The sequence below is a fragment of the Drosophila santomea genome, chromosome 3R (genome assembly GCF_016746245.2).
Source record: "Drosophila santomea strain STO CAGO 1482 chromosome 3R, Prin_Dsan_1.1, whole genome shotgun sequence".
NCBI classification, from domain to species: domain Eukaryota; kingdom Metazoa; phylum Arthropoda; class Insecta; order Diptera; family Drosophilidae; genus Drosophila; species Drosophila santomea.
The window spans coordinates 15,896,510-16,152,613 of NC_053019.2; the positions used below are offsets into that span (position 1 = coordinate 15,896,510).

The 256,104-nt window shown below is 43.0% G+C and overlaps 29 protein-coding genes across 47 annotated transcripts; 17 read left to right on the top strand and 12 right to left on the bottom strand.

Annotated features, from left to right (window-relative positions):
- The first annotated feature begins 887 nt into the window (after positions 1-887).
- Positions 888-7,928, top strand: LOC120451356 (progestin and adipoQ receptor family member 3). 2 transcript variants are annotated; one of them, XM_039634992.1, is made up of 6 exons: positions 888-1,029; positions 1,785-1,928; positions 5,328-5,465; positions 6,440-6,547; positions 6,721-7,194; positions 7,259-7,928. In XM_039634992.1, the coding sequence occupies exons 2-6, from the start codon at positions 1,812-1,814 to the stop codon at positions 7,487-7,489; spliced, it is 1,068 nt and encodes a 355-aa protein (XP_039490926.1). In that variant the 5' UTR covers positions 888-1,029; positions 1,785-1,811; the 3' UTR covers positions 7,490-7,928. The 2 variants fall into 2 exon arrangements, with proteins under 2 accessions (XP_039490926.1, XP_039490927.1); XM_039634993.2 differs by lacking the exons at positions 888-1,029; positions 1,785-1,928 and adding an exon at positions 3,615-3,863.
- Positions 7,929-8,471: 543 nt separating this feature from the next.
- LOC120451602 (protein kibra) lies at positions 8,472-35,630 on the top strand. Its single transcript, XM_039635433.2, has 9 exons — positions 8,472-9,405; positions 30,159-30,457; positions 30,744-32,373; positions 32,439-32,619; positions 32,693-33,086; positions 33,159-33,470; positions 33,534-33,654; positions 33,718-33,927; positions 33,988-35,630. The coding sequence occupies exons 1-9, from the start codon at positions 9,149-9,151 to the stop codon at positions 34,442-34,444; spliced, it is 3,861 nt and encodes a 1,286-aa protein (XP_039491367.1). The 5' UTR covers positions 8,472-9,148; the 3' UTR covers positions 34,445-35,630.
- Positions 35,631-36,128: 498 nt separating this feature from the next.
- LOC120454395 (disintegrin and metalloproteinase domain-containing protein 12) lies at positions 36,129-69,049 on the top strand. The gene is made up of 8 exons (XM_039639646.1): positions 36,129-36,937; positions 61,657-61,757; positions 62,382-62,576; positions 62,674-62,825; positions 63,337-63,679; positions 63,753-65,115; positions 65,174-65,303; positions 66,571-69,049. Exons 1-8 carry the CDS (start codon positions 36,817-36,819, stop codon positions 68,348-68,350), a joined length of 4,185 nt encoding a protein of 1,394 aa, XP_039495580.1. The 5' UTR covers positions 36,129-36,816; the 3' UTR covers positions 68,351-69,049.
- Positions 69,050-69,418: 369 nt separating this feature from the next.
- LOC120454398 (histone H1-I) lies at positions 69,419-70,868 on the bottom strand. Its single transcript, XM_039639650.1, has 2 exons — positions 70,061-70,868; positions 69,419-69,856 (listed from the first exon to the last, which is right to left on the bottom strand). The coding sequence occupies exons 1-2, from the start codon at positions 70,748-70,750 to the stop codon at positions 69,494-69,496; spliced, it is 1,053 nt and encodes a 350-aa protein (XP_039495584.1). The 5' UTR covers positions 70,751-70,868; the 3' UTR covers positions 69,419-69,493.
- A 203-nt stretch (positions 70,869-71,071) lies between these two features.
- On the top strand, positions 71,072-73,133 carry LOC120454396 (cell cycle checkpoint protein RAD17). Its single transcript, XM_039639647.1, has 4 exons — positions 71,072-71,224; positions 71,281-71,957; positions 72,030-72,490; positions 72,548-73,133. The coding sequence occupies exons 1-4, from the start codon at positions 71,210-71,212 to the stop codon at positions 73,006-73,008; spliced, it is 1,614 nt and encodes a 537-aa protein (XP_039495581.1). The 5' UTR covers positions 71,072-71,209; the 3' UTR covers positions 73,009-73,133.
- Positions 73,134-73,139: 6 nt separating this feature from the next.
- On the bottom strand, positions 73,140-74,880 carry LOC120454397 (protein HEXIM2). Of its 2 annotated transcripts, none has more exons than XM_039639648.2 (3): positions 74,681-74,880; positions 73,998-74,549; positions 73,140-73,934 (listed from the first exon to the last, which is right to left on the bottom strand). In XM_039639648.2, exons 1-3 carry the CDS (start codon positions 74,733-74,735, stop codon positions 73,474-73,476), a joined length of 1,068 nt encoding a protein of 355 aa, XP_039495582.1. In that variant the 5' UTR covers positions 74,736-74,880; the 3' UTR covers positions 73,140-73,473. The 2 variants fall into 2 exon arrangements, with proteins under 2 accessions (XP_039495582.1, XP_039495583.1); XM_039639649.2 differs by having other exon boundaries at positions 74,714-74,879.
- A 191-nt stretch (positions 74,881-75,071) lies between these two features.
- LOC120453953 (serine protease easter) lies at positions 75,072-76,873 on the bottom strand. The gene is made up of 4 exons (XM_039638900.1): positions 76,737-76,873; positions 76,471-76,649; positions 75,853-76,000; positions 75,072-75,786 (listed from the first exon to the last, which is right to left on the bottom strand). The coding sequence occupies exons 1-4, from the start codon at positions 76,792-76,794 to the stop codon at positions 75,089-75,091; spliced, it is 1,083 nt and encodes a 360-aa protein (XP_039494834.1). The 5' UTR covers positions 76,795-76,873; the 3' UTR covers positions 75,072-75,088.
- A 1,966-nt stretch (positions 76,874-78,839) lies between these two features.
- Positions 78,840-92,007, top strand: LOC120451701. 3 transcript variants are annotated; one of them, XM_039635598.2, is made up of 6 exons: positions 78,840-78,981; positions 85,379-85,749; positions 86,932-88,853; positions 88,913-90,045; positions 90,157-90,258; positions 90,378-92,007. In XM_039635598.2, exons 2-6 carry the CDS (start codon positions 85,480-85,482, stop codon positions 90,629-90,631), a joined length of 3,681 nt encoding a protein of 1,226 aa, XP_039491532.1. In that variant the 5' UTR covers positions 78,840-78,981; positions 85,379-85,479; the 3' UTR covers positions 90,632-92,007. The 3 variants fall into 3 exon arrangements, with proteins under 3 accessions (XP_039491532.1, XP_039491531.1, XP_039491533.1); XM_039635597.2 differs by having other exon boundaries at positions 78,844-79,071; XM_039635599.2 differs by lacking the exon at positions 78,840-78,981 and adding an exon at positions 79,340-79,375.
- Positions 92,008-92,932: 925 nt separating this feature from the next.
- Positions 92,933-109,061, top strand: LOC120451704 (protein Cep78 homolog). Of its 2 annotated transcripts, XM_039635604.2 has the most exons (10): positions 92,933-93,287; positions 93,369-93,503; positions 93,567-93,642; positions 105,840-106,170; positions 106,246-106,436; positions 106,486-106,662; positions 106,849-107,023; positions 107,073-107,535; positions 107,592-108,027; positions 108,100-109,061. In XM_039635604.2, exons 4-10 carry the CDS (start codon positions 105,843-105,845, stop codon positions 108,763-108,765), a joined length of 2,436 nt encoding a protein of 811 aa, XP_039491538.1. In that variant the 5' UTR covers positions 92,933-93,287; positions 93,369-93,503; positions 93,567-93,642; positions 105,840-105,842; the 3' UTR covers positions 108,766-109,061. The 2 variants fall into 2 exon arrangements, with proteins under 2 accessions (XP_039491538.1, XP_039491536.1); XM_039635602.2 differs by lacking the exons at positions 92,933-93,287; positions 93,369-93,503 and adding an exon at positions 100,600-100,688 and having other exon boundaries at positions 93,590-93,642.
- LOC120451703 (cadherin-23) lies at positions 93,695-105,248 on the bottom strand. Of its 2 annotated transcripts, none has more exons than XM_039635600.1 (12): positions 104,655-105,248; positions 100,585-100,947; positions 98,951-100,181; positions 98,686-98,886; positions 97,824-98,628; positions 96,688-97,751; positions 96,452-96,633; positions 95,982-96,394; positions 94,836-95,902; positions 94,377-94,771; positions 94,163-94,307; positions 93,695-94,100 (listed from the first exon to the last, which is right to left on the bottom strand). In XM_039635600.1, the coding sequence occupies exons 2-12, from the start codon at positions 100,862-100,864 to the stop codon at positions 93,902-93,904; spliced, it is 5,982 nt and encodes a 1,993-aa protein (XP_039491534.1). In that variant the 5' UTR covers positions 100,865-100,947; positions 104,655-105,248; the 3' UTR covers positions 93,695-93,901. The 2 variants fall into 2 exon arrangements, with proteins under 2 accessions (XP_039491534.1, XP_039491535.1); XM_039635601.1 differs by lacking the exon at positions 104,655-105,248 and adding an exon at positions 101,010-101,093.
- Positions 109,062-109,153: 92 nt separating the features above from the next.
- Positions 109,154-110,097, bottom strand: LOC120451706 (histone H4). Its single transcript, XM_039635606.1, has 3 exons — positions 109,965-110,097; positions 109,534-109,746; positions 109,154-109,468 (listed from the first exon to the last, which is right to left on the bottom strand). The coding sequence occupies exons 2-3, from the start codon at positions 109,711-109,713 to the stop codon at positions 109,337-109,339; spliced, it is 312 nt and encodes a 103-aa protein (XP_039491540.1). The 5' UTR covers positions 109,714-109,746; positions 109,965-110,097; the 3' UTR covers positions 109,154-109,336.
- A 35-nt stretch (positions 110,098-110,132) lies between these two features.
- LOC120451705 (activin receptor type-2B) lies at positions 110,133-115,445 on the top strand. The gene is made up of 6 exons (XM_039635605.1): positions 110,133-110,574; positions 112,123-112,308; positions 112,388-112,564; positions 113,510-113,655; positions 113,720-114,535; positions 114,596-115,445. The coding sequence occupies exons 1-6, from the start codon at positions 110,529-110,531 to the stop codon at positions 114,773-114,775; spliced, it is 1,551 nt and encodes a 516-aa protein (XP_039491539.1). The 5' UTR covers positions 110,133-110,528; the 3' UTR covers positions 114,776-115,445.
- A 1,286-nt stretch (positions 115,446-116,731) lies between these two features.
- LOC120453619 (serine-aspartate repeat-containing protein F) lies at positions 116,732-127,022 on the bottom strand. Of its 3 annotated transcripts, none has more exons than XM_039638401.1 (8): positions 126,816-127,022; positions 126,574-126,647; positions 120,167-120,235; positions 119,778-120,107; positions 118,892-118,949; positions 118,507-118,578; positions 117,909-118,445; positions 116,732-117,849 (listed from the first exon to the last, which is right to left on the bottom strand). In XM_039638401.1, exons 3-8 carry the CDS (start codon positions 120,173-120,175, stop codon positions 117,722-117,724), a joined length of 1,134 nt encoding a protein of 377 aa, XP_039494335.1. In that variant the 5' UTR covers positions 120,176-120,235; positions 126,574-126,647; positions 126,816-127,022; the 3' UTR covers positions 116,732-117,721. The 3 variants fall into 3 exon arrangements, with proteins under 3 accessions (XP_039494335.1, XP_039494332.1, XP_043862321.1); XM_039638398.1 differs by having other exon boundaries at positions 126,574-126,715; XM_044006386.1 differs by having other exon boundaries at positions 126,574-127,022.
- Positions 127,023-128,650: 1,628 nt separating this feature from the next.
- Positions 128,651-160,646, bottom strand: LOC120452421 (phosphoinositide 3-kinase adapter protein 1). Of its 5 annotated transcripts, XM_039636643.2 has the most exons (7): positions 160,310-160,646; positions 154,270-154,455; positions 144,723-144,961; positions 144,379-144,566; positions 143,980-144,206; positions 132,165-132,351; positions 128,651-132,042 (listed from the first exon to the last, which is right to left on the bottom strand). In XM_039636643.2, exons 2-7 carry the CDS (start codon positions 154,277-154,279, stop codon positions 129,237-129,239), a joined length of 3,657 nt encoding a protein of 1,218 aa, XP_039492577.1. In that variant the 5' UTR covers positions 154,280-154,455; positions 160,310-160,646; the 3' UTR covers positions 128,651-129,236. The 5 variants fall into 5 exon arrangements, with proteins under 5 accessions (XP_039492577.1, XP_039492576.1, XP_039492575.1 ...); XM_039636642.1 differs by lacking the exons at positions 154,270-154,455; positions 160,310-160,646 and adding an exon at positions 145,243-145,649 and having other exon boundaries at positions 143,980-144,203; XM_039636641.1 differs by lacking the exons at positions 154,270-154,455; positions 160,310-160,646 and adding an exon at positions 145,243-145,649.
- A 626-nt stretch (positions 160,647-161,272) lies between these two features.
- Positions 161,273-161,730, top strand: LOC120452431. The gene has a single exon (XM_039636660.1). The coding sequence runs from the start codon at positions 161,445-161,447 to the stop codon at positions 161,715-161,717; it is 273 nt and encodes a 90-aa protein (XP_039492594.1). The 5' UTR covers positions 161,273-161,444; the 3' UTR covers positions 161,718-161,730.
- Positions 161,731-162,297: 567 nt separating this feature from the next.
- Positions 162,298-167,717, top strand: LOC120452419. Of its 3 annotated transcripts, none has more exons than XM_039636638.2 (6): positions 162,298-162,436; positions 163,136-163,656; positions 163,718-164,474; positions 164,565-164,989; positions 165,063-165,777; positions 165,839-167,717. In XM_039636638.2, the coding sequence occupies exons 2-6, from the start codon at positions 163,331-163,333 to the stop codon at positions 167,456-167,458; spliced, it is 3,843 nt and encodes a 1,280-aa protein (XP_039492572.1). In that variant the 5' UTR covers positions 162,298-162,436; positions 163,136-163,330; the 3' UTR covers positions 167,459-167,717. The 3 variants fall into 3 exon arrangements, with proteins under 3 accessions (XP_039492572.1, XP_039492574.1, XP_039492573.1); XM_039636640.2 differs by having other exon boundaries at positions 162,302-162,436; positions 163,319-163,656; XM_039636639.2 differs by having other exon boundaries at positions 162,311-162,436; positions 163,140-163,656.
- Positions 167,718-168,412: 695 nt separating this feature from the next.
- LOC120452427 (cystatin-like protein) lies at positions 168,413-168,947 on the top strand. Its single transcript, XM_039636655.1, has 2 exons — positions 168,413-168,621; positions 168,679-168,947. The coding sequence occupies exons 1-2, from the start codon at positions 168,446-168,448 to the stop codon at positions 168,872-168,874; spliced, it is 372 nt and encodes a 123-aa protein (XP_039492589.1). The 5' UTR covers positions 168,413-168,445; the 3' UTR covers positions 168,875-168,947.
- A 211-nt stretch (positions 168,948-169,158) lies between these two features.
- Positions 169,159-169,749, top strand: LOC120452430 (cystatin-like protein). 2 transcript variants are annotated; one of them, XM_039636658.2, is made up of 2 exons: positions 169,159-169,371; positions 169,436-169,749. In XM_039636658.2, the coding sequence occupies exons 1-2, from the start codon at positions 169,250-169,252 to the stop codon at positions 169,629-169,631; spliced, it is 318 nt and encodes a 105-aa protein (XP_039492592.1). In that variant the 5' UTR covers positions 169,159-169,249; the 3' UTR covers positions 169,632-169,749. The 2 variants fall into 2 exon arrangements, with proteins under 2 accessions (XP_039492592.1, XP_039492593.1); XM_039636659.2 differs by having other exon boundaries at positions 169,235-169,375.
- An 803-nt stretch (positions 169,750-170,552) lies between these two features.
- Positions 170,553-171,349, top strand: LOC120452429 (cystatin-like protein). Its single transcript, XM_039636657.2, has 3 exons — positions 170,553-170,709; positions 170,768-170,883; positions 170,940-171,349. The coding sequence occupies exons 1-3, from the start codon at positions 170,650-170,652 to the stop codon at positions 171,136-171,138; spliced, it is 375 nt and encodes a 124-aa protein (XP_039492591.1). The 5' UTR covers positions 170,553-170,649; the 3' UTR covers positions 171,139-171,349.
- A 676-nt stretch (positions 171,350-172,025) lies between these two features.
- LOC120454161 (mucin-13) lies at positions 172,026-172,670 on the bottom strand. Its single transcript, XM_039639227.1, has one exon. It carries the CDS (start codon positions 172,515-172,517, stop codon positions 172,026-172,028), a length of 492 nt encoding a protein of 163 aa, XP_039495161.1. The 5' UTR covers positions 172,518-172,670.
- A 739-nt stretch (positions 172,671-173,409) lies between these two features.
- LOC120452428 (protein new-glue 2) lies at positions 173,410-173,847 on the top strand. Its single transcript, XM_039636656.1, has one exon. The coding sequence runs from the start codon at positions 173,410-173,412 to the stop codon at positions 173,845-173,847; it is 438 nt and encodes a 145-aa protein (XP_039492590.1).
- A 1,349-nt stretch (positions 173,848-175,196) lies between these two features.
- Positions 175,197-175,696, bottom strand: LOC120452426 (protein new-glue 1). The gene has a single exon (XM_039636653.1). The coding sequence runs from the start codon at positions 175,656-175,658 to the stop codon at positions 175,197-175,199; it is 462 nt and encodes a 153-aa protein (XP_039492587.1). The 5' UTR covers positions 175,659-175,696.
- Positions 175,697-176,628: 932 nt separating this feature from the next.
- Positions 176,629-177,441, bottom strand: LOC120452425. Its single transcript, XM_039636652.1, has one exon. The coding sequence runs from the start codon at positions 177,172-177,174 to the stop codon at positions 176,647-176,649; it is 528 nt and encodes a 175-aa protein (XP_039492586.1). The 5' UTR covers positions 177,175-177,441; the 3' UTR covers positions 176,629-176,646.
- A 542-nt stretch (positions 177,442-177,983) lies between these two features.
- Positions 177,984-179,239, top strand: LOC120452424. Its single transcript, XM_039636651.1, has 4 exons — positions 177,984-178,082; positions 178,144-178,182; positions 178,302-178,390; positions 178,464-179,239. The coding sequence occupies exons 1-4, from the start codon at positions 178,023-178,025 to the stop codon at positions 178,837-178,839; spliced, it is 564 nt and encodes a 187-aa protein (XP_039492585.1). The 5' UTR covers positions 177,984-178,022; the 3' UTR covers positions 178,840-179,239.
- Positions 179,240-180,110: 871 nt separating this feature from the next.
- On the top strand, positions 180,111-226,044 carry LOC120452422 (cGMP-specific 3',5'-cyclic phosphodiesterase). 3 transcript variants are annotated; one of them, XM_039636649.2, is made up of 14 exons: positions 180,303-180,893; positions 209,087-209,935; positions 209,966-210,240; positions 214,032-214,296; positions 215,831-216,076; positions 216,134-216,399; positions 221,023-221,103; positions 221,187-221,474; positions 221,542-221,785; positions 221,846-221,937; positions 222,025-222,348; positions 223,143-223,296; positions 223,422-223,581; positions 223,643-226,044. In XM_039636649.2, the coding sequence occupies exons 2-14, from the start codon at positions 209,518-209,520 to the stop codon at positions 224,262-224,264; spliced, it is 3,435 nt and encodes a 1,144-aa protein (XP_039492583.1). In that variant the 5' UTR covers positions 180,303-180,893; positions 209,087-209,517; the 3' UTR covers positions 224,265-226,044. The 3 variants fall into 3 exon arrangements, with proteins under 3 accessions (XP_039492582.1, XP_039492583.1, XP_039492581.1); XM_039636648.1 differs by lacking the exon at positions 180,303-180,893 and adding an exon at positions 180,111-180,238 and having other exon boundaries at positions 209,087-210,240; XM_039636647.2 differs by having other exon boundaries at positions 209,087-210,240.
- LOC120452423 (probable cytochrome P450 313a1) lies at positions 216,536-218,480 on the bottom strand. Its single transcript, XM_039636650.2, has 7 exons — positions 218,272-218,480; positions 218,017-218,217; positions 217,776-217,961; positions 217,641-217,713; positions 217,440-217,566; positions 216,816-217,389; positions 216,536-216,750 (listed from the first exon to the last, which is right to left on the bottom strand). Exons 1-7 carry the CDS (start codon positions 218,426-218,428, stop codon positions 216,590-216,592), a joined length of 1,479 nt encoding a protein of 492 aa, XP_039492584.1. The 5' UTR covers positions 218,429-218,480; the 3' UTR covers positions 216,536-216,589.
- A 217-nt stretch (positions 226,045-226,261) lies between the features above and the next one.
- LOC120452145 (ribosomal RNA processing protein 36 homolog) lies at positions 226,262-227,264 on the top strand. Its single transcript, XM_039636235.1, has 3 exons — positions 226,262-226,421; positions 226,480-227,017; positions 227,073-227,264. The coding sequence occupies exons 1-3, from the start codon at positions 226,356-226,358 to the stop codon at positions 227,201-227,203; spliced, it is 735 nt and encodes a 244-aa protein (XP_039492169.1). The 5' UTR covers positions 226,262-226,355; the 3' UTR covers positions 227,204-227,264.
- On the bottom strand, positions 227,207-228,059 carry LOC120452146 (39S ribosomal protein L11, mitochondrial). Its single transcript, XM_039636236.2, has 3 exons — positions 227,845-228,059; positions 227,502-227,786; positions 227,207-227,437 (listed from the first exon to the last, which is right to left on the bottom strand). The coding sequence occupies exons 1-3, from the start codon at positions 227,977-227,979 to the stop codon at positions 227,267-227,269; spliced, it is 591 nt and encodes a 196-aa protein (XP_039492170.1). The 5' UTR covers positions 227,980-228,059; the 3' UTR covers positions 227,207-227,266.
- A 169-nt stretch (positions 228,060-228,228) lies between these two features.
- Positions 228,229-230,772, top strand: LOC120452144 (serine protease HTRA2, mitochondrial). 2 transcript variants are annotated; one of them, XR_005616441.2, is made up of 4 exons: positions 228,229-229,096; positions 229,162-229,676; positions 229,753-230,074; positions 230,415-230,772. XR_005616441.2 is itself a non-coding variant. In XM_039636234.2 (3 exons), exons 1-3 carry the CDS (start codon positions 228,509-228,511, stop codon positions 229,916-229,918), a joined length of 1,269 nt encoding a protein of 422 aa, XP_039492168.1. In that variant the 5' UTR covers positions 228,229-228,508; the 3' UTR covers positions 229,919-230,772. The 2 variants fall into 2 exon arrangements, 1 of the variants encoding a protein (XP_039492168.1); XM_039636234.2 differs by having other exon boundaries at positions 229,753-230,772.
- The last annotated feature ends 25,332 nt before the right edge of the window (positions 230,773-256,104 follow it).

Consider the following 256,104-nt stretch of genomic DNA (forward strand, 5'->3'; position numbering starts at 1 on the left):
CTGCATTTTGTTTCAGCTATATTTTGCTTTTGTTTTCTGAGCTCACAAACTTTATTCTGTTCCACTGCCATTTTTACCTTCTTAATTTTAAGAAGGCTGTTTATTTAATTAGCATGTTGTAGAGATCTGTTTGTGGTTTGCTGATAATTTTTATTAGGCCAGTCAGTCGGGCTAATTTTGTCTTATATTCTCAGTGCGCAACAGCTTTTTAATTAAACATCAAGTGGACTTTGAAATGGGTTGCCACAAACTTTTGTTCTTATGGCAATAAAAAGCCAAGTGACAGCTCTCTCAGGTCAACAATTACACTTTTTAATGGTTTTTGCTCTGAGAAGGATTACTGATAGATGCTTAAAACAAGAAAACCTAACAACTCGTGTCAATGCGAAGGGCATTTGATAGAAAGAACACGACAGCTCAGAACAAAGTATAAATATTCAAAGTGTTTTGGCATTAAGGTAAGAAATTATACAAGTAGACTATGCAAAAAATAAAAATATGCCAAGGGTGCTATAAAATGGTGGTAAATGGTGAAAATTTTCCAACGACCTGGTTGACAATAACTATTTAGTTACGCAGCATGTTTGACAATGAACTGGAATGATTTCAAGGAAGAGATGGCTAATCTGCAGATTTATATATCCTTCTTTTCAAAGCGAATTGATATTCAGGAAGCCCCGCTTAAGTTCAGTGTAAGATCGCCGATGGCGGCAACGACCACAGCATGCTAAATTAGCATTTAATCAATTCAAATCTATATAGTATATGCAATGTATGAGAAGAATCGTGCTCGCGTCGCCAAAGCTTCAAATTCAGAGCGAGCTTTCGGCCTTTCTTCTGCTCTTTCTTCTCTTCACTTCGATTCGAGTCTCTTTCTTCCACGGCAAACAACACATTGGAGGTCTGAAAATATTCAGTTGATATTTTGCCGCGTTGCGAGAGGTGGAGCTGTTCGCCAGAATTTGAATTCGTTATTTTTTCAGCTCCAAGTGAAATTGCAATCCGTTTCGTGTGTGTGGCCCAGTTAAGGCAAGTAAATCAAGACCAATTGAAGGTTATCTGAATCCGGGACCCTTGGGAATGTCGATTAACATTGTTAATTTAACAACTGCATTGGCCCAGACACGTGCTGCCCTCGAAAGCTGTCTTCTAAGCGAGTGACCTGGAAAAGTTTTAGAAATTTTGGTTATGCAAACGGTATTGTGAGAGAAATTCGTGTGTCGCAAGAGAAATAAATTTGAAACAAAGCAAGCCAAATAATTCGTATTCATTTTATACATATACGTATATGTATTCCATGTAATCAATGCATTTTTACTGCAAAGTCGTCCGATTTGAATACTTTTTTTTTCCTAAAATCCTATCTATGAAGTTAATGCCATTACTTTAGCTTAATATCATAAAGTGTGAATAGAAAAGAGCTTAGTTAAAAGTAGTTCATTTTCAAGACCTTTGTGGCAGAGTCTTCTGCGGGCTCTTATACATATCCATTAAGCTGCGAAGAAAGTCCAAGTGCGAAAAGAGAGGCTACAGAGAGAGAAGCTCGCTGTCTTCGTTGGCTTTGGCTCCAACATGGCAACACGACTGCGCTCCCCACTTGGCACCATTCAAGTTGTCTTTTGTTAGGATTTTTCGCACTCTTCTGCGAAATGGAAGGGGAGGTGGGAGGCTGGTTGATAACAGCCGGTCCCCAACTGGCGATCGCAGCTTATATGTTTATATGTTTAGGTGTTTACCCGGACACTCGATCTCTAAACGATCTGTTTTTCTGTGAATCCCATCAGGCTCCCCAGTCGCCAGTCGCCATCGCCATGAGTCCCCGTCCCCGCGAGATCCTCGATGAACCAGAACTGTCGCTGGACTCGTCCTCGAACTCGTCCTCCTGCTACTTGCGAAAATCTGGACAGGATTGCGACGACAGCTGCCTGGTGAGTGGAATATTCCTGTTTACAAAGCATTCGCCAGCACAGATCTCAAACGGATTAGGCTCAGACGGTGGCGGTTCAGTCTTATCGGGGGTTCATACATACATATATACATACATATTTATTTATAAACAGCTGAATGTAAAATTTGATGTAGAGAAAAGTTTCTTTTCAACACTTGACGTTTGATTTTCATCTGCCAAAACTTACATTTATTTTTACTTTGAATACTTTACATATTTTACATTTTGTACATACTTTACATATTTGTAGTAAATACAAATAAAATAGTTGATTTGTAAGAAATATTTGAATTTGTTTTATATTTATATTGTATATTTACTTATTTTTACTTTTCTAAACTTTTTAACTATAAGCTGTAAAAAAATCTCAAACTATGGCGAGTGTTGAAAAGTACATATAGCCCGCAGGAGTTACAATTTTGAAATGCTTTAAAAATATGGTCAAAATGAGTAGATTGTTGTGATGCACCGAATGAACCCGGAAACCCGGATCATATCAGATCCGCTCCTGTTCTCGGCGCCTCGAAAACGGCACGTGCATCGCTTATCGCATCGCATGCGATCAGTTTTCAAAAATGATGGGTCATCGGAAAAGCCGAGCCAAGAGTTCGAGACAACCTTACACAAAGTGGCAGAGTGCGCGATTTTGGCCACAGCCCAAGGGCAATAGACCAACCATCTGGTGGTGGTCCACGATCCACGAATGGAGCCAAGGTCAAGTCGATTCGGCGTTGTTTGTAACCGATTAGAGCTTGCCACACCGATATCTTGTTATGCATTATGTTTACACCTGTGTGTATATGCCCATGGGAATTGCGAAAGTCCGCACGCGGAATTCCTGAACTTCGTCGAAAGTCGAAACTGGTTTCTGGGCTCGAATTTTGGATTTGTTTTTCGGGGCTTTTATTTATGTCTGCCTTCCGCCAGCGAACAAAAACCCATCACGCATCCATATCCGTGTGTATTGAGATCGTGTAAACAATTATTGCGAATTCGGGGGGAAAACATCAGCTTTTCATGTTGTGCAACTGCTGTTTACAAAAGGGTTCTCAATGCTGCACGAACATTATGGTTATATGGGTTATATAATACGAGGGCTTGTCTGCACAAAGAAAAGTATTGAGAAACCAATAATAAATTTTCAATAACAATTAATTTAAAAAAATTAAAGTTCAAAAATCAATTTTACTGATTTAAGGATTAAATGTGTCATTTCCTTTTGAAAAATATAAAATATCTTTCTAACATATATTTATAAATACACAATATTCCTACATATGTTTGTTTGTAACATAAGATCGAAGCTATAACTTCTTCGAATTGCTTACAGTATCTTTGGGTTAAATGCAGGGCGATTTCTCTCAGTGTACTCGATGACCAACCCGTCTTGGCCAAAACAGGCCGCTTGCACAAGAAGCGAAAGCTCATTGGCCACGAAATTCGCATAATTTCAGCATAACCGCCCGTTGAAAAGTGTGAAAAACGTCTCCCTGTTGAGAAGATTGCACAGCACTTGCGGCTCGATAAAAGCAGAGAAAAGTGTGTTAAGACTGATAGGGCAATCGTCTCTCTCGGCTGCTGCTAAGTTATAGAAAGCTTTGGCGCGAGCTTTTTCGATTCACATCATTGGCCACATTCGATTTGGGGGGGTTTTCAGTTGCCAGCTAGTTGGCGATCGCAACGGTTTGCCCCAAAAATTGCGCGCTCAGTTGAAAATCTCTCCAAGGAGTTGCGAAAAAACTCAGAAAACATTGTTTTTGAATGTCCACTGTGTGTTGAAATATAACATTAATCTGCAAATCGAGTATTGACAAGTAAAGACTGTAAAAATCTGTTCAAAATGGAAACTACAATTGTTACCACAACAACGACAACCGAATTGAAGTGCACATTGCGCGGCAGTAAAAAAAAAGATGTAAGCTGGGTTCCAAACTCTACAAATCCGAGGTGTTCAATTCAGCAGAGCAAACAATTGGCTGAACTACGTCAATGGCCAATTAATGAATCTCACATCCTGCTTATCGATGGCATTCCATTTGATTTTCTATTTGCCGACAATTACCATGTTTGTTTGCGGGAATCTACAAAATATTCGCGAAGTGCATTTGCTGGAAAATATTTAACAGGTTACAATGTCAAGTAGTAGCACGTCAACTTTAGCGTGAATAACGTGAATTATATTTGCAGAGTAATTAATTTTTTTCTAACATGTACTTTAGTTTTATCAGAAATCGGGAAACATAAATAATTTATTTCCCAATTGTATGTATTGTGCACTATTACGTAGATTGAAGTTAACTAAATAAATATTTGGGTATTGCATATTTGTTTTTATGAAGGTCTTACAGTTAAAAAGCGTTTTCTTTTTTTTCATAAATATATTTTTAAATTCCTAGATTTTAGGTAGAAATCTTTACTATTTTTTGCTTTCATTTACACTATTTCCACACGTGCCTTACAACAAATATTTGATCATTTAGAAAGCAAACAACAAAACACTGACCAGTAATATTATTTAGCAAAAGGTAGCTAATTAACCTTTTCGTGACTCCCAGATTGCTAGGTACATTTTAAAGAGTGTTAAATGCAGTTACATTCTACTATTAAATAGTACTTAAATATGTTGCAAAGGTAAATAACTGGAATTGGCTAGATAATAAAATGTACTTCGTTTTACAAATCAGTTACTGTTTATTGTTACTAAAAAATGCATATATTTTTATAATTACTGATGCATTTATGTACTTTTTGCCTACTAAGGCAAGTGCACATGATTTTTTCCTAAAGCGGAATGCAAAAAACAATGCAAATTGTAAACAAAACGTCATCGGATTGAATAAGATACTTTTGCTTATGCACTTGCACTTGCCCTCCCACACTTGTTGTTGTTATTATAATTGCTGTTGTTGTTGTTGTTGTTTTTCTTGTTGTTGTTATGCATTAGATTCAGAGACTGGATAAACAAATTAGAGGCAAGCCCCCTTTCTCAGTTGTGGCTGCAGTTTGCTGGTGGCCATAATTGCATATGACTTTCGCAATGCTGCTTGTTTAGTTGTTTACACACCGAAAACGGAAAACTAAAAACCCCCAGACGAAAACAATAACAACAATGTATCAAAGAGCAGAAACCGCAGAAAATATAATAATAAAATCAGCAAACAAATCAATTCTCGACTGCACTCGCTTTTGGCTAAAAATACAAGTGTGTATAGAAGAAGCCAAACCGCCAGTTGCCAACGTCTGTTTTCTAAGGCGGAAGAATATGAATCTGGCGTTCTTGTCCCCAATTCAAATTAGTGTTAAGCTGCCGCTAATCGATAAGGTTTCTTCATTATAACTATGCATTCACATATTTCTATTTCAAATCTCTATTTCGCAGATTGATGGCCAACTGGTTGCGGATGCTGCGGACGCAGCGCATCAATTTCCGTCCAACGAGGAGCCCAATATTCTGGGGCATGGACCCAACTACGACGAGAAGTTGTCCAAATTCAAATGGCTGTGCAATTTCGACGATGTGAGTTAACCCCACGCGATCTCTTGGGGTTTTGGGGGGTCAATTTGGCGCCAATTGTCGCGCACCGAATGCCAATTGATCGCGAATTGTGTTTGGCCAATTGACAAAACGCCCGCATCAGGGACAAAAGTTACCTGTGCATTTTACATGGCTTTAACTCGGATTTTGGCCACCAAAAAGCATTATTATTGAGCGATCGTTGTAATTGGCCAAAACAGCGAAATACGTGAAAATCGCCATGGCGGTCGAGTTGGCTGCAATTGCCAAATAATACAATTAGACAACGAACAAGCCCACCAAATGCCAACTGAATCAAGGTCGCGACCAGCAGCAAATAAAAAGCTCTGCGTGCGCGGGCATTAAATATTTAAATAGTCACAGTGGCCAACAGGCGAATGAAAGAAGCTACTGTTGTTTTCTTTAAGTGCACTCAAGTTACATTGGTGTGAAAATCCCCAAGGCAACTCCCGCATCGAATTTCTTGGGTTTTTTCGGTCCACGCTTGTGAATTCCGCTTGGTTTTTGACCAAGTTAAAGTAATTCTGCTTCCAATTCAAAGGACAGCTCAGACAATAATGCTCAAATGTAGTATAGTAATAATGATAATGATAATATAGATCAACTCCGATTTTGTTTATAACTAAACAACATGCAAAATATGTAGTTAAATTCAAGGAAAGTAACAGTGTATTTGCACAGTATTTGGCACTTAATCAATTCCCATACAAGATGTCCAACAACACAAATTGGATTAATTAGTTGTATTTTCTTTCAATTGAAATCGAAGCAAGTGGAAAGCTTTTTGTTTTACATTCAGCGGGCTGCCAGTTGTTGAATCCCATTGTTTTGGCGTTTCTATTTTATTGTGTCGCTTCTAGTCTATTTTGTATTATTTTCAATGCTACGCATGCGATTAGCATGTTCGGTTCGTTTTGGAAAATTTCGTATTTATTTGCAATGTTTATTCAACACAGGCCCCCAGCCACTTGAAGTTCAACCCGTACATCCGCCGCGGATACCGCACCTTTCTGCCCTCCACGAAGATGTGCCTGCAGAGCATTTTCTGGTGGACCAATGAGACGGTAAGATAGCACATCAAATATGCCTCCCAATTGGAGTTACTCTTCCTCAATCCATGATCCTTGATACGATCCTTTTTGGAAGTCACATTGCAGCCTTTCAAATGAATTAGATTGCCTCAGAAGATATAATTTATATTGAACTAGTTAAGTAAAGATTTGCATATCTTTTGTAGATCAACATCTGGAGCCATCTGGTCGGCTGCATCCTGTTCATCGGCCTGACCATCTTCGACCTGCAGTTCCTGCGCCTCCACGCCTCCCTGAGCGACCAGGTGCTGGTGGTCTGTCTGCTGGTCTGCTTCTGTCTCTGCATGCTGATGTCCGCCATATACCACATATTCTCCTGCAAGTCGGAGGAGCACTACGAGCTCTTTCTGTCCGTTGACTTTCTGGGCATCTCGCTGTCGCTGGTGGCCATCTATATTAGTGGCATGTACTATGCCTTCTGGTGTCACACCTTCCTGCGCACCCTGTACTCCACAATTGCGCTGGGCATGTTCGCTCTGGCCATTGCCGTGCAGATACCCCGCCTGAATGTGTCCATGAACGGAAAGGTGGCGGTGCTGCTGCTCTGGTCCGCCTACGGCATCATCCCGCTGGGCCACTGGGCGGTGGCCATGGGCGGTCTGGAGAACGAGCTAGTCAGGGTAGGCATCCCATTCAAAAGTAGTTAATGGAATCTTTTCATTCAAAAAATATTTGCTTTTCCAGCTGATGGTGCCCCGCATCGTGGTCATGTACTTGCTCTGCCTCGTCGCGTTCGTCTTCTACGCGGCCAAGATCCCGGAGCGCTGGTTCACCGGCAAGGTGGACTTCGTGGGACATTCGCACAACTGGTGGCATCTGATCATCGTGGCCGCCTTCTACCACTGGCACAACACCGGCCTGGTCTATGCCGAGTACCGCCTGAATAACGGATGCACTGCACCAGTTCTCTCCTAGAACTTGAATCCCTTCATCGGAGTTAAGTTCCAAGATCCAGGAGCCAGAACCCAAGATCCGAGGAGCGGAAGTGAATGCGAAATCGGAACCCGGGACTCTAGTAGACTAAAGCTTAGTGTAAATAGTTTATGGGGCGCGCTTTATCCGCTAATAACTAATATTTAGTTGTAGTTGTTGACCGATATGATTAATTTATGTGTAATTTACCGATTAGTTAGGGTTTCGTGTTAGACAATCCAGATCCAGATAGTTGGCATCGCATAAGCGGCAGAAAGGTTTCTCTCTCTTTATATCCTAATTAATTTCATTTTAATATACAATTATACAATGTCTATGAAATTGCATGTGTCTTGAGCTGAAGCTGTGTTAGTCTTGTTGACTCCATTTTTACAAACTCCTAAAATGCAAATACAATATCAAACGTACAAAGCAAACAAAATAATGGTTTTATTGATTTTATGATTCGGAAATGTAATTTGTATTTTTGGTTGGAATACATTCAAACTCTTATTGTATTTACTGCACATTCCACAGTTAAAGATTTATTTGATGCCGGAGTGTATGGTTTCTCCAATAAATCTTTTGAAAATGTGTGCTGATTGTTTTTAAAATGTAACGGTTGAAATGGCTAACATTAAAATAACATCAGTTGGTAACAGAGCGAGTTAACATGAAGCACTATAGGAACTGCTTTCGATAACACCTCTGACAGAAGCGAACTGGTTCCTGTGGCTAGACTGAACATTTCTATTTTACCACTAACAATTCTACTGCAGCTTCTACGCCAAATAAAAATCGCTTAAGGATGCATTCATTAAGAATCGTTTAATACAATACATTGCATTACTGCAGCCCCGTCAATACAGCCTATAATATCGATACCATGCAACCTATCGATAAGCATCGCCGCGTATATATCGAAAGCCGATGCGATGTTTTTTGCAGCACCACTAGCAGCGAACGTTACCAAAACAAATTCCGAATCCAAATCGGACGGTCATCAAGCGCGCTACTCGTGTTTTTTGCTGCTCCCCCAAGGAATTCCGGAACCGAACAGATCGGCGACGGCGCGAACTCACTGAACTGAAGTACATATTTTTTTGTGAACCACCAACTGAATGGTTGGATTGGATTATCGTCGTTAATTAGTTTCAATCAGGCGAATATAAGTAAATAAGAAAAGGAGTCCAAACGCTTGCAACAACAACAACAACATCAAGAAATGGAAAGAAGCAGCACCAACTGTGAGCAGTGATCGTGCGCTTGTGTGTTCGCCCCCATGTGTGTGTGCGTGTGTTTGTGCTGGAATGGAATGCAGTTACGAAAAAAGTAAATAAATAATTGAGAGCGCGCCCGCGCTCTCCCGCTCTTTCTCCCCTGCGCGCGTGTGTCGAGTGGCTCGGTGTGTGCCTGTGCGCCCGTGTGTGTGCGCCCGCGCGTGTGTGTGTGTGTGTCGGGTCGGTCTCCATTATCGCCGGAGCAAAAGAAACGGAATTGAAATGTCTTTGCTAATGTAAACAGCGCAAAGAGAAACCCCCCGAAAAAAGAAGCAAGCGTAGATAGCGAAAAAGAAAGAAAAGGCGCGCGTCGGGTGAAAAATACAGCAACAACGACGTTTTCTCAGACTCCCCAAAGTACACAGCGAGAAACAAAGCTAAGATGCCGAATCTGCAACAAACCGCATCGCAATCGCAGTCGCAGCATCATCTGCATCCCCACCACCTGCGACCCCACCAGCAACAACATCATCAACAGCAGCAGCAACAACAACAACACACGCATCATCAGCAACAACAACAGCACCACAGCGATTTCCCACTTCCCGATGGCTGGGATATTGCCAAGGATTTCGACGGCAAGACCTACTACATAGATCATATCAACAAGAAGACCACCTGGCTGGATCCCAGAGATTGGTAAGTGTTCTGTTCGTTAGACAGATAGTTTCAGTTGGAAAGTTAGTTAGAAACTTGTTAGGTTACAGAATAGTTATTAGAAATTGCTATTTGTTAGGTGTCTTGAACCCTAAAATACCATTTCAATTGCCAAATTGCTAATTAGTAAAGTGGAGGATTCATTGAGTGTCAAGTTCAATTAGAATACAATTCCCGTAAAGTTGTAAGTGGCTTACAAAGGCACAAAACTCAGGTGAGAGATCAGCAGTTCACTCATTCAGGAAGCTCCGGCCAACAAGCTAAAAAAAAAACCCATATAAATTCCGATTCCGAAGCGCTCTTGAACCGGAAAGAAAAGGTGCGTGCTGCAGCTGTGTGTGTAAAGGAATGCGATCGGCGGAGGCGAAAAGAAGCAAAAAAAATGAAAAAAATGAGAATAAAATAAAGAGGCAAGAGGAGGCAGCAGCAGCGAAATAAATTACATATTTTAAACAAGGCAGCGGCAGCAGGCAAAACAAAACGGAACCGAACGGGGGAAAAACTTGGAGTAAACATTCCGATGCGATGATTAAGACTCCGAATATAACTGAACTGAACTGAGAGTGGCAACAAACAAAAAAAGGCTTGTAAAGCCAAGGAAATACAAAAAAATACAAAAACAAAGCAATACACAGAGAGAGAGAGAGAGAGAGAGCAAAAGTTAAATAAAGCTCGGCGAATGATCTGTAAAATAAAAGGAAAACAAAACCAACAAACTCATACGTAATGAGTGCGAGAGAGCCAGAAGAGAGCGAGCGAGTGCGCTGCGATCAGGCCATGTATCTCATAGATACATTTTAGTTTGCCGTTCGCTCACATTTTTGGTCTTCCCTCTCGCTCGCGCCCCTCGCTGCCGCCCCACTCGCCATCTCTGTCTGTCGCTTTGCCCATAAACAATTGCAAAATGTACGTAGGAATTTTTGCAGTTTCGAAATAATTGATTTCTGAAATTCTTCGCCCTCTCTTTCGCTGAGTTCAATCTTTCGATTTTCACAGATAGAGAAAATGGTGGTGCGCCATTAAATGGATTTGCCATCTTAAATTGCTTTAAACCAAAGTATTGCCTTTCTGCAACTATGGAGAATTCTGTCGCTCTTTATAATTGCAACATCAGGGTTCAAGTGACTATAGCAAATATCTTGTCAATTTAGTTTCAGTGCATTTCTATCTGTGAACGCCTTATTGTTTCAGTTCGTTTGGGACTGTGTGCGCTTCACGCTTTCAATTAACACAAACATTCCCTTTGTTTGTTTCAAATTGCATGGACATTGTTGGAAATGTTTCACTGAATTAAGCGTTGTGGAATTTCAGCATTTCCTCCACCCTTTCGCCTCCCCCGCCTTTGAAATCGAAACGAAACATCTGCGCATTTGCTAGGGTTATGCATCAAGTAGATTATACATGAACATATGTATGTACATATATGCACACATGTCGAACGAATGTCTGCCAGTGGGCACAACAAAGCGGCGATCTATGTGCGTTAAGTTCAGATTTCGGGGTTATAGACTCGTATAGCCTGAAGGACCTTAGGGGATTTAATGGCTGAGTTATGGCTTACTTAACCTATTTGAAAGCGAATCAGATCTATAAGAAATCTTTCATAGATTGTATAATAACAAATAATAGCACATTTATAACTCTAAGATTTGAAGCTTTTGGATACACCTGCGCAATGCAATATTTTCCAGCATAGTTTCACCATTTCTATTGAGCAAACCAAACTATTTAAGGCTGTACAACACTTATTGGTATTTTGCCCATTCGCGCATATTTTGTATCCAAATCATCTACGCCTTTCGGTGCCCCCCTCGGCTGTCTATCGATCCCCCGCCCCCAACACGCAGTGCTATTGAATTTTCAAAATTGCTGCCGGTAGCGCGCAAAAATTCCAATAAACCATAAATAAATTTCTACAATAAAGCGAAGCGAGCCAGGCCTCGGGCGGCCTTTAAAGGCCTCGCCACGTTTCGAGCACAGCCAACAGAAATCACAGAAAAAATAAATATCTATTCCAATATGAGTATGCAAGGTCGAATTATCGATACCCTTGAAATGTTTTACCGATAATTGCTTGGCCGGCTTTGGCGCACATTTTCTAAGGTTTTCTAAAATTAAATCAATTTTGCAGAAGATCTGTTTCTACTGTTTGGTTCAGAGTTCTTTTCGCAAAATGAATTAATTAATAATTAAAAGTATATCTTGTAAAACTCAATTAATTCATGGAATTATTTCTGTATGTAAGTGAATAAAATCTATGATTAATCCCATGGAATTTTGGATTCGCAGCGTATTTAACTTGAGTACATTTTCCACTTGTACGTACAGCATTTCGACGGGCGGAATTTTTTGTGATTTCGTTGCTGTTGGTGGCTCTCTTTTGTTTTTTGTATAAACAAAAGTTAACAACGACTTGACTTGGCCATGCGATTTGGCATTTTTTCGACGCCGTCTTCTTCTTATTTCGTTGCTCACATTTTTTCGCAAGTTTTTGTGTATTTCTTACCAATTGTTTAGCCACAAACAAGGCGGCGACATAGTGGAATATTTTTCGTGTGCGTTTTTAGACAGAAAACGTGTTTGGTGACAGTATTTCGATCTATTCATAGGAGCTACATAAAAGAAATAACCAAAAACAGCACAGGGAAAAAATCAATGTATAAAATAGCAACAAATTCGGTTTGGCTACCACCAGTTGGGATAGTGACTCGAACTCGTTTGTTTTACATAAACTCAAATCGCCGCCAAAAAGGCCTAGCGAAAGCGGTTAACGATCGCTGTCATAAGTCGGACAGAGTGGCGCCAGCGGCGGGGGCTGTACTTGAGTATCTGCATCCGATCGGTAGCACAGAAAACGTTATAAAAAGGCAATAGGTGCACTGAAAGAAGTTATATATTTTTAATAGAGAGGAATTGCCTATAAAGGGCTTGAAATGAATACATTTGGAGCATCTATAAATAAAGCATTTAAAGATATTTATTTAAACTTTTAACAAGTTGATCCGCCAGTTCATGGGCATTCCTCATCCTATCTTATTAACTTAACCTTACCCTGGGTAAGTCGAGATATTTCTCGCTGTGCACTCTACTCCCAACCAGATTGTGGCGTTCTAATTCCACCTGTGGCATTTTAATTCGAGAGCGGACAATCGAGCGGTTGGTTCGATGGATCGCTGGATTGCTGGATGGCCAATCCGGCTGGATCGGCCAATTGCATAAAGAACGCAAATCGCAAATCGGGCGATCGAAACAAGAGCTGAAAAATAGGGGAGAGGCGTGCATGCGTGTGCTGCCAGGCATTATGCATTAGATGTGGCGATTTCTATCCGACTCAAAACGAGCTACAAATTTGCATAAAATTCAATTTGGCTTTTGCAGCACATGTACACGCGTATGTACAAAGATATATATATATATATGTATATGTATACAACTATCTGTATATATGTATGTATATATATAGATGTATAAACATATATCTGCGCTGGTCTGTACATGTATAGCAACTTGGAAAGCTGCAAAACGGCATTTTTCCTTTAATAAATTGCACAAGGCAATGCAGCAACAACAGCGGCAGCAAGAAAAGTGGAAAGAATGCAGATGCAATTGCCGTTTGCTGCTGCACCTACAGTGATAAATGCCATAAAAACAATGTCAAAAGATTGCAAAACAGTTTTTATTGCATGCAAACTGATTCAGATACTTATACAAGTTAGTTGAAGCATCAAAGATAGTTGACGAGTTGTTTAATAAATTGATTTACTTTTTTTTATGTAAGGCAGTTGGAATACACTTAATATTTCACTTAGTGTGATTGTAGTAATATTGTAATTTCATTACAACAGCAGTGGCACTTAGGCAATAACCACTGTACGCGGACAACAGATGCAGATACACAGCAGCGGCAACAGGCAACAACAACGTGCAGCATGCATTGCATTTGTGCAACAAGTATTTCCACTTAACAACAGCAACAACAGGGAAGAAATTTTTGTTGCTGCTGTTGCAGTTGCTGCTGCTGCTGCTGCTCCCTGCTGCAGTCGAAGTTGAAGCCGTGATTACAATTTGATTACGCGCATGAATGCAACGCGCGGCTTTGCCAGCAGCAGCATTTTCTAGTTTGCTTGCTGTACGCGGCCCAAAGCGTTAAAAAATATTTTCTTTTGCACTTGCGATCAGCGGCAGCAGCATTTGCAGCACCAGCTTCAGCACCAGCAACTGCAACTGCAACTGCAACAGCGACACTCGTTGGCCAAAGATAGGCACATGGGTACATAATGTATCTGACAGATACATAAGCGAACTTTAGTCGCTCTTCGCAGCACCGCATGTTTTGTCCATTTAAGCGTCTGTTTTTCCACCAGAGCCCCGGCTCGCTGCAACTTGCCACCAACTGCCATCTAAAAAGTGGCAACAACTTCCAGCCAACGACAACAACTTCCCAGCAACAACAACCACGATAACGACGGATCTGCAACGACTTTTCCTGTCTCGCACTTGTTGCATGTCAGCGGCGACGTTCTTCAGCAATCAACACTTGTGATTTTTATCAAGCATAATGATTTCCTTTTCAACATGTGCTAATTAAGAGGGTAGCAGGGAAAAACGGAAAACAAGCCAAGGGCTCGCCGCTTTGCAGGCAGAAATAAAGTCTGAAAATTGCAGTCGCCTAATAAAAGTATCCACATATCCATTGCAACTAAAAAAAACATGAGACTGGAAGGAAGTACATAGATCATTTAGCATAAACAATTTACAAAATATTTATTTTTGAAATCTAGTTATTCCTACATATGTATATGTTATTTGTTCCCAATATTCGTTTAATGGTTTAAAGGAGCTCTTGCGTACTTTACTAAACCCTCTGAACTCAAAGCACTTGCCTATTTTCTCAGTGTATCGCACCTCAGGCCCTGTGATTGTGACTCGCACTAGCCCCCTATTTTTTTGCCATTTTTTTCCCGTGAATCTCCAAGTGGCCAGCATATCGATTTATAATAATTCAGCTGTCATTCGCGCAGCTGAACAATTTTTCACTTACAGAAACTGCAGACGTGAGCAGAAAATTAAGTTACTCTACGCCCGGCGATTGTTGGCGATTTTTCAGTTGTTCAGTTTTTAAGGTTTTTTTGATATTTATTTTTATTTTTTTTTGTTGTCGAGGAGACGTGGATAGGGCCGCGATTCTGGTATTCTGGTGGCTCTTTGGTCTGGTTATTACTGGCCGAGGTTGTGGCTCGGAATTGGGATTCCGATTTGGATTTGTCTGTGGCTTTGGCTTTGGCTTTGGATTTCGAGTTGGCTGCCTGCACGCGCGATCCGCAGGCATTTCGCTTATAGTATCTTTTCATTTTTATTTTTCTTGTTGGTCGGTTTTTGTTTTTATTCGCTAATTTTGTTTCTGCACTCGTCTGCATGCCAATCCGATCGTCGTCGTCTGGTCGGATTTTTGCCATATGCTGAGCTGGCTCTCATGACGGATCATGATGTATGTACGTACATATAAACACATATGTATATATTCCGTAGTCCATACGAAAAATCTGTGCAAAGGTAGCAATTTTCCTCCATGTACGAGTAGCAGTGCATGCGGCGATGAAAAATAATAAAGCAAGTGAAATGAAACGAAACGAAATCAAAATGCATGCCCAGGAATGTGCACACTCGAGATTCGAGATAATTTGCTGTGAGATACATTTTCTTTTGTTGCTTTAGCAGGGTATATTTATTGTTTAGTGATCTCTAGATATCTGGCATGTCCTTAACCAAATTCTATATACATCTCCCAGCATATGTGGGGAATGTTTGGATTTTCAAAACTAACAGATGCACTTTAAATACCCGAAATGGCCTGACCAAGGGCGAACCAGAACCAGGCATTTATTCCATGCCCTGAGCATATGTTTTATATTCCTCGTCTCGAATATTTCAGCTGCTGCTCGCATGCAGTAGATACACTTGAAACAAGGCATTCAAACTGAGAAACAGAAACGATGTTATAGGAGTGTAATCTTTAATCTGCTATTTGAGAACACTTTCCCATGAAATACCACGCTCCGATGAAGGAGAGCCATCTCTCTTTCTCGATTTAATCGCTGGCAATTAATTGCCCTAATCATCAGGCAGGCACTGGACGCGCTTGGTGTGGACAATGGCATTCGCTGTAATCAGCTGTTCCGAGAGCTGCCATGACTAAATACTTTATGGCCTAACCAGAAATCCAATGCACAAAGCACACACTGCCCCTTACAGCGTAGGGCATTCCATTGGAGGCTGGGTCTTAAGACGGGGGATTTCAACTCCATCCCAGTTTCTGGTTTCTGCTTTCTGGCCCTTTTGTTGGCTGCACGAAACTTTTGTATTATTTTTCAGTAGCACTTTCCGAATGCCATTTGAGTGCGCATAACATATTCTTAAGGTCTGCCCCAAAAGGCGGCAGATGCAGATGCAGATGAATCTGCGGGGGGCTATGCGATGATTAAGCTGATGGCTTCTGCGCAGGCGCACGCACATTTTGTATGCGTCGCTCATTTGGATACCCTTGCTGGGGATATATCTACTACTCTATGTCGTTGTTACAAAATCAATAATATATGTAAGTACTACGTTGCATTCGAATGGTTTTAGAAATTATGAATGGCTTTTAATTAGAATTCTTTCAGAGCGAAAGTAGTTCATTGTTTTGCAAGATCAGTTCTTTAGAGTATTTGCGATTCTTGGTGTTGAAGTGACTTGGCTACTTCGTTTCTGATCTTGCTGTTTCTTTTTTCCCCACATGTATTTTCCTTTCTTTTTTTTTCTTTTTGTATCTTTCGGATGCGATGCAGCGAGTGCAGGAGGAGCATAATTAACATGGTGGGGAGGGGGCTGTGGCCGTGGAATGTATCTGAATCGGTAACTGTGTATCTCGTAGGTGTTCAAGTTGTTTGCTGCTGTTCGTTCAACTGTGGAATTTCGTTTTGTTGTCGAATTTATGGCCTAATGAAGTGATAAGGCAGGCAGAACGGGAGCGTGTTGGTGGGCAGAAGAGAGGTGTGGGGGGTGTGGCAGCGTGATTCGGTTGGCCATATGTGGACTTTAGCTGTATATCGGCATTCCTGGGATGCCACTTAAAAATGTATCTGTATCTGTTGGTGTGTTTGTGTCTGTGTCTGTGTCTGTTGCTGTATGTCTGGCTGTATCTTTTGCGAAGTATCTTTGGGCTGCTGGTGCTGTTGTTTTTGGTGTTTTTGGTGTTGTGAGTGTGCTGCGTGCGCTGTCAAAATGTTTACCACAGCGCATAATTCATTCGCTCGTTTGCCCGATTCTTTTTGTTCGACTCGGCGCATTCTTGGGATACTTCAGCTGGAATTTATTGGTTTGTGGGTCAGGGCAAAAGAGCTCACCGATATGCAATCGCATTCTGACGCCGCTCGAAGGAATGTGAGCGACAAAGTACTCACATACATATATACATACATATGTATGTATATTGTTGCAAATCAGATTTTTTTTTTGCTGCTGTTGCTGTGCGGTTGAACGTACGAGTGTATCTTTGTCACACGCCCATCTCTAGTTTACTATACCTACTGATGCAAGTACTGGTGGCACATAGGATGCACATTGCACATTGCACATTGCACATGGGACATGGGACACGGGATATGGCCTGGCCAACAAAAACCGGCTCAAAAGAGCGGAATGGAGCGATTTAAGTCGGCTGCAGAGTGCGCGAGAGCGTTGAAAAATGTTGATTAAACTGCTTAAATGCGCAAAGCTGACATTCATGTCAAAGCAACTGACTTTGCCTCCTGCTCTCGCATCTTGCAGCTTGCAGCTTGCAGCTTACAGCTTGCATCGCCTGCCCCGGCAAAATATGTACATAAATAAGAACATTTTTATGGGCTGCATGTTGCTGCGGCATGGAAGCAGCAGCAGCAGAAAATGTTGCCAAGCGCCTGGAATGTTTGCCAAATACAAAAAGCAGGGCGTAGCTTACATAGATACATACGTACACAAAGCAAAAAACTTGGCACTATAAGAATTAGGTAATATGTGGTTTTATTTATTATTCATATGAATATTCTTCTAAATATTCGAACAAATGTTTCGTATCTTAATTTATATATCAATTAAACTACTAAACAACCAACAACTGAGTTGGTTAAGTTTAGTTTAGTTTAGCTTTACATTATTGTTTCCAGTGTACGCATGCAATGCTTTTTTGATACATACATTCATAGTAGCTGCTTTGGCATTTAAGGCAATGCGCGCATTGCTTTAATAAATGCATGCACACTCAAACACACAAACACAAGCAAATTGCATTCAATTGGTGCCGATGCCGCTGCTGCTGCCGCTGCTGCTGCCGCTGCCGCAGTTGTGAGTTCACAGCAACTTTGAAATATTTTCCAACAGCAACAACTATCGCCGCAGCCTATTTCCAAGCACAAAATGCATTTACCCCGCCCCGCCCCGCGCCCTGCACCCCCCTCTCGCATTCCCAGCAACCCCAGCCGCAACCCACCGACTTGCCAACCCAACGCCCCCTCGGCCAACCCCCCCGCCCATTTCGATCGTTCGTTCAACTAGCGACGGGGACGGCAACTGCAACTGCAACTGCGACGACGACATTGCTGCATAGTTGCTTGCCGCTCTTGTTGTCTGTACACTGCAAGAAAATAAAGTGCATTCTGGCGATATTGAAAAGACTTGCCCTATGATTTATATTGTTCATAGTAGGAACGGTACTTCAACTTAACTGAAAGCCTATTTCAGATTCCAATATATACATAACTGTAATTTACTTACTTGTTTTGAACTAAAATGCCTATTCTAAAGTTATAGGATCAATATTGTGAAATACTAAGTTTTACGTTTTGTTAGTTCTCAATTGTATTTTTTTTTTTCAGTGTAATGTCGCTAGTGCTGCGCTTGCTGTTGTTGTTGCTGGGTTTGCCCCCCAGCGCAGCTCTCTTTCGCTCTCTCTAGCTGCCTTTCTCCCCCCCCCTCCCTCTTCCACTCGCAGCGATCGCAACCATCTTGTGTTGCTGTTGTTGGTATCTTTTCATGTTCTGCTTTCCGTGCTCCTTCGCACACATTGCTGTTGCTCTCTCGCCGTGTTGTTGTTGCTGCTGTTGTAGTTGTTGTTGTTTCATAGCGTAAATAGCAAAGTTGCCCGTACAATTTTAGAAGAACTTGTCAAAACCGCATTCCTGAGCCGCAGCTATCTCGCTCGCTCTCAGTCGAGTGCTCCCCACTTCGCTCCTTTTCCCTCCCTCTCTCTCTCTTGCCCTCTCTCTATCTCTCTCGCTTTGCTGGAGGCAACATCGGAGCAGCAACAGCAACAGCAACAACAACGACAAGCATTGCAACTGCAACGAGTTATTTATGCATGTCTGTTTATTTGTTTGCCTCGCAGTAAATGATCACATACACGCATTCCTAGATACACACATTCGCATGCGTGTGTGTGTGTGCGTATGAGTGTGAGTGTGCGCGCATCTGCTGCCGCTAATAAATATTTTGTACAATTTGTATTTTGTCGCTGCCAAGAACAACAAGAATATCTAAATTGGCTTATATAATGCCAACTGCTCAAAATACATACACACACACACGCATACTTATAAGCACCGCATTTTTTCGTGTTTTTCCTTATTGGACTTGAAACACGCGCCAGAATTCGATAAGTATCTTTTAATAACATTATGCAAATGTATCCGAAAGATGGCCAAAACTTGTTGGCAGCTGTAAAATGTGTTTTGCAGAACTCATTGACAATGTTTTTGAAACTTCAAGAAAATAATTCCACTGCTCAACTTAAAGTATTTACACTGTCGACTTTGTATCTTAAGCAAAAAAACAGAACAAACAATGTTAAAGATATTTTAAACTAATACTTGTCCACTTTCGGAATGGCCAATTAATATACTTATCTTTATGAGCCGACCCTGACCGCCATATTTTTGTACACAGCAACATTAGAACGCGAAACCGCAAAACGACCCACAAAACAAGAAAATACGAAAAAATTCTTGAATCAATAAATGCCAATCGGTCGGTTATGACCACCTCCTCCGTCTGGCCAAAAGCAACAGCCAGCGGACTAAAATTCCATGGTATGCCACGAGCGCTTACCATAAAATTGGAAATCTTTCAAGTTCTTTTGCCATCGGTTTGGTTTTTGGTTTGGTTTTGGTTTAGTTTGGTTTTTCGGTGAATATGAATATCTGTTTGGGCGAGATAAACAAACAAACCGAGCGGGCCGCAAAAATGCCAGAAAAAGATATTTTGGAATTCGGTTTCGAATCGTTTTGTATCGTTTCGTATCGCTTCGAATACGGATTTGTATAGAAATGATTGTTATGGCACATTAGGGAGAAATATGAAGAGGCGAGACGTTAAGAAGGTGCACACATCATTTACATATGTATTTAATGGCCCGGCGTCAAAAATAACAGAACAACAAATTTGGCTACATTTTTGCATACACTCCAACAACAAATTCCACACTCAGGCAACGAAAAAACGAAAAAAATTAAACAAAAGCATATTTGTTTATAAAACAAAAGACGAACTAAGAGCGCATACAAAAAGAAGGCAACAAAACTAAATACGCCAAATAACAGAAATGTTAATTGGCCCATTTGACATGCGGCATTTGGCATTTTTTCGCCTTCGAGCCAGCTTTCATTCCGCTCATTATTGTTATTTGTAGACAACGTTGAGAAGTATTTTTGCATGTTGCTGCTTTTGTTGTTGCCGAATGGCATGTAAAAACCTAAAAAGAAAAAATAATGAATAAATATTTGAAATAATTTTGGCCAAGATGTGAATTCCCAAACTGTCTGCAGAAACTAGCAAGGTATATGTACATATGTATTTATAGAAATACATATTTCTTTCGAGTATTTTCGTGCACAGAATTGCCAAAGTGTCTGCGAAAAGCGAATCGAACTATTTTCTGAAAATCTAACCTATTTCTTTATTATTACATATGAATGTATGAGATACTTCTATTTAATGCACACAAATTCTTTGTTGATCTTGGCAATGCTATTTGCTTTCATATATTTTTCCACGGAAACATTTGAATCTCTTCTATGAATCCCACAAACAATAAGTTTCTATTGAATTAAACGAATATTTTTGTGCATGTACACACAATTTGTGTATCGCCAAAGTGTCTGCCAAAAGCCAAACCGAATTTTGAGTGAAAAATCTCTTGCCAATTTATGTATACTTGCACAAATGTTTGAAATTTGCAGGGAAATCTTTCAAGCGCGTAATATTCCTTTCAAAAGAATGTATTCTGCACCGCCCCGTGGACTGCAATTATGAAGTATTCATGCTAATCCATAAAGCGAAATGCTATATTTTTACTTGATCTTGACAAGCCTATTCCTTTGTTGACTGCGCTCCCACAATTAAAGGGTGGAAGCCACTGCCATTTTTGCCATGGAAATGTACGAAATTCCCATCAAAAGGCCACCGCCCCGTATCCCGCCATTTTCCCCACCCCAGATCCAGATTCAGATTCAGTTCCAGATATGCAAGTAAAGTAAGTAAGTGCATATGCTTATGCATACTCGTATATTCCCAGTATTCTGGGTTCAATTCGAACACACACGACCCCATGTCTCTGGAATGCGGGGCCCCAACACAATGGAATGGCATGGTATCGTACGGAATGGAATGGAATGAAAAATGAAATGGTATATGGTATAGGGGGCTAGGGAACTTCCCCTGCTCTGTTGCATTATTGCGGGCTAAATTCTATCAGATACGATACCCGCAAGTATGACGATCGGGCGAATATAATTTCGAGGCGGAGACGTTGACGTCGTTCAGCTTGTGATTTGCGTTCGAGTTCGCATTCACGTTTTGCAGTCGGATTTTTCGCCTTTTTTTATTTCAATATATTCGACATGTTTGTGTAGACAGTATTGCTCAAAATATTAAGTTCAAAACTGATTTTTCGAGTGGGATTTTTGGTTTGTGGTGTTATCTTTAATTAAGCTAGAAACTTTTGACATCAATCAACTTTTACACAAAAGCTCTTTTAGTTTGGCTTCGGTTAGCCTGATCTTGATTGAATATTGATTTTTGATAGATTGAGAATTCTATTATACTGAACTTGTCTGTAATATTTATACATGTATGAATATGGGCTACAGACAAACATACAGACATATGCGATCTCGCCTCGCTTTGCGCACAGTCGCTTGGCTGCTCTGGTATGTGAAGGTCGCAACAGTTGTTTTGTTAATGACAGAGTACAACCACGATCGTGGGGCCAACAACTACAACTACAACTACAACTATTACTACTACTTCTTCTGTGCTCACACATAAGAAATAGCAAACACGAGATGGCTTACGGCTATTAGCCAAGCAAACGTAAACTAAACTTTGCAGTTGCATTCATCTTTAACAACAAAAAAGCGAAGACGAGGCGAGAATAAAAACAAAGGGGCACCGAATGTATCTCCATGTTGGGGTTCTTGGCCATGTATCTACTTTGGCGATTCCCGGAACCGACTAATGTCACAAAAAAGAAGAAACGTCAAGAAAAATGCACAGGTGGACACTTTGAAGTCTGAAAAGTCTGAAGTTAGCCAAAAACAAAGAGAATGCGAAAGCCAAAAATACAAAATCCAAAGCCAAACAAACTTTGCATTTGTTCTTGATGCTGCCAAGGTTTCCAACACACTCACAAAATTAGTAGGAATTTTTGTTAATATATATGTATTAATGTTATATGTATGTATAAGTTAGGATCGGTTGGAAATGTTTTGCCATGATGTTGTACCATGTGGGCGGGAGAAATGTTTCCGAGTTGTCGTGTCGAGTTTAAATCTTTTATAATGCGCATACCAAGAATTTTTGTTGACGTATTGAATACCGTTGCGCATATTTCCCAAAAAGCCACACGAAAATCGAAATTTAAAATGCTTTCACAGCGTTACAAAATGGATTAACAAAAATATTCATTTTACAGTAAGCAGCACATATTTATGGCTGTTGATTAAAATCTAATAATGGTGTGATTTTGTAAATAGCATACTTCATTCATTGGCATCTGATTCACCAACCAATTTGGTTATCAGTGGTATTGATTAAATCTTTTTATTAGCCAATAACTACACCTTGATGGAAAAGTTTAATCTTCATTTGCGAAAGTGAAGAATTTCAAAGTTCTGATAGGTAAATTGGAAATTGATAACTGAAAGTATCTATCGGGTTACACATTTGTGCAGATACATTTTAGTTGGCATTCATACGCATGTATTTTCGCTGCCAGAGATCGCCAGTCAACTGTGCCCCTTATAAATTATGCATTTGGAAGAATTCTGTGAATTTGTATCTGCCATTTAGCTTTCGAATTTTTTGGCAATTACAGTGGACGCAAATAGAATGCGGACCTCGCACAATCAGATTCAGAGACGCAATCGCAATCGCAAAAGCAAACAGAAACAGAAACACAAACACAAAACGCCCGTCAACAGGTCATTAAAAATCATAAATTTCAATTTAAGTTTACTTTGCTTGGGCTTTGGCTTTGGCTATGGCTTCGGATTTTGAATTTTGATTTTTGTATTTTGCCATGAGCGCCAAAGTGGGCGCTCTTTGCATATGTTGTACGTTTACTTGGCTGTCTGTTTGTTTATGTCCATGTATAAATTCTATGAATTTTTTAATAGTTCATTTGTATGCAGTCGGCGTGCTCATGGCGCAAAAATTTATTTCAATTGTTCACTTTGGAATTTATGGCAGACATTTTGTGATTTCCAAATGTGAAAGACGAAGAGTCAAAAGTTTATTTTCCTTTTTGTATTTTCTGAGAGCTTTCAAGATGGATAAGTTCTTCTGGGTCGTCATGTTTTTTATTCCATTTCTTTTCTCCGATGTGACTAATGTGAGATCAACCCACGCAACTCGGAATCGAATGATGGGGCCCTGGGGTTTGAGAGTCTGTTGGTCTCCGGATTCCGAAGTCCGTAATTGACACCCACTTGCCGAGCCGAGTGTGTTGCAAGATATGTGGGGTGCAAAAGCTCCAAAATCCATGTATCCCATTGGCCAGATTGTAGAACACTTTCCTATGGAGATAATGCCGACCCAAAAGAAATAGAAAAACCTTCGTCTTATCTTGGCTCAACGCATGCGCAGTTCATTGACATTTTCTCTGGTGTTTTCTTGAGTGATTTTTTGTGTGTGAGGGTGTGGGAGGGAGGAGGCCTGAAATATTTAAAATATTCATAGAGACGCCTCGTAAAATGCATTTGATAAGCTTCACGCAAATCGGGGACAGGGCATTAAAGCGGTTTCCGCTTTTTATCGCGCCGGAAGGAAGTGGAAGTGGAAGTGTGAGATAGACAAGATGCGAACAGGAAATGCAGCTAATATACACCACTTTTCCATCCACAAGTCCACTGCGAACGCCACTTGAATGGGATCTGGTTAAATGAAAAGGCAACGCACGGCAACAGCAACAGCAAAAGCAAATACGACAACAACGAACACCGAACACTGAACAACGAACACCGAACAACGAACACAGAACAACGAACACCGCGATAAGATAAAACGATGTACGACCTTTATAGCGTAATTTGATTAAGCTCGAAAATATTTGTGAACAGATAATGGAACTGAGTCGAGAAGCGGTGCCAGAAGCAGGGCAAATAATGCGAGTGATTATTATTAAACATTGTTTTTCACAATGAATCTTCTCTGAAGCATCTGTGAGATAGCGATCATGAGTTTTGATTCGCGGTGTGTGCCTTGCACTATAAATAGTTCTGGCTGCCCTTACCTTTAAAGTTATCCACTTCATGTCTCAAGTTTTGTTTATTTAGAGGCAATCTTGTGGAAAGATTAGATGAGATATTCTTAGCTATACTTTAGGACACGCCCATTTGAAGTTGGGGCCCTTTTTTTATTTTAAACATTAGATACAATCAGTATCAGTAATTCAGCATTGCTTAGATTATCCAAACTAATGTACTTCCCTTACTAACTGACCTTCGATAATGAAGTCTTCAAGATAATTGCTGTGTTCATGAACCGATGGCACTCGATTGCCGGCATTGTTCGACAATTTATGTTATTTGGCATATAGTTATCATATGTTGAAATTTTAGTTTAGCCATTTACATTGACAAGTACTTTTAAAGGGCTAACCCAATTACTGAATCATTATTCCTGCCAACCTTTGAGTACTGTTTATCTCTGAGTGCTGAATCACAAACAATTTACAGCCTGGCTATAAAACTATTTCACAACGGCGTATTTTGGTTCCTCATTCCTCGCACAGCATAACCATAACCCATTATAAAAGTATAGTATTTCTGAGATAGGTATGTCAAGGTGATGTTTGCTTGGTCGCTTGGTTGCTTGGTCGGTCAGTCGCGATCAAATTGGGTTATAACGTGGAGATTATATGATTCTTGCATACATCAACTTGACATTAATTTCCCAAACCACTTTGAGTCGAGCTCGAATATAAACCGGAACACTTGCGGGTCTCCACTTGCGTGTTCGATGTCTCAGTTCCGCCAAAGCGAAATAATTGAAATAGAGTAAATCCGACTGCGGGGCTACGAAGCTACGTGACTCGCTTGCAAAGTGGTCCAAGTCGAGTTGGTCGAGTTGGGCCTATTTTTTCGCTCGTCTGCCTAATATTATGCTTATTTCGGACATGATCATTTATACCCATTCGAGACTGGCTTGATTGACACAGGCCTCGATTTGAATTGCTAAATGATCTCGCGGCTCTGCGACTCGAGAGCTCGTTCTCTCAATGAATGGCCGGCTAATTTGTGAGATTCTCCCCGATGTGAATTCATTAGGAGCTATTTTTAAAGAAATCAATTTGGAAAAGAATTTAAATTGACGGGGGCTTTCCGATTGAATCGAGCAGATCGAGCCACACAAACTTACAATGCATGGGCTTAGGCTCAAGAATACGGAACTTGAATTGCGAACCTAAATGGTGAGATAAGATAAAAAGCCATTAGGAACCAAATATTATTGGGCCTATATGGGTGAAGAGCATTACTCCCGGCATTAAAGATTGAAGCACATAAGTGGTGGTGTATGTTTTCTCGATGATAGGTGCCCTCAAGATACGCTTATGTAGAATAGATTGAATTTTTATAACAAACTCAGATTGCGAACCTGAAAACAGAGTTGAGTACTAATATGAAAACAGCAAAAGCCGCCATAAAGTTTTGCAGACTAAAGCAATTGACTAATCTGGCACTGGATTTGCTAAGCACTTTGTTATGTTCAAATCCCATAATGAAAGATTTTTGATTTGCTGTTTATTGGTCATCAAATGGTCGAGTCTGTAGACCATTTCTTACTGGTTATGGCCGCGAATTAGCATAAAACCCGACGTGAACAGTTAAATAATATGCTTGATGTGTGCTTCGCGGTGTGTGTGTATGAGGTGTATGTGCTGTTTGTGGTGTTGTGGTCTCTGCGAGCAGTTAACTTAAGTGCTGCCTAATGACAACTTTTGCTGGCCACTCGCCATCGCCATCGGTACTCCATCGTCTTCGTCGTAGTTATACCCGTTACTCGTAGAGTAACAGGGTATACTAGATTAGTTTCAAAGTGTGTAACAGGTAAAAGGAAGATTTTCCGGCCCTATAAAGTATATACATTTCGGAATATCTGACAGCTGTTGTGATTTTGTTATTTTCCTGGCCAAATTCTATCGACATTTAAAAGAGAACTTTACAACTTTTGTGTGACCCCAATAGCTGACCAATAGGTATCTGATAGTCGGGGCAGCGTAGGCTCTTGTTTTGTATTTTATTTTTTATTTTTATTTTCCCCTCGAATGCGCCATGCCATGCCCATGTTTCAGTCATATTGTGACAACGAAATTCATGCTGAAATATTTTTGGCCCGAAACTTGTTTTTCCTCATATATTTCCCCCACCCTTTTTGTCATTTTATTTTTACTCTTTTCTTAAAGCGCGAATTTATTACAGCGCTTGGTCGAAGCTACGTCGCCGCGCCATAAATATTTTGTTTACAATATAATTTAATTTATGCAGATTTCTTGTCCGCTCTTTCGGCGGCCACGATTGTGGGCGCACAGGAGCGGCCAAGAAAATAGGTTCTTTTCCAAGGCCCAAACACTAAATGTTTGATTCCTTTAAAATTAACCTAATTAAGTATCTTTAAATGCATTTTCTGTCCGAATACCAATTTTAGGTTTTGTTGAGTAAAGTAATAGATGCATATACGAATTCAAACATCTTTCATAATTCCCAGTGCCCAAATCTTAACCAAAACTGTGTGTGCATGCCACACATGCATATCAAAGCCATCTTAACGTTCAATGTGGGCTATATGGCGAGTTTCGAGTTAACTGCTAAAAGGCCAACAAGTCGTTAGTCGCTCGTTAGCTGCCTTCCTCGTTTTTCTGCCAGCATCTGCAAAAGTGCCAATGAAGCCCTATTACTTGGTAACCGGTGCCACGCCCACTCGCCTCGCTTTCCATTGATTTTTTGCCTTTGCATTTCTGAGGGTGAGGAGAGGGCTGGGGTGTCTCTGCTGTTGGTGCTGATGTCGTTGATGTCGCTGAGGTCAAGCGCTAATGGAAAGCCCATAAAAATTGCATACGATTTTCCTATTGAGTTAATTAAAGACCGCCATAAAGAACGGCAGTCGTTTACCGAATTTAATTGCCACACATGACACCTGTCCGTTGGAAAGGAGGGGGAGCTTCTGACTGAAATGACAGGGTAAGAAGTTCTCAAAGGTTCTCGGGGAATTTCATGCATGTTCCCCAATGAGAGCTGTCTTTCCTGGGCGATTCCTCCGCAAAGATAGCAACATTATCTGTTGCCGGGATTTGCATTTCAGAACTAAGACTATAAGATATAATTTATAGATATAATTTATATAATTATATAAAGGCATAATGAACTGAGTGTTACCATTAAGGTGTACTTTAGCTTTTCCCAATTATTTATACAACAAATTTCAATAGAAGTAATGCAAGCGGGCTAACTGTGCCGTTTACCCAACTTGATCTACAAACGGCAAGAAAAACAAAAGGTTGGCTAAAAAATAAATACAAAATTTGTTGATTTGTAATTATGAAACCCCGTGTGTTGTTGACGACGACGACGGGACAGAAAAAAAAAAAAAAGAAAAATCCACGACGACATCAAATCACATCAAACGTCGCCAAGTCAAAGTCATGTATTTTTTGTTTTTTGCATTTTGTTTTTGAGTCAAGTCAGTATTTTCGCTGGCGATTGTCTTTGGCGATCGTGAGATCGCTTTTGTGTGTCAAATGTGGAGCTTTGGACCCCAGTGCACCAAGAGACTAGAGACTGGCACATGTCTCCGGCTGCATTTGTGTATCAGTAGCAGTGGCAGTGGCAGTATCAGTATCAGTTTATTTATTCATGCTCAGCTCAGCTCAGTTCAGTTGAGTTGAGCTTAGTTCAGTTCAGTTGGGATCGCTTCAGTTTCGCCTCGTATCTATATTTTATTTCTTTCCAACCAACCCACTACTCTACTCGTTATGATTTCTGTGTCACTTGTCTTTTGTTTTGCTTTCGAGCTACGGGTGCAAAGTGGATGAACCTTGTTCCGTTTATTAAAGGCGGGCGTTTAATTCAATCAACTGCAATAAATACACATTCATAGATGTGAATACTATATACTATATGGGCAGTAAGCTATCGCCAATGACTCTTTAATATTAATGGGAGTCCCTGTCCAAGTGCACGTTCGCATGAGAAATTAACCTCTTAAGGTATACCCTCAAATGAGGTCTTATTCATTTTTTAATAAGCTAGAAATAATTATTTTAAAATGTAAATTTATTATTACCATCTTGATTTCGTCACACATTTTTGTAGCACAAATAGGCGTGACATCTATTAGCTTAATTCAATGGAGCAACTAATTTTAAGAGTGTTTAGAACACTCAGTTGCAAAGCTTGCTTGTTAACTTCATCCATTTCCATCGGACGTCATAAGTCGCAATCTAAGATAATCAATCTATTAAATGGCGATTTTTAGGATGTTTGCTCAACAATCCATGCCAAATATAAACGCAGATTAACAAATCTAAAGTTAACAACCTGTTTAAACTTATTTTCGTGACGCTTTGCTCTTCAAATTCATAGGCATACATATGTATGTAAGTAGATATGTGCAAGAAAATCTATAGTTGAGAATTAGTCAGCGGCCGTCGTCTTCAGTTTGTTTTTGTTTGGATAGCGCGGTATTCCAGTCAATCATAAACAAAATCGATTGTTAGTCCCAGCTGCGCTAATTTTATTTTCAATGGCTGCGTCAACACTCGATTCCAGATAAAACAACGGAGCCGAAAAATATGTCTAAAATCGCAAACAGCAGGCAAAAGGCAAAAGGCTCGTGGCCAGATATTCCAAGAAAATGCCAACCCAATCAGCAGAGAGAGGCAACTGCAATCTGGATAATCTGTAAACAAATTCATATGTACGAGCAAAGATCTTAAGAGACATACTGCGTTCTAAGACCACAAGTAAAAGATAACCATCAGTAGAATTCTTCCATAACTTTAGAGACATAAACACCTACTATTCAGTACATATGACAGCTAATTAAAACCAACAACTCAAATCAATATTGTTGCCATACACTGCGTATGCGTAATTTTATTGCTTTCTTGGAAAAACACTTTTAAGTGAATATGCACTGGCTTTTAATCTATGAAAAGTCAGAAATATAGTTAGATAGATAGATATACATGTAGATAAACATTCTTAAGAAAACCACCCGGGCGTATACTTAATTTTGCAATTCATGCAATTCAAGAGAGAAGCTTTCTTTTATGGGCAGAATCCCCGAGTATGAATTGCTAATATATGATCTGGATCGCAGTATATCGTTCGTTGAACTGCATGCCATAAAGCGATTTACAACGCTGAAACGCACTGCCTCTGGCTATCTATCGCATATGGCGCAGATTTATTTATCTGTATCTGCGTTTATTCGGCGGGAGCTTCTTTAATGGCTGTGCGAATTCCAAAGCAATGATTAATTAACAGTTTGCCGAGTTCGCACTAATGAAAAACAAAAAGCCAAAGACATGTATACACGCAATTGAGGAGACACTCAGATATATATGTATATACATATATATTGACAGACAGATATGTGCCCCAGTGCGTATGCTTCAACAATCAATCCATGGCGATTAGCAATTATCGTTGGTATGCGAAAATGCTGTTGCCTGATATTGAAATTGAGTTTCGCAAACAAACAGAAGGAAGACGACAACGACGACGACGACGTTGTCATCGTCATCGTTTTAGGATTTTTCGTTATGGCTATGGCTGGCTTATTTGTCCGCTGGCTTTTGTTTTGTTTTGCTTTCTTGCCGCACTATGCGAGTTATGGCCTCGATAAGATTAGACATTTGCCAGCGGCATTTGGCAACAACAAACAGAGCGCAGACATTCCGCCGCATGGCTGCGGTTAAAATTTCAGAAATTGGTATTTCTGCGACACTCTTGGCCGCCGGAGACTGTGTTGTGTTGCCCACTTTTACTTACCCAAAATGCACACAGGAAATACGCGCTAATCTTATCGGAATTCCAAGCAGCACTAACTGCCGTGGGAAAGGTTCGAGATACATCTTTCGGAATGCTAGAGACTCGTAATGTTAGCCTGTAACTTGTATAACTTGTAACTAACCTCTTGATTTCCCACTATTTGTATCCTTACAGCTACACAAAGCCGCAGACCTTCGAGGATTGCGTGGGCGATGAGCTGCCAATGGGCTGGGAGGAATCCTACGATCCGAACATCGGACCATACTACATCAACCACCTGGCGCAGAGCACCCAGCTGGAGGATCCGCGACAGGAGTGGAAGACTGTCCAGGAGCAGATGCTCAGTGACTATCTGTCCGCGGCGCAGGATCAGTTGGAGAACAAGCGGGAGATGTTCGACGTTAAGCAGCAGCGACTTCTTTGGGCCCAGGAGGAGTACAATCATCTGAAATTGGCAGCCAGTCGAAGCAGTCGTAAGTATTACCATCTAATTAAGCTCTATGTGAACGAAGGAAACACAGCTGGTGTCAAGATATTTTGATTTTGGGACTGTTCTTATCACTTGTGCCATATTTTTCGAAGTAATAAACAATCAACATAAAAATGATTCTGAGAAGAAAACTCTAGCTAAAGTCCATATCTATAATTTGACATCGGAGATGTTAGCCATTAGTCAACAAAGCACTTGAAGAGCTGTTGTTCTGAAAACCTAATCTCAAATTTCTTAACGTGAAACTAATATACTTCCCTTATTTCCAGTGTGCTCCTCCTCCAGTTCGATGAGTCGCCACGATCCGGAACTCCTAAGAGCCGATCTAATGTTGGCGCGGGAGCGAGTCCACCAGCTAAAGCAGGAGCTGACCCACATTACCAATGACATATCCTACACGGAACGCGGCATGAACACGCTGTATTCCGTGGGCGAGAAGATCAATGCTCGGGAAAATGGATGCTACGACATCGCCGAGGTCCAAGCGATTCGCGAGGAGATGCTCAAGGTGCACAAGTCGCTGGTCTCCGGCGAAAAGGTGCGCGAGGAGCTGATGCGCAGTCTGGTGCAGATCAAGAACGAGCTGGGTCGCCAGCAAATCAGCGAGGAGAACTCGGACCTAGCCTCGCCCTTCGACCGCGTCTGCGTGGCCAGTCAAACGGATCTGTGCGGATCATCGGGGGACAACCTGAACGGTGGAGCCCGTTTCGCGGAGATGGCCAAGACCAAGTTGCAGTACGCCGAGTGGCGCAAGCACATCAAGAAGCTGCAGCAGCAGCTGGCCGATCATGTGGAGCGCATTGAGCCGGGCCAACTGGAGTCGGACAAGGATCGCATTCTGCTCATCCAGGAGAAGGAGAAGCTGCTGAACGACTTGAACAGCATTTCGCTCAAGTCCCGCAGCGAGGAGGAGAAGCGGGTGATCCACCAGACGCGCCACAAACTAGAGGAGGACCTCAAGGAGGCCTACGAAGCGAACAACACTTGCGTGGCCAATCGCCTGCGCTTCCACGAAGAGAAGCAGCTACTGCTGGACAAACTGCAAGAGGCCCTGAAGTCCACCAAGTTGCTGGAGGAGCGGCTCAAGTCCTTCTCCTCGGAGAGCACCTTCTCCATAAGCAGTGGCAGCAGTCTGGGCTCCTTGTCCACGGCCAGCAGTAAGAGCGCCTTGAGTTTCACCGACATATACATTGATCCCTTTGCGGTGGACTCGCCCATTGATGTGGTGGATCTGAGACGTCGCTCGCAGAGATTGTTCCAACAGCACCAGCAGCAGCGTCTGCATCCCGTGCATCCCGTCCTGCAGCAACAGCAATCCGCGGAGGTAACGCTATCGCCTAGAAGCAGCCTCTCCATGGAAACGCCGCCCGCCTCGCCGATGAAGTATAATGCGGGCGCGGATCAGACGCCGCAGGCCCTCAAGGAGGAGCCCACTTATGCCAATGCTCTGCCCGCCCCTCCCGCCTACACAGCCCCGCCCCCAGTTCCGATTTCCGGAGTCAGAGCACGACCCTACGACCTGGACTCCACCGTGCTGGACTGCATGATGCTGGAGGCCAAGCTGCAGAAGCTGAACATGGGTACCCCGCTCAACCTGGCTGCTGCGCCACTCTCGCCCATTTCGGAGAAGCCCTCGCTGCTGGATCTGCCGCAGGAGATGCTCAGCCGATCGTCCTCCACCTCCAATACGCGATCCGTTTCGGCGGCGGTCAGCAATGAGTCCGTTGCCGGCGACTCCGGCGTCTTTGAAGCGTCGCGCGCCCATCTGCCCCGAAAGGAGCTGGCACAAGTCCAGATTGGACTGAAGTATCTAAAGCAGGAAGGTGTACTCGTCGTCTCTCTGGAGCGGGCCAACAATCTTCTGGCCCTGTGGACTGCCTCGGCGGACAACTCGCAGGTGTAAGTACAACGATATTCTAGTGGATCTGTTGCTTATACTAAATGCATACTCGCTTGCCTTTTAGGTATCTCCGTGCTGCGTTGCTGCCGAATTCGCTGACCTCCATAAGGACCAAGGCGCTGGGCGATTTCCAGAAGCCTGTTTTCAATGATACATTCGCCGTGCCCATCACGCTGGACAAGCTGTTAACCAAGAGCCTGCAGGTGACTGTGGTCACCATGACTGGACAAAAGGAGGAGATTATTGTAAGTATAATTTATGCACCAATTTTCATTCTCATTATCGGGATCTAACTATTGTATATGGTCAATATTTTAGGGCACTGTGCAGATCAGCATGGCCGAGTTCAACCCGGAGGATTCCACACTGAAGTGGTACAACGTGCTGAGCTCCAAATTCATTCCCAGCTTTGAGTCTCTGGACATTCCCTCCACCAGCGCAGCTGCAGCGGCAGCGGCCGTTGCCGCCAGCAATGCACCAAACAGTGGCAACAACCGGGAGGAGTCGTCGGATGAGTCCACCATTACCTCCTCCCAGACATCCACACTGACCAGAAACCAAGCGCCCTGCATGGAGCTGCAGGAGCAAATCGCCGCCGAGTTATTGGAGCTGGGTCCGCTCAATGAGCCGGAGTGCAGCGACGACGACGATGATGACGAAGAGGAGGAGTTGGATGACAAGCAGTTGGTCAGCGATGTTGGCCTAATGAACTGTGAGTTTCTGCAATGTAATATTTTCTACAATAGCACATTTATTAAAATATTTATCTTATCCCAATCAACAGCAAGCGGCATGCTGGATGCCTACCTACAAAACATGAAGCAGGAGTTCGCCGACAAGGAGACGAACACTGATCGCGCCTACTTGCCGGAGAAATCGCGTGGCCAGTCCCAGCTGATGGACGACAGGCCCGTGAAGAGATCCCAGACCTTCACGCCATCCGCAGCGGTGAGCAAGAATCGCTATAACTGCCGACTCAATCGCAGTGACTCCGACTCCGCGATGCACTGCGGTGTGGCGCCCCACACTTTCCAACGCGGCGCTGCCGAACGCCGATCCCTGCGCTTCCACACAAAGGCGCCCAAGTCAGTCACAAGTAAGTACTGCAAAGCATACACCTCTTGCTGTAATATTTATTAATTGCGTTAATTGTATTTAGAACTGCATCATACTCACATACCCCGCACCAGTTTGGATTTGGAGCTAGATCTGCAGGCGCAGCATAGCAAACTCTACTTCCTCAATGATCAAATCGCCAAGCTGCAGAACCTCAAGGAAGTGTAAGTTTTTAAATAGAAATCCAAGATTAAGTGAAAACTATAACATACTTATTTACTCAACAGCTTGCAGAAGGCCTGCGAAAACAAGGATCCTTTGGTGGCCGCATGGGCCATTGAAAACGAGGAGTTCCAACGCCTGGTGGCCCGCGCCGATCCTGCCAAATGCCCCGAGGAGCGCCAACTGCAGAAGTTGCTGATGAAGACAGCCAAAGAGATCCACAAACTGCGCAAGACCAAGGTGCCCAAAGGCTGTCCCGATTTGGTGTCTTTCAAGTAAGTTATATTTGCACTTTAGCCATAAAAAACCGGCATTTTAATGCTCTATGTTTGCAGGGAGAAGATCACTTTCTTCACACGCAAGGGCCTGTCGGTGCCCGAGTTGCCCAGTGAATTTACCTTGCCGGAAGCTAATCCCATCGAAGAAGAAGAGGAGGAAGAGGATGAGGATGAGTTCTACAATTCAGCTGAGACGGCAATTGCCATCAACACGGCGCTGGTGGCTAGCAGCAACCGAAACAAGAATCTCAGTGAGCATCCCCACAGAGCCACCAGCGGGGCAGTGCCTAAGTTGCCAGCACCTGTTGCTACTCCTGCTGCTACCCCTGCTGCCACTCCTGATGCTACTCCTGTTGCTACTCCTGTTGCTACTCCTGCTGCCACTCCCGTCGTTTCCCCCGCTGTCCAAACTGATGCTAAACCAGCAGCCGCTCCAATTCCAGTTGCATCCAGCGATGCCGAGCAACAGCGCTTCGACTACGTGGTGGATCGCAACTACGGCGTGGAGGTGTAGCCCCATCCACAACTCCCCATCTTCGCTGTACATTTTTGTAATTAATGTAGTATTTATTTTCACTAAGCAAAAAGTATTTATGTGTATAAACAACTGATGTAACAAATATCTGTGCCTTATAGAGAACGTGAGAGAACGACAAGAACCATGCTAGAATGATATATCCACGCATGGCTATGCACTAGACCTAAGCCCATTATTGTAACTAGATTAGCCAAGCAGCCCTAGCCCTAACTGCACCCAAAGTCAGTTGTACAAATTGACCCCCACTGATGACCATATGAAAGCAATTAGATATAAAAACCACCAACCCGCCCCAAACAATTTGCCCCGCCCATAAGAGAAAAAAAAAAAAACAAAACCAAGAAACAAGGAATATCAAACAATAACGCGCACATTGTGCGTTCAATGCCTTCAAATTCATATTGAAACCAACTGTATTCTTAAGACTTGAGCAAAATTATACGAATGTTTATGAATATTTTTATACGCAGCTAGTTAGGATAGTTAACCCAAGCCACATATACACAAAACGTGAAAATATTTATTATACTGATGGATCGATCGACGTAGCGCTCGAATTCTGTCGTTTAGGTTAGTTAGCTTGCGTTTTTGTTAAGCTCAAAACGAATTCTTATACTGTAATTTTTTTTATAAAAAAATCCTATGCAAAAAAAAACCAACCAACACAAAAAAAGTGAATGTACCATATTAGATAATCGTCACTATGTTAACTATAAGAGCGCCCTTAACCCCCTGACAATGCCACCATTGCATAAAGCGCATAAAAATGAGAAATAATATATAAAATTAAACCTTGTTATGCTTTCCCAAGCGGACCTGTTAAAAACTGTTGACTTTGAAACTGTGCCGCGGTGCACCGAGTTTGTATGAAATGAAATGATATGAAATGAAATTACCCACAGCTCTAGTTTAGTTTAGGTTTTACACGTGTGTGTTTTCGTTTTCGGGCTCTATGCAAACTTTTGCTGTTGTTTATGTTTTCACTAACCAGACCCAGCCCCTTCCCACCCCCAAAATCTAGCAAGTAGTACGAGTAAACTGAATGAAAGTCGCCACACATATTTTTTCAATACCGTAGTAATTTTAGTTGTAATAAATTATATGAAAGTGAACCTGTATATTGTAATTGTGCAATAAACATAAAAAAACTGACATAACTAAAGTGAATGTGCTTGTTATTTTGCCAAAAAGTTGGTGGGATGCGATTATTTCAAAACTTCGGTTATTCTGTCGAACATCCAAAGTTGTTTACTCATTTAAATGTCTTCTATTAAAGAATGCGATAATTTGGTGGTAGACAAGTTAAGTCTAATTAGATAGCACACATGGCTTTGTAGGAACAAAACTCAACGAAATAGAGTTAATCAGTACTGTTACAAATGTGTAATATATGAAAATAATTTAAATATGAAAAGTATTTCGATGTACAACGATTTAAATATCGCGCCACAATTCGATAGCGATAAATCAGCGTACACACTACCCATCTCTAAGGTCACCCTAAGTTATCGATTGCTAGCTATCGATTTAGCACGGATACCACCCTTACTTAGCAAGTACACCCACCTTGAAACCGATAGCTCTTTGTTTGGTATTTAGCGGTGCGACACGACTGGCCACACTGAAAACACGTATAATCACACATATGCAGAAACTCGATTCAAAACAAAATCGGCCACCGAACGGTGATGTCGCGTTCGCTTGCTGCTCTGACTTTTTCGCGTGCGTGTGTGCTTGTGCATTTCCGAGAGTGTGTGTGTGTGAAGCGATTGTGTCAAAAGTAAATTGAATTAAAGCCCCCGAAAATAAATGCAAAACTGGCAGCAATTTAATAGTGCCCATCGCCGCATAAATGCCATTATAATAAATTCAAAGATAGCTGGTGTATTGCAAGAGTAACGCCTCGCAGCTTAGAAAATTCCAATAGGAATAAGAAGAGAGTGAGAGTGCGAGAGAGAGGGGCTCGAAGAGCGAGAGATAGCCAGCAGCAGATAGCAAAACAGAACACAAAAGCCGTTATATTAGTAGTAGCTAAATCTGCTTGTGTTTGTTTTTGTTCGCAGTTTGCGCGCGTGATATTGTTGTTGTTCCTTAATAGCAGCATTACTTTTTCCGCGAATGGTGCAAGAGAGTTTTAAAAAATCGCCATCCTGCTTGAAATAACACCCCTCCGCACAACAACCCAAATCAAAAAGATGCTGCAGGAAATGTGATGTCACCACATTGGCCCCGCGGCAACAACAAACTTCACTATCGCCAGCAAAAAAGCAAATATCTCCCTGCATCGACAACAACCACAGCAGCAACAGCAACGACAACAACATAGGCTTTATAGCAACGATCTGAAAATGTTGCACTTGCATTTGTTTCTGCTACCGCTGCTGCTGCTCAACACATGCTTGCAACAACACATTCTGCAGCCGGCGGAAGCGACGGCGTTCCATCAGTCGGAAGGAGAAAAGCCAAAAGGTGAGTTCCCGGAAAAGTTGGGGGAAGTTGCCTAAGTTGGGGGAAAATCAAATCCATCCCCCTGTTGGTTCCCACTGGTCTACAGGTGGATTTGAACGGGAAAGAAATTTGTTTACTATTTTCATTTTTGTTCGGTTACCATGGTTACTAGTGCAAGACTTTTCCAAGTATCCCACAAAACGTTAGTTACAAATTATAAACGTTGGAAATTAAAATATAAAGGTTACTACAGTATATCCTAAAAGCTTGTTAAGTATGCCGCCTTTATAAGATTGATAAAAACAGATACATTTATATCTAGGAAATTACTTTATTAATTCAGTACAATTTTCCTATTCTTAACTGAATCTTTCATTTTGAAACTATTTCTTAACTTGTAATCGGTAACTAGTTTAAGTAAAACCTACTTCAATAAACATTCTTTGTCCCTCTTTAATCGAGTTTGTTGTCTAATCAAGTTCAGCTAACAAAAACGCACCACTACAGTGGTTTATTAGGCCCGCAAATAATAAGTTAAATAGTCAAAATAGATAACCATTTATGCAAGTGTTAGTGCCAGAAATTAAATGAGGATATAAGTTAGATACACTATCAGTTCTGAGTCATTATGTTATTGAGTGAGTTACTTCCAAATAGAAGCACATGAACCATATAACAATTAGGTATTTTGTAATAGCATATAACAAATATTAATATGCAATTATTCATTAGCATTTGTTTGCTTACTTATTGTTCCTAATTCGATCTGATTCAACGTTAATTTTGCGTACCAATTCATAATTCATAATATTTTGGTTTAATTGTTGTAAATTCATTCTTATTCATGAAAGGACTCACCCTTCAGCATTTAATAATAAAGTGATTCAAAGGAACTTCCCGTAAAATACAAATGATTCATAGGAATAGGAATATTTATTTGAAGTTTTTGCAAACTGTCCTCGACCACTGTGCCCACTTTTAGCTCGTCGACACACCCCTTTACCCCTTTTGTGTCATTTGTTAAACTCTCGCGCATCTGAACAACCTTTAAAAACCAGCTTCTATTTTGTTGATTTTGTCGCTGGTCAGGCTACTTCCACCTCCACCAGCTTGGTAGTTGCAGGGCCCCCGGATTGCGACAGACTCGAATGTATAGACGTATGTATAGATAGGTAGATAGATGTAGACCCGCCCAAATGGCCACCACAAAGCCCTGTGGGCCACTTGCCACTTGCCACTCGGCTATCTTGGTTATGGAGTGGCTTTCGCTTTGTTTTGCCCATTTGCGATGAGTGCCATCTGTGGGGTGTTTGGCTATTGGCAGGTTGGGCATTTTGCATTTAGCATTTAGCTTATCTGAGTGTCGCTTTTATCAAAATCTCACGTAGTTTGCAGATAGAAAGGCGCCTCTAGGGCAGCACTCTCCATGCTAATTCACTGATTGCCTTCACTCACGTACCATTTAATTTAGCAACTCAAATGATTCGTTTGGCCCTTGCCCGCACACAAAAAAAAAAAATGGAAAACTCCAAAAGGTAAAAAAATCGATTTTAAATGCACTGCAGTGCTTTACTTTTACTCTCTTTGTGAAAGATTTAACTGTCAGGCAAAAACTTTCTTCTTCGGCTTTTTCCCTTTGCTCCATGAAAAAAGCCCCTTTGTGGGTCACAATTTTGTGGGTACCAACACACATCTTGAGCTGTTGAATCTTTTTTCGCGTCCGAGTGTATTCACTTTTTACATGTACAATTCATTGTCATCATGAATTCTGGTCCCAAAAGGTCAGCGCCTTAAGCGCACAATCGAATGCGAACTGGAACCGCCATATTCTTCTGGCCAACACTTCTTTTGGCAACTCGTTTCTTGTTCGCGGTTAGGCTGTTGCCATTGTTCGATCTGTGTAGTTGTTGCCAACTGCTGGCGTTTTCTTAACCATTTTTATGTCATTTGCGCAATTATATGGCAACCGAACAGCCGGCAACCTCCGAAATGGCCGAAAGTAAGTGGTTCGGTGAGGTAAGACTCGTTACTCAAAAGTGAGTAGGAGGTTCACTAGATAATTATCAAAAAATATAATTAGGTGCTTTTAACTTTGAGCAACATGAAATTCCTTTTTTTTAACCTACTATGTTTGTACATATACTTTTATATAAAGCAAAGTATTTATTTGAATTTTCTTTCTAAAAACCTATTTTTTACTAATTTTTCCTTTGTACCCGCAATTATACGTAGTCTGTTTTGTTAAAATAATTGCACTTAATTAGTATATTTCCTGTGCTCTCACTTGTTTTTGTAAGCATTTCCCATGCTGAAATATATTCTTGAGACATCGGGAGACAAGCCTCTCAAGCAGATAGTCTTGTTTGCTTTCTTTATCGCGCCCTTTGTTTGCCCAAGTTGAACAACTTGGCATTATCATTATCACGACTTAAAGGCAAGACAGCAGGATCATTAATATGCGACATTGAGGAGGCCTTAAATGGGCTTGGCTTGGAGCGTGGGAGCCAGTTAGACTTGGCCATAATCATTAAGTTGCATTAAAATGCAACTGTCGAGTGGCTTCTACCTTCGCAAGTGGGCTTCTAACTATGCGGTAACTCAAGTGGTCAACAAGCCGATCGCCATCAGCATCGCAACGATCGTCTTAATTGAGGCTCAACTCAATTTACAGACTGGCTTCTTCTTCCAGCTCTTGACTGGTCACCAAGCTGCTCTTGATTGAGTCAGGTCAAAAGAATTTAAATGGAAAGAGCTTCTCCGATACTCTTCACCAATTCTCTGATTCTCTGATTCCCGGATTCTCTAGTTCTCTGGCTCTTGGCTTTTGAATCGCTACGGAAGCCTATGAGCATGCATACATTAGTGGTCTTTCTCCTGGTCTGAGACTTTGAATTGAACGACATTTGCATAAATTGCGTCGCCTCGTAGAACGTGTTTAGAGAGCTTGACAAAGGGGTATTTAGACTCCAGGAAATCTACTTTACTTAGAACCCAACCTGGAGCGGAGGATACCCCGCAGCAATTAAGAAATAATAGACGAATGGGGAAAACTGTCAATACATCAAGTAGTTGAAAAGTGGGACACGGAAATGCCATGAAAACAAATCATTCTTCAACCGAAGATAAAATTTGCATAAAAACTTTTTTTCCTTAATTTAGTAGGAATATGAATCGTTAGTTACCAGAAGATGGAATTTGTATAATCAGATTTTTTCTTTTATTTGATAGGTATATTTTAAGGGTTCTTTTCGCAATACTTTGGTTCAATATGCAACATCAATTTAGCTGTCTTTGTTTCCAGCAAACTGCAATAATAACTTTTGTATCTAAGCGAATTTTGGCCCCCATTATACGAAGCATAGAAATCGATAGAAATGGATTTGCCTTGAATCGAGTGGGTCATTACTATATAATTGTGGCAGAATGAAGACACGTGTGCCGTGGCGGGTTCGCTGATTCACTTTTGACCTGGCCACGTGCCTGGGATTCCCCTCGATTATCAGCACTGAGTGAGTGAGTGAGTGAATGAGTGAGGGGCTGCATCCCCGAGTGGGTTGCGTGTGTGACCAATGCAGTGCGGAGATTAAGCCTAAATTAAAGCTAGTTTAATTGCACCACAAGAACAAGGGGTGCCAGGGGTGCAGGGAGGGAATACGCTTTGTATTTACCACTCTTCTGGCAAAAGCTGAAACAAAGTGTTCTGTGAGGGCAACTCATGTTATTTATGACTCTATTTCCCTAACTTATCCAACTTAGGGTGAGTTTGCCAGACAACCCCGGAAAGCGGGAAATGCGGCTTTGGCATTAGTCATTCAGTGGGAGAGTTGTTAAGAGCAGTCATAGTCACAATCACAATCACAATCACAATTCCAATTACAATCACATTCCCGTTGGCACGCTGTACAGTGAGGCAACGCAGGAATGCCCCAAGAAAGCACTTGAACAACTTTGTTTATGCCAACAGCCAAAGGAAATCACGTTTGTTTGCAGCAGCACCAGCAGCAATTTCCTCTAAACAGGCAGCCAAACAAATAACAAAGAAATGCCTGCCGTGGGAGATGAAATGCAGTGCACTTACACTTACACTGAGCAAAATGCATGGGAGCTATAATTTTGGTAATCACAAATATCGCATATATGTATGTATTTGCATACTTATTCTTTACAACTTATGTGGGTGTTATATACACTCTTTATGATTTTGAGTAAAACTACTAATTTTTTCGAGTGCATTCAGTCAGGCATCAATTGTGGCTGGTGTTATTGTTGTTGTGCAATGCCAATGCAACGCTTGATTGGGAATTGGAAGGGGATGTGGGTGGGGAGGGGGGCTGTAATGGAAAGCAGGGGGCAAGGCTGAGGTGAAGAGAAAGAAGCTGGCCAAGGTAAGCCCCTCGATGATTAATCAAAATAAAAGAACTGAGCAGAGCCGAGCTGAGCGGTTCAGAGAACAGTGAAAGGCCAAAAGCAATCAAGTGAATAAATAATCATAAAAACGGAGGACAACCCGAGCTTGGCATGGAATCTTTCCTTAATGGAAAATAGCACTCTGCAGCTCACTCGGTTTCATTTCGTTTCGTTTCGATTCGTTCTGTATCGGTTTAGGTTTTGGTTAATTTATGCATAGAGCTATTGGCATTTACTGCTGTTGTTGTTGTTGTTGTTGCTGTGCACTGACTAGCATCAGTAATGGGATGCGACAAGAAAAACAACAACAACAGCGGCGACGGCGACGGATTGCGAATATTCGCAACGGAAATGCGACAACACGCTAGAGTGAATCCGGGAACAAGCTGGGAGTCTACACTGCAAGAAAGCACAAATGCAGTCTTCTAAAATTGCGTAAAAAATATTCCCAAAGGTAGTGGACTCTTTTCATCACTATTTGCTTAAACTATCACTATCCAAGTATATAAATACTTAACAGGTATTGGTTTCCAAGTACGGTGGTTACAGAATGGAATTCATATGAAATATTTTTTTAAATTCTCAGTATACATATATCGTTATATTCTATAGTACTAGTAACATTATTAAGTATTTACATATTTATTAAAATATTTAATATTATTTATATTTACATATTATTTTTCATTTTAGTTTAAAAACTACTGAATTATGATATTATTTTTACCTAAAACCTCGTATTTAATATATAAAATCATAAACACCCCATTTCGCGCAGTGCAGTTTTAACCTCTTCCTGGTTATGGTCAGTGAGCTGGGCACGGATTCGAATTTGGGTTCGTTTCGTGCCTGGGCAGTTGCTAATTTACCTTTATTGTGACTCATTGCGAACTTTTCGACTGTTGCAGTTCGGCTGCATTTGCAAATTGCACTTTTCGCAGTCCAACGCACTGCGAATCACTCATGCACATCAGGCTGTCTCTGTTTCTTTTGGCAGCCCCTCTCTTTCTCGCATTGCGTAGGTGTGTTCTGCTTGTTTTTTGATAGCTGAACCGACTGGGAAAATGTGCGATGACATCCTCTGGAAATGATGACGTAGCTGCTTTCTGGGGTCGATGAACTTTAAGAACACCCGATTTCTGTTTACGCTCTCGTTTTTTTTTTTTTTACAAAAGTTTGTGGAAGTTTTGGTTAACACAGCTTTGTTGCTACGCGCTGTAATTACATTTTTATTTGTTTGCTTAGGGGTCTGTTTGTTTTTGGGAGCTTCGCACTATTATAAATTACTCCACAAAAGCTTTGTGTTAGAACTGAGTTTATGTGATAAAAACATTCGTTGAAAAGTGTTTATCTCAACTCATATATGTATATACTTAAAAGTTCTAATTTTTCTTTGTATATTTTCAACAATATATAACAATTCCCAACCTTTTTTTTTTTTATCAATTTTACAATATTTAATATTACAATAAACGATTGCAAATAATTCATCAGCGGATTCTCTGATTCATATTAAAGTCAATGAACTGAAAGCCGAGTAATTTCACTTCTGTTCCGTTGAAATTGTGTTAGGTCAAGAAAAATGATGTCACATTATGTGGCGACTATGCTAATCGCCTGAGGTAAACCTCAAAAAGCGATGCAGCCACTATTAGAGCCTCTTGTAAACAAAGCATAAAAAAATAAAGGGACAACTAGACCAAAATCTTCGACCCATAAACACCGAAAAGGAAAACAGCGCCATTCGCCAGCTAATTGAATTAACATGCCGGCGCTAATATTTTGTGGGTTCTCTTCTCGGTCGATTTTATTTTTATCTCGTGAAATTTCGTGTGTTGTTCGACTGCCGCGTTACACATTTTCCTCTGAGGCTGGATGCATCTTTTATTTTGTTTCATTTCGATTCATTTTACACTGCGGAATCGGAGTGGTTCTCCTCGATTTATCGAAGAGCGATAAGCAGATGGCCGAGCTACTTGTGTACTACTATACTGCCTATTGGGAGCGGAGCCAACGAACCATAAAGTACACTCGACGGTCAAGGGTTTGGGGCATGGTGATGGTGATGGGAATGGGGATGGGTATGGGTATGGGTATGGGGATGGGGATGGGTATGGGGATGGGTATGGGTATGGGTATGGGTATGGGTATGGGGATTACGGGAAGGCATCTCCACGAGAAGAGCTCGCCAGACAAAGCACAAAGATTAGAGCAACAGCTCTTCTCCTCCAGCTGAGTGGATGCCATTGTTCGAGGGCGTTAATTAATAATTATGAAAAAAAAAACAAAAGGAAATAAAAACGATGATGAAGACGGAATAAGTAAGGCACGAATAAGTAAGCTATGCCAAGCTGCTTTATATCTTAAAACTGTGCAATACAATAAATTCAAATAATATGTTGCTGGCGTCTTTAAATTATGACTTACAAATGAAATTATTGGGGAATTGCCAAAACTTCGCTAGCTTTAGATTAAAATGACTTGGTATATCCGTTTCAGCTTATGAAATTTCCGCTTCTATTATCTGGGTTCTATGATTCGCAGCCACAAAATGTAGTCATCCATGCTCGACATTTAAATAATTAGAAATCACTTGGTGCAATAATGAATATGCGCTCGCAATGTTTTTAATGTCTTGAGTGCTCGGAAAGTCACAAGTAATTGCTATAACTGGTTACCTAACCTCCGTTTGCACTTGGCACGTGCTGGCTTTCTTCCTTTTGTCGGCCACTCATTAACTGACATTAGTTAATTGCGGCTGGGAAATAGCAAACCGAAAGTTAGTCACATCTGCTATCTGAGTACCATATAATCGGGTGTAAATTCTTGCAATAAAACTTGATTTTATTAAAGCTCCCTTCAACACGATGTATCCGCCGGATGTGCATACGTAGCTGGCACCGCATGTACGCACATATCTGCTACTTACAACGCACTTGGCGAGCTGATAAAACACTATTAAACTTTAAGGGAGCTTATTTATATAAATTATTCTCGTAGAATTTATGGCATTAGGGTCGATTGCTTTTAAGTGTTCGGCCTGGAAACCAATGAGTGTTTAATGCTAGGGAAAGTCGATTGTTGTTTCTGGTCTATTAAGCAGCAAATGGAGAGCCCATCTTCCGTATTTTGCTCGCAATATTAAATAATAAGATTGTATTAAGAAAACCCCAAAAAGCCCTTCAAACATTTAACCTTAAGTCGGAAATGAAATGTTCTTATATGGGCTGTACAACTGAAACTAATATGTATTTATTTATTCGAAAAGAAACTCTTGTCTAGTTATTTCTATTGCATATTACTTATCTCTATGAGGACGACCTTGGCAATTCCACTCCTTTAATAATTCCACACCTGACTGTGCATTGTATCCTTTGCACACGGTGCCAAAACAATCGCAATTGCACATGACTCATTTGAGTTACCACTTACACAATGAACACCTTGAGCACGCCACCCCATTGTGGCTAACCCCACTAACTTAGATACTTTTCGAGCTTTCATGAAGACAGCAAGTGCACGTGCACTTCGTCAGCTGGCTGACTCACCGATTTGGCTGTCCGATTTGGGACGCACTGTTTTGTTGTTCAGCATTATACGTTTACATATACGATATACAATGTATATTATTTAATGGCTCGTAGGCTACTGACATTCGATTGGTCGCGCTGGCAATTAATGCCGGATTACGTAAAGTGCCAATTACGCGTTGCAATTTCATCAACTTCTCGTGGAGCGTGGCCAAAAGTATGTAGAGCGTGTCGATGTGTCCACTGCTAAGACTTCTGCCTGATCCGCTCCAATTTCCTGCCCCCAATCGCTCCACATTCGCAAACTGCATCGCATCGATTCCTCCTCCGACTGGCCTGCATTCGTCGATAACGAATAACGAATAACGAATGACAAACAAAAATATGCCACCACGACAAGCTGTCTCGGCCCCTCTTTTTGAGTGTACATATTGCTGAAACTCTGAGGAGCCTCCTGGCTGCTCGGATTGTTTGTTATTCCTTGCATAATTGCTGACGGGAAATTTCGGTTAGCTCGGCAGATTGTCAATTCGGTTGGCAGTTGGCAAAACAGAGCAAATAGTGCAAACAGTGCACCTCAATGTCTGTCCATCCAGCTCACTGAAGGCTTGTCGTCATATGTTTCGCATTTAACAACTGCTTGCATTATATACAAATTTGCAGTAGCTATCCAAATATCATAAAAATTGCAAGTCCTAAATCAAATTAAACAATCTATTCTCTTGTGAGAACTTAGATACTGGAGAATGGTATTGTAAATACGTAAAATCATTTCTTTCTGAAGATCAACATCAAACGATAACCTTTTAAATGATTAAAATACTGTCCATCAACTAGCTCTAAATATGATTCATAAATTCCAATTGAATGTAGAGTTGAATCACGTTAGTCATATCATTAGCAATAATAAGTTTCTTCTGTGATTCTGATTCCAATGATATGTCTTACTAATTGCACATCTTTACAAAACTATCTTTAATCGTGCATCTTCAAGATACCAAAACCAGAACTGTAAATTGAAGCTGTAAATGTTAGCCTCTCGCTTGGTATGTAGAGCGAGCTTCCTGCCTTGCCAGGCGAGCCTAGTAAATAGACTTAATTTGATCAAATTCCCGCACTGCGATAATCGCTTTAATTACACTCTAGAACAAGGCATCGGTAGCACGAAGCCAAAGTATCTGAGAAATGCGTGCGGTAGCGGTGGCAAATGAATGCAAATGGCGAGCTGTTGACAAATCAAGCCTCGACTGACGGCTACAATTGAGCGCCGCATGAAATCTAATAAACAGCATCAGAAAATTGCTCAACTCAATTGGGTCAACGAGGTGACTGGAGGGAGGAAGGTCTTCTTTTTTCTTAACCCCCCGGCGTTCATTGACAAACACTCATCGGAGTAAATCATTTGCCAAGTGTATCTGAATCTGTATCTGTATCTGTATCTATACCTCATCTCATTCATAGGGCCGAGTGTGTCTCATCTTCTCATTAGCATGACAGCGAATGTGGCGATTCGTAGAACTGGCTGATGAATCATTTACGCTATAATTCTGGCAAAAAAAAAGAATAACGTATTACAGGCCAAACTGGTCAGTCCAGTCCACGAAAGAAAAATATATTTATAAGATGCTTTTATACGAGTATATGAGTATATATTTTCGCACTGGCGCCAGCGTCTCAAGTGATCGTGCATGTTCCCTACTCTTTTGGCGGGATTAATTGGGCACAGAGCAATAAGTTTAACCCAATTAGCTTCAATTACTTTTCCGAAAACCAACATATGTAGATACAGCTGTATGCAAGACCCTCGGCCAAGTCATCGCATCATCTGTACAGGGCACTTCCGTCTTTGGAAAGGTTTATGGTCATGCAATTTTCAATAGATCTTTGAAAGAGTTGGGGTTTTTCACTCGTCATGCTTCTTGGACGGACCGCTTTCATCGGCCATCAGCGAAAAGAAAGTTTCATTGATTTTATAGTTTACAATTTTACTTCATTTTCTTGCCCACTATATGTGCTTAGATTTCACTTTTATGATTTGTCTACTTTGGCTCAAAAATTGCCTAATTGTTGTAGGTTTTTTTTCTGTGCGCGAAAATTTCATTTCATGTTTGGATATTGAGACATTATTTTTTGAACACTGACCGCCCTTGATTGTTGGGTTTCTCTTTGAATTGGAGCTCCAAGTGGAGTCTGCTGTCTTTGGCATTGGTTAACCCAACTTAACCTTCATGTGAAGGCTCTTCTCGACTTTATTGCTGCAATCTACGCCCTCTGTCGCAGTTCTGAGTATTTCTCTGCGAACTGATAAGAACTATGTTGGTAAAGAGTTTAGGCATTCAAATACATTTAATATATCGACTTAGTGTGCACATATTTCTTTGAAATGGAAAACTGTTGACATTTCAAAGTGGTTTGCATATAATGCGGTATAATTCCCCAACTTTCCTCAATATTTAATGCATTTTAAAATCCATTTTGAGCCGCAACATCTGGCATTGCAGTTGTGCGTCCTTGTCACTGCCAAATGGTCCTCTTGGTGGAGTTCTAGGAACTGTAGATGCCACTGGATATTTATTTCCATGCGGGTCATGCCCTTTTTCCCTGCGCCCGCAATTAATTTCCAGCCAGATTCTTTGTTATTGATTGTGTCAAAACAAAAACGAGAAACATGTACGTCCTTAAGGAGTGTTAATTTATGCGTCCTTCCATTATCCCACTGGCACTTGGCCACTTGGCCAGCGATAAGAACAAACCAAAGGGATACGAGATGCAAGTTTATCATCTCGCAGGTATGTGCATATATAGATACATTTACTGTGAGTTTCTCGAGCCCAGATCAAATTTGCTTTCGGCTGCACGACGCTCGTCGTGTTCTAAGCCTTTAATGAGTGTCCTTGGGCGATGGTGAGGCACTGGGGGCAGCATGGGTTACACGTCCGTGACACATGCCCCACATGCCCCACATGCCCCACACGACCCATTGTTCTTGTTCTTGTACTTGTACTTGTTCTGCATCTAGTAAATTGTTCGCTACATTTTTGTATTTTGTTGTTGCCGCTATCGACGTTGCAGGAATGGCAGCATTTCACTGGTGAAGGGGACGTGAAATTTGCATATAAGCGAGTTGGTTCAAGGCGTGTTTCACTCGGAAAAGTGGGTGGGGATATATTTTAGTTTGCAGTTTATTCGTTGCATTAAACACAAGCTTGCAGCACTTACGCCCGCCGTTTTTATTACATTTTCTGCCAAACGAATTCCCTCTTTTGCATTTGGTGTTTTTTTTTTATGTTTTTTACGCTTTATTTCTGTGTCGCGCTTTTAATTTATTACATTTCCTGTGGGAGGCTGCAGACGCCTCCCTTTTCGTTCGCTTAAGCTTGCTCTTTAATTAATGTGCCGCCTTGGAGTCCTTCAATCCTTCACTCCTTCAATCTCTCAGTTTGTTAATTAAAGCAAACGCATTGCTGTAATTAGCAATTATATGGCCATCGTCAGCGAAACAGGACAGATCCGGCATTTCTTTTGTGCAGCTCCTGTTTTGTGATGATTGAACCATCCGCAGTCACGGCAATTATAGTTGGACGCTAACTTTCGCATTTTCGAAGCAAAGAGTATACAAAAAGAAGTAAACTACATATATATAAAAGAGCAAAACAATTAAATTCGTTCAGTGAACCCGTTCCAAGTGCCTTTTGTGGAGCTGCCGGCTGGCCGCCCAACCGGATAAACTCTAATGGAACGAGATGCCCAAACTCATGCTTTGATGGAGAAAACCAAATAAAAATACAAAAAAATGCCAGACTAACCACCATCATGACAATTAATTGGCAACATATTTGGCCAAAAGTTGCTTTTCCTATAACCACTCAACGAACCTGAATGCGAAATTGGTTTGCTAACCATATGGGTGCGAATAAAGTTCAAATTTCTCAGGTTTTCAGCTGCCTTCTCATAAAAGTTTGCCAAACTCATAAGACAATTTGATTTGTTCAACATATTTATTTATCTGTCTAAGAGTGTGCAACACAATGGATTCCAAATTGGATTCGTATTTTGCACAACACAACGCTTTTCTATACATAGCTACTTTATGGGTTTTGAAAATAAATAAATACAGATGCAAAATGCTGTCTTCCTTTTGCTTCATTGAAAAAATAGTCGAGTTTGGATGCAGCTTGTGTAGATCCAATTTTTCCCTTTCAGCTCGAAAAATAAATAACATCATTAAGATAAATTTGCTTTCATTTTTTTGGGCACGCTCTTATTTCTTTCATTAAAAAAGTTGTTGGCTCTTTCAATTTCGGCAGGGGGTAAACAAGAGTGTGTATCTCACTTGCCGCCCTGTATCTGTATCTCTAAAATATATATTCCCCTATACTCGTATATTCATGTATTTTCACAAAATTTCTGCTGCTGCGGCTGCTGCTTCTGTTGATTTTGTTGTTTTGTTGCTGTTCGCCAAGTTAATTGGCAACATTTTGCACTTTACATCGGAGACCGCAAAACTCAAGTTAACCAAGCGAACGACCTTGAAAAGTTGTCTGCTGTCGGTGGGCAGCAAAGTTGGGTGGGGCAGACGGGGGGTGAAAATGGCAAATGTGAAACCCACGGACAGCCCAAACTCGACTCGAAAAATGTTCACCCGAAACCATTTTTCCGCTATGCGATAAATGATATCGATTTCACTTCATGCTCGGCAACAACAAGTTGTGGGCTTTAATTGCTGTTGTGACAAGAAACCGAGGCTGCACTGAAAACAAAAAAGTAGTAGGAAACTTGTTAAACTTGCGAACTTAAGCTGCTCTTAAACTATAGCTCTTTAAGCACTCGAACTAATTGTAAGAATAAGAAATAAGCAAATTGGGGAAATATTTATTAGTTATTTAATATATGTTTAATATTATATATAAAATGGATATGTGTACTTCTCAGCCCATAAACTAAACGCAACACATTAGCAGTGAACGTGTTTTTCTCACATCTGAGCACCAAAATCATGTAAGACAAAGAGAGCGCTCTCGACTCGTTTGATTTATTTGAAACGCGTGTGCGTTTCGATTTTGACGGATCTTGGGAAAGTTGTGGCCCCGCGATCTCTGTAGATGTCTGCAGATGGATTGTCGCGGCGCCGCACAATAAGTGGTTATTAATCATGATGGTCGACACTGAGAATAAGTGCGGTGTACGTCTGGCCCCTCTAGTTAATCCTTTTGCCGCATTGCTAAGTTAATAATAATTTCTTCCTTTGTTCTTTTGCAGGTAAGCCATCGCGTGGCACTGCACTTCCTGCATCTGAAGTTAGCGACCCTATTCGCAGTAGTTGTGACTCACCCACAACAGATGGTAATCGCCTCTTTAAGTTGCCCCTTGGCTTTAGTCTGATATTTATTCTTAGCCTGGCATTATTTTTTGCAAATTTAATGGGGTATAAGAGCTAGGAACACAACCCAATTATATTCTTAGACTAAAGAAACTACAATGCTTATCGAAAATATAATGAGTGGTTCGGCTTGAGTATATACTACAAGTACTCTTGACTTTCTAAGAAATTATAGGTTTACATAACTAGTTAGTATTTATGATTTAAGATTTAATGACTTATTAAATTTATGCTTCTGAAACCAACTTGGCCTAGAGGATAGGGTATCTGAGATGGCCAAAATGATGATAGCAAATGGCTTTGTGGCCTGAATTGAGTCTTCATCAGCATAATCATTGTTTGCTGTTGTCTTTACTTTTTCTGGCTGCCAGTTGTTCTTGCATTTCTGTCCGTCATTTCGCATTATAGCCTTTTGTTTTGGCCAAACAGCTGTTAGTCATGGCATATGGTTTTTATTTATTTTTTCTGCTGCCTCGTTCCTCTTTCACAGGCCGAAACCACCTACATTTGTTAAATTCTCGTCAATTTCGTATTTACGATTCGGGGTTTACCCGTTTTTACCGTTTGCATAAATCTTATCTTGAGTGAGTGCCAAAAAAATCCAAATAAAGCAACTTTGACAGCAGGAAAATCGATAAGCTAGTATGGTAGTTATGTACGCATACATCCATATATATAATGAACATGATGTACAAACATATATGACAGACATTTGCGAAATTTTCTTCAATTCAGTCAATGTTGTTGGCTATCGAACTTTTAGTCGGAAGACTTTTTATGCGGAAAAGTTCAGCCTTGTGGTAAAGTTTCCAAGTTCGTTGACTTTATCTGTTATGCACTTAGTCGAAGAAACTCTGAGTATGCCTTGAATAATGTGGAATTAGCCGAATGAGTATTGTTAAGCATTCAAAACGTGTTCAAACTTTATAGGAATAATATATCAGGACAACCATTTATGTCCTGCATGCTTATAATTTATGCAACATTTCTTATTTTTGATTGCGTAAGAAATCGTAATGTTGCTGTTTCTGCCAACCAAATGTCATAAAGGCGACCAAAACGGACAGTTCTGAAACCAAAAATGGTCAAGGCTAAGACTTGAGTTAATGGCCCAAAGTCGTTGGCTAAATTTTAATGAACTGGAAATATTTGACACATTGCTAGCGCCGAAAATGGAATGACATGCTCACTCGTGGCCAAAACATATTATTTTATATGGTAAAGCATTTTTTTTCTTCTATTTTTGCCTGTGAAAGTTTTTCCTGCAAAACGAAAATGGCGTGAAAGAAAAATGCGCCACTGTTTGTTCGCTTAGTTTTCATAAAAGTTTGGCACATAACCTGCCATTTTGCCAAGGTTTTTGGTTGCGGATGTGACCCAGTTTTAGGTGAGCCTGTGGAAAACTAATGATAATTACTCCCGGTTGAAACCAAGTAGCCATAAACGAATGAGTAATGAAACCATGGAAAACATGAAAGTGCCGAGCCGAGAGACCAGCAGTATGAGTCAAAAGGATAGAATCCTTAGAAACATTGATCCACAGGACAATGGTTAAGTTCTCAATGCAATTCGCAATGTGCAACCGGACGGACACGCCCACAAAAACCTGACAACCCGCCCACTTTCTTGTGTTTTGTGCGCCTTCTTTCTTCCGCTTTTTATGCAAACAATTTCTTGTTCCCAGCAAACCAGCCCGCAAACAAAGGGAATTCCGTGGAATCCGGGTGCGTTGCTCAAGGATCATTGACCACATAAAAATCCGTTATGGCCACAGTTGAAAAAGAAGAAGAGAAATGAAAGGAAGCGTCTTGTCCCATGCATTTTATTTCCTTTTTTGGCCCGGTCCAAATGCGAGCTGCAATTGGAAGTGCTGGCTGGCTGGCTGGCAATCAGCAGAAGTAGCCAGCGTTTACTTTCTGCCAGCCAAGTTCTTTTACACATACTACATACAGTTGGCCAGCACTCCTACAATGTAATGGCCATGGCTGGGAGCATTGCATTCCTAAAATGGCCAGCACAGAACGATGTTTATGTGCCATTTTCTCTCCTCGCACTGTGCGTAAAGTTGCTGCTAAAAATGAAGAAATGAAAAAACCGAATAAAAAGTTACAGAAAGAGAGAAAACCGCATATGTACACAAACAGATGATAGATAAATAAATGCAGGGAAATACCCAAAAAAAAAAAAGAAAAGGAAAAGCAAACAAAATCTATTTATTAGAATTTTCTTGCAATGCAAAAATATCAAAACAAATAGTATTCAATTAAAAAGTACCCTTAGCTCATTCACTGATGTGAAATACATACCCTGCTCAATGGGCTTATTTGTTTACCTGCTATTAATGGACTCAATAAATAAGTTCATTTTATTGGCTCTTTGTAAACAAAGCAAAATGTTGCCAAGACTTTAAAATGTAGCTGAATCTTTGAATTATTCGCTCGGTGGCTGTCATTGAGCTTGGCGCCAGCTGATATAAATCAAACTGCTGACCATTGTTGTTTTGCATTAAAAAAGTGTATGTACTTGTATATATACTTGTACAATGCACTGACGAAACAGCGCAATTGAGATTTATTTTACTCTGTCAGTCGGTCAGCAACATCATCATGATCATCAGCTGCTGCCTTGTCGTTATAATGTTGCTAAAGATTTTAGTCAATCACTTTATTTCCTGTATACTCAACCCAACGACAGCTGTAAATATTGTAAATCTGACATTTTGCATATACTATAGTACATATATTGCTTTATAAAAAATATAAATAATAGAGATAAGAATCGCAAACTGCGATGGGATAAATCAAACGAGACAAAGAGGTGCAACCAGGAAGCAAAGTGATCGGGCACAATGTGTTATGACATCTGTTCATCGATTTTTTATTACTTTCATTCTTGAAAACAAAAACACAAAATGTACAATATTATTTAAGAATCAGTAATCCAAATACTTTAGAAATGCCTTGAAGACACAAGTTGAGACCAAAAACCCGTACAACTGTTGACTTAGTATCAATTTCCAATTACGGCAAACTTGTAATCGACTTGTTGACCTTTTGTCCACCGCTTAATTGCCGCCCATTTCTCCGCATTTTTACGACTTAACAGTGGGTGATATCTGCGCCATAAACCAAGTTGCATTTCCCTCCTCGCTCTTTGTTGCTCCTTTGGCCGTTGGTTGTGATAGTGTTGGCCTTATCAGCGGGAATGACCCACACCTGCGATGGGTTTGTTGGCTGCTTTACTACGAGTCGGGCATAAAAGTCGGGTATAGTCAGTCTGGTATAGAACAACACAGTTGACAATTTTAATGCTTAAACAAACTGTGCGCAGAGATAAGGAAACTCCAGAGAATACAAATAAGCTGTTGGGCTAAGGAGTGGATTTGAGGGTATGGGAAATATTGGAATCCTTTGCCAAATAACCAAAGTGAGTAGGCAGGAATGTCGATCCTGACAGGATGCCTGATCCTGATGAGAATCAACCACAGCGGGTGTGAAATTTCACGGATTAGCCAAAGGTGTTGTCTACCTGCAATCGCTTTGAATGGGCCCTTGGACATACACTGTCGCAAATAGTTTATTGCCTCACAACTTCCAGGCTTTTCCTAGAAAAACGATTATTTATTTTAAGTGCAAGAAGCAGTGCCATGCAATTCACATTACAAAGATGAACGAAGGTTCCTTTCAAGTTAATTTGCGCCGTCTTTTGGCCAAGTGCATATGGGTCACTTGTCACTTTCGCTGTGGGCCTTTCCGTAGATCCTCCTAAGCAGCAGCAGGTGGCGTGCTGGGCAAGTCAAGGAAGGTATTCTCGAGCCGTGGGAGGTCCTCACCTTCGCAGACACTTGCCAAATCTCTGGAAAATTGTGAAAAATACCGCCTGGGTGCTGGTGCTTGTGTTTGTGTGCTAAATGCCACCCGCCATCGCTCAGGGTGTTAATTGCCCAAGTCCTTGACCTTGGTTCCAGCTGCAGCGCAACTTAGAAGTCCTCGGGAGAAATGGAGGGCAGGACGGAAGAATGGAAGTCCTTGTCATTGAAGTGTCTCGAAGCGAAGGTTCCACCACCGCCCGTTGTGCCGCACTCGAAATCATTTGCTTTGTTCTATTAGATTTTGCACAGATTCCGTGCTGACCTGGCCGAAATGGATCTGACCACCCGTCAGGCTATTGTTTGACCCCGAGCCATGGAGAAAGGCAGATGGCAGGTGCAGCAAAGACTTATGATATTTATCTAAATCGGCAACGGACGCACAGATGCCTCCATGAATTTGCACAATACAGAATGTACAGAATATACAGAATACAGATTAATGCAGTGAGCTGAGTTTATTTGTCTATTGTTGTGAAATTTTCACCTAGGCAGTTTTCCGCTTGGCAAGAAAATGTGAAAAGCCGAGAGTGCAACTGATTTAGGCCAGTGATGTGCAGAAATAATTGGCTTTTATAGATTGACAGGCCAGCAACGTTGATGGGAAAATGAAAACGAAACTCAATGAAAAGGTAGCCACACATCATCAGAACCGAGAATAAGAATCGGAATTTTATTTCGAGTTACAAAGTCCAATGGTATTGAACATTACATTCAGAAATATGTAAATAATAATACTATCACGTATATAATTATTCATTTTGATACAAAATGTTGTACTTGTACTTGTATGTTGTAATTTACAGAACTACAAATTTGCACGTTTTCGCCAATAATGCCAAGCGCACATCTCAAATTTTCAAGCACTCGTGCATTTGTTGATATTGGGCTTTTCTAATCCAATCAAACTCAAATTTGTTGCCACCACAACACGACAGCTTCTTTTAACCCACTGAACGTATGGCGGCACAGTGGCGTACATAAAAATAGGGTCACGGCTGTGCAGCCGAGATCTTTAGTGTTTCCTTCAGCCTGTCAGCAAGTACGTGGCTATTGATTTATACAAATGGCTGCATTGAGAGTATAATTTATGCACAACGCCAGTCGAATCCTGTAGGCAATTAATTTCCGCCAAAGGAGGGGGAAAAACCAAAAACAAAAAAAAAGCAGAAAAAACAGGAAAAGAATAAAGAAACAAACTGCATCGAAAGTGCAACAAAAATAACGCAGACATACAGCTGGGGCCTCCGAGATTATTTATAGAAAGTAGACTCAAGAAAGTTCCTCGGGGAGTCTTTAGATTTCCTATGCAGATGTCTTCATCGATGTCGCGATGGTTTTATGGCTTTCTAATGAAGGAATCTTGGTCCTAAGCCAGCATAATCAAGTTGAGTTCTCCTCGCGGACTGACAGGTGGCCGATGCTCAACTGGACCACACAGATTTCCAAAAAAAATAAATAAAAGAACACGAAACTGAAAGTCATGGGGATGATGGGCAAACGAAGAGCCCCACCTTTGTTTAAATTGATCGGATGCGGGATCTACCTGTCTGGCGCCTTATTTTCCTCTTATGTCTCCCCCATTTTTACCTAAATCCGACAGCGGACATGTCGAGATCGAGAATCCTTCTACTTCATTTGCCTGAGTGCCGCTGAGACGAGACGAGACGAGCCAGGCCAAGCCCACTTCTGCCTTCTCCGGCGATTGTCAGTTGCTCAAGTGCTTTCACGCCCCGGAATGAAAAGCCCGGCAATGGGCTATGGGATATGGAATAAAACGTAAAACCAACTCGAACAAAGCGGCTTTTGTGGCCTGTTCTGGCTCGAACCCCCATCCAGGTTACCACCTCCATTGTCCTTTTCCTGAGCCGCGCGCACTCAAGTTACAATTTGATTTCTGATTCCGTTTCCTCGACTCCTTGGCTGCCCACCCAGTCGTGTCTGCAGTTGGTTGTTTTCATTTCATTTGGTTTCGTGCCCGGGCTAAAGTTTTATTTATACTCAAGTGCCTGGCGAGGGGATGCAGTTTGTAGTGTGTAGAGTGTAGAGTGTGTGGGGGCGAGGGCAGCTTATAAATAATTCAGAAGGTGCCCTCATACATGCCAAAGGCGCAGGAACTAGCTACAGTCCGCGTCCAGGCAGCCGCGAATTGAACTTTGACAGGATTCATGTGTGCTTGCTTATAAATTATGCTAAAATCAGCGTGGGAGTTAGGCCAAAATAAGAGTATACACTCTACTATATGTATAAAATGTAATATATATTACAAAATTTATAAAAAGCATGCATAAGTACATAAAGTGGTTGCCCTTCAAAAACCCTTAATACAATGTTGTTTCTCGTTGAATAGAGATAAACGCTGGTTCTGAAAACAGGTTTTTCATATTTCGAATTATTTTCAAAATACAATTTATTCCTCTAAGAAATATGAAGAGGAAGCCGACTGTCTAAGTTATGTCTCGATGGAAGGCTCACCTGCACTGAAATCCATCAGGTGAGACGTGAGAAAAATGCAAAGATCTTGCTATTAGATGCTCAAGAAATTACTAAAGCAATTGGCATGAAACAAAGTAGAAGACTTCACTAATCCCAGTTCATTTAAAGCTGATGGTGTGACAGTGAGGAGGTGCAAGTACATCCATATGGAACCCGAATCACCGATGCTTATCTGCCATTTGGGGGCTTTCGGTGTTGCGCATGCGCATTTTTTGCATTTAACCCAGATTCAGGCGATGTTCGTGTTCGTGTTCGATGTTGGCTTTCAGATTGCGTGGCTTGTTGCATTTGTTGACTGGGCACAGAATTTTGCGGCCTTTTGTCAGTTGGAAATGGAGGTGAAAGGCGTTTGGCGGGCTACCGTTTTCAGCGGCGAAGAGAGATTTGCTTTCGGATTTGGCCCATTTGGTAGATGGGTGTATAAACGATGATTCGCACTCATAATGTGCTGCTCAGTAGGTGGCTGATGGCTTAATTGTCTCATTAAGACTTCGAGCCGAAGATATACCAACCAGCAAACTTTTGTTTTAGGAAAGAAAAGGAAGCAAGAAAGTGTTGTTATTACTAATCAAAAATCACTGCGTTGCTAACTTCTGACTGAAATGTAAGGGTATTGTGATATCAACATTACGCCTTTGCATTTTTAATATCAATATCATTATAAAAACTTTTAATGCTCTCATCTGTTTTATTTAGTTTCATTACTTTTTTATGTCACTTGAATCGTTGCTTCCTCTGATTTGTACATCAAAGATATAAACGAAATGCTTTATAGTTCCCAAACTCATAAACATGTCAATAAAATACACATGAATAATTTAAATTTCCTTCTTAAAAGTTTTCTTTAAACACGCTTTCATTGATGCCACGGCTAAATGTTTTTTTTTGTTTTCAATTTGGAACCCCCCTTTTTAGGAGGCAAACAATTTAATTAAATTGTGATGAGTGTGTGTGTGTGCGTGTCGTCTTGCCTGCAATTGAATTTGTTTCTTTCTATTTGTCGGGGAGTTTGTTTTGAATTTCTACAACATTTAATTTCGTTTGTGCACCAAAAAACAATTGCATTTTCTTTTATTATTCAATTACACTTGAGGCGGGGCAGTAAACGCATTTTTGTTTTCGTTGGGGGAAAGAGTGAAAAACGTACGTATGCATTTCCAATTTGTATTCGGCTGCAGTTCACAGCCCAAAAATCGAAGTCAAGTCCCCAAATCGGAATCCGTATCTTCAATACCCAATACCCAATCCCATATACTCACTACCCAAACCCCAGTCGACGTCATCGTCTGTCTCCTCGCCTTGTTTATCAATTAGCCACACATTCGATTCGATTCGGTTCGATTTTTGTGTTGGTAGCAATGCCTCTTTGCCTTCGCCTTCTTTCGAAGTGGAAATCGCCGCCCACATCGGCCACGCCCCTCCCTGACTGCACTAATCTGTTTATGGCAGCGAGATTCTATTAATATATATATTTTTTTTTTTATTTCATTTTTGGGGGCCCCGCTAAAGTGTTGGAAGTTTTACGATGGCATCCCAGGGAACTTTGCCCAAATTGAGTTTGGCATATCTTCTCGGGGGCCCCCGGCAGTCATAATTTATAATATTTAAATGCCTCGGGCTATAATTGAAGAATTGAAGAATGCAATGGGCCAACGGCCACTTGAGAAGGTTTCACATTTTTCATCATTCAAATGGTTAGAAATGGAAATGCTTTTCATTTTCGTTCCTCCCATTAGATTCGAAATTCAATGTGAAGTTCACTGTAAAAACTAAAGGCTTCATCCATTCCATTTATCCATTCATTTCATATTTTGTATGCTTTTTTATGGCACGCCAGCAGTTATTAATAAATTTATTTTTTGTAGCCTCCGTTGATTGTTATATGGCGATGGGCGACGAGTTAGGAGATTGAGAGTTAGGGCACATATTTATTTATTAACCCCTCCCATTGCTGCTATTTTTCCCCTTTTGGGGGTTGACAAGTGACAAATGCAGAGAAGATATAAAATTAAATGTGAGAGCCCAATTCAAAATCAGTTTCAAGCCTGCGGGCTTTCTCTGCATTTTTCCCCCCCTCGGTGGGAGAATCAAACCAACAAATACACACAGTTTCTGGCTGAGAAATATCCAACCCAAACATCCAGCATCCTTGCCCAGCATCCTTACCTCATCATCCATCGGCATATATGTGGCACATCAAAGTACGCGACGACATGAGTTCGTCAAATGAAAATAAAAACAAAGGGAAGCATCGGCATCGGGTTGTAATTTGTTCCTCATTTTAGCCGGCGGAATCCATCATCACGCGATTCATGACCCGTGCGATGATTGACGGATGAACTGAACGGTCGGGTTTACCCTCGCTTAGGAACCCTTATGTTCCTGCCATATGTTTGCCGCGGGCTCAAGACTGCGACTTGACTTGACTCGCAGTGTGTGATAATTTACCAGTTGTGCACTGGCAGAAAATACACCTAATGCTGCAGTGTACATCAAAACATTGGATTTAGAAAATAAGAAATTATAAATCTATTTAACAGGCTATCTGAATTATGCAAAAATGAATTCCAAGTTGAGTGAAATCAATGACATGTTTGTAAAATAGTATTTCACATTTCTCCAAGTGCACTGTCTCTGAACTGATCCGTCAGCCGAGAGCTATCTGTGCGTGGGTGCTTCTGTTGTGTTCCAGTTTTAATGAGTTTCCACTCGACGGAGTGTTGCAGGACGAGAGTCCTTGAGTCCTTGAGGCGCCTCCTGGCGCCATTTGCCCAACAATCTGGTGCCAAGTCGATGTGTTGTCCTAAATTCTCGGATTGCCAGCAGACATGCATTCTTGCGCATTCTGCTGCATTCATGTGCATCCTTATCGCATTCGTTTTGGCAGCTGCTTATCAGCTGAGAAACCCGACACCCACTTGTAGATACTTTTACAGCTCGAAGAAAGTCGAACTGCCGCAAAAAGGCAGTTAGCCCATATCCACATCCACATTCACATGAGCCGGAAAAACTTATTGATGCATAGAAGGGGCCTGGCCAAACTACTCATTAGTCATTTGAGCCAATCAATCACTCAAGTTTACTTTGGGTTAATTGTTTTCCGTAAACAATAAGCCAGAAATACCACCAAGCTCCCCCGTTTCCATATGGCGATACATCTAGCAGATGCCTGGGGAAGGGATACATTTGGGTCAAAGGCAGTTTTCATTAGTCTGGCAGTCATTAGTTCTGTTTTATGATGTCTCACCCATTAAGTAGTCTCAGCACCCACCCATTTGCCGGTCACACCCCAGGAAATTAAATTCCACACATTCAGATTTTCTCAGAATTCCATTTGGACTTCAATTTGCACCTAAAATATTCAGATAATCAAATACCTTCCATTCATATGTGCAAACCACATTCATCTCGTGCCTATTGAATGGCAAATCTGTACTTATACTTAATCCGTTTATTACAAAAGGACTCCATTCCACTTTGTTTTATATGCTAACGCGTGCGATCCATCAATCAATCAGCTATATATAGAATGGTGAACCTTAATGTCCATGAATTTTCAACTTTTTCGGAAGCTTTCACCCCATAAATTCTGTCTCCTTAAAATGCCCCCTATCACTTTGTTATTTATAATCCCTTCCAAATGGGTTAAAGCCAATATATTGTTGGCTACTTATTAGGTGAATACTCTCGGTTTAGAAATTCTGTTCATTTCAACTAAACCACGAGAATATGAACTTCAAATTATAGTTTTTGTCTTTCAATCTATAGATCATCTTCTTTAGTTTCTTCGTTGACCCCCACTGATTTTAGCAAATGAAAAGCATGCGAATAAGGAAAACTATTTCCCACTACTACACAGGCCATAAACAATCTGCTAAATAATGTATTTGTATTTATAACCCACTCTCAATAACTTGGCAGCCTCTTCATGATTTTGCGTTAAACGTCGGACGTGGTAAAAATAAAAACAGCGAATTCTGGTTGTTTTTCTCTCCCCAGTTGGTACTTTCTGAATTTTGTGACGCGTTGCGTCGTGTAAAACAAAAACCTCTGACGCGTGTGACATTTGGCGCTGGAAAGTGAGTTTTGAGCATGAAAAAAAGGGGCGAAGTGACTTTGCAGCAGCTGAAAAATTGAAGAGTTCTTCTGGGGGGGAGAAAGAAGAAAGAAGCGGGGTAACTTGGTCTGCTCGGTTTATTGTTTTCTCGTGTTGGCCTCAGGAGTCGAGTGATTTCGCTTATGGGGTCTGCGTGTCCAATTTTCAACTTGTACAAACTTGTGCGCCATGATGGGGAAAAACTACGAGTATAGCACTGCTAATTAAAAGTTCTTCGATGTAAAAACTTAGAAGATTCCTTTTTAGATGCACTACACTTGTTCGCATTCTGGAAGTGATGATCTTAACTATTCGAAAGTTTTTTGTACAAAGTTTAGATGTCTGTTAAAATCACATCTTGATTTACATATATGTTTTTTGGTGTGCTATATTCATAGCAAATGCTATCAGGCTGACCGCGACTGTGTTTCGCCCTGCATGCAATTGCTAAGCGTATCTGTGTATCTGTATCTGCGAGATACATACCAGGGTTGTCAGACATCTGCGCTGTCTGCCGGCTTGCATTAATTAGACGTGTTTCTGTGCTTGTCCAAAAGTCTGGCCCGTATCTACTATATATATTATTATTTATGAACTTGCTAATTTTAGCACTGCCCCTGGCCTGAATGAACTAAAGGCCCAAGAGCACGATGACTGATGCTCGTCGTCGTCATCGTCGTCGTCTTATCAGAGTATCTCAACATGGCCGGCAACATGCTAAATGATTATCAGAGCAGCGCATTCGCTTCGCCTTAGTTTTGGGCTCAAGTTGTCAGTGTTTTGGATGCCTGGCGGCGTTGACTTTAAGCCTATTAGATACACCGCACACCATTGTTCCACCTGAAAATGGGTCTTGACGAGGGAAAGGGGAGGCTCTTGGGGTGCGGCCAAAGTATTTTGTAATTAACAGCATTTACATCAGTCTAATGAATGTTTTCCCCCCTTCCACCTCCTCCATTGCAGCACACCCCGTCCTCGACGAGTTCTCAACTCACACTGTGATACGACCGCAGGTGCAACATGGACGCACCAAGCGCAGCCTGCTAACCACACTGGATGCCACCGTAAGTAGCCAAGGACACTGCTAAATTATGCACCACATGCAGCATTAAATCATCATGAGAAATTCAATACCAATTATCTGCCTAGATTAATAGATATATGTGTAGTGCTAACTGAATTAAATTAGGCGTTCATAGATAAATCATGCAGCTCTTAAAAGACAACGCTTGAGTTAACTTGCACTGGTGTTTATTGTGTAAAGCAACATGTTTTGCTGTTCACTGCAATTTAAACCTTTTTGGCATTCAAAATTCATGGGATTTACCATCGGGAGTTAATCAGAGTTAACGCTTAAATACAACGCCTCAGTAGCGGCAAACTTTTGCGCGAAATTCATTTCATGCTTGGGGGCCAAAAATGTTTGGAGTTGCGCTGGGCGCGCTGGAAAAAAGGCCAAACCCGTTTTAATTAGTTTCAACGAGAGTGGGTGGGTTAAGGGTTAAGGGTGGCAGCCTGGAATTTCAGCTGACCCCCGCGGCGCACAGGACATCACACATTCGCACCTCGGCACAATGTCACGCCCACAATTTGCATGCAAAATTGTAATAAATGCGGATGGCCAACCGAAATGGCTTAATATGGGAAAATTGTTAACGTCATCTCCCTGCTCCTCTGCTGACTTCCAGGACGGCCTTCACACGCCGCAGATTAGCCTGAGTTACACCCACGAGGGCAAGCGGGTTACCATCGACCTGCTGCGCAACGATCGCCTCCTGCCGGACTCCCACTTCCTGCGGTCCCAGAATGCCAGCCGAGGAGCCACTCCTGGCCATGTGGTTACCACCTTCACCAAGACTGAGGTTGACCTATGCCATTATCAGGTATGTGACAGTCTAACTCCTGCCTTATTGCTCAATTTATACTAAATATAACTTATGGTTAATATTTGCGATTTCTTATTTGGTTTTCCCACCACAGGGACACATTCGTGGTCAACCAGATTCCGTGGTAGCGCTCTCCACCTGTGATGGTGCTCTCGATGGCATCGTTTTCGATGGCAGGCAGACGTACTTCATCCATCCCCATGTCGACGGCAGGGGGCGACTGCAGGATGACCACTATCTGCTGAGGTGAGTTGTTAAAATAGCTAAGAATTCAATAGTTGAATAACCATTAAATTTGACCGAGTAAACTAGTATATATTTCTTACCCTACATATACAGAACTCTCGATGAGTTCGCCTTATGATAACTACCTAGTTGAAGTTTATGGTGCCTCTTCCCCAGTTCACGATACCGATCAAGCCAGCATTCTCCTTTCCAAACGGCGCTTATCTTATCGAGTGTTTGTGCCCACTTCGACCCAGGCGAAATATGCCTCACTGGTGGTTATAAATGTGGGGTCAGTCGGGAATGTGTATTTTGAAGTTTGCTGGCCAAATGTTTACCTATTTGTGGGCCACAAATATTTGCCTTTTCTGGTATATTTACCCAATGCCCATAAACAGAGCGAAATTCGTAACCATAACCCCCATAATAACCTACTACTCATTCATTATGTTTATGCGCCACCGTCACTTCCGTTATTAATTTCTTTTGTTGGCCACGGAAATATCAAATTACCTTCTATTTGTCTCCGCAGGCAGACAGACATGCATCCAACGAACGCCACCTGTGGCTATGATAGCCACAGGGACAACCACAGTCACGACTACGAAAAGGCTGACGAGGACAACGGACTTGGAGGAGGGATTCCATCACTGCCACTCCGCCTAGATGGCGGAGAACTCACGAGGACCCTGCTCCGGAAGCGGCGTCAGGCGGACGATAGCAGTCAATTGATCCGGGGGCCTTACAATGCCAACAAGTACTCCAGCTACGTGGAGCTGGTCATCGTTGTGGACAACAAGGTGTACAAAAATTTCCAAGAGAACACCAAGAAGGTGCACCAGTACTGCAAGGGCATTGCCAACATTATCAATGCGGTAAGTATGCTTATATTGGAGATACGTCTATAATCAAGTGAAACTAATCAATGTCTTTTATCCAATGGTGTAGCTCTATGTCCCCTTGAACATATTTGTGGCCCTGGTGGGCGTGGTGATCTGGAACGAGAGCAATGAAATCGAGTTCTCCAGTGATGGCGACGTGACACTGCGAAATTTTTTGAACTACCGGAGCACCAAACTGGTGCTGGATCACCCCAACGATAATGCCCAGCTGCTGACCAAGGAGAACTTCGCCGGCGGTGTGGTGGGCAAGGCACTGAAGGGTCCCATCTGCACGTACGAGTACTCCGGCGGCGTGAGCATGCAGCACAGTCCCAATCCAGCAATGGTGGCCACCACAATGGCCCACGAGATGGGGCATAACTTTGGCATGGAGCACGATACACCGGAGTGTCATTGTCGGGATGAGAAGTGTGTGATGGCCGCCTCGAGTACCTCGTTTATTCCAGTTAACTGGAGCAGCTGCAGCATTGATCAGCTCACGATAGCCTTCTCGCGCGGCATGAACTACTGCCTGAGGAACAAGCCGGAAAGGTTGTTCGAATCACCGACCTGCGGCAATGGCTTCGTGGAGCCTGGCGAGCAGTGCGATTGCGGATTGCCGGAGCACTGTGAGAATGCCTGTTGCAATGCTCAGACCTGCATGTTGCACTCCAAAAATGCCACCTGTGCCACCGGAGAATGCTGCGATCTGACCACATGTCGACCCAAAATAGCGGGCAGTTCCTGTCGGGAAGCTGAAAACGAGTGCGATTTACCGGAGTACTGCACCGGGGAGTCGGAGTACTGTCCGGCGGATGTCTTCCGGCGGGATACGGAGCCCTGCGACGGCGGTCAGGCCTACTGCTTCCACGGCACCTGTCGATCCCACTCCAATCAGTGTCGAACGCTGTGGGGACCCACGGGTGATAACTCGGAGCATTGCTACAACAAGAACACCGAGGGCACTAGGTTGGGAAACTGCGGCTACAATAGACTGAACAAGACCTTCTTGCGCTGCGAGGAGCAGCATGTCAATTGCGGAATGCTCCACTGCATTCACTTAAACGAACGCCTCGAATTCGGCATGGAATCGGCAGCTGTGCTGTCCCATTCCTATATCAGTCACGATCGCAAGATAGTTGCCTGTCGCACTGCCTTGGTGGATCTGGGCTTGCAGACCACCGATCCCGGCCTGACGCCCAATGGAGCCAAATGCGGCACCGATAAGATGTGTGTGGATCAGCGATGCCTGCCGGTGGCCACGGTTCGGCAGACGGGCATGGGAAAGCCGTGTCCGGAGGATTGCAATGGCAATGGCATTTGCAACAGTCGCGGCCACTGCCACTGTGATGTTGGATTCGGCGGGGAAGCGTGCTCGAAGGCGGGATCTGGAGGTTCCCCGGACAGTGGACCAGCCACAGATCCAAATGGTATGTTTGTTAAAGTTCCTCAAATCCGCAGATTTCATATGTCTTTCCATATTTGCAGGTTCGGTGGGCTTCAAGCGATTCCTTTACGTGCTGTTCTTCTTTGTGCTGCCCGTGGTGGCCATCTTCTGGTTCCTCTATCACTGCTACAAGAACGGAATGCTGACGCGCGGAAAGCTGGCGGACAATATGTATGTATCGACCTCTTCCTTCAGCAGCGGCTCGAAAGAGGACACCAGTCCCGACAGCAGCATCTCCACCACACTAGCTATAAAACAGACCCCTGCACGCTCCGCACCACCTCCACTGCCACTCCACACCAATCGCCAGCTTGCAACTGGTGTTGTAACTAACACGGCTCCGGCCACCATTACTAACATACACGCCATTCTGCCGCGCCACAAGTCCAATCCAGATGTAGTGCATCAGTTGAACATTCAGCCGCCCTCCGTGCCAAAAAGCCGTAGCACCCATGAGGTGCGACCAAAGGCGGCCACCTCGAAACCCATTGCTCTCCTGCCTTCCACGCACTCAACCTCCAATAACAACAACACTGAGTCACTTAACCAGAATGACAAGAGCAACACGAACAACAGCACACTGAGACGCAAGCTGGATATCACAGCTCCGCGGCTAAATGCCACCACAAATCCACTGGCACTCACCGAGGGCGCCCAGTTCATACAGAGCGACCCCGCGAGGTGCGCCAAATACTAAAACCACCAATTAACTACAGTGAAAAGCGCTTGCACTGCCACAAAAATACTGCATGACTTTGCGCTTGGCCCATGGCATTTCAATATCATTGCAGAATTTTTCAGGAATACATATTGACCTCGAAATCCAAAGAGGTTTAGTGTTTCGGATCATAAATTATTAGGATAGGCTTCCTTTTTGTATTAGTTTTATCATGTCTTATATATGAAAAGGAAATAATTATATTCCAATTCAAAATATTTTTTAACCCCTAAAAATTATCCATGTATATATTCCTTTATTCAGCAAAAAGCAAACACAAAAATAGTAAATACGTGATCTAGAGAAAGTACTTAAGAAACCTTTAAAAATCCGCAATGATATACTGGTAATTCGGAAAACCGAAGAAAACTCTTTTCATTTCAACACGATACCCGTTTGCACTTTTGTGTTAATACCACCCATAATTCCCAATCCCTTCTACTAACATAGTCCATAATTTGAATTTGTTCCTAGTTTTAGTTTACCCAATTCTCTATGTATGTTACTGCAATAAATGTGATGCTTTAACTTTTGGTGTTGGCTTGATGTTTGTCTTGCTTTTGTATGTCTACTTTCCTCCACGCTATGTTTTACTATCTCTAGCACTGGTGTTTGGTTAATGCACGTGTTTTTCTTTTGGTATGTTACACAACTGAACTTTAATCTCTGTACCTACTCATATTTCCACATATTAATCCCCATATTTGATTGTCCTTGCAGCTTGAAATCGTCGGGTGGAAGCAAACCCATCACAACGCGAACCAATCAAAATGGCACAGGGCCACCGCCAAGTAATGGATTGTTGAAGTCCACGCCCAGCAGTACGGATGATATGGATTCGGCACTATTAAAATCGCCAAGCGACTCCACACCGTCAGCTGGACTATTTGGCAAATTCGATGGCTTCACTCTGCGACCGCTGAACGATGCAACTTCACCAGCGAGCAACTACAGCGGACCGAATGTGGCCTTCGTGCAGCCCACTGTGCAGCAGGAGGCACCACAACGGATGGCACCACCACCGCCAGCAGTAAAGCCAGGAACGGCTCCCATTCATCCCCCATCCCCAAAACCGGAAGCCACGTGGGTAAGGCCAGCGCCTGCCTTGCCACCGCCCAATCCTGGCTCAACGGCACGTCCGATAATCTCACCACCCAAACTGGATTCTAGTACACTAAGCATGGTGCCACTCAAGGACGGCACAGAGGATCTCTCGCCCAGTCGATCTGCTCCCCCAGTTCCTCTACACTCGGATCCCAAGCTTAATGTTAAACGAGATGGTACCATACGTCGATTTGCTTCGTTTCTGAAAAAGGAGGAGAAACCGCCACTGAAAGAGAAGACCTACATCGATCGGGAGCGTCTGCGAACCCTGGAAATTTCCGCCCCTATGCCAGTGCCCGCTGCTCCTCAAGCTGAATCGTCCAATTCCGATTCGGAGACCACTCCGCGCGAGGAGGAAACCCAGAATCTGGTAAAACGCGCACAATCGATGCGTTCGCCCACCAAAAAGACTTCACTACAGAGCTTTGGATCCATGCGTTCTCCACCGGGACTGCCACGCCCCAAAAGTGGTCAGGTGAATAGCAATGGCGCCTCGAGACCCAAGTCGCCACCGCCAAGGCCTCCGCCAGTGGTGGTCAAGAAAACCAACTCCATCAGCTCATCGGGCTATCAGCGGCCGGTTTCCACTGCCCAGAGATCGGTGGAGAACACCTATGACGACTGCGAATTTGTGGAGAACGAAGTTAGAGCCTCGAACGACGACATTTACTCCGTAATTGATGAGATTCCGCCAGCGGCACAGACCCTCAAGCGCAGCGATTTGGTGGCCAACAGGGCGAGTAATGGCAGCGATATGGGATTGCTAAATGAAATAGTGAATGAACTGGAGAAGATTAACGGGGATTCCATATACTCAGGAAAGCCCGTGGCTGCTGCAGCAGCAGCAGTAGCAGCTCCACCACCCGCAGATCCCCCAAAAAGCCCCCAGCGTCCTGCTCCACCCAAGCCAGCGAGCAGTGTGCTGGAGGAGAAGGCAGCTAATGGATCTGCAAGCACATATCATCGCCCGCCGCCAGCCAATGCGCCCGTGGCTAGGGTTAAGCCCACTGTGGCGGACAAATCGCAGGCGCAGCCTAGCATGTCCAGCTTCAAGCCGGCGGCGGGCAATAGCGTTCAGTCGCAGCCAGCGCCAGTTGTCCAGCTGGCCAAACGGAGCAGCAGCGGCAGCATGAGCGGAGTAGCCAATTCCGCCCGTCCCAAATCCTTTATGAAGAGCACAACGAAAACACTGCCGAATGGAACGGCTGGAGCGTCGGCCACAGCGCCATCGGCCACCATTCAAAAGCCAAAACCGCTCTCAGCAAAGCCGTCCTTCAGCGGCGGAGGAGCGGGTGGGGTACTGGGAAAGCGGGCCATTGGCGGAGCAGCGCCCACGCCACCCACTGTAAAGTCCAACATTGCATCGCTGACACAGCGATTCGAGCAGAGCAAGTAGACTAAGAAACACCAAGGGAAACACATGAAGGGCTTGACCACAGAGCATAGCATTAAATATTTATTGGAAAATGTAGGATGAGTGGGTGTCGGTTGATTCATAAGAACTGAAAATCTCATCCTTATCAAATTTTAAAAATGTAATTATAGTTCATTGATAGTTTAGACATGTTATAGCAAAGCAAAGTTTCTTAAATATTATCGTACCACATAGTGATCACCATTTTATTCAAGGCATCAGGAAATCTTAAATTGTTCAAAATAATGCCTTTGTGTGAAAGTAAGAAAATACTATAGCCTGTATTCTCCGCCGCTTTGTGATTCTTGACTATGCTCTTGGTCTGTCTAAATACCCACCCTGCGTGGAATTGACTTAGGTTTTAGTTAAGTTACGATTTAATTTCATTTGGCACTGACTTTGACTACGACTGCGTCGTCTTTGATATTCATTCCTTTACCAATGCCCCACTAGTTAGACGTAAGGCGTTGCTTAACTCATGTGCTAAGTATGTATGTATCTCAATGGTTAATGTTTAAGCGCTGCATGTGAAGTTTTATTTTAGCCCCTAACGATAGCTGCGTAAATGTATCTGTATCTATACTATACTCTACGGTAATACCCTGTATTTATGTACATGTATGTTTATATGCAATATGCTTTTGTAAATAAAAACCAAAGAAGTTAAATTGTCACAACAAATTCGCCGCCTCGAATTAATCAAAGTAAAAAGTGTTGTATAGCTGGGAATATTGAAAAAGTAATTAAAAGAGTCATTCAGTAGCGAAATCAGTTAAAATTGTCTCAATGTTGCAAGGAATTACGTTACACCCCATATGTAAGAACAATATCAAATGTGTATAGAACCGAAGTTATGTTAAAATATATGTTTAACTCAATTGAAATGAGAAAATGTGTTTTTGGAAGAAGGTTGAACCTTTATAGAAAGGCGTCGGGATAACAGAAATTTAAAAAGTTTAATAACTTAATTTCTATATTGGAAGAATGTTGGCAATTCATTGCCGAAACTTAAAATGACTTTACAAAAAGGACAATTAAAATATTGTTAACTCTTTTTGGAACTAGAAATTATTAATTTTATTTTAACAAAATTTCACATCTACTTAAGAAACATACAAGTTATTACTAGACTTTGCGTTTGCGCTTTCCCTTGGTAGCCATCTGCGGAGTGGACGTGGCCTGTGCCTCCATATCGGAGAGCTCCGGTGCGGAGGTGACACCCTTTCCAGCCACCAGCTTCTTGACCGCCTTCACTTTCGGCCTGGGTGTCTTGGGCTGCGCCAGAGTTCCAATGGACTTTCGTGGCTTTTTGGCTTTCCCCGCCTCGGTGGGTTCCGCCTTGATCTTGGGCTTGGCCGCCTTCTTTTCCGCTTCCGTGTTCGGTATCTGTGATGTCTCCAGCATGGCCTGGGCGGCAGCGGATGAGGCTGCCTTGGATGATGGCGGCTTATTCTTGGATGCGTCGTCGGTCTTCTTCTTTTTTCCAGCCTGTGGGTAAATACCGGTTTACTATTAATTTAATTTTAGTAAATTATATATTCCATCAAGTATGATATGCGAGTTTAAACAAACCAATCTATTTTAATTGTTATTGCATTTACGATTATTTCTGATATATATTTTTTGTGTAATATCAATTGAAATCTCTTAAATTTGAAATTTTTTAAATAGATTCTAGAATCAACAACATACTTGTTTTGTTTTCCGCTCGGTTGGTTTGCTGGGTTTTTCCTTGGCTGCCTTCTTCTTCTCCTTCATCTTCTCCTTCGCCTCCTTCTTCTGAATCTTCTCCTTTTGAATTTGCTCGGCCTTGGCTTTCTTCTCCTTCTCCTTCTGCTTCTTGGCCTTCATCTTCTCCACAGCCTTGGAGGAGCTCTTCTGCTTATCGGTGAGTTTAAAGGAGCGCTTGACCATCACCACTTCGCCGTTGGATTCGGCCAATTTTAGAGCTCGATGCATGAGCCGTGCGGTTTTCTTGGGATCCTTCCATTCCTGACCATTGTCCTTAAGGTATGTCATAATGGCCTGAACCGAAGAGCCCGATCTGCTCGCCAGCTTGCCGATGGCCATGAGAGCTAGGGATATGAGCGAACCCTTTGGTTTCAAGACCATCGATTTGGGGTTCTCAGGATCAGCGGGCACCATTTTCGAGCCCGCATCGGGCGGCGGAGTGGGATAGGGATGGCGATCAGCTCCGGGATTATTTACCTCGGGCTCATCACCCTCCGACTGATCCTCCCTCTCCTCCATCTCCTCATCTTCCTCCGTCAGCTCCTCTTCTTCACCCATGTCGGATTCTTCGGGCGCAGGATTATCATTTGGCATTTCCTCCTCGCTCTCATCGTCCGAGCTATAATCGGTATTAAGCAGCTTTAGTTTCATGTTATTAGTTGCAAATTGAATTGAACATAAATAAAAAGAAAACACTCAACAAAATGTAAAACACGGAAAAAGGTTAAAGAAACGAGTCAACTCGCAGTAACAATGATAAAATGCAATGGCTGCAACGCCGTTCAAAACGCAGAAAAAACGGGACAAAAAGTTCTTTTGAAAAGCTTTTTGATCGGATTTTGTAAGAACAGTACAGTTTTTTATGAAAGAGTTCACATATGTTTTTCCCATACTTTGCCTACTTTATTTATCCAGCATTAAAAGTTTAAAGCGTTTTTGTTTACACTTTAATAAATCAAATAAAACTATATCTATATATATATATTAAAAGAACAAATAGCTCAGTTTAAATAACGCGCTCATTCGATAAACTTATCGATTATTCCATGAAGTAGTAACAGTGTTCCATCTGGTAACACTGCCGAAGAAGAAGAAGAGGAAATTCTTAAAATGAGCGCACGGAAGGTAAACAATTTGAATTTGCTGTTTTTAAGACTGAATAACAATAAACTAATGCTTAGAAAACCTGGGTGAGATGCGCCTTCAGCGAGATGAACTTGACCGCCACTCCAACTCCCTCGGAAAGCACGCCCGCCAAGCGTACAAGAAGTGCAAGCAATGTGAGCAGCTCCAGAGTGTCGAGGTCAAGAACTCCAAGCATAAACTCGATGCCAACCCCGATTCCGGACGCCGAATTGGTGGATCTTACGGCCATGGATGATGACCAGGATGCGGACATCACTGGGCCACCGCCGGAAGTCAAAGAAAACTGGATGGAAAGCTTTGAGCCAGCCACCAGCGATGATTTGGCGGTGCATCCCAAGAAGGTCGGAGAACTACGCGAGTGGCTGCGTCACTGCGAAGCTATGCGCAAGAAGTTCCCGGCTCAAATGTGCCTACTTACCGGACCCACAGGTGCTGGTAAAACAGCCACGTTGCGAGTCCTCGCCAAGGAGTTCGGGTACCAGCTGCAGGAGTGGATCAATCCTGTCGATTGTGAGGTGATCAACGCCTTGGGTGACCAAAATAGTGGCACCTCCTATGTGGGCTCTCATCTAGAGGCATTTAAAAGCTTCCTGCTCCGTGCCTCGCGATACAAATCCCTGCTTGACTCGCAGAATAAGAGACTGCTTCTTGTCGAGGACTTTCCCAACGTGCTGCTCAGCGATAAGGAGGCCAACTTTGAGGAGTTAATAAAGTAAGTAAAACCGGTGGGCTTTGGAGTTGCACACCAACTATAAACCCTTAATGTAATTTTCATCCATTTCAGTGAGTACACCGCCTATGGCAAATCTCCCTTGGTGTTTATCGTTGCCGATGCTAAAACTCGAGGATTGAATATCAGCTACCGCCTTTTTCCAGATCAACTGAAGGCCAAACATCGCATCGAGCATATCAGCTTCAATGCTATCGCATCCACAATCATGCAAAAGTCTATAAAAACCTTCTGTTCCGTAATGCAGCAGCCGCAGAACAAAGCTACTTACAAGGTGCCTTCGACCGCTGTTGTTGAGTCAATAGTTGTAGGCGCCCAGGGCGACATAAGAAATGCCCTAATTAATCTACATCTCAGCTCATTAAAAGGAGTTCCCAGCATGCCGACCAAGCAGTTAAATGTCAGTGTAGCCGCCAAGGGTCGGAAGAAGAAAATGCAGAGTACTTTGAAGTCAATTGGTAGAGACGAATCAATTACTCTGATGCACGCACTCGGGAGGGTACTAAATCCTAAGTGTAAGTCACATCTAACATCACTCTTTTCAAATACATCTAACTCTTGATTTTCTTTAGTTAATGAGGACAAAACTATGTTACACAGCCCAGAAGAAATAACCGAAGCCTTCAACACAGAGCCCAGGAATTTCGTAAACTTTATACATGCCAATTATCTGCCGCATTTCAAGGAAATCGACGATGTCGTGGTCGCCATAAATGACTTGGGCCTATCAGATTGCATGCTCAATGAGTATAGAGATGATACCTTGTCCGTGATGGGCTTAAACGTTGCCATAAGAGGAGTTATGACAGCGAATAGGTGGCCTGTCAGCGGATGGATGCCAGTTCGAGGACCCAAGCGAATCGATATTAAGCCACAGGCAACTTTGGCGGAACAAAGACTGGTTGGTGTAGGTTACGCGGGCATTTCCAGGACGCTCTACGCTACGGAGTACTGCTCATTAGTGAAGTCAATAGCAGGCAAGCTCGTGGAGACTAATTCAAGCCAAAGCACTGACTCAAATCAAGTCTTTTAGTAAGTCAAAACTATTTATTCGATGTTAAACCTGAAGAAGAGAAAAATGTCCAAAGGACCAAATATGTTAATAACAATAATATAAATTAAATTTACTGTGTATCCCACTGAAAACAAAAAGGAAAACTATAATTTATTTCAATTCAGGTTTTAACTTTTTATTTACCTACAAATCGGCTTTTCATTATACAAAATTCCATTAAAATCAACGCTTCGAGGCAACAAACTATACACCATGCAGACCAACAAAAATACAATTGGGAGGCGTCGTATGCAGATAATAAAGTAATGCTAATGATTTATGATGAATGCTTTCTGATGAGCTAACTGATGATTGAAACGAACTCCCCACGATTGAGGCGTCCACAGATGACTTAAAAACTAAACAAGGTTTTTGTCCATTTGTCGCCACATTCTACCACAATTGAGTCTTTTATTTACACGGGGCGGAGTGACATACTCCATCCTATTTGACAACTGCATCACCCGGTCTGGGTACATCGCTGGAGTTGTCGTCCTCGTCCATTTGATTTCCGTCTAGCAGGCGCTGACGCTCCTCCTCGTTGGCATGGCCATTCAGGTGGATTGGTGATCTAGATCTCGATCGGGTACGACTCCTCTCATGCCGCTCGGCATGCCCATTGGCGATGTTCAGGCCGGCCACGCCCATTTCGTGGCCATCGCTGCTGCTCGAGGAAGTACTGGATGTGGTGCTCGACGTGGTGCTGCTGCTGTCGCTCTCGCTGTCCTCGCTGGAGGAGTCCATGGGTGTGGGTTGTGGCTGCTGGGGCGGCTGTTGTCTGGCCTGCAGCTCGCAAGCGGAACTGGGCGTGGGCGCCACCGCCGAGGGCGGGGAAGCTGCGGCCGCTGCAGCTGCTGCTGGTCCAGCTGTCGAGGAACACGAGCGCAAGAAGTGGGAGCGCAGAACTGGAAAAAGAGGTACACATTATTAATTTACGAATTCTTGTTTTTCAAATTATTATTGCTTACATTGATTCTCCCTCGTCAGCTGGCGTAGCTTATCGTCCTGCGCTCGTAACTTGGCTCCAAACTCCTTGGACATGTTCTGGGCCTTTGAGTACCGATCTTCGATCTGCAAGCACTCCTGGATGAGCTCCTGCTTGCTCATCGTCTCGAGACGTTCCAGTCGCGCCCGCTCGTAGACATCGGAGAACTCCTTGGAAAGGAAGAGCACTTGGTCCTCGGTCTGCGAACCAAAACAATTGTCGTCGGAGTCGTCTTTGTGCAGCTCCGACATGTGCTCCTCCATGAGGAAGCGGTTGGTGTTGTACGGAACGAGCAAGGACCGCGAACGAACCAGCTTGGTTCTGCTATTCTGTCGTTGATTCCCCTCCAGCGTTGCACCCGCACCGGTGGGCATATCGAGTTTCCACTGCGGATAATGGTTCTTGGTTTTCTTGGGCAGCATCTTGGACTTCTTTCCCCGGCGATGTTTTCTCTTGGGCATTCCCGCGCCGCCCCCTCCACTGCCACCACCCCCTCCCCCGCCGCCATCCAAAGGCCGCTGTTGGGAGCCACTTTCTGAAAGGAGCCAGAAGACCAAATTCAAATGAAAACCGCAAAAAAAACTCGAAAATGCAACTCTGCCAAATGCAATGGCAGAGGAGAGAAAAAAAAACAATCCAATAAGACAGTCGCCATTTGTCGCTTGCCTTTTTCAGCGCTCCCCGAGTGACGATTTTTACCATTTTTTACAGCTTCTGCCATGTTGCCAACACAATAACTGATTAACTTAGCACTTTTTTAACACTTTGGGCGCCAACTGGAAATTTGTTGCCAATTTGTTAGTTCGCGAATTTTATTCTAGCGACCTAAAACTCGATTGAAGTGTAACCAGCTGCTAACACCGGACTCCTACCAAAAGTTCTGCGCCTAACGCGACCGAAAATACCACATTGAATAATAATGGGCGCCAATTTTAAAATAATTAATACCAACTGCATATGTTAAATCATATTTTCCCCTTTTTTTTAACCTACATTCTTAGGTTTGAATTAAAAGATCTTATTATTTTCTTTTTTATATTCAACTTTTATATTGCTCCATGTATCTTCTTCACTCTATGCTTTGAGACTGCCATGAATCCAATCGATATAGGACGCCACCCTGGTGTAGACATCCGGCCAGTCGGGATTGGGACAGGGAATGGGTCCAAACGACACCAGTCCACCGAGCAGATAGCCCTCGTTCTTGAACAGCATCAGTGGTCCACCGGCGTTGCCGTAGCACTCCTGCGAATTGGTCAGGCCACAGAGCTGGGAAGCCTGTATGTGCAATTGCTGGCTGGCGTACTTCCTCTGGCACTCCTCAATGGAACTGATGGTCACATAGCTTTTGCGCATCCTGGGCGTGGATCTAGCCTGCCAACCGGCCAACTCGGTGACCAGGCCCTCCAGCTCGTCCGCTCGCAGCTGCTTGTTGGGCAGGCAAATGGGTTGCACAAAGTCGTTCAGCTGGGCAGGACTTGCCAGCCGGACCAAGGCAATGTCGTTGATCTGCGTCCTGTCGGTGCGATTGTACTGGGGATGGGGCAGCAGCTCCTCGATGGCTATGTCCTGATAGGGCGGCGCGCAATCCGCCACCTTACTGTCCTGATGGTACTGACAGTCCGGATTCGTGCTGGTGTCCCATTCGCCCAGACGAACCGCTGTGATCTGCAGATTGTTGGTCGCCGCCTGTGCCACACAGTGGGCCGCAGTTAGCACATAGCGATCACTGATCAGCACTCCGCCACACGCATGGATCTTCTCCTGATTGCCTGGCGGAGTAAAATGCTCGGGGGTTAATATTCTGACTTACATGTCACCTAAAACGGCGCACTTACCACGCGTATACTCAATGAGCGCCAGCCAGGGAAACTCCCGGATTCGCGTATCTGTGCCATTCGATCGCTGCCAACTAACCTTCCCGCAATCCGTGGGCAAAAGTGGGTGGTTGAGGGCGCCCAAGCCGGCGGTACTAGGACAGCACACCTGAAAAAAAAGGTTGGTCTTATGTATAATCCCCAACAAATGAGTTACACTTATACGAGGAACTCTTAAAACTTTACTTGAATAACGAGTTTAATTAAAATTTTATGTAGCAGTTTGAGGTCACTTTTTCAACAGAATTAAAAAAGGTTTTTTAACAAAAATATATAATCCAAAATACTTTATAAAAGGAGAATCATATTTCACTTGTTAGTTATTCCACAAGCACGAGCACTTGTATTATTAAAATGTTGTGTATTTCCCAATTTGCAGCACGATTTTGAAATGAAACTTTTTGATTTCGTTTACAAGTTCTTATCTGTAGCAAATGATAAGAAGACGAGCGTCTTTAGAGTTCAAAAAAATGAAGCTGGGCAGTGAAAGTGAAAACCAGAACCGGCCTATATAATCAAGCTTTTTGTTTAGTAGCGCTTAATGGATCGAGTTGGGTATCTCTCTGGTGAATCACCCACCTGGACGTCGTTGGCACGCACTCCGCACTGATTCTCACGGAGCAGGTTGCGATCGCTCTGGCTGAGATTGCTGGATAGCAGGATTCTCATAAAGTAGTCACACTCCCGGATCGAAATGCAGTGACCGGTGACCCGGCCACTCGGGATTCGCGACACACAATTGATTGTCGGGAGTTGAGCTGGAATATCGAAGGTTGCAGATCGGAGATCCCACGTTAAGTTCACAGCCAGACTCGTTTACGATCCCGTATTCCGTACACACTCACCATTCGCGCCCAATGCCAGCGAGCCGACAACAACAAGTAGAGCTGGAAAACTTCCCATGCCGGATCGGGACCGGATCGTTCAGATACGATACAGCTAAGCGGAACGAATGAGACTGCGACTGCGATTCAAACTGAGACTGAGACTCAGACTGAGACTGAGACTAACATTAAGTTCGGCCGGCGGCTGTGAATTACCAGAGAGTCGCTTTCGGATCGCGTTCAGATAACATAATCGTAGTTGTGCAACCGAAGACCGAGGGCTTTGTAGAGCTTTCAATGCCCTGCACGCCGGCACACTCACATTTCATTCATAAATCGAGTTTATACAAGACTACGAGCCTGTTAAGCCTCATACTTTTAAACAAGATCTAATAATTCTAATTTAATACTTAAAACCGATTTAAGAACGTTAGGAATTAGTATCGATATATGCCAATATAATCACAACATTTTATTAAAATTATAAGGGCATTAGTATTGCTTTCTTTAAACCATTGTCTTGAGAGGACTTATTAGTACATCCCTATAATAATCGATCAGAACATTTTTTATTTCCCTTATCAGTAGCATACATTTTAAATAACCGGTAACTTAGGTACATCTCTTGCACGCGGTACATTCGGCCCAACCAACGATCCGGCAACGCCGTGCGCAAACATGTAAATTGAGAAAAATAGTTTCTCTTCTCTTAAATCGATTTTGTATGAACTACTTAACAAAAACAAATATGTAAATACATATGTTCGAAAGATTTGTTTTTGTTTTTTCAAACTTTCCGCATGTTCGAACATTGCAAGCGCAAAATAAAATAAGAGTGCAAAATCGAGTAGGAAAAAGGGGCTTATGATCAGGAAGTTCGAGGACAACGTTCTCGAGTCTGATTTTTAATGAACCCGTCGAAATTTAAAAAAAATTTCGCAAGACCGGCCGATTTTTGAATATTGTTACTGAATTATTTCAGTCGATATTTGTAATCTTATTTGTGGTGTAATGGTAGTCCCGACTTGGTTAGGCGGCTATACTTTTTTTCCCAGCGGATTAGAACTTACGTACCCCCAATTTTAAATCATCGTAGCTGTGAGTTTTATAGCCCTTACGGGCATTATACATGTTCTGACTATAACATACTTTGTTATATTTTTAGTTTCGATTTTATACTCTTATTCTGAATTTCTGCCGCTCTTAAAGCGATTAATACTAGCGTTGTTAACACATAATTGGATATTATATATGTTTAGACCGCTTCCTATCTCTATCAGCCGAATGCAGTGGCTTCCACCAGATCGTTAACTATCCACATCAGCCAGGAGCGGCGGGCGATCTCCTCATCTAATTAGACTAGAATTATTGTAAAGTCTTTTTGGTACAGACAACTCGGCTCAAGACACAGGATTTCCCGACCTGCACGACGGCAAAGATATGTACGAAGCAACTGCATACTGGGAGCCGGCCAATCAGAGTGCCAGGGAGAAGACGTGAAGACGTGAACTCCGCCCCTTGGGCACTGCATGTGATGGCTGTGGTACCCATTTTGAAGATGGCACCGCGCATGTGTTGTTCAGAATGGCCGATGGATGGCGGTGGCTGTCGAAATTGATAGTGAAATTAATAGTGGAATGTAATACCAGTTTAGTGCGTTTGGTGCTATTGCATGGAATGGTTGTATGCTTTTGCCATCGTCAATGGAACTCGGCTGAATTTCAAAGTAAATTAACTTTAACTTCATATTGGGGACTGATATACACGAATGTGCTTAGATAAGGAGACTGTTATTATTACAAAAAAATTTAAAAAAACTTACAGACCAAGAAAATTCAATTCAAGAAATTCATTTACCTAGTATTTACACATTTATTTAACAACCTTTAATATTTTTATACTACAAGTTTAATAATTGTTTTTACAAAGCTTTTTATTATTCTTAAACTTATTGATTTCGTTTTTGCATTTGCTTTCAAATATTAAAATAGGGATATTCGATCTATGATGTGAACAAAATCACGATATGAATATCTATTTTTATTCTGAAAATATCGATACATCGGAATTGTGATGATTGTTCACATCCCTAGCCCCTCCAAATGGCTGTGTGTGTGTCTGTGCGCGCGCCTGTATTGTCCGCCATCTTGTCAGCCCGACTGCATCGAAAAATTACAATTTTAATCGTTAAACGCGTTTTATGCCCACTTAACACACCAGAAAGTGCTGCAGTACACATTTGCCCACAAAACGGATATCGTCTTGAGTACGCAGCGCTCAGTAAAGGGGGTTAAAATTGCATTTGAAAGTGGAATTGTTGGTGCGAAGAAAAAATTGTGCAGCAAAAAATTCCCAGGTCTGTGCTGTATGTGTGTGTGAGAGGCGGGCCAGGGTTGCCGATGCTTCCATTTGTATGTGCCTAAAACAGCTATTTTTTAGGGTAAACCCCGTTAAATGGTGATTAATTGAGTGCGAATCGCTATAACTAATTAACTAGAGGGCTGCTTTATTTTGTTTTCCCACGCATACAGTTTCATTCTGCCACTTTACTAATTTTCAAAAACATGACAACCCTGTTCGTGGGAAGGGTACTCAAACAACAAAAACCAAGTACGTTGCGCGGCGCCACTTTGACGTTTGAATCGTCATCAGACGGTTGGGTAAATTTTCTCGCTCTCGTTGCTCTCGGTTTCGGCCCCACTGTATGCGTGTATGTGTGTGTGAGCCTTTGTGTGAGTGTTTGTGCGGTCCGTGACGCATTCTTGTTTTGCATCCAAAATCGCCAAAGCAAAGTAATCAAAGAAAAGCAGCAAAAAAGCTGTTAAAGCCGAAAATGATTAAATGCAGAAAATCAAAGCACAGTTAAAAATCAAACGACCCTGCGTGTGTAACTCTAAGCGCAAGTGCATCTGTGAGTGTGTGTGTTTGGTGGGGGGCTGTGTGGGGGAAGGAAGCGAAAGAGCCGCTAAAGAGAATCAGAAAAAAGGGCGAGGGCGACTGCTGGCTGGAACAAAAAAAAAAAGAGAAGAAAAAGCGGATGGGGAAAACAGAGAAATCATAAAAACGCCGGCAACAGCGATTCTCGAGTGCCCTTCCCGCCACTCCCCAATAGTTGCCACCCCACCCCTCACGCCGGCACACCCACAAACCACAAAGCGAACGACAAACAAAACTAAAACAAAAGCTAAAAGAAATTCAAAACGCGCTCCCCAGCAAAAGTTCGTTTACACGGAATTGGTTATTTGTTTTGTTTAGTTTTGTGGATTTGTTTATTGGCGACATATGTGTGGTGATGACCCTCCCCCTCCGCCCGCAGTTACTTATCGTGTGCATGTGTGTGTTTATATTGCCAAAATCTTCACAAGAGTTGAGCAAAGTCCGTGAGAAACCGAGATAATCGTTAACTTGGCTTTAACGGAACAGATGTGTGTGCTTATTTCATACCAACAACAGCTGCCGCTCACTACCTACAACAACAAGAAAAACAAAAAAATAAAACCTCGAATAACGAAAATTTCATACACTTTAATTAAAAAACGAAATAGTGATCGTAAGCCTTGGATATTTTATTTTATGAATGCCTCTGTTTTTAATTAATTTGTCTTATAATCATAGTAAGGTTATAAAGTTTAAATGGAAATGAAAAAAAAATTACCACATTAAATGAATCAATCATGCGGATGGATGGTGTATCATTGATTAAACGACCTAAATGTCTATTAAAAATTTAATTTCCATTAATGTGGATTATGTAATTAATTCTGGTGTACAAAAATATTTTACTTCCATAAAAACAATTCTTAACAGATTGAAGTCGTTTTTTAAAGTCTAAATAAAGACCAAAGCTCTTAAATATTCTATTATGTTTACAAATGGAAATAAATATTTATTTGAACAATTCAGTGAGTCATGTTATGAAACCCATTAATATTTATTGTCTTTTGACCGCGAAGAAGCAAAGAAAAGTACAAAACAAAGTCTTTGAATGTGAAACCCATAATTATCTCGTATGACTCACGATTTGGAAGTTTATTTGCAGACAAAACGAGCAAGATAAATGCTCCATAAGTTATGCCAACATTGTTGGCAGCACTCCCAAGGCTTCCCCGGGTCTCCTCCAGGCAGTGTCCACTGTACCACTGCTCTGGAGCCAAGAGACCCACTCTGTGGGATGTGGACGGGCCTACGTGCGATGCAAAAGTGGCCAAGTGGAGCTGCAGATGGAGTTCGTTTGGCTTCGCTGGCTGGCTGGCTGGCTGAATAAACTGAACCGCATGTCTGGCTCTTGGCTTTTACCCCATACCCATACCCAATACCAATACCCCACCGCGTTGCCTGCCCCTCCATGCGAAAATCCATCTCCAGCTGCCTTTGCGGTGGTTTTCAGCACCGCCCTTCTTGCTTTTCCCCCCACCCGGTCGTCGTCGTCATTATATTACGTTTTTTGCACATTTCTTGCTTTGCACAATTTAGCCTTCAGTTTCCGGTTATGAAGGAAGCAGCAAACGGGTTCGGGCCTGCTCCCTCTACCTCTCCCCCTGCGCCTTTCCTTCACCTACGGGCGATGTAATGTGCATTTAAATGCAATTTCTGCTGCTGTGCGTCAATGTCGATGAGTCTGCAAATAGCATGAAAGCGCGCCGAAAATATGGGAATCATTTCTCACTCTTATCGCTGCGGCAACGTAACGTGTTCCGCAAGTCAGAAACACAAGTCAATCATCACTATTTTTAAGCATTGCCCATTTACCTCAGAAATAATCACTATCTTATCATTTTCATATCAAAAATAAAAGGCGTCAGCAAATTCAGATACTTTGATGGCACAGATTTGATAAATACATCACTTTGTTGTTCTAGATAAATCGTATTAGTATGAAAGCAATGTAATTCGTATCTAGTTTTAAACGGATTTAAATAACTTGTTATCGTGCAATATTAGTTGTCAGAGTCGTTGTAAAACGCCCAACTAATTACCTGTTGAAATATTGAGCAACATTTTTGAGATACAACTATTGCAGGCTAAAAAGTGGGGAAACGAGGGTGTTTAGGGCCCGGCACTTACAAATGTTTTGAAAAATGAATGCCTAGTGTTTTTCCTACCAGCATGTTGAAAACCATTCAACTGGTAGTCGTCGTACTGGTATATTTTCCAGTTCTGGTCTTTTTATGCCGTAGCCCAGTGAGCGTAACGCCTGGAAACGCTTTGCTCTCGTAATTAACCTCTCGACCGACCGGCTTTCTGCCTACCTATCAGCTTACCTGGTCGGTCGCTTGTTACCTGGCCAAACCAAAGCCACCATCCATCCATCTGTAAATGTATCTGTATCTGTGTGTAGCAGCTATCCACAGCTCGTTGAAGCAGCAGACCTTTGAGCACGGTTTCTTGGGCCATCGCAAACCGAAACCTTCGTGTTCCACGGCGAGCGTTTTCCCCGGGGGTTTTCTTCGTTCTTTGCAATTCTGGCGAAAGGTGCCTCAAAATTTTCCATTAATGCTAGAGTAGCAGCAGACTAATCGCCTTGAAAACACATGAACATGATCTAATATTCCATTGCTTTTGCGTTGCACACTGGGTATTCTATCAGTCAGGCATTCGGCATTTCATTTAAAGACTTTAAATAAACGAATCTAAACTTGTTGATGACTCAGTGCGATATTTAAATTATTCTTTGTTTTGAACCCATTGTTCAGTTGAAATTTCAAAACCTAACAACGTTGCGTGGTTTCGGGTTTAAAGCGCAGTGGCAATTATAATATGATAATAAAGCAGAGTTGTAATTTAAAAAAAAATTGTTGATTTCTTTGAAAACCACTCGACCAACCTGTAATTGGATTTTTATTAAATTGTTGGATACGAACAAATTGAAGTTGATGTGCTGCGGGTTTTTCATGAAAAGCCATTAACACAAAGCACACGCTGGTATCACAGCCATTTCAAATATAGAAAATGTATAGACATTTGCTGGTAATCCATTAAAATGTTATTTGTTTATCTCAATGCCTATTATGTTTTACGCGTTAAAGTTTAAACTCCGATCTAAAAGTCAGACAATTGTTTACGTTGAGTATTCTTAGATGGCTAAATTGGAATGGCATTAAAGTTGCAAGAGAAGCCAATTACAATTTTGAAAGACATTTGAAGTCATGGTTCTATTAGTCTGACATCTATTATCTCGTTTCCCATCCACTCTACTTTTATTATAACGCTTTGTGACTAAAAATTAAGCATCTAAAGATCACTGATCTCGCTTTTTTATACCATCCATCCAGCGGCTATTTGTAAGGTTTCTTCTACCCGCTTGTCTTGTATTTTCTGTTCAGGTTCGATGGCTTGTCTCTGCAGCTTTGACTTCTTTTGTCTCGGCGTTCTTTGGCCTTTCTTGTTTTCTCGTTTCTTGTCCCCGCTTCTTATCATTCGAGCGTGTTTCCAAGTTGGACCAAAAAAAAAAAGAAGAAAAAAACAAGTTAACATTTAAGACCTAAAATGGCCAAAAAGCAGCGACTTGCTAGCAGATCGCTCGAAAGAACAACAAAAGCAAACAATAACAAATTCCCAGCATCGTCATTATTTGCAATTATCGACAGTTTGCTTTTCTGCGGTTTCCTCCTTCTCTCCTCCTCTTCATCTCTGCCTCTCTCTCTCTTTTGTTTGTACGCTAAAATCTTGGACTTCGTATTCGTCTGCGGTCTCGAGATCAAAAACCTTTGCTTGGTTGTTATTGAGGTACATTTATCGAGAGGAAAATGCCGATATGATGAATGTCTCATAGAATAAACTATATATGTATGAATAATACAACATTATCTACTTCTTAAGGTTTAAAACAACATCTTAAGGCTTAAAAAAGCTAGAAAATGACCAGTTGTTTTGGTGTCGCGTGATGTTTTTAACATTTTTTCGAGTTTGTTATATAGCCACTGTAAAGATTAGATATCAATAGCGTATTATGCGGCATCTCCGACTGAATTGTTTGATTTATGATCGGGGTGTATTCGCTAGGCCTTAGCCTTTAAGATATCTTTCAATGTCTCCCCGCCGTTCGCCGGATGAATAAGTAAAAATAAGAAACATAAACAAAGGTGTCACGTACACTTTTGCACTCACACGTACTGCAAAGGAGTCGGATTGAATGCGATAGTGGGTGCGGAAGAGGGAAACTTGGATTGGGATTGAGATTGGGAGCTGTGCGGTGGCGTGGTGGAGTCGGGTGAAGTGAAGTGAAGGGAACTACTGGCAAATGCTTTCAAAGTCATTTCCTTCTTCTCGGAAAACGTAAAGAAAGCATAAACAAACAAAGAAGCATTCCACTCGCAGCTATGTACATATGTACCTACATTATACAAACATATGTATTTGTTTGTAAGTCGAATAACTTGTTCTTTCCGAGCACATATTGTAATCATAAAATACTTGCGCCTTCTCGGTCGGAATGGAAATCAATATGTGCGAGACTAATCAAAAAGCTGTAAGGCGAATGAAAACAACGGAAATGTGAAATATTTTCCCCATCCCATACTTTTCAGTTATATGGTTTGCGATGGTATGGTGTTGTATGGCATGGTGTTGTCTGTAATTGCACCGAATCATCTCGCATATCTCCATTTCCTCCACCATTCGCTGTAAAGTCCAGCAATTCGCCCCCGATTTGTGATTATCTTGTTACTCTGCTTCGCTTATTTTTCTTTCACCGCCTCTGTTTTCTTTCTCTGCCCCAATAATTGCTGTTTCGCTAGGTTCAATAAGATTATAGTATTCCTACGCAGTTGTTTTTGTTTCGTCTACCATACATACATATATTTGTGCACACAAACGTGCTTCTTTGATTTGCTTAGCATGCAAATTTGTGCGATCTTTTTTTTTTTTTCTTTTACGCGCTTGGTTAGCGAACAATTGTGTTCAAGAAACTAGTTCTGGAATCCTCAAATTTGCTAAAGCTTTTGTCTTTTCTTGTTTTAGACAAAGCAAAGGTTCTTTGAATAACTTATTATAAATGTAAATTATGATGGAAGAATACGTGTTTATTTAAAAATAAAAATATTAGTTAACAATATTTATTTCATTTCATAAAATACAACGAACATGTGATAAAACCTTGAAAATGATGTCTTATTCTTTCGACCGCGACTGTTTTCAGGCGATTGTTTGTCTGGGTTTATTATTTTTAATTATTGCGATTTTGCTGCGCTATCAGCATTTATATTTGTATTTGTTATTAACGGCGGCGGTGCCAAGCGGCACCAAAGCGTAGAGATGAGGAAGGAGCGGTGCGGTGCGGAGAAAGGGGAGATGATAGAGGCGAATAAAGAAAGAGGCGGTGGGAAGGGGCCGGGAAGCGAGGGGCAGAAGCGAAGCGGAAAGAAAGCAACGAACGATTCACTTGAACTGGTTTCGGCGAGCAGATATATTTGTTTTGATTGTAGTTTGTTTTTATTATGGCATTCGTCTGCCTTGCATCGGTGCATGTGTGTGTGTGTGCATTTATGGGTGTGTGTGAGTGTGCGTGTGTCACTGCGTGATTGTGTGTGAAAGGAAGAGAGCGAAAATGTGTGCAAATGCATTTTGGCAGAGAGCACGTGACAACGCCCATTTATGACGATGACGTCTTCCTTTGAACTTTATACCCATCGATTTTGTAACGCTTTCTTTCTTTTCCATTGCAGGTCAAGTAACAAGAGTTAACAAAAGAGCAACAAGAACGGCAGCAAGAGCAGCAGGAACCGAAAAGACGGTATACAATAGCGGCAACGGCTTCACATTGGACATGTCATGTCAGCAAGCCTCCAGATTCCATTCAGCCACCGCCACAGCCACATTAGCCAAGAGCACAGCCACCAGGAGGATTGCCACAGCAGCAGCAGCCGCAACAGCAACAGCGATAGCCGCAGCAACAGCCGCAGCAACAGCCGCAGCAGCAGCAGCAACGCTGACGCCCGTGGAGAGCATTGCCGGCAAGACGACGTCCGAGGACACGGATCCCTATGCCTTCACAGAGACTGTGGCCGTCACACCACCCATTCTATTCAATGCACAGGTTGGTAGCACTCCGAAATCTTCTATTTCAATGCGTACTCTTAGGACTTGTTATTTATTATGAGTCTTTCAAAACAATTTCAAGTGTATGCTAATTATTTCGCAAACAAATTGCGGAATTTTGATTGCAAAAGAAATTGGCGATAAATTCAGAACCTGAACTTGAATAAGAACAGGTCCCCGCTTTCAAACCGCCATTATATTAAGCTGGCATTATATACACAACCGTATTCCATTAACTTGATTTACCCAACTGTTTTTATACCCGTTACTCGTAGAGTAAAAGGGTATACTAGATTCGTTGAAAAGTATGTAACAGGCAGAAGGAAGCGTTTCCGACCATATAAAGTATATATATTCTTGATCAGGATCAATAGCCGAGTCGATTTGGCCATGTCCGTCTGTCCGTCCGTCTGTCCGTCTGTCCGTCTGTCCGTCTGTCCGTCTGTCCGTCCGTCTGTCCGTCTGTCTGTCCGTATGAACGTCGAGATCTCAGGAACTACAAAAGCTAGAAAGTTGAGATTAAGCATACAGACTCCAGGGACATAGACGCAGCGCAAGTTTGTCGAATCATGCTGCCACGCCCACTCTAACGCCCACAAACCGCCCAAAACTGCCACGCCCACACTTTTGAAAAATGTTTTGATATTTTTTCATTTTTGTATTGGTGTTGTAAATTTCTATCGATTTGTCAAAAAAAATTTTGCCACGCCCACTCTAACGCCCACAAACCGCCCAAAGCTGCCACGCCCACACTTTTGAAAAATGTTTTGATATTTTTTCATTTTTGTATTAGTCTTCCAAATTTCTATCGATTTGCCAAAGAACTTTTTGCCACGCCCACTCTAACGCCCACGCCAAACCGCCCTGAAAATGTTTGATATTTTTCATTTTTGTATTAGTCTTCCAAATTTCTATCGATTTGCCAAAGAACTTTTTGCCACGCCCACTCTAACGCCCACAAACCGCCCAAAGCTGCCACGCCCACACTTTTGAAAAATGTTTTGATATTTTTTCATTTTTGTATTAGTCGTCTAAATTTCTATCGATTTGCCAAAAAACTTTTTGCCACGCCCACTCTAACGCCCACAAACCTGCACTTCTACTAGCTGAGTAACGGGTATCAGATAGTCGGGGAACTCGACTATAGCGTTCTCTCTTGTTTTTTTATTACATATTGCAGAAATCGAGAGCCCGCCTAACCGACAGCAATAGAGGCAGCAACAAGAGGCAGACGGCAGCAACAGCTGCGGCCAACAGAAAGGCGAATTTGGTGGCCCAACTGAGTGTCACAGCAGCAGCAAAGGCGCAGGCGTCTTTGGCAAGCAACAACACAACCACAACCACAACGAATTTCCATCATGTCACGCAATCTCAGAGACAGTCGCCGGCGTTGCAGTTGCAGTTGCAGTTGCCACTGCAATCCCAGTCACAGTCCCAGGCCTCGCCGAAGCGGGCCACCAACGTGTGCATAGTCCGCCCGCAGCAACAGCAGCTGGAGAAGATAGCCACCTCGGAGTCCTGCCAGTCGGCGGCAGCACCGCCCCCGCTTTACGCCCACACTCCATCGTTGTGGCAGACGCCGCTGCTCATAGACAATGGGCAAAAGCTACAGCTCCTCCAGCAGCAGCAGCAGCAGCATCAGCATCAGCAGCAGCATCAGCAGCAGCATCAGCATCAGCAACCGCAGCATCAACAGCAACAGTCCGTTGCTATTGCGTTGGTCAGTCCGCCCACATCGCCCGCCTCATTACCTTCGCCCACTCTGCCGCCTGCCACCGCTGCAGTGACCGCCATGGTGGCGCCGATTTCCGTATCGCCCAAGGGTGGATTACCTTTGCCGCCATCGAAGTTCCATCATACCACGCTGGCGCAACATCTGCAGAAGGTGGAGTGCTTGAAGAAAAAGAAATCCTTGCCACTGGCCTGCCAAAACAACAACAATAACAGCAAGTTGCAGAACAACAACATTGTGGTGGACTCGCATATGAAACCGGTGGTGCAGGGAACGAGCTACAATCAGACTCAGCCGCCACCGCTGATGGTTTTCAATACGGGAACCGTTGCAGTTCCCGCGCAGACTCCACAGACTGCTGCTCCACAGAAACATTCCACCGGCAATAGCGTAGATGACAGCGATCTCAACGAGATACCCGTCAATGTTATCTTCCGAAAGCCGCAAGAGGCAGGCGGTGCGGCGAAAACAGGTGGAGCAGGAGCTGGATTAAGTGCATCTGTTTCCGGAACGCTACAAACTCGTCCAGCTGAAGTGAAACTGGTGACTCCTCTCACGCCGCCCTCTCCACCCGAGATGAGCGCACCGCCCTTGCTGGCGCAAATGCAGCCGCCGCAGATACCCACGTCTTGTGTTCCAGCTTTAGCTACCAGCTTCAAAGTGACGTCACCAGCAGTTCTCAGCCCAAAGGTGGTCTCAGCACCTCCTGCAAGCAGCAGCCCAAAGCTCTTGTGTCCAACAGCACCCGCTTCAACGAACTCACTGCAAATTGCGCCAAAAGCTGTTCCAGCCACTACAACCTCATCAGCACCCGCATTAGCCAAGAAATCTGAACAAATGTCTTCCAAAGTGGCCAATTTAAACGCCTCCAACCATCAAGCACCCATAGCTTCAAAGGGCGTTAGAAATGGCATCACTAACAACATTAACAACAGAAATAGCAACGCCGTTGCGAAGAAACCATCACCAACTTCGATGCCGCCTCCAAAGGAGCCGATTGCACTTGCAGCAAACAAGTTGGCGGATTCCGAACATCGTCAGCGACGCCGCAAGATCGCCTCCGCCTGCAAACGCAGCTTGGACACCCTGAGTGAGAACGAATCCTTTTCAGTGGATTCGCCCTACTGCCTACAACAGCATTGGCTGCATTCCGGCTTTAAGGATAAGGCCCACGACACGCCACTCTCGCAAAGTAACCGACGTGAGGAGCGAATTGCGGTCCGTAAAGGAGCCTTGAGGCGCCAAGCGCTGCAACTACTGTCTACGCGCTCCTTGCAGGAGCTTCCCATGCGAGCGGCCAAACAGCGGCTGCAGTGCGTCCAGAACATGTTGATCAAGTACCAGGATCACGCTGGCCAGCAGCAGGGAATGTAAGTATATTGTGTTATCATTACCGAATTTAAATTAATTGAAGGGTTTTCTTTTGCAGTGGAATTGGCAACCGCTGTCTGGTGACCAGTTGCAAGCAGCCAACGCTCAGTATGGCAGCACACTGTGAGCGCCACATCGTAAACAACAGCACTCAGCAGCTTTTCCAGCCTTGCGTCGCCTGGCGGATGGACGGAACCGCTTGCCAGGCTCCCGTCTTCGATGTGCTGCACACATTGGCCCTTTGCAAGGTGCACAGCCATCTGCGTTCCGGTATGGATGGAGCCCGTCCAGCATCGAAACAGCCGCCCGTTAGTTTACCTGTCGCTGAAGTGGCGACTCTGTGTGTGCCTGTAAAGCAGCAGCGTAAGCGCAAGGCTAACACTAATCCCGTGGCTCGTCCTCAGAAACGTGGTAGAAAGCCGGCAAACGAACCGATTGCTAACCAGATCAGCAGCCAGATAGGCAAACTGATTTCTGGGACAGGTATGCAGCGTAAAAGCAGCACCACTTCGCTGGAGTCCATTGCCAGCAATTCGCACTCGTCGGCCACCTCACACTCCCAGCCGCCTTATAGGCCCGAAAACGTGTCGGCTGCGGTACCTGCAGCACAGAACTTGCCCCAACAATCCATTCCTCCAGCGCTGGCTCCACTCAGCACTGATTTTCAACCCAAGCAACAGCAGCATGAACCGCTTTTGGTCCCCAAGTTGGAGGTGGATTCGTTGTTTAAATTTGATGCCGATCAACAGCAAAATCAGCAGCAGCAATCGAGCCTGGACCCAAGTCTACTTTCGTTGGACATTGCCAATATCAAGGCCGAGGAGATTAGCCAAATCGTTGCCCAATTGGCAGCGGCCGGTGGTGATTTACAAAATCCCAATAATAACAACAACATAAGCATCCATAATAACAATAGTGTTCACTTCAACAACAACAATAATATGAATTACAGCAACAATAACAATAACAGTTTCCCCTCATTCAACACGGCCTTTGGCAACGCCATTGGTCAGCCAACCAACACAATTACGCACAATGGCCAAGCCGTTCCGGCAGTGCTGGCCAACACGGCCGATCTGCTTGGCCAGGATATGTTCGGTATTTGCGAGAACAGCTCGGCGTACGCCAGTTCCGAGGACACCGGACTGGGCGGTCTCAGCGAGTCGGAGCTGATAGGCGCTAACGATGCTGGTAAGTTTCGAAACGATGTGAATTTATATGACATCCGTATATACAAAAGGGTGCTTGACAATGCCCTTAGATTATTTCAGAATTTTAAAATGTTCTTTTTTCGTTTTTCAGATGATATAGCATTGAATGGCGCCCACTTGCTGGAGGAGCACGATCTGGTAAATGTGTTCGACACGCTGTCAGACGATGCCTTCAACGAGCTGTTCCAATCCGGTGTGTATTTAACCACAATTTTACTTGTTCAGCTTTTCATTGTACTAATCCATGTGTGCCTTTGCTGCCAACGCCAACGCCACCGCCCTTGCCCTCGCCTTGGACCTGTGCCGATGCAGTGCAACAAGCCGAGTGCGAGGCCATGGACCGGGCTTTGGACCGAGCCCTGCAGCAGACGATGGGCGGCTCGGCGGACAGCGCCTTTCTTAACGATTTCCTGGACGTCGGCGACGATCTGCTGGCCGATGCTGTGATGCACTCACCGAACACGTCCGGCATCGATGCGCCTCCTCTCTTTGGGGACAGCAGCAGCGGCGGTGGCAACAGCAGCAGCAATGGCGCCTCCGACATTCGGGGCTTGGTGCAGACCTAATTCCGGCATCAGGTCGGATTAATGGCCTACAGAATTTACAGATTCTTTTGGAGAGACAGAGAGAGAGATTTTCAAGCTAAACTTCCCATTATTCACTTTTAGGCAGCTTTCGCTTTAAATTTCGGTATTTTCTTTTTGGCCATTTCTTACCTGCGATTCTGGTTCGGCACAATGTTTCTATATGCAGCTTCAATGTTATGCATGCATGCACCAGCAGATATGCATGATTAAAATAGCATTCAAAACCCATATAGTTATGCGTTAATGTGAAAAACATACAAAAAAAACACACAAAAAGTAAAAAATTTGAAAAAATGTCCAAAAATATTAAATTCAACTTTAAATCAACATTAAGAATGAAATGTATATGTATCCGTACGCAGAAACATAATATTGTAAATTCGCGGAAAGATGTAGCATTACGCACATCTTAACGTAACTTAATTTGTTAGTGAACCAACAAAGGATTGTAGAGAGCAGCTTTATTATACATAAAAAGTAAAACAAAAAATTATAAAACGATACCAGAGCAAACAGATAAAATGAAACCGAAATTGTAGGAAATCTAGCAACAAATTTTGAATTCTGAATTAAATGTACGAGCGCGATACACTAGAGAGTTCGTTAACACAAGCAAGCCTAAAATTTGATTAAGAATTTTGTGAACGCATTTACAACAACAACACCCTACACTCAAATGAGAATTGCATGAACTACAAAAAAGCAGGTGAAGCTGAAATTGTTTAGTTTGATTTAAGTTCTTGGTTTGCACCTAACACATATACACACCCACACCCAAACACCTGCACACATACATACAACGTACAAGGGACTAGTTTGAAACCGCGAATCGTATTACTAAATATATATACAACTATATATACTTATATATATATAAAATATAGCTATATATACATAATACCACTTAATATATCTGTACACATACGTTTAAGTGTAAGCTTTAATTTAAACCAACCCACAAACAAAGAAAAGAAAAACCTTTAACAAAAAAAAAAATTAACAGAATGTAAAAGTGTATACTTGATTTATTTTTAAGCTCTTTTATTTAGCCATGGCGCCATGGCTGGAAACTTTGTTCGATTTTAATTAAGCCTAACAAATTTTAAAAGCAAAATTAGGCTGACCGACAATTTTTGAGTTTTAGCATGCGTTTGTCTATATTAGATTATGTAAATTAACAAATATTAAATAGAACATAAATGAATTGTAATTTTCTTTAGTCTAGTGACAAGCAGCAACATATAAATCGAGATATATTTATACAACAATACACAAATCAAGCAAGAAAACTGTTACGCTTTAAAATACGATATATACCACTCACTGGAGACCGATCCCCAAATCACAGCCCCCCCCCAAAAAAAAAAAAAACGAAGTTCACACCCGAACCATTCCATTTCCATCCATTGTAAGTTTTCATTTCTCATCTGTCACTCGGAGTCTAAGCAAGTATTAAATGAATGAAAAACGTTTAATTACACTAGATAACTTTGTATTTGTATATGTATCACGCATCGAATTTTCATTACGTTAATGCACCCATGGCACACTCAAACACTTGCATCTTTCATAGGAACGTTCGTTTGGGCGTAGCGAAACGATAGAGCAGAAGGAACTAATTTAAACATAATGGAACTCTGTAAAATATGATATATAATAACTCCCACACTCTCACTCTCTATCTCTAAAACCCTATATAGATATATATAAACGTATGAATTCGTTCTTGAGTTAGTTGATTACCGATTGCTGGGTTGATTGATTTACTGATTGATTTGGTCCACACTTTACTCTGATCTAAACTACAAAACCATGTATTTGATTATATGCTTTAAACCCTATTTTTATAACACTTTACTTTGTAAGAACTGTAGCGATGAACAGAAACCCCGCATCCCTCCAGTAGCCGCCTCTTTTTCACCATTTGAAATTTTGTCTGTTTTCGGTATGAGGTACAATTTCATTTTGTAATTTACGTGCATTTTTGTGATCTAATTTGTGTAACTATTATAAACGAAAAAAAAAAGAAACAAAATACTTTAAGAAAACGAAACAAAAAAAAAAAAAATAAAACAAATCGAAGCAAATGAAAAAAAGAATTGATTGATTTTATGGCAACAGAATATTTTACCCTGAAAATATAATACAGTATTTTTAGTAAAAAAAACCAAAGCATCCTGGCTTGTCATTGATCCATCGGGAAATCGGTATGGGGAATTTTCAGCTGGATAAGGGAAAGTAGGAAAGAAGAAAGTGGGAGAATCTCGGCAGGCGGTGCACAGATTTTCAGAGACTCACATTCGTTTAACAACATCATTTTCTCCTAGGAAACAGTTCGTTTGCCTTGACACATACTCCGAGTAACTCCCGAAAACAAAATACAAAAACATCCGCGGAACCGCCGATTAAGAAACCCGCTAATCCTTCCCAGGATTCTTTCAGTGCGTTTCGTCGAGTTGCGGTCGAGGTTTCAAGTTCAGAGGTTACATTGAAAATTAAATATTTTCTATTTTGTTCTCCCTGCTCGACCACCACAACCCAATCGCATCTAATCGCAAGGAGCATTCAGCATCCAGAGCAACTGAGCAAAAAACGTGACCAGAGATCTGGTCTGGACTATCCCCGTTTTGCCAAGGTGAGTGGTGTGGCATTTCCTGTTCCTGGTGGGTGTCCCACATCCATATCCAGCAGCGATTTTTACATCATATCCCAGCAGGCGCGTCGTTTGCTGTCGGTTGTGATGCATACAAATGCCTATCTGAGCTGCCGTCTCCCCGATTAGTCACTTTTTTTGTACGTTTGTAAGCTGCCGCCAGTTTTCAGAGCGGCGCCACGGGGATACCGAAGCGTGGTAAGTGGGCGCCACATACTCCTCCTCCATACCCTACTAACTCCACTCGGTCTTCGCCTCCAGTTGTGCACTACGTATATTTTTTATATCATTATTGCTGAACACAAAGCTATTTTCTAATTGAGGACCCGAATCAAAGGTGAGTTTCATTTTAAGACCATCAATGTTTTAATTGTTATATTTACCCATTTCAATTGATTTAAATAATGTGTAGTTATCACCGACAATTATTACTTTATTACTTAATACAAGTTCCTTAATTTGTACGAATGTGCCTGTCGCAGGACATAGCAGGACTAAAACTGTGTTTTGAGCTTCGATATATTTACAAGGTTCCTACGAGCTAAACTTAAACTATCCTTAACCTAGGTGCAATAAATAATGTGGACTGTCTGTGGCTATAACTCCGTGGTCTCCAGTTTTCGGGCCAGGATCTGAGCATTGTTGGTCATTTTGTCGATTTGATTGTAGAGGTTAAAGTGCCGGTTAAGATCGTTGCCGTTGTTGAATAGTTTGGCGGTTCCTTTGAGGGTTTCGTGCATATCCTGTGTGGCCACTGCCAGAAAGTTGTCATCCAAAGAGTCGTGGCCACCAATACTAAGGAAAAATGCATTTTTATACTTAAGTAGGGGAAGATTTAGTGATTTCCACTAACGCACCTGCCACTTTCTTCTGATTTGAACCACTCGTTGTCGTAGCCCTTCAGCCAAATAGGATTTGATCCTTGGACACTGTGCTTGTTGGTATTCGGCACTCGAGTGGCCGGCTCCTGAGCGTTTTGCAGGGACATCGAGGAGTGGCCACCTTAATGGGTTTCGTGTAGGAAAAACAATAGTTATATATTATTTTTTCTAAATTTTGATCTGTACTTACGGAATATATTGACTTTGGCGGCTCTCAGCTGCCGGCGGTATCCATTCCGTTGGGAGGCGCACAGAGCTATAGTGACTACCAGTAGAGTGGCCAGAAAGAGGTTGGTGAATATCAGCCACACGAATAAAGGACCTCGGGTGGGTCCTGCGGTCAGGAGCTGAGCCTCTGCCGCCTGCGTGTCCAGCACGTTGAGCTCCTTGAAGAGCCCATTCAGGCTTTCGATGTGCGTGTCAATCAGTTTGAGCACCTCGGATACCTCGTAAATGGAGTTATCCTCCCGCTCGACTAGATGCATGTACAGATCCGTCTTTGTCTTGTCCACCGAACCATCCTTGTTCTCATGAACCTTAATCTCATCGATGTTTACGATCGATTCTGTAATGTTGCTCAGGGTGCTAATTTGTAGTAAGTAAAGAAAATTACATAAGAAGGTTTAATTGAACACGAATTTAAACTTACTCTCTAAAGGAGTACACTCGAGATCGCAGTTCATCCGGCTGAAGTCGAAACACGAATCGAACCTTTTGGTCCTCTCTCAACAGGTAGATGAACACGTGGGCCACATCCTTCATTCCGGAGGTGTCGTTGGCCAAGACCACGAAATCGAAATAGCCTTTCATTCCCTTTTGTGGGTCAAAGTTCAGCTGCACCTCTCCGGTTTCCTGGTCGAGCAGAAAGGGAGCCTTGCGTACGTTCTCCAATCCCTCGGAAAGTGTCTGCCGGATTTCACCCACTTGATAGTATCCAATCTTTCCATTTTCCCCTTCATCTGCATCTGTGGCCTCCACTCGCATGAATTTCAAACCGAAATCGGCATTGGTCGTTATGCCACCAGTAAAGATTTTGGAACGGAATCGCGGTGGATTGTCGTTGATGTCCAGCACTCGCACCTTCACTTTCACCACAGTGCTGTCCAATTCTGGATGGGCTGTTGCCAATCCTCCAGATGGTTCCTCCTGACTACTGTCATAGGCCTCATACGATGACATCTCTGCGTCTTCTGGTCCGTACTCACTACTCTCTGCCGATCTTAAATTTCGAGAATGCTTGAAACGATCGTAGCCTAGTTGTTGATTATGCACAATGCCTCCTAGTCTATTGTTAATCTCGATTCCCATGCGTCGACGTTTGTCGCCTCCAGATAAAGAATCATTTCTGCAGTTCTCAGTGGCACGAACATACAGCGTAAAGTTGGCTACCACCTCGCGATCGAGTTCGCGATTGACAGTCAATATATGGGTTTCGGGATCCAGTCGAAAGTATCCCGCCTCGTTTCCATTCACTATAAAGTAGCACACCTGGCTGGGCGTATCATTTGGATCGTCCAAGTCCAACTGATCCTTGTCTATGGTGTCCGGTAGCTTTATCCTTTCAGAACCCGGATCTGCGTGCTCCGTGAAGTTCACGGATATTTCGTTAACCATAAACTGAGGCTCGTAATCGTTGACATTCCGAACATAAATGGTTAGATCCAAGTCTGAACTCAGCGAGGTCGGCAAGCCCTGATCATAGGCTTCTATGCGTATCTGTAATTTAAAATATATCATATAGTATATTCTCTTTTTGTTGTTATACATTATAATTTGGTTTTGTAAAGAGGTTTACCTCGTGAATCTTCTGCTTTTCGCGGTTTAGTTGTTCCTTCAGGAAGAGCTCCCCCGTGCTGCCGTCCACTTCAAACATTTTATAGCTGCCCAAGGGATCGGGTTTGAGCCTGTATCTCACCAAAGCATTCTGCCCCATATCGCCATCACTGGCATAAGCCTGTAGTATCAGGGTTCCGATCGTCGCATTCTCCGGAATCCGAACGGTGGTGTTATGGAGTGGTCTCACAAAAACCGGAGCGTGATCATTAAAGTCCGATACACAAATATCCAAGGTGCTGTGCACAATATTGGCTGGAAGGCCCATATCTCGCGTTGTTATGGTCAGGCTATAGTTTCCATACCTATTGCGCAAACTCTTGCTGGCGAAGATTTGGGCATTCCAAGCGTCCATCTGACGCAACTCAAACATGCCTTTAAGTACAGATTAATTTATTCACTGAAAAAGTTTTTTTCCCATAAAATTCTTACCATCTTTATTGCCCTGGGTAATGGCGAAATCAAGTCTTCCATTTGGCGTAGTTGGGTCATCTGCATCCTTGCCCACTATGCTGGCCACTCGTTCATGCAACTCGTGATACTCAGTGATTAGGACACAACTCATAGGCAAGTTAACCTCCGGAGGATTATCGTTCTCATCCAGTATGGAAATGCTGGAAAAACGAAATGAATTAAGTTTGTCAAAAGCAATAGTTTGTACAACTTACAAGACCTGCTTGAAGGCATTGCGACTTTCGCCGGCCAGGAATCCGAATTGATAGTTATCCCAGGCCTCGATAACCAGGTTGTACGAGTCCTTAGACTCCCTGTCCAGACGATCTGCCACCGTTAGCACCCCCGTGTCCGCATCTATGGTGAACTTTCCCTGCGAACTGATGCGATCCATCAGGAAGGTGATTTTGCCAAAGTCTCCGGAATCCGCATCTCCAGCTTGTAGAGTGGCTACTCTGGTGCCAGGAGCTGCATTTTCACTAATCGTGTAGTTCTTGCTGCCACCCACAAAGTACGGATTGTTATCGTTCTCATCCAGCACTGTTATATACACATCCACCAGTGAGGATCTGGCTGGAATTCCGGAATCCGTGGCCCTCACACTGAAATTGAGCCACTGATGCTGCTCATGATCAATCTTGCTGGCCACCACAATCTCCCCTGTCTGCGAGTCCAGGTGCATTAGGGATCGGTAGGTGGGATTTCCCTCCAGGGCATAGGTTATGGTGCGATTCTTGTCCACATCTGAGGCCAGCACATTCACAATCATTGCTCCGTTGATGCTATTCTCGGTGATCGATTGACGGTAAAAGGGCAGTCGGAACTTTGGGTTATTATCATTTTCATCCAGCACTTGAATGCTCAGGAATCCCTCTGCGATTTGCCTGCCCTTGGCCGCCGCCAGATCCTCCACAGTGATGGCCAGTTTAATATGCTCGACTCTTTCGCGATCCAACAGCTTGACCACCTTGAGGGTTCCCTCGATGGAGTCCACCTCGAAGGCGCCCAAGAAGTCGTACTCGCTACTCTTCACCAGCGCACCCTCTTCACTTCGCCCTTCACAGTGTTCCGGATTCAGTTTGTACCGCAGGATGGCCTTCTGGTCCAGGTCGGTCGCCTGGATGCGGTACACCAGTGTGCCCACAGGCGTGTTCTCCAAGATCTTCAGTGCTGGCATTTCCTTCAGCACAGGTGGCTTGTTGTTCACGTCCTGGATGCTAATGTTCACTGTACATGTGGTCATCAGCTGCGAATTGCCCAAACCGCCATCCAAAGCAATCTGTGGAAAGCAATGGTGAAAGGAGATTTATATCAAACAAAAATCTGGATATGGAATCCCTTTTGAACTTACCACTGACAAAGTGTAGAGCGATCTCTTGCTGTCTGTGAGATCTGGATCTAGATTGGCACCCTGAGCCACGGAAATAACTCCCGTTTCCGAGTTGATGATAAACTTGTCACTGGCACCCGTCTGAATGCGATACACCACCACATTGTTGGGAGCGGATCCGTCTCGATCTATGGCCGTTACCTGCAACACCGAGCTGCCACCTGGCAGATCCTCGGGAACTGTCTTGGCATAGAAGGTTCTCTGGAAGATCGGCGCATTGTCGTTTACATCCTGCACGTAAATTAGCACAGGAACCACAGTGGATAGCATGGGAATGCCCGAGTCTCGAGCTCGCACCAGCAAATCGATCTCGCGAATGCTAAAGGATCCTCCCGTGTGAGGATCACTTCTGCGACTGCTCCGATCCACCAGTTCCTCGAAATCAAAACTGTGCACGGGACGCAGAAGACCACTCTGTGGATCTATTGTGAAGTTGGAGCGGTACAGACCCTCGACAATCTCGTAGGTCACCTGGCTGTTCTCCGTGCCATTGAGATCCGCATCCCTGGCCTCCAATTGCAGAGGGGTTTCGAACTCGGCCTGGTTTTCCAGCAACTTGGTCTCGTACTGCCGTTGCGGAAATGTGGGTGCATTGTCGTTCACATCCAGGATGTCCACGATTATTTGGGCCGTATTCCGGTTGCCCTGACCAGCGTTGTCAATGGCTTCTACGGTGAGATAGTGCCGCGAAATGATTTCCCTGTCGAAAGCTGTTCCACCTGCCTGCTTGATGGTTATCACTCCCGTAATAGGATTCAGATTGAGTCTTGGAAAGAAAAGGAATGTTAGATCCCTAGCCAAAAGTTTTTAATATACAACTTACAAATGAGCAATGCCACCTCTGAGGTTGGTGTAGCGTATACCCATAGTTCCATAGTCCCCAGAATCCACATCCACCGCCTGGACATGGGTGATGACAGTGTCCTGGTCGCTGTTTTCCAAAACACTCGCATTGTATACTGTTTGACTAAACTCTGGGAAGTTATCGTTCTGGTCTCGTATGAAAATCTGCACATGGGCGGAACTGTAAGAAGAGGTATATTTAGATACTCCATATGCATTTTCCATTTTCCAAACCAAAAGCTTACCTCCATCGACTGGGCTCATCGACCTCCCTGGCGAATATCGTGAAATTGACCTCGGTGAATTGTTCGAAATCGAGGGACTTTGAGTTCTTCACCCGCAGCATAAAGTTGGCCTCATTAACAGCCAGCTCAGGTACGATCTCGAACAGATCGTTGGGCGGATCCAGGAACAAGCGGAAGGTGCCATTGTTACCCTCATCGTGATCGAAGACCACGTTTTGCACCTCCTCGTCGATGAAATTAAGCGGCGTGTTGGTTTGGGCATTCTCGTTGACCTCGCAACGATACACTGTCTCTCCGAATGTGGGTATTTCATCATTAACATCACTCACAATGACCGTGACTTCGGTGCGAACTGTTGTGGGTGCCATTTGGGTATTGGACTTGGACAGCTCGGTGGCCGAAATACGCAGGATATGGGCTCCATTCACCTGATCACTCTGCTCCTCGCGATCCAGCTTGGTTAGTGTGTGAACTATGCCGGTGTGCGGATCAATGTCGAAGAGATCGTTGGCCTCCAGGGAATAGGCTATGGGATTATTGATTCCACGATCTCCATCTATAGCTCGAACTCGCAGAACTTTGGTGCCCACTGGAGCATCCTCGGCAATTCGGGCCACTGCCTGTACTTCTACGAACTCCGGCGGCTGATCCTCCAGATCCTTGACCTTCACCAGGATGGCAGCAGTTCCTGTATTGATCGGTCCCTGGTTGGCACGATCGATGGCCAGGACTCTCAACTGATACAGACTCTTCCGCTCGTAGTCCAACTCCTTTTGCAACCTCAAAATGCCCTTTCCTTGATGGGTAGCGATGGAGAACACATCGTTGTCGCCATCCAGTTCCTGCAGATAGTAAACCACCTGGCCATAGGCACCTTCATCGGCATCCGTGGCCTCCAGAGTGCTGACCACTCCCGGTGCACTGCCCTCCGGTATTTCAATGGCGTTTTGGTAGGGCAGAAAGGTGGGCACATTATCGTTTATGTCCTCCACCAGGAGCAAAAAGCTCTGCGTCACATAGTTGTGATCACTGTAGTGGCTGTCGGTCAGCGTTAGCACTATGGCATACTCGTCCTGCAGCTCCCGATCCAGTTCCTTGGCCAAAAAGACCTTGGCCTCGTTGCCATTGGTGTTCTCAATCCGAATGATCTCGCTATCATGCGAGTTGCGCTTGCCAAAGGTCAGCGGATCGTTGTCCGGATCGTAACCCTTTAGCGTGTATATCAGGGTTCCTTGAGAGCGAAGAAAAGTGCAAAAATTCAATAAAATAATTAAGTTACTATCGCTTTTTTCAGATTTCTTATAGGAAATGAAAAGCCATTCAGCGAAAGTTGATTATAAATCGTTAAAATGGATAAGCAAACCAATTTTAGACACGACACATTGCCCTTTTTCATATCAGATCGAATTTATACTCAGATTTTATTTTGCACAACTGCAAGATAATTAAAAGTTTAGCTCAAAATTGTTGAGACATGACACACTACCATTCTTCATACGAGTATAGTTAATAATGCTACTGTCTGATATTGCACAATTATGTGATAAGATGATTTCAATGTATCAGCTGAATTTTGGGCAAAGAATTTGTTCTTCAGAAATCAGTTGAATCATTAATATTTGCTTTTGACTTACCCACTTTCGTTTCAGGACTTTCCTTCAGACGCAGTACAATCTCCGACTGGCCGTCGATAGCGAAACGCGGCGGTCGATTTGAGGCAACCAAGCTGATTAGTGTGGTGAGTATTATGACTTGGATGGGGATGGGGATGGGGATGGTTATGGGAATGGAGCTTATATATCTAGGGAAAGTTGGCTGCCTTCGTCCTTTTAAGCGCACCTTCTTGTAGTCCATGCTGTCGATTCCATTCCCATTCCCATTCCCATTCGATTGCGTCTGCGGTTCGTTGTGCATTGTGTGTGGCGTTTTGGGGACGACACCTTGGGGTTACTGGCTAGAGTCACTAACACATGACTGGTAAAATCGAGCGGCGACACCTAGAAAATAGACAGAGTGTTACGACAGAAGCGAGTGGAGAGTGTTAACCCATTTTCCCCACATGTTGCACGTTTTATGGGCCGTGATCTGTGACCCGCCGGCAGTTTCGCTCGAGAAGGTAACTTCAAGTGGTGGAACATCCACTAGAGGAGTTCTGGGCTGAACCTCGTTCGTTCGCCGAAAAAGAAACAAGAACTGAATTGGGTCGTGCATTAAGAAATCCGAATGGAACTGGACTCGCAGTCTGCGTGTCTACAGGTACACAGGTGTTCTATATGTCCGTCTGTTCTGCGTGAGAATTGGCCAGTGGATTGGCCAGCAGCAGATCTTTGCGAAAGTTGTATGCTCAAATTAATTAAGCGTCAGCTCTTTATTGGCTTATACTTTTTATACTTCAGTTCAGTTTACTTAAATGCTGGCTCAGCGCCAGCCTGGAATTCCGCTAAAGAAATTTTATGGGTTTCTTCGCGGCTGCCTTCGGGTTTTGATTGTTATTTTGTATGTGGCTTAACGAGCGGAACGTTTTCTAAACTGCCCGGCAATTATTACTACTTTGGCTTATACATGTGCCAGATTTGTCTCATTGCAAATTTCAAGCAAATTGCGCATAAGTTCTCGCTCAAGTGGAGTGAAAATTGAAAGCTGTCCCTAAAAGATGAAGTTATCATGCATGAGCTTAATGAAAACCGCATTTTCGCTTATTTAATGATGTTGCTACACTTTTGGCATCTCCATCTCGCCTGCGGCTTATCTTTTCACAGGGGGGTGCGTGTGAAAAATGCATTTGTAGAGCGATGACTGCATCTGTCAAATGCAGATGCATATATGCATTATTAATGCCATTGTTTGCGGGTTCAACTCGGTTAGGCTCATTTGCAATCGCAAGTTTTGAGCTGCAGATCCGCGAGATTTGCCAACTGTGGTTCATTGATTTCGCAATTGCCGCTCGGCAATTTCTTAATGGGTTGCCATCGTAAATGCCTTGGTTGACTGTAATTGATTTGTGAGTTCAGATGGGATGGTTAATTATGTGGCAGCCACAGCAGGTTGCATCAACCTCTTTATCGCCGGGAAAGATCGTGGCAAGCAGCAAGGTCGTTAGAGAGTCGCCTTAACTGATCACGGTTAAGTGATTCAAAAGTAATCACAATCTGCGCCTGATTTCGCTTTCAACACGCGCCGCATGCAACATTTTCAATGGTGCGACTGCCACTACCACTAGCAGTACTTGTATCTGTATCTTGTATCTGCCACATCTTCTGCTTTTGGGCGGCTGATTCTCTCCATCGCCGTCCGCGGATAATTATCCATGCATCCGTGGCCATCATGTTTGTGTAACGTCGGCAATTGGGTTGTTTGGTCAGTTGGACGATGCAGGGATTTGGATGCTCTGCTGCCCAGGCAATTTCATGCTGCACTGCCTCAGTCGAATCGGGGTTATCATAGCTGTCGATTATTCACCCATCGCACTGAAGAGAACACTTTACTTGGTACATAACTATTTATGCTTTTGTTCTGTTACATATGTTGTTTATTGGATATCTTATAGCTTTCCAATTAGTTAGGAAATACAGGAAATGCGGACGGAGCAAGTTCCGCCACACTTTTCATTAGCCCAATTTGTGGGCTATCACTTTCCTCCTAATAGACCATTCAAAACCACATTTCGTTTAATTAACTCCATTAGTGGAGTAGACACACTCCCACTTTCTTGCTGCCAATTTTCCACACAGCTAAAACCCACTGAATTAAGGCAAATTAATAAGTTACGCCGCCTCGGCAAGATCAGCAAAATCAGTCAAGGGTCTGCACTGCCATTTCCCCTCGGATTTACGTAAGTGGAAAGTGGCAGCAGTGGCAGAAGTGGCTGAAATGGCAGAAGTGGCCCAGCCACCATGACGACGGCGCCTTTCCGCAGCTCAGATATGTACCTCTGCGACCTGCGAGATACACATGTGATGTATCTCAATCCGAATCCGAGCAAACTTCGGTGACTCTGGTCGCAGCAGCAGGGTTCACGCTCGGACAAGTTCTGACCCCCTTCAAGAGGTCCAAAAAGTGAAATCCTTTGCGAAAATGTGTCCAACGTATGCGGTTTTCAACGGCGGTTGGCGTCGCCAATCTTGCGGCTTTTGGGCTAACCGCAAGCAAACTGGCAGCTCCAAGGTAATCGCCACCGAAATGGAAATCCCAATAAACAATTTTGATTTGTCTGCCACTGCGACAAGTTCCCCGCTCTTTCTCCACCCGCCCCCTTCTTCTCCAGCTCCAATAATCGCCGGTTCATGACTTTCCACGGCAGCCAGGGGCTTACTTAATTATATTAAATATGTTAAGCCCGCCTGAGAGAGGCAGTCACATATGTACACCGGGAAAAATATATGCCTGGCTAGGAAAAAAGTTTAGCTTATACTAAAACTTATTCCTCGAAATGATAGCTACATATATGTTGTAGTAAGAAATTCATAGATCAGTAAACTATCTGCAAACGATTATGAAACACGATTAATTAGCAAACGTTAGACATTATATAACCCTGCTAAAATCAAAAAAAGTTATCTATCAATATTTCTCCGAGTGCAGCCGAGTGGAGATCGAGATTGGCGGGTATCGTGTTGTGACCAATGTTGCCTCCAGTTTCCGGCCCGCGAGCAAACAATCGCTCCCCTGGCGTTCAGGGGTTCAGGCGTTCCGAGTACTCCAATTTGAACACTTCCTCCCCCGTATTAGGGCCCTTTTGTCATGCCCATCGATTCCGATATGTGCGGCACTCCGACAGTCAAGTTCAACGCCAGCAGCCAACGATTGTTTGCCGGCTGGCTGGCAAACAAAAGGAGCTCGACGAGTTGGGGGGCAGGAGAGCTTCGGAGCTGTGGAGCTGCTGAGCTGACTCCGTTGCGGTGGCTTGGTTTTTGAATCATAGCCCGGGTTCAAGCGACGCCCGCATCCGTCTCACTTTTCGAGCCAAGCTGCGAGACCTGGCTTAGATGTTGTACTACACATTCGTACATTCATCGCTGGTGTCGCGAGCAATTTGTCCGTTACACTCCGGCTCCTTTTCTGGCTCAAGTTTTTGCACTTCTCTATTTGCATCTGCTTTGCAAGTATTTCCACATTTCGGGGTAATTAAACAATTTATTGGACTGGCTGGTCTTGGAAGAGCAGCCAAGTCCTTGACACGAGCTCTGGCCTTACTCGCAGTATTGCAAGAAGAGCAGATGTCGGTTGAACTTCAGGCTTCCGTGCGCAGGAATTCGCAAGCTATGTGCGAATTATACAATCAAGAGCTAAGACTCTTAACAGCATTTAAACTAGCTAATAAACATTTCATTTTCATCAGTACCTAATACCATTTAATGCAATGGATAGGTAAGGATCGACCTTTAAACATTAAGATAATTATAAAAGGTCTTTGCACAGAGTTCATACCTTCGCATAACCATATAAAATGATTTTTGTATGTGCTGGTAAGAAGGTATAGGAATCAATTACCATTTCTTTAATATAAATAAAGCTTAAGCTCTTTCGATTTTATCAAACCTTATAGTTGCATTTGCACTCAGGTCCTTTGATTCCATTTTCTTTCGGTGTAGTGCTTGTTTGTTCACCCCCAACAACTCCTTGCGAGGAAGCCTCCTAACTACGCCCCTCATCAAAAGATGGGCACATGCCAGGACAGGAATGCAGACCGGTTTCGCTTACTTACCCCTATAAAATAGATATTCCTATAGACCGAGTATCCTTTGGCGGTCTTCTGGTGGGGTCCTTTTTAATAATAAGGTAATTATTTTGGAAGCCAACCAACAGTGTCACACTCGAGTGTCTTTCAACAACTAGCAGAGAACTGACGAACTTCGTGGCTGACACATTTTCGAAAAGGCTTCGACGTCACTGGTAATTAGGCATAAGTCAAAGAACCCCGCAGAACACACATATGGAGTACACGATGAAACCGCATAAAATAAACGTGTCGCACGCTTCGAAATTGGGCAATGCACGAACCGGAACTCGACTTTACAAGAGTGGTGCTAGTGGTAAGGGGCCTCGAAACCTGGACTGGTGGTGGTCAGATCACTTGATGACACTTTGCGCCGCCAGCGACAACGGAACGTGCCGTAGAACACGCAGTGTGTCGGCTTCTTGGCAAAACGAATAAATTACAACGGAGGCTATTTTGCACTTTCGAAACCCGAGAAACGGAAAACGGAAAGCGGAAAACCCAACGGAGTGTTGATTGCGCGGAAAGCGAATTTTGAACGTAGTGTTTACCACAACAGCCGCTCGACGACTGACGTTGGGTTTTGGAAAACAAGCTAACGAGACTTCGCAGCTCTGCTGGAATCGCGCTATGGCCGAAATAGTTGGCTTGGCAACCCTGTTGGCGGGAGAGAAAGATATAGCCGGGTCGGAACTGAAACCGAAGAGAGAGTAACGCAGCAGAGGCACGCGAGTAATTAGCCAAGCGTAAATTCCACCGGCTAATGCCAAGTGGGCGGTGGGTGAGCTCTGTTTGTTTACAATTTGCGTTACTCGCTCCTCGATCGCAACTGGGCGCCCACTGGAAGACTGGAAAGACGGGAAGACACCGGAAACGGCGGTCAGCGGAAACCGGAAGTGCGTGCGCTTATGCAATTTGAAGGTTACACTTGGTCCAAGCTACTGAGCTTTCCACCTAACAAACCAATTTTAAACGGTTTTTCATCTATTGAAAATAAGATATCGAAGGTGTTGAGGTAATAGCGACCCAAATCTTGTTATCTTGGAATTTATTTAATCCGTTTTCTATCTTAAATATTACTAGGAACTCGCATAAACAGTACATGCCTAATCATTTTTACACTGTCAATCTAATCCAGAGCTGTGAATTACCTAACGTAACTACTTTCCATAGAACATGTCCGCGGCTCGAGTGACTATGATGCGAAAAGGCCACTCCGGGGAGCTAGCACGGAAGGCCAACACGGTGGTGGTGTCGGTTCCACCCCTGGTGAAGAAGTCCAGCAAGAGCCGCTCGTTCCACTTCCGCTATCTGGAGCTGTGCCGGGCCAAGAACCTGACTCCGGTGCCGGACATCCGCAGCAAGTCGAATGCGACCACCACCTTCCTGGAGCTGTGCGGCGATAAGCTGGCGGTCAGCGATTGGCAGCTTCTAACCGAGGCACTCCACTATGACCTCGTGCTTCAGCATCTGGTGGTGCGTCTGCGTCGCACATATCCACAAAGTAGGTGATCTGTGGTGCTCAGTTTGGGTATGGAATGTGAATGGTACCTCCTTCTTTATTCCTTCTTTTCGGCAGCCAACATTGATCCCATTGACACAGAGAAACGTGCCCGTCTCTTTCGGCAGCGACCAGTTATCTACACCCGATTTATATTCAACAGTTTGGTCCAGGCGATTGCCAACTGTGTTTCGAGCAACAAAAATCTAAGTGTGTTGAAGCTGGAGGGATTGCCATTGCATGATGGCTACATCGAGACCATTGCCAAGGTAGGTTGAGATGTTTCACGTATCTAAGTTCACATGTATCCATTCACAGGCATTGGCCGACAACGAATGCCTCGAAACAGTGAGTTTTCGTAAATCCAACATTGGTGATAAAGGTTGCGAGGTGGTCTGCAACACCGCCAAATACCTGAATCGCATCGAAGTCTTTGACGTCACTGAATGCGGACTTACTTCCAAGGGAGCCGAGCACGTGGCCGAAATGCTCAAGGTAATCCCTTAATCCCCTTAAATCTATCCTTTCAAAAATATATATCCCTGCGATTTCAATGGCTTACAATGCATATTTTTATTATCCTTAATGACGGTGCTTCAAAGCTGGGCTCATACATACATAACATGATGTGTGTTCAGTTAAAGACCGCCCTAGTTAACCCAAATGTGTTTTGTACCCCAGATGCAAAAGATCACCCGATTCACGGAGGGCTGGGAGAAGTCTCTCCGCTACCGCAGCGTGGATGTGAACACGATTGGCGGACTGCGCACGGTTCTATTGGCTGACAATCCGGCGATTGGCGACGAGGGCATCCGATGGATCACCGAGGTGCTGAAGGAGGATGCCTGGATAAAGAGTAAGTGGAGTCCGAATAGTGCAATCCATACAAATCAAATACCCCACAGAAATCGACATGGAGGGCTGCGGCCTGACGGACATCGGAGCCAATCTGATCCTCGATTGCCTGGAGCTGAACACGGCCATCACGGAGTTCAGTGTGCGGAACAACGAAGGAATCAGCAAGTTCCTGCAGCGGAGTATCCATGATCGTCTGGGCTCTTCACCAGAGGAGAAACAGGAGCCGGAATATGACCTTAGCTGCGTCAACGGGCTGCAGAGCCTGCCGAAGAACAAAAAGGTCACCGTCTCCCAACTGCTGTCCCACACGAAAGCCTTGGAGGAGCAGCTCTCCTTCGAGCGAACGTTGCGTAAGAAGGCCGAGAAGCTGAACGAGAAGCTCAGCCACCAACTCATGAGATCCGACTCCAATCACATGGTTCAAGAGAAGGTCATGGAGGGAGGATCACAAACGAACACTTCCAGGGAATATGTGGTGCGGAATGAGGTCATGCCAGAAGTCATCAAGAAGTGGGCAAACTCAATATCCAAATCGAAAACGCCTATCTAATGGAATTTCTTTACAGTTCCCAGAGCTACCGCCAGTCGCACTTCAACCGGCTGGTGAACAGTGCGGTCACCAGTCCAGAAGTCACACCCCGCAGCGAGATGGCCACATTGCGCAAGGAGCAGCAGCTGCTACGGCAAGCCTCTCCCATGCAGATCAAGCTTCCTTCCTTGGAGCAGCAGCTGAGAAATCTGCGCGAGGTGCAGGAGGAGGTAGAGGTGGAGGATGAGCAGGAGGAGGAGGAGGAGGAGCAGCAGCCGGAGCAAAGTCAATGCGATTCGGAGCTGCAGAACGAGGAGCAACTGCACTACGAACAGCAGATGCAGGTGCAACGCAAACAGCTCCAGGTGCGCAAGGTTCGCAGTGAGATAAAGTATGCTGAAAACAATCCCAAGGAGGCAGCCAACAAGAATCGCGAGTCCAAGTCGGATCATGAGTTTGCCAACGAGAGAGATGTGAGTATCCTCCAGTACATACAACTATCAGTATTACTAATTTATTAACCTGTTGATTCCATATATTCCCAGTTCAAGCTCAATCCCTCTGTGCAATTTGAAACGGACATTGGCGACCATGTGATGGTGAATCCTGGCCAGCGATACGAGGGCGGAGGTGATACGGGCTATGGCTACAACTACGAGCATGAGCAGCCAGTCAAGCGAGGCTACGAGAAAGGCTATGTGGTGGGCGTGGGTGACGGATCCCATAGGAGGCAGAGACCATCTCACCTGGTCGAGGCTCTGGTCCAAAAACGTGGCGTTGCAGGCGTTGGTGATGGACATGTGGCGCAGTTCGTCAGCAATCTGGAGCGACAAGCGAACGCTGGTAAAACCGGAAAAAAGCGCCTTAAACCTCGGCCTGAGGACGATCTTCCGGTTCCAGTCGGCGACATGCACATGGAGTCGTATATGTCCCGCTACGAAGAACTCTCCTCAACGGACGTTACGCTGGAGAACTCCGACTACGAGACGGAGGCCACGGAATCAACGTTACGTAGTAACTCAAAATACTCCTCCATGCATGTCTTTGTGCGGCGCAATCAATCGGAATCCATGTCGCTGACAGAAGAGGCCGGTGACGGAGATGCCGGCGGCGGTGGAGTGCCGGGCGATGTCGGCGACGAAAAGGTCATATGCCCGGGAGAAGTCTACAGGTCCCTGCAGCTCCAGAAGCAGCGGGAACAGAGCGCCTAGGGGCCGCAACTTTAGGTTCTTCCATTCAAAATCCCAGCAACCATTCGCAGCCGGAGCAGCGACACCGAGCAGTACAAGCAGTACCACCACCACAAAGCAGCCAACTCGATTCGATGGAATCCCCACTGGGAGCGCTAAATTTGCAGTCGTACTCCCGGGCAGTACCAGTTCAAAAAGGATCCAACTCCTCTTTGCACGCCCTGCCCTCTGCGAATTCAAGCTGCACCAAAAATGTACAAAAATATACATTGGTCTTACTGATTTCCATTAAATATTTGTTATTTGTGTGCTCCCTACGCCAACTTGTTGGTACTTATTTTTGGAGTATTATTGAAATAAGTTAGGTACGATTGATGAACCTCCGTTTCAAGTGAAGATGCACATATGATTTTGAGCTGTCTACGTGATATCTTTTGATTTATTTAGTCCGTATATTGTGGAATTATAAAATATTTGCGATCGGTTAAGTTTGCGTTGAATACTACTGATTAAGATTCAATTGGATAAAGTAATTTGAATGTAGTTAAGTTAACCCCTTGGTTATTTATCAAGTGGGGATTAGACGGCGTGCTTAACCGCCAAAACCGTAGAGGGTGCGTCCTTGGCGCTTGAGGGCATAAACCACGTCCATGGCGGTCACGGTCTTGCGCTTGGCGTGCTCGGTGTAGGTGACAGCGTCACGGATAACGTTCTCAAGGAATACCTGTGAATTTTCGCAGCAGTTAACCGGTTTTTCATCGCTTAAACACCCCTTTCCCCAAAAGTTACCTTTAGCACACCGCGAGTTTCCTCGTAAATCAAGCCAGAGATACGCTTCACACCGCCGCGACGGGCCAAGCGGCGAATAGCAGGCTTGGTGATACCCTGGATGTTATCACGAAGCACCTTACGATGACGCTTGGCGCCCCCCTTTCCCAATCCTTTGCCTCCCTTTCCGCGTCCAGTCATTTTTTAGTTGCTTGCTTTGCTTTGTGAAATTGGCTGGAAAGAAGAGAAGACGCAATAAACTGTAAAGCGACGCCATGTTTGGTGGGGGTAAAAAGTAACAGGTAATTTAACAGGTGTAATCTGTTCTTAACAAGTGCGTTACAATGCAAAAGTATGGCTTTTGTTTATTGTTTCATGTTCTTGCACAAAAAAACTGTTTTCTTTTGTTATTTTTCTATTTTCTACTTAATTTGCCGAGCAGCAACACTCACCTCAAGAAAAATCCAGAAAATTGTTAGTGAGCGTGACCAGACTTCAGACACCTTAAAATACCTGCCGCGGAATGCTCATACATAGCTAGTATTTTCGTTGTCTTACACCAGCCCTTGTCAGTTGAGGTTATCGGCTATCGGCCATCGCTATCGCCGCCCCGTCGCTATAAAAAAAGATTTAATCGAACCGAAAGACGTGCTCGCATAAAAATCGCTTGAAAACAGGCTCGCAGACCTGTGAAAAACGGAAAAGTGCAGCGCGAAAACACTGTTTCATCTGTGGCGCTTTAACTTACGATCGAGTCGCGGCGACAAGTCGAGCATAATTCGCGGAAATGCGCATGCAAGCGGCGTGTGGCCAGCAAAATCGCTGCCAAGGCACCGCACACACACTCGGCCACCCACACATACACACTTAAAAAAGTGCGAAGACAACAGGAACTCTGTGCCAAAATAATAATACCAGTACCCAGTACTCCACTCCACCTGTCCCCGAAAACATCTAAATATCCGCGTTACGTATACGCAACGAGTGCTGTAAACAAGTTGGCCTAGGCGATAACAATGTCCAAATACGATCTGCTTTATCTAACGGCGCAGCTAACGCTGGGTATGTATTGCACTGCGAGTGTGTGGGTGCATACTTATTGGCGCCTTAATTCCCAGTCGCTCTGCTATATATAATATGCATAATACTATATTTTGTCTTTGCTTCCCGACTTTCCGCTGTACTGTAAGCCGACTTCGATTTATAACCACTCGTGCCTGTTATTTGATGCATTCCGCGTAATGCTATTACTTTATTAATACCACATGGCGCTCGAAGCGTATTGGGTGTATTGGTTTTGTGATTGCTTTGTCCACTGTTAGGGCCCACTTATTTTCCGTTTATCTTGTGGTTGTCAAAATGTATATAACCAACAATATATTATAAAATTGTAGTTAAAATTCGAAAGATTTATTAATCAAAGTGTATACTCGGTATTAATCGATCGGATGCCTAATTCCCAATCTTGATCCATGTGTGTGTGCGCTGAGCATTTCTTTGAATGGATTTAGCTGCATTAGGAACTTGTTGTATGGCAGGTTCTGGTTTCTCCCACCCTTTTGCTCCACCGCTTGCCCTCTCCTTCGCTCGCGATATCTCCCTCTCTCTCTTTCTGTGGCGCAGTGCACTCTCTTCCCTGTTGCTGCTGTTGTTGTTGTTTCTGCTGCTGCTGTTTCCTTTTTCCGCACAAGCGCCACTTTAAACCCATCCCTTTCTGTGTGCATAATGTGCCTGCTTATGTATCTACTTTACTATAAAGCATGCACGCTTACGAACACACACACATAGCCAGCGATCCGATTACCTAAAGGACAGTGGGACAAAAGCTGTGGCAAAGGATCCAATGCACTTTGCGCATCCAGTGGTCAAGGATAATTAATAAACGTAAACTAGAATAAAACCGCTTGTATTGCGCACATGATACGTTATCAAAGTTTGATGTTGATGTTCAAGGATATGTTTTATCCCAAACATACTTCTATGGCAATAAATCTAATACAAATACATTAATTTTTATATATTACTTTAAGAAGTTTATTATCAGTTAAATTAACATTAACATAAATTTATATTTGATCAGGATCACAGATTAACTCGAATTAACATATTTAAGCAGCCGAGAAAACTTTCATTTGGCCCACTGTGCACTGCATATCCGTGCATTGGGGCCATGCCCACTCAAAGGATGGTGTGTGGCCAGTGGGGCTAATTCCGTGCCCGAATGGGGTGCCTTTCAATGGCAGAGGCCCCAGCTTAGGACGCTACTCCTGCTGCTGGGCATGCGATATGTGTACAAAGGATAGCGCCCGCAAAGAGCTCGCCCAGCGCCCTCCATTTCAGCCTTATTCCCCAAATAGGCTCGACTTCTTTATTTGCCCACCCTTTGAGCACTTCCAACCGATAATTCCATTAACTTTGATCTTTTACTAGGTTTATGCATAGGGAAATATTGTGATTAACTTTTTAAAAGGCTTTTCCCACGGGGAAGATCAATTGTTTCATGACTTGCATATGCTAATTTAATATTGATCTTTTGTTCAAATCTAGTTTTATTTCACTGCAATAACCTTGAGAGAATATTAAACTATATTTCCATTGCCGTCATTTCAGTCTGCTGCCTAATTGGAATCCACGGATCTATACTGCCCGGAGGACACGGGGTCATAGAATGCGAGCACTTTGACGAGAAGATGTGCAACACAACCCAGGAATGTGTAACGCGTATAGAGCACTGTAAAATGGAGGCGGATAAGTTTCCCAGCTGCTATGTCCTTTGGTCGGTCAACGAGACAACGGGTGAGCCGAGCCGAATATGAGGCTATTTCAGGCATACTGATTGATTTGGTTTCTCGTTTCCGTCTTCCGTTTCCCTTAGGCGCCCTGCGTATCAAGATGAAGGGCTGCTTCACGGACATGCACGAGTGCAATCAGACGGAGTGCGTGACCAGTGCGGAGCCACGGCAGGGAAACATAAACTACTGCTGCTGCAAGGGATCCCGCTGCAATTCCAACCAGAAATATATCAAAAGCACCACAGAGGCAACCACACAAGGTGGGTTTGGATCCGGATTCAGATTCAGATTCGGTTTAGCGTTTGCTGCTGCTGGGGATTTGTCTTTGGAGTGTTTACCCCAATTTTGTTATTTTTCCGTTTGCGTATATTTTTTTTGTTTGTTTTTGTTATTTCGTTTTTTTATTGCATCTTCAAGTTGCAAAAAGAGGGCGTAGGCTTCGCCTACAAAATCCCACTCCTGCCATCCGAGGCAGCGTTTTTCGTGTTAACGAACTCTTGACGCGAAGTGGCGCCCGCTCCCCCATCATTTTCTGCATCCCCAACCTGCAGCAACCCCCTTTTGGAGCCGCATGTGTTGCAATTTCTGCCCTCCTGTGCACGTTCGCTGGTTCGTTTTTATTTTTATAGTAAGGTACTTCTTAAGCGTTCGGGTATAATGCGTTTGCTTTGAAGGATGTAACTGCAAGAGGCAGTCATTTGGTAGAAATCCAGTTTGGCTCACTTTTCACTTAAGAAGGCTCCTAATTATAATAGAGTTTATTATAAGATTACTCTACAGTTTTTTATTCAATTTAATTGGCGAGCAGCCTTAACCTACAAGAACGGAATAGGGTATCTGTTATCTAATACCAAGTATACCGGAGTCGAGTGACTTCGTTTTAGCATCCTTTCTTGTTTTTATTTTTGGGGTGTTGCTGCTGCCTTTGACTTCGAAGCCCTGCGCTGCTAGGGCGTCTTTTGTGCCCTGCTCTTTGTTGTTTTGTTCTTGGGCCTAGCTCGCTTTTATCTCGAAACAAAATGAGGGAAAAAAGAGATGCGAAATTGGGGGCGAACTTTCGTTTTTTGGTTTTCGTTTTGCCTTTCAGAGCAACCCCAGCAGCTGCAGATGCATGCCGCCACTCGAGATGTTGTTCACCTGTGGCAAGGCAGCGTTTAAAGCCCTCTTTAATGTTCGTTCCCGTGTGTGTCCTTGTATCGTTGCAGTGCCCAAGGAGAAGACGCAGGATAGCAGCAATTTGATATACATCTACATTGGCACCTCCGTCTTCAGCGTGCTCATGGTCATCGTTGGCATGGGCCTTCTTCTCTACCGCCGCCGCAAGCAGGCGCACTTTTTCGAGATTCCAACGGTACGTATCTGTGTGATGTTGCCGCGAATACAAATTTTAATTATGCCAAATTAAACCCCTTTAGAACGAGGCTGAGATCACCAACTCCTCGCCTTTGCTAAGCAACCGTCCCATTCAGCTGCTGGAACAGAAGGCCTGCGGTAGGTTCGGTGATGTGTGGCAAGCCAAGCTCAACAATCAGGATGTGGCCGTCAAGATCTTCCGCATGCAGGAAAAAGAATCGTGGACCACGGAGCACGATATCTACAAGTTGCCGCGCATGCGACACCCGAACATTCTCGAGTTCCTGGGCGTAGAGAAGCACATGGACAAGCCGGAGTATTGGCTGATTTCCACCTACCAGCATAACGGATCGCTGTGCGACTACCTCAAATCGCACACAGTTACCTGGCCAGAGCTGTGCCGCATCGCCGAGTCCATGGCCAATGGACTGGCACATCTGCACGAGGAGATTCCGGCCTCAAAGACCGATGGGCTAAAGCCATCGATAGCTCACCGAGACTTCAAGTCCAAGAACGTGCTGCTGAAAAGCGATCTTACCGCATGTATTGCTGACTTTGGGTTGGCCATGATATTCCAGCCGGGCAAGCCCTGCGGCGATACACACGGTCAAGTAGGCACTCGTCGTTATATGGCCCCTGAGGTGCTTGAGGGTGCCATCAATTTCAATAGAGACGCTTTCTTACGTATAGACGTATACGCATGCGGCTTAGTCCTTTGGGAAATGGTGTCACGGTGTGACTTTGCCGGACCCGTCGGCGAGTTCCAGCTTCCTTTTGAGGCCGAGCTGGGCCAGAGGCCGACGCTGGACGAAGTTCAGGAGAGTGTGGTAATGAAGAAGCTGCGTCCTCGTCTGCTGAACTCCTGGCGCGCTCATCCGGTGAGTTTGACTTAAGTTAATGCTTTTAGATCGAGAAAATAACTTGTAACTCTTTTACAGGGACTTAATGTATTCTGTGACACAATGGAGGAGTGCTGGGATCACGACGCCGAGGCCCGTCTCAGCTCTTCGTGCGTAATGGAACGCTTTGCGCAGCTGAACAAGTACCCCTCAACCCAGTTGCTGATCAAGAACCACACCAACATTGACGACGCCAAGGAATCTACGAATTGCTTATAGAAGCGGTACTAAGCCACAGACCAGCCAACGGCTCTGTGGCTCTGGAAGAAATCAGTTGAAGCTTTTTGCTTAGTAGTGGACAATTGATCGGCGTTGTCGTAAGAAGTTTCGTTTGTAGTTCAATAGTTTGTAGTACCATCATCAGCAGCTATAGGGTGGACTGATTTATAAGAAAAAAGTCGTTTAAAGAGCTACTTTTTCTTTTTAAATCATAAATCCACCCATTCGATGTTAACCCGCGATCTTAAATATGTTGGAAAAGAGTCCAAACATACACTAAGCAACGTTGAACAAAGAGCATTAGAAGTGGCGCTATGTGCATAGACGTGGTAGTTACTCATCCGACATTGACTTCATTGACTGATAACCATACATACATAGTTCTATATAAATCATGCATATAACGTACAATTTGTTTTGCCCTCTGGCAGTAGTCTGTGTGCATATGTAAGCTGTTGAAAATTATCGTCAAGCCTTTTAAAGTATAATATTATTTGTACGTTATCGAATGCCTTCATATAGTAGTAGTTTTATATTTAAAGTTAATTTCACTATAAATTAAATAATTTTAATTTACTTTTTAGTTGTAACGTTTTTATTTCGCGCTCAAACGTTTCGCATTCGTTTTAATGTTGTATTTTAAATAAAAATACTTTTAACTCCATCCTAACCACCTGATTTTATATAATTTTGTCTGTTTTATTTGTCATTTTAACTATTATTTTTAAAACGTAGTGCCAACGACCCTCAGAAATCGCGTAAGCATAATAAATGTGTAATTATGTAATTGTATTCTAATTCTACTGGACAGTACAAGCAACACCTGAAGTTTTCAAAGGAAAGTTTCTTTTTAACAAGAATCTAACTTAAGCGCATACACATTATAAAATATAAACTATACTCTTTATATACACACAACACACACGTATAGGCATAGGCATACGGAACACATGCAGTCTAGCAGGTTTATATGAAGCACACGCTGCGATTCATCGCCAGCATTAATTCTAAAAATCAAAGTTAATATTCAAACGAAAAGGTATGCACACACTGTAAGAAAGTTAGAGGTAACACAATGAGTAAGTATGTTAAACATTGTTAAACGGATAGTCTTATAATGTCTTATAATGTTAGCCAAACCAGATGTATGTCGATCGATAGTTATTTAAAAGAGTCTTGGCAAAATGTATTATCTTTCGGGTTATTTGAAACTTTTTTGCGCATCAATGGCTAAGCATCTGAAATACTTCTGGATTATCAGTTAAGATATCAACTAAACACGATACACAACACAGAACAAAACAAAACAAACAAAGCTTCATTACCTGATTTTTTTGAGCAACTTACAAACAAAAATAGTTTATTACGCAAAAACAAGACAACATAATCTTAATAATAGAACGAATTTTGTTATGCTGTATTTAATTTGTATAGTTTCCATTGGTGCTGAAACATCATTACGACGAAAATAATGATAATGAAGATAATAAGAAACGGATTCAAAAACAAGCAGTATTTAAAGAGCGAAGGAAAAATGAAATATTTAATCAAATGTAGTTTGTTACATATCAGATTGCTAAATGGGATAGTGGAAGATAATATTAATAGATTATTTCAAAACGATGCGCAGAGAAATTTTTATAGCATTATACAAGGCAATACGAAGCCAACAGCAATTTTGGTATATTTTTTAATGCATTTCATAAGTAAAAGAAAAACGAGTTTATAAACAGTAAATTCATAAAAAAATCTTTTTAAAACACACCATTTTCAAATATCATCAGCAAAGTTTTATAAAAACCAATATGCGAAAAACATATACGAGATGATGGCAAGTCATGTTAAGATGTTTACGATTATAAAAAAAGATCTTTGATAATAACGGATTTAAAATAAAAATGCAACTGTTTGATAAACAAATCTTCACCGGTTCTTCCTTAATAAAAATTCATTCTCTTCCAGCTTTCTTGCCACTTTTATTACAATTGTCTTCCGTAAACATTCAGACCTTCTGGATTATATAGTTCAACAATACAGTTAGGAAAACTTAGCCAAGAGCTACACATATCAGATACAAATATTTATATGAATAATATTAAATATAAGGTTTATTTTTAGGGGGAAGGGGAGTTTTTAGAGTTATGTCCCTGATTAACTTATACAACAGAATCGAACGAATATATAGACTCTAGTACAGGCTTAATTGATACAAAATATATCTATTTACAATCTTCTACGTAGTTTGTGACTTTGGACCATTTCAGTTGTAGTTCTACGATCGTTCGTTCCTCCTCTGTCTGTTTTATAGACTTATCAGACTTATCCTTGGCTCTGTAACACGCTTTCTATATCCTGGGGAAAAAATCGATCTCTATCAAATGCAAAATTTTAAAGCATTCCGAGTCCTGTGCGTTCTGAATGGGTGTCTTACTAAAATATATGCTTGTAAATCTATGTAAATCTATGTATATTGATTCGGCTTCGCGTTCCGTGTGAGTGTATAATCACCACCTAATCTTTAGCCATGTTTAGCTTACTGTATCGAGTATATCTTTATTGGGCTCTGTGGCTATATCTAGGCTAAACATGTACAATACGTAGTATAAATAGGTATTGATGTATATAATATAAGTACTTATTGAGTTTGTACGATATGTTTGTCCTAGGGAGAAAACTTTGCAAGTGAAGATACAAGATACAAGTTACAAGATACGAGATACGAGAGTATGCAGTTTAGGGACGGTTTCTAGGTTCGTAAAGCGATCGCACTAGTGGAAAAACTAGCCGGGCAAAGGGTGGAGTGTGTTTATATAGTTATACAAGAATATATAGATGCCCCTGTGCAGCAGCAGAAGAAATCAAACATCATCATGCCGTTACAAATCGCCAGCATTAAACACACCAAAATAATTTCTGCACAGTGTTGGATTGAGTATATATATGTAGTTAGTAGGTCTCATCTGACCCACCACCGGATACGCCGCACTTGGAGCGCAGGATGGCCGCCAGGCGTTGGGTGAGCGGTTCTGTCGGGGATTCTGAGTCGCTGCAGGAGGCGGAGGGAATTTTGTTGCCTGAAACGAACAAATGTGCGAGGTTAGTACACGGAAATTCCGTTTAATCACTCATTTACCATTGCTCACGTCCAGGTCCGCAGCTGTGTTATCCTTCAGGCCAAAGTTAAGGCTTACGGGCACTATGTCGTCCTCCTCCTCCAGAAGCAAACTGGAGTAGGAATGTGTGGTGTTGTCGCTGCGGCCTCCTCCGCCGCTCGATGAATTCCGCGAGGATCCAGAATCGTTGTGGGAATGCGAGTGCGAGTGGGTATGGGCATGGGAATGGTGGACGTGAACTGCCAGAGCAGCTGCATCCTGACCTGCATCGTCGATGGGCAAATCGAAGTCATCGCCACTGCTGCTGCTCTCCTCCTCGCCATCCATCACATCCACGTTGTCAATCTCATCATCGCCCCATCCATTATCCTCCTCCTCGGAACAATTGTTGCTGCTCTCGCTGCCATCGCCATCTGCATCTGCATCCCCATCTGCATCTCCAGCTTCGTCCCCGTCTCCGTCCGCATCCGCCTCCACATCCGATGCATGCAGATCCAGAGCCAAGTCGGGCGATGAAGATTTATTGTAGTTCTCATCGCTGTCGCTGGATGTGGCCACTGGGGCAACGAGATAAGTATTAATTGACTGACCGACCACGCTGTTCATCTCCTCACTTACCTGCCCGCAACTTATCCAGGATGAGGGGGTAAAACTCTTTGGCCGTCGCGTTGTCCGGCTCGTATTGCAGAACTGCATTGGGAAAGTTTTATCAAAGGGTGTTAAAGCATTTAAAAATGATATACAAATTAAATCAGTTTAAGTTGATTCAATTTTAAGCATTAAACAAGTTCTTAAAACACTTAATGAAAACGTATTCTTAGGAAATCATTCAGTTTTCAGTAGGAAAAGCTTTTGGAAACACAAATAATAAACATTCGATGAAAACAGAAGGCACTTATTTATTTGAGGTAATTTCTCTGTCATATCCGAACAAAAAAGGGATAATTGCATCTCTCGGATGCACGGCGACATACTTTGGAAGCTGATTTTGTATTCTACTCACTCAATTTGCAATATTTCAATGCCTTTTTGTAGTCCTTCAGCATCACGGCGGACAGGAACTGCAGAACAGAACAGAATCAAGAAACGCACAATATAATAGGGTGCATTGCACAATACACGTTTACGGGAATGCCAACAAATCCTTTTGAAATTCTCATAACATCTCAACAACAAAGGACTTGCATATCTACACCCTCCGCTCGGTCTACTGGCCCACTTTGTGGGTAGGACAAAAAAGTTGACTCTGCTGAAAGTTGAATGCGCTCGAAAGCAATTTATTAGCAATCAATAAGCCGGCCAAGTGCGCTTGGTGCCGTAATCCTGCCGAAAGGACTTTAACTTAAATCCGCAATCCCCGCTGACAGCACAGCAATTTGCATTTGCATAAGTTCCACTCAAGGATCCTCATTGTTTTTGGCGTCGAGCAACAAATGGGAACTGTGTCACGCTTAGGTAATGATAATGAGTGAATTCTATTGTATTTTTTAGGGAAACGAATCTGTTGGCCACGCAAAAGGGTAAAAATGTATGGTAATTCTTGACTACTAATGGTAATGACTACTTAGAAATTTAAAAATATTAAATATTTTTGCAAGCATTTGTATTATCTTTCGTGTAAAACTCCCACTGGTCATTTAATTATTAATATTATTTCTCGAACAAGATACAATATTATGATGTACGGATTCTTTACTTAATAAAAAATATTAATAAAAAAAAATTTAATTATTTATAGCTGAAATAGCTGCCACCCTTATGCATATTCACCCTTAAAAACTCGCTGGTGCGGAAGTGGAAACTAAAACTTTGGCTGTTTGTATAGAAGCTTAGGCTGGCTCACTTGGTGGCAAGTTTAGAAGGACTTGGTTGGCCTGAAATGCTTTTACCTCGGCCAGAAACTCAGTGGGCGCGGATACGCTCTCGTCGGCATCTGTGTACTCGGACAGGCTTTGGCTGAGGTCCTCGCTGGAAGCGGAAGTGGGCAGACCGGAAGCGGAAGCTGCGGCTGCGGCGGCAGCTCCGTTCATTATGTTTATGTTGTTAGCTGTGGCCATCAGGGCTGCACCTGCTCCAGTTGCTGGTGTTGCTGTTGTGGCTGAGGTGGTGGCAGGAGCACCTGCCCCGCTTAGGCCATTATCGTTGTCCATGTGGCCATTGCTGCTGTTGGGCCTAACCGCATAGACGCCATTGCCATTCGACTTGTCCATGTAGAGGAGCTGCAATAAGTGATTTAGATGCATGCCCTTGGGTACTCAGCTCTCCCCAAAATACTCACGTTTGACATGATCTCCGATAGAAATTTCAAAATTGTGCAATCTTCAGTTTACCATTTTCATTGCCTTGTCTGGAATGGCAATTAAAGGAAGTGAATAAATTTGAATTCCAATTGATCTAGATCGGAAGAGACCGCAGTGCAGCAGAGCTATCGATTTCGATGCTTATCCGTAATTGGATTGCCCCACCTTCGACCTTCAGTTTCTGTGCAAGTTGGTAAGAAAAAGCAGGCAACAAAGAGCGTTGGAAATTCGTTAAATGTCAAATGCTAATTTCACTTCCGGCGGATGAGCGCAGACATTCGCAATTCAGCTAACCGTAAAGATAAATTTAGCTCAACTGCACTGTATGAAAATTTAGTATAATTTTTAAAATCAAAACTAAAGCTCTTGTTTATGTAATGCAGTCCAATTTATGGGCCTTGTTTAGAGTTCTTAATATTGTTGTAATAAAAAATACATTTCAAATTTTTGGGAGCGAAAAAAGAAACTTTCCTTAAAAGTAGAAACTTTACCCTACAATAATACTACAATTTACTAAAAGAGTTGCCCTTTTTGGTTATATTTCAATATGCTTTAGGATTCTTTATTCACATATTTATATTAGAGTTTGAATATTTTCCTGCAGTGCACACTTTACACAAGAAGCGAAATTCAATGAAGCGGTTGATGGGGGTTTTGGGGGAATATCGCCGGCGGCTTTTCTTTTTGGCCAACTAGTTGAATAGGCCAACTCGACACGCGAACATACGGATATTTGCCGGCTGCGAAAGCCAAGTGCGAAGAGGGCAAATGAGCGGAATTGTTGGCGTTCTTTGCTGGGAACGGGCCTTTAATTGGCGAGCGACATGCACCACGCCTCGAGGTATGCAATGAATTTTTCGGTTATTTATGCAGCATTTGCAGACAGCCATCGAAGTGCAAGTGTGTATGTGTGTGTGTAAGTTTCTCTGTGTGCGTGTGTATCTTTGTGTACATGTGTGTGGTTCGGCTGTCTGCCGGCTTTCAATAATTGAAAGCGCTCGCAGTCAAGGACTTGAGGGTCGTCACTAGAAACAATAAATTTGCTTTAATGCTCGACAGGCGAACAATTTACTTATGAGGCTCTGGTTTCTGTGGTGCACAGCAAAAAAAAACAAATGCAAATTTAAGAAAAAATCCAACAACTATTATTATTATATTATATGAATACACATGCTTAATAGTTCGAACAAATCATAAAGCTATACTCTAATTTCTTACTTATTTTATAAATTTGATACGAAATAGTTTGTAAGTAATTTGTTTTCCAGCAAGAAATTTGTTTTTTCCTGTGTATATTTCTTTTGGCTGTAAAATCAATACCCGTAATTGAAATAATAATAACCATCTTGCGACGTGCTGAAGCCAAAACTGAACGGACATGGCTTTCGCTGCTCACTGCTTGTTTACTGCTCCAAATGGCCCTTAATTGTATTTTATACCCATTGCATTGAATCCTAATTGCTGGCTACCCGTCTCTGTCACCCGGTGACGTGCTTTCTCTTTTTGTCTTTGCAAACAACGCGTCACTCAGTCAGTCAGTCAATTGTCTGCGATTTGTTTACTCGTCGGTTGATCCTTTCTGGCATTTCCAAATGTCAGACATGTCTGGCGCATCCTGTCACGCAAACTCAATCGCAGGACTGCAGCCATATTCGCAAATGGTATAGGGTGTTTTTTTTAGAGGTATAGAACTTTAAATTGCAATAAAACAACGATGGATTATTCGATTGACATGAATTTTATTGACATGAAAGATAATCTTGTGGCATTACATTTTAAATATGATTTCTGGCATATGACCGCCACGGCTGGCTCGGATGTAGTCCAATCTGGACGTCCAATTTGCAATGACTTTTTCCAACATTTGGCCGTATATCGGCAATAACACGGCGAATGTTGTCTTCCAAATGGTTTAGCGTTTGTGGCTTATCCGCATAGACCAATGACTTTACATAGCCCCCCAAAAAGTAGTCTAGCGGTGTTAAATCACAAGATCTTGAGGCTTATGAAAAATCGGGAACAACAGCAATCTCGTTTTGGGCCCATTCGACGAATCTACGCCTTGCTTGATGATCGTTTGGTTTCAATTCTTGCACGAGTTGGATTTTGTAAGCACGCATGACGAATTGCCAAACCAAACTGAGAATAAATCACTTGACAGCTGTTAAATCGGTCGCCATCTTGAACAGTAATGCCAACTTAAAGTTCTATACCTCTAAAAAAAACACCCGTTATATCTGTATTTTTTGCTAATTTTCAGCCCAGACTTTTACAAGGTTGCGAAAAAAGACATGTTGCTCGTTGGGGGAAACTGTTTTGGAAAAAGCTTTTAAAAGTACTTTGCGACTACTCACCATGTGCCACAATTCTCAGGACAGCTTTAGTTTTCCTCTTTCACAGAAAAAAAACCCCTTACTTTTCCGGTCTAAAGCACTAACTTATTCAGTGGAGCTCAATTAACACGAGTGGAAAAACTAATTTCAAAACAAGTTTTCTTCACAGCAATTCAGCGTTTCGAAACTTCTTAAAGCTGTTATAAACTAAAGTTTCGCATGTGTTAGTTTCCAGATTTCCAGCCATTCAAACCAACTAAAGAAACAAGGAAACCTTTTCAGTACAGTTAAATATGAAAATAAATAATATATTCTGCTGGACAGAGCGTTTATATGAAATGTTCTATGATTATTAATGTATTATTTTTAAAGCTGACAATTTGGTGCGTAATTTATCGCCATCTATAAATTATTGTCATTATGCTATCGACCAGTTATAGCTATAATGATGGCCGTCTAAATGGTTCAATTAGTTTTCCGTAAGCCGCAATTTGTGTGATTCTAAGAGCAGCTGCCAATTTGTCGGTACTTTAAATGACGCGCTAAGAAATTTAATAGGAAAACTTTGTCTACGATGAGATCACAAACAGGTGCTGGCTACGTACTGAAATCATTTGCATTTGCATAATTAAAATGTCTGCGGGCAAATTGAATTTCCATCACAGAGCTGGCCGTACCTGACTTTAACCGGCAAGCAACCCCTTTGGTTTGGGCCAATTCTAAAGTCGGCGAACCGGAAAGTAATGTATGTGAGGCACATGTGCCACCACATAGTGAGTGTATGTATGTGGCAAATGCGTCATGGGGTCAGATGGCGGCCACAGTGCAGTAAAATTGCATAAAAAGCCATTGCCGTTACTGCAATTCGGTTGTCCAGTTTGAAAATGCGCCGAATAATTTATAACAAACACTTAAATGCGACTGCGATACCAATCCCCAGCTAGGCCCATTCGAATGTTTGCCAAATTGCCGGCCTGTTGGGGCTTATTTGAGCCAAAACAACATGCAATATGTAGTCAAAGTCCCATCGCCTGCCAACAACTAACTAACCGAGCAACCGAAGGAGCTGACACCACCGAACCCAAGGTCCTTGCCACTGGCCAGTCAACACAACAACAACACAAGCCGTTAATGAGTTCTCCGTTTAATACATTTTTTAGCCGGCAAATAGTGCCATCTGGCCAGGCCCATAGATGCAGAGGAAAAAATTTGATGTGTTAACACTTTTTGCAGAACTAAACTTTTTATTACGGTATATTTAATTTTAAGCAACGAAACTACCTCAATGTTACTCTCACATATGCTACTCATTTAGATTTGTAGGGATCAAGTTACAAAATTGAAGAGCTAGTCTCTGTAGCAATTAGTAAATTGGTGACTTTGTTGTTTAATAATTCTGTCTAAAGAGAATGGGAATAATTTAAAGCTTACAAATGTGCTGTTTTTGTACTCTGAATACCTCAAGAACAAAGTTTGTTTTTCGTTCTGTGGTGTCGCCTGGCAAAATGTTGTCAATAAAGGGCGAATTTATGATAGAGTATAAATATGCTTGTGTGACAGCAAAGGCAAACGACTTAGCAAACTGTAATAACGATTCTTTGTAAATATTTTCTTCCTTTGGCTGAAAGCGTCCAGTCCTCGAAAGGACGTGGGCCAAATTGCATGATTATAATGATCGTCCTAAAAACGTTGTTATCGCTATTGCAATTACGTTTGCTCCTCTTTGAGCGGCTGCCAAGCTTTGGCCATTTAACTGGTTTTTTTCTCGTTGCCAAATATTATGGTAACAGTGCTCAAAACGTACCTTTCGTATGCTTTTGCCGCTTAATACATATTCTTTGGAACTTTTCCTCTTCCAATCAATGTAAAGTGGCTTGTGTAAGCTTTACAGACATTCTATGCTTATTTTCTAAGCCCAGTAAAATCGGCTTTGGGAATTCAGAGAAATCTAAAAATATAAGGAATATAATTGAATTGAGAACGCATAACATTGAATATGTCAAAACTTTCCCGACTTTCCTAGGAAACTTGCATTAGAAAAACTAAAAGTAGTTTGATATTCGCCAGGGAAATCTTCTAGACGGCCAAAATTTCAAGTATCTACTTTAATGGAAACAAATATAACCGCAGTTAAAGCCACGTGTTTTGGGTGCGAAGCTTCTCTCATATTTTATCGCCCCTTGGGTATTATAATATGGCAAAGAAAAAGTTTTTGTGGAGCGAGAAACTTGTCTATAGAAAGTTTAATTTTCCGCCACCCACCAACAAAACGCCCAAGGACGGACATTTGGGTGGTTCGCTGTGGTCATTGGCTTTGTATGAATTACAATCGATACTTGGCGGATGGCGGGGATGTTATGGTTATCTATTCGTCTGTGTCTAAGCCGAATATGGTTTAGATCGCCACCGAAGCGGCAAATAAGCAATTATGCTGTGTGTTACTTTTGCCATACGCAGCATAACTTTGAGTGGCAGCCATACGCGGCGTATGCGCAATATTTCCCATTTGTCTGTGGCTTTGCCATAACAATGCGGCTTTCCTCTGGAATTGTTCGCATTGTATGGGGTTTTGTTTGTCGTCCCAGCATTATACCTAAACAGGAATTTATATATGCAAGCTGCACATATACACGTATAGTGCACTCTGCCTTTCAGATGCTTTCTAGCCTCCACTCGGCAGCCTTTCTTGTGCCATTCATTCATTCATTCACTCATACACCGAGTCCCATATGCAGCGGCACACGGCGACTCGAAAGTCGCCCAAGTGGTAATTAAAATTATAGCAACAATGCGACGGCTTCTTGGCCAAGAAAATGATGAAGAGCATGAAAAAGCCGCTGGCTGACACAGAAAGCGAAGCGGAAACGCTGTCGTTGGCTGCTGTTTGTGCAGCACACACGCTAACAAGTTGCGGCTGCTTACATATTTGCTGGGAAAAGGACACACAGGACCCACACAGACCTTTCACACAGCTTTGACTGCTTGAAATATTTATGAGTGCCCGCCAACTCGACCCAAAGACGCTGGTGACAAGCCAAGGAGCGTCCGAAACAAAAAGCCAGTGAAGTGATTGTCACATACCCGGAAAATACTATACGTATGCAGTAAGCCACCAGTCTGCTGAGTTTGGTGCTCTAAGTGTTCTAAATAATTATTTTTCAGTTTCGGATTTGCTGTTTATCGATCTTGAACTGCAATGTATGCGTACTTCACTGTTCAACGTATTTTACAAATTTAAATTAGTAGAAAATTTGGAAATAAGGGGGTCATATTTTATTCTTGCCATTTAACGTCTTCGGAATGATATAGATTATAAAACTCATTTTTGGGTAATCTTATGCCTTCTTTGGCATGCCAACAAACTTTTTAACTTGTTTTTTTTACCTTGAGAATGATTTTTAAAGTATTTAGCAACTTTTGGCATGGGCCTTTACCGGCATTCTGTGGGGATCTTCTGGAAATCGGCAGTTATAAGCAGAAGAAGCGACAAGATAGCCCCAATTGTCATTCCTGATTTTAGGGATTACATTTAATCAAAATAATATATACATATGTATAACTTATTATTTGAAACTTAATTAGATTTATAAATAACTACCCCCCCTCTTGTTGTAAAACAAGATGTAATTAGTGAGATTACATCAAAAAATGAAATAATTAGACAACAACATTGGTTTCCATTATTTTTGACCGTAGGGGAATTTCTTTCCAGAGCATCCACATTTTTGTTTTACAAATACGTCACATGGAATCCCAAAGGGTTAAGCTCCGCATTGCGAGGTGAGAATTTACATGGGACTCGAGATGATCGTTTAGCACATCATTAAAAATGTGTTGCTGTGCAGAAAGTTTCGAGTACTCGGCACTCTGGGGTGGCAACCGTTGCCGCTCTCGAGTGGCAGAAATACATAATTAAAATATACAAAAATCCCGTCCAGAACAGCACACAATTCCCGCCAAGGACGAAGGTTAATGCCTGGATTCATGGCGGTGATGTGGGGTGAAATCTGGCATCAATTTCACTGGCCTGCTGACAGGGCAACTTCACCTACCTTCAATTATTTACGTTGTGCGGTGTGCGGTCCACCTGCTTAATGCATTTCCAGCCTCTCGGAATTTTTCGCAGCTGTGGAACGAGCAAGCCCCAGGATGAATTAGCACAGAGTCGTCAGGGCTTTTAGCGAATCAAAGATTCTGCGGCGTGGGTATAAACTAATTAACGTGTGTTTGCCCTGGCTTCTACGCAGTTGAAGCTGCAAAAATGGTTGCAAGTGTTTTCTTTGCACAAACTTACACAAACACACAACACACGTCCTTCGATTTTGGTTCACTGGTTACGCGCTAACACTTAATTTTCAGCTGCACTATTGTTCTGCATTTTATTAAACGACGTACAGTATGTTTTATTTACTATTTGAATACTTTGTTGCAGCGGAAAATGGAAACGTTTTTCCCTGCGGTGAAAGAAAATTCGTTCCGCTTTTTTGCGTCGCAGTTTCGCTTAATTAACAAAGTCGAAGACTGAACGAAATGTCCTTTTTATACACACTTGTTCGCTTTTACCTTGCCCAAGTGAAAGCTTTCGGCTCTCTCTCGCTCTCTTTCGCCAGCTTTCTCTCTGAGCGCGCTTTGCTCTCCCGTTTTTTGATACCCCGTAAACAGTGTGGGGTATGATGAAGCTACTTTCGCGGTAATATTTACATGTTTTTGATAAACTGGTTTTCTTAGTAATGACCATACATTTCAAAAACCTAAAGTTAAAATATTTACAAGAATATTTTAACTTTAGGTTTTTGAAAATATATTTCTCAGTGTTTTCAGCTGGAATTGTACACTAAAAATAAAAAAAAATCATATTGTTTTATTTTTGCTAACTTTATAATTTATTAAGTCATTATGTATTACATTTTGTAAAACTGTATCGTAGTATTTTTCTAATTGTTATGGTATTTTAGATATTGTAAACCTTTTACATGAAAAGCTCCGTTCTTACAAAGCTCTTTCGCTCTCTCTTTCTCTCTCTCGCTCACTCTCTCTCTGTGCCGCTGTGTTACAGCAGAGGAACAAAACAAACAACAGAGCGGAGCGGATACGGAAATGGTGCAGGCCAAAGACTGATGGCCGACTGATTGTGGCCATGTTGTCTGCCCTCCGTTTCTCTGTGTGTGTGTGTGTGTGCTTGTGAAGGTGGAGACTTATCAGTGTGTGAGTGGGTGGGTGTTCTTGCAACGCGAGTGGCAAGCCAGCTGGGAAAAATACTATACAGCGCGTACGCATCGGGAGCGCAGCGAGAGATTTTTGCGGCCCATTGAGTGTGAATTAAGAGATGCCGGCTTAGTGCGAATCCTTGCTTATACATTTATGGTTTTCTTTTTTTGCTCCTCAGCTGCACTGCATATATGGAGCCGTGCATGCCCCCGAGTGGCGAATGCTGGTGGCAGCCCAACGAGGATGCAGGCAGCATGCTGGGTACTGGGTACTCCTATGAGGTTTCCGCATTTCGCTTTTCAGCATTTTTGTGGCATGCTTTTGGGGGAGGAATAAAGCGGAATCTGCTGCAGCAATATCATTTTTAATCTGAATATTAAATATTGTGATTTTTAGTGCAAAGAATGCCTGGTTGAACTCTTGAAAATGTGTACTTGGCTTGTCCTTCAACTATGCAACTTGTACTTTTGCATAGAGGTCAATACATGATTAGTACAATAATTTGTGTTTAAGCGCTAGTATGCATTACAAATGCTCCATAAACTTCCATTACAACTTCCGACTGTCATAAGCTGAATTAGCATTAATCCCAAAGCGACCATTAGATTGTCAGCAGAAAAGAGAGCTGCAAACATTTCTGTTATTTAACTTTCCCCAGTTTCCCTTTTCCCTATTTTCATTTCCCTTTTCTATTATTTGAGCGGCAGCGCGAAAAAAGTCATTCCAGTCAGCATAAATGCAAACTTGCATTTGTTTCCGGGAAAAGGGAAATTTACGTTGGCAGTTTCAATCCCGTTTTGCGTGTTGCAGGGGATTCCGCACGATTTTCACTTCGCCACGGACACTTTGCCCGCCCACAAGTCCTGCCACCAAACACCACGTCCTTCGCACGTGGCAAATGAAACCAGCTCTGACTTTGCTTATATATAAAAAAATTTATTGCGTTTAACTTTGTGGGGTGGGGTTGGGTGGTAGTGGAGAATGAACGAGTTTTTCATGCTTTACGGCATGGCAGAGGTGGGATTCTTAGCGCTAAATGTGGGGTTCCTGGAGTTTGGATGAATCGCGTTAATATGTCAGCTGCTTGGTTTGTTGGTATCGACTTAGGATCTACACTTAAACGCTAGCGATATGTTGATTTGGTTGCTTGCAATCGTTTCACAAATGTACAATTAGTCGCTGAAACCGAAGACTACAGAGATAATACAAGTAATCCGAAGTGATCTTGAGACCTCTGATGTTTTCACTGTCAAATTTCAGTGTGTAAAACTTCAAAGGCCCAAGGTACTTGCTCGAATATCTTAAACATAAAATTAGAATACCGATAACTAGTTCATACTCATTTTATCCTTTCATTTAGTATGCAATGGATGAGCTTACAGACTAAGCAAATATTAAGGATTTCGATTCCGTTCAAAGTTCAAATCTCGCTTGTAAATTGAATGAATACCAATATGTCAAAAAATCTTTCGAATCTTTCGCTTGCAATATGTGTCGTTTGGCTGGCCTAGCAGTTCATGTAGTTTGGCGCCTGCTCCTCTGCCTTGGACTCCTTTTCGGGTGCAACGTCACCCACATTCTGGTAGACCTCGGCCTGGACCTCGATGCTGCCCACCTGGGGACAGGGGACTGGGATCTGCTTGGGCTTGAAGGAGCTGCATCCGGTGGCGGAGCTGCTCTTGGTCAGCTTGCCGTAGATGATGTTCGATCGCTCGTTGAGCTTGATGGGCTGCAGGGTGACTCCGTTTTGGTTTTGGTAGTGCTGTGTCTCCGCCTGCTCCTTGGCCTCCATGATGGTGTTCAGGTAGTTGCTGCTCTGCGATCCAACCAGCGGCTGGCTGCCGTACACCGGTATGTTCGAGGGGAACATCTGGTAGTGCTCGGATCCCGTGGGACTGGTGGGTGTGTTCAAGCGCTGGCAACTGGACATGGGCGAGGGGAAGACAATCTGATGACGCTCATCGCCGGGCGTTGAGCTGGGCGTAAAGACGGGCCTTGGTGTCGGCGGCACCATGTAGTTGTCCATCATCCGGCAGTGGGGGAAGCGACGATCCTCGTGATCCGAGTGCGTGCCCGAATCGCCCAGCGAGGCACCACTGCAGTTGCTGCCGGTGCTCAGTCGGCCGGATGATGAACTCGAGCTGGACACGCTCTGCAGGCTCAGTGAACTGATGGGACGTCCTGCAGCTGCGCTGGAGCTCACGCCACCTGCGGACTTGAAGCTGCAGCTGGTGGCTATCGATGACTTGGTCTCGTCCAGCAGACTGTCGTTTCCGCCAGGTGTCTTGGAGCGCAAGAAGAACTTCTTGATCCGCTCGAAGGGCGTTTCGCGCTTTAGATGTGACTTCACCTGCTCCTGGATGCGCTCGTACTCGCGTCGCAGCTGGTCGATCTGGTCCTGCTTCTCCCGGAAGCTCTGCTGCACATCGTTGCGGTGCTTCCAGCGCTCCACCAGCACTTCCACATCCCGAATGGAGAGCACGTTGTTCTTGAAGTCGTGCATAATCTCGGCCAGCTCATCGTCGGCATTGGACCTGGTGTGACTGGCGGCGGAGGCGTCGCTGGCGCTGCGCTTCAGTGTTCCATAGCCGGGCTGTCTGTTGGCGCAGCGGCTCATCCGGAGGGGCTCCTCCACGGGCCGATTGGAGGGCTGGAACAAGTAGTTGCCATCATCCTGGGCCACCGGCACATTGGAGGGCTGCAACACATAGTCGTTGCCCAGTTGGTTTTCCAAAAGTTGCGAGCACTCTTGGCTGAATTTGTCGGTCTGATAGAGTGGCGCCGCATCCACCTCGTCCAGGGATTTGCTCTGGTTCTGGAGTTCCTTGGGCTGCTGGTTCTGCTCCTTGGACTGGTAGTAGGGTGGCTCGTTGATCCTCAATTCGTTGGTGGTCTTTTCCGGGCCGGGCTGGTTGCCAGCCTCGGGCAGTTTCTTCTCAGATTCCACCTTCTTTTCGCACACGGATGCCTGCAGGTTTTCGTCCTCGGTTTCCACACTTATGTAGTTGAGATTCGAGATAGCAAGGGTCTCCGTTTTGGGCCTCACTTCAGGTGTATTTTCCCGCTCCGATCCACTGGACATCTCCATGTACTCCGCCGTGGGCAGTTCCTTCGGAGGCTTGCTGCTCTTTCCGGCCTTGACCGGATTGGCTTCAATCACCACATTGGCACTGGGCTTGGGGCAGCTCTCGCCTGGCGGAGTCACTCCCTTGAAGTAGTGGTACATGGTGGTCAGTTCGTGGAACTCTGCGAAGCTGACGATGTTCTGGGCCAACTTGTGATGGCCCTCCTGCTCGGCCAACTCGGCCGGCGTGCGTCCGGCGCAGTTTCTTACACCGCAGGCGGTGTCGCCACCTGGACACTCCATCAGCTGGATGCAGAGGCGATTCAGGCCCCATCTGGCGGCGAAGTGCAGCAATGTGGGGTACTCCTCGGGACTGGACTCCAGCCGGGTGAAGAAGTGTGGCTGGCGCTCGCTGGGACCACTCAGCAGGTGGAAGTTGGGCGGCATGTTGCGCTGGAAGCACTGCAGCAAGTGCTGATCGAGGGCATCCCGCTCCACGGGCCCAATTCCGAGGGCATGGCACATGAACTCAATGGGGGAGTCCTCGATCCGCAGCAGCTGCTCCAGTTCGCGCAGACGACTCTCGCACTTGATGGGCCTGGCACCCAGGCTCTTGTTGTTCTTCTCGATGCGGATCTCGATCATGGTGGAGATCTCCATGCAGGCCTCCGGTATATTGAACTGCAGGGTGTAGGGATTGCGGCACTTGAAGTTGCGCAGCTCGATCAGCTCACCGGACTTTTCCACCAGGAGCTTCAGGGTGTCGTTCTTCTCCAGCGGTTCCGCCAGCAGAGCGACCACCTTGTTCTGGCCCAGCTTCACCTTCTTGGGCAGCACAGTGAATCCCTCGGTGCAGCTGGAGAAGCTGCGCGAGAGACCACCGCCTCCTCCGCCAGAGCTATCCTGGCACGGCGGACGCTGGCACAGAGCACGTCCCAGGATATCGGTGGCTATGCCCAGGATATTGCTGATCTGCACCTGGTCATTGTCGCGCACCACACACCGCCGCCACTTGTAGTAACTGGGCAGCGCCGACTTGTGCATCTCCTTCACCTTATCCTCGCTCACATCCAGCAAAATGGCCAGGACCTTCTCCACGCGGATGATGGCCGATAGCTGGGTCATCAGGAAGCTGTGTGGGAGGGCCAGCAGGGCGGGGCAGAGGATCACAATCTGCAATGCTGTGTTCTGGTACTTGTGGGCAATCTCCTCGCTGAAGGGACCATCGTCAATTTTGATGTGCAGAAAACTGAAAACGAAAAAAAGAGGCCAAATACGTTAGTTGGTCAAACAAAGACATTTTTCTATATAGCAATTTGCAATGCTTTCAATATCTATTATTATAGATTTATTTAAGATCTTCAAACTCACTTGAATGGTTTCCGTCCGCGCTGTTTGGTGATCTTGTCGAAGTGGTTCTTCAGGAAAGTGGCCCTTAAATAGGCGCGCTCGCTGTGCTTGGCGGTGATGATCAGGATGTCGTCCATGTTGTAGCCGAGTGAGCCCAGGAATCCGGATGCACTCGATCCACTCGTGTTGTTCACGTTGCCGCAGTTGTCTGCAAAATGAGCGAAAAGATCGTGGGACGGTCAGTGAAAATGATTTGAAAACTCAATTGACTCCGCCTTAGAGGAGTTGCTGATAAGAAAGCAGTGGCCCAAGGCGACCCCTGAATAATCTCCATTCCCATAGACGAAAACACATACGCATATTTACACAGAATGTCTGTGTCTGTGATAAATAATGTGCTTACTTAGGATTTGACCAACTTGATTTGTGACCTCTTCAAACAGACCCTACTCCCTACTCCCGGAACACTTTCATTTGACTGCGCTTCGGGAAATTTGACTTCTTGGCCCCTTCAAGCGCCGCTCTTCTCCAAATGTGCGATAGTCAAGGACTCAATGGGAAAGTGAGGGCATACCCAAGTGAGGCACTGTGTCACGTGGATCAAAAATGTTTCTTATCTCAGCGCAGCAGGTTTGTAAAAGTGGTTTTGCTTGAGGAGGCCGAAGCAGAAGTAGAAAACACTACAACTTTGTGAACTAAAGTAAAATCATTACTATCAACCATCACCTAAATATTCAATGTTTCGTCAGCTTCTCAACATATTCACTCACAATCTGTAGTTCCAAAGTAAACATGTAATCATTCATGAATCTTAAAGCATTCCGAAATAATGCCAGGAATCCAACGCACTTTCCACACACCGACAATCCGCAGTGACAATCTCTTGGCGACTGGTCGAAGATGCATAGGTGGATTTGGATTTAGTGGAAGGAAAACAAGAGATCTTCAGATGAAACTAAATAAAACAAGATAAATTACGCGAGGGGGGCATATTCTCCTGTCCGCCCGTTTTAGCCAAATAAATTAGGCCGGACTAATCAGTTGTTGTCCCAGCGACATTTTCCCTACTTCAGTTTCAGGTTGCCCCATAAATTCAGTCACGTTTAGCGCATTTAAATAAATCTCCTCGCAGCGAAACTTACAAGAAACCAAGCGATGATGTTGCACACACACACACACACACACAAACACACACGCACATGGAAAGAGGAGGACGTGGCGATGCTATCTCCTGGCCAAACCGAAATCCACTGTTGCATTTGCCAGAATCTGAACTTCTTGACACCCACGACTGGCGGCGACGTCAGCAGAAGTATCTCTATCTGTATTTTGCTCTTTCCTCCTGTCGCCCAGTACACTTTGCTGCTCGGTTTCTCTGTTTTTCCTGCCCGATGATTGCTGATGTCTTATGTATGTGTTCCCTAAACTGCAGCTGGTGCTCATTATGAGGCAAAGGAACTGGAACTGGATCGGGAGCTCCACTCTGCGCTCGATGGTATATGGCGTGGAAGAAAACAAAAATACGAGGGGCCACTGATGATGTATTTTGCTTCGTTTCATTTCAGTCCTCCCTTTCATATGCAAAATATTGTCAAATTTTATTTGATGCCCCCTAAAAACGAACCCAGTGACAACATAATTAAGTGGAACTGTGGGTAGTTTGCGAGAGCTTTGCTTTGGCCCTTTTCAATGATTAATTACTGTGACCGAATAAAAGTTTATCCTGCCCGCAGGCACAGAGAAAAATGTTGGACAATTTTAAGTATTAAATTATTATAAGGATTTGCCTTCACAGCATTAATTCTAAACCAATTCTAAATTCGGAAGTGCTAATATTATTAAAAAAAAGTTCAATATTAGATTTTATAAATTTTAGATATATTTGATTTGCAGTAAACGTGGCCAACTTTCGTTCTGAGTTGTTGATCCTGCACGGCCTCGCTGCTCCGCCGACTTTGGCCTTAATGGCTTTTGTTTCATTTCAGTTTGCAAACTTTGATTTTGTGACTAAAGTGAAGGAACAGGAGAAGCAGGAGGCTGTCGCTGCATTGAAATTTATTTCTCAATTACATGGCAGACGACAGTTTTGCGACAGCAGCGCGGCTGTTGAAAATTGCAGTGAGCATCGAGTAGCGAGGTAAAGGAATGGAAAAGCGCAGTCTGACATTGAGTTGCCCCGTGGACTATATATGTGATTCCGGAATAACTGAGAGTGAGGGAACATCTGGTAATTGTTAAATCGCATCTCCATTTTGGGGAAGACAAAATGCTCCCTTTGTTCATCGGCTCTGTTGAGTTTCGCTGCGTATTTGCAATTTGCAAATACACTCGCGCTTTTCGGCTGTGATCGATCACAATTTAATGGACCTCGTATCGCGCAGCTGCATCCCGACAGAGATACGAGATGCAAGATGCTTACGGAACTCACTCATCTCCATGTCCACATAATCCTCCTCCTTGGACGGCCTTCGCTGCCCCGAAACGCAGCTAAAGAGGCGACAACTGCCCTTCGTTGGCATTTCAGCTTCAACTTTCACTGCCACTTCGATTTCGATTTGTTCGTTTTGAATTTTGCTCAAGACTTCATTGAAAACACAACGTTTTCGATTGTCAAGCGCGGCGAAGCGACTCGTACATTGCGCTAATTGTCGTCGAATGGAACTGCCCGAACCACAAATGTGGCGCTGTGGTTTCACCGCAAATTAAGCTGCTGCCTAGGATTGCTACTTTAATTAATGGATTAAAACTAACGCTTCGCGGTCTGACAGTGGGCAGTTTGGGAATCTGGTTCCAAACAGTTGGATTCAGTCATCTAGTACATTAAACTGAATCTTCATGGGCTTATGGCGGCTCAAGTCACTATAGTAACAACTCTAAGCACAGAAGCAATATCTAAGAAAATACCAAACGAATGGTTATAAAATGAAATTGCTTTGTTTTTGGGACATAACGTTTTATACCATCAAATGTACTATATAATTTAGCAAACAACAGAGAAACAACAACCGCTTTTCTCTGAAATGCCATCAAGTTCATTTCCAAGTGGCTGCCTAAGAGATGAGCCCCCATGTATTCCCCAATAATTCATCAAAAATGTTCTTATAGTGAACTTAGCACAAGATCGCTTGATTTTTATGATGATGTGTGGAGGGCGAGTGGTAAAATGCAGAGAAACAATTTTCGGGGGATGACAATTTGAATAAATGCCAACCGCCGATGGTGACATTTTTGTGTGTGTGTGTTTGTGTGCTTTTTTTATTTGTGTTTTTATTTTAGCAAGAGACATAAATCAACGAAAGGCGAACAGAGAAATATAAATGCGGGATTAAATGGACTGCAGCCACGAACGCAATGGGTTAAAGGAGGGGGCATTTTTTGGGGGCCAGGGGACACCGGACGACACACAAATTAACCCCTTCCCCTCGAGAGTCAAACAAACAGCGAATAACTCAAAATGCCATGATGTGTGTGTGTGGTGGATGCATACCATACAGCCATAACAATTATCATTTAATTATGTCAACTGTAACTTAATTATGCGCATATATCTTTTAATTTGAGGCCAGTTTACCACTTGGATTTGGTTAATTGTCGACTTCCTTATGAGATTGCAGCGTTTCGTTTCGTGTCTTCGTTTTTTACACATACAGCATATAGTGCTTGGCCATTCATTTCATCGGATCTGTCCAACCAAGCCAAGATAAATCCTTTCTCACTTTCTCACAAAAGTTGAGAGTCCCGCCTTCGCTCCCCGAGTAACCTAAATTCCGGAATCCCCAAGAGAACTCGCCGTTCTCGCAGAGATTTGTATTAATTTAGATTCGGTTCGCACTACGCATAAATCATAAGTGATTTAAATTGTTTTAGTTCTAGTTTCGGTGCCATGTCCAGCCATTTTCCGCCAGACACCCCCCCCAAACCCCCCAAATCGTTAAATGGAAATTGCTGTTCTCATTGTCTCTCAGTTTCCCTGCCGCAAAGTGTGAGAATTTCTGACAGCTGGACACCGGGGGGAAAATTCCAAATGTGAACTGCGAATGGGCATGGGCAATGGAGATGGTCAGTCCCAACGATTATAAATGACATTGCATTTGATTTGGCACTCGGTCTCTGAATGTGCCTGCATTTGCCTCTCAATTCTGGAGGCAATCTGTGTTTTTGTTTCGGGTTCGAGAGAGGTCAGTGGATGGAGTGATGTTTGGATTAATGACAGCCTTGTGCTTCTGCGCTCCATGAATGCTCCAATTAAGTGAAAGATGCGGTCAGGAATTTATTGGTGATAGCTCAGATAATGATATTACTGCTGATAGTTCTTGAAACCTTAAGTTTGTTAGATCTTGCGGCCAAATATGAATATTTTAACTAAGTCGCCATTAATTGAACTATATTCTGGCAAGACTCAATGGAGTCTCTGGATGACCTAGTAAATGAAGAATTTATATTCTCATTGAAACGTCTAATAATGAAAACATTTAAGAACACATCATAAAGTAGTGCATCGCACAGGGCTTTTCCCCAGCTCCCTTTCACGCAACTCCAACCGCTGAAACCAGCGAGGAATTTCCCGCTAAAAGCAAACATAAACAACATTTCGAAATTTCACTTTCAGCCCTAAATAGCGAAACGGCAAAAACTACAGCAGCTACAGCAGCTACAAGAAAAATGAGGCATCGAACCGTTTTCCAAGCCATAAACATAAGGAAAACAAATACTAAAGCAGGCCGAGTGGCGGGGGAAAATTCCGCGGATGGGGTGCAGCATTTTCACGCTGCGTGCCGCGTCATGGAAAATGAAGCACATGCATATTCCCCACCCCCCTCCCCAACCTCGAAAAGGGCCAGTATATGGACTTCCAGGCAGGGAGTTATAAACTCTAGATATGGAAATGCGAAATAGGAGACGGCAATCAAATCGCGCGATCAAGTGAAATATTCCCAAAGGAAGTCGAACTCCATCGCAGAAGGGAAGTTCATAAATGTGAATGGCAATCAAGTACGAGGCATAAAATGCATTTAGTTGGATCGCCAAACGCCGATCGATGGAGAGGCCTTGACTTAAGCCAAGTTCAAAGAGGCATTAGGCATTTTAATGCAGTTTTTACTGAATTGTAAACAACTGGGAGGTCCCTGGTAAAAGTTCCTCATATCTGATGTTATTTCTGACGTTTCTGACATTAATGTTTTGTTATTCCGCGCTGTCGCTGTCATAAAAGGGCCTGTGCTGGCTGCCTTGGACAGACTTGTACTGACTTCGACCGACTTGGATGGGGAATGTCAGACATATAGAGTGCATGCATAGGAGTGAGCATATATCGACGACTCCCACACCCACACACATGTGGGTATTATGTGCCTCCATAATTCCGTTAAAACAACAATGGGCGGCAACTCTTTTTTATTTTCGTAAGTCCATTCTATAAATATAGATCTAGATCTACATAGATCCGAGGGATTCGTGGTATTAGGGCATTGAGTAATTGTGCAGCAGGTGTCAAGTGTCTCGCCTCATTCGTCAAGATGAGCTCGCAGCGTAGAAAAGTGTAATTTTTCAACGAAAATATTACAATTCTCATAATTCGTGTTAAACTCAACATTTGTGGTCTTATAAAGGGGAAAATTCCAGCCATCATCTCCAAGTTCCGCGACTCAAGTTGATTAATGCCCGCCCCAGTTGGAAAAGCGACAACTTTGTCAAACACTCCATCAAACACGATTCAAATGCTTTGCTCTCGAGGTGTTTGGTGTTATTTTTTACGTTTCTTATTTATTCGATGCATTTCGGTGGGTGGCGGGGAAATGGGGTGGTATTTATGTCACTGCGCCAGCGATTCCACTGATCTATGCATTCTGGCTGCCAATAAATGTCTCCATAAATTTCCCAAGCAACATTTCAGCCATCAGAAGGAGGCGCTCCTAATACAGTCATAAATATTTTGTTGGCCAATTTAAAACAATGCACACACATATCATTCCATCTGAATGTGATGGGTAACTCTTTGCTGTGCTGGGGGAGGATTTTCACGAGAAATGTTCAGGGAAATGTTTTCCCTGCTGGATGGGTTTTCTAGAATTGGTAGATACTTGCCAAATGCATGTTACTGAGCAACAAACTATAAAAAATACATAAAAAAGCATTCCTTAAATGGGAATTACGAATTACTTGAAGGCTAATAGTCGTGAGTAAAAACCTCGAATAAATCAAACCACTAAAAGCAATAGCTACGGCCCGCATTTTGCAGCTTAGTGTAAACAAGAACGCTTTTTTTTATGGCAAGCGTACAAAATTAAGCGGGAAAAAGTGAAAAAAAAAACGAAACAACCACGATGATAACTTGACAATAATCAAGTCAAATTTTTCGTTTCCGTTTAATAAACAAGAGCGAGGGAGTGAGCGAGAGAGAGCGAGAGAGACAGTGAGAGAGAGAGCTAGCATCTCCATATGTGTTTTTGTTGTTTCCTGCATGCAATTTATGCTGCAAGCTTCGCCTGTCGCAGTCGCACGCACACTTAAACAGCCTTCTATGAGGGATTTCCGGTGCGTGTCGCAGTCGCAGTCGCAGTCGCAGTCGCTGCCATGCTGCACACTGAGAGAAACTACCGATGATGTGCAATAATATTCGCAGCAGAAAATGTAAACATAAATGAAATGATAAATGCTAAATTGCAAAATATATAACTCATATTTCAAATTAAAAAAAATATTTACAAAAACCAAATTGTAACTCTAAAATAATTTTACGTAAATTTCAAAGATGTTCATTTGCGCAGTAGTGCAAACAACTTATTATTAGTTTTGTATGTATTTCTAGGAAATGTGCATAAGTATTAGGATCATTTGGATAATTTTCTCCAGTAAGTTTGTTTGGCGTCCTCTGCGCCTGCGCGTTGTTATTTTTGCGCCAACTGCGAGTTGTACGTTACTTTCTGCGCAGGCTGTTGTTATTGTTATTGTTGTCTGGCGAGGGCATGTGCCTGTGTTTGTGTTTGTATTTGCAGTTGCAGTTGCAGTTGCAGTTGCATTTTTGCTGCTGTGGAGCGGCACCTGCTGCCCTTCTGCCTTCTGCCGCCCCCTTTCTTCCTCTGCCCCATCAACCGCTGGCGATCCGCGACTGTTGCTCAGCATTAACATCACGCACAGCCCTTTCAATTGAGTTTATAATTGCTGTTTGCTTATTTGCTATTTTTAAACGAGCCTGGGCAAAGGAGGCACATCCCATCCACATCCACATCCAGAAATATGAGCATTATTTTGAAGCCTAGTCGACGAAGGGCACGCGCTACTCCCCAGCACATCTGCGTTTTTTTGGGGTAGCAGCTGCCCCGGGTTTTCCCCCCTAAAATTACGGTTTTTATGTCTGGCTTTCCATTTTCCTGCCCTTCTTTTTGTGATATTAATTAGAAAATAGGGGAGCAGCAGCGGAAAAAAGAGAACGTCTGAAGTCTAGACTGTTTTAAGCGGAAACTCGATCTGTGCTCTATTTTTGAAGCCGTGTCCCTCATCTTTTTTTTTTGGTGCACGTGCCCCCCCGTTGAGTTTGGATTACCAAAAGTAAAATCAGTATAAAGGGGGCAGGAAATTGCTTATTCTGAAAGGTCCTGCAATTACCATACACAAGATTTATCCCCATTTTTAAATCGCATACTCTATAAGATCCTTCAATTACCATGCAGCAGTTAGAACCCTTCCACCTATTTTAAATCACTCGTTGCAATGGAGTTCACTGCCTGAATTTTAAGTGCTGGCACTTTGAAGAACCCGCTCTCCGGAGTTCTTCGACTTTCCTGCCCTGGTTGCGTAATTGAGTTTCGGTGTCTATGATGGAGATAAAAACCACTACTCACCGCAACAGAACGTCTCCATTTCGATATTTTCCACTTTCAGCAACATGTTGTTATTAATTCCAAAACCTCAGCACGACACGGCACAGAACTTAGATCATAATCAAGAGGTTTTTTGGCTATAATATACGAGTATCAACACAACACTGCAGTCTCTGGACTTATTCTGAATTTATTCTGGATTTTTTTTTTGGTTTTGCTACTGCGCATGCGCGACGCTTGGAGCGTCAAGTTGCCACAGTCCTTCAACTTCGACTGGCAAAAGCTCGGCTTTCGACTTGGCTTTGGGCCTTCTACCGCTTTTATCGAATGCCAAGAATATCAATTAGCTCTCTCTCTTTCGCTGAGAGCCCACCCTCTCTTTCTCGCCTGGGGTAAGCACAATGCATTGGGAGATTATAAAATAATAAAAGTCAACGCGCCGTCCGTCGTCGCTGTTGTTTTTGTACGTGCCCGTGACGTTTAATCAACGCATTGTCCATTTTTAATAAGCCTTTGATCCCCGCAGATACCCCTCCCCCCCTTTCCCCTTACCCCACCAAGCGCAGAGCTATAAACGGAGTTATGGCATTTTAAGCGATCAACAGATCTCCAATTGTTTTTCGCCAACTCCCGTGGAGGGAGTTCGCCCTTTATGGAAGGCCCACCAAACAGCAAACAGTTAGGAATCCATTGGGGGCAGAAAACTTGTAAACATATATATAAAAAAAATATGAAATTTTTATTTACTGCCATTTAAATGGCGGCAGCAGAAACTCCACACAAGGGCAGCCATAACAGCAATAAAATAAGAAATCATAATAAAACTTAATGTGCCGAGAAATATATTTTCGTAAATGGCTAAGCAAAGATGGCAAGCTGAGATTGATTTCTGGCAGGTTAAGTGGGCATAAATCTTAAAGGGGAAATGGCAACTCAACTTTAAGGTACTTGCATTGCAATAAAACATAAGCATTTACATACTTGGGAAAATTCTTAAACAAACGAAATATATTTCAAGGTGTTAGGGAGATTGTAATCATAGTCAATGTATGGCTTTTGATCCTCGTTATCCCCGCCTAATATATTAAATAGTTGCCACAAAGACAGGCTTCAAACAGGAAAAAAAGGGAAAACACCGAATGGAAACGTGAGCAAAATATTGTTAAATATGTTTCTTGTAGTTGAATTTGTTTTTGGTGGGAGTAGGCATTATTATCCTACCAAAAATTATGTTAATTCTGCTCAAATCTCAGCTCGGTATTTATGAATGCAACAGGTGTTGGACTCCGCCGCCAAGGAAGACACTTAAGTTCCTCGATAGGATTTTGGGTCTTGGGTTTTGGGTTTTGGGCTGCTGTCTCTTTTTTTCGGGCTGTTTGATATGCGCGACGAGGAAGGAAAGAGGTACCCCCAAGATAGAGTCTACAAGTGAAGTGTATTGAACCCCCATTTAAGATGGTGGATGTGGCTATGGATGTGGCAGCACACTCTGCGTAATCTGATGAGCAGATGTTCCGAGAATTGAAAACAGAAGCCAGACGTTTTGGGGTTGAACAAGGGGTAAATCGGAAAAGAGCAGAATGCACTACATCTGTCTTGGATGCTGAATGCGTGCATTGCTGACCCCAAATCACCTGCTACATTCCGCAGCTCCGACTGGAGCGCAATTAAAACAGTGTAAAATTGATAAATGGCACATTGCTGGCCACTTCTTGTGTTCCACTCCACGGCAGCCATAGTTTTATTGACTCCGAAGCGCTTTTGATTGGAAAAGCCAAAGAGGAAACATGGGCAGCGTAAACAGCCCAGCGGCTTTGATGTATTCACAGTTTGGTGCTGCCAATTTCTCGGTACGGACGAAGGAGGGCCAAATTTGGCCAATCGTTTTGGTTGGCACGCGCCATATGCAAAGCAGTTGGCTTGGCCACCCAACTCCCCGTTTTTCTCGCTTCCGTGCCATTAACACGTTTGAAGCACATAGGTACTATATGTACATACATATATGTACATATATGTGCTGGGGAGTTGGAGTCCGCTCATCAATTATGTGCTGTTCCGTTCCAGCCAGTTGGATGTGCCTTATTGGATGTGCAGTTCTTCAATTTATGCTCGTCATGCGGCCACACCCACCGCCCCCGTCAAGCGATTCGTTTGCGTTTGCCATTCAATATCGCCCATGTTGTCCATGTTGCCCATCCGCCCCGTTGCCAGCAGCATAATAACAAAATGCAATGGCCATTGTTATTGAAGGAGCGGAAGTGCGTATAACTTATGCCAATCGAACTGCCAACTGCAGTGGGACACTCGCAAATATGGCAGAGATATTTCAGTTCGCTTTGTTTTTACTCTGCCATAAATTGAGGTGTTAGAAATGAATTGTTCGTGGGTGTTGTGGGTTAATTGCCGATTGAGGCGAATTGCCTAGTTTCCTGCATATGGCGAAACATTCGAATGGATTGCCAGTGAGCATAGCGATAAGTGTGTCGCATATGGTGGGTGATTATTTGCAACCGTTATTACAATTGATGATAATAACAATAAGGGAAAGAATACGTTGTTTTAATAGCAAAAACTTGAATGGCTTACTTCTAATTAAAGTGTTCTACTTGAACTATTATATTTCGCATATCGAACTTAAGACTTAAGCCCAACAGTAAAATGTTCTGAGTTTCCCAATGAAACATCCAACACAATAATTCCTCTAGTACTTATCTCTGATCTCTGTTGAGACGCGAAAATCGTGCTGGATTTAGCCGTCACACGAAGTGCTTTAAATCAACTCTCAGGATTGTTTATCATATCCCAATGTCGCGAAGGCGAACCTTGAAAACGCTTATGATGAATACACAATGATCGTGCAGAGAAGTCCTGAGCGACTCATAAACCATAAAGACGGAGACTTTTGCTGGACATGCGAGTCAGCCAGGAGGCACTTCATCCATCTGGCATGCAACTGCCCACTTTACGGGCATCCATCACACGGAGGACTGTCAATGTCAGGCCAGCCGCAAAATGTCAGTCAGCCAGGAAGGCGCGTTGCCAACAATCAGCTACTATATATATATATATTTATATATATACTACTGTATATATGCTCGATCGGCTATATGCGATCCCCCCATTACGCCACAAAATCGAAGGCAAACAGAAGCTCCACTGCCAGCGAAAAACAATGCCACAACAAAGATTGGCGTCGCTCTGGCGACAAAATACTATTACAATTATCACTTGCGTAAACATTGCAATGTTGTTAACGTGGTTTAAATGTGAGGGCGAGCCGCGGGGGTTGGGGAGTGGACCCAGATACATGGCGCCTGCCAGGCAAAAAATGGGGAAAAAAATATACTGAAGAGCTGGCAGTTGCGCTTAATATGCAAACGTGATGCAAAGCTTCGAGTTAAAGGCCGCTGGAGGAGTCAGCGGGGGGAAAGCCCCAGAAGGGTGGACTTTTGGGGCAGGGAAATGGAGTGGCAAGGGGGAGGAGGAGGAGGCTGAGGGGAGTGCACGCCTGACAGCCGCCAAAGTGCAGAAATGCGAACGCGAAACGAGGGCAGGGAATGCAATTTGCAAGCACTTTGTCTTTGTCAATGCTGCGGCAGAACAAGAGTGGCAAGTTGAAGTAACTCCAGGAGTATATTCGACTTAAGGAAAGGTATTAATATAATAAGAATAAATTTCGGACCAGTTAAAAATAGATAGCCACGTAGAAAAGATGCTCAAATAGGCTGGAAAGCATTTACTGAACATGTCCTAAGAATAAGTTCATAAATTCTTGTATATTTTCCCCTTGGAGATATAACCGCAATAACCAATTAATTGCAGTTGACCACAATTGTTTGCAGTCACCTATCGACTGTTCTGTGATATGAGCACATCACCTTGCTAAACGATTTCCATTTACATGGATTTCTTGTGCTTATTGAGCCCAGATTAGCATAGGAATTCGCGATTGCCCCGTGGCATACTGAGCATACTGAGCAGATGGGAAATGCAAGTGTCGTGGAATGTCAACTCACCTCTTCGTCGATGGGAGCTGCCGCGGAATTTGTTTGGCGAAAGGAGCGGCGGACGGGGCGCCATCATGCTGGGCACCTCATCCGGGGAGCCCAGTCCCATTGCTCCAGAGTTTTGATGCTGATGCTGCTGTTGATGCTGATGCTGATGCTGATGTTGGGCCCAGTTTCCCAGGGAATGGCGACGAGCTCCGCCACTTGGCAGGGTGTGATGTCGATGGGATTTGCTACTGAAGATCGGTCGCAATGAGAAGGGGTGGTGGGGAGAGGGGGGAGAAAAGATAGGGCGCACGATTAGCACGGGCGGAAAAGAGGGCGGTACGAAACTGTCAACAGCTGCAATCGCATCCTGTCAGCACCTCATCACCCCCCATTAAATGCTCGATGCTGGGGATTGCTCACCTTGTTGGCGATGTCAGCGGATTGAAGACCTCGTCGTGATCCCCAGCTACGGATGTACCTCCTCCTCCTCCTCCGGGACACTGGGAGCTGTGGGTCTCGTTGCACGAATTCAGGCGTTCCCGGAACTCCGAGTGCGAATTCGAAGATCGCTGCCGGTACATGTTCATCGTCTGCAGTTCAATCGCGTGCTGCAAAAAAAAAAAACGCGAAACGGAAGAGGGCGGCACATTAGAAGGGCCCACTCGACATCCACAGGAAGTGGCAGATTCAGCCAGATAAATCAGAATCCATATTCCGAAATCGCAAATCCGGATCGCAGTATGCTCCATTAAATCGCTACTCACTTGCGGATAGCCGGCGAGGGAGTTGAAGCTGCCCCGCGGACTTCCCAATGCCATGGTGGCCGTGGTGTCCAGATTGGCGGATGTGATCAGTCGCATCTGTTCCGGATTGGTCATCACCAGCGGCCGGGGGCTGCTGCCCTTCGAGTTGCGCCGCTTGAAGATCGAGAATCCCCGGCTGGAGGACTGCGAGTCCGGGGTGCGCGGCGATTTGGTGTCATTGCAAAAGTAATACGGGTTGTCTGTGGGATTCAATTGGAATTGGAATTGCGGTTTGAATTTAACAACGGCTAAGTTCGCCAAAGTGCTTATGAAGAATAGTCGAATGTTATATATAAATATTATACATTTAACATCATACGGTTGCAGTTTTTAGACTGTGCAAAAACATCTTTCGCCTTTGCTCATACTTTCAAACCTTTATTTATTATAATACATATATCATATAATACATATATGATATATAGAGCGACTTAGTCTCTATCCTAATTCTATGCGAATTTTCCTGTCATCAGCATTTTACCTGAGAAGAAGGTGTTTGTGTTATCCACAGTGACAAACATCTTGAGATCCTGTATGCAGTGTTTTTTCCCCACTCGAGTTGAGTTGATATGCGATGTGCGCAGAGTCGCCCACAATTCAGAGCTCTGATTTGCGATGCATTTGCACTTTCACTGGCTGCGCATGCGCACGCGCCAAAAGATGCGCACAGCACGGGGCGCGAATGGAAGGCCGTAAACGGAAATCACAACAAAAAGGGGAGTGCCACAAATGGCTAACTTGGCAAACTGTCAGTTGATAAACGGGCCAAATAAATTCAAATTCAGATTTAGATTCAAAGGCGGTTGGCGGGTAGCGCAGGTAAATATTTCACTGTAGTTCGGTTCACTTGAGTTCGCGCAGTGCGTGCGTCTGCATTGACATCCCGAAACGGAATAAATTCTAAAACTTCAACGAGAACAAAACACTCCGCGCCGTCTGCATTTTCCTCTGCCACCGCCGATGCCTCTGCCGCTGCCGCTGCCTCTGCCGACGCAGAGAATCCCTCCTCGTGTTTTGGTTTTTATTTACCATACGCGCACTTCTTCATCCATTCCCATTCTTAGCGTGCACCGAGAGAAATATATATACAGTACTCGAAATTTTCATACCAACGAATTCTCTAACCGATATGTAAAGTTATAGACTCCTAGCAAGGAGATTCATCTGCATTCTTAAGAATATTTTTCTCTTATATTACTAATAAAATACTTCTATCGGTAAAAACGCTACCACAATGATTTAAAATAATTATTGTATAATTATTATATTTTAATTATTAATTATTGTATATCTTGTAACTGCATAAAAGATTATCCTAAGAAGTTCTCTTTCTAGTCTAACTAACTTTTTAGTATCATGTTTATGCTTATACAAATTCTCTCATTTTCTCACAGTGCAGCGACATCAGCAGCAGCATAAAAACATTGTATCTCTCCCTTTCCCTCGCACTCTCACCCCATCTCGCTCCCGCCCGCGCACGCACACACGCATACGGGATCAGTGTTTAAATATGGTTGCCATATTGCCATCACCCACTCGCTACTCACCCTCCACCTCCCCCTCTCCATGCGCCTGGAATCCTCCGATCGGCGATCAGAGGAAAACTCACTTTTCCTCGACTGCAACAACTGCAACGACTTTGTTGTTGTACCTGCGCATGTTTTTCTTTTGCGTGCGCTTTTCGCATGATCAAATTATCATCGCCAGCGCTCCGCCGAGCCCATGATTTCCATGATGTCCATGATTCCCAGTCCCTTTTCCATACCCATCATACCCATACCCATACCCATTCCCATTTTCCATCCGTGAGCGAACGTTTTGTCTTGGTCTCGTCGTGCATATTTGATGAGTTCCGATAGCAGAAATAGAAGAAGACCCATCTAGCATATGAGCCAACTTGATGTGGCACATAGCATACGACGAGCATGCCATATAGCATCTGAGGTGAGCCCCGCGTTTAGTAGTCCCCCCCGTGTCCCCCTCTCCCCGTGTTGTTCCATCAGTGTCAAAGTTTGAGTTTGTGCGCCGAGTGTTGTCTGTGGTTGGGTTGCTCCTCGAGTCGATGATGTTCACTGTCAGGAAACATTTATGAGACGGTTTTCGGGTGGCACCCTGAGAACTCACCTTCGCACAGCGGCGGTGGGAGAATTAATCTTTCGAAATGCCATGGGAAAAAAATACAAAAATCATTATACGATGAAGCAGTTGCCAGTGCATATGTATGTCACGATTCAAAATGATTTCATATATTCTCTAATAGCTCCTAGCTCAAGGCAAACTTTTGCTTAGAGCCTCACTTCAACTGTCCTAGAAAATTCGCAACATTTCCCTTTTGACTTCGCGGCAAATGGGAAAATTGTCATCAATGCTGGGCCGAAAATAGAAGGCCATAATAAGAGCGATGGCCAGGCGACATATTCCAGCCACATTAGGGGAAACTCGAGAGCATCAAAGGCAAAAACAGAAAAAAAAACACACATATTAAAAATTGCAGCCAGGGGAGAGCAACAATTGTGCTAAGGGAACACATTTTCACATTTCCCCAGTGCAACTAGGAAAACTAGAGGAAAAACTGAAGTGGCAAAATGCTAGAGACTCCATGTGGTCTGTCCGTGGAATTCCTAAGTGGACTGCGTCTAGAATCGGGCCTACCATCGATATAACCAAATAACCCCTACCAGACAGATGCCCGGCATATTGGGACCTATGGAAAAATCGTAAAACTCGACAGCCGAGCAGAAATTGCACATTTCGAAGTCCATAAAGGCGAGAGTCTGCCAGCGAGGGTAGATGTTGATCTTTGAGTGGCTCTCTGCGGAGCAAGTGACTTCGGCAGCGTTACACTGGCAAAAATCACCTCTCAATTGAAGATTATTGCCAGATACTTTATTGCAGATACTATTATTGCAGCAGTAATGCCGGAAAAGTATTTATATGAGCTTGTTTCTCTTCATTCTTCCTCAATATTATGCATTTTCAATATACGAGTATATATAAATTTCTCTCAGTGCCACCGTATTTGTTTGGCTGCTGCTGCTTGCAAATGATCTTGAACCGCTCGGGTACTTGCACTTGCAGCCGATTGCCTTGGGCAAATGCGAGTACTTGGGCAAATGCATTTGCTGCACATAAATGTCAAATGCTTGTCTTCGCCAGCACGCTCCACGTGTTCCGAGGTAGAGGAAGCGAGGAAGCGAAGAAGAGTAGTTCTGGAGGGGATCTGGACTCAACTGGCGAGTCGTAAATCTGTAGACACTGCACTGCCAGGCCGCTTTGTCTAGTTACTCACAGAGCGGAGCAACCCATCCTGGCTTTGTGCTGGGTTGGGAAATGGGTTTCCATTTCGGGATTGGGCGCCAATCGCTGCACTTTCGCTGATTGTTCATCGCTGTTGACAGGTTAATCACTCCCACGCACCGCCTATAGTTTAGTTTCCTAGTGTGTTTTGTTCTCTGGGGTCAGTTATGGAAGAGTTCAAGGGGGAATATATATATCTACCTAAAAAGAACTGCAATTGAGGGTTTGAATTACTAGCAATCATTAAGTTTTCATTTATTAATAACCACTTCTTGCACTACGTTAATTCAAAGTATGTTTGCTCTTCGATAAAAGAGCACATTAAACAAGTAATTACAGGGCAATAAAACCGATTGCAAGAGAGCCCTAGATGGCCTGAACAAATACACAGCCATAAAATATTGGCAATCGATTGGAAAACCGACCAGGAAGGGCTTTGGCCAAACAGGAAGAACGAACGGGAATAGGTGGAAAATCCAGTGAGTGGGGGAAATGCGTAATTGTGAATTTTTGATTTCCCCGTATGTATATAGTAAAAGAGTAAGTATAGTTGCCCGTAAATTGTCTTGCTATCGATTGGCCAGACAAGACCTTCCTCACAGGCACTCCCCGATTTATGCAGATATAGCATACTATATAATTACAAGCCATTGTGGCAGGGCCAAGAACAGGGTGTCCATCGCATTGGTTTGCCACTTGCAGGAATATTGCGTGCATTGCTTTTATGTATTTTGTTGAATTCATTCGACTGCCATTGCCTGCCTGCCCTGCTATTTACTCAGACTTTTTCATTCGAATTCGAATTCCGTGTAGTCATAGCATCTACGTCCCCTCATGGTACACAAATTTTGAATCATTTATGTGCACTACGAGTTTTCCTTCACGTTCAATTGAATCTTTTTGTTTATTATTTTCCAGTTTTTATGATTTAACCCCAAAGGGGGGCACAGCCAAGGGCAGGGAAAACCAAAATGCAGCGATTTCAGGGGGGGAAATATGGAAATGCAGGGAAAGGAAGAAGGGAAAACGTCTGCCCGGAAGTTTGGCAACATGGCGCGACAGGGAAATTAGCAGGGGGGCCCATAATTATTATTGTTATTATAATGTTATAAAGAAAATATTCATATTCGTTCTTTGGCAGGTGCTCACGATCGTTTCCTTTGGAATGGAATCCCACAGCGCTTGATTTGGAAATTATGGAATTCATATTTTCCTTCTTATTTTTCTTCATATTTTGCCATTAATCTGGCAAATGTTTAGAACCATGCCATCTGTTAAGTTTTGTTTGTGCAAACAAATAGTAATAAATTTGGGTTCGGTGTGGAAATTATTTAAACATTTTTCTGTAGTTTAGCAAATGGGTCTTGGCCCAAATGTTTGCCAAAAGTATTTCTGCATAATTGAGAATGATTAAATTTTATAGCTCTGCGCATTTTGAAGCAGGTGTTCATAGTTCATTGCCGGAAATGAATCTTTGGTTCAGCCAAAAAAACTCTTTTAAAAAATCTTTCATTCAAATTTGCTTGTGCAAAGCAGATGGCTAAATAAATTTAAGTTTATTGGTTTTCAAATTGGTTTCTATCATTCTGGTTTGTTCAAATCCAACATTTTTTTTGGGCATTTTTCCGGTGTTTGATTTATTTTTGTAGGATCATAAAATGAGCTGCGCAGCAAGTCGCCCGTTTTAAAAACCAATTAAATGCATATCCGAAAGTGTTGTTTTAGTTTTGCCTTCCCCAACCCAAAACCCGTGTCAGAGAACTACCCAAAAAAAAAATAACAAAAGTCCATAAAATAGTTGTGAAGAGTTCCGCCCTCGCATTCAGTTCGAAGGCCCAGCGGAAGTAAAGTGGCCTGAAAATTGAGAAGCCGCCCTCTTGAGGGACAAGCAACTTGCGAAATGAAGGATGCGCCCAAGGATTAGTAATTAAAAATTCCAAAACCAAATTCGATAGCCATGGCCATGGAGGGCACGTGCACTCCATGCTAATGGGCAGGGGCACTCGAGAAAAATCCACAACGGAAATGCCAAAGACAAAGGGACATTACCAAAACACAGGCCCTCGAGCGTCGAAGAAAGGGATGTGATCAGGAAGTGAAAGCAGGGAGAAAGGTGAGGTTGGTGAGGTCGGTCGAAGAACTATCTTTGTATCTTTTCCATCTACCTGAAGTGCTGCAGTGCTGCCAGAGGTGTCGACGATGCAATCAGAAATCGAATAAACACTTTTATGATCTTGGTTTTATGGGCTGTGTGTCTTGTATTTGTCGCCTGTTGCCTGTTGCGGTTGACATGATCGAAATGCTGGCGAGGGCGGCGCACTTTTAACCCATTGTTGCCAAATACCGAGTGCTATTTATAAGCCGGGCAGCGAAAGGTGTTTGGAAATGCATAAAATGCGCTCCTTCTTCATAAATCCCCGAGCAGCAACAGCAACAACAACAGTGGCCACATCTGTTGAACAGATTTCAATTCGATGCCAAAGTCGGGAGCCGTCAGTTTTCAAACATCTCGGGCTTTGGACAACGGCAAATGTTTAATTATTTTCTTAATGGAAACTCGCAGCGAGCACATGACATCGTGGTCTTCCGTGAAAAACAAAAAACCCAGGCCAAAAAAACTAAAGCGGAGTCTACACTGATAAAAACTGGCTTTCATCAAGATATTTATGATTGATACAGTATTACTAAAATAATTAAATTTTTTAAAGATTTTTAAGTAAGACCGAGGAGTAAAAATAAAAGTAAAGGTAAGCTATTGTGCAACTTCTCAACTTTATTAGGGTAATAATAACCAAGGGCTACATCCTAAAGATCCCAAATTTATCAAAATTTTACTAAATTATATGAGAACAATTGTTTTGAAATCATATAGTTTTGCAAAAGTGGTCTCACATTCTCAGTTTCTCACAATCGGTACTGGTTTTTTCTCAGTGCATTATCCCCGTGCCAGGTCTCTGTACCATTTGCATCCCCTGTTCCCCGTGGAGCGCGTGTCTTTTCATTTTTTTACCTACTTCGCCTGCAAAAGGAAGCCATTTATTCAGGGAATCTTTCTGCGCAGTTGCTCCGAGGCGTCCAAGTCGGGGTGAACGAATCTCTCGAATCTCTCGGAGATTACACAACTTGATGGGGTGGCCAGGCATTGTGGCTGCAGTGGAGCCAACCACAGGTTGATGTTAAATGTCAATGGGGATACCCCAGAGGATCAGTGGCGCATTAATTACGCCATCGCATTGCACTCTGCTATTCCCGATCCCCTAGCTGCACTTCTCCAAATTCTCCATAGTGCCTCCGATGACGTTTATAATGATGTTGTTGATCTCGTAACGCTTTGCACTTAGGATCGTTTTTTCCTCATTTTTTTGGGCAGCCCCGAGTAAAGTCTAAATTTGATTTATTTAGCAGTGACTGCACTTGTAATCGGAGATCCTCATGTGGAGTGCGACACTCACTTGGTAGAGTTTCTGTGGGGAAACTCGAATGGAGTTTACGGCAATCCCATTGACGCTTGCTATGTCAAAATAGGAATTATACAAACTTAAAGTAATAACTTAACTTAATGCTTCTTGACTCTACAAAATGCAGTACTTCCTCAAAGTTGTCGACATAAATCCATGCTACATAGTTTGAAATAAGGGAAATACTACTGGGCACCTTAACCCACGCATTTTGCACTAAGTCTCGACATGCATCTTTGGATTTCCCTCACGAAATTTGATCAACATTCCGAACTGTCTGCTCCGCGTTTCTGGAAAACTCTGCCCTAGACAATCTCACTGCACCCGTTCTCATTTTCATTTTAAATTTCCCATTTTCCATTTCCATCTGCAATCCAACTCCCACTCAAATGGGCTCTGCACTCAACGCTCCTGTTCTTTCGGCTTGATTATGAGGTGTGTAATTAAAATTTTTACGCTCTTGTCTCTGGCCATGTAATTCAATTATGAAGAATCATTTGTAGCAGATGAATGTCTGGCGACATCTAATGTCATCTGTGCTATTTTTACCAGGAGATTGTCTGGATTCTCGATCCCATTTCAGCTGGCTGAGTGCGATTGCATAGGTTGGCCAGCTCACAAAGGATTCGCGGTGGGAATTGAGCCATAAAACAATCAGCGAAGCCCAGTTGCCCAGCTGCCCAACTGCTGATACTCGCAAATGAAGCACATGACATGGGAATTTGCGTAAACAAAAATACATAAATACTCGTATACTCGTATAGTACTTATTGAATGATGTGACGTTGTCGCTGGCAATGAGAGACACCATGGAGCGACCAATTGGGCCTGTGGTCCACTTTTGCCCGATGTCTGTCTGGTGCACTTAATAGATTTCTTTATCTTCGACCGCCACAAGTTGCCAGACAGGGAATGTTGGCAAAACAAAAGGCAATTCGACGGGCACAAGTGAAATTTAATTTGCGTAAATATTTACGCAATGTATAATTGGTATTTTAGGTGCGCCTGCTTTACAACAGAACAAGGTATGGATCATCAATTGAATATGGAATTGAGTGACTCAGTATTATGGTAAAATTCGCCAAGTAATTCGTTTGCGTGTGGATGTTCAATTATTTGCGTCAAGGATAGTGACGTATGAAAACAAAATGGAAATGAGGTTGTTAGTCTGTGAATAATGATCGGTTTATGAGTATACAAAATGGAAATAGCCCAAAAGCATATTTTAAAAATCTCTAAAGATCATTTTAGTGGGTGATTTTTGCATGTATTAAATATAATATATTTTAATTCCTGGTAATATTCAAAAATACTGATGGTAATTCATTACTAAACCATCAATACAGTGAATAAACTGAGCAAAACTGAAGTGTTTCCCAGTTCACCCCAGCCATTCTATATAGAATGAAAAGAATTTGAATGAATGGCCATAAAAATCGCCCCAAAGAGACTGCAAACAGCCAGCAACTCCATTCTCCATTCTCAATGAGTGCAATTAAAAAGCGCAAATAAGCTGAATGAATGGACGAATTTGAATGCAGATTTAATGAATGATTTACATAGACAGCGGCGACAAAAACTATTTATAAGAATGCCTTATGGATGCGGGCATCGGACCACGACGGCAAAAAGGGAGGACCCTCTATAAGTATGTACATATCTCTCTATTTTGAATCTCGGGGAGTTTGTGTTTTGTACTTTAATTGCGCCATTTCCCATATCAGCTGCCCGATTATTTGTTCTAGTCAGCGGACATAAATAAAAATAACAAACAAAAAGAAGAAAATAGGGAAATTGGAAAATAGGAAAATAGAAATGCCACAAGGAGCCTACACAATCTCACATAGATGCTAGCCAATCTGACAAAAATCTGACTAATTAGATGGTTATTTATTTCCAACTTCACTATGACTGCTCGCCGCACAAATTCACGGATGACCTACGAAAACTTAGATGCCAGCTATCCAATACCCAGTAGAGTAATTCCCTGGGAATTATCGCACTTTGCCGATTTTAGGTGGGCCTCCAAGGGTCGAAGTCTAACCCCCGAACACGATCTTGGCCCCGCCCACCTTTACGAACTGTTTGTTTGGGTTTGGTCTCTCCGCTTGGGGACAACCTTAAGTGGATTGCTCCAGTTCGCTGGCCCCCGTACTAATCGCTCGAGTTTGTATGATAAATGCGTTGGCGTTCTGGGAAATTGCCAATGGTCGCTTGTACTCGTATGTGTGCAGTATGCACCCCGAAACCGAAATGCATCTCATTTAGTCCACCAGTCCATCCAGTTGCACAGTAGTTTCGTGGGCCGATCGCGATCATTAGGAATTCCACGGAGGAGGCGAGGAAACTCCTCCGACTAAACCGAATAGCTCGACTTGATTTGGTGTCAAGTGAGTGCGGGGCGTGAACGAGTTTGTCATGTTTATGTCGTGTTCTGGACATGCCATGCTATAAGGAGGGTTCCCGAGTCTCGGAACAAAGGGGTACATCTTCTTGGACATCTTTGAACATCTCTATTTAAGGTTAATTTCTTGATATCTTATATATAAAAGGTTTTGGGTTAGTTCGAGTAACTGCAGAATTGAAAAAATTGTGGGAACTAATAGTAGTTATTAAACTTCTATTACATGAGCATTATAGTTATTAGCTTTTAATCTCAATTCGATATTTTCCCAGTAAATGTAAAGTATCTCTTTTGGAATTCCCAGATAATAAAACACTTTTCATGGGTCCCCAATTATTCCAGCACTCACCCACAGACATTACGATTCCTTCCGTTTAATAATTGCTGGAAAAGTCTTCGGTCTTCTTTTCCACTGCCCAATCCCCTTCGATTTTGGAGGAGTCTCTTCACCTGCTGGGCTTTGCACTTGTTATGGCCAGTTAAGGTGCTTCCGGCGGATACGTCAAAGTTTTGGACACATTCATGGGATGGCGAGCTGCGGACCATAGAAAATAGATATAGGGAGGCACCACGAATTAATATTAAACAAATTTTATTAATTAAATATGCGCATGGCAAAGCACGGATAAATATGGCTGGGTAGCGAGGAATTAAAACTAAAGTACGCTGCGGAAAAGCAAAGAGGTGCCACAGGCCTAACGGGTTTGATGTTGTTGGGGGAAAACTCAATAGAATACTTCCAACGGAAGCATAGACTTTTCCGATTTCCCCCCAAAATCACACCCGGAAATGCGCCACCCCAAAACGATTTTAATAATTATTTTTAGAGATGCACTCGCAGAGTTTTTGGCTTTTGTTTTTGCAGGCAGGCCATTTGAAGGCAGGCGGTTTACAACTTCCTTTTTAGCCCAGTTTAAAGTGTTACACGCCGCGGTGACCACAAACCGCAATTAGTCCATTAAATTATTAAGTACAAGGGCCATAAAATATCCACAGAAGAACGCACACACACACACACACATGTCCAAGGCAATTTGTACTGGGCTCCCAAGTTTGGAGTCGAGTTCGTTTCGTGGCTCGTTTCGAAATGCCACAGATATTTTTATTGGCATATTTCTTATTCATAAGTCAATTCACATTCGCGCTGCATATTGATTTCAATTCTGATTTGGTGCGAGAAACTCTACCCCGCCCCCAGAAAGTTCCCATTCCCATTTGATGAACTTCGCAATCGTTGGCATCAATACATCAACACCCGACCATTTTAAACGACTCGACTACACACATTCGAATAGAATTTGTTTCGAAACCTTGATAAGAAAAGTATTCCCTAAAATATTGTGTTTTCTTTTGATTTTTTGGAAGGAAAATCGTATAAGTGTGCCAGATGCAGCTTACTATGAATGTTGAAAGGCATTGGAAGTACTTGTAGAGTAAAAGGGTATACTAGTTTCTCTGAAAATGATGTAACAGGTAGAAGGAAGAGTTTCCAAACCTATAATGTATATATATTCTTGATCAGTCCTTTATCAGGAATTAACGCTGCTTTAACTTTTCCCATACTGCTCAGTCAATATATCCCAAAATATGATGCAATCTTATCAGAATCACGACCACAAATCAAGAATATTTCAGCCGAGAAGTGTGTTTACTACATGTACATGTATCCAGAAAACTAAATTGTTTACAACAATGTAACCCAATTGGAATTCCTAGAAATGTTTCATCGAACCGAAAAATAGTTCCTAAAGTTTTCGCTTCTCTCCACGAATTGTTTATTCAGAAATATCTAAATATAGTAAAAAGAACGGAATATGATTTGTGCAAAGAATGACATTGAAAATTGTGGAGAGTATATAATATGCTTTTTACAAGCCATTAAAGATGGAATTACTAGGTAAATAAGTCATTAAAAAAGCTCGTAAAAGGCAACGTTTCTCTCTCTATTTCGCCGAGAAACGAGAAAAGCAATTAAAGCATATAGTTGGGATCGGAATCGGAATCGAAATCGGGGGGATGGGATTGGGATTGGAATTGGGATTGGGTTGGGGATTGGGGATTGGGGATTGGGTCCCTGACTGGGGCAGCTGCTGTGCTGCCTTCGTTTAAGACGATTATTTCATTTAAGATGGTGACATTCATTTGCATATCAATGTGAGAGTGCTGCCCCCTTTCGAGTTCCCCCCTTGTGTGCTACATGTGTGTGCGTGTGTGTGTGTGTTTTCGGCTTGATTGCTACGATTTTCATTACGTTTTACCGGATATTCCAATTTAGGTAAATGCGACGTAGCCAGCGCAGCAGCAACAACCAGCCACTACATCCAACAACTACAGCAGCCACATCGACATCAGTCCGCGCATGAAGCGGGATTAATGTGCCCGTGGCGACATCCATCAGCAGCCGTTCCAAAAAACCAAAAAAACCAACAAAAAAATAAAAACGTAAAGAGCCCAAGATCAAGTGGAGCACGGCCATCCACGGAGACACTTCTCCCGGGGGATTGAACTGCCGGGAATCCCCATTGAATTCAGTCCCTTCTTCCATCGCCATTGGCACCTGTCTGTGGATTCACGTGAAATCGCTATTTTTCCTAGCTGAAGTGGTTAACTAATTTCACTTGGCTAGCTGAATAATGCTGCACGATACTTTTACTAAGAATCTGTATCTAAATATACAAGCATTGAATCAGCACAGAAAAAAAAGTATTATAATTGTAATTTTGAAATAATGAAAACTGAAGTTGCGAAGCGATTCGATTCGTTAATACATATTGAATTTTAGAAATGCTTTCAATTATATGAATAGATTTCTTGTATAGTAAAATATTACAGATATTGGTATTATTTGGGTTTATTTTCATATTTACTGTATGCCATTTAACTGTGATAAAAAGATTTTAACACCTTTGGTTTTGGATGGATGGATGGTTCGCCGGAAACCGAGTCTCTTTATTTCACTTTCCGATAGCTTATCACCTTTATATGTTCAATCCATCACGTATGATTCGCATCGAAAACTGCATTTACACACGGAGAAAAACGCGGCAAGTCCGCCGATCGGCGATTCAGAAGATTGACGGCTGACGAGCGGCAATTTACAAGATCGTTTGCGACGAGTCGGTCAAGAGTTTTGCAATCGAGCGCCACGCGATACGGAATACAATCGAATAAATCAATTGAAGTGTTCGCAGCGCGCTTTTCGCCTTTTGCTTTTTGAATTTGTCAAACGGCCAATAAAACGGGCGACACAAAAAAATTAAGTTATTCAAAATTGAAATCGCTGGCCGTTGAGCGGCCAGCCGATGCCAATAAAATTTATAATAAATATGCCGCAGCCAAAAGAAATACGTCGGCGGCGAAGAGAAGACAATTTATTTGCGCAACAACAATAAGATCGTTTGTAAACAATTAAAATAATTTGCTGGACAGCGAAAACCAAGGAATTTCAATTAACAAAGAGAAGGAGAAAGCTCCCAAAGAGCAGTGAAATTAGCAAAGAGCGGCCAAAGAGAGACACGAAATAAATAAGAGACTGATCTCAATAGCTTTTTTTCAAATCCAGAGCACATTCTTCAAGTGAGTTCTTCCTAGTGCATACGTGTATGCTTAAATTGAATGAAACTGGAGCAAATTGAAAGACAGACAGAGCAGCTGTGTAAAAATGTAGCACAGCAAACAGCTGACGAGAAAAAAAGAGAGAGTAAAAAATAGACGAAAGAGGGCGGGAAGGTCGGAAAATCACGCATACGCAACGTTGTACCGCGAAAAACATTTGGATTCCTCCCACACAAACATTGCATTTTTAAGCAGAAAACATGTTTCAGTTTATACAAGCCATCTCGCTCAAATTAAAATTAATCAGCTAGGGTCATGTATGTATACCTAAAATGGATACCTCTGGAATTACAAGTTATTAAATAATGAGCTGTCTTCAACAAATATGTACATAGATACATTATGAAAATAAATAATCGGTAAATCGGATTATATACCTGGTATTACAGGGCTTGCTGATTATTTTGGGTAAAACTTATTGCCTAAAAAACTTCAGTGCTCACTTTCCCTTCCTTAAAATTCTAGAACGTGCTGTATTTTTCTGCAAAATTCCCAGGAATTTTGTGTGCCGTCTCTGACATTTTGATGGATTCCCCCTGACATTTCTCATGTTCGCCATGTTAAATGCGCTTTTGCCGCCCCTCATCGGTTTTTAGCATTTGTGTCGTTGGTGTTTTCATTTTATTCGGTTTTCCGCTTATCGCGATCAGTCGAGCGTTCGACTTTGTGCCAAAAAATATGCGATATGTGGGTGCACAGCACCGCAACACACCACATCAACCACCAACTGAAACAAGGAGCACCACCGAAATCAATGAAACCATCGAAACCACCGACTCAGTGGCGCTGGCACGCACGTTTTACGAGCTACGCTTTTTGGCCACTTACAGCACATAAATACAAAGTTGTTGACAAGCGCATAAAGACCGCGATGAGATCGTTAAATGAATATACTTTCGTAGGCCCAACCGCAACAATGAATATGGCCAACCATTAAAATCTAGTTCAATTGTTTTCGTTTGTCAGAAGTCTGTCGTCCGCACATCTCTTGCAACCTGTTGAATTTGCATTAGAATAACCACAATTTTTAGCTACGCATAACCCCATTTGAAACATCTGGGCCTGGTTTTTCATGTGCCGTTCAGGTGCCGTCAAGTAGTCGAATTAATGGCATTCGCTGCCGAGCAATTCAAACAGATGGCATTTATAAACGGGCAGTGCAAATGAACGGGCTACTGATAAGCGGCCAAGGAATTTGGCACAGGGAAAGTCATGTGCTCGTTGGGGAAAAGTTTAATTAAATGGCATATAATATGAAAATAATAGTGGAAAATGGTTTGGCTTATTGATATTATTAGGACAGCTCTTGTCGAGCTAATCTTTTGATATTTCCATGGTACGGAAGGCAATTGATTTATAGAGCAACACTCAAAAATGTTGCTTCTGCGGAAAACTGCAAATTATAATACTACTGAGTGCAGCTACTTTATAATTATTTCTGTTGGTCATAACTAAAACATCGAACATTTCTGTTGGTCATAACTAAAACATTGAACAAAAATATAAAAAAACACCTTAAAGTAACAGACGCCGCCTTTATTTTCGAGTCACATAAATCGTAAAATCTCAATTGGTTTTGCATAAATTCCTGCCGAAAATAGCCCAAATTTATGCACGTTCTTTACAGTATTCACACCGATTTGACGGATTACCTTAACGGATTGCTCTCCACAAGGAGGCAACTTTAATCCCGAACGTGTCGTGTGCCAAGCCAGCAGCGATATAATAACTTATGCGATCGGTACCGAAACACAAAATGACCGACAAATAAAACCAGTGAAATGCAATAAAAAAGTCTATGCATCAACAATTACTGGTCAGCACAAAAACAACAACATTTGTTTCGGTGCACATGTATGTGTGTGTGGTGTGGTGCATGTGTGTGTGTTTGTGTGGGGCAGTGTGTGGAATATTAATTAAAGTTGCGAGCTTTGATTTCTTCCCAACGACTGGGATTCCGACGGACAAGTGTTTTGCGTTGTAAAAACAAGCGAAACACCAGCAGCCTCGCGAGGAATAAGCAGGCACTGAGAGAAAATGCGAGTTATGCTGATCAATCATTTGGTATTTTCGTGGCTTTTACAAAGTGCTTAGTTTCAGCTTTAAAATTTGTATTTATGTTTTACATACACAAATAATTTTCTAGAGACTTGCTGAATTATTATTTTTAAATAACATAAGAAAGTGCAGTTATAATATTTTAATAATTAAAAAATTAAAACTTTTGATATTTTAGGCATGAGATTTTCTTGGACAAATTCGTAAATGGAAACCAAGTAGAATTTTAGTTACTACAAGAATTACTGCCCCTGCAAATATGAAAACTGGTATGCAAAGTGGAAATATCTTGATGATAGCCCCTTATTTCTTTCAGTGCAATTCACACAAGCGCTGAAACTCAAATTCGAATTAAACGCATTCCGAAGAAGAGCAGGCATGCAAAACGCGTAGCCCGCAGATCAGCAGCGAGATTAAAAGGGGGGTGGGCGGTAATGTGGGGAATCTCGCAGATTGCATAAATGGCGACCATTGCAACAGCATTTAGCATTTAGCATGTTGCATTATGAAGCCCTCGTTTGCATTTGAGACACGCATCTTGCATATTTCGCCTTGATGTTGATCGACAGTTTGACATTTTATGTCGTCGCCGCCTGTCGAAAGAACGGCGGTTACTTTTCTCTGCTCTTCAGTTTCACTGGATTTTTGCGATTTTTGCCATACTATTTTAGTCAAAACAAAACATAAAATACAACAAAAATCCCATTAAAACTCACCCAATTTGACCGCTAGGTGGCGCGCTGCAATCTTGTTGATCCAATCTCGATTGTTTTCCCTTTTCCAGAGCAACGGACACACAAATAGCAATGGAAACACAAACACACAATGGTAAACAAATGCGGAATTCCAGTCACGAGCACTTTTCTCCACTTTTTTTTTTTTTTTTCTTTCGTTTAGTTTTTCCGCTGCACTCGCACTGTCCGAGTCCGAAATCCCAATCCGAAATCCGGCGTATAAATACACACTTATGTGTATGTACAATGGGCTTGTATATTCGGGGAGACTATGGCCAACCGATCCGATCCGATACGATGCGATCCACGCCAAAGCCAAAACGAAAATTAAGTAGCCGCTTCTCGTTGGCTGCCTTGCCTGCGCTTCAGTTTCTGTTTCTGTTTCTGTTTTTGCTTTTTGGATTTCGGTTTGTTGGCATGTCGGCTTGTCGGTGTTTCTGCCCAGCGGACCAAAGAGAAGCCGAGCGGATCGCTTTGGATCGCAGAGCAATAAAAATAAAAGCATGAAAGCAGAGCAATCGGGAAATCGAGAGGGGTGGAAAAGTTTGGCGCGCTTTGGCGCTCGTTTGCATATGTGTGTGTAAATAGTGTGCTCTTTAGTCTGGGGGGTAAGAGAGGCAGCAAAGAAAGAGAAAGTGCTTACTCTTTGGGGGAAAGAATGAAAATAGTGCAAGTAGCAATAGGCCAATGAAGCATTTTTATATAAAATTAATTATAAACTTTTATTATAAACCTGAAATTGAACTCGAACTTATTGAAATTGTATTGAAATGGCCATACAAAACTTTTCTAATAAAATTGTTTTAAGATTTATACACTGTAAGCTAGCTTAAGTTGTTAAACAATTATATTAGCCGTCTGATTGTTTGTTAATATTCCTCACATTTTTTTAAAGTTTTTTTATTTGAATAACAAATAAATCCTACTATAACTAAATACTTTTACCCTATGGGTTTAACAAATGAAATTCCCACCTCTACGCATTTACGCGAATTTAAATATTTGTCCACTCCGCAAAACACCTGAGCAAATCTTGATCTTTGAATCGGCTTGACTCCAACCACTTTTCACCAGCTCATAAGAATATGATTTAGTCGCATATCTATGGTCGTCCAAAATGGTCTCTTTGCGGTTTATTTTGCTGTTGCTGGCACCGTACTATTTCCTGGATGGAGTTTCGGCTGTGACCTGTGACCTTGCCCCCACGGATGCCAGCTGCATAGACTGTCGGGTTTACCCCACCCACATCGAGTGCTTGCAGCGACTTTGGGCTCCAGCCACCACTGCAGCCCCACTGATCGTGGCCACCACCAGGAGATCCCGAGTCGGCAGGATTCGCAACTTCTTCAGTAGTTTCCTTACACGGGTCAGAAGTAAGAGTTGGTTCTGAGAAATAAAAGATGTCAAGATTATAAAGAATGTTTTCAAAATAAATAAATAATACAAATTATACAAAAGGGTTACCAAAACGTCAAAATATCGTTTTTAAGATATGTCGAAATGATTCTCTAAAACTGCTTAAATTAAAATATATTTATGCAAGGAACATGGGTTTCCTAAGGACCTTTTAGCTTTAATTAAACTGTGTTTTTTAAATGCTTTTAAATATTATTTGGTCATTCCAAACGAACGCCCAAAAGTATACCACAAAATACTACATACGTTCTATTTTTTATATATTAGTAATAATCCAAAATTCATCTACAAACATGTTCCGAAACAATAAAAGTAGTCTAGAGTAAAATAAGTGTAGTTTTTTTGTTTTTCTACATGTATTAGAAAGTGCATTTGTACAGCCAAAAATCTGCCTTAAAAACTGAAACGGAAATTTAAAATCCAATGAAAAAACCATTTTTTTTACAGCCGCTACTTTACAGCACTGTTTGCCGTTAACAGTGAACTATTTTCGGCGATGTGGGCTCAACGTCACGTGGCAGGTGGCAACCCCCGCCGAGCCGAGAATAGCAGTGGGAAGAAGAACAAGAACGGGCAACGCAATGGCAATTCCTCTTTCTCCGGTCGTTCGTGAACATTTTGCGAGAAAACTTTTCGCCGCATTTAAAAACGTTAAAAACGAAGCATGCGAACGGCATAAACACTGGATTTAAGGTAAAACAGCGTACCAACAACACTCGGTGGTCAGCAGACCTATTTAACCTCAAAATGCCAACGGCAAAGTCGGCGAAAAATGAAAAATAAAATATTCCAAAGTGTCGGCTGTGCAAGAATTTCGGGCGTGTGATGTGTGATGTAATCGCGTGGCCGCAATGGCGAATGCGTCTGTTGCTTTTTTTTTATAAAGATTTATTGGCCAGCAGTTTGTTTACGTTTACGCCGAGCTTGCGGTCTGGAATATAAATAAAAACGCCGACTTAACCTCATTTATGGTCCAAATTGGTGTTTATAAGTTGGAATATTTTGCGTGTAAAAAGCTTAGACACGAACATTGCTGGCAGGTTGGGCGAGTGCCGTGAGTGGGAGCGAGACGACTAGTGTGTGCTGCGGTTGGAAGTCAGTGGTGTGCAATTTTCAAGGCAGAACAAAATTAAATTAAATTTTTTCTATTTCATGTACTAATACTTAACAAGTGAATTAACGAGATATTAATACTAGATACTATCGATAAATATTAATATTTATTTCTTTAAACATACAAAAGGGTTTATATTTCTAACAATTCAATAAAAAAATGGACATATTTAGTTTTAGTCAAAATGATATTTGCAACCATCACTATATATGAAAATATCTTACCGTCCATTAGTCAAATTTGTTTATAATTTGTCATTCTTTCAATTTTTTATCTAGCTAGTTTTTACTTATAAAAATCTGGAAAATTCGAAGATCTGGCAACGCCGTAGTCGCTCTCCCTCTCCCACCGTCTTCTGTCTTTTGAGCACATGTGCCACCAATTGTTGCTCACTACGGATATTTTTGTGCCCCCCATTTGTTTATGTGTGCAACGGAGTGAGAGAACTGCATATTTTGCAGGGATAGCGAGTGATGAACAACCAGCGATATGGCGGCATCCAGTGGATACAGCACCACGTCTCCGCGGGCGACTCCTCCGAGGTCGACATCCTGGAGTCGGATGGCGGAGCAGGGGCCTCGGGCGAGGATCTGGACCATATGGCGGCCGAGAATCTTATATTCATGGCCCGCGACGGTCAGCTGAGTGAGATAATGGCGGCCAACGAGGCGGGCAGAACCGTTCTGGTCACCGCCGACGGCACCACAGTTGCCTATGCGGAATCCTTCGACGATGACGCCCAGGTGGTCACCGAGGAGGTAATCACAGACGACTGGGTGCAGCACCAAGGCGCCGAGCGGTATGTCCCTCCTACGTTTCTCTTGAAGTTTCCTTAATCGATTTTCTTTCCCACTTTGCAGTGTGGAGATCGCTGCCGAGCAGATAGCTGGGATAAGCAGCTCACAGGAACTGCTGGACATGGAGCAGGATGAGTACACTGCGCTGAGGCCCTATCCCTGCGACTTTTGCAGTCGGCGCTTTCGCAAAAAGGCCACCCTAAATAACCATATGCTGGCCCATCAAAATGATCGACCGCATCTCTGCAAGCTGTGTGGAGCGCGATTCTCACGACGAGCAGAGCTCATCAGTCACTTCAAGGCCCACGCAGAGGCTCAGGATGCGGCCGATGCCGAAGCAGCAGCCGCCGCAGCCGATTCATCTTCTGCCATTAAGTTTGAGCATCAGACGCAGCGACAAATGGACGATCACTACTACGAGCAGGATTGGCCGCTTTTCCAACAGCAACAGGAGCAGGAACAGGCGCAACAGGAAATTCATCAACAGCATCAGATTGTGGAGGAGGGCGAGGTACAGCTGGTAGCCAGTTACCCAGCCACAGTGGCTCCACCAGCTGCTCCGTCACGGGGCAGAATCAGTCGGTTGAAGCCCAAGGAAGAGAGCAGCCAGTTCATTGTGATTTCCGACAAGTCGGCAGGCGATTCGGGGCCATACATGGAGCCTGAGCCAGCTCAGCCTGTGGTTACCACATCGCAGCCTATTGCCATCGACCCGCCTCCTCAGCCAAACTTTCCGGTGCTGGACGACAGCAAACCCTTTGTGTGTCAGCAATGCGGATTGGCGTTTGCGCGGGAAAAGGCACTCGTTTCACACACCAAGGTAATTAGCGACTCAAAATTTTCCCAAAAACCAGCTTAACCAGTTTATTGACAAAATCATCCACTAATTTATCCTTTTTCTCTCCGCCAGAATCACCGCGTGGATTCGCCCTTCGAATGCAACCAGTGTCAGGAGATGTTCTGGGATAATACAAGTTTGCAGGAGCACCAGAAGACCCATCAGTTCGAGGAGAGCAACTCGGAGTACGATCCTGCCTCGGCAGAGGATAGCGGCAGTGAATCGGAGCCCGACGAGCAGTTGTATGGCGAATTCTATTGCAACGAATGCGGGATCTCCTTTCATCGCCAGGATCTACTACGACGTCATGCCAAACTGCACTATAAGCCAACGGATCAGGCGGCTGGAGGAAGCAATTCCGATGTCACCGCTGGCGGAGATGAGGAGCATGCCAAAGATTCTACTGGCCACTGTTGCAACACTTGCGGAAAGTCCTTTCCTAGCGCTTTGGAGATGCTCGCCCATGCAGAAATCCACGCTAGGTTCCCGCCTTTCAAGTAAGTTCGGCCAAAGATAGAGATGATTACGAACAGAAAACCGCATTTTAAAGGCTCATTTCATAAACTTCAGGTGCGTCCTATGCGGAATTAGCTTTTACGAGGAGCAGGCGATTAAGCGCCACCTGCACACCCGCCATCCCAGTGAACTGAAGGCCAATTCCTGCGTCCTGTGCGGCAAAGAGTGCCGCGATCGCAAGGCTCTGATAAAGCACGCCTGGGACCATTCGCGCGAGAAGTGCCATTCGTGCTCCAAGTGCGGCAAGAACTTTCACAACAAGGCGCGTCTAAAGCGGCACATGGCTTCGCACCGCGACAAGTCGGTAGTATGCGAGGTGTGCCAGGAGGAATTCCCCGACGGACGAACGCTCTCCAACCACAGACACTCGCACAGCACTACCTCGCCCGGCAAGCTGTTCCCGTGCCACGAATGCGGCAAGACTTTCGGTTCGCGCAGCTCCCAGCAGATCCACGTGCGGATCCACACTGGCGAGCGGCCATATGGCTGCCGCTACTGCTGGAAGGCTTTCGCGGATGGTGGTACTCTGCGGAAGCACGAGAGGATCCACACCGGAGAAAAGCCGTATGCCTGCTCCGTCTGTCCACGCGCCTTTAATCAACGTGTCGTGCTGCGGGAACACATTCGTTCTCATCATTCTGGGCTGGATGTAGCGCGAAACACGTACCACTGCACAGTCTGCTCTGAAGACCTGTCAACTTCCAACGACCTTATCCAGCATCTGATCCAACATAGTGACTCGAACACAGCTAAGCAGCGACAGCCCGTCGTAAGTAAAATCTAAATATGCTTAATACTTTTCTAACTAAAATTAATTACTTTTTTTTTAGACGGGACCGCGCAAGTACAAGCGTCGCCGTAAGCTACAGCCTCACGAGATCGCTCACATGCGGGCGGAGAACAAGGATGGCAACGGTGAAGAGGAAGAGGCCGTAGGAGAAGGCGATGCAGAGGAGTATGCCAGTGACATCGATCTTTGCGACTTTGATGTGGAGAACGTGGACGATCTCTTTGACATGGCAGAATCACCTAAGAAAGAAAAGCGGAAGAGGGGCTCGACAGCCACAAAAGCTGATCCCAAAGCCATGACCAATGGGAAAGCAGTGAAACCTTCCCAGGATAAGGGCAAAGCTAAGCCAAGATATGACTCCATCAGCAGTCAGCAATCCGATCGCATTTGGGAGGAAAAGTTCCTGCACGACAGTCAAGTGGCTCTCTTTCAGATCGATTCGCTGGTAGTGGTCAATGACACTCATCTGCAACCCGCTAGCTCCGCTGTGTCTTCAAACATACCCAATACAAGAGGCGGATTGAAGCAGCAGGGAAAAGTGCAGGCGAAGTCTGTAGACGGAGCCGGAAATTTCAATAGCTCAGCTACCACATCTGTTCCTTCACTTTCCTCCTCCACTTCCAGCAGTCGGAGCAGGAAGAGGGCGGCAACCACTAAGCCAGCCAGCAAAGCACCTCCTGCCAGTAACTCGCGACCCCGAATGATTCACACAGAGAAAGCCAAGGTGCCAAGAGGTGTTGGCGGAGACTCCTCTAGTATTTCGGTAAAGAAAACGCGTTCCAAGACCTATATAAGTCGCACGGAGTCGAACAATCTAAGCCTCGACAAATCCCGCAGCAGTTCCTCAAACATGGTGGATGACTATGAAATCATTTCTCCAGCTACACATCCGCCAAATCAGATCAGCTCCAGTCCCTTACACATCAAACAGGAGCAGGAGCAACAACAGCGGGTCCAACTTATGTACGATGATAACCTACTGATAGATGCTGCTCTGCTCAGGGAGAAGACGTATGAGAAGTTTAACCCGAGCATTGTTAATGATCTGGAGGAGATCCTGCGCTCTCCACTGAAGCACGAGAGAAACTCTCGCCTTCGCTTTACCAGCGAGTCTTCCACCACACCACAATATCTGCCCGAAGAGGAGCAAAACCTTATTAAAATTGAGCCAACTTCTCCAGATCTGCGGGAAATGTTGGAGAGCCAGCAAAGAGTCACAGCTCATAGCGGCGGCACTCCGTCGTCCTCTTCATCTGCCAGAACTTCCAGACATCTGCGACAAATCACTGCCAATGGTGCACGGGCAGGCAGCAAGAGATCTTCAGGTGGCGTAGCCAGCAAATCGTCAGCAGTCGCGGGAGTGGTGGCCAAAAAAGCGAACACTGCCACCAAGGTGAGCAGCAGCTCATCCTCGTACCTCTCATACGGGGTGGATTCCTACAATGTAAACGTACCTGCCAGTGCCAACAACACGGATGTGGGCAGCGGATTTTTTTCCATCTCGGAGGTTGTTTCGGCGGCCGACGCCGCAGATGCGGCTGCTAAAGCGGCGGCAGCTGGTAAATCGGAGCGGAAAACCCGCAGCTTCGAGTGCGAAATGTGCTCGGCCATCTTTTATGATCGCGCCCAGCTGCTGGAACACGTGCACATCCACATTTAAATGGGAGCTACCTTAACCACTCGCCCGGAGCCTTGTATTTTTGAAACATCTTATCCTTATATACAAACAGAAAATCGGAGTAAATTACCTCAAGGTATCGTGCATCGAAAAATATCGTTGATTTATGCGTTATTTAAAAATTGAACATAAACTTATTGTAGAGAGCATAGTTCATAAGACTTTTAAGTTTGTACCTCAGCTTTTGTTTTGAAGAATTGGTATGCTGGAATAAATACATCATTAAATGGTTTTTCATTAACTTAAATTTTGCTATCATGCTACGATCGAATCTGAGTTCTGTACATAGGAATTTGTGGTTCTAAGGTCATTGCTACTGACTGTACATACTCATAGAAACACTGATAAGAGTTGATTTCGCCGCAAACCAGATGTGTGTGTTTGATTTGAAGCCACGATTATAAGAAAGTTTTCATATGGGTACTTTTGTGGCTTGCCTTCGGTTTATTTTCACAGCTTTTGCATTAAAGCCGCAACTTTTCAGATCACAAAGTACAGATTAAAACGAGTATCATCCACAGAGAAGTGGCTTATCGCCCACTGACAAATCAATTAATTAACGCCAATGACCCAAAATAGAATATTTGTAATCGATTATACTCTGGCATAAATGTATTAATTTGTCAGGGAAATATATGCTAATTTGGATATTGACTATTAATATTTGAATAAGAGCTGCGAAAGTAAATAGACTTGCAGATACCGTAACCGAGGCTCTAAAGAATATTCGTAATCTTAAAACGATTGTTTCACTTATTTGCCTTAATCTACACTTTTATAAGTTGTAAATCACAAATGGGCTTTACTTTATTGATAGTTTTGATGTGTGGGGCCAGTCAAATATTCTATTGATGGCATAGAGAGCCTATTGTATTTTTCCATTGTTGATCTCCCACGGAGATGGCAGGTATAAAATGGGCCACATCGCCGGCTGTTCTTCAGTTCTCTCAGAAACGTCGAACGAGCAACATGAACGGATTGAAGTCGCTGTGTATTTTGGGTCTGGTTCTCCTGAGCCTGGCTGCCACCCAAGGGCAGGTTGTCGGAGGTGTTACCCAGTTGGAGGGAGCCAGCAGGAAAGAGGCTCTCGATCTGCTGGACGGCACCCTCGCCCAGTTGGCCACCGGAGATGGTCCCAGCTACAAGTGAGTTACGACTAAATGCCAATTCGGAATTCACACTAATTGATGTACTCATCTTAGGGCAATTAATGTGACCTCTGTGACTGGTCAGGTAGTGGCTGGAACACTGAACACCTACCAGGTGGAACTCGACAATGGAACCGACAAGAAACAGTGCACCGTGAAGATCTGGACTCAGCCCTGGCTGAAGGAGAACGGCACCAACATCAAGATCAAGTGCGCCGGTGACGTTGGCCAACTGGACCGCACCTGGTAAACATTTCCGTGAAAGAATTGCCCATTTCTGAGGGCTGTGAATGAAAAAATAAAAAAGCCAAGATAAAAATTAATTTTTGTATTTCTTTGTGGGTTTTACGATAGCTTCGAAAATTAGCTGTGCATTTCTTAATTGAGCTATTTAAACTAACTAATGGAAGTGTATAAGTACCTGATTCGCTTTGTTTATTCCCATCGCTAGCCATTCACACATATATGTATATAGAATATATATTCATTGAGATAACAACCATACAAGCTTTCACTCCACCAAAAGCTCCTGCAGTTGACTCACAATCGTCGAGACTGCAGCGTCGACGGAGTGATATCATTTCACGTTTTGGGTTTGGTTCTGTTGAGTTTTGCTGCCATCGCCATGTCCACCGGTCCGATTTTAGGCGGGCTCAGTCAGCTGGAGGGGGAGCAGAGAAAGGAGGCTCTGGAGCTCCTGGATGCCACCCTCGCACAGTTGGCCACCGGAGACGGTCCCAGCTACAAGTGTGTAAAGTCTACACTCGAACTAAAGTGTGTCACTTATTGATTGCTCTTGTTCCGATTTCAGGGCACTTAATGTGACCTCTGTCACGGGTCAGGTCGTAGCTGGAACACTCAACACCTTCGAGGTTCAGCTGGATAATGGATCCGAGCAAAAACGGGGCACCGTGAAGATCTGGACTCAGCCCTGGCTGAAGGAGAACGGCACCAACATCAAGATCAAGTTCCAGGGTGAGGACGACGAACTGGACCGCACCTGGTAAAAGGATTTACCTTGGACTTACAACTTAACTTAACAATCTAAGTCTAGTTCAGATCAAAAATTTTGTATGTGTTATTCTGGGCTTATTGTATTTTTCAATATAAGTATTACCTTTATTATTTAGAAAACTTTACATAATCTTACACCAGAACCTTAGCTGATTTGGTGGAAAAGGTTCTTTTGGGTTCACAAGCCTATAAAGTAGGTTATAAAAAGTTATTGGTTAACCAGTTCTGTTGGCAGAACCAGTTTGTTTATATATCTCAATAGGTAAATCGTATTATCTTGCTCACTCAACTATTGTGTGAATTTAATTAGTCACCGTCGACATCATCAGCGGTGTCAGTGGATATTACAAGTAATAATTCCCCCTTTGTTGCCGATAATACTCTTTGTTTTCTCTACATCATCACGAGAACTTTCAAAAACAATCAACTTGTTTTGCATGGTTTGCTTGCATTATTTTTGATAAAGGCTCGTTAGTAATGTATCTGAAACACATTAGTGACTTGTAACCAGTTTCTACTTTCTTATCGATCTTTATTGAAGAATTATTATCTCTCAAAAAGAAAACTTTGAACATTTGCTAAGAATTAAAATATTAAAAAGATGAACTGAGCAGTTCGTTGTTTGTAGTTGGTATGTCTCAACGACTGACTCAAATAAAGATTTTTACGCGAAATTATGAATCCATATAAAGTGACCACTCCTGACCTGGGCAAAAAGTAAATTGATAACACAAAACGACAGGCCAGTGCAAAACCAAAATAAAATACAAAGCTTTAAACTGAAGCTCAAGTAAAAAAGATGCCAAACAAGCGGCTTCATTATCGCGGGTTCAGGTTTGAGTGCACACTACTTGGCGCCTCTCCTTCTTTAGGGGCCGGTTGGCGTTGATCGCGAATAAGCAAACATATACGTATGTTCTCACCGAGAACTCTGACGATATCGGTTTCCTCTATAAAAGCGGTCTTCTATGCGCCGTGTTTACTCAGTTTGAAACAAGTGTTTCGAGGAAAATGCAGTCCGCGAAAGTGATCTTTGTTCTGTCTTTGACCCTGGCCGTTGCCTTTGCTAACGTGAGTTAAAGTTGATATTATTATTATTTTATAGTTGCCTGACCTTTCAAATCGAAAGCCGAGGTTGCCGCCCGGTGCCCCGAAACCCCTGGATGGAGAGGATTTGTCCAAGGCAAAGGAACTCTTGAACACCACCCTCGCCCAACTTGCCACAGGAGATGGTCCCAATTACCAGTAAGTAAAAGTGAATTAATTTTGGAATTAGTTGGTGCAATTCCTACTGCTTGCAGAGTACTAAATGTGATCTCGGCATCTAGCCAATTGGTCGCTGGCACGCTGCACAAATTCGAGGTGGAGCTGTCCAACGGATCCGAGACCAAGGAGTGCACCGTTAAGATCTGGGACAGGCCATGGCTGCACGAGAAGGGAGAGGCCACCAATGTGAAGGTTCAGTGCAAAGATGACGCGTTGGTTGAAAAGACCTGGTAGACCGTGTTTGCAGTGCTTACCCATAGAATTTTGTCCGAGAATTTAGAAATGGGACAATAAATGTTCGATGCACGCATACTTTGGTGAATCCCGGAAATGGTGGTGTTATATCACATCATATATCATTGATCGGTGATAATTAAATTCTGTGGATCGTGGAGTAACCAGTTTTCTCACATTTCAAATAAATTTCTATAATGGATGGACATGATCAAGTCAGTGTGCATAACTACATAGGTAGAAAGCGAACAGCAAACACAAGATGTCTTATGTGATCTTTGGGCGCTACTTGCGCACTATCTGTAGCAGAGTAAGGGGTATGCAATAGTCATGATCGTGTGTGTACATAACTACATAGGTAGAAGCATAAAACCAAACTCAAGACATCTTAAGTGATCTTTAGGCGCTACTTGCGCACTTTCTTAAACAGAGTAAGAGGTATCCAATAGTCATGATCAAGTGTGTGTGAATAACTACATAGGCAGAAGGCGAAGAGTAAACTAAAGACATCTTAAGTGATCTTTAGGTGCTAAACAGAGTAAGAGGTATCCAATAGTCATGATCAAGTGTGTGTGCATAACTACATAGGTAGAAGTCTAAAACCAAACTCAAGACATCTTAAGCGATCTTAAGGCGCTACTGCCGCACTTTCTTTAACAGAGTAAGAGGTATCCAATAGTCATGATCAATTCAGTTTAAATAACTACATAGGTAGAAGGCGAAGAGCAAACTAAAGACATCTTATGTGATCTCTAGGCGCTACTGCCGCACTTTCTTTAACAGAGTAAGTGGTATCCTATAGTCGCGGCATTCGACCTGATCGTTTTTTCAAAATACTCATTTATTTGTAGGCACAAAAATCGAAGTCATTTGCCTAGCCATTCAGCTTAGCCAACCCTGTTGTTCCTGTTGTTGCGGCGGTTCTTCCTGCGCTTAGCAGCACGGCGCTGACGTCGTCGCTGAGCCCGCTGGCGGCGCATCCGGCGGTTGTTGCGGTTGGCGTTGCTGCTGTTGTTGCTGCTGCCGCTGTCGGAGGGGCTGCTGTTGGGGCTGTCGGGGGATCCTGCTGAAGGACTGGTGCTATCGCTCGCTGAAGGAGAGGTGCCAGTGGGAGTGGTGCTTCCGTCAGTGGGAGTGGTGCTTCCATCAGTGGGCGTGGTGCTTCCGTCAGTGGGAGTGGTGCTTCCATCAGTGGGCGTGGTGCTTCCGTCAGTGGGCGTGGTGCTTCCATCAGTGGGCGTGGTGCTTCCGTCAGTGGGCGTGGTGCTTCCATCAGTGGGCGTGGTGCTTCCATCGGTGGGATCGTCCTCGGCGAAACTGTACCTCGAGAAGCACAGGACCAAAAGGCCAAGGCTCAAAAGTAGTGTGCTCGTCCTCATAGCTTTGATTGCCTTGAATGGATGGGCTTGGTTGATGATCTCCGGATGATGGCTAACGCTTTTATACCACTCGTACAGTCAACGGCCCCATTGTAAGGATGATCGACAGCTGTGACAACAAATCGATTGAATAGAACTTTTCGTATTGCCGAATTTCGACAGCTGCCTAAATAGCACGCGAGTTAGACAAAAAGCTTTTATTTAACAAATTCGTTCTTTCGTTCCTATTAACACATTAGTTGGTCAAATACGGTTGGCATTACTTATTTTATATCACACAAGATATACATCTGGAATATCGCTCTTGGTCGAAAGCTGATTCGTACACAACTAAGAAGTCAGATGGTGCAGATTTTACTGTCTGATTTTAGGCGCTATTAAGTAGGGATTCTTTATAAAGTGCACCGCAAAACGCTTTCAGAAATAACGTTATTTCAACTTTTGGATAATCATAAGTGCGTTACTCGTACTCAAAATGGTATTCTCAAATAGTGCCATGCCCGCATTTTTAAAAATGATTTTTCAATATCATTTGTTTTGGCAATTCCTATTGACCAGGAAAAAGGGCTTGGATGTATGGCTTAGCAGAAGAGTGTTTCTTACCATAAACAATAGTAAAATATGTTTTTATTCTTTAAATCAATCGACTCATTAAATTCCGCAAAACTCATTATACGCAGTTATGTTAATACATATGCAAATATAAGCGTGTATTTCGCCATCCGATCGCTTATGCGAATTTTTAGCAAACAATTTGGGAAAATAATGCAAAATGTATAAGAACCAGCTGCGTAAATTTGCCAATAATTTGCTTACGAAAGTCGCGTGGTTCTAAACGCCTATAAAAGCCACTGCCGCCAGCCATCTGCAATCCCAAATCTGACAATCCAAGATGAAGGCAACTACTATCTTATCCGCCATCCTCGTCCTGGCGGCCTGTCTTTTGAGGAGCAGCGAGGCGGTAACCTGCACCGCTGACGACACTGTCGCAGGATGCATCAACTGCACCACCAATCCAACCGATGCCGAGTGCGTGGCCGAAGCAGCCGCCGCCGAAGCCGCCACCACCACCACCACAACCACAACTGCAGCAACGCCCACCGCCACAACCTCAGCGACGGCGACGACCACAGTGGCCTCCAGCTCAAACTCCTCCTCTGGACGGCGCAAGATCGTGCGCATAACCGATCTGGGCTATACCAACGTTCGGCGCATCCGCGTCAAGCGGAACCGTTCAGGAAGCACCACTGGCCGGAATCAGCGGCGCAGGAACAACTCCAGACGTGTCAACGTGAGGAGGGCCAACGGAAACGTAGTTGTTGTTGGTTAACAACATGCATTTTAATAAAACGCTCAACAAAATATGGATTTGTAATAGTACATATACATATTTTGTTTTCTTCAATTGGGAACTCTGGGTACAACAGTGATAAAAATTGTTACGTCGGCTTACCAATTATAAAACGTTAAATGCTAAATTAAAATTGCGGAATTATTAGACCATGTAAAGCTAAATATCGGTTCTTTTAGTACCTTATAATATTATGGTATTATTAATATTGTTTCATCTTAACCCAATGGAACTTAATATTAATAAACAAGTTGTAGCCATTAATGAGCACAGGAATGCGTAATTTCATTAAAGTTAACATGGTATGATAACATGGTATGGTATAATAAGTGTAAATAATAAGTGATAATAATAAGTGATAATAATAAGAGGTACGATCAGTACTATTTTGTTGGGACAAAATTATAGTTTCCTTTTTGCTAATAATGTTAAAATGGGGCAATGTACTTATAAGTTAAAATGTACTTATTAGTACAGGTATACCTGTTGGAAACACGGATCATGCTTTCTTTCAACAAGAAAGCTTTAGAATAAACTTGTTTAATCCACATTTTGCCCAATTTTTGTCAAACCACAGGCAAAACATGTCAGTAATTTGAAACTTGTGTATTTGAAATTTGTGTAAATAATTCGATTTCATTGAACTGCTATTAAATCCATTTTAACCCATGAATTGCTTAGCCGAGGCATTCTGCTCCAAAGACAATTGCAACGCGGATCCCTTCAACTCGGAATGTGTGGCTGAAGCCCCCACTGAAAATTGCTTTCAGTGGACGTTTCTTTGGCAAAAGTCTAAAAATGTTTTTCATTTTAAAATAGATTACACATGTGATGTTTAAATAATTATCTATTCTATTTTAATTGTTGGAAAGAAACAATTATTAAATATATATAATCCAGGTACGGGGTGCGTGGTCTCCGACTTTGTGATGTTTTTGAGTAGCGATAAATTGTAGAACTGCAGGGTATCTTTCGGGTATTTTGCAAGGCTTATAGCATACTTTACAGCTTGGTTTACCTACGACTTTACTAGATCAGACGACGACTTGTACAATTCAAAAATGGAGATACATATTATTAAATAAAAAGGGTTGTCAACATTACTCAGTATATAATTATATATTTATATCTACGTGAATACCAAGTGAAGCAAAGTGCACAACTAAGGAAATACAATTTTACTTGTTTTTACATATGTATGTATTTATTAAATCTACAAATTCGTAAGGGCTTCTCAGTTTTACAATAAAAGACAAACGATAGATTTAACTTTCAAATTATCTTTATTTCATAAATAGTTTTTCCAATTGTATACACTCTAATCCTTTTTAACCAACCACGACGCGAACATTTCCACGTCTGCCTCTGGAGTTGTTCCTGCTCCTGCGGTTGCGGTTGGTCTTCGTATTGCTGTTGCTGTTGGATTTGGTGGAGCGTCTGCCGGTGCGTCCGGAGGAGCGGGATGTGGTGGTGTTGATCCGGATGCGACGGTTGACGGAGTAGCGCAGGTTGTTTACGCTGACGATCTTACGACTTCCGGTTCCGGATCCACTTGCTGACGTGGGCGCTGTGGTGGTGGTCGCAACGGTGGTCGAGGTTGGAGCCAATGTGGTTGTGGTGGTGGTGGTGGCGGCGGCTGCCTCGGCAACGCACTCGGCATCGGTTGGATTGGTGGTGCAGTTGATGCATCCTGCGACGGTGGCGTCAGCGGTGCAGGTCACCGCTTCGCTGCTCCTTGGAAGGCAGGCTGCCAGGACGAGAATGGCGGAGATGATAGTTGCTGCTCTCATTGTGGATTTGCTGATTGGGGATGGTTGATTGATGGTGATGTCGGATTTGGGTAAGGCTTTTATAGCGACTTGATCGAGGTCAAGGGGCGCTCTTCCTATCAAGCGATTTTCGCCAATATGTACGCAGCTGGTTCCATACAATTATAAGAAATATTAGACATTGTTTGCTGCCAAATCGGTAACTATCTAACTATGAATCTTAGTTGCAAAATAAACTAAGTTCACTTATTCACTTAAGGAACACGCATCTATTTCAATTTTAATAATCTGAATGAAGCTTAGTACAAATTCGACTGAAATTCATATTCAATTATATTTATGTTTTTAGAAAAAGATAGCATCTTCGTTAATGATTGCCTTGAATAATATTTGTTATTGACTGTGTATCCACAAGATGATCAATGCCATCTGTCGATAGCTTTTTGCTTTTGGGTTTAAGGTTCGTTCTGTTTTTTGAAAACATAGTTTGAATGGTTTTAAAATTATTTTAGAATGGATAACGTTTTAAAACTATTTGGACATAGTATTTCGTTACACTAATAAAGCAAAACAAAATAATAAGTATTACATCTTAAATTATTATGTAAATCTTAAGTGAAACTATGAATACACTCGTTTATTTATTTACTATTCATCAGAAAAATGACCAAATGACCTCAAAAAGACATCCATAATGGACATAATGGATTCGCCTTACAATTGGCTGGGTATAAAAGAACGATCGACATATTTTAGTGGGATGATTACTTACTTTTACTAATAATGACCAAGTCGTGGTGAAAATAACGGTTACTAAAATAGTATTAGTAATAAATATCAGAAGAATAAGTATTTTGTTTTTGGAAAAATACTTCTGTTATAATTAAATAAAAAAACCATTTTTTATGTTAGATGCTGTATATATGTTTTATTTAGTATTTTTGTAATCATTCAAATCTTATGAGAATTAATCAAAACGTCATTATCGTGAGCAATAGCGAAGTTGGCTTTAGCCCGATCGGTTTTGCCTCCTGCGCCGTTGGGCCCTCCTCCTTTGGGCACGCCTCCTTTGGGCGCGCCTCCTTTGAGCACGCCTCCTGGCCGCAATCCTCCTCCTCCTGGCCGCATTAGCCGCGCTGTTGGAGGTATTTCCCGAATCGGATGAGGAGTCACTGGGCGAGTCCGTGTTGGCAGATGGAGTGACTGCCGTGCTCGGCGTGGTAGAATCCGCCACGGGTGCTGTGGTGGCTCCACCGGCGGAGGGTGTCGTGGTATCTGCCCCAGCTGGGGCTGTCGTAGTGTTGGCTGCGGCCTCGGCCACACACTCGGGATCGGTTGGACTGGTGGTGCAGTTGATGCATCCTGCGACGGTGGCGTCAGCGGTGCAGGTCACCGCCTCGCTGCTCCTTAGGAGGCAAGCGGCCAGGACAAGGACTCCTGATAAGATGATCGATGTGGCCCTCATTTTGAGAATGATGGGGTCTTCGGATGTTAGCATGGGCTTATATACCACTGTTTTGTGTTTTCCTTGTGGCATTAGAAATAAAGAATATGTGCAAATATACCCAACTGGGGTATCAAATTATTGTTTCTTTATATCCGTTGTTTGTTTTGGTACCAGAAGATGATACTCAAAGTCCAATTCTTATTTGCTGGTGTGGATTAAAATATAGTTGTTCAATATGTTTACCTTATACAAAATGACTGCCAAATATATTTATCCAGCTGTTTCTTCCGAGTTTTGGCTTATTTCTCCGAATTATTGACACAGAATTTACCCTGATCAAAGTAGGTTATAGAGATGTATAAATCATTTTGAAGTGTAAAGCGCGGTGGAGAGGATGCTTAACAGCTTTATAGGAAAAAACTCGGATGTTTTGGTTTCAATTTTGGCACACTAATCCCGTGTTTCAGATTCATGGGCTTTTATGGCATTAACCCAGGTTTTGGCTCTTTATAATGCATAATTAGCTTATACAGCTTCCCCATTTTCCAGGCACAAAATAAATGCAGTTAATTATTGTTTGCTACCAGGCCAAAAGTGAATAACAGTATTTGGCACTTTAAGCTCGCTTTGAGCGAATTTCATTGATATAGCTCACTTGCAAGCAGTGAGTAACAACATTTCATTTGAGTACAAAATATGTTTAATATCTAGATTCGCGTGTTAGATTTACCTGCTTTCATGACTTCCCAACTGTTTGCTGGTGTATGGTTTTTGTTTTATTTGATAATTATCATGACGTCACATCTTACATCGAAGCGAAGCGAGAACAATGGGCGAGAATATTTTAAATTCATATTTAGCAATTATATGGCGATGTGCTGACCAGCTCTGATTTTTCAGTTAGTTTCGCTTTTAGCTGATCAGCGAACGGTTGAGCCATGGATTTATTTAGCTGTTTGCTGCTGTGCCTGGGAATTATTTCCCTACCCAATGTCGTGGTTTGTATCTTGGGCAAATAGTTTAGGGGCTTATAATTTTTAATCATTTAATAATTTACAGTTTACGATATGCATTCCACCCGATCACTGCATTGAAGATGTGAGTTTGATACTTGTTTATTTAAAATACTATTTTACCTTCGAAAATACTCTGGCTACCACAATTTATAGTCTGTAGTGTTCCTGGTTAAAGAGAGTTTATTTTTTTGTGTCCCACAGATGGAGGAAAGCGATGCGAAAGAGCGATTCGACTATGTACTTGGCAAATATGAGGAGGTGGAAATGAAAATTCCCGGAAAACCCGTTGGGTGAGATGAACTTTAGCGCGTGTATGGTGTTTGGTGTTCCACTAATTGACTTTTCATTTCATTTCCACCGCAGTTTGCATGGGAAAGTGGTTACGCATGGCGAGGCGGAGGAGCAGCACTTGGTGTTCCAGTACATGGACAATACGCTCCATGACATCATCCAGACGTGTGCGTTTGTGGTCAAGCGGAATCCCGGTGAGTGCGAGAATATCCGCACCTACTGCTCGGCCTTTCTGAGCCGCCTGCCACGCCCCCTGCTGGAGCGCCAGCCCATCATCGTGTGCGACGATGGGACGCGGGTGGCGGAGGAGGAGTCGGAAACGGAAGCGGAAGACAACCCGGATGCAGATGCTCAGGGTGAGACTGATCCGCAGCAGGAGCAGGGAGTCGGTCAAGTGGAGACCACAACAGCGGAGCCGGCCAGCTCCAAATTAAGTGAATTTTACTGAGTGGGGGCAGTTTCGACTTTACATTTGTCAGACAATTTTACGAATAATTCTAAAATAAGTGCATGAGTAAGTGCAAATGAGATTAATTTTCAATTATACGTTTTTAATTCTTGCAATGCTTTAACTTTAAGAAAATTCCACGTTTTTGAAGATTATATGAGTATATACAAATTTTAGTATTTAAAAATTAAATTATTCACATACACCACTAAGGCAATTGGTACGTTGCGTATACGACATGTTAGTTGGTGCTCGGGGTTAGGTCCTTAAAGTTGTTTGATGGAAATTTATATTTATTTATGAAATATATGTTATTTAATACATGCTATTTCCACGAGCTAGTTGATATTGGTAATGTTGATTCTGTCTAAGTAAATTAAGTAAATAGCTAAGCAAATTAAAGAGTCTTACAGAGAAAACACACTTTTATAAAAAATGTGAAAGCATCATTATTAAGCATTAATTTTTAAAATAAAGTTTTCGAAAAAATTCCAACGAAGTAAATTGATTTTAGTATGCATTGCAATGTATAAAAACAGCGCCTAAAACTAGGCTTACTTGCACCGTCTACTAACATTTCCCCTTGGCAACTCAATGTCACGGCTTCCCCAGATTGAGTTAGGAAGCTCTGACAGCAACAACTATGCGGCTTTTAGTTCAACAACTGACGGCTAAAAGACTAGACCAGGCCAAGTCCGGCGCCTGCGCCGATCCCACGATGCACAGTGGACGAAAAACGACAAAAACACAAAAGTCGAGTTTTCTAATAAGCAGATTTGAATTTTTAAATGTTTTAAATAAGCAATAATTTGGATAGATATGAAGAACACATTTACTTTTTAGATATGATTTATTTATCATTTATATTTATTTATTTATCAGAAAAATAGTATTTGATTAGGCTAATATATTCAGAGTGTCACACTTTGTAAAGCTTTTTTTTTTTGATTGGGGAGTACTAATCAAATCTAATATAATTAACTTCTTATATTTAGAAAACTATATATTTAACAAGTACTAAATATAAATACTTTATGGTAAACAACTAAGTTAGCATTTAGCACTTAATTACAGATTACTTAAATAAAAACTTCAGCTTTGCTTGGAAACTTTAAGCCACTGTACTCAGTTGTGAGAGAGAAAACTCTCTTTCCGACCGAAAGAGAGAGAGAGGCTTGCGCCAAATAACAGTAAACAAAGCCCAGCTGCTGCTGCTGCTGCTGCTGGCGGTACGAATACGGTTTTCAGTTGTTAACGGGGCGCCAAGGCGAACTGGAGCAGCGAAATCGGAGCGACGGAGCAGGAACAAAAGCTCCAAAACGCTGCACACCCACAAAGTCGGTGGAGAGTGGAGAAAGACAGAGCCGGAGACAGAGACAGAGAGATAGCAGGCCAGGCGGTGAGAGCGCCTTAGAGAGTTAGATGGAGAGAGAGAGAGAGAGATTCTCAGCGAGATAGATTGTTATTTGTGTTTGGCGACAGTGGCGGTGCGGTCCCGTGCCGCACAGAATTATCTGCTCAGTGCTAAAGTTGTACTCGTGCTGCGTAGCTCGTGCGGGCAAGGCCGTTTCTCGACACGCCCGCCCACCCACCGCCCCGCGCGCCCCCTGCCACGCCCCCAGCAGCTGGGAGCAGCAGCTGCTTTTCAGTAGTGAAGTGCGTGCGCGTTTCGCGGCAAACGGAATTGCCGCCGGTTGTAAAACAGTCGCAGGATAAAATCGCCTCGAAACGTAGCGAAATTACATAGTTCGGAAAAGTAGCCCGCTTTTTGCATAATCCAAAACGTAATTCGAAGGGCGAAACTTAAAATGAATAGCGGCGCGTAAATATACTGTTAACTATTGCCGTGCAATTTCCAGTCCAAATCGCAGCCCACCCCCTTTTATCAACGAAGCGCCAGTCAAGCCGCCGTGTTATCAGCAAACGAAGCGCGACAAAAAACACAAAAAAACATAGAAAAACGTACTAAAAAAGATAGAAACAGCACAAAGTATATGTGGGAAAGCAAAGTGAAAAGAAAATGCATTTGAGTGCGTGAGAGTGTGTGTGCTTAGGTGAGTATTAGCCGTACGATTGTGTGTGTCTGTCGACTAGCGGGTCCCCGGCTCAGCTGAGTGCTGAGTAAACAAACAAAAAGCAACCGAAGCCAAACACACAGAGCCACAGCACAAATACCACCGCAAATACGGTGGTACCGCGCCACCAGCCAAATATACATATATGCGAGCCCACACCCACACACTCGCACGCAATTATTAGCGTTCCCCAAATCCCCCAGAAATGTGCGAATTATGAAATATTTTACCCTTGAATGTCATACGTATTAGTATTAGAATAAGCGGCGGGGCGCCCAGCGAGCGTTACTTTTTAGCAAGTTTTTAATACCCCCCATGCGGTGGATACGAGGGGTATGCCCAGTTTTAGAAGCTCTGGAACTAATCCGCATCCAAGCGAAGATTAAAGTTCCATATTAATATTAATAATATATTCTTCTGGTATGCAGCACTTCAGAAGGCCAAGAAAGTGCCCACAAAATGTATTACCTATTTCTTATTTTTTTTCTATTTTTCTATATATATATCAAGGTATCAGTTGCCAAGCCAAAGGCATTCAACAAAATCTTTAGCTTTTGAGGCCATATCCGTATAACTCAAGAATTAGTGTGCCTACATATTGGACATTTACTATGTCGTAATTTACAATGAGATTCTGTAGAAAACAATTAAAACGATTTGAGTTCAGCACATTGTCTACAATTGCCTTAGTAATATTTACAGAAATGTTCTGCCTTGCTTAGCAGAATGTAACAAATGCAAATTTTATATTTAGATATTCGTCATAGGTATAAAAAGAAAACGGAAGTTTTATTTATTAATTGCCAATATTGTTTAGAAGAAGCGTCTTCTGATACGCTCAAACGGTGGACAACCCGAAGTCGGGACACTTAAAAATAGAACTTAGAGTTTTTCTTGGGGCGTGCCATGGGGAATCAGAGGAGCATGGCCCCAAAAACTTTCCTGTAACGTGCCTGTGATGCCCCAACGCAAATGATTCGAGTGCTGCTCCAACGCATTTTGCCACTTTTCGTAGCGCGCGTAATTTTCTTCTCGGCCGCCCTTTTGGAGACCCGCCAAAGTGTCTGTGAAATCCATTAAGTTTTGTTTTCGTTTTTTATGAACAACATTGACTTTGTCAACGATTCGTTCGCCAACATCCCCTGAACCCTCCCCCCCTCCCTTCCTCCCTGCATCACGCACTTTTCCGAAGAGCAACTGTCTGAGCAAGTCTTTTATTTTATTTTAATGCCCTCTCCTTCTTGGCAACTCCTCGGCAGCTTCCCTTTGGTGGATTTTTTACAAAAATGTTGTCAAAATTTATTGACTCACTTTCGTCCTGTATTATCCGGCTTTATCCGTCTGCTGCTGTCTCTTTGTTGTCACACCAGCGAGCGTGACAAGTTATTTCGAAGTGAGCAGGAGCTTTAAGGGTCATAAACTGGGCTTTTCACAACTTTCAAGAACTCCAATTAGGTTAATTATTGTTCTGGCATGGCTTCATACTCGTATGTGTGTATTATCTTCATGAAGAACGGCTCGTTAAATTATTAAGAAACTATTTGCAAAGTACAAACGTATTTTGCATGATTACACATCACAAAAATGCTTCGACATTTTTAAATTATTGCTGAGCGAGTTGTTATACAAATTTAAACAAAATAACTCAAGTTGCAGGATAAACCAAATTCTACTTCGGTTCCCTCTAATGAAGATCCGTATTAGCTAAAAGCTCGACGAGGATGTAAAGTAAAGGGAAGAGCCGGCTAAAAGGTTTCAAAGTGCCGCTCCGCACCTGTCTTTAGTGTCTCGTGGGATTCCCCGTGTATTCTGTTTGTTTTTTCTTGTGTAATACGTTTAAGGTTGGGGCCGCGCGGATTTATAGTATATGGAGTCCCGATTTTCGTGGGGACCGCTTATAAATAGTCCCCGTTCTCGGCGATTACCCATCGCATGCAATTTTTCCCGGCACTTGTTTGCCCTTCTCGGTCTCCTTTTGCTTCTTTGGTACCGGGCACGTGCCTTTTACTTTGCGGGAAAAATGGAGAATTTTCGACGGAAGCCCCAGGGCCGAAAACTCGCTCTCGGCCATGTTTATGGCGTCTGCCGTTGACTGACGTTCATTGGCTTTTTTGCGGATATTTGCTTTTGTTATTATTCCGCCATTCTCGGGCGTCCGTGTACTTCGTCCTTCGTCCTTCATCATTGGCCATAAAACGGTGTCTCCGAGCGCATTTCGCTGGTCGCGTCGGCATCTGCGTCTGTTTTCCAACCTTGTCTCAGAATTCAGGACTCCATTTATTCATCTATCCGTTCATCCTTCCTCCATTTGTACAAGTTTATTTTGTTCCCGAAATTCTCTGGCATTCTTTGCAATTCATCCTACTGTTTGTTATCGCTCTGGGACTCCCTCATCCTTCTTTACCCTTCCTTCAGAGCTCCTTCTTTCCTTCCTTTTGCGACTTCATTTAATCAGCAATTCATTTATTTAAACGCTTTCGAGAATATCATTTTTGTTTATTGATTGAAACTGAGAGGCATGGTTTTTAATGGAGGGTCAAAAAAGGAAGCGCGAAGGACACGCCATCTGAGCTGAAACAGTCACTAATTCGATTTGTTGCTTTCGAAATTAGATCACAATTAGTTATAAATCCAAGGCTACTTAATTACATTTGGCGTTCACTTTGGACAATTTATGCTTTTCCCAATTAAGCGGACTCTGGAATTTGCTGAAATATGCTCTATATTTATTAGCTTATTTGCAATAGTTCATTTATTACAAGGGTCTTTTACTGCTGGTCATAAATATTTTGCAAGAAATAGAGTTGGTTTAAGCTAACGATTTTTTATGGTAGTTTAATGGTAGCAACAGCGATAACGAAATTATGATGCCTTAAAGATAATATTGATATATATTTTAAGGTTATTTCCAACTTTGATGTAAAACTTACTTGAAAACTCTGGAGGAGCAAGAAATTAGTTTGAAACTAATTAACTTTTCCTAATATCTTCTCAGTAAGAAAACCGAAAAACTGGCACAAAACAAAAATTGGTATGTCACGTTACGTATACGCAGCGTTGCCATTTAAAATCGCTTACAAACTACGTAAACAAAATTTGGGAACAAAGGGGGAAGATGGAGTTGGATCTATTAATAGCTGGCCCAAAGGATAGTTGTAAACTTTTCGCCCAGCTGCGATTCTGTGCAAAAGACACTATCGAAGACGGATGACACGGCCACGCCCCCAATCGGTTTACTTACTTTTTTGGGAAGACGGGGCATGCGATTTTTCTGCAGCTGTCGTCGGACTTTTAGCTGCCATTTGAGGAAAGAAACCACATTGGCGTGGAAAAAATAACATTCCCCGTTGAACGAGATGGGGGAAAACTTCACCGTTAGCCGTTTTATGCGGCGCTTATCCGTCTTAGCCATTTTGAGTCCCGATTCAGCCGCCACTCGCCGATATTTTTCGCAAAGTTTTGGCCACGTTTACACGGTTTCCTTTCCACCAATTCTTCCTTGGCCACTGTGGCTTTTTGCCGGAAACAACACACGAGTGCCGCTGCGATAACGGGTGTGTGTTGGCCAAGTTCGCTTGCTGCTCGCTCCCATGGCGAAAATTATTGTCTGAGGTTGTGTCGCTGTACCACTAACGCATAAATTTGACTGTCGCACATATCCTGCGGCTTGGTTTCGCTTTTTTCCCCATTTTTCCCATTTTCCCGCGTTTTTCTCCGTTCTCTCGCATATCCTGTTACCGCTCTGTGTATGTTTTTGCCTTTGTTTTTTCTTCTATTGTTCGGTCCTTTGCCTTTTAGTTTTTTTCTAGCATTTAAATGCTCTATTTTTAGACCACAACACTTTTATTTTTGGTTCATATTTTTGTACTCGTATTTGTGGGCCAAAAAGTCAACTGTATTGTTTTCACATCCTACTGGTGGTGTGTGGGTCAAAGCCGAATTGTTTGGAAATGCGAATTGCCAATGAAAAGCTTGCGTCTTTGCTTTGCTCTCGACTTTGCTATCGATTATATAATAATAAACCTGGCCTGCCACGTGGCGCCTGAACTTGCCACGTAATTATACTTTCATGTGGACGCAACTGCCAGTCGCTGGAACTCGTTATGGCCAGGAGGCAATTACGAGTAATTTTAATAACATAGATTACGCATACGCCCCGAGTGCCACTCGACGGTATCTGAAATGGGTCATGGCACGGAGGACAATGGAAGTTGCGTTTGTTGTTTCCGTATTATTTGTATTTCTAAATATTTAAAATTTCAATTAGAATCGTTATTATTATTGATACATGAACACCATCAATCAAATTACCATATTGTGCATTCACAGCGTTTGGGAATTGATGTCAGCATTAAATCTGCACAACTATTCCGATTATATATTCCGTTTGCCAAGCTGTGGAATTTAAAGTTCCGCATGAAATTCCCCCCAAAATGCGATGGGCCAGGGACTTAAGCCGGCGAGAAAACAGGTTTTAATTAAACTGAGACTGGGGTTAAGCTTGGAAACTGTTCACTTTGGAGCGCGAACACACTCATGCGTTCAAGCGGACACTTAATTACTTAGCACGACTTTCGAGGAGCCCCACGTAGTGATGGAAAACGGTTAGCCGCATTTCAAGACACGCCCACACACGGCGAAAAGTCCTTTCGGGAGACGAGAACGGTGACCGAGCAGCGTCGGCATAATTAAATTATTCCACAACAATTGCCGCTGGAACAAGAGTCGCTCATTGAGTTAATTTGCGACAAGTCGAGGTGGTGATGTCGACGATTTCACTGCCGCCAAAGTTTCTCGCTGTCCTTTCGCTCTGACTGTTGGTCATTTGGCTGAACTTTACGCAGAAAAAGGATTAATTAGGATTAAAAGTGTGCCGAGTGGTTGACAGAAGCCCAGCACGGTTAGCCCTCGACTACAAAAAGCCCGACGGTGGCCTCAAAAAAAAAAAAAAAATAGCGGGAAAACTCGGAAGGAAAATAAAGCAAAGTAAGGTACAAGTGGCTGGATGCTTTCTGGCGGTTGGCGTAATCGTGCGGCATAAATAAAGTCAACCAGTTGGCCAACAGTTTCAACTTGGCTGCTTGGCCGCTTGGCTGCTTGGCTGATGATGATTTCTCATTTTGTGCATGGCGCATTTAATTAACATAATTCGATATAATTCTGGATTCCGCACACCGCCGGTTTCTGTTCGACTCTTGCATTTAAATGAATTTAGCATAAATTACAATTTATTACACAGGCCCGATTAATTTCGGTTGTTTTGCATTTCGTGTTCTTGCTGCTTGGCCTTGTTGATCTTGCCCAATTTAATTGAATAACAATTTCGAAATTGGCTTATAACCCACTCACCCCACCACCTGACCAACTCGTTCCGAAGCTCAACGCTCGTCCCTTACCGAATTCAATTAAAACTAACAGCATTTATCGGTTTTCAATGCAATCAGTTTGGATGGGATTCCGTGTCAAAAGTCTTCACCTGGCGATATCTGAGTGCATGACATGGCTGAAATTGAAATCACTTTTATGGCAATAAATAAATAAGTTTAGTTAAGCTCTCGAATCCCCGGCCAGCTGCCCGTTCCCATTGAAATTATTGATCCTATTGACGTTTGAAAACATGTACACATTTCTAAACTCTTTTTGAATCAGTCATTTCGCTTTGAATGATCCAACAAAGGGCCGCTAATCTAATGAAATCATTTCCATTTTCATTTCCATATTCATTTTGCTGACATTAAAGTTTTAAAACCCCGAATGGCTTTGGCCAACCCTTTTGCGTTTTCGACCTTTTCGCAGCACTGCCAGTGATATTAGTTAATGCCCTACTGCGGTCGTCCATGCGGAATTGTTATTACTTAAATGGCCTATTCATTCCGGTTTCCCCTATTTGCGGCTAAATAGATTGCAGGGTAAAGTGGATGTTTTAGTACTAACAGAATAGAACTAGCAGCCTAATGATACAAACTATAAATATAATAATATAAGAGTATATTTTATACAACTTCAGAAACATACGAGAACATCCAGAGCTTAAAACAGTAGGATTCCTAAGATAAACTATTTTTAATTTTAGCATAATATTGATTTTTACTGAATTTTAAGTAGTTATACTGGAGGTTTAAAACTTTTTCACATGCTTACGAATCCTTTGAATACTTTTAGTTTTAGGGTATCTAATCCGTTTATCCCGAGTTAACTTCAACTGCAGAACGCATTTGTTTGGCCAGCAAACTGAGTGGAAAAACTTTTAACTAAACCCCAAGTACCTACACACAAACATGTACTATGACGAGTATAACTGGGTGGCGGAGGCGGAATACGTTACTAGGAAAGCTGAAAATTGTGAAGTGTAAGCAAATTGTAAGATATGCAAGGGTTAGGGGAATTTCCAGCTTTTTGGCCACGGTTTCGGGCGAACGAACACGACTTGCAAGTAAATTCACACGAATATATGAATATTTCATTTGGCAAATGTAACTAAATACAGGCCAGGCCGCAGGACATGTCTCTCATCTTCGCTTCGGCATCAAATCTGCCAAAGGACATGTGTAAAGTGTCAATGTGTGGGTGGGTGTGTGTGTGTGTGTCTGTACTTCTGTTTGCAAACTGCGGCTTTGCAATTGAATGCGAGGGGCTGCTTTTCCATGTAGGTGCTCGCTTCCTTCTGAGGTCTTGAGTCGAGTGGATCTCCTTGGGTTGCCATAAACGCTGCTCGCTGTTTATGCTAAAAATCTATGCCACATTAGTTCGTTGCCATCCAGGCACAAGTTTGTTGTCGTTCGTTTTGTTTCGAGGGTCATGTTCGGGCTGCCGCCGTTGTTGCGCTTTTGTTTGGCTCATGTTCTTGGCTTTTTGTGCGGCGGTGAAGAGGGCTTGAGGTTGGCAGCGAGCGAAAAGGAAGCCGCCAGACAGACAGACAGACAGACTGCCAGACACACATTCAGTTAGTCAGGAAGGACAGGGGCAAGTAAAGGGGAATGCACTCGGAGAAACAGTGCATTTATTAGTTGTATTTAAATTCAGTCATTTTATTATCTTATTCATAAATATCCAGAGAATGGAAGATCTTTGACAGCGAAACAAGTTAAGACAGGAACTATACAACTACTATAAATGAGGCATTTTGGATAAGACGTATTTATAAAAATATATTTCGTATTAATAATTTTTATTTTAGTGGGTTCTATGTGTTTTTAAAAGTGCACGCACAGATACGATTTTGTGACTCGGCAAGGCCACACAAATGGGACAAAAGAGCATCAGCGTAAGCGGCCATAAACATTCTCCTAACAACATGCAACAATGTTCACGTAATTATGCGCCCGAGTCCTTCTTGTCAGGACAGCTCATGTTGATGCTTAACTTCGCTCCGTTTTATATCCCTGTTCAGGACCTGTTCAGGCCCTGCAGGCTGCAAGTTGCTACGAGTTGAGTTATTATCTCCGCCCTTCGAGGACCTGTACGTGTGTGGGCGTATTATTTCTAACGCCCGAGCACCTGGAGCTACGGACCACACATAACACTAACAGCTTGCCAACTCTGTGTGCTAATTAATAACCGTAATTAAGTTGACTTAATCTAAATTGCCGTTTTTGCATTCCTCTCTTGATAAAATGTGCCACAATGTGCGATTAATGTGGGCTATCAACTTCAACTTTCTGTGCTCACTTAACAGTTCTTTAAAGCCAAACTTAAAGCCACTGCAAAATGCAAATGCTGAAGATAGAATGGAATGGCTTTTAAGCCTCATAAATTTGCGATGAGTATTCAAAGCCCGCCCCCACGGAAAATCATGGCCATGGGACTTTCGAGCAGGTCTACTCCTGGCTGCTGCACACGTTGCGTATGAGCAATTAAACGAAACGCGACCCTTGTCACGTATGCGCCATGTGACACTAGTTCCTTGTGTTTAATTACAGTTTTTATGGCTTCAATGGACACGAAAACCGATTCGCGACCACATTAAACGGCTGAAGGGTCGAGGCGAACGGCAAAAACTGACTAACGTCCAGTTTTTCAAGGGACTGGGTATGGAAAACAGAAGCATGCAATGGAAAGGAAATTAATTACTGCCGGAAAAGAGAAATGGAAATGGGGGCTTGGGGAAGTGGCGCCTGAAAGTATGCCCCAAGTATTGGGCAAACTTTAAGGCACTGGGCACGTGCAAGGTGGGGTTTATTGGGGAAGAAATATCTTATAAAAGTGAAAGAAATATTGCTTTTACTTGAGCACACAGCCCAACTGCACACCTATACACCTACACAACCACCCAAACGCACGGTGCTACACCCACGCACACAGAAACAAACATGAGCAACAATAAACGTGTGCATAAATTTCGTGTCGAGTTGCGATGTGCACGCAATGCGGGGGGATGGGGGGCTAAAAAAAGGAATGGCGTCAGCCAACATTTGAATAGCACGCACACACGCATATGTCTCGACGGCATTCGGTACAGTGGGCACCCGCTAGGCAACCCGGAAATGTCAATAGCATCGGTCATGAGCAAAAAAAATCCCTTTTAATGGTTGAACTATTAACGTACCTGCAAAATAGATATTGAATTGTAACAACTTAAATCTAATTGTTCAAGTGCGATTACAGTTCCGGTTTTCATTGGCAAGTACCCTCTGTAGGAGCTCAATAGTTGAATATTCTTTTACGTGCCGTTGCCACCGTCACTGCTGTTTGCCTTTCCATTTTACTTTGCGCTTGTTATCGTCACTTCTGGATTCAATCAATCTTCCTTCTGCGGCCAGCAGCTCCAGCACGCACCGCCAGCTGAGTGCCACTCTCAGTCGGCTTGGGGCTGCCACGCGGCGTATGCGTAATGTGTTGATATTTGATACACATCTTGTCACTTTAAAGGGAGTTCGCTGGGAACCGCCAGCGTCGCTTATTTCGGCGAGGGAAAGGGCCAGCCCTTTCCCTTTGGGTGGACAAACAAGATACTAATCTATTAGCTGCTAATCGTTTATCCATATGTAAATTGACTGCCCAAAGGGCAATCATCATGGGCCACAATCGACAATCTCAAATATTTGACTTGTGTAGGTGGAAGGAAGCCATTGCTTGGACAAGGATAAGCTTCCATGCTTTCATTACCCGCAATATGGCAATATGTGTGTCAATGTTTGTGCTGTGGTGCAAACGATCCCATTGCAAGCCATTTATAAGCATTTAATATTTCCTTTGAGGGAAAAAGTTAAGAAATTTTCAAAATTCCTAACGTAAATGTGGTACGTTTTGAGGGATTTACTTTTGACCGAAAAAAATGGGAAAAAGGCGTATCTGGTTGCCTATTCATGTTAGTGTCCAATAAAATTCAGAACTCCTCAACCACACATAATGCCGGCAATCAATCTGTGGCCCGCCACAACATCACAGGCATGGCGAATGGAACGTAAATCATAGAAATTGCACACACTCGTGGAAAATGTGCGAGCAGATTTTTCAAAGCATGCAATTTACTCGTAGTTTCATTTTTTTGTTCCACTACCCTATCGCAAAGTTACACGGCAACGCAAGTTTGCCTAATGGTCGGAATATAGAAAAACCAAGCTACTCAGCAAATGGCGGGATTTTAATATTCACTCTTTTCCATAATGTATGCTATGAATTGTGTGCGCTTGTGGAGCGTAAAAATTGAAATTCCTGCGCTGCCAAACGCCATATAGAAGCAATTTCATTTCATTCATAGTTGATAATACCATCGAGGCGGGGGAGCTGAGGGATTCGGCCTCGTCACATAAATAGTTGGCGTTGCGGTTGGCCGGCTGGCCAGCAGGGCGTATGAATAATATTTCTGCGGCCATATGTAAGCAAATTCGGAGCGCACTCAAGCCTGCAGTGCAGTGTATTTCTGGACTCCTTGTGACCGCAGCTAAAGGGCTTTTCCTTAGAAATGATATTTTTAAACGTTGAATAGAAACATTGTAGTTTCCTTTCCGGGAACTGCCACGCAGTTAGGTCTCTCAGTTGCCACCATTCAATTTCGAACGCGATCCGGTTTTGATTCCTGTGCCCGGGGAAATGCAAACATTGTCGGCATGCAAGAATAACATTTGCGAAATGCAAGGCGAAAAACAAACGATTGGGAAATAGGAATTGCTGGAAGAGAAAGCAATGGAAGGAACAATCAATTTAAAAGTTTAATGCATGTATATTCAACTGATTTTGCGACACGTTCAGCATTCTAATTGAGTTTTCTTATCGGAGGAGCGCGGGTAGAATATTCCATAAAATAGCATTTGTTGGGGGAACAGAGACCCGCACAATAAATATGCAAAACGCAAACGATTCATATTTTTCAAAAGCAGAAGCCAGCAGAAACGGACAGAAGCGAACTCCTGCCAGGATTCTCACACGCCGGAAAATGTGACAGAAGAGTGACAGTGCTGTGGCATCTGATTGATATGCAGATGGTGCGTATACGTGTTCGAATACATATATCCCGCACTCTGGAAAAAAAGAAAGCCACTGTGAAGGGACAAAACTAACGTAAACACTTGACATGACAGCGGTTAAAGATAGTGAGACGGATGTGGCAAAATCAGCAAAGCGCCATCAAAAAAGAAACAGAATCCGCTGATGGGAAAATTCGTGTCAAGCACATGGCGATTTATGCAAAATTATGTAATAACCCCGCAGAGACGCTTCATTAGAAGCCCACACCACTTTTAACCATTTAATTGAGGCGAATCACGCGCTTGAGCTCTAAAATCTGTGGAATGCGTCAGTTGCGCATCTCATGCGTAAATTGTTTGAGCCGAAACTAGAAAGCATTTAGCACCATTTCTCACACCTCCTACGATCACCATAAAAATACAAACATGCCGAATATTTATCAAAAAACGTGCGCTGGTATAATCAGAAATTGGTATAGCCAAGTGGGAAATGTTTGAACGCTTTTGCGCCAAGTCAGCTCGAATACTTTCATATTCGTAATTTGCTCGGGGCCTTTGCGACATGTGTAAAAAGTAGTTTTGTCTGGTCAAGAACATGAAGGTGTATGTAGCTACACGAACGAATAGTAACTACAGAATATGGTTTAGCTCTTGCGAATTTCTATGGATTTGTGAGCAGATATACTCGTTTTAATATTGATTCAAATATGAACAGCATAGACTTTAAGACCTTTGAATCAATCATGACTGGTGGTTTATTATATGCTTTAATAATTTGCTGTTTTTTTTAATATATTTCTGGTCAGAAAATATTTAAAAGTATTATTAATATTATTAATAATAAATCTAAAGTTTGGAAGAATTACTTTTAAAGTTGTTATAACTTCAAGGACTTTATCCTTAAATCCTTAAAATCCTTACTCTAAGTCACATTTCGAATGGCTTCAGCAAAACTATCGCCCCGGTTACACCTGGTTATGTCACTTGTGACAAGTTCCCAAGTCAACTTATGGCCGATTGCCATTGCTATTGTTGCACCTCAGCCAAGGATGCCTGCGAAGGTGCCAGATTGCAACTTGTCGTGGGTGAAATATTGGAGCTTTTTGCTTCAGAGCATTCAGCATTTGACAATTTATTTGCCAAACTTTGTAAGCGCGTTTTTGGCACAAATTGCTCTGATGTTCTGGCAATTCGTCAAACAAATTTGGCCAGCACTCGAGTTGCACTCGGCTTACTGGCAGACGTATTCGAGGGGGCATTAACACATCAGTGTTAAAATTTAACGACCTATCCTGGCAGCAGCACTCGGCGAGTGAGTGGAAGTGGGTGGTTTTGCGGCCATAAAAGATGGCCGGATGTTGTAAAATATCCGCCATGTACGAGGATACGGAAGAGCCGCGAGGGAAACCAGCTTGGGAACTGTTTGTCTGCTGGCGCTGCCTTATAAAATTATATGCTCGGGCATCAAAATTTTTATCGTTCTTCGGTTTCGAGCTCAAATATAATGAAAACATTGCAAGCTACAAGACGCCTGCCCAAGTTGGCTTAGAGGTGCAGTTTATATCGGTTGCCTTGGACTCACGTACATCCACATCTGCACAGTCACAGTTACAGTCACATGCACAACCATATCCGCATCATCATCATCTTTGGTTATCCGCAACGATGATTTAGAGTGGGTTGGAGCAGACTTGACAGGCTCCTTCGTATCGATTTGGTCTGTTTGCCTGCATGCTTGTGTATGTGGCCTTTCTGCAATATTTATACAAGTTACATCCCGAATGTAAGTCACTTGCAGCTCGTTCCGTTTGGCAGACACCTGCGGGCTACGTGCTGGACTTTTGAATGCGGCAAACACTGACTTTTATTAAGTGTCACGGGAATGGCTAAGTTTTAGCTACATCTTTCTCTGTATTTATTTGGCAGGTACCACCGTTATACTCCTTGACAGAAGTAAATTAAAGATGTAGTTCCGTCGCCAGAGTCTCGCCGTAAATATTTGAATAAACCATGAACCAGCATAGTTATTCGCAAAAGCACAGCCATATATGGCAATGTGAATATGCGTATTAGCACCGCCACGTGGAAAACATCCTCAAAATGCAAATATTGCACTGTCTAAAGGAAGCTGCAGAAATGCTTATAAATATTAAAAAAAAAATGTTGTAAGAATGCACAATGACAAAATTAATGAATATTTTGTATATTTATAAAAATATGCAAGAATTGTAAATTTCTTGTGCTATTTTGATTTTAATGTCGCTTAGTGAAGTTTTCACTGTATCAGCACTCCTGAGATATGGAAAATACCTTCGCTGTCACTCCTGCATAAATGTGCATTAAATGGAGACTGAAAATCTCTTGCATTCCTCAAATATTCATAAGGCAAACAGCTAGTAATAAAATGGAAACTCGCAGCTGCATTCCGAAAGCTTTGCACTTTGATGAGCTTGTCAGAGGTCCCTGAGGCAGAAAGTAACAGCTACGAAGTGGCAAAAGATGCGGAAGACAGGGCCAAGTCAGCGGGGAGAGGGGCAACCACAGTGGCCAAGGCAACCTCAAAATATCCATCAGCAGCAACAAGTGAAGCTGCAGTTCGGGCTTATTAAATTTTCACCTTCCATCTTCCACCTTCCACATTCAGCTGCATTGCAAGGCTAGAGCAATCCGAGAACTTTTGCCCTTTCCGCTGAAAAAACAATTGAAACTAGAGACTCCTCATACGCCCTGTGGTCCGAGCATCTGACTTTGTAATACCGTATTCCTTTTTGCCCATTCGCGTTCATGGCTTACACGGTCCCGACTTGTTCGTGTTCGTGTTGTAGCCGTAACCAGCAGCTGCTGTTACCTATCCGGATCTGGCTACTGGTTTGTGCTACTGTGCCTCGTTCGGTTTCCGGATTGCCATTGTAAAACTTTTGCGCCAGTTGTGCAATACATAAGTTGGGCCATTTTAAAGCGAAGGCTGTTACAGCTTGAACACGGAGCTTGGTAATGGATCGCGCGGTGAAAAAACGGTGGCAAAAACGGGAAAGAAGTCATGTTAGCAGGGGATTGACTATAGTGTCTGTACAAATACCGTGATGTTGCCAAACGGGCACCGAAGTTGCGAAACAAATTTTGGAAGTGGGAAGACAAATAAAATATTTATTAAAATCCAAAAAGCCAAGCACGGCATCTCTCGAGGCAGAGTCCCTTTAAGTTTACTTCGCGGGCTTTCCTCTTAAATCCATTATCAATATTATGGATCCCAGATAGCCCAACTTAATGTTCGCATTGCAGTGTGGACACTAAAATACGAACTTTTTCCTGATCCGCTTTTCTCAAGTGTCTCGCTTCGCTTCGTTTGGCTTGGGTTCCTATTTAATGTCGCCATAACATTGGCTGGCGATAATACTCACATATCGAGGTATATGACGCGAAATAAATATATCCTTAATGGCTGTCAATAGTGAAACATTCGTTTTCCGCCCGGAAAAGTCTCCTTCAGCTTTCAGGCAATTGAGCCACTGACACCGACACACTTAACTCAAGCATCCAAATGGAGGTGAAACAAGAGAGAACGCTATAGTCGAGTTCCCCGACTATCTGATACCCGTTACTCAGCTGGTGGAAGGGAGAAGGAGAGTCTTAAACACCATTTTTGGCGGTTTGTAGGCGTTATAGTGGGCGTGGCAGAAAGTTTTTTGACAAATCGATAGAAATTTACAAGACCAATATAAAAATGAAAAAATATCAAAACATTTTTCAAAAGTGTGGGCGTAGCAGCTTTGGGCGGTTTGAGGGCGTTAGAGTGGGCGTGGCAGAAAGTTTTTTGGTAAATCGATAGAAAATTACAAGACTAATACAAAAATGAAAAAATTTCAAAACATTTTTCAAAAGTGTGGGCGTGGCAGTTTTGGGCGGTTTGTGAGCGTTAAAGTGGGCGTGGCAACATGAATCGACAAACTTGCGCTGCTTCTATGTCTCTGGAGTCTGTATGCTTAATATCAACTTTCTAGCTTTTGTAGTTCCTGAGATCTCGACGTTCATACGGACGGACAGACGGACAGACGGACAGACGGACGGACAGACGGACGGACAGACGGACATGGCCAGATCGACTCGGCTATTGATCCTGATCAAAAATATATATACTTTATATGGTCGGAAACGCTTCCTTCTGCCTGTTACATACTTTTCAACGAATCTAGTATACCCTTTTACTCTACGAGTAACGGGTATAAAAAGTGCAGGGCCAAAGGCATCCCAGTTGATTGCGATTAAATGAGTTGGAGCTGGGAAATGTCTGCCTCAATTAGCTCGCATCAAGTGCAAACGAAATTCAACTTGCGGCCACCAAGGCCAAATGGATTTTTTGGCTTTAAACGAAACTAATTCGCTTAGTAACTTTTGCCTCAACGGAAAACTTCAACGCGTCTGTTGTTAATATAAAATTATTTGGATTTTCGCTTTTCGAAACTTTTGCTTTTTATTAATGACCACCCAAGGCGATCACCCTCCAGCTGTCATAAACTATTCCTTTGATGAGCGACGGAGAGTGAATGGCAAAGAAGAATGCTGCATGCCACCAACATGCAACAGGAAATTCGGAAAAACTTTTCACTCAGCCAAAGTTTGCTACAGGAATTTTCGCAACTCAGATTCGCTGTTTTCGCTTTTAATTTATTTATTAAAATATGTTTTACGTTACAAAGCCAGAAACTCGACAATGCCAAGACAATGCCTTTCATTTCAGTTCGTTGTTGAGTTGGGCATTAAAGGCCACCAGAAAATGGGATAAAATTACCTCAGCTCCGGCAACAACTCACGTTTAATTAAAGCGAACTGTGGCCATTACAATTATGCCATTGTCACGCCCCTCGGACATTCAATTGTAGTTCCCAGTTAATGCTAATCAGCTGCCGCAACCGACTGACGCATTAAAACGTGGTCAAGAGCGCATGGAAATTCATCTTGGGGTGGGAAATTCCTTTCCCTTGGGGAAAAGGAACACAACAATGCTCCTTGTTGACCCAGTTAGATGCGCGGCTGCGATAAAATCGCCAGGAAACCGGGGAAGCTCACAAAACGCATAGACAGAGAGACACATAAAAAGGCGATAATAACAGTGGTAGCAGCCATGGTTCAGGCCATGAAAACTTAAACAAGAATGCAAATCCACTTGACTTGATTGAAATCATAAAAGGAAAACCGGGAGCGAAATAACCGAAATTTGCCATGCAAAGGCTCACAAAATGGCGACATAAAAATAAACGCAAGGAGGCGGTAGGCAGGCGGTTCTCGAATACATCAATCATAAACGTCACACATGATATAGTACACAGCAATCAGCTCGAAACACTGAACAAAATTATGGGTTACAATATTTAGGGGTTCATTTTTAATAATATTAAAGTTGCCTAAAAAAATTAGAAAATAAATCAATAAATTGCGTATTTATAATAAACGAGGTTTTAATTTCTATTATTAGGCTGTATGACGGATATAGATTTCTTCAAGTGCACAAATAGTTGACACAATGCTCATACGCACTGTGTTGCCAACGCACATTTATGTAGCATACTTTCGGGTGGCAAAGTTTGTGCAAATGATTTTCATAAATGAAATTTATGTACGCTAAAATTGTTTCGCCGCTTGGTGCAAAGAGCATAAAGCAGCTCACTTAATGCGCTGCCTGGGACTGGGACTGAGACTGGGACCGATGGAGTTTATGGAAGGGCGCGGCCACGCCCCCCGGGAAATGGCAAGGGGCGGTGGCCGAAAAAGGGGTTGGCATGACAAACGTGCCTTGCTTGCATGATAAATAGCAGCTGAGCTGAGCGGAGCAGGAGAGAGCAAACAAACTAACACAGTGGCGCAAACAAACTGACAGCAAAGGACACAAGTAGTTCGGAGGACTGTGGACCAGGACAGGTCCTGTGGGATCCGTGGACAGCCGCAGCTGAGTGACACACTGACTCCTGGACCGGGCATAAATTCCAAATGCCAATTGGTCTGGTCTGGTCTGGCATGGTCTGCTTCAGGTTCTGGTTGTGGTCCAATATGAAATTACACAATTGTTTGTTCAGGCCCACCATCGCTGTGCAAGTGAATTTGTGGGCCGGGCGACATTTGTTAGGCTTTCGTCCCAGCTGATTTATGTTAATTAGCCCCACAATTAACTGGTCAGTGGCAGCTACAGGTCGGTAAATTGCATTATACCAATGGTGTTTGGTGTTATATATAAATGTTTGCCCGATAACAAGAAAAAAGATGAATGCCCCAAATTTGGCTTCGCTTTCGTCTTTGTCTTTGCGTCTTCTACTTTCTTGCCTGCTAATGGCCACAGGCAGCCATAATAATCTTTAGCATTTATTTCGCTATTAATCTCAATCAAATTTAATGTTGTGCAAAAGTCTTTGGCTTATTTCTGGGAATTGTTTGGGTTTTCTGGGCGCCTTTGTTTTCTTATTCGGCTAATATGAGGCCCTTCAGTTTTATTGGCAACGCTTTTGTTTTACTTTGTCAGTTTAGCGCAATATGGTCAATTAATATGGCTGGACTGGGTGTGTTCACTTTCTTTTTTTTAGACTACAGCTATATTTATATTTAAGCCATAGGAAACTTTGATCAGCTTTATGTTGTTTGTAAGCAGAGCAGAAACCATTTTCATTCATGCAAATTTCTCTTTGAGCTTTTTCAAGGTAGAGATACCAACATTCCAAAGAGGGAACAAAACCCACGTGCACTGACTGCGGAAAATCCAGCTGGCCATGAAGGTTGGCCAGAGGGAAATTTGTGCTTTTTGACTGGCTTCCTTGGCCAGAAATGGCTGGCCCACCATTAAATTAACCTTGACTTGGCATCGTGTCCATGGACACCTTCCGAATCGATTTGCTGAATGCTGGCCATCGCAGAATGCTCCATGCTGTTGAATGTCCAATTACTGCTAACATGCATAAATCACAGCTGTCAATTATATTTTCGTCCTGCTTCCATCCATTATACACACGCATACACTCGCGCACTCACACATCCTCGCAGCCAGGACACTCGTGCATGTGTCATTAATGTGTGTTTCGCAGGCGGCAGCTGCGACACTTAAACACGAAGCCTAACTAACGTTTAATTAATTAATTCGCTTGTTATTCCTTCTACGTGTGGCACGAAACAAGTTTCTGTAAAACATTTATGCCCGTTTACCTACGGGGCACGATTTATGCCGCAAAAAAACACCCATGTATCTGTCTCATTCGCCGGTTTCCTTGGCAACTGCCGCACATGCGGCGTTTTTTGCAGATTTCATAAATTCTGCTCTCGTCCCGAATGGCGGAGAAATAAATCATAAAAAGATTTCACTGACATGCAATTCCCATATTTTCAACCATTTCCTACACATTTTGATCAACTCGAGTTTCGTTTTCGATTTCAATATTTACTGTGTCTTTTCACAATACAAGTTACATCGTGCGAACCAATTTAATTGCACTTTAAGACACAAAAAATACACAGAACTTTGGAGATTTGAGAAGCGGGGTAATACATTTCATTTAATTCTTAATATATTCCTAATGCGAGCATGAGATAACGGATTTAAACATAATATAAAAATAAATATATATGTATATTTTTATATGAATTGGTAATTACTGATAGAATAATATTTAACTGACTAGAATGGGGGATAATCATATTGATATAGTTAAAAATATTAAATTAACAACTTTAATGTGTATTTAATTGGTCTCTATATGCATTTGCATATGTAATGAAGAGACGAAATATGCGAACAATTCCATAAATACTTTTATATGTATTAAGAGCTCTTTTACAGTTGCCAATCGAAATCGCATTAAAAATCTCATTGATTTCGATCAAATGAAAAAAATGAAGGAAATTTAATGGCCTGCGTAACGCCAGGAAGTAATAAAAAAAGTTTCACGAGATGAGTGCTCTCGTTTAATGCCAAGGAGCTTATCTGCCGCGTATTACAGTTTCATGCTGCCAAAGGATCTCTGAATTTTCCAGTATAAGCTCCCTCATGAGTGTGTGTGTGTGTGTTGGCCTGCTGGTAAGCAATTTACATTTACAGCGCCAACATTATAAGCATTTTATCGACAATTCACAGTAATTATTGGTATAAAAATAGAAGGCACAAGCGCCTGCCAAATGACAAATCGATAAGTGGAGGAGAAGGTCCTTAGCTCACGGAACCTTTAAGCTCCAAGCGGCAAGTAGCGGCAAGTAGCGACAAGTCCCGAAATCAACAACTTACGATTCCAAGGAATATGAGGCTACATAAGTGCACCACCATCGTGGCTTTTTGCAAACGCAGTGCAGCTGAATAAGCTAATGAAGCCGTTTTCAAGCAGACAGAACTTCTCCCTGAATGTGGCAGAGATAAAATTTCAGGCGAAACGAGGAGTGCAACTGAACTGAGAAAAACTGTTAACAAAACTTCGAAAAAATACTTTTGGCATGTGTATATAAATATGATTTCTAGCTTATTAAAATATATTTTATTAGATTAACATAAAGATTTGAGATATGTGATTAATTTCGTAACTAAAAGACCTAAATTTTTCTCAGCATGTGGACTGACTAACGCGCAGCCCTGCTGTTTTATTAATGAAACACTACAGACGGCTGCCACTTAAAAGCTGCGAAAATCCCCACGAGAGCCAAAAACTTTCGGCAGCATTTAGTGGCTGTAGCTCAGGTGGAAAACGCTTTTAAAAGTTTGCAGTTTGACCTTTTGTGGGGTGAACAATGTGGCGAGCATTTCATTATGTTGCCACAAGGCGACAGAAAGCTGATTAAAATTATACATTTATGGGGCACAAGTGTGCGAAGTGCAAAATATATCATCTACAATTTATATATATCTCTACTATTGCCAACACGGTACCCCGTGGCGTATGCGCAATGCTGCAAATCGCAAAAAAAATGTATTATTCAAATTCGTTGAATGACGAAGCGGCTGCGGTGGCGCGCAAAGACTTTAATTAGTTTCCAGCGATGCGGTATTGCGGTATAGCGGTCCTGCTTTGTCCTGTTTTGTGTCCTGTTTTGTCCTGATTCGTGTCCTTTCCACGTTTCGACCGCAGTTGTTGCGGTTCCCAAGCACGGACACGCTAATGGCATTTCAATGTCCATCGCCCGCGGTTGAGTCATTGCGGCATTGATTGAATGATTGCATCAAAGTATTTGAATATGAAATAGCTAGCTCTGTTCGCCGACTAAAGTCGCCTTGTAAAGCAATTGCAAATTATTACGTGCAATAACTAGAAAATAATATAGTCCTTACCCTCAAATCCTTAACCTTTATTATCTAAAGATTTATGACAAAATAACTTTGATTTGCCTGACCAAGTGAATGTGTTTGCCTGCGACATCAGAAGCATTTAATTCCATGTGAATACCTCCGAAAAGCCAATTAATTGCCGTCTCGACTTTGCTGAAGCTCAACGCCCTCTGGTCATAGACAAAGGACACGAATTGGGCTCAAGTCAGCTGTGAAAATGCTGGATAATCAGCTCAACTGATCCTTGGAATGCACACTTGCACACATTCATGGTCGGTTAGTTCGGGTCATCCGGCTGCCCTTGGTTGCACTTGAATCGGTTTAGACTTAATTTTACCTTTGACTGAATCCCGTGATTGCATCCCGCACAGATTCAGTTCAGTTTCGGAAAGGACTTGAATGCGGTAGTCACCGAGCAGGGATTCGCCTGGTAATCCCGGACTAATGTCATTTGCAGCTTAGCTTTGGCTACATGACAGCAGTATTTTGTCATTCGAGGAAGTCAAAGGATTTCTCAATTGTTTCTGCTGAGTCAGTGAGTGTCTTAGGGTGCTTGAATTATTTGCAGAAAATTCGACGAATAAAAGGGCAAAGCTCAGCCAAAAACTAAATGATCATTCCATATAAGTATATGGGGCTATATATAGTATATCGGAGTGAAGAAAAACTCGCTTCATGTGAGAAATGACAACCGTCGGCTGGCCGTGATTTGGTTTATGAAGCATTCACTGCGATGTGACAGCCCCGATGTCCTTGCCCTCGTTGAGTGTCGATATGGTAGTCGAGTGTGGGCTGAATAGTAATGAGTCAGAGTTAAATTGACATCGAGCATTTCTTGTGCCTGATGGCAAGCAATTAATGTGCTTTATGTCCTGTCATATTTTCTGTGGGGCCAACGAATCCTGACAGACGCTCCTTTATTCCACTCCAGTTGAGCTTCCAGTTTGATTTGGACATTGACATTGTCTGGCTTATTTTTTCGAGGCATAAAGTCTCTCGACTCCGAGAAAGTTTTCCAGTAGTACGAGTATCCTCTCTACTCACTAATCGAATTAAAGCTGGGGCGAAAACTTTTTACTGCACCATAAAACAATTTATTATTCAATATTTGTTTGGCCAAAGTTTTAATTGCAAAGTTTGGTTTGTGGGCAGCAAATTTGCTTACCCGTATATCCACAAGAATTAAAACTCGACTCATTCGCGCCGCGAAAATGAGCCAATTAAAGTGCGGGAATATCCTTCGAGTGCCAGTGGTCCAATTCCAGTGGTCCGAAACAACAAGTGCGCTTAATCAATCAATGCAATCAGGCATAAATTGTCTTGAAACAAAGCCAGGGCTAAATATTGTGATGCCATTAGGAGCCACTGTCAATAGACGTTTCCACATCGAGGTGCTGTGCCGCCGGAAGTTGGTGGAGCGGAAACGGAAGCAGCTGCCGAGAGGCAGAGAAACACAAAAAGCCAAAGCCAAAGCCAAAACCAAAGCCAATGCCAATGCCACTTAAGCTTGTGCAAACACAAATGCCTGACAGAATCGCGCTGCCTCCAAGTGACGAGATGTGTTATATATGGGTGGTGTTCCATATATGTCGATATACTCGCATGTGGACTGGTGATGGAGTGGAGTCCCATCAGAAGACAGTCTTCAACGGCCCCTCAATGGTGTGTTATCAAATTATGCAGGAACGTTATTATTGCGGCTTGTTTCGTAGAATATTTCGTGTGTTTTCGATGGCAAAATTGAATAACAAACACGCCGCCAGACAAAGTGGTATTAAATTGCCACTTCAAGCTCAAAACCTCAACGCACGAGGCACGACCGTTTTGGCTCGATGTGTGTCACATGAGTGGAATGAAATCGGTTTCACTTCAATTCCTCACTTGAAACGTCGGAAATCATATTTAAATTGTTTAATTTTGCCACGGGAGGCGCCGTGAACTTTGATCTAGGACCGTGACTTGTTTTGATCTTGGCCGTGTATTATGACTTTCTGAATAAAGATTAGCAGCAATTTATGAACAGCTTTATGAAACCACATATAATATTTATTTGATTTTTTTTTAGCATTTTATATAGATGGGTAAAACTTTGATGTTGTGGCAGTAAAATACTTTCCAAATCATTAAAATATACCAAGGTATTTACGTATTTTCAATTGGTTTATGTGCAGGTTTTTGTGAACACAGCCAGTTTGAGCATTAATAAATCACTATTCTCTAAGAGCTTATATCTGGCCAAGACCTCTCGCAGTTCGACGGCCTGAAGTGGCCATTTTTCCATGGGCATCTCCACCAAGTCCTGGCCACCAAAGTGGATGGCTGGCCACAAAGAGGCCGGCACACAATGCATCCAGTGTCGCGACGTCGCATTCACTTTGCGGCGATGCCGAGCGGTTGTGTCGCCGCTGCATTATTCTGTCAGCGGGCCACTAGTCTCAGTCAAGATTGTTGACATTTATGCGCCTTGTTTGCCACGTTGTCCTTGTTTGGACCCGGTGGACTGGAGCACTGGTGAGCTGGTTGTATGGTGGACTGGTGAACTGGTGAACTGGTGAGCTGGGAGTCAAGAGGTCCTGTCAGAGAGGCTTACACTCGGAGCGCTTGGGATTGCAGTGCCAAGGAGCTTTGGAGGAGAATGCTAAAAGTTAAGTGGTAAATTGGTTATTGTGTTGCATTAATGGACGGACACTGCACCAGAGAACCGACCACAACCAGCCGCTGGCATTCACTTAGCTTCTGGCTTGGGTTTCGGTCTTGAAAGTGGTTTCGTTCCTGGTCCTGACTCCTTGATTCTTCCCGCTAGCGTTCCCTGTTGAATCTTTTAATTAAGGACGAATTCCTTGAAGCATCGCAGACTTTACTTTGTCCTCGCCATGACTTTGTTTCGGGGCAGACGAAAGTTTTTCAATTATTTTGCCATGACTAGATTTCAGCTTGCCACCAACCATGAAACAAAAAAGAGTGCAGAGTTTCTGTGGATGCGACAAGTATTAATGACGATTGAGCGGGTGAAAAGTTGATCTGTTGAAAAGCTTTTGGCGATTTGAATTTCCACTCTGAAGTTGACACGTTTTCGAAAAGAATACTGTGGCTAGCCAAGGAATTTTGTGCATTAGACTGCGTCCATTCATCATTTTGTACGAAATTGCATTTTAATTGAATTTTATGGTTTGTTAAATGACCCACAGGCAAATGTATATTGGCAGCCAAGGATTCTTGTGCGATGCTCGAAGGAATTTAAAGTGAACTCTGAGGTGAACCAATTTTGTGGGTAATGGCTCAGCAAACAGTGAACAATGCAATACTATTTAAATAAATAAATAAATGCTCTGCAACGAAGTTATTTTCATGGTAAACATTCAGTTGCTGCCACTGATACATGCCTCGAAATCAATGCAAAGCAAACAGATTCCCCAATTTTCGATTGCAGTTTTTCCCCAATAAATAACACATTTTTGACATCTGCAATACGAATGAGAACACGGCCACTGACAAAATATTCCAATTTGCATGCCCAGAGCAAACATTTCGGAATCGACAGAAGAATTTCTTGCACAATGAAAGGCAATCACAGGGTTTGGTTGTATGGAGTCTCCATGTCATGTCATTCCATTTGTGGCAGGCAGGTAAACATTTTGACTATTGCCAGGACCACTTGAATGGCAACTTCAGATGGATTAGATGTCCACTCCTCCGAAAATAAACTGTAATTCGAAATATGTCATCTGAAAGGGCAATTAAACTGAGCAACTTTACAGAGAAAAACACACTGAACTTCTAGTTAAGTTGCTTTAAATGTTTCCATCTTTCGGATGCAGGATAAAAACTATGCGCCTCTAGTTGAAGGTTCCTCAAACTATGCATTTCTAGTTGAAGGTTCCTCGAACTTTGCGAGAAAACCAGGCAATTATTATGCAACAAGTATTGTCTAAGAAAATGTTTCGGGGAGGCCATGCTCATGTGGGAAATGTAAATTTTGAATTACCACTACATGAACATGACTTTGAGAGGGGGAGGGTGGGTGTTAAGGGAGCTGTCATCAGCAGGCTTTCCAATCCCTCCCCCTTCACCATCTCATTTCGCCTTGGGCGCATTTTCCACTGTTAAGCCAAAAAGGCAAAATGTCCTCTGGGAAGAGGCAGCCGTTGAAAGCTTATAAAGTGCAACAGCAATGCGGCAGGCGGTGAGTGTATGTGTATGTGTATGTGAGTGTGTGTGTGCATAAAGCCACTACGTGATTGTCCTGCCAATGCCTTAAACGCAAAAGGGGGCTAGAGAGGGGCTGAAACTAAGCTGAAAAGGGGTGAAGGGCGCACAGTGACGCCCAAAAGCACCGCTAAGCACCACTGATGAAGTCGCGTCCAAAATGCAACGTTGCAATTTGGCAAATTGAAAACACGAGGCTGAAGGTGCTGACATCGCCAGCTCAGCTGCACAGCTACAAACTAGCCACAAAGTTAATTTGCCCACTCCTCGCAATCCTTGAAAACAACCCACATCCCCTCTTCGCCAACCCCCCACCCCTCATTTTGGCCATTTCCATTGCACGCACGTCATGTAATAGGCACTTCCGCTTGCAAAATGGCTACAATGTGTGTGTGTGTGTGTGTTTGTGCGCGGAGGGGTGTTTGTGTGTGTACTGGTCGCCACTAATTCCGTAATTTCAAACGTGCTGGCCCAGTGAGCCACCTCATTGCCGGCACCTAAACACTGAAAGTGTCAAGTGGTCTTACTTATCTTACTTTGTAAACAATGTTAAGCTCGTATTTAAAAGCCGGATCAGCTTTGACTTAATTCGATAATATTGAAGATAAATCAACTCTAAACAGAATAGTTCGTATAAATATATTTTCTCTAAAATTTAGAAAGCATATAAATAGCATGATAGATTCTGCTGAAATCACAATGAATTTAAGAAAGTGCAAGAAGTATAAGATAGCTGCTCCAAAATGTCGTATAAATTATATTAGAATTTAGTTTGACATACAAGTATAATTGAAACAACTTTTATCATTATTCATTTGTTATTTAACAAGTTATGTTGTATATTTTTTCTTTAAACACATTTCCATTTATAATTCTTGAAGAAGTACAACACATAGGATATGCAAATACAGGAGAAGAGCTGAAACTCTGGCTATTATTACTGGTCAAAATAACGTTAGTGTATATTTAAGTTAAAAAGGAATGCAAATATTTTCTATGCATTTTCTGCGAGTGCCCCTCCCCTCCCCTCTCCTTCCCCGTTTGCGTCTATTTATGGTCGCCGCTGGGCGAAGCAGGTGCGCTGATTGTGGGCGAAGGTGGTTTTAAGCCCGGCTGCTCAGGTGGGCAGCGGTGGCCGCAGGATCCGTTCAGTCATTTGCATGCCCCGCCTGCGGAAAGTGACGTGGGCTGTACCGCAAAGCGTCCTGCAAACTGCATCCTGCAGGCAGTATCCGGAGTCCTGTAAACAGGGAGAGCCACGGAGAGTCCAGCGCTGCTGACACGTTTGTGGCGTACTTTAATTAAAAATAACTGCCGCTGCCGCTGCCGGTGGGTAAATGTACATGACCAGCGAAGCCAACATACACACCGACTCGTATTTTTTAATTAGGGCAAATATGAGTGCAGCTCCTCATGCAATGTCTGTGTGCATTTGGCTGATTTGACTGTTGCAATTGGAAACACCGTCGAATTTAATGGGAGCTGCACTCGCAAATATTTCGCATGCCAGCAGGGCATTTCAAAAAGGCTTGGATGGAATGAAGTGGTACTAATTATTTTGGTGGTTTCATGCGAAAGGTGAAACCACAAAGTTCGTACAAAACGAAGGCCGTAAAGCAGCTCGTTAAATATGCATGAGCTCAGTTAACTTTGCATCGAAATGTTTTTCTTAACATTTAACACGGCACAGCTGTGGTCAGAATAGTAGTTTGTTTTATTTTAAACGTATTATCGTAAACTTTGCATCCTTCCCTGGGATATAAGTTATACCTATAAAAGTAAATGCATTCATTGTTGAAGTGTTCAACAAAGCTTACGATAATCTCGAACATGTGGCGCCCCCGTGTGGGCTTTACCATTTTGTATAGCCCAATGTCGGTGATTTCCGCTGCTCATTTCATTTCCGGATGCGAGTGCGTGACCCGCAGGACTCAGCTCTAATTTGCCGCTGCTCATGGCCAGCTCTAATTGCTGCCGTGGAATTAGGAAACAAACTATCTGCTGTAGGCATCCGGGGAACCACAGAGTCGGTGCTCCATTTGAAATTATGCAAATGTTTACTTGGTTGACGGACAGGCACAGGGACGTTGGCATTGTCAATTCCGCAAGGATTTCGGTTGGGTTAGGTGGTTGGTTGGGTTGCAATTGGATGGAAGGGGCTGGAATGGCTTCAATGCTGCGCTTTGCGGTAGCTAAACGCTTTGGCAAATGCAGATTTTGCATGTGTTTAATTACTTCTAATTGTTTGCATTTTGCAGCGAAATATTTGCCTACTGTTGGGTGAATTTTCAGCTGGCACGCCATATGAAACTAATGCAAATTTGATGAATTCATAAACGAGTTTCTTGTTAAGCGCGATTTAAAAGAGGTGCGATTAAAAACACTTTAATAATCTTTTCATTGAATATTTAAATCTGATGTTGCTCTTAATGTTTAGGCCCACTAAATGACATTTAATTCACTTGAAGTTTCCGCTTCCGTTTCCGCTGTAATTTAACAGCTTAATTCAGAGGAGTGCCAAAAAGCTTATAATTTCAGCGGCTGAACCGAATTGGTAACTTAATGTTCGATTTATGGCATTCGACCAAGGTCGCCTGGCCATAAAGGGGGTACAAAAATTTGCTTGCCAAAGTGCGCATTAAACTCTTAATCTTTAGTGTTGACATTAAATTTACAGTAGCAACTAAGCCGCTACCAAGGAGCCAAGGGGCCAGGAGGCGGTGTTGGGATCGCCCACAAAAGCCGGCGAGAACAAAGCAATTTTACGGGCCACCCCAGGACATCGGAGCAAACACCAGGACAAAAACCCATCTGCAGAGCGGAGAGAGAGCGGCGTTCAGGAATTTATTACCCAATTTGAAATTGCAAACGAGTGCGTGATAAAGTCCGGGATCTGCTGGAGCTGTGGCTCTCCCCCTGGTCTTGTGTTTTATTCAAAACACCATTGTTTATGTGGCAATGGTGTATGGAGGACAAGCAAGTGCAGGATGCATAGAGCTGCATGCAAAGTCAACGCCGGTGGTGGTCAAGGTGCCACATCGAAGGACAAAGGAGCCAGGACCCTGACATAATGTACATAGTGAACACATATAGTACCAGATCAAAAATAAACTGGACTGGGAAGCATGTTAAGAGCAAAACTGTTGGCACACTTTGATGCTGCTTTATGGCGAGCAGATGAGATTGGCTTGTTAGGTACGCCACATTTTGATGCACCTTGCAAGTTGCAAGCTGCAAGCTGCGAGCTGCACTTTCAGGTGCCACGTGGCAAACTATGAAAGTGTTTACCATGCAAATGTCGACGGCCATTTCAATGCAAATGTGCACAAATGGCAACGTTGTTCCACCAACTCTTCCTCGCCCCCCCCTCATTTTCATTTTAGACATTTTTCCTTTGCTGTTTGTCGGCGGCACTGTGAAAATGTCGGAAATGTGAATGCAAGCCACCTTTTGAGTCGTGGTTTTTGCTTTCGACGTTAGCTGAAATTACCTATGCCCCCTACTGGCTAAAGGGGGGCTATAAATTTGTGTCCCATTGAAGCATTTAAATTTATTTCCATTGCGCATTCGGGCCGAGATTTCAAGAGCTTTCTCCACTCTGCAGAGGGATCAGCGAATTTATTACCCGCAAATAAATTCTATGGGATACATTCACATTTCTGGAATTGAAAACCCAGGCGGAGAGCACTCTTAGGACTTGAATGAGAAAATCTGTGTTTGAAATTCAAATTACCAGCGAAGTGTGAAATTTATGTTTCCCGCTTTTGTATCTCAGATAAAAGTAATTTTTAGTATATTTGGATAGAGAACTACTCCTCCATCGGGATTCTAACCAATATTTTCTGGGAACATTTTTTAACTTTCATTTAAAATTGCGTAGGTAAGGTGTGGTATGCTTAATGAAATGGCTGTAAAACGCATTAAAACTTAGCAGAGTCAGAGAAAGTACGAGGACGAACTACTCTCCGGAAAATCTCACGTAAAATCCCTGGCAACTTCCCGGCAACTCATTAATTTTTAAGCAACTGATAAGGAGATACATAGTAGGTGGGTCGTCCTTCGGCCCACCACCGCGTTCCGCACTCAAAGTTAATGGCTTGGTTAGGCCACGCCCTGCTCATCTAGAATTTCGAAAGCGATTCCCGTAATGGCAGCGAGCCATTAGCCTCAAGTGGCAATGTGGCAAAGTTGCGTCTAAACTTTCCATTTGTTCCGTTTAAGCTGGCCCCTAATCCGCCATCAAATAGTAACTTTCTCCGCTCTTCCTTTCGCAGGTTTCTTCAATCAAAGGGAAAATCAACTGTTAACCGGCGAGTGGACGCATTTAAAGCCATCGAAAAAGACAAAAGACAAACAACAAGGCAAACGTGCATGAAGGGAAATCTGGCGGCTAACCGGCCGATGAGTCTGGGCCATCATCAATTACCCCATTGCCTCGCACCTGTCCATTAAAGCCGAGGCGTGTGGAGATTGTGCGGATTGTGGAGAGCAACAGGTTGGCCGGCCAAGTCCTTGGGGACTCCAAGACACCAAGACAGCAAGTCGACCAAGTCACCCATCCCGACACCCGCATAAGTGGGCGAGTACGTGACTTAATCAGCGGACGCAGCTGGATTCTGAGCCTGGCTAACGAGGCGACCAGTGCGATCACAAAAAAGAGCTGAAGAAGAAGGAGGCGTGTCCCCATTTTGCCCGCTATGATTTCATGCACGGCACAGTGAGCAGCAGGAGCAGCAGCAGCAGCAACATGACAGATGTGTCATCGCCAGCTGGTGGCGCCGCCTCTCCGGTCGAAATAGCCACCACCAACTCTACAGCCGCCACTACGTCGGCGTCGGCGTCCTCGTCCAAACCGCTGACCAATGGCGCCAACAAGACGGCTATATCAACGGCAGCTGGAGTGACACCGGGAGCTGCTCCTGGACCTGGTTGTGGAGCAATCCCCGCCAGCAGTTCGAGTGGCAATCAGGTCAAGCTGGAGCATCATCACCGCCAGAGCAATAACAATCGACCTGCGGGCAGCAATCGCAGTTCGGAAACCAAGCTGAGATCTCCAGCCGGCGAGAGTGACGGCGCCTCAAGGCTGATGACACCTGCCGGCAGTTCCTCCTCCCCATCGCAGTCTCCATCTCAATCCCAATCCCAATCCCAATCCCAATCCCAAGCCAGTATACAAACCCAAACGAGTCAGCAGGACAGGCTGGCCAAGGCACCGAGCACCACGGCATCTCAGCAGGATGTCGATGAGGTGGCCCGCCTGTTTGAGGAGAAGCCGGAAGCGTTTGAGAAGTGGCTGACGGAAAGGGCTCCTCCAGAGGCACTCAGCCGGCTGCAGGAGTTCATCGAGAATCGCAAACCGCACAAGCGACCCTCGGTCACCTCCGATCTCTTCCAGCAGTGGATGGCCGCATCGCCCACCGTGCAGCAGGTGAGCACTTGACTGAAGTACTTGCCATTATTTTAAATGATTTTTTTTGCTGATTTTATCAGTGTTTTATTAATTGTACATTTTTCTTAAATTATAAATCAGTTTTTTAATAAATGTATATTTGTCTTAAATTATAAATAATTGTTTGTAATTAACAAGATCTCATATACATATTTATTAATGCAAAGTAAGAGATGTAATTTTGTAATTAGTACAACGACCTAGTAAAGTTTATAGTTTTCCAATTATCTAAGTGCCACTGCAATGACTTTTATGCCGAACCTATTAAAACTGTTTTTGGAAAATGTTATAACGCCACTTTAGTCGCCAGCCGAAAACTTGACTGAAAGTTGTTCCAGCACTTTCCTTTCGCCCAAATTTGTATGCAGGCTGGCCTGCATTATTACACCTCCATTGCATCCTAGCAATCCTTTTCAGCAGCAGGCGATTGCAAGTGCAAATGCAGTTGGCCAAGTGGCGGTGGCAGTGGGAAGTGCAGTTGGTGCCCAGCACTTAGCCACCATCCAACAGCCAACCAGCCAACATCTATCCACTCAACACAGTCAGGGTTCTATTTGTTCAACAGTAGTTGTAGTACCGAGAGAAGCGACTGTTTGAGCTGGTATTTGTGTTTGTACTGCTTTGTTTTGCCCTGTTTTGTTGTACTTTTGGCACTGCTGCGCTGGATTTCCGCTTTTATTTAACTTTGTTCGCCTTCTTCTCGCCGAGCGAATTAACTAAATTGATATTTTCACAAATTTCCTTTGGCTGGCTTTCCGCTTGTCTTTGGCTGTTTGGCTGTCTGGCTGTCTGGCTGCGTGTGAAGTTCCCTAATTGGAAAAACTCACTCACGGTGGCATTTTCCCAACCTTTTGCTTATGTTTAATTCAGGCACTAAAAATGAAATTACACGAGTCGAGCGAACCGATATGCCCTCCTGAAATCGACGGCCGAAATTCATTTTATATATGTATTTATTTATTTATTGCTTATTTATTGACAAGCTCCGCCTACAGCAGGTTTTTAAATCGCTACCGTCGGCGTCAAGTATTTTTCAATTAACTTTTATTTGATATTTTCTGTAACGGGGAAAAATAACATAAAATAAAAAAAGATATACATATTTGGCCTGACCTTTGTCGATGGCGAATGGTCGTTTCGCATATTTCGCAAAATGAATTATGGGTTATGGGTATAAATTAATAACGACACTTTAAAATTATGATTTGGCTTTAACCTTTAAATTAAAATATGACATCTGATTTCTGAAAATATAATATAAATAATATAAAATAAAATTGGTTTGACAATATATTTTTGTTAACACGTGACATTTAAGTTTGATTCGAGCTTTTTAAAATAAAACGTACGCATACGTGTATGAATGTTTAACATTCAGTATAACTCTTAAATGCAATCGAGTTTAATGAGCTCGTTTACCCATAATTGAACTATTTGCTTGTTTATTTTGAATGATGGCCCATGATGGCCATGATGATAAGTGCATGAACTCAAAAAGTCGAGCACCCAATTGCACTCTTTTGAGCCACTTGATGCCAATGGCAACTGTCGTCGGAACTCACTTGTGCATTGCATTTTTGCGAATACCTACCTATCTAAATTATGCTAGATCAGCACTCGAACTGCAAATTGCACTTCGACTGCAATTGGTTGAGCAAAAACAGAAGGATACAAAATATCAAAACAAGAAGTGCGCTCGAGTTCAGCATGGAAATCGGCACTCACCTGGGCACTTGTGCATCCAAACTAAAAGTCAGTGGAAAATTCTTTCAGCCAGTGCATCAGTGTGTGTTTATATGTGTATGTAAGGGTATTTGTAAGGGGAGGGAAAATGGAAAATAACTAGGCCAGTGTCCTGGGCAAAACAAGAGGCAGTCAACCTTTGAGTCCTTTCAGCGATTGTCTGGCTTAGTAAGTGAACTTTCTCTACTTTCTCTACTTTTTGCTTTTGTTGGCCGCAGGTGAACGGCACGTGTGCCAGCCCCTTTTTGTTGTCGATATTGTCAATTTATTTAAGTGCATGTTACGCAATGCAACTGCAATCCCCGCACATGAAATTGACAGTTCTTAGCCCCAGTTGTTTAAACGTATTTGTATCGCGTTGGCCGTATCGTTTGTGCAGTGCTGAAATTTTCATGCCATGCAGGACGTTTTTCCCATTAAGAGTCATTTCGTTTTCATTTTTCACTTCCTTTTGCACGGAGAATATACAAAAATCAGAAAAAAGAAAAGAACAATAATAAAAACAGAACGAGTGCTCAACATCGTATTGTTGATTTTATTGTTGTTTTAAGAGGGAGCACTCAATGCCACTGGCTGAAGTTCAAATTTACTTAACGCTCCGACTGGCTTCGCTTTGTTTTCATTTCCCTTTATTTGTCTGCATTTTATTTAATGAATTTGCATTGTTCCCGCCCGAAACACAAATACAACTGTTTTTCTAACTTCCAGTTCAATCCAAACAAGGCGGAGATTATTTTATGCTCTGTTTTTCGTTGCCGAGTCTTTTGTGAGCTTTTCTTTTCTTAAGCTGGTGCTAAGTCGAGTTTTAATGGCATTTAATTGCTTTGAAATAAATCATTAAGTGAAAATGAAAAACATAGCATTACGCAAAGAAGACCATCCGAAAAACGACGACAGCTATTGGTTAAGGCTTATGCAAATGAAATGATAACTTAGTAGAGCACTAGAGTTAGTGGAGCAGCAGATATTTGGAAAAGGTTTTCTGCAAGCGGCCTACTTATTCTTAAACATAGTAATTATTGATATTTGTGGTCATGTGCCACATGGAAATGTTAGTACACGAAAAGGCAGCACCGACAGTAAATTGCTTTAATTTGTCAATAAAAATAATGGGTGTTGTGGGTGGCAGGAACTGTCTGGAACTGGAATGGGATGGCCTGTTTTCAGCACCAGGATGGGGACAATACACGCAATATAATCAGCTCCCAGTTCGCGGCTCGCAGCTCCCAACTCGGTTAATTGGCCACTCGCACGCACAGGTCACAGGTCACAGGATCGGGCGAACAGGGGCCAAAAGGATGGAGGCCTTTTTCGGTATTCAATTACCACATTGCCACAGGAGGGGAGAGGTTGGGCAGCCGCTTGGGGCCACCACTGCCAACTGCTGCTAATAGTCGCCATTTGAACCGGACCAAGTTAATTTCCAATGAAATTCGGGGCTCGGGTTAAATGGCCAGAAATCGAAAACAGAACTACGACGAGTAGTGCCACGTGCGGAGAGACAATAGCCTTAATATAGCCTTAAATACAATGCTGAATGTTTAAAATGCGCCCGCTCCTTCCGCCTAGTAATAATGCCACTTAATATAGCTATTTATATGGCGAACTAATTAAATAGCGGAATTATTCTGCTTTCTCATGCCAAACAGCAGAATTCAATTACTGACCCGGCACGTACATGCACTGCGCAAAAAGATGTCCAAGATCTTCTAAGGAGGAAGATAGCTAAATTGAAGGAAATCTTTCAAGTTCCAAGCGAAACACTATGAATTGTTTATTAGTTTAAAAAATAAAGAAAATATCTATATCAATACTTGAAGAGTATATCATAATATAATAGAGTTAAAAAGAAGGATTTGTTTTATATCACTGATGTGATTAACCTTTTTAGTTTCTTAACTTTTACAAATCTCAATACGAACACGATTTCCCGCTCAGTGTGGTGATTTTTTTGTTTTCGCAAACGCAATCTAATCCCGCCATTAACCTTTATGCTGTGTGTTTTCTCCTTCCACGTTCGCCGACAGAAATCGCCGAGGAGTCTTTCCAACTCCTCAGCATCTTCGCTTCCGGAGTGCCGGAGGCATCTGATGGACCTGGACGAGGGCGAGCTGTTCATGGAACTGATTCGCGACGTGGCCAATGAGCTGGACATCGATGTCCTGTGCCACAAGATTCTGGTCAATGTCGGACTGCTCACCCACGCGGATCGTGGCTCGCTGTTTCTGGCCAAGGGAACGCCCACCAACAAGTATCTGGTGGCCAAGCTATTCGATGTCACCCAAAAGACAGGTGAGTCTGCAATACAAATGCAAAATGACCTTTCACAATTCTCTTGTTCTCTTCTGGCTACGTACAATAGGTGTTGCCCCACAGATAAGGGTATATGTATGTTTGTTAGCGGGTAATCTCGCCTTAATTGAGGTGAACAATGCAGGAAAATGAACTGCAACTGCACAATGGCGGAGGAAAGCAAAAATGAAAATGGAAAATGGGTTGCATAAGCCGAGTCAAATGGGGTTTTCACAAATGCAGTGGGCATAAATTGAAGGACTCTGTCAAAAGGCAGATAGACTAGGGAGAATAGGGTCAAATAACATGAACAAGCTCCGAATAGAAAGAGGCAATCAAGATGGAAATTTTTGCATTTTAATTGGTTGCTTTTGTGATTTTGTAACATTACTTTCCTGGAAAGTGTGGTATCATACTAAGGTACTCTGCAACCAGACTTCATTTCAATGGAATCTATGTAATAAAATGTCACCCTCAAAGCAGCTTATTTAGTAAAAGGATTATGGCCCGCAGAAAGGGGCCAACGCAATGGAAACTAATTGAGACTCATTAGCGGCCGAGGGGTGGCCTAAAGTGCTGGCTAACACATTAGTGAAATTAAGCTCGAATGGAGGAGGACATTAAAACTTTTGGAGACCCCATAAAACTGAAAAGGTCGCCATCAAATGTGATATATCATGTATTTCTGAGAACGTGATGCCACAGGTTCCGCCCACAAAAAACAAACCGACGCACATATAGCATTCATACAGAAGTGCGTTACATTCGTAATGAATCTTTGGCACAGATCCGTGAGTAAAAGCCACCGCTTCCGCTACATAATTCAGAGGGGAAAATGCGAGAAAGATTAGAGCTGGGAAATGGCGGGTGGAAATGGGTGCTGCTGGTGCGGCTGGTGCTGGCCTCAGATACAGATACAGATATATCTAACGCTTCGGATGCGATACGGATACATGTGAGCCGCTGTTTGTGTGGGGGCCTCTGAGATTATGATTGAGGCGGGACCGGCGAGCTCATGCAAATTCACATTTGACTTCTTGCCCTCGGATTTCGTGGGGCCTTGTCATTATTTATTTATACATTATTCTCTCTTTTTTCGGCCCAGGCCGTGTCCCTATATCTTTTGCATGGCAGAGTGAATATTTTGCCTATAAATTTAATACGTACTCAGACGCACGACGGGCTTTATCTGGGTCCTAATACGCTTTGCAACGGTTGAACTAATTTTAAGGCCGTATACTGCAAAAACGTTCAGCGTGTTTAAGTTTGAATTGTAGCCGAATTAAAAATGTATTATATGTTTTTGGGTAAACACACGGGTTGTTTACAAGCCCTTTTTTCTAGTCTATCAGCAAACGTAAAAGGATGCATTTTAAAACAGCGTAGTAAAGCGAATATTTGCCACAACTGATACCTCTTTAAATATAAATGGTATAAAGATGTAAAAATTCGTAAAAATGCCCGTTTAATTCCTTTCTTGGCACATCGTTTTGCATCCTTGATTGACTCCAATTTGAATCTCGTTTGATTGCAGCACTCAAGGACGCAGTGACTCGGGCCAGTGCCGAGGAGATAATCATTCCCTTTGGCATCGGAATCGCGGGCATGGTGGCGCAGACAAAGCAGATGATTAACATCAAGGAGGCCTACAAGGATGCGCGCTTCAACTGCGAAATCGATCTGAAGACCGGCTACAAGACGAACGCCATCCTCTGCATGCCCATTTGCAATTACGAGGGCGACATCATAGGCGTGGCGCAAATTATCAACAAAACGAATGGTGAATAAATTAACGATTTGTGCTCCTCAAAAATGTACTAACTTGTTTTCCTTGCAGGCTGCATGGAGTTTGATGAGCACGACGTGGAAATCTTTCGGCGTTATCTGACCTTTTGTGGGATTGGCATACAAAATGCCCAGCTCTTTGAGATGTCCGTCCAGGAATACCGGCGTAATCAAATCCTCCTCAATCTGGCGCGCAGTATCTTCGAGGAACAGAATAATCTGGAGTGCTTGGTCACCAAAATTATGACAGAGGCCCGCGAACTTCTCAAATGCGAAAGGTGCTCGGTGTTTCTAGTGGACCTCGACTGCTGCGAGGCGGTAAGTCATTTTAGACAATGAACTATATTAAAAAAGGGTTTTTTTAAGCTTTCCATGGGGATGTTATCATTTTTGTTAAAAGCAGAACCTATCTGGGCTTACTCTGTTGCAATCATACCAAATAACATCTGAATGCTTTATTTAATTATTATTATTTATTTTATTTTGTGGAAGCAATAGGAATAGAAACCTAAGTGCGTCGCTGAAGTTTAAGTAAAGGATACTCAGCCAGTTTCATGGTCATGTTGTCCACATACACCAGATCCTTGTAGAGAAACCTGGTGCTAATCCTGTAGTTCCTGAGTATTCTGCATAGAGCGAACTTTGAAGACATCATCGCATATTTTGACCCTGAAATAAATTTAAAGTTTATTTATTTACATATTAATTGGATTACATGGAGGCGATCAACCAACCAATGCAATTTCTCTTTCCTCTCGCAAATGGAATGTAGGCATATGGGTGCCTGAGCTCCATGTTTTCCGCCAAGAAATTATCGGGGTTAAATTTGTCTGCTTCTGGGCCCCAGACTTCGGGATTTCTGTGAGTGTGAAACATGTCGATGCCGATGACCACTCCTTTGGGAATGAGAACTCCATTCGAGAGACGAACATCATTCTTCGTTTCCCTTGCTGTTATGGGAATGGCAGGAATTAGGCGTAGGGTCTCCTTTATCACGCGCTCCAAATAATCCAGCTTTTGTATATCCGGGTATGTTATTTCAAAGTTTCCGGTCTCTGGGAAGGCAGCACAAAGCTCCTCAAAAACCACATCCTGGTGTTTAGGATGATTGGCCAGGAGAAAGAGAGTGTGGTACACTGTAAGAGCTGATGTATCATAACCGGCGGCAATCATAATACAACATTCACTCTTCACGTCCATATAGGAAATATCGCCCTTGCGGTATAACTCCATTGCCCGATTTATCACAATGTTCATTTCGGGATCTGAATCGCTCTCTGGCGACAGGGTGACCTTTTTATTAACCACCTGAATGAAGAGTATTACAATTAAAGTATTTCAGGTACTCCTTTACTTACGTTGTCCAACATTTTTTGAATTCTAGAAAAGTTATCAGCTCGTAGTTTATCATAGCTGCATAGTTTCGAAATTATTTTGTTTTGAACCAAGGGCATCAATATATTGAGAGTGGAATGCGATATTAGCCTAGCAATGTTAAAGTAAATATAATTGTCGTCTTTTACTATAGGTAAACGAAATTGGGTTTGATTTATGCTTACGATTCGAAGCATTCCACTAGGCTGCCATTTTTGAAGTGTTCATCATGCTGAACCTCAGAACCCATTGTGGTTTCTAAGAAGAGAATCCAAATTCAGAACAGTTTATCATACAATAAACTTAAGTAAATAACTTACGAGCAGCTATTCTGAAGGACCATTTGAGCATCTCTGGAACCACATCTGTTTCACCCTGGTTGACATAAGTATCCAGAACATTCATTAGAATTTTTGTCTCGGTGTCGAAAATGTGAAAGAAGCTAAGCAGAAGATCGTGTTTGAACGCCGGATTAAAGTGTTTGCGCCTATCAATCCAATCGGGATCTGTTAGGTGTTTGAATTCAAATTTGATTATCCCATAAAAATGCAGTGTGAGTACCTTGTTTCCCCAACAATCCATTTCCCATGCAGGAAGTTATCGCATTCACAATATGCTGGCTCTTATTGTGGCAATCAGGGGACGAGAAGATATCCTCCACAATCTTCGGATCGCGTGTCACTATAAATGGCACCGGACCCATCCACGTCAAAATGGTCGAGCCGTACTTATTCAAATACTTTGTTCGAAAGCTTAGTTTACCTATTTAAAGTTGATTCAATTAACTCCATATTCGAATTAAAGATTTAAATTTACGTTTATAGGTGATGATATTTTCGAGGGAACTACCAAGAATGGGCAGCCCTATGGGTCCGGGCATCCTTAGCATAAGCAAATACAGCCTTCGGCGACTCCATAAGAAATATATCCAAAAAAGAGCTCCGGCCGCCAGTAATAAGTTGATCGTTAGCATACTAACACTCTCACTTTGAGGAAATATGTTCGCTATAGACTCGTTTTCTTGACTGATCCGAATCGCAGATATGGTTGGGCTTTATATAGACGTGTTGCAACAGTACCAATAAAAATTTCTCAATTATTATAATTATTATAATTATTCTAATAATTTTCTTGTTATTGTCTTGATTAAAACCATTCATACTCTTTAGATATATACTTCGTAGTTATGAAACGGGGTCAGTTGTAAAATAATAAAAACCACTTCATAATTGTGCACATATTTTATAAAACTAGTATCTTTTCTGGAGGTACAATATACATTTGTATTATTCCCCTTCCCCCGTCTGAGTTACGCCACTGTCTGCGCCCTACGTCGTTTCCATCGATATTGATATTCAAATTAATTGACCGACTTTTCTCAGACCACACTAGAGTGTCTAAGCAAATTTGTTGGTGATTGCCGAGTTCTTCCCAAATATGCTGCATAAATAATAAAGCTAAATCCTGCAGACACCAGCCTATGTCCTTCACAGTTTCATTTACATTTTTTAAACGGCACCGCGTGACCATTTTGTTCGTGTGTTCGTCAACCCAAAGGAACTGAAAATGTTCAATTTATAAAGTTTTTTCTCTTATTTTTTTGGAGGGAAATAATGGTGGGCGGAATTCAGCAACAACCAAGTGTCAGGCATCGCGTGAAATTCTGACAGCTCGGTGGTAAAATGTCCTTGGGGATTTGCAAAATAATGTCCAAGTCTGGGCCGAAGTTTCGCTGATTGCCTGCCTTTAATTCAATTGACTTGTTTTTTAATTATTATGATTATAATAATTGCAATGTAATGTACTGTAACCAGTCTGTGAACAGGTTTTCATAAAATGGCGGAAGTAGTGTGTAACAAACAACGTTAGTGGGCTGCTTGAATGGATTTCGGTGCAACGCACTAACTAGTTTACCCTCTGCCACTGTGTTGAACTGTGTTCTGTATGCATTACTTCAACCTGGCGCGATGTTTACTTCGACTCACTTGTTATCAAATTCACTTCGAATTTCTTGATTTCGAGCCGTGATGCTACCACTCCGTCATTCTGGTCAGGAGATGCTTCAATTATTTCCCCTCCATTCCCTCGATCCGAGTTCTCCACCGCTTTTCCGAAGCGAATTAAGCCCGCAGCATTTTGCTGTTTCATATTGCAGAAACATAGCTTGCGGATGCACACGTATTTATTGCTACGTTTTTTAATGCCGAAAGATCCGTGTTTCTTGCAACGAAGTACTACATGCAATTGCTGGTACGTACGCCCTTACAATCAACAATTAGCTGGGTATGGTATAGCAGTGATCACGCAGATAGACTGACTCAGTTAATATTTATTTAATTACAGAACATATTTTATATTGCATTTTAATAATTATAGGGAACGCATTCATTAAAGTATTAATTCAAGCCCCTCAATGGAAATGCCTTGAAATGAATTCATTTAACTTAAATGCATGCTTCCATTGTTTTCGAGTAAGTAATTATTCATTCGAGTCTTGCTTTTGGGTAAATTTATCGAGATACACATTACATCGAACGAAGGACACGTGTTCAATTGTTTTACATATTCCGCCTTGGCCACCAGGGCGTATGAATAATGCCGAAGGATATTCCTTCAGGAATAATGCATTAAAATTGTAAATGAAATTGCTAAGAGGAGTGAAACAGATGTCCTGCCCTCTGGTACATACATACATCAGAGATATTTTGCTTGGCCAATTTGATGAATGCATATCATTAAATTACTGCATGCTGCATTAATTTACAGCCAGTGGTGGAAAAATAAAGGCCTTTTATATGAAATTGAATGCCTTTTGTTTGACCTAAATAAAAGCTCTTAATTACACACGGCAACTGCTATTAATTTGATGTGTGCCGGAAAGTTCGATGTGCCAAATTAAATATTGTTGACTTCGATGATTGTTTAATTCGGGAAATGGCCAGGGCCAAATTAGCCATTATCTGCTGCCGGCTGATAATGCAAATGCATGTAAGTGTAATGGGCAATTTATTAGTCCATAAAGCTCAACTGGCCCACTGGGGCAAGAACGGTCGAGTTGCGCCGGACGGACTCTGAAAACTTGGCTGACATGCCCGTCATGTGCAACATGTCAGCTTAATTATGCTCGGGTGGCCGGAGGGGGGTGAGGGAGTGCGACTGTGTGCGACCTCTGATGCACCGAAAGAAAGGGGTACAACATGTATTTAAAAATTTTAAAATTATAGCAGGAAAAGTAATTATACACAATGGCTGCTAAAGCCAAATTTAAAACTTTATAATAACTTTATTATAATAACGCAAATGAGCAAACATGTTCAATTGGGAAACTCAAATCTAATGCAGAATGTAGAAAATTATCAAGTGAGCTACATTTTATTTATTTTTCGATTCAAACCCTAAAAGATTTGTATAGTTTTTTCTACGTTTTGGGTGGGATTGCGCGCGCAATGCAATGGCGCAATGCAATTTATCAACAAGTTGGCGGCTTGGGGGTAAGCCGTTACGAGCTCCATTAGTGGCAGCCACTTTATGTACCCCCTGCCCTTCCTCTCGCCCCTCTCACCGCAGAGCCATTTGGAGAAGATAATTGAGAAGCCCAATCAGCCAGCCACCCGCGCCATCAAGTCCGCCGATAGCTTCGAGGAGAAGGTAAGTCCACCTGACGCCGCTTGACTCGCTTCCACATCATTGATTCTGGTTTTTGATACCCTCGCCTTCAACTGATCGGACAGAAAATGCGCAATCGTTTCACAGTGCTCTTCGAACTTGGTGGGGAATATCAGGCTGCCAATGTATCGAGGCCATCTGTCAGCGAGTTGAGCTCCTCGACGCTGGCACAGATTGCTCAGTTTGTGGCCACCACCGGGCAAACGGTCAACATCTGCGATGTCATCGAGTGGGTCAGGGATCACAATCAGATTCGGGCCGAGGACGAAATAGATAGCACTCAGGCCATCCTCTGCATGCCCATTATGAATGCGCAGAAGAAGGTCATCGGCGTAGCCCAACTTATCAACAAGGTAAGTTCACTACCTTCGTTTACTTGCTGAACTTATGTAAATAATACCAATTATAAATCTTAACCAGGCCAACGGAGTTCCCTTCACCGAATCAGATGCCTCAATTTTCGAGGCATTTGCCATCTTCTGCGGCCTGGGCATTCACAACACCCAGATGTACGAGAACGCCTGCAAGTTGATGGCCAAGCAGAAGGTGGCCCTCGAGTGCCTCAGTTACCATGCCACCGCCAGCCAGGATCAGACGGAGAAGCTCACCCAGGACGCGATTGCCGAGGCGGAGTCCTACAACCTGTACAGCTTCACTTTTACGGGTAAGTGATTATTAAAGTATTCTTTGATATTAAATTCTAAATATTTCACTTTTATTTCAGACTTTGAGCTGGTTGACGATGACACCTGTCGCGCAGTGCTGCGCATGTTTATGCAGTGCAATTTGGTCTCGCAATTTCAGATACCATATGATGTAAGTCAATTTCTTTAACTAAATGTAGTATCCTTTTCTACGATTAAAAAATAAAAAATCCTTTTCATTAACCTATTATATTTGCAGGTCCTTTGCCGTTGGGTCTTGAGTGTTCGCAAGAATTATCGACCTGTGAAGTATCACAATTGGAGGCATGCTCTTAACGTGGCCCAAACGATGTTCGCCATGCTTAAAACCGGCAAGATGGAGCGCTTTATGACGGATCTGGAGATTCTGGGTCTGCTGGTGGCCTGTTTGTGCCACGACTTGGATCATCGTGGCACCAACAATGCATTCCAGACCAAAACGGAGTCCCCGCTGGCCATTTTGTACACTACTAGCACGATGGAGCACCACCACTTCGATCAGTGCGTAATGATTCTCAATTCGGAGGGAAATAATATTTTTCAGGTAAGCGCATAGCATTTTAAAGCGTTAACTACAGGGTCAAGTAGTATAAAAGCCAATTATGATTTATGTATAAATTTCAACCATTTATTCTCTAAAATAAAACTGTGGCTACTCTAACCACGGACAACACGTACATTGCGGTTCTGGGACTTCTTGTTGAGTTTTTGATTGGCGGCATTCTTGGCGCGTTTGGCGGCATTTAGGCGGGCCTTGCGAGACTTGGAACTCTTGGATTTGGTCGAGGAACTGGTAGAGGATCCAACCTTGATTTTCCTTTTGATCGCGTACTTCAGGTTGCTGAGATACACGATTTTCTTTTTTGAGCCGGACGATGAGCTGGCTTCTGTGGTGGTGGTGGTGGTTGTTGAGGTGGTGGATTCCGTGGTGGAAGTGGTGCTAGTAGTTGACTCCGTACTTGTGGTGGTGGAGGCAGCTCTAACTTGAGCCACACACAAAACCATCGAAAGGACGAAGAGAACAGGGAACAACTTCATGTTGGATGCTTCAATTGAGAACTGATATGCCTTCTGCTGGGAAAATATCACTTTTATAGTAAAACCAAGATTGTCTAGCGACCGCCAAATTAACAAAAATGTTTGCTTAACAAAATATCTGCGAACTGACTCCACCTTGACTTCAATAGGGGGTAAATTTGAAGCACATGTCTAGTACTACAGTGACGTCATAGGCACAGATGTTTTCTTGATAACCACTTGGAAATAGAATTTGTTATGTTTCAAATATGGTAACTATTGACTAATGCGAACTTTATTTTTATTTTCTTTATTTCTAAGGCCTTGTCACCTGAGGACTATCGTTCGGTCATGAAGACCGTGGAAAGCGCCATTCTGTCCACCGATCTGGCCATGTATTTCAAGAAACGGAATGCTTTCCTGGAGTTGGTGGAAAATGGGGAGTTCGATTGGCAGGGCGAGGAGAAGAAAGATTGTGAGTTCAAATAACTGCTATTTCCCTATAAACAATTGTTTTAAGCTTTCTTTATAGTTTGGCCAGGTTTAAAGATTTATTGTAATATTTCTTATAACCAAATACTTAATTTCACTTGATTTTAGTACTTTGTGGCATGATGATGACTGCCTGCGATGTGAGTGCCATTGCCAAACCATGGGAGGTGCAGCACAAGGTTGCCAAGTTGGTGGCCGACGAGTTCTTTGACCAAGGAGACCTTGAGAAGTTGCAGCTGAACACCCAACCAGTGGCCATGATGGACAGGTAACTTACGAGTATGATCCAAATAAGGTGTTCTTTAATGGCTTTATCATTATCATTATAGGGAGCGCAAGGACGAGCTACCCAAAATGCAGGTGGGCTTTATCGACGTGATCTGTTTGCCCCTCTACAGAGTACTTTGCGACACCTTTCCGTGGATCACTCCCCTCTATGAAGGAACCCTGGAAAACCGCCGCAATTGGCAGGATCTGGCGGAAAAGGTGGAGATGGGCCTAACCTGGATCGATCACGATACAATTGACAAGCCCGTGGAGGAGTTTGCCGCCTGTGCGGATGAGGAGATCAAGGACATCGAGTTCACGGTGACCACGCTCAATTGCAATCAGCAATCCCAGCATGGCAGCGAGGATAGCCACACGCCGGAGCACCAGCGAAGTGGCTCCAGATTGAGCATGAAGAAAACCGGAGCCCTGGGCAAGGCAGTGCGATCGAAGCTTTCGAAGACTCTTTACAACAGCATGGATGGCTCAAAGCCGAAGACTTCGCTGAAGCTGCTAGAATCCCATGTCAGCGAGGATATGGACGACAAGAGTCCCACGAGTCCTTCGCAACCGCAGGCATCCGGGAGCATGGGCCGCATGTCCGCCTCCTCCTCCACTTCATCCGCCGGCGGGCAGATGGTGGACAAGTCCAAAAAGCGATCCAAACTGTGCGCGTTGTTATGACGAAAGCCGTCCAATTAGAATATGGCGACTCCCTCCAGCACCACGGGCAGTGAAACTGACCACAAGTGCGGAGGGGGGATGACCGACTTCTAATTGGATTTTGGAGTTTCGAAAACTCACAGAAAAAAATCTTGTTGTGCTCCACCTGTATCCATTAAAGGATTTGGTACTCGATTTCGTTTGGTTTGAATGTTTTTGTTTGTGAAACTACACTTTTCAATAAAATAACTTTTGCTTTAAATGCCAGTACAGTAAATTACAATCCCTGCTTAACATGGAAATGAATACTTTACCCTCTTTCATCTTATTTTATCACATTCAATATATAAGTCACTATTTATTATAAACAATAGACCTATAAAGTGAAGTGAAACAGCAAACATTTCAAACTCTAAAGTATATTTTCATCAACAAGAAACTAATCAAATCGAATCGAAATCGAAGACGAATACGAGGGCAGGAGTATATGTACATGTTTGATATATGTTTTAAGTACTATAACTACCCATATACAAGCGGATGAGCATTAGGCAGAAGCAAATGCACTTGCAATATTAAGCATAAGTGAATGTCAAAATATGTGATCTATTTACGGTCCCGCAGGTGCGAAGCCCCCGGGTTGAACCTTTGCCGGATACTATCCTCTCTCCCTGTCTATCTATCTAACTATCTATCGAACTAACTATCTGTCTGTCGCTTTTAGGTGATTGAAAAACCGCGAAACTAAACTAACTAACTAAGTAGATCCAATCCAACCAACTAGCTAAGAGTGTACGTAGTCACCCCAACCCAAATCGTGCTAGTCAAACAAACGTATGAGATACTATTATGTGTACGAAACCCCTAGTTAAGAATTTTGAGGCTACATACCAGGCATCGGGCATTGGGCATCAGGAAGTCGGATAGGGATCACTACTAGTCCTCGACTGTGATCGGCGTGAAATCTACTTTATAGCTAACTAATATACTAATATATTTGTATGCACAGAAGTGTGTATTTACTTAGCAAACTATAGCAATATTATATGATATTTCCCACAAATCCCACACGTTGTGAGCACAGCACAAATATTGGGTGATCGAACAGCTCGAAGAATCGAAAAGAATAAAAGGCAGAAATTGAAGATGAATGGAGGACTCCTACTTTTCGTACTGTGTTTGATTGTATAAATATAAATATTAGCTTAAAGATACACAGCAGTCAATTTTTGAACTCGAACTCAAGCAAAATACAAATACGATAGATATTTGATTCAAGATTCACACGGTTAATATGAATAATCCGGTCCCACACTCTCCTAGTTGTTGCAATCAAGTTTACTTTAAATGTGTGTGTACGTGTACAAAGCAAACTACTTATATACTGTAGAGCATAAATATAAACTAAATATACATATACGGAACCTATATAAAATATTTACATTTAACTAATGTAACTATAACTGAATTGCTTAGAATTAACGTGTTTAAGGGCATTTTGATTAATTTTTTTTATTGGTCTGCGTGTGCTAATCAAAATTGACTATTAAAATGTCAACAAAAATAAAGTTTTACAACTATTTTTCTAGTTACTCTGCCGCTCGCCTAAATATCAAAATCCAGACAACTTTACGAGCCGATTTAAAACTAGTCCTGGATTTCGTTGTGACAATTGTATTAATTGTGTATATTTCCTGAACGTTTTGTTGCTTCTTTTTGTTCCCCAAAGATTGAAAAAATTATTCACGTTTGTTTAACTTACTATGTAAGACTTGCAATTAAATCAAAAATAAATCACACCATTGGGAATTACTCTAACAACTGTTTCTTTATTAAAACGGGTAAATTTATATTAATCAGTAGTGGGAAAACTAGCTTCTAAATTAATTTAAGAGTATAACATGTCAAGATTTAAGCCTTCTTAGTTTTGGTTTAAAGCATTAATTCAAATAAGGCGGGTAACTTAGTTCAGTGTTGACTAACGTGTGTCACAGCGCCTATCGTTACGTATCGTTATCGGACCCAGCAATCAGCTGCTTGAAACCCAAACAAACACACGTGAATTTTTTAAAAAGTAAATAAATAAAGTTTTTGAGGAAAACTAAAACAATTATGACCTCTCCCAGTGAATACTCCTCAGCTTCTGAGCACGAGGAAAGCAACGACGACGAGACTCAGGTATAAGTAACGCAACTATACAGAAATATGGTTTACAAATATAAGGACTCTTTTTTAGAATGCCATTCGTGAAGATCTCAAAGGAATGTCCTTCGAGGAGATAATGAAACTGAAAGAGGAGCTAGGCGCCAAGGTATACAAAGAGGCTGTTCTCGGTGGCAGGAGTTCCAGACCCCAAAGACCTAAGGCCAAAACCGACCTCAAGCGCCTGAACAAAAACAGACCCCGTGAAATGACCACCAGGCGACAGGTGCCTTTTCTGGGCGCAGAGCACCGAGTGGAGCGCAAAAAAAATGTGGAACTTCGAGATCCAAGATTTGACGAGAAATCAGGAGCATATAGTGCAGAAACCTTTAAGAAAAACTACCAATTTGTCTCCCAAATTCGAGCAAAGGAAGTTGGTCAGCTGAAGAAGAAACTGGACGAGGTGGAGGATGAGGCAGAGAAGCACGATATAAAGGACACCATGCAGCGACTTATCAATAAAAACGTGGAGGACAAGAAGTGGCACACCAAACAGAAGCAACTTAAAAAGGAGCGCTCTGTCATTCAGAAGAAACACGACCTTGGACAACAGCCTCACTATCTTACAAAGAGTACGTTTCTTAACCACAGCAAGATCAAGTTTATATTTTATTTTATCCCCGACAGAGGAGCGGCGAGCTAAGGAACTAGTGGCCCAATTTGAGAAGCTGAAAAACACCGGAAAACTCAACAAGCACATGGAGAAGCGACGCAAGAAGAACGCCGCCAAGGACCGCAAACGCATTGGTATAGAATAAGACTTACGCTTTAAGTATAAATGTATTTTTAAACAATTAAAAGCACAGTGCAAATAAGCAATCCTAGCCCGTGCGCAACATCTTTGCTTCCCGCTTCTCCTGCAACTCTCGCCGTTGCTGCTCCACAATTATCTTGCGCTCCTCCAGGAACTCGCCATAGGCCGCCGGATCTATTTCCCTGACCACTTTGATCCCACAGGTCCGGGCAATGCTGATGAGCATCTCACACATTTGCTAAGAGAAAAGGAAAACATTTTTGTTCGTATTATCATTCTCAACATGTTCTTAGAATACTCACCTGCATGGTAAGAAGGGCATTGGGCGGGTCCTGAATCTTAATGGCTGCAATCTCGTACAAGTGCTTGAGGGTGATCATGCCGGCAACCTCCTTGCCAGGCGTCATGGTGCCCCTTTGTATGCCCGCCGCTTGCTTTAGAAAAAATGTGGCCGGCGGATGGTGGATGACCAAGTCGTAGCTGCGATCGCTGTTTACGGAGATCCTGCAAGGTAGTGGGACTCCCTCTTTCATTTCCGCGGTCTTGGCATTGAAGTCTTTGCAAAAGGCGGCAATATTAATCGCTCTCTGCGTGAAGTAAAGTGTGCAATTATATATTTGTCAATTTTAAAGCCGGCTAACTCACCTGTCCCAACATAGGTCCCAGTGGAGGACCTGCAGCAGCCATGCCCGCAGGTATATTCGTCTTCAGTTTGCTCGTGTGCGTCACACGTTCCACCGTCTTCTTCAGGGATTTCAGCTTACCCGCTGCCTTGGACATTTTAATTGATTTATTTCAGCTAAACAATTGATTCAAACTGTTATGCAAAGCGAAATGTGTTGGTGGGAGGAAGAAGAAGCAGCAGCAACAGCTGACGGCATTGCTGTCGCTTATTTTCTAGCTGAAGTCTCTTTATAGCTAATTAGCTAAGAAAAACTTAAGCTAAACATCAATAATACATCTATGATTGTGGTTGAGATTTAATAGGTTTGAAAAATCCAATTGTCATTTGCAAAATAGCAGGCTTTTTAAAAGTAATACTATGAGAGCAGCTAAAATGTTAAAAGCCCTTTGAATTATAGCTAAATGTTCAATAGCCAAATTCCCGTGATAAGCAGACGATTAGCCACCCCTGATGCGAAGAAGAAGCATCGCGGCCAACAGCTGTTTGCATTGCCTATCGCCTATCGGTAGTCGAGGGTGTCGCAGCAGGCAGCTTTTGTGGCAGAGTGCCAAATTAAAATCAGCTGCCAGCTGAGAAGTGAGAAATTAAATAACAATAACAAACTACGAGTAATCACAGAAACCCATGGCTTTGCGCGGTTCCCACCGCTTGGAAGTGATCTTCAAACGCTGCATTGCATCTCCGGTGTTCCACAGCCACGCAGCCAATCGGCGGAGTAGCCAACTAGCGATCAAAGGCACCGATCCAAGCAGCAATGGTAACAGTGGGCAAGATCAGCAAAATGGTGAACAAAAAGCAAAAGGCTGGAGGCGATTGGTTCGTTTCTTTGTGCCCTTCTCCCTGGGCGCCGCGGTCAGTGCGGCGGTCATTAAGCGGGAGGACTTTACGCCAACGATCGCCGCTTCCAAGATGACAGGACGTCGGCGGGACTTCAACTTCATAGCCGATGTGGTGGCAGGTTGTGCGGATTCGGTGGTCTACATTGAGATCAAGGACACCCGCCACTTTGACTACTTCAGTGGCCAGCCGATCACCGCATCGAATGGCTCCGGCTTTATCATTGAGCAGAACGGTCTCATCCTGACCAACGCTCATGTGGTGATCAACAAACCCCACACAATGGTACAGGTGAGGCTGTCCGACGGCAGGACTTTTCCCGCCACCATCGAGGACGTGGATCAGACATCCGATCTTGCGACTTTGCGCATACAGGTAAGCGTGGAGATGAGTTTCCAAACAACACAAGTTCTATATATCCGACTATTGGCATCCTACAGGTGAACAATCTTTCGGTGATGCGGTTGGGCAAGAGCGGTACCCTGCGATCGGGCGAATGGGTTGTGGCCCTGGGCAGTCCGCTGGCCCTAAGCAATACGGTGACCGCTGGAGTAATCAGTTCCACGCAGCGTGCATCCCAAGAACTTGGCCTTCGAAACAGGGACATCAACTACCTGCAAACGGATGCTGCGATTACGTTTGGCAACTCCGGCGGACCCTTAGTCAATCTGGATGGCGAGGCCATTGGAGTTAACTCGATGAAGGTTACGGCTGGCATTAGCTTCGCAATACCCATAGACTATGTAAAGGTGTTTCTGGAGCGGGCGGCAGAGAAACGAAAGAAGGGCTCGGCCTACAAGACCGGCTATCCGGTCAAGCGGTACATGGGCATCACCATGCTGACGCTCACACCGGATATACTGTTCGAGCTCAAGTCACGAAGTCAAAACATGCCCAGCCACCTAACGCACGGCGTGCTCGTGTGGAAGGTTATCGTTGGGTCGCCGGCGCACAGGTGGGTTAACACCTAAATAGTTAATATATCAATCCATTATAATATTCAATGACAATTTTTATTTCGTTCGTTTTAGTGGTGGACTACAACCCGGAGACATAGTGACCCACATAAACAAGAAGGAGATCAAGAACTCATCGGATGTGTACGACGCCCTAGCCGATAATAGTAAAAACCTTGATATAGTGATCCTGCGAGGTGTGAAGCAGATGCACGTGACCATTACGCCAGAAGATCCCTAGTTAAGCCCTTATGCCGCACCTGTATCCTCGACCTACGACTATATCGTGTTCGCCTGATTGCCAATTTGAGATATTTATATATGTAAAAGAAACCTACCGATCCTGGGAAGAAATCTCTGACATACCCACCTCCCACACGCTTCTATTCCCAATCGAGTGAGTGCCTGCCTATATTTGTCTCTGACTAACGAGTAGGGAAATTTGCATAGATCGCGGGCTCGTTATCAGTGGCCATTATTAACAGCGGCACGACCATAAGTTAATCTACGCATCGGACAGCACGAAAATGTATCTCCGACTGGGTCGATTGGGTCGTCTGTCCGTTTCCGAACATCATCGATTTCTCTTTCATGGAGCGCTGTGCGTGTCCCCAACCATCCGTCTGCCCGTCCGTCCGTCCGTCTGTCTGATTGTCCTCTTCCAACAACGACAAAAATGTATTTACGCTAATTGAAATATCTTGCGTTGCGATCAATCGATGCCATATTTTTTATAGGCCAAACCTCGGCAGTGCAGAAAATGCAGCAGCAGCAGCAGCAGCGGGGCAGCAGCAACATCAGCCGCAAAAAACGTCGAAAACCGAAATGCAAATTTCAATAAATTTATGCAACTGTATTCCCAGCGCTTCACTTGGCCCCAGCTGTTCATACCCTCGGAAGGGGTATACTTTTTATGGCTTTCAATGGGTGCTGAGAAGTTCATAGGTTCATAGGATACCAAACTAATCGCACATTATTAAATCTGATTTTATGAAACTGAACCTTTAAAATATATATGCCCTAGTTAATGAATAATCCAATATGTAAATCTCATTTTATCAATCAAAAAACGCTTATTTTAAAGTATAAAACCAACTGTGTGTGTTTTAATAGCAGAAATAATTGTTGTAAATTCTTTGAAAGAGTATTCAAACCTCACTTAGCCGAGTTAGAATCGGTTTGGCTTCGGTTTATTTGTGGGTGACAAGGCAGACGTTGCCAATGATGATGATGTTGTTGCCGCTGCTGCTGCTGTTGCTGTTGCTGTCGTTGCGTGAAAAGTGAAATTCTTGTGATTATTAATTTTGTTTTCGCTTTTGGCGATGCTACGCTTTTTTGGCTTTTGAATATAAATTCATATATTGATTCCGCCGGACTGGCTGACTGGCCGACTGGCCATTGTTGTTGGCATTGTTGCCGTGGTTGTTTATGTGACAGCGGCCTTTATGACATTGTTGGCACTAAGTTACCTTTATAGCTTATAAGCCGCACGCATAAATGCAGCTTAAAGTTCATAAATTTGCCAATATTCACTCTGCAAGGGGTTAAGCAAACGGACCTCGCTTTTGCGATCGTGTAAACACTTTTTACTTTATTCACTGGCGCCCCACGCTTTTTGCACTTTCTTTCTGCCATTTCAGCCGCTTGGCGGGCATTCGTTTCCATTTCCATTTCCATTACCATTTCGGTTTTCAGTCTTCAGTTTTCAATCTCATTCCCAGTGCCGTCTGCACTCTGTGCGCCGACTAATTGAAATATTTAAAATGCATAAAAGTATCGCATTTAAGCTTTGCAATTAGTTTGCGGTGATCCCGCAGTTTGCCGTCGTCGTGGGTACGGATATGTAGATATACATATATATGTATGTTGTAGTCGCCAGTTGTTGTGGGGCGCTTAAATTACAAACCTGTGAGAAATTTAGTCGCTGTTTTGGTTGCTTTGGCACTGAGTTGGTCCATACACTGGAAAAAGATGGTTGAAACCACTTTCGATGGGTGCTGCGGAAAAGATATGAAAAAAACTAAATAGGTTACAATCTATTAATGCTTTTCAAAAGGTATTCGGTAGTACTGCTTATCGTAAACTTACTTATTACTTTCAAATATACTTTGAAGAAGACTACTTTTTTATTAATAAAGAAAATAAATAAGATTTTACAAATAATTGTATCCGGGTTTATTTCAGTTTTATGTACATATACATATGCAAAACTTTTATTCTGTAACATTAAGATAAAATTGAAAACTTTAGCTTAAACTAATTCTTTCTTAGCACGGACTGTGCTTAAAGAGAACAAAACTGCATTTCCTTGAAAAGAAGATAGTAAATTCAACATATGCTTTATACAAGTTAAACGTTACTAACATTCTATAGTAACACATTATAAAGAAAGGGCATTTACACTCGTATTAAATAGTTTTCGCGATGCGCGAACTTTATTGTGAATTAAGATCACAAAGTTGTAGTTGCGGTGAGCAGCGTTTTGCGGCTGTGATCATGTTCACACGCTGCGGCAGTAAAGCTAAAAACCTAAAAAACCTAAAGGCGGTAATTGTCGTGCTTTGACTGGGCTTACACTTTCATAAAAGGCGGCAATTAATAATGGGGGTCCATCAATCGAGCAGCACGTTTGACGAGGGTCATTTGGTGATTTGGCAACTCCAATTGAGTTATTAAACGTGCGCTTAATTGCAGCCACTGACACTTGGGGTCAAAAGTGCGCAAATTGTCGCATTAACCCAGAAATGTCAGACTAAGGATCTGCTTTTTTTTTTACCAGCTTGGTCTTTATTTCTCTTCGGAGGTGACCCCATCAGACACCTAAATCAACGACTTTCTCGTGCGCTGTTCCCATGAACTGCTCACATTTAAACATATTGGCAGGCGCATTGGAAAAGTGCATGAGGCAACAGCCACAGCAACAACAACAACAGCAACAGCGCCAGGCGAACACCTACAACAACCCACAGCAGCTTTTGTAATAGCAACAACATTAAAGTTCATGACACACAACTGTAAAATGTTTCAGCCCGAACAAAACTTTTACCGCCGATAATAAATGGCTGCGACTTTGCGCCCCCAAAAGTTCAAGCCATCATCGCGCCATCGTCCCGCATGTGAAAAGTTCTCCTCAAAAGACGGACAACTGGACACATGGAGCACATGGACCACTTGGATCTCGAATCCATGGACAGGAAGTTGAGGCGGCTGGCATAGTTGAAAACGAAGCCAAGAGCAGGAGATCATCGGGCCCCATGACCGATGGCCGCTGGCCGATGGCCAATGCCACGGGCCATAAATCACTTGAGTATGCCAAAAGTTACATAATAATTCTGCGATAACTGATCGTCTCGTCTGGTTTCGTCTCGGCGGCATTAATCAAGAATTCGGTCTGGGAAATAAAGCCATCGTCATCAATCCGTTGTCCAAATTGAAATGTGTTTTAATGTGCCATTTTGTGCGGCCAATGCTATGGCCAAATGGTATTTCCTTTCGGGGGGCTCGATTGCATTAAATCAACAGATTCATAAAAATGAAAAACACGAAAAATTATGATGATTACGCGGAAATGTGTGGCAACTGCGCTTTTTTACTTTGTGGCCACTGGGCTAAAATGCTTTATGAAATTGCACAAGTGTGTTGGCCATTTGCTGAATTATGGCGCCCAGGTTTTTCTCCATATTTTTCTCATTTTTTTGTTATTTTTTGTTATTTGGGTCGCCGCAGGGCGCTGGTGGTGCATTTTCATTAAACGCTTGGGAAACTGTCCAACTGGGAGCTGGGAGCTGGGAGATGGGAGTCTCGGGAGCTCTGTTTTTGTGGGTCAGTTTACACATCTGGCTTTTGGCTTGGCTGTAGTGTAGTGTTGGTCAAATATTTGCGCCAGCGCAAAGAGTCATCATCATTAATAATGATGGAAATTTCACCTGCTGGAAAAGCGTTTTTCGTTTTGCGTACTACTACTACTACTACTACTACTACTACTAGTACTACCGCCGCCCCATGTTTATGTTTTCTTTATTTAGGCAAATCCATCAATTAATCTCGAGAGCGTTTGGCCCACTGTTGGCAATTGGGAATTGGGTATTGGGTATTGGGTATGGGGAATTGGAAACTGGATGCCATTTGCTTGCTCGGAAAACGCCGTCGAGCGTGACGAAAACAAGCTTCTAATCTGGCCCAGCCGAACTGGCAACTTTTCGATTCGATCTGTCCCCGAATTGATTGATTTGTCAGCGCTCGGCCACTGACAATCCCACAAATCCCAAGATTTATGTCCAGCTATAATGGCCATATGTCTGCTGACCATTTTCAGACAAATTATGCATTGGCTGCGTAGCTCAATGTAATATTGAAATGATGTCATCGCGACGATCAGTCGATAAACACTTATCCATTTAAAATGAATGAATCCCCCGAACGGCTGCGAAGAAAAATACGTAATATCGTGTATTTTTTTTCAATTTTTTTCTTCAACCATTATCCGCCAGTACTTGGCTTTAGTTTTGTTAATAAAATAACAAGGATAATTATTTGTAGATTTCAGAATGATAGCTTTAAACAAGACTGGGTAAAGTCTCTTGATAGGAATTAAAGTGCAATCCATCATCATTAGTGCTAGCTTTTTCTTTCTGTGTGGCAAAGGCGGCCACCGAGATTACAGAGTAGAAATCGGGCCACCTGAACCATTTAATTGTTGAGATTTTTCACAAAATTGAAACATCTTCCGGCATGGAGAGCCAAGACAAACGATGTGTGCACCGAAATTAGTTTTTCGCATGTTGCCTGCCCCGAGGCGTGAAAAGATTTTCGCATGCAAGGTGCGGCGGTTACAGCAACAACAACAAAAACTACTATAACAACAACAACAACAACAACTGAAGCTTAAGCGGCAGACACAACAGCAGCTGGAATAACAACAACAAACACATCAGCGATACAACAACAACAAAAACAGCCACTGGCAGCGCGGCAAGTGTTGCTCTAATTTATAAAATGTTTTTTGCTACCAACTCAGCGGCTGCTGGAAAGCACCAAAAACTTGGAAAAGAAATGATCGAAGGGCGTGTACCTCAGCATATTTTAAAGTAAGTACACTTTGTCGATAAAAAAAAAAGCTTACAATTTACATATAAATTAGGAGGAAATGTGCTTCAAATGAAGAAGATTGATTATTATAAATGGTAGTCTTATCTATGAATGACCTGCACAGCCACAAGTCCGGTTTTTTTTAGCCAAAGTCGAGGGTATTTTTCACAAATTAATTGCCTTGCGGTTCTCACACACTCACACTCTTCTAAGGCATGGCAGAAATTTCACTTCTATAGAAATTCCGGAGCTCGGCGATCGCAGAGCCTGGGGCTTTTCTTTCACACTTTTTCTCACTGCCGCTGTCACTTGCTTTAGTTGCTGATGTTGCTGCTGTTTCGCCAAAGTTGCTGCTGCTTCGCTGATGTTGCTGATGTTGCTGCTGCGCCGCAAATGTGGCTGTTTCTGTTGGTATTGTGCGATTGCCATTGCCTTTGTTTATTACGCATGACATGCCACACTCGCCCACTCATCATAAATGCCATCACATGTTTTAATTAAATGCCAGCGCAGCGAGGCCTTAAAAACTTTATATTTCTTGTCCATTAATTGAAATTACAAAGCAACACGATAATATCCGTCTGTCAGGCGCTTTTTTGTTTTGTTTCTTGGTCTCAGCAATAATTTTGATTTTTACTATTTTCACGAAGATGTTACCAAGTTGACAATGCGTCAGCAAATGGGGGAGCGACTTTCACTCCTTTTGAGCGTGGAAGGTATGTTTATTTCCCAGCTGTCAGGTAGTTCGGATTTTATGTTCTATTGTGGCCATAAAGCAGGCCAGTAAAACATATTGCATGGTTCGATGGATTATCGACGGCTCGAGTTCGTTGCCAGAGTCTTTTGTTTCATTCAAGGGTGGAAAAAAAAAAGAAACACGAAGGGGGAACAACGAGTGCGTGGGTCGCTTTTTGGGTGCCATCGAACCACTTTCGTTGCTGCCATCAATCAATTGCCAATTGCTAATGCAAATTGAATGCTGTTTTCATAAACAACATCCAAATACACGCGAAATGTCATTAATTTCAGCGCCGCAGCGCCGGAAAAAGCTCTACCAAATCAAGTCGAGCATTTGTCTCATCGCTTAAACATTTCAATTTCACTCGCAGCGCGCAGTGCGCAGTGCGCAGTCCGTAGTTTCTTTTATTTATGGCTACTAAATTACGTATCCGTGCTGTGGTCCCGATGCCGGCCAGGCTTTGATTAATGATCTCGCCCGGCACACTGACTCAGAAAGCATTGGAAAATCGGTGGATATGGGATTTGGTCGACGTCGTTGGTCGTTGGTCGTTGGGCGGCGGGAAGTTTGGAGTGTTGGGGGGAACTGGACCGGCGGAACTGGGCCCACTAACGATACAAATGTACCGCTATCGCCGCACAGTAGTCGCTGTGACACGAAAGTTGCCAAGCACACGCTAATCAGGTTAATTGTCTCTCAATTTCCTGCAACTTGCCGCAAATGCATTTCAATGAGCTGCCAATTTGCGGGGGAGGCAACGAGATGCTGGAAAAAAGGGTTAATCGGCACACTGAGGGCAAAGTCGGTCACGAGTAATGGTATTTTCAGCTCTTCTTTAAACTTTAAGCACACATTCTCCCTTTCAGTTTCATTACGATAATATAACGAAATCCAACAGAAAGCAATACTTGATAATACTATAATACAATACTATAAACTAATAATGGTTATTTAGAAACCGCTTAGCAAATACTTAAAATAATTATGCTATAAAAACAAACTGCGCATGGAAATTCATTTTATTTTCTATTTTGAAATGCAATAAAATTAAAATGTTTATTGGATCATAAATTAAGTGCAATAAAAAGGCATTAGTTTTATTTTATTAAATGGAAAGTGGACAATTTAAATGCTTTTCTCTACCTAGATATTGGGGTTAAATGATTGCTAAAGTAATTTTTTTTTTAGAATGGATTTATTCGCTGTGCAGTCTTTCTGCGACCGGGGCGTTTAAAAAAGGAAAGCTATCTCGAGTCACCTCTGAATTACGGCAATTTGAAGGCAGCAACAACTGCCAGGCCGGCAAAAAAAAAAAGTGCATCAGCATTAACGAGCTGCTCATATTTCAGTCGTTTATCTCTCTCACTTGGCGAAAATCCTTAAAGAAAAATGCACATATTTAACTAATGATGGCCACTTAACACAAACCCCGCGACAAATCAACAAAAATACGCCATCATACACGGCCAACTTTCCCAGACATTTGGCCGACAGTCGGCGTGGGTGGGTGAGCAACAGTGCGACGAACAATATTGCACGAGTACGGGTATATAAATATATAAACATTAAAATTATTAAATGCCTTGCTGATTATGCGCAGGCAGATCCGTGGAGCCGGTCGGCTCCGTTGCTTGTCCGTTTGTTGGTCTGTCTGTTTATCTGGCCGTTTGTTTGTTTGTTGTGCTTGCTGATGATGTTACCCCCCAGCAGCAGCAGCAGCAGCAGCAGCAGCAACAGATGTTGCAGAGATGCAGATGCAGTGGGAGATGCCGCTGCCGCTTCAGCTGATGACAACAACAATAATATTGTTAATGATAATGCTTATGAGTTTTCCTTGTAACTGCCTCGCCGTCTGCCGTGGGCCGAGTGATAAACGTTGTGCATGGTGCAATTAGTAAATGTGTTTCAAAAAATGCCAGTCGTATTCGTATATTTGAAAAAAAAAATAAAGCCTAACAAGGAAACCAACTGTTAGCCAACTTTCCATCACATGAGAGTGGACAGTGACAGTCGGCCGCAAACGTATTGACAGTTGCAAATCAAATCGTACATTTGAGTGCATAATCGACATATAAATTATGGATATATCCATTCTTCCCCGACCCCCTTTTCCTCTCCGCAATCGCTGAGATCCATTTCCCGCTCCAGTTTGCTGAACATGTCTTTCGGTGCTTGTTCAGTGAATCATGGCAAACATTTCGCGGAAATCGCAACCAGCTACAACAATAACAACATGGGTAAAAAGCACCTAAGAAAACATGAAAGAAAGGGGCATTTGGAATTTGGAATTTGCAATACGCTAACCATAAATTAGTTTTATATTTCTTATTCGGATTTTACTGAGTAAAAGTGATATTCAATAGTCGTTCATGATATCACCTTAATTAGAGAAGGGAAAATCCAAGGCAGTTGTATTAGCCTAAGTACATAGATTTGAGTGACTCACCTTTTTATATAACAGAACTCAGCTATTCTCTGGAAAAATTAGACAATTGCTAGACAATTAGACCCTTATTAAGGGTATTTATGCCCATGTGCTTTCGAAATGCCTGGATACTTTGCATTTCATTGCGACTCATTTTATTCAGTTAGATATCGTTGGACGTCCCAGTTTGCTGGTTTAGTCAGCGCTTTAAATGCGATTCGATTAGCTGTTTCTCGGATACGGGCTTAACCCATAAACAGGGGCTTTAGAACAAAGCCTGGCACTCATAATCTTGAGACCAAGTCATTTTGGAATTGGTTTTTTTGCTGGCAGGCAGCACGTGCTGGTCTCCAATGGCTGATGAAGATACATTACTGTATTGGCCGGCTTGGTGAGCTGGTTGACTTGGCTTACCCATTCAAATGGCAAATTGAAATGCCAACTTGTGTGGCTTTGGCCGATTGCAATCAGCTGGCACAGTTTGTCTTCATCAGCTGCAAAAATAAGTTAATTGCTTGGCCAAGACAAAGTTGTAACTGCGCGGAGTTGGCTTAGTCGCACTCCAGTTGGCGAGTGGGGGAACTTACTCACCCAGCTCCATGACAAGGTCAACAACCTTCTTTCGCCTTGATTAAGACATTTTATGGTTGCGGTCCAGTGGATATGGGTCTCGGAATGGGAATGCCAATGGAAATGGAGTTGGAGGTGGAGGTGGAGGTGGGAATGCGAATGCGAATGCCAATGAATGGCTTTCTTTTGTGGGACGGTCGGGGCTTTGAAATGTCGAACAAATGTTTTAAACTGCATGAATTGGCATTATTTGTTATTTCTCCCTCATTGTAGCTTCTTTCACTCGATTGGTTTTTACTTCTCGTTGTTTTCTTTGACTTTTATTTTTTGGCCAAGTCTTGGCCGGTGAGAATTCGCATGGCTGGCGAACACACGACTTGGTAACAAATTGAAATTACCTTACATAAAAATTGTTTGACCGAAATTGTTTTTTGGGCACTTTGCCTGCAAATGAAGGCGAATTATGTTGTTCAAGACAATTAAGCTGCAACACGCGGAAACAATTTGCTTTGGGGCCCAGAGCTAGGCACAAACAGCTAAAGCAACAGCAACAGCAACAGTAACATGCCCACAAAAGCCAAATGACGCTTTTTGGCCAAAATAACATTAAAACAACAACGGACACAACAACTACAAGTACGCGCAGTTTCAACGCATTGCGCAACATAATTGAAATGAAATGGAATTGAACAACAACGAGCAACAATTTGCAAAATCGGCATTTAAGTATGCATTAACCCATTGTCAGTGCTCCTTTGTTGGATCGCCTTGGAAAGTGGTTGCCCTAAAGGCAAAGTAGCACAATAATTAGGAATTATTTTATATACTAGAATACATTCTCTCCATCGCAGCCAGTGCTCGGTAACATACTATTAAGTTTAACATTGTATGCTGAGCTTAGTTTATTAAATAAATAATATTCTCAGATCTGGATTCCACATATCTGGAGCAAAATGTATTAGGAATTGTTTATATTTTTGTAGAACATTACATTGGATTATGGATTATTTTTTATTTATTTTAAAAACGATGTAAATTCAACGTGCCACTAAAATATATTATTTCATATATCTAATCAATTGATATAGTCATGTAAATATATTTTGCACGTTTTAAACTTAGCTTTTAGATACCCCAAATATTTTAAAAAATTGTAAATTACCAACATCGGTGGATAGATTTTCTCCAAGTGCTCCTTTCTGGCTCGAAAAGTGAGAGTCATGTAGACGCACTCGAGACCTAGGCTAAGTACTTTCGCAGACAGCGTTTGGACTCAGTGCTAACAACCGACCAACGAGCAGGACCCAGCCCTTTTTTTTCATGACTTAATCTTATCAGACAAGCACTGGCATTAAAAATGCACTTCAAGGTTCTGACCATGATTATGGACTGTGTGTGCCTGCGCGCAGCTCATTTCGTTAAATGGTTTTTTGTGGCCGCGGTGGAGCATAATTCATGGTTGCGGGATTACAGGATGAGTGGAGGAGCAGTTTGAGGAGGAGCTGGAGGAGCCATTGTGGAAAATCAGCAACGCTTGTTTGGCCAGCTCAAAAGCGCAAAAGCTAGCAAGGAATTAAGTTGTTGTGCGTGGACATCAAGGTCGAGGAGCGGCACAGTGCCTGCGTTCAGTGGATGGACACCACACTACAACACACTTTTCGCCTTGACCCCGCCGGAGTTAACTTTTCATTTCCCAACTGCCCACATCGCATTAATGCCCAAGTTTATGGCAGCTGCCACTGTGCTGCCCGCAAATAGAAAAAATAGAAAAAATAGAAAAGCCAACGAAAAGCCAGCTACTGTGCCGCATTTAAGCCGCTTTGGTTCTGGAGCGAACAAATGCGATTTGGCCCATAAAGTTTTGTATTAGCGGGGCCAAAGCAAAATAACAACTACGATAACCGGAGCCACAACAATAACAAGTCAATTGGCAGCATTGGGCGGGCAGCATTTGCCAAAATCTTGCACAAATCACATAAATCGCCGCTCAAATCCAGCGCCGTATTTGGCCAAAATGCCAAACTCACGGCTAATGCTCATAAGTTTGCCGCGATCGCTTCAAAAAGCCGTTTTTGTTTGCTGCGATTGACGGGCATGAGAATACTTGCGGTCGACAGCAAATCCATCGATCCAGCGAACCAACGATCGCAGCCATTAGCGACATGTGGTTTCTATAATTTTTCGTAATTACATAAATTGGTAAACGTGGATGGGAAGTTCTGGAAACGAAACTACTATTGCGAGCCTCACAATTTAGCAATGTTAATTGCTGCACTGCGAGTAAAATTATTTAGAAATTTTAAAGCTTTTCAGCTAATCTCCCTAATTATTACAGGATTATTTTTCTCAAAAGACGGTAAAGTTTCAAATGTATCGAAAATTTTTATTTGCTTATCCGTATTGTAAAGATATTAAATGATATCTTTTTGTATATAGAAAACAAGAAATTCAAAGAAAGTTAGGAACTGAGAACACTATTTTTCCCTGTCTGTATGATTGCTTGGAAAAAGGCTAAATATTTATGCCAATGAATGTCTATTGCCTTGGGAATTAGTCAGCAAACGCTGCTGATGAAATGCGCAAGCGGGCATCTCCACGGCGATGACAATCGAATCGCATCGATCGAATCCCAGCAATTTCGGACCGGGTCGCCGGGTAATAAATTCGATTTAAGCGAGGCTCATTCGGAGCTGAGCAGTGGGCACAATTTAATGAAAGTGAGGCTGCTGGGCCAACAATTTATTAACATATTACCAACAATTGTTGCAATTTGATTTGCTTTATGGCCGCAACGTGCCTGCGATGCGCCGCCAGCGATAAGGAGCATCTACATCTGCGTGGCCCCGCCCTTCTGGAGATGCAGATGTGGGATACGAGTGTTGGCTCTGCAAAGGATTCCGCAAAGGGGGGAAAACGGGAACGGGATCGGGAACGGCTTCTGCCCACGACCAAAAACAAGAAAATTCGCAGTAACTCGCTCAGCGTGTGTGTGAGTGTGTGTCTTGTACTGTTTTGAGGGCCGAGAAGTCGAGTCATTCCGCGTGCGCGGGGATGGGGATGGGGATGGGGCTTGGGGAAAAAAAAGGTTACACAATTCATTTCATTTGGTGCAAGGCATAAATCAAGCCAACAACAAGCGGCAAACCGGCTGGAGGCATCTTCCATCTTCCTGCTGCTAGCTGGGAGGTCGACGGAGCTGACCAAGCCGCCCAGTGATATATGATTTTGTTAATTTAGTCCATTGAAATAAGCTGCACCAGCAGCTCTGTGCAGCTTGCAGCAGTCTGCCAAAACGAGTTCGTTGCCTAAGTCTTTTGTTTTGCATGCACAGAACTTTTTTCTGCCGGCCGCTTGCGCAATCGAACTTGAAAAGAAATCACTCACGCAGCAGCCGAATGAAGTCCAGCCAGAAGTCCAAAAATAAATGCGGTTAATTGAACGAGTGTCCAGTGGTCAATTCGCTGACAGATCTGTGAGAGATGTACAACATGCCAAGGCGGCGGCGGCCTCTCAAGGTTGCAGTGAAAGTGTTTTTACTTTTGTTTGCCCGCCGTCCGTTGCAAGGTTTTTTTTATGACCTTTTTTTTGAGACGCGGCACTGCATTTCGCAGGCTTCCAGGCTGCTGCACTCCACTGACGAATTGCACGCTATAAAAGTGGCCAGCGCCAGTTGCGGTAACAGCAAATAAAACAGATTCACACTCATGGTCAACACACTAGAACTGGCTCGGTCTGTACTACAGATTCTATAGTTGTTTGAACACAATATATTCGGATTAATTTGGTAATATTATACTACAGTAATATTATACTTTTAGGCAGCGGTAGTCCTAGTTAGCAAGTTTGTTGTGTTTTGTTTAGTTTGGTTTGCACTAATATGATTGACTACTACTTCATTCACCGCTGCTGTAACTGAGCCTGTGCATATGCGAAGCCAATTAATGGGCGTGAAAGTTTATTATCATTTGCTCAAGTTTTTGCTGCAGCATAGCCTGTGTTTTTTTTTTTTTTTTTTTTGGCGGGCTACTCGGCTTTGGGAGCTCACTTTTTTTTGCTGCACGAGGGTTATCTCACCGTGGCGAGATCCTCGCATCGATATGCGTGTATTTATCACTTTCTGTTTGCTCTGTGTGGCAGCTGCGATAATCGCTGAAATGTGCTGAAAAATTGCAGCATTTTAATTGTTTGAAGCGACGGCAACTTTTGCGCTGCCATGAGAAGACCGCCTGGTAACTTTCAACGTTTCAACATCGGCGCGTTGCACAATGGCGGTGCAAAACGCATCATCAACACATTTGAGGCATACACTCTATGGCCAATTATAAGTTCATTTACCTGACAGCACAGCATGCAAAACAAAAAACGGGAAGAAACGTGTGCAGGCATGTGAAAAACATCGCCACCGCATTATTATTAATTTCTTAACACTTTCCATTCGGTTTTTGCACGTCAAAAAAAGCTATCGATTAACAGTTTCCCTGAAGAAAGTTATTACTTGGATAAATCAAGGGGTAAGCGAATATACTTTCAATATTGCATACACCTATAATATTAAGTGTTTTAAGCAGAACAAAAAAGTTTAAAGGCGTGGAATTGGAATAAGATTTTATTACTTTCAAAACAATAATAATAACGACAAACTTCTCTCAGTGTTCTGGTAGTTTGTCGCTCGTTGCCATTACATTACTGCGGCACTGCTGGCGTTGCATTTGATTTGATTAAAAACCGCAGTTATCTGCCTCACTTTGTCGCCGGCTTGATGTTAACATCGACACTTTGTTGCCGCTCCGGTCAGCGAGCTCCTTTGACTTGGTGGTGGATAGCGGGGGTGGTGTCCATTTCGGATTCCGGCTGGTTGACTACAATGTATAGTAAGTCGTAAGCCGCTTGTCCGCCGGCCATGTAATCCCGCTGGCATTATGCGACACTTGCATGTGTTTTGTGTGGCAAGGTCGGCTCATGGCCAGGCTCAAAAATAAAATTATTAATGGCCTAGGCCATTAATTAGCATTTAAATATTGAAAATCAAAATGTATTCACTGGCCTCATCGCTGCAGCGAAAATTGCCTTTAAATCCACACGATATCAGTAAATTGTTTAATGCGATTTTGCGACAGAAATGTATAATCTCAGCCTTGCTGTTTAAAGCCAAATTGCGACCGCTGCTGCCCCAGAGCGAAGTCGTGAGTCAGGCGGCAATTTATTTTCGCCGAATTAAATGCAAATTGACAGTTCCAATTGCATTCTAAAGGTAAAAATAAAACAGCATACGGCCAAATCGAAAATCCAAAATCGAAATCCAAATGCAAATCGTGTTTCGTTGTTGTTTTGCAATTAATCAATTAGGCGCAGCCTCGGCTTCAGATTCAGTCAGTCTCAGCTGAAGCTCGGGGATAACACTGGCGAAAATAAATTATCATATTGTTTATGATAAGTTTACTTTCAAGAAAAACGGACTTATAAAAAGAAATCGCATTTTCTCTTTACTAAAGCTGCGAAACTAGACAAAGGTTCTCTGCTATAATTATGGTACTTAAAACCCAATACTACGATCAAGTAAGAAATTCGTTCTATTTTGGTTGACTAGAATTTCGGTGAGTGTGTTTTCCCGCTTAAGACCAGTCAGTGTCAGTGTGTCAGGCATCAATGCCCGCGAATCCAGCTCTGACGATCCGTTGGATTCGTTGTCACCTCGAGGGAGCTGCAAGAACTGAATTGAACGGCACTCCTCGACTTTTGACGGAGCCTTGTATGCAAATGCGGCTCTTGATTTTTGCAATTTTGTTGGGCCTTTGGATTTGGTGTTTTTTGTTGTTGCTTGAGCAATTGCCCGCTGTTCTGGCGATATGACGCCGCATGCATAATGAGCCTGGGTATTCAAATGAGAGTTTTACGCTTTGTTTTATTGGCTTTAAATTGCATTTAGCGTCAAATGTCCCGCGCAGCGAACGTAAATAACGCAGAAGAAATACACTCGAACGTATTTCTTTTGCTTTTTGTTGTGCATTTTGTTGTGCATTTTGCATAGCGGCATGAATAAATCTTCAAACGAGCAATCACTCAACGGCGACGGGAACTCTGCCAAAGGTGTGACTCACCTCAGGAGATCTCTGCTCCCCGTCACAATCATCATATGGCGATGATGATCAGTTCGTAATTACGATCTTCCGTTCCGTTCTCTCTAGAGATCTCTAAAAATATCCGCGGGGGATAAATTTGAATTCGAAGCGCTCGCCAATTCAAATTGACAATTTTGGGGCATGTTTATGTGGATAGTATAATTCGTTTTGATCGGCGTTGAGCAATTCTATCTATAGAGCGACCTTGGCGTTGCAATTGCCGGGGATTGCACAATTTTGCATGTACTTGAGACTTCACACTCGATTGCCAGAAGTAAAAGTTCGCACAGTTTGCCTTTCCCATCGTATAATTATTGCTTATGCAAACATACAATAAATGCAAAGATATACGGGGGATCCTCAGTTCTCGTTAATTGGATTACAGAAAGTAACGCCCCCCTGTAAAGCGGACGAAAGCTACGAGCACGAGATGCGGTATCTTATGATACAGATACGCCAAGATACAGATGCAGATACAGATACAGATGCAGATAGGGGCCGATGTAAGTAGATATGGAGTGGCACATTAGCTGCAGTTTACTGCTGCCGATGCTGAGTGTTGAATCATGCAATTCAAATAGACACGAACGAAAAACGAGAAATCATCATTAATATATCAACGGCGAGCGCCTGTATCTTTGTATCTTGCAGATACATTTGGCTGCACGCGCGTTCGGTTGAAAGGCATATGAATGACTTTGATGATTGGGAAAGTGTTTTTGCGCCGAATGCGTTTGCCGCTTTGCAGCATGCTAATTGCAGCATTTTCGCACAATTTCGCACATTGGCAGCCTCTATGCGTCATGCGTGCCGGGGTAATTCAATAAAAATTTATGAAATTAATGATTTAATTAATAATTTTACCAGCCCATCTGCAAGTACTGCGCTGACATTTACTGTTGTTAAGCGTGTCTTCGTTTTGTATCTTTCAATCTCTTGACTGCCTCGCCACCCCTTCGATCACTTAACTTCATTAATTTGCGCCGCAGCGGGTTAATGGTTTTTAAAGGGATTTTAACAGGCATGTGGTGTATACGCATGTGTGTGTTTTGAAGATAGGGGTTCGGTGAAATTTGATAGCCGAAAGCCCCATGCAGTTGTTGAAAAAGTGCACAGCATGTATCGATGATCTCCAATCCTGTTCAATTGCATAAGCCGCAAAGGGCGAAAATTCCCAAAAATTCCCAAAAATCCAGAAAAATTACCCAAGAATGTTGATTAAACGACGCTATATTGAGTTACACTGATAAGTCCGCCTTCGAAATATGTCAAAGGGAATGTCTGTTTTCGGCAAGAATCCATCGATAAGACGGATCAGCTTTCCTGGGGTCGATCAATATACTCGTATGTTTATCGCTCTTAGCCATAAGCGCCTGCTCTTAGAACTCGCTTTATGCATATCCCTTGATTTATGGATGAAAACCAGCCACATGGTCACTGGGCTTCCTGCTTCGCTGCCGGGATTGGCAATCATCGGCGAGTAAAAACCAATTTATTTTACGCTGGCCCACAGTTCAAGACCCCACCGGACTTTCAACTTAATATATTCGGATTTTAATGCACTTTCTGGCCTGGCCGCCGCATGCAGCAACATAATTAAAAACCCTGCCTCAGCGACACCCGAAAAAATTATCAAGCAACACTGGGGAGGGACACCGCCGCACCACCGAACCGCTGAACCACCGAAAAGAAACCACCACATTGCACCCATAAATGACGTGCGGCTGTTGCATTATTTGCCTTTCTTTTGGCCAACAGCAGCCGGGGCATGTCGTTAATATTATTTGGCTTGATAAACTTCTGCCACAAGACAATCGAAATTACTCAATCACGTCGAGGAGGCTGGAGACTGTGCACTGCGAGAAAATTAGGGGATGGTAAGCCTTCGGCTATTGGAAGTGAGAACGAGAAGGAGGGCGAGTTCTGTGCTTCATGTTCAACGATATGCTCTGTTTCCTAGTTTTTTGTGAAACTAAACATATGTAATTAAACTGCACATAATTAATTTTTAAATATTATTTTTCTGAATGCTCCTGATGTCTGGGACTGGGCTGGCTTTAGTTGTTGCATTTATTGTTGTTAGTACAGCGGGCGTGCGTCAAATTGCGGCCCAAAAAGCTGTCAATGCCGCGCCTTTTTTCGCCGGAGCCTGATGCCTGATGCCTGGAGGCTATTTGGCTGCTCCTCCGGGCTGCTGCCGTCGAGTCCCGGGTTCCCGGGTTCCCGTGATCCGTCCAGGAGTCGGCTGTCGTGTAATTGATGTCAATTGCAGCTGATGCAGTTGGGGGTGCACCCACCTCGCTTCGTTAAATGCCAAATATAATTTAATAGGAAGTGAAAACAAGCAAAGGGTACAAATTACACTGCCAGCGAGTATAATGATTGATTTGTATCGGCTATGAACGAGCTATGAAAAAGGCAACAAAATATCGCAATATCGCAGTATCGCCAAATTTGCCATTAAAATATCCAAACATATGTCTGCTGGGCGAGCGAACGAGATGCTGCGATTCGATTGTCGGCTGCCAATTTTGTGCGCCCAATTTCGTAAGCGCTTGAAGTTTGATACTTTTTTCGCCCAATCCCCGGTCTGTTTACTATCTCCGCGGCCATTTCCGCATAATAACAATAATTTGGCGGACTGTTTGCCCAAATCGAGTTAGCAAAATAGACGCGGGCCCGTAAGCGTCTTTATTGTGTGGCAGTGGCAGGATCGCCACAATTGCAGCTATTTGGACTCCGGCAATTGCATCATAACAATCATCATTGGTCCTGGCCAAAAATTTGCATCATTACGTTCAACTCTCTCTCTCTCTCTCTCTGTCCACATAGGTGGCATTCGGCGGGCTTATTAGCCGAGGAGGATTGCATTTGTATGGTAACAGTTTGTATTTTTCCCTTAGCGACTTTGGAAAGTCGAGTTTTGGCCGATATGGCTGACTAACCTGCAGCAATGCAGCCAGCTTTTGGCCAACAGCCAACAGTCAACGGCCAACGGCGAAAGGCGGGAAAGGTGTTGGCGAATTTGCGGATCGGACTCGGATCGCTGGGTTTTACGAAAGTTGTTTGAAGGTTGTGGCCACTTCTGCCGTTGGGTCATATAACTTCCCCATTACTTCCCATAACTTCCCATGTGGCCAGGTTGAGTCATTGCGGGTCACTGGCCTTTGCCGCCTGCATCCACCCCACCACTGCAACAACTCCTATTCATTGTCCACATGGCTAACTGCCTCTTAATGATGGCTGCCAACTTCTGCACTCGGAATTGCACGCGCACAACTCATTTATTTTAAATTGAGCTCGATTGCCCAACCCCTGGTGCACCGAGAAAAAAGAAGGTCATCAAAGAATTTCACCCTGAGCATTTCCATCTACAGTTATAACCGCAATGGTAGATCAGCTTACAAGGTTCTTAAAGTTAAAGTGGAACATGATTGTTTTAAGAGTATACATTTAAATCCAAAGCTAGTTACATTTTTTGAAGTGCACCTGATTGTCTGCACGCGCCTACAACAAAGTAACAAAGTGTATCTTAGCTGCGAGCGTCGAACCCTCATGAGTTTCTAATTGAAATAAATTGCTGGCAACTCCGGCAGCAGTGCCAGCATGCCCTTGAATTAGCAGCCAACTAGCTTGAATTCGTTTCAATTGGCTCGTTTATGCCGGAGCGGGATGGCCGAAAGCTGTTCGAATTAATGAGCCACTCGGTGACCTTGAATCTCCGCTCCTCCCAACCTCCCTGGCATCCACATCCATCCATCTGCATCTGCATCTGCAACTCCAATGCCTCCAATCCAAGCAATTCGAATGTGTGTCAAATGCAACATGCAGCGGGCTGCAGACGTGACTAACCGACTTTCATGTCATAACTTTTGTGAAGTTCAAGTTGCTGCCACCCGCTTAAGCCGCCACCCCTCAACCTCCACCCCCCCTTTTTGTCTAGCGAGCCGCTCAATTAAGGCGCATAAATTATGTGCCGCTCTTGCAACGGCCGCCAAATTGAAATCGTAAATTAACATTTACGCCAGACGTTGCTGTTGCAGCAGTTGCAGTTGCCGTTTTCGGCGTGGCCAAAAGCTCTGGCCATAACTTTTACATTTTGACCAAATATTTTTGCCAATTTTCACTAAGCTCCAGCCCACGCAGTCGTCGCCGCCCGATGGGTGAATGTTGAAAATGCTGCAAATGCTGGAAATCTACTGCCAGAGAGCAGGAAAAATTGTCAACGCCAAGCAACATGAACGAAATGAAAATGGTAGCAATTGCCGTGGACATGCAACTTGGCCAAAAGTGACAGTTGCCAGTCAGTCAGTTTGATTGGTTGTTGCTTTCGTTGTTTGTTTGTTTGTTTGCTGGCCAACTCCGCTGGCCGTGCATTCCAATTCGGCTCCCTCCGAAAGCTAGTTTGATATTTTTATGTGTGACAGTTGCTTTATGTTACAATTTCCAGGCATTACTTTTTATTTCAAGTGCAAAATTTATTGCCATTTGCCAAGGTGCCAGAGAGCCAAGTTTCCACGGCCAGCGGCAACAGGATTCCTGGCTACCAGTGGCTAATCAGTGGCAATGTTTGTCGTTGTTGTTCGCCTTGCTAAAGTGGCCAAAGACGCTGATGTTGTTGCTGTGGTCGCTGTCACTGGCTTCTTGGCTTTCACTAGCAAAAATTAGAAACACACTTTGTGTCTCCTCGCCCGGCATAACTCTGAATCAGTTCTGCCCAGCCTGGGTGGCATTGTGTGCGGCACAAAAGAAGCGCGGCACAGTCCTGGACTTTCAAAAGTTGTTAGCTGGATTTATGAAAACGGATTTGGAAATGCATAACACTCTTTGCCGCTCAGCTAATCAAGAAAATGTGCACTAAACTTGGGAAAACGAAGAAGTAATGCTTGTGGAAACTCATCTGGAAGAGTTTAGACTTCTTAATTAATTTTATTTATTTAAATAATTCTCAATCTGTATTTTTATTATTAACTATCTTAGCTTGAAACTATCTTATCTGATACCAATACCTTTTAATTGCTAAAATAGTTGATATAATTATCTTTCGTATTTTAGTTAGTAATTTCCCCTTTATTATTATTCACTGAATGCCTTACCCGTGTGATATTTCGCTCACCCACCATTAGCAAAATGCGAAGAGGAGCTTCTCCGGTTCAGATTCCATGACACTTCAGCTGCTAATTGCTTGATGGGGCTCTTGGGTTTCGGTTGCCTCACACTGGCAGAAGAAGGAGAAAAACAGAAATTAGCCTGGAAAAGCGACATTTCATAATGCATAAATTTCTTAGGCCAAATACTCCTGCGAAATGCTCCGACTGCTTTTCCCTACTTTTTTCCGCGAAGCAGAGCGGCTTTTCCCGTAACGAGCCGCCAAACTGCAGTTGGTAATACGAGACCAACTTGGCCCGGTCGCTCGCATTGCTGTTTTGTCGTTTTGTTGTTGTGTTGTTGTGTTACTTGGTTGTTTTGTTGCTTGGCTGTTGGGTTGTTGGGTTGCCGTTGGCCGCTAGAGGTTGTTGCTTGGTAATAATGACAGTATGTGTCACATTGCAACCCACACGCATTCAATTTTACTGCACCTCGGCAGCAGCGACAAAGAGGAGCCTGCACCTTTATGAGCCTGGAAGTTGGGATTTTGGTTTTGGCCAGCGTTGGTTTTGTTGTTTTTCTTAAAGTCCCGATTTCTTTGGAGCTTTATTTTTTCCTCCAACCCGACTGTGGCGCAAATTTGATCCAATTGTGCACTCATTTAATCGTGATCTTTATGCGAGTGTACAGTTGGATGTGTTTAGCCTTTTATGTCCATCGCTCGCCTGATCTCCTTTACATTTGGCCTGCGGTGGGTGACCCACATAATTTGCTCTTTTAATTCAGCTCCAGTTCGCTGTCATTGTTTTCATTGAACTCGCTTGAAATGAGCTGCACTGAATGCTGAATGCTGAAGCCGCTGGTTTGCGCCGTTTGCGGAGGCAGTGCGCAATAATTATGTAAAAAACATGTTAAACATTTAAGGAAGTTAATTAAATGGAAAATATATGTTTATTAAACGAGCCGGGACAGCCTTAATTGCCGAGTGCTTGGGGTGCCACCAAACAGGACCGAGATGGAGAGCCTTTGTCTGACGAACTGGCAGCCAGACCGAGGCGATCGAGTGTTTTCCGGGTTTAAGATTCGATTGCTTGAAGAATGACTGGTAAGATCCAGCCCTGACTGGCCAAGAAGATATGCAAATTGGTTGTCCTTGGGTGTCCTCATCCAAGTCTCACTAAAAAATCAGGGAGCACTAATGTATGTTTACCTTATATTTTAATGCATCTTAAAAGGTTATTTCATGTCTTAACAAAAGACTTTAGCAAGTTACTAAAAATATATTTGACCAAGATAAATCAGAACAATATAATAAATGTAAGGCAATTGCTGGAAATATTTAGCTTTTTTTTTCTGTAAGTAATGGCTGCTGACTAATGACTATTTGCTTATAATTCGACCTCCGCCGACATACATTTTCCCACAGTCTATCGCAGTTTACTTGACCAAATTAGCATTGGCACATCGCAAATCTGCTTAATGACAAAGCTCATCAAATCCGTTTTTATCTTCGCCAATTTAAAATATTATTTTTAGCTATTTTTTCCATATTTATTTTCGGCGGACAAGCCTCTCGAAAATCGGCTTTGACATTAGGGCGTACTTCAAGTTAATTTCATGCCCCAAAACACGAACCCGATTGAACGGAGACACTGGGCTTATATAATTAAGCCAGTTACCGTAATTACCATAAAGATAGACAATAATTTGGCCGCTCACAAAAATAATATAATTAATATAATATAATATAATTAGCTGCGGCCGGAAGTGAAAACTCCGGGGGACTTTTTTCTGGACAGGTTCGGCGCTCTTAACAATGTCAAGGACATCGAATCAAATGTTGATTTAAGTGTGAGTAGGATTTTTGTAAATTCCACAACCCTTTCCACTTGGGTTTTTGGGCGAAAGCTTAAACACATTCAACACAGAGTCTCAAATGCATTTTCGTTATGGCCGGAGTGGAGTTTCGCAATGAATAAAACATTACGAAGGCGTTGCTCTGAACCAGCAGAAACAATAACTAAAGGCGTTGCTGCTACCACAGCATGTCTCCCGGTTTTCCTCGCTGGATATTGGCCAAGCGGTAATACGTCAATAACCGTTTAGCGTACAAATTGAAATTTTTATTAGTTACGGACGCCGTCCAGAGAAACGACAACCAAGATACAAAAAAAAACCGAAAAAATTGAAGAAAAAGAGCAAACTAAGCCATAGGCCCGCCGGCGATGCAACGGAAAGCGATGGAAAATAATAAAAACAAACCAGCTACTTAGACAGTTGCTGCGGGGGGGTTGGTGGGGCTGGGTGGTGCAGGTGGTGCAGGGGGTGGTGTGGTGCTGGCCCGGCCAAGGAAGCCACACGAATGCCGCTGCTGAGATATCGCCAGAGATTATGTTTTGTGGCGGCGGTAGCAGCTGCCACCATTGTTTTTGTTTTCAGCCAATGCTGCTGATGTTGCTGTTGTTGCTTTTGTTGCTGATGTTGCTGCTGTTGCTTTTGTTGCTGATGTTGCTGGTGTTGTTGCTGTTGTGCCGCTGCTGGCCTTTTGGCTTTGTATCACGGCGCTGGCATCTGTGCGATGTGCAACACTTGCAGACATCTTGGCGCGCGCGTTTTTTATATATGTATATATATAATTTTTAACGATTTTCTTACTCCAACTGTACAGCGGCGGATGGGCAAATTTGTGTTTAGAAATTAGCCAGGCGGCACTCCGGCCACGCCCCGAATTGGCTGCCCCAACTGCCCCAGCTGCCCCACTCCCCGCCAGACGGTCCAACCTGCATCTGTATAATATGCCCGCAGGTGATGAAGCCGTTGTCGTTTCTGCTGTTGTCGTTGTTGTCCCCCAACTGCATTTGCATTTGCATTTGTGGCCATGTGCTGCTTCCTGTGCGGCTACTGTGCCCACCACTCTTGCATCCTGCTGTCATTCCAGCTACCGCACTTGGGCCACCCTCGCCGCATAGGGGCACTCGATAAGGCCGCCTTTCCAGGTGGGTCTGCTGAGTCTTATCTGCCGCACACTGGTAGGAACTGTCTTGCATGAGCTCAAGCGATAGCTTTCATAGAACTGCAGCCCCCTTGAAAGCATCATTCAATGAAGAAAAAGGCAATGAATCACCCCCCTAAAATTGGAATATAAGCAGATAAACTAGCCAAAGAGTGCAAATCAGAACGAACCGAATATCTAAGCAAACTTTAATGGTTTCCGTGGGCAATTTTCTGCGAAACCACCAGTTTCCTGGAAAGTACACCGCAATATTTCGACACTTGTAGGCGATTTCGTGATCTTTTTGCGTGAGCGCGACCATAAACGCGCCCTGCACTTGTTGTCACCTTTAAGGTGTATTTTTTCCGATTTTTTTCCTATTTGTGGGACGCACCTGAGTCGAGCTTTAAGTTAGTCGACCATTTGGGAGAACAGAGCGGCGGACTGTGCCTTTGTTTGTCTAGTCAGCGGATCTGAAAACGACGCAATCAATGGACCCGCGACATGCAACGCGGCAGTTGTTAAATGGTAACTGGTAACTGGTAAATGGTAAATAGTAAATAGTAACTAGCAAATGGTAAATGGTAAATGGCAACCTAGCTGGGCAGCGAACTGGGTTAAGTGCAGCCTCCGCTGCTCCGCTGCAGTCGATGCCTCTCGACGACGTGCAATTTATGCATTTCGTGTTTACAGTTTTATGATTATGTTTTGCCTAGCACCAACAAACACAAACACAAATAAACAAAATAATCAGCAGAACAAACGTTGCAACATTTTCGCTGCGATCCCCATTCAGTCCATTCAGTTTTGGCTTCGTTTCGCTTCGCCGCTGGCGATCAAGGCCGTTTTTGAGTTACTATGAATTATTTCTGCTTTTTATGCAATTTTTGTGTTTGGCAAACGGAAACGGACATATGCAAAATCCCCCAATTGTCGAGCGTTGGCGTCTAATGAGCTGTGACTGCGCCCAGATCTCCGCCAACTTCAGGCGTTTTTTTTCTTGCTTTTTCAACTTTAGGTTGCCTTTCACAATGCTACAGTGTCTGTCTTTCCTTTGGCCAAAATCTAATTAAATGCTATCGTGCTAATAATCAGCGAGTTTACGAAAGCAGAAACTGAAATAAAAACAAAAACTTTCTAAAGCCCGTGAGAGCGACGCCTTTTCCTATAAAAAATCGCTCAGCCTGGCTAATTATGAACGCCTAATTACAAAGACGGATGCCACAAGACGCTGCCACTGCCACTGCCACTGCCACGGCCACTCGTCTCTGTTTGGCGTGCGAAAAGTTCAACACAAAAGCCAAAAACTGGCTGCCAAGCCAGTCGTAGTGGTCTTGAATTATGATTCCAGAAAGCCAAGTCGCGCGTGGCAAGTACACTTAAAGAACTCACTGGTTTTTCCAAAGAACATGTGTTTGAGTGTAGTGGATTTAAAGATTTAAACTAGGCTTTTAGCAGCTAGAACTTTCTGTGTTTCTCTCTACGGTTTCTCTCTTAGAAACATTTTAAACAGCACTCATACACAAGTAACTGAGATATTTTCCCAGGTGTATTAACGGCTGAACACAGCAGCAACTTTGGCCGGCTGGCTGACTTTTCCGCCAGTGGTTTGATTTATGTGGCAACTGTGACACGGCGAGCGTTCTCTATAATTACGGAGCCAGTTGATCCGGCGTAGACACGGCGGCGGCACCTCAGCCCCACGAAAATATAATCGAGTGTGGATACATTGGGGCATCGCCATTGCCATCGGCTTTCGCATCGGCATCGGCATCTATGGTCTCCCTTTTCTCGCTTTTGCAGCTTTCCGCGGGCACTGTTTTCACCACATGCTGTCAGCGAGTTTTCCGGCCGCCCATTTTCAGGGTCTAGTGTTGTCAGCAAGGTCTCTTGGCCACCAAATTCATGGCGGCTGTGAACCTAGCACCCGCAACCAACAGATTCGCACATTGTAAAAATTCTAGAAATATGAGCTTCCTGGAATGCGGCACATGGTGTTGATAGCCATTTAAAGACATCTGGCAATGCAGCTTAACCAGGCACAAATAATGCGAGTCGAAGGGAAAACAATGGGATGCACGTCTGGCTTCCCCTTTTAAATGCAGCATATAAACAGACATAAAATTATAATTGATCTTGTATACATATGTCGCTTTAAGCTTTGGAAGCCAAAGGATAATGAATCACTATTAAAGTTACTATGCCCCTTTCTTAAGTTTTAATTTTCGTATACTAAAATAAGAAAACCAAATGAATAAGTAAATGCTCTCTTCAATCCAAACAGCCTGCAGTATGTTTTCCAAGTTGGAGTATATTTCCAAACTCAATACCTGTAAATCATGAGAAAAAAAAGCAGCACTTTCAATGGGATTCAATGAGTTTGCTCGGGCGGGCGTAACAAGTACACAAAGGCAAAGGTAAAACCGCCGCCGGCAGCCACTGAATGCTGATCGCTGACCCATTTATGCAGATTTCGTTGGCGCAACAATGGCTTGTACCGGCATAACGATTACAATAACAAAGGCAGCCACCGTGCAGTGCAACAAGTACAGTGAAACACCAACACCAACTCCAACACCCTTGTCGCCCTTGTTGTTGCTTCGGTGTTTCTTTAGAGGCTGCGATGTTGTCGCCGAGAATTTTTGGTCATTTGTCATGTTGATTTATATTTGCTCATTGGCATTAAATGCTTAACAAGATTTTCACGCGGCTCTTGGACCGCTTGACCCAAAGTTGGTGGCGGCAACCTTGAGCGGTTCAGATCAATTCACTTCCCTTCCTTTGTCTCCTGTGGCCAATGCGGCAGACCCCATCCCGCATTTGGTTCAAAGTTGACACAGCTTTTGCTTTGTTTTGGTATAAAACACTGAGAGAAATATGAAACGAAAGTGAAGAAAAATATTTGTGTTATTAATGGTCTTAATAGTTTATACTCAGTGGCATTCAAATGATCAAAAGAAGTACATTTTTAGGATGAGCTATACATCTCTGTCTAACTTGAGTTTTATTTTTTTTGGCTTTATTCCTAGTTTAGACTTCCTTGTTTTTTATACAAAACATATTATTTCAACCTATTATTTCAATATTTCCTTTTCACCGCTATATAGCACTGTATTTTGGGGGAGATATCATCCATATTTGCACAGCGCCTGCCTGAGTCACTCGTTAAGTCGAGTCAGCGCGATGTGTCAGTTTATAGGCTGGCTGGCCTGCCGTCTGGCATTTGTAATTGAAGGACCCAAAAGACTTATCTCAGACATTCGACGCTGGTCTCCCCGCTCCGCGGTCAAAGCAAACAGCACTTAAAATGTGTTTTCTTGTTTGCCCGCCATGTAACAAGTGGCTGGCAGGCGGAAGTGAACTAGCCAAGGATTCCAAAGGTAAAAGGCAAACACGCGCAGAGACG

Bases quoted from the DNA above. Each gene is read 5' to 3' on its own strand.
- LOC120454398 (XM_039639650.1), bottom strand. From the start codon at position 70,750: ATGAAACTAAAGCTGCTTAATACCGATTATAGCTCGGACGATGAGAGC. The intron at 69,857-70,060 runs GTATGTTGTTGA...ATTTACCCACAG, and splicing joins CCGAGCGGAAAACAAAACAA to GCTGGAAAAAAGAAGAAGAC.
- LOC120452145 (XM_039636235.1), top strand. From the start codon at position 226,356: ATGACCTCTCCCAGTGAATACTCCTCAGCTTCTGAGCACGAGGAAAGC. The intron at 226,422-226,479 runs GTATAAGTAACG...ACTCTTTTTTAG, and splicing joins GCAACGACGACGAGACTCAG to AATGCCATTCGTGAAGATCT. The intron at 227,018-227,072 runs GTACGTTTCTTA...TATCCCCGACAG, and splicing joins GCCTCACTATCTTACAAAGA to AGGAGCGGCGAGCTAAGGAA.
- LOC120454396 (XM_039639647.1), top strand. The intron at 71,958-72,029 runs GTAAGTAAAACC...CATCCATTTCAG, and splicing joins AACTTTGAGGAGTTAATAAA to TGAGTACACCGCCTATGGCA. The intron at 72,491-72,547 runs GTAAGTCACATC...GATTTTCTTTAG, and splicing joins GAGGGTACTAAATCCTAAGT to TTAATGAGGACAAAACTATG.
- LOC120452425 (XM_039636652.1), bottom strand. From the start codon at position 177,174: ATGCCACAAGGAAAACACAAAACAGTGGTATATAAGCCCATGCTAACA.
- LOC120454397 (XM_039639648.2), bottom strand. From the start codon at position 74,735: ATGGCAGAAGCTGTAAAAAATGGTAAAAATCGTCACTCGGGGAGCGCT. The intron at 74,550-74,680 runs GCAAGCGACAAA...GGCTCCTTTCAG, and splicing joins CTCGGGGAGCGCTGAAAAAG to AAAGTGGCTCCCAACAGCGG. The intron at 73,935-73,997 runs GTAAGCAATAAT...CTCTTTTTCCAG, and splicing joins GCTGACGAGGGAGAATCAAT to TTCTGCGCTCCCACTTCTTG.
- LOC120452429 (XM_039636657.2), top strand. From the start codon at position 170,650: ATGCAGTCCGCGAAAGTGATCTTTGTTCTGTCTTTGACCCTGGCCGTT. The intron at 170,710-170,767 runs GTGAGTTAAAGT...TCAAATCGAAAG, and splicing joins TGGCCGTTGCCTTTGCTAAC to CCGAGGTTGCCGCCCGGTGC. The intron at 170,884-170,939 runs GTAAGTAAAAGT...TACTGCTTGCAG, and splicing joins GGAGATGGTCCCAATTACCA to AGTACTAAATGTGATCTCGG.
- LOC120451705 (XM_039635605.1), top strand. From the start codon at position 110,529: ATGTCCAAATACGATCTGCTTTATCTAACGGCGCAGCTAACGCTGG. The intron at 112,565-113,509 runs GTGGGTTTGGAT...GTATCGTTGCAG, and splicing joins CACAGAGGCAACCACACAAG to TGCCCAAGGAGAAGACGCAG. The intron at 114,536-114,595 runs GTGAGTTTGACT...ACTCTTTTACAG, and splicing joins ACTCCTGGCGCGCTCATCCG to GGACTTAATGTATTCTGTGA.
- LOC120451356 (XM_039634992.1), top strand. From the start codon at position 1,812: ATGAGTCCCCGTCCCCGCGAGATCCTCGATGAACCAGAACTGTCGCTG. The intron at 1,929-5,327 runs GTGAGTGGAATA...TCTATTTCGCAG, and splicing joins ATTGCGACGACAGCTGCCTG to ATTGATGGCCAACTGGTTGC. The intron at 6,548-6,720 runs GTAAGATAGCAC...TATCTTTTGTAG, and splicing joins TCTGGTGGACCAATGAGACG to ATCAACATCTGGAGCCATCT.
- LOC120452428 (XM_039636656.1), top strand. From the start codon at position 173,410: ATGAAGGCAACTACTATCTTATCCGCCATCCTCGTCCTGGCGGCCTGT.
- LOC120452427 (XM_039636655.1), top strand. From the start codon at position 168,446: ATGAACGGATTGAAGTCGCTGTGTATTTTGGGTCTGGTTCTCCTGAGC. The intron at 168,622-168,678 runs GTGAGTTACGAC...TACTCATCTTAG, and splicing joins GGAGATGGTCCCAGCTACAA to GGCAATTAATGTGACCTCTG.
- LOC120452422 (XM_039636648.1), top strand. From the start codon at position 209,518: ATGCACGGCACAGTGAGCAGCAGGAGCAGCAGCAGCAGCAACATGACA. The intron at 214,297-215,830 runs GTGAGTCTGCAA...GTTTGATTGCAG, and splicing joins CGATGTCACCCAAAAGACAG to CACTCAAGGACGCAGTGACT. The intron at 221,938-222,024 runs GTAAGTCAATTT...TTATATTTGCAG, and splicing joins AATTTCAGATACCATATGAT to GTCCTTTGCCGTTGGGTCTT.
- LOC120451704 (XM_039635604.2), top strand. From the start codon at position 105,843: ATGTCCGCGGCTCGAGTGACTATGATGCGAAAAGGCCACTCCGGGGAG. The intron at 106,663-106,848 runs GTAATCCCTTAA...TTTGTACCCCAG, and splicing joins ACGTGGCCGAAATGCTCAAG to ATGCAAAAGATCACCCGATT. The intron at 107,536-107,591 runs GTGGGCAAACTC...ATTTCTTTACAG, and splicing joins ATGCCAGAAGTCATCAAGAA to TTCCCAGAGCTACCGCCAGT.
- LOC120452421 (XM_039636641.1), bottom strand. From the start codon at position 145,282: ATGTTTGTCACTGTGGATAACACAAACACCTTCTTCTCAG. The intron at 144,962-145,242 runs GTAAAATGCTGA...TGAATCCCACAG, and splicing joins CACAAACACCTTCTTCTCAG to ACAACCCGTATTACTTTTGC. The intron at 144,567-144,722 runs GTGAGTAGCGAT...TTTTTTTTGCAG, and splicing joins CCCTCGCCGGCTATCCGCAA to CACGCGATTGAACTGCAGAC.
- LOC120453619 (XM_039638401.1), bottom strand. The intron at 118,579-118,891 runs GTGAGTAGAATA...TTCCCAATGCAG, and splicing joins ATTGAAATATTGCAAATTGA to TTCTGCAATACGAGCCGGAC. The intron at 118,446-118,506 runs GTAAGTGAGGAG...TCGTTGCCCCAG, and splicing joins CCTGGATAAGTTGCGGGCAG to TGGCCACATCCAGCGACAGC.
- LOC120452426 (XM_039636653.1), bottom strand. From the start codon at position 175,658: ATGAGAGCAGCAACTATCATCTCCGCCATTCTCGTCCTGGCAGCCTGC.
- LOC120452423 (XM_039636650.2), bottom strand. From the start codon at position 218,428: ATGCTAACGATCAACTTATTACTGGCGGCCGGAGCTCTTTTTTGGATA. The intron at 217,962-218,016 runs GTACTCACACTG...AACACCTAACAG, and splicing joins TGGATTGTTGGGGAAACAAG to ATCCCGATTGGATTGATAGG. The intron at 217,567-217,640 runs GTAAGCATAAAT...TAACATTGCTAG, and splicing joins CTAGTGGAATGCTTCGAATC to GCTAATATCGCATTCCACTC.
- LOC120452146 (XM_039636236.2), bottom strand. From the start codon at position 227,979: ATGTCCAAGGCAGCGGGTAAGCTGAAATCCCTGAAGAAGACGGTGGAA. The intron at 227,787-227,844 runs GTGAGTTAGCCG...TACTTCACGCAG, and splicing joins TGGGACCTATGTTGGGACAG to AGAGCGATTAATATTGCCGC. The intron at 227,438-227,501 runs GTGAGTATTCTA...CTTTTCTCTTAG, and splicing joins ATGCCCTTCTTACCATGCAG to CAAATGTGTGAGATGCTCAT.
- LOC120453953 (XM_039638900.1), bottom strand. From the start codon at position 76,794: ATGGGAAGTTTTCCAGCTCTACTTGTTGTTGTCGGCTCGCTGGCATTG. The intron at 76,001-76,470 runs GTGGGTGATTCA...CTTTTTTTTCAG, and splicing joins TGCGTGCCAACGACGTCCAG to GTGTGCTGTCCTAGTACCGC. The intron at 75,787-75,852 runs GTAAGTGCGCCG...TTACTCCGCCAG, and splicing joins GCTCATTGAGTATACGCGTG to GCAATCAGGAGAAGATCCAT.
- LOC120452431 (XM_039636660.1), top strand. From the start codon at position 161,445: ATGGTCTCTTTGCGGTTTATTTTGCTGTTGCTGGCACCGTACTATTTC.
- LOC120454161 (XM_039639227.1), bottom strand. From the start codon at position 172,517: ATGAGGACGAGCACACTACTTTTGAGCCTTGGCCTTTTGGTCCTGTGC.
- LOC120452430 (XM_039636658.2), top strand. From the start codon at position 169,250: ATGTCCACCGGTCCGATTTTAGGCGGGCTCAGTCAGCTGGAGGGGGAG. The intron at 169,372-169,435 runs GTGTGTAAAGTC...TTCCGATTTCAG, and splicing joins GGAGACGGTCCCAGCTACAA to GGCACTTAATGTGACCTCTG.
- LOC120451706 (XM_039635606.1), bottom strand. From the start codon at position 109,713: ATGACTGGACGCGGAAAGGGAGGCAAAGGATTGGGAAAGGGGGGCGCC. The intron at 109,469-109,533 runs GTAACTTTTGGG...GAAAATTCACAG, and splicing joins AAACTCGCGGTGTGCTAAAG to GTATTCCTTGAGAACGTTAT.
- LOC120451701 (XM_039635598.2), top strand. From the start codon at position 85,480: ATGTCATGTCAGCAAGCCTCCAGATTCCATTCAGCCACCGCCACAGCC. The intron at 88,854-88,912 runs GTAAGTATATTG...TTTCTTTTGCAG, and splicing joins GCTGGCCAGCAGCAGGGAAT to TGGAATTGGCAACCGCTGTC. The intron at 90,046-90,156 runs GTAAGTTTCGAA...TTCGTTTTTCAG, and splicing joins GATAGGCGCTAACGATGCTG to ATGATATAGCATTGAATGGC.
- LOC120452144 (XM_039636234.2), top strand. From the start codon at position 228,509: ATGGCTTTGCGCGGTTCCCACCGCTTGGAAGTGATCTTCAAACGCTGC. The intron at 229,097-229,161 runs GTAAGCGTGGAG...GGCATCCTACAG, and splicing joins TTGCGACTTTGCGCATACAG to GTGAACAATCTTTCGGTGAT. The intron at 229,677-229,752 runs GTGGGTTAACAC...CGTTCGTTTTAG, and splicing joins GTTGGGTCGCCGGCGCACAG to TGGTGGACTACAACCCGGAG.
- LOC120451602 (XM_039635433.2), top strand. From the start codon at position 9,149: ATGCCGAATCTGCAACAAACCGCATCGCAATCGCAGTCGCAGCATCAT. The intron at 33,087-33,158 runs GTGAGTTTCTGC...CCCAATCAACAG, and splicing joins CGATGTTGGCCTAATGAACT to CAAGCGGCATGCTGGATGCC. The intron at 33,655-33,717 runs GTAAGTTTTTAA...TTTACTCAACAG, and splicing joins CTGCAGAACCTCAAGGAAGT to CTTGCAGAAGGCCTGCGAAA.
- LOC120452419 (XM_039636638.2), top strand. From the start codon at position 163,331: ATGAACAACCAGCGATATGGCGGCATCCAGTGGATACAGCACCACGTC. The intron at 164,475-164,564 runs GTAATTAGCGAC...TCTCTCCGCCAG, and splicing joins CACTCGTTTCACACACCAAG to AATCACCGCGTGGATTCGCC. The intron at 165,778-165,838 runs GTAAGTAAAATC...CTTTTTTTTTAG, and splicing joins CTAAGCAGCGACAGCCCGTC to ACGGGACCGCGCAAGTACAA.
- LOC120452424 (XM_039636651.1), top strand. From the start codon at position 178,023: ATGGATTTATTTAGCTGTTTGCTGCTGTGCCTGGGAATTATTTCCCTA. The intron at 178,083-178,143 runs GTTTGTATCTTG...AATAATTTACAG, and splicing joins TTTCCCTACCCAATGTCGTG to TTTACGATATGCATTCCACC. The intron at 178,391-178,463 runs GTGAGATGAACT...TTTCCACCGCAG, and splicing joins ATTCCCGGAAAACCCGTTGG to TTTGCATGGGAAAGTGGTTA.
- LOC120454395 (XM_039639646.1), top strand. From the start codon at position 36,817: ATGTTGCACTTGCATTTGTTTCTGCTACCGCTGCTGCTGCTCAACACA. The intron at 63,680-63,752 runs GTAAGTATGCTT...CCAATGGTGTAG, and splicing joins TTGCCAACATTATCAATGCG to CTCTATGTCCCCTTGAACAT. The intron at 65,116-65,173 runs GTATGTTTGTTA...CCATATTTGCAG, and splicing joins ACCAGCCACAGATCCAAATG to GTTCGGTGGGCTTCAAGCGA.
- LOC120451703 (XM_039635600.1), bottom strand. From the start codon at position 100,864: ATGCACAACGAACCGCAGACGCAATCGAATGGGAATGGGAATGGGAAT. The intron at 100,182-100,584 runs GTAAGTCAAAAG...TTCGCTCTCAAG, and splicing joins AAGTCCTGAAACGAAAGTGG to GAACCCTGATATACACGCTA. The intron at 94,308-94,376 runs GTAAGTACAGAT...AAACCCATTAAG, and splicing joins CGCCAAAGTCAATATATTCC to GTGGCCACTCCTCGATGTCC.